This window comes from Ixodes scapularis, unplaced genomic scaffold (genome assembly GCF_016920785.2).
Source record: "Ixodes scapularis isolate PalLabHiFi unplaced genomic scaffold, ASM1692078v2 PGA_scaffold12__126_contigs__length_90152505, whole genome shotgun sequence".
Lineage (NCBI taxonomy): Eukaryota > Metazoa > Arthropoda > Arachnida > Ixodida > Ixodidae > Ixodes > Ixodes scapularis.
In genome coordinates this window covers 25,479,274-25,735,568 of record NW_024609838.1, presented here as the reverse complement: position 1 = coordinate 25,735,568, position 256,295 = coordinate 25,479,274, and the positions used below count along the sequence as shown (strand labels likewise).

The 256,295-nt window shown below is 47.5% G+C and overlaps 9 protein-coding genes and 1 pseudogene across 19 annotated transcripts; 4 read left to right on the top strand and 6 right to left on the bottom strand.

Moving 5' to 3' along the window:
* Positions 1-18,764: 18,764 nt before the first annotated feature.
* Positions 18,765-106,540, bottom strand: LOC8036880. The gene is made up of 2 exons (XM_029994436.4): positions 105,969-106,540; positions 18,765-21,787 (listed from the first exon to the last, which is right to left on the bottom strand). Exons 1-2 carry the CDS (start codon positions 106,332-106,334, stop codon positions 21,257-21,259), a joined length of 897 nt encoding a protein of 298 aa, XP_029850296.2. The 5' UTR covers positions 106,335-106,540; the 3' UTR covers positions 18,765-21,256.
* A 1,441-nt stretch (positions 106,541-107,981) lies between these two features.
* Positions 107,982-111,188, top strand: LOC115332138. Its single transcript, XM_029994435.4, has 2 exons — positions 107,982-108,123; positions 108,475-111,188. The coding sequence occupies exons 1-2, from the start codon at positions 108,071-108,073 to the stop codon at positions 110,771-110,773; spliced, it is 2,352 nt and encodes a 783-aa protein (XP_029850295.1). The 5' UTR covers positions 107,982-108,070; the 3' UTR covers positions 110,774-111,188.
* Positions 111,189-113,884: 2,696 nt separating this feature from the next.
* Positions 113,885-120,368, bottom strand: LOC120845213. 3 transcript variants are annotated; one of them, XM_040503382.1, is made up of 3 exons: positions 120,287-120,368; positions 117,659-117,948; positions 113,885-115,312 (listed from the first exon to the last, which is right to left on the bottom strand). In XM_040503382.1, the coding sequence occupies exons 1-3, from the start codon at positions 120,303-120,305 to the stop codon at positions 115,157-115,159; spliced, it is 465 nt and encodes a 154-aa protein (XP_040359316.1). In that variant the 5' UTR covers positions 120,306-120,368; the 3' UTR covers positions 113,885-115,156. The 3 variants fall into 3 exon arrangements, 2 of the variants coding, with proteins under 2 accessions (XP_040359316.1, XP_040072959.1); XM_040217025.1 differs by lacking the exon at positions 120,287-120,368 and adding an exon at positions 120,112-120,200 and having other exon boundaries at positions 117,818-117,948; XR_006077554.1 differs by lacking the exon at positions 117,659-117,948 and having other exon boundaries at positions 120,287-120,367.
* LOC115332137 lies at positions 120,337-127,113 on the top strand. 4 transcript variants are annotated; one of them, XR_003920566.4, is made up of 5 exons: positions 120,585-120,661; positions 122,962-125,487; positions 125,809-126,016; positions 126,136-126,161; positions 126,555-127,111. XR_003920566.4 is itself a non-coding variant. In XM_029994433.4 (2 exons), exons 1-2 carry the CDS (start codon positions 120,436-120,438, stop codon positions 125,261-125,263), a joined length of 2,343 nt encoding a protein of 780 aa, XP_029850293.2. In that variant the 5' UTR covers positions 120,337-120,435; the 3' UTR covers positions 125,264-125,662. The 4 variants fall into 4 exon arrangements, 2 of the variants coding, with proteins under 2 accessions (XP_029850293.2, XP_042145399.1); XR_006077553.1 differs by having other exon boundaries at positions 120,421-120,661; positions 125,809-127,113; XM_029994433.4 differs by lacking the exons at positions 120,585-120,661; positions 125,809-126,016; positions 126,136-126,161; positions 126,555-127,111 and adding an exon at positions 120,337-120,476 and having other exon boundaries at positions 122,962-125,662.
* Positions 127,114-129,674: 2,561 nt separating this feature from the next.
* Positions 129,675-165,735, bottom strand: LOC8036882 (general transcription factor 3C polypeptide 3). 5 transcript variants are annotated; one of them, XM_029994437.3, is made up of 24 exons: positions 165,602-165,734; positions 165,383-165,490; positions 163,537-163,618; positions 163,344-163,448; positions 156,675-156,742; positions 156,014-156,140; positions 154,639-154,997; positions 152,714-152,801; positions 151,676-151,734; positions 149,558-149,661; positions 147,400-147,487; positions 146,345-146,491; positions 145,736-145,916; positions 144,086-144,147; positions 143,546-143,681; positions 142,307-142,387; positions 140,675-140,733; positions 140,352-140,456; positions 139,150-139,239; positions 138,907-139,005; positions 136,407-136,482; positions 134,319-134,534; positions 131,595-131,665; positions 129,675-129,980 (listed from the first exon to the last, which is right to left on the bottom strand). In XM_029994437.3, the coding sequence occupies exons 1-24, from the start codon at positions 165,704-165,706 to the stop codon at positions 129,870-129,872; spliced, it is 2,727 nt and encodes a 908-aa protein (XP_029850297.2). In that variant the 5' UTR covers positions 165,707-165,734; the 3' UTR covers positions 129,675-129,869. The 5 variants fall into 5 exon arrangements, 4 of the variants coding, with proteins under 4 accessions (XP_029850297.2, XP_040359318.1, XP_040359317.1 ...); XM_040503384.2 differs by having other exon boundaries at positions 165,383-165,486; positions 165,602-165,693; XM_040503383.2 differs by having other exon boundaries at positions 129,903-129,980; positions 134,319-134,556.
* Positions 165,736-169,092: 3,357 nt separating this feature from the next.
* Positions 169,093-171,162, top strand: LOC115331487 (annotated as a pseudogene).
* Positions 171,163-173,762: 2,600 nt separating this feature from the next.
* On the bottom strand, positions 173,763-198,560 carry LOC8036885 (inactive peptidyl-prolyl cis-trans isomerase FKBP6). 2 transcript variants are annotated; one of them, XM_040217028.2, is made up of 7 exons: positions 198,242-198,560; positions 189,992-190,076; positions 184,257-184,506; positions 181,433-181,563; positions 179,333-179,579; positions 178,816-179,246; positions 173,763-175,067 (listed from the first exon to the last, which is right to left on the bottom strand). In XM_040217028.2, exons 2-7 carry the CDS (start codon positions 190,072-190,074, stop codon positions 174,797-174,799), a joined length of 1,413 nt encoding a protein of 470 aa, XP_040072962.1. In that variant the 5' UTR covers positions 190,075-190,076; positions 198,242-198,560; the 3' UTR covers positions 173,763-174,796. The 2 variants fall into 2 exon arrangements, with proteins under 2 accessions (XP_040072962.1, XP_040072961.1); XM_040217027.2 differs by having other exon boundaries at positions 189,992-190,079; positions 198,242-198,506.
* A 131-nt stretch (positions 198,561-198,691) lies between these two features.
* On the top strand, positions 198,692-199,501 carry LOC8036886. Its single transcript, XM_002412065.5, has one exon. The coding sequence runs from the start codon at positions 198,946-198,948 to the stop codon at positions 199,354-199,356; it is 411 nt and encodes a 136-aa protein (XP_002412110.3). The 5' UTR covers positions 198,692-198,945; the 3' UTR covers positions 199,357-199,501.
* Positions 199,502-199,674: 173 nt separating this feature from the next.
* Positions 199,675-214,812, bottom strand: LOC8036887 (UV excision repair protein RAD23 homolog A). The gene is made up of 8 exons (XM_029994443.4): positions 214,496-214,812; positions 213,521-213,599; positions 210,250-210,329; positions 208,706-208,944; positions 207,488-207,659; positions 205,139-205,453; positions 204,033-204,191; positions 199,675-201,078 (listed from the first exon to the last, which is right to left on the bottom strand). Exons 1-8 carry the CDS (start codon positions 214,559-214,561, stop codon positions 200,968-200,970), a joined length of 1,221 nt encoding a protein of 406 aa, XP_029850303.2. The 5' UTR covers positions 214,562-214,812; the 3' UTR covers positions 199,675-200,967.
* Positions 214,813-216,264: 1,452 nt separating this feature from the next.
* On the bottom strand, positions 216,265-252,070 carry LOC8036888 (inactive serine/threonine-protein kinase TEX14). The gene is made up of 21 exons (XM_040217018.1): positions 252,046-252,070; positions 250,808-250,942; positions 250,549-250,663; positions 248,870-249,230; positions 247,462-247,586; positions 246,783-246,890; positions 245,846-245,975; positions 242,654-242,835; positions 240,976-241,136; positions 240,181-240,377; positions 235,307-235,464; positions 232,062-232,235; positions 231,002-231,056; positions 229,195-229,359; positions 224,777-224,949; positions 222,850-222,895; positions 222,700-222,767; positions 220,671-220,737; positions 217,766-217,856; positions 217,104-217,159; positions 216,265-216,618 (listed from the first exon to the last, which is right to left on the bottom strand). Exons 1-21 carry the CDS (start codon positions 252,068-252,070, stop codon positions 216,385-216,387), a joined length of 2,826 nt encoding a protein of 941 aa, XP_040072952.1. The 3' UTR covers positions 216,265-216,384.
* Between the last annotated feature and the right edge of the window lie 4,225 nt (positions 252,071-256,295).

The following is a 256,295-nucleotide window of genomic DNA, read 5'->3' as shown; positions in this document are numbered from 1 at the left end:
CGAGGACTGGGGGATGATCCACATGTGATGGTCAGGGACGGGACATAGTCCCTTTCTGGGACCATTTCATTTTCTCATTCTTGATCGATCCGATCAATCATGAGAAAATGAAATGGTGTTCGATAACCAGACTCTCGATTTAAAGAATGCGCCGCACAAGTACATACACAACCATACACGGAGGAGATGAAGGGGCAGTAGCACATGCCTAAGCTATGAGTTCGGGCTTGCACCCTTCGCCGCGGTACGTAGAGACATGGTAAAAACAAGTACGAACAGAGCGGCAACCAAATATCTTTGTGACTCACCGCCAAGGGCGGTCCATTCATGCTGTGCTCTTGAGTAGTCGGCTTCGAGAATGATGCAGCTCCTTTATGCGGAGGGCGAGTCGTCTGCTACTAGCGCAGGAGTCGCGGTAATGTCAAAAAGGCGATTGAAAGGATAGTGGGAAGACTTCAATGCTAAATACCTTAAGGTTTACCTACAATTTCATTTTATTTTTTTCAATCAGCCAATCAGAGCTCGGCGTTCTGACATGATCGCATCCCCAGTGCAAGAAGCAGGCGAGCTTGCTCTCCGAACTGGAACTCAATTGCACCGCGGCGACGGATAGTGCAGCCGCAGCAGCTGCGTACTTCATGGACAGATTCCGCTGAGTCATTCCATTGAAGCCGTTCAATTCCGTTTGGAAGCGATCGTCGTTCTCCAGCAATCCACTCGCACTGTAGCCTGTGCGCCATCAATGCAATCATTATATTGCAATAAAAGACGACCTTCGTTGACTGACAGAAGACACGCAGTGAGATCACATGCACCGCAGATGACAATGACAAATTTTGCGAGCTCTCGTTTCCTTCCGATGAAGAGCAACGTGTCACCAAGAGTGAAGATCATGCCATTGCGGGAAAGATTCGATAATAATCTCGCCGGAGAACCGCCACTAAGTTCCGCCAGAAGGTTCTGCCCCATCTCCGTATAGAGGAGGCTATGGTTCTGCATGCTCAGGAAGGTACGCGCTTTGCTGTTTCTACTTATTCATTTATTTATACGTACTGCGACCTCATACGAGGTCATTGCAGGAGTGGAAGATAGAAATGCATGAACGAAACAACGCAGAAAAACAGGATGCATTAAGGGAAAGAGAGATTGCTAATTACGCTAATAAAATCAACACTAGAAAGAATACGTATCAGTCCGTCGATTTCATTCCAGTCATCGACAGTTTTCGAAAGAGAAGGAAAAAACGATTTTTTAAAACAATTTATGGCACTGGAAAGGAACAACATTTAATGGATGAGATCGTCTGGCGCGCGTAGTTGTCGAAAATGAAATGTATTTAGTTCGTTCGATGCCGCAGTTTTTGTTTTTGACCATGACTGTACATATCTATGAAAGACCCGAAGCACGCTTTCCACGTAAAAACACATGAAAAAAAAAACGAAAAAAAAAACGCCTGAATTCAACGCTAGCAGCAGCGCTACACCTGAAGCCGCGACAGGCACGGGAGTACTCACCGATAACTAAATACAGCTCGGCCGGCGAGACATCGCGGCTGGCTGAAACATACCACACAAAAGAGAAAACAAAACGAAAAAAAAAAAAAAAAAAAAAGGGAAAGCAGCGTTTCCACGATTTCGAGTAATGTTCCCACGAACGGGCAAGCTGCAAAGCTCCAGGAAAACGCTGCAGTCGGACTAATCGTTTCCAGGGCTGACGACACGGTTGCGTCTCTGCGACGAGCCCGGCAACTCCACTTGCCCAAGAGCTTTCATCGCACTCGCGTCACACGTGGGATCATTACTTCATTTCAATGATCCGTTTCGTGTAGCCCTGAAAGGGATAAGAAAAAAAATCAAAATGTTGCTTTGTTTTGTTTTTTTGTACGTACGCGGTTTTTTGGTTGGCTAAGAGGGAGGACCAATAACCGGGGTTTCGGATGTCGGACAACGCCCAGTGACTGTGCATTTTTCGCCTGGGTGATAACTTATAAGTGCTGGAAACGTGTATAAAAATATTTCGTTTCTCTTTTTTTTTTTTTTGTTATAGTTAAGGAGCACACCGGACGTTACGCCTGTGTAATCTGTGCAGGGACGCGAAGCAGACTCAAGGACGACACTCCGAAAATTACAGGTCGGCTATACTCGGTCCGAAACGCACAGGCACCGACCAACGACCCTTTCCTCGGTGGCCCGTTGTTCACTTTCGCGCGTCGGTGCATGTACGCGGTGGTAAGGTAAGGCCTCGTGCCGCGTCGGCACAACTAAGAGCTATGACGTCACGTCTTTGCGCTAAAACGTCACGACCGAACACCGTGACGTCAAGACTGACTGAACGTTGCAATAACCCGACGTTTTTGGTTGTCCCCGTCCAATCTTCTCAAAAACCGTAATAAGAAAGAAAGAAAAAAATAGGTCCAGATATTTGCAGAAAGTTACTAATTTTTTTCTATCGCGTGTTTAGTTAGGATGTATATATGTTGTAGATGCATCTTAGGTTAGTCTTATGCTATTTTATGAAGACGTTCACGTTTCAAACGCCAAAAGAATCGCTTCTTCTTTCGACAACCAAACCTCGAAAGAACTACTTCGTGCAGCGCATTAATTATGAACACGACTCCCCGACGAACGCTGACTCGGCACTCGCGTGTTATCTGTGACCAGCACTGGCCCCCACCGGGGCACGTGGAAGCAGGGACGGGCAGAGATACTCTAAAATGTGTGTGGAAATACAAATATACCGGGATAGATGACGAAGACAGCTAAAATACCGATACTGAAATAGATCCGTACAAAAGCATCGCGATATATGTATAAGAAACACATTTTAAAAATGTTAAAGTTTCTAAATGCAAATACAGGAATCCATTTTGCCGTGCCACTAATACTCTTTTCGTGGTGTGAACTCTCGTATGACCGGCAAAACGGTTCTTATTTGTAAAACGGAAATGAAACAACTATGTGCAACATATTTTATCTTTCCATGTGGAAGCAATAACAAACAAAAGGAAATTTAGGACTTTTCTGCTACACTCGACTGCATTTAATGAGAAGGAGCTTTCTAAATAGGTCGTCAGCCAGCCGCTGCCGAGGGCAATCAGTCATGTTAGCGAACGAGATTAAGCGTTCCACAACTGTCAACGAACGCGTGTAAGGAAGACTGCTTTCACCAAGAGAAAGTTGTAAACCATGCAATTTTTTTTTTTTTTATCGTTTTTAATGCGAAACTATTCCATGGAGCAGAACCGGCGGCGTCTGAAACCAAAAAAAAAAAAAAAAAAAAAAACGCGAAAAGAATGTTTTATTTTTTTATTGGCTGAGCAAAGCGGCTTCTTGATAGCCATTGGCGACCGCTTCACGAGAGCGCGCGCTCGGCAACTTCGGCAGTAGCGACACCGCTGACGAACTAAGCGAGCGAAAGAACGACATTCACTTGAGATGGGAATAGCCTAATATGTACGCTTCCTTGACTAGAGCACTATATAGCTATATAGTGCTCTATCCTTGACAAGGTCTGTATTTCTAATCGAGTCCTCCAGTGAAAACCGAAACTCAAACATGCCGTGAGGGATATTGCACGCCTTCGAAGCTATATACCACACGAACCTCCAAATCCCAGAGAGACGCGGGCCGCGACTCTCTGTGCGGCCCACAACTATACCGTGGCCGCGAGGTCCCCTCTTGTGTGCCTCCAGCGCGCCCTAAATAATGACCTTTTGTCGTCCATTCAATTCCTTTGGAAACGTAGCTCTATCTTCGTGATGTTTTAACGTATCTGGCACTAATATGCTGTCTTTTAGATCGAGGATTGTTTCGTCTAATAAACCGTTAAGACGCAAGTATCTTCTTATAACTCTGCTAAAAAAAAAAAACATTGTCGTGAAAGCAAAAATGACCGCAAAAAATAGTTTTTTTGTTGTTTTGACATTTGGTTTTGATATTTCTCGAGTGAATTGAGCGACATAGCAGCGATCGTGTGCTTGGTTTCTAGTTCTATTGAAAAACCAGCGTGTTGGCGAAATAGCGGTATTTTAAATCATGTAATCCCGCTAGGTGCAAACACTAAGTATAGTTGTGTGAACAGATCAAAGATAACCACATCACTGGCGAAACGGCTGTATTGCAAAAAGCAAATAACACGAGATTCCTCCTCTAGCAAATTGTTGGCTGTTGCTGAAGGACTCGGCTGCTTTGCAACGTGAAACACGGATGGATGGATGGATGTTCCCCGAGAGCGAACACAAGCGTCGCTGCGGTCGCCGCGCCCGGATTGGTTGAGGTGTACCGTGACGTCAGAGGGAGGACTCCGCTCCGCGATCCCGCATCGGCTCGCTTCCCAGCACCGGTTTCCTGGTTTGGCTTTGTGTGCCGCAAGCGCTTCGAGGAGCTGGACTTTGTTTACCCGGTGTGCAAGACGTTGAGTTAGACCGATATTGACGTGCTTCCGTACATTATATGAGCCTGCTTGTCCCTTTTACCTTAAAAATTGGGTTACAAATCCCGAAAGCTATTGGTGGACGCAACCCCGTCCATCCACACGACACAAGGCAGTCTTGCGAGGGATCGGTGAAGCGGTGGCGCAAGTGTTTCAGACGCTGGAATTCTGTTCCTTGCATGTTTATGATTTAGGGCGATATTACATCCCGCTTTCAAGGCATTTGAAGTGGCATTTATATCACGGGCTTTTGGGTGGTCGGCAAATTAGCTCGCGACCCCGACTCTGCGCTGCCACTCTGCAGGCGCTAGTTCGCAGATGTTTTAAAGACCCTGCGTCTGATGATCTTGGAAGTGCTCGTGGAACAGGGTTGTTTTACATAAATGTAGCTTCTTTGTGAATTAATTATATAGTTTATACACGTATGCAGGCATATTTCTTAGAAGCTGCACAATTACTGGAAATTAGTTTGTATGGTAGCAACAAAAACGACCGAATTGCCGCCAGTTGCCTGTATGATATGTATTGAACTGCCAAAATATGCACGGCAATAGTGCCGTAATATGGAATGCTTATACTTTTTCCTGTCATTCTTTATTCCAGCCTTGGGTGCTCCCAAAATACACCGTTTAGTCTGAATTGTCATTTCCAATTAAAAGAGACACTGCTGCAGGTCCCCAAAAGCTTCCTCAGCCTCCAAAGACCACAGAGCTCGACTCTCTGACAACAGAGGAAAACAGGAGTAAAAGCAAGCATTCGAACGTCTGTCCAGTGGTAGATGCAGCACTAGCAGCACAAAATGTGGAACCTGTGAAGGGCGACAGTCTGCGTGAGAAAAGCTTCTGGTATTTTAGCTTCAGGACAATTCGATTTAAGTAAAATCCCAATTTTAGGGCTTAAGGGACAAATAACGAGCTAGACACCTTCGCTTACGTTTGTTATACATTACTTAAGGGTTGATATAAACAAGTCCACAGATACCACCCGTGTAGTCCATTGAAATACTATCCGAATCTAGCAAAGGTCAAATGCGAGCAAAGTATATAATAAATGTTCCTTGTTTTTTTGTTTTTTTACTTTGCCCCTGTACTTGGGCTGTCTTACTTGTGATTCTGTCCCCATGGCCCAGACTATACTTAGCACGCTGCTCGAGCAGCATGCAGCTTTTCTGCGTCGGCGATCTTGTTTAAAAACAGATACAAAAAATAGTATACATGACCCGCCAATTCATTCAGACCATCATTCAGACCATATTTCTTTATTTTCATATACCAGCTGTGATTCATGCGTCGCCTGCCCTGTCAACCATGCTTAAAATGTTGGTTGAACTTTTGCCTGTAGCTACAGGCCATACCTCAATAAAGGTACATAAAAAATTTACACTTCCTACGAAAAAACACGCAAAAAAAATTAAATAGAAACGAGCGCGCTGACAGCAGCGTCGTCACAGCCTCCACAGGGCGAGCGGGCCGAGTCGGAGAAAAATTCTCTCCTCGCCGTGACGTCACCCCGGTTCGCCGTAAGGTGGCGCCATGCGAACTTCTCGGGGCTAATACCCTTTTTAATGTGCGGCAACTTGCGCCACCTAGCCTAAGTATAAAAACACCATCGCTGATTTTTTTTTCTGTTGGTTTTTGAATTTATATGGGTATCCTATCTAGCCCCCGCGCTCAAATGACTTTGAGGAGACTTCTACGAGTCTAGTCCCATGGTACCGCACCAACCCGGGAGGGGGGCAAGGGAGGCAGTCGCCCCCCGCAGTTCACAAAGCGGGGGGGGGGGGGGGGGGGGGGAGGCATGTGTTTTGCCCTCTTCCCCCCTTCCCCCCCTTGAAACAGCCGCCACCGGGCAGGGCAAACCCTGGCCGGCGGCGCCCAAGGGAGACCAGGGTCACCGCCTGCCGGCCCTGGAAGGGGAGGAAGGAGTCTGGTTTGCCCTCCCCCCCCCCCCCCCCCCCCCACACACACACACACACACTCAGAAACAAGTTGGTACGCCTATGTGTCGGTACCTTTTCTGAGCTCACTTGACGTCGCCTTGGAATGAAAACATGTTCTTTTATCTGGTGGTCTTAGACTCGTACTGTAATCCTTACAAGTAATAAAATTAATTGTAATCGAATATGTTTTAAATAATTTCGTGTTCATCTGATTACATATATTAGGGAGTAATCACAACAGTAACCGTTTCTAACGGAACCCTTTGCTCGAGCAAGTTTCTTACCAATTAAGTTTCCTCGACGGGAGGATAATTTACCAAAAATGGTGGATTAATACCCGTGCCACGCAGGCAACTCGAATGCAATTTACAACGAATGACATTCGTGTGATCAACGAATCGACTCGCGATCTGTCACCCGTGGAACGCCCCACGCTCGGAGTGTCGCGCGCTGATTGACCGATCGTTCAAATGTCATTCGTTGTAAATGGCATTCGAGTTGCCCGTGTGGCACGGGAAGTATTTCATAAATCGGTGATTCTACCCGTTTTCAAACCGACAGAAAGGCCTGTATTTCTGCTCGCCCTAATAAATGGTGCTAGGCTATCACCATCGTGCAACTCAAGTAAAATTGCGACAGCTCGAGAAAACCTTCGAGCGTCGTCACATATTGCTGGAATTTCCGAATTCCGGTTCCTCGTTGGACCCAATGCATAACCTCACCGAGGTTAACAACTGGTCGTGTGGAACTCCATATGGTGGTTGGCTGGCGCGATAAAATGCTACTTCGGAAGAAAAAAAAGGAGCGAGAATCTTGTCTTTCGTGGCGCCAATTTTGAGCGACGTTTTCTTCTGCGGAGTTAACGGAGCTGTACGTAGGGTGCCGTAAGTCCTTCCGCGGTGAAAATGGATGTTTCGATGCGCGGAAGGCTTTCTAGTCCTGTATGAAGTTGCTGATGGAGGTGTCGCTCGGAATAAGGTAGAAAGTGTGGTGGAGGACTGTGTTTCACGTTTGAGAAACCTAAAGAAGGTGTGCTTCAATTCTCTGACCTGTCGTTAAATCAGATGTAAAAAAAAAAAAAAAACACGTGTTACTCTTATAGATTGCGTTCTAGGAAGCCCATTCTGGGCTACCGAACTTCACATTCAAAAGTCGTGAAAAGTCGTGCATTCACACGATATTCGACACTTTCAGGGCGCACGCAGGGAGACTGAAAGGGCGTCGGAGTTTCCGGTGACCTTTCTGACGGAGGTGGCAAGGTCCCTTTTGAAAAATGGCTACAAGTGCAAGAAAGATAAAAAAAAAAAAAAAAAGATGGACAAAAAAAAAAAACGCGTGGCCATTGTTTCGTACTTTCATTGCGTTTCTCGCTTGCAAAAAAGGTAAGGGAGGTGTACGGGGTACCGGTAATGTTTTCGGCGCCTCAAAAATTGAGCCAAATGTGTGGTCTGGGGCTGGTGATTGGGATAGCCGTCCAAAAGCAGTGTGCACTGCAGCGCACCGAAAACAGTTAGTGACTTATGTTTCGTCCGCGTTTGCAAAATCCCCCCTATATTGGGAGAAGTTTTATGAAGGCTATAGACGGGCAGATGGCTGAATGACAGGCGTAGATAGGAGCATTTTTATTTACTGGTGTACACTGTCCAGGGGCAACTGGCAACAGATTGCAAGTGTGAATGTGCGCCCGATTTCGGTAAACCTGCTGCCCTGGCCAAACGCACACAAAAAATTATAAGAGCATTCTTTTTCCCCTTTAGTTTGGGAGACTTATGTGCCTCTGTGCGCCGTCGCTATATCTCTGTCAGAGAGGTTTGCTTTCTGCAAGCTAATATAAAAAGCGTTGTAGCGTTTCTTCAGATCAGAATATAATGCGGTGTTTGGGAGACGAGTAGGTGCTTGTTGATGTAATATTTTTGTCTGTTTTGGCTACGTTGTTTTCTTTTTGTCTTTTTCCCTAATAAGCTTTAGTCGTGTTGTACAGCTTCCTCGTGTCCTGTTTTGTTTCTTCACTTCATCTTCATATCATTCGAGCTTTTCTTTTTCTTTATTTTTTTTTTCAACGTGTATAACTAGGAATGCACACCTAAAATGTATTTCCGATCACATAACTATAAATATATTGATGAAAAAATTGTATCGCGATACTTCCCAACCCTGATCGGCAGTCATCGACTGCAGACACAAGGCCGTATAATGCAGTCCCGAACATTTCATCTTCGTTACGTAGCCAATCAGACTGCGCCATTTGCCGATAAGAAAGCCGAAGAACCAATCACAGAGCGAGCAACGTGAAATAATAAGCCACGCCCATTTTTACTCGTTTCTACTTATTTATTAAGGTACCCTCAGGGCCCAGAAGCCACTAAAAGAGGGGAGAAACTATGCGCATGGAAATAATAGACGCAATATTAGTAAAACATAGTCATAGGACACGCAAAAAAAAATATATTAATGACAGTTTTAAACAAATCTAACGAGGATATTGATACACTTTCGAAACCGGCTATAACGAATTTGGTTAATACGAAGTAGCGGATATAGCGAAGTGGTTTCCGAATACTGATATGCCACTAATGCGGTCAAGATTCTTACAAGCCGGGGTTCGACAACGAGGCGTGCCAACTTTTGACCTGCTGATGTTCAAAGCGCGAAATGATCTCGAAGTAGCCATAGCTCCTGGTCCGAAGGTTATTTCGAAGGGTAGGTGCACGTGTTCGGATCGCTCGATGCGTCAGTGCGGCGAGGCGTCGTGACGTCATCAACCCTTGCTCCGCCATAACAAGGGCATGGTGACCGGAAGGAAGATAGCTCCTCCTGCCTTTCAGTCCCAAGCTCGTGGGAGATTCGACGCGCCTAATTCTCGGTCGTGATGCACGAAAGAGCGCACGCGCGAGAAGCCTATACGCCCATTTGAATTTGAAAAAGAATGCGCTCGCACCTGCGAAAAAAAAAAAAAAAAATGCGCGAGTGCGTTATAGGTGTATACGTAATCGCCTTTCAAACAATAAACTCGAGCAGTGCCGGGCGCCGGGCGCACTGCAATTTCGCAAATCGGCCGTTCGTGACGACACGTCGGCATTCGGGTCCTCCGGCATGATGCACTGGTATGCGAAAGAAAGAAACGGCGGATAGGTTGTTGTTATACTATAAGGTCGCACACCCTCTTCATGAAAGGACAGTGGCGCCGACGAGTTACTGTCACGACGCTCCCGAGGATTGGTGTACGCCCGCACGGCGGCAGCCATGGGCTTTTGCAGTGCGGAATAACTTCGAAGAAAGCCGAGTGATCTCTTATGCCGCCGCCGTTTGACTGGAGGCATGCCGAGTCGCAGAATGATAATCGAGCGACACACCCGATTCGCCGATTACACTGTCACTGACGGGATTAGAACGGCAGAGTTTAAACGGCCTCCAGCGAGAGCATCCCACTTTCGGTTCAGAGATGCCAAAATTACTTCCAAGAAGTAATTAAATTCCTTTACTAATTGCTTTTCTGAAAACTTCAGAAAATGTAAATTAAATGACATACTAAAAAGCGTTAGACTAAAAGTAATGACATTACACTACAATTTCTTTCCAAAAGTAATGAGATTACTCCGACATTACACTACAATTGCTTTCCAAAAGTAATGATATTACTCCGACATTACTTTTCAATCCCTTGAGGCGGTAATTCGTGCTCATTTTATTTACAGTAAATGTACCAAAACTCAGATTTTCCTGTTTACACCGCAACAGCCTTATGCGTCTCAATGTGAACCACACTCAACAGTCGACTCACCTTCTCCTATAAGATGTGAGTCAACGACAGTCGACTCACCGGTTTCGCTGTTCATTCAACGGTGAAGGTCCTTAGTTAAAGAAACTTAAACGCTATTTATTCCGATAGTTTGTTGCTCACAATGGTGTTAGCTTACGGTTTAACCTTGCTTGACAGAAGAGCAAGAAGGCTGGTGTTTTAAAACGTGCTGATCTCACTGGTGATGTGCCGGTCGCCTTGTGGCCTATGCGCCGTTCATCCCTAAGCTGAGAGAGCTGCGGAAGCTAGTCGTGCTGGTTGGTACAGGCACATGACTATTTCTGGACAGGTAACCGTGCACTCTCTCGTTCATACCTATGCGCAGAGAAAGGGGCGGGTCTAGTGATCAAAGGCAGGTGGTTGATTGGTTCTGGTGAGCTCGTAGCTCCCACCGCACTGTCAGCTATAGGGATGCACGAAGAATAGTATCGCCGTGATGACGTGACGCCGTGAATCTGTCTTGCCTTTAGTTCGTGAGCCGCGGCCTACCAACGATGTCTTTACACGTAAGCTTTTCTCCTTCCTCTTTCTAACCCGCCTTTGTGTGTCTGTCGAGTTCTTCGCACGAGGCTTTGCGCTCAGATGGTCGTCGTTTCTTTGCTCTGACGTCTCTTTCAGAACATTTCACCCTGCAAACTATTTTTTTCTCTTTTATTTTTCTTACAGCTCGCAAACGAGCCATAGCCTCCTCGATACTGACAAAGCCTGCCAGATCGCCACGAGAAGCGGACGCCGAAATGGAAAAGGTGGAGCGGCAGACAACGGATGAGAGGAGAGCCACGTGACTGGCACCCCGCTGCGGCGAGACGCCAAAATACACTTCTCCCGAGCGAACAAGTGTGTGTCGGGTCCTCGCCGCTGCAAAAAAGCTGCGCGCTGACGTCCAGGTTCCCCGAGAAATGGATCTTTGATGCTCTGTGCTACCAGATCCTCATGCTCCAAATCTGCGACGGGCCACTCTATGGCTCCGTCGTCGAACTGCCAGGCTTTGTGAGTATAGAAGGAGGCTATGGCACTGCGCAAGAGAACGAGCGCGTGCTGGAGTTCGGGCGTCGAACAGAGACGCCGTTCTCAATCGCTCAGTGACTATAATAAACGAATAAAAAGAAACAAGAAACTTTAGAGATCCAATAACCCTTCTTGACGACGATAGGCACGCGCACGTCGGCTGGGTCTCGTCTCCACTGACCAACGTTACTAGATTACCTCAGTTGTGGAACTCCAGCGAAAGGGGGTGCCCCACTCACACTCCAGTCCGCCGATGATGATAATGATGATGATGATGATGATGATGATGATTTTATGGCTGTTGCCTTTGAAGCGGGCGGTTTGAATAGAAATCAGACCTAGCCGAATAAAAACGGAGAGAAAAAAAAAATTGCACTACTGTTGCATTCTTCGCCACCAGTCCTCCTGCCTCCTTTTAGTCCTCTCGACTGCGTCGCTGCACTTCCAGCTGGGCTGCAGTGCCACTGCAGCGCGATTTAAGTCCGCACTGGGCCAGCACACAGCATCCCTGCCTGTGTCCCCAACTCGGAAGCCGAGGGCTTCTGCCAGAAGTTGTTCGTCTGAATGTGCCTCGTCTAGATGCAGCCCGTTGTCTGGCGCCTGGCCCCAATCCACCGGGTGTCTTGGTACGAGACTTGGGCAGGAGAGCACAATATGCTTGATAGTTTCCTCGGTTTCGCCACATGCCCGGCATGATGTTGATTGTACCTGTTGGTCAAAACGCTGCCTGTACACTAGCGTTCTTAGCCCTCCCGCACATGCTTCAAAAAGCAGGCGGCTGCCCAGGCTATTATCATACAGGGTCGTCTCTGTCGATATTTCATTTTTCCAGCGGTTGTACACTTGCTCATACAGGGTCGTTCGAAGCGCCATCTAGATTTTTGATAACGAACTGCGCGTTTCAAAGAGTATGGTGGAATGCCATCTGGACGCTGCGCTTCGAAACGTATACGTATCCCATAGAATACACTGCAGTTACCAAAGCAGCCGTCCGGCGCGTCGAACGACGGGAGGCGAGTCCTGATGAGGGGAGGAGAGGGGGTTACTGCTCGTGCATGCAGCGCCTACGAGCAGTTCCGTAACTGAGCTAATCTAATGACGTTGTCACTGACCGAACAAGCGGCCCAGCCAAACACTGACGTAGTAATCTTGTCTAAGATGTGGCCCCGAGCTAGCCCCCAGTAATCGACGATGTCAATCCAATGGTGTTCACAGATGTCGGCATAAGGACAGAGAGAGAGAGAGAGAATTCACAACTATCATTTCTTGTTTTGTTTGTGTTCTACAGTTTTCTACATAAAGAAAAAAAAAAACGTCGAAACGTTTGTAACCTTTACCTGCTTGGAATAGAGGACGGCAGCGGGCAGAGAAACACAAACAAAACCATCCTTTAAGGCTGCGGTCCCACGGCAGCCGTCTTGAACAAGGCGTTAGTTCAACCAATAGATGGCGACACGCACCCGTGGGGTGGCCGAAACATTGGTTCACAGTGGGATGGCTCGAGCACCATCACGTTCCCCTCGTGGCCTTGCTCGCGCCGCTGCCAGCTGTGCTTAGCTAGCTCAAGTAGCGTGGCCCAGCAAACGGATGTATGCGAAAATGTCAGGCTGGGTATAAATTGTTCTCTGATATAGGGAGATGCGGTTCGGCGGTTGTAACGGGCTTTCGCAATAAATCCTACCAAGAAGGAATCAAATGTTGATTGACGTGTCAATATTCTATCAATGAAAATTTCTTCTGCAGGAATGCACGCTCAGTAGACTCAATCTTCCAAGACACCAGTTGGAGCGGACGTCAAGTAAACTGCTTCGCGATTTACGGTACTTACCTGACCATTTTGATGACGACTAAAATAAGGTCACGAAATATTGTGTTTCACGGGGTCCGGAAGATGTTGTTAAGGTTGTTACATTATAGTTTTCAGAAACTTACTGGAAAGACTCGAAGTCTTCCTTCAGTCCAACGCCATCATGAGCAGTAACTGAAAACGATCCACTATTCAGTCGGTGGGTGGCGAAACGTATCCGCATCTGCGGAGTGATGGTCGATGCGTACTCTAAGTGGCTGGAAGTTTACACGATGCCTGCCACGACGTCCAAACACGTCATTGACGTTCTACGGTCTCTTTTACCTACTTTTGCCCTACCAAAAATACTTTTCTCGGATAACGCGCCAAATCTTGCTTCAAATAAAATAAACAAGCTTCTGAAAAAAAAAAAAAAAAAAAACGGCATCAGTCATCACATTAGTGCACCATACATCCTTAAACTAACGGGCAAGCAGAACAGATGGTTGGCGAAACGAAAAAAAGCCCTTTTGATGCTTACGGAAGAAGCAGTTCAGTGAAAAATCGCCAGGTTCTTGTTCCAGGAGTACGCGACGGTCTCATACTACACGGCAAAAACACCCACCGAAGAAATATTCGGCGGACGAAGAGCCACACCCCTCGATCTCATGATACTATGGCCTACGAAGGAAGACTGAGAGATTCCCAGATTGGGAGTAATGGCAGTTAATTCGGTCGGACAACTCGTCAACGTGAGGAATTTCAGCGCAAGTCGGGCCTTCCATGTAAAACTTGAGTAGAAAAGGCTCTTTGTGGCTTGACCACAAGGTGTCATCCCTCTGAATACGTTGGATATCAATGCCCTTGAGTGTATATATAACTAAATAAAAAAAACTCTCTTTGTGTATTGTGTAACTGCCCTTGTATTTGATACTAGGAGCTATGGTGGTGATTTGGACCTTTCACACCAGGCTCCTTCTTCTTATTTTTCGCCTCATACTCCTTTGCGGTTTAAGTATACTTCAAGAATCTTTTGGAACGGTGACACTTTACGTCAACGAGGCCATTTAGTCAATCAGGGAATACTGATAGAAATCCGTCCCTCATTTTAACGAATAAGCCGCACTTTGCATAGCGCAGTTTTCCTGTTCCACGTGCAGTTGTAAAGCAGCATCCTGATTTATTCTACCATATTCTGTTGCGGGTGAAGAAAGTCTTTGGGTACACGATACTTGAAACAAGTCTGGCACTGTACGTTGTGGTTCGACACCCACTAATGTCGTCGTCCTTATAGAGCCTCATCATTTGATAATTACCTCCTCACCTCATATTGCTCTTCATCAACAGTAAGTACAATAGGCTACCGCCATATTACAATCCAAGAATTGAAAAATTGAGTCGTTCAGTCCTTCAACAAATTTATTATTTTTATAATGTTATTACGTTACATTATCTCGAGACGATCGACGTCCATCGCCGATCTTCAAATTATTATACCTGTATATAAATTAGACGCACAAGGGCGGGAGGTTAGACCATGCACTCGGTGGCCGAGTGCATGGTCTAGCGCACACCAGCTCGGAGCACTTGGAGCGAAAGCTCGCGCTGCAGAACTCACCCTGCCCTGCCCGTTTCGATCTGGAAGAGCATCGTACCGGCGTGCGGTCGTGTATCCGTACAGCGTGGTGCACGTTAAAAACCCCAGGTTTGCGGTTGTACCGCACTGGCTAAATTGCTCATCTACAGCTGAGACACCAGACGCCCACTAAGGCAGACTAACTTCCGGCTGTATAAACATACACACAACAATTTGCAATTAGACGCATAATAACTAAGAACACAGCGTGCCGCCTCTTTTCTTTGGATGCCCTTTTTAAACCAGCGAAAGCTCGCGCGTTCTCTCTTTTGAGACGGTTAGAACGGTCGCACATAAAACCCGCGTTTCTACTACCCGGCCGCTTCCTCCTCTCATTATGTGTAGTTGGTCATAACTAAATAAGCTATAAGAATGGTGTATTATTCATATTTACTTTCAGTTTCAGTCAGGGAAAAGGAGTTTCGCGGGAACTAGAGCCAATAAATGAGCTGCGCTTAGAGTAACGGCACTCTCTTCCCCGACAGTGCTGTGAACGCCGCCATTTTTGTGCTTGTGCAGAGCAGGCGCAACTGCCGATCGTCATGATTCAAAAGTGCGACATCCTCAGCATAAGATTCGGTGTTAGGAAGCTCATGTAATGTTGCTTTCCTTTGTCGCAAACTGTTTAAGTGGAGGACGGAAAAGCGTTTCTTGTGATTTCAGATAAAGCTTCAAATAACTGGCAACCATGTTTTTAAGCCACAATATGGCCAAGTCTTGCTACTCTGAAGCGTAGCTAATTTAATGACACTATTCATGCTCTTGTTCAAGAGGCTTGTAATACCTGGAGGGGCCATGACGTAAGCCCCGTGGATTCCAGAAGCCACTACCTTTTGACACCTGCCTCTTCCTCATTGTTCCCGCTTGTGCCAGTAAACTAGCTACGGTTCAGAGTAAAGACTTGGACATATTGTGGCTTAAAATCATGCTTGCCAGTTATCTGAAGCTTTATCTAGCATCACAGGAAACGCTTTTCCGTCCCTCACTAATGTTTAAACAACCCGCGACAGAGCATTGCAATATTGCATCAGCTTCCTAGCACCGCATCTAATGAAGTCGTTCTTTTGGATCATGACGATCGGCAGTTGCGTTTGCTCTGAACAAGACCCAAAATGGCGGAGGCCAAAACAATTCTGGGGAACGGAGTGCCAATAATTTAAGCTCATTTAGTGACTCTATACTTCGTTTCAGCTTCGGTCCAGACGCAGCCGATGCTACAAGCGCGAGCATGTGGTCCAGAACAGTGGTTGCACTGCACGAGCGCGCGTGCTTGACAGGGATGCTGAAAGCCCGGAGCTCGCGCTTGTAGCTTTGGCTGCGTCTGGACCGAAGCTGGAACGAAGTATAGGCATGAACTCGGGTGTATTCTTTTTCTCTTCGTCTTTATTGCTTATTGATTTCAATCATATCGAATAATGAACACATTATATCACGCTACGCTTGTGTAATTATTTGTCTTAGATTTATTAACCTGACCCAGTACTTAAACCATTCATTTATCGATAGTAAATCTTCCAATATATTTTTTTAAATGTGGAGGCAAAAAGACACGGTGCTTGATGATGATACAGACGCCAACGCCGCCCTCGGAAATTTTTTGAACATTAGAAATCAGCAGTTTGTCTGCCATCCGCCAGGTAGCGCAACAATACACCCAAACAGTTTTTAATTGTTTTAAAATTAGCTAAGCTCTACACCTATTAAAAAACCAAAGCAAGATCATTGTGAAAATTTAATACATCGCAATGTTTATCTATTCAAATCAATAAATGTTATTAGATGCCAATAAATCTGTTTGAAGTCAAAAAAGAGATACGTCAAAAACGGGTAAGTTTGAAGGGCTCCAGGAGCGTTATGACTTTGAAAATGAAAAAAAGCCATCGTCCACCTCTTGGGCAACCATTGTAGCTCTAAATGTTGTAAACGATTTTATCATAGTTTAATTATTTCCTCAGTGGCATTTGAAGTACCATGACTCGAAGCACAAAAAAGTGCTACGTTTGATATAAAATATCTAAACAAAAAAAGTTTACAGAACATTAAATTTTTTTCTGCATATTACCAATTATAAGCACTACATCTGTAGCTAATTTCATTGTCCCAGCGCTTGTCATTAAAAACATATTTGTGCTAAAAAATGTCAATTTTAGGGCAATATTTGGAGGGATGAAAAAAACAAAGTAGTGCAAATATAAAAAAAGTGGATCGTTAGATTCTGCTCCGACATCATCTTAACAAAACTGCTATATTGGAACCGTGTTATCTTTAATGGATCGTTCATAAAACATGAACTAGGGGAGCAAGTGAGGGTCCGCGCCGTCATATTCGCAACGTTACAAATGCGCATGAACAGTAAAAACCAACACACACATAATATCAAATGAAAAAGGATTGCATTGCCTTTCGAATGACATCAATCCCACAAAACAGTATTTAAAAGGAGATGAGTAATGACCTGCCAAAAAGTACCCAAACTGCCACATTCAGTGGGACCGTGGCCTTAAACGATACGCAGAGTGCATTTCCAGACATTCATCGCTGTCGGCGTTTCCCTGCTTTACACCGATACATGACCGCTGGACCTGGCCAGCTCCTTATATAGTATATTAGAAACGCAACAAATACACGTAACACCGGCTTTTGTGAACTGCTCGATTAAATCTACCCAATGTTGACATGCCAGCACAATTGGACATCGATCAATGGCAGTTCCCCGTAAGAAGTTACAGCCGCAACTATTACTTCAGTCATCAATTTCCCCGACCAATCGTCTCCGCGGAATTCCAAAAAAGAAAAAAAAAAAAAAAAGAAATGCCGAACGAATCGCGCGCCAACGAAGGTTACCGAGCCAATACCACCAACACAGATGAGCGCGCGAGCCTCCGCAGCTTCAAACTATCGATCACTTTATTTACATGGGGTCGACGTCGGATAGGCACAAAGCCAACAACTCGACAAGGTCCCTCGTATAAGATTCGTCCGCGGCAGCGGCGCTGTGCACACAAAAGAAAGCCGGCGCAATTTCGTGCCCCGTGCATCCGAATCCGCCGGTTTGAAATACATCGATGGGCAGTTGTAAACAACAAACACAAATCCGCGCCGCTTTCCAATGCATAAAGGGAAACCTCGGAATGCACGAAGCGGACGCCGCAGTCTGGCCTTGGCTTCTCTCTAACGAGTGGGTGACTGCATAACTTTTTGAGCGTTGAAAAGGCGCGAGGGTGACGCAACTTGACTCACTCGAGGGTGAGGGGAGTGAATAAATGTGGTTCCCGCATGCGGATGAAGCTATGCGAGCGAGAACCTTGTGTTCTCTGACCGATCGCGAAAGGCAATTAAAGAAAAGAAAAAAGGACGAAGAATGAACGTGAGCCGTCGGCACCGTGCACGCTTCCTCCCGCGGAGAATGGGGTCAATAACGTGCGTGGACTTGGATCGAATGATGCTGTAACTTCTCAAGGATCCGTTATCCCGAATCACCCGTCGATCGTCGTCTCAAAACTTGCGCCGCGTTCGAAAATAGCGGCAAGGCAAAGTTATTTGCGACGAGAAAAAAAGAGTCTTCTGCTAGTTGCCATCTGCTACCGCAAGTTCGTCTGCTTGTTGAGCAGCGGTTGCTGTGACGTCAGAACGCCAAGTACTGATTGGCTCTGATTGGAAGGATAGCGGGTAGACCTGAATGCTAGCAGCCTCGAGGTCTACCCACTATTTCTCCAATCGAGCCAATCAGAGCTCGGTGTTCTGACGCCGCTGCAACCAGGAAGCAGACGAACTTGAGCTCCGCATGGCAGACGCGTGCGTGCAGTCGTAGCAGACGGGCTACTGTCAGTTTTGCTTCGTTTTTCTGGCGTGAGCTTCTCCAGCATTCATTCCAAGCCGTCAATTAAGTTATGTCCTAATGAGTTGAACAAACTCAATGACTATCGAAATGTATGCCTTGAAAAGGAAACGAGAACGTGCAGCTCTTCGCACTTACCGGATTTTATTGGATTAGCAGGCTCCCGGCTCGAGTATTCCGGCTTGACCACCTGCTGATTCGCACGCGTCGGCTCAGGAACCTGCGGGCAAGTGTTGCTGACACGCTACCAAGCCAAGTAGCGGGGTTTCATTTCCAGTCTTACCCATCCTAGATGTTGCTTTTCCAGAGAAAAGGCGAAACGACATATGAGAAAATCTATAATAATTTTTATTGCGTTCATTTGTGTCACGTGCTTCAACAAGAGATATCGCGATCAACACTCAGGACCACAAAGGAAAATGTAATCTGAAAATATAAAAATAGCCATCGAAATATAGCAGTTTATTTTTTTTTTTAATATTAACCTTATTTTTATTTTTTTTTCTTCAACTATCACGTTTACGGCATTGCATCTAAATATAAGCTATCGTTTGCTTCTATACAATATGGAACCTAAAGGTTCATCACAGCTACCGTTGCCAGTTGCTAAGAGCCACGTCTTTGCGCTCGAAACATTGCGTCAGAAACACAGAAACACCAAAAAAAAGGAATGTACCAACTGCCACGGCGCAATCCAAATCACGTAAAAAATTTCCTGCGGCGTTGAATAGCTCTCTCTCTCTCTCTCTCTCTCTCTCAACAAACATAGAAACGCGGCAAATGTGGCGAATCACCATACCGGTTTGAAAGCGTCACCTCAAACGGACTCTGAATGCTAAACCATGGATTAAATGGCAACCTCCGCCAGCCCCCCACACGCGGATAAATACCTTTTTATTGGCTTTTATTTGTGATATGATTTGGAAACGGTTACTATAACGCTGCGTCGCCATTAAAAAAAAAATACCGACGGGGTTGCCGGTTCTACAACGTACAGAAGGACCGCAGAAATCGAAATCGCACACCGGTGTAATTATTCCTTTTTTTTTTTTTTTAAATAAATCGTTTTAAAGTTTACGCCGTCTTACTTACGTTGTATCTCTTTAACTGTTTTGCCCTAAAGAATAAAAACAAGAACAAAATCTCGGCCCTGTGATGACGTGAATCCAGATTCACACCGCTCGTATACATGATTCAAAAGACACTGTGTTCGCCGCGGACATGATACCAGAACTATCCGCGAACATGCCTCCAACATATTCGAAGCATGTTTTGCTTCGTATACATGTTTCCAACATGTCTGCAGAAGGTCTTTTATACCCCCACACAAAAAAAATAAACAAAACGATAGTAGTTCAGTATACGAGTCATTCATTACTTGTAAATGGCACTACACTCTGACCACGCGTGGGGCACGGCACGCCCAGCGCGTGATCCCACGGACTAGAGACTAGGTGAGGCGGCAGGCGAAGGCATGGATATATACGGAGACACGGGCTGGCCTCTCTGCACGACTGTCAACTATACGACGAAAACAATGCGAGACAGAAAAGAGCAAACATGTAAGAGGGCCACTCCTCGGCGTCACGAGCTTCACGACAACAGCTCCATTTTCTGAGGAGAGCGAGCACACAATAAAGAAACAGAAAAAAAGGTCGCTATTTCTAGGTCCCCGCGCTTTTGAGTTAAGGTCCCGGAATGGACCATTATATACTATAGAAAAAGGGACCCTTTTTTTTACACATGCCAAGCAAACTGAAGTATGGGCCAATGAATGTCATTTAAAAGTTCTCTTGTGCGTGATAAAAGCTTAAAAAAAAAAATAAAAATAAACGTGTGGCTTGGGCAGTAAAAATTGGGCGTCCTCAAACTGTCAGGAGTCTGTTTTGTTCCAAGGCTGAGTCTAATGAAAAAGACGGGTCTCCCAAGCACTGTGACAACGTCTCGCTGACGCGCGTAAAAGAATAAAAATAAAATAAAACAGCAACGTGTGCGGTAAAGTCAGTGAGTGAAAGCAGGCATCGAAGGCCGTAAGTAGCTATAGCGCTTGACAACGCAGAGTCTGCTGCTCGAAGACAAATACATATATATATATACAAAAGAGCAATACATAATTTCAAAACATTTCATAATTCGATCGTCAACAACTAACCGATACAAAGGAAAAAAAACAGTGGCAAAATTTTGAACTTTTTTGGACATCCACATGTCTCCATCATGGTCCAGTAGCCGTAGAAGAGGTCGCATCACAACCCTATCTCGTCAGACCCCCAACCACAGCCACAGAGTAAAACGTAATATCAGAAGTCATAGCCGAAATCATGAATGGTCTTCTCAGAACCAAAAAAAGCACAAGTACACAACAATTTGAAACCAACGAGTCCACATTCAAACTGGAGCCGACTAGAAACTAGCCTCCAAGCAGGTTAATTGGTCACAGCAGTTCTGGCCTTTGTTCGAGTCCTCGGCCGCCACTCACAAGACCTGTCACCAAGGCCCTCGTCTGTCCTTGGGCCGCAGATGGAACCTCGTAGCGGACTAATTTACGTCTGCCATTTCATCATAATTCAGTAGCAGGCGGCAGCCCTCGCGGTAACAGAAGGCGGCCCACGGTGGCGAGCGACAGCTTTCAGTAGCAGATGGTGACCCTTGGTAGCCTTAACCTTTGCCTAAACGGCCTAAACCAATGGTGCCAATGGCCTAAGCTCTCATCACCGATGGATGGGTGCATACGAGTGGACCCTTTAAACCGGGCGGCAGCTAGCGGCACCTAGCGAGTGTATTAAAACCAAAAGCAGACGGAGGCTTCTCCTGGTGGCTCAGACGAACACCTCGTGGTCGGACTCGGAGTGGCTTCCCTGAAGCTGGATGCCGGAGTCGTACGAGTCTGCGTGCTCGTGTCTCAGCACGAGGCTGGCCTGGGACAGCGCCCTCCGGTTACGGAACCCCGGAGGCAGCGCCGTGGCCCGAGCGCCGCGCACACACCGCCAACACCCCGACGACGCGCAGCGGGAGGTCGGGCCTCCGGTCGACCTCCTGGCGCTCTTCTTCTGGTCCCTCGAGTCGGACGAAGACGCCGATGAGGACAGCGTGAGTCGGTCTTCTTCGTACGCTAAGAGCGACTCGAGGCTCCCCGGGGTGTGAGGTGAAGGCGCCGGACCTGTCGAGCTGACATCGTCGTCGTCGTCGTCGTCGTCTTCATCGTCGACGTCTTCATCGCTGTCGTCGACCAGCGTGGGCGGCCGGTGGTGGAGCCAGTGTTGCTGGCGTTGGGCGCGAAGCTCCGTGATGCTCTGGTGCAGGCCAAGGAGCTGACCGAAGAGTGCGTTGTCGCGTTCCATCAGGCAGCTCTGCGAAAGATGAGAAGAAAAACCAGACAGACAATGAGGAACCGTCGCCAGTTCAAAACGTTCACGCGACAGCGGTGGCAGTAGCGCTAGCGGTCCGAACTTAATGTCAAAGTTTCATAACTAACCGCTATCTTATTCAAAAATTATAAGGGATTTCCTGAAAATTTCAACGGGAAAATTAAGGACATTGGCGGTAACTAGCGCGCCATTGAGCTCCATGTATTCTAGGAGTCAGTAGGCCGCCATTTTCCCTATGGAATTTTCACAAAACCACTTTTAACTTTGGAATAATATAACACAGTTCCGAAACTGTGGCATCTGGTTCCGAGCACTAGCACTATATTTGGACGGCGAAAGCAAAATCCAGTAAATTATTTGTATGTGTAAAAAAAAAAAAAAAAAAGTTACTGAGCGAATGTTGCAGACAATTTAGTTTGTGTGTAAGGCGTTACTTCCATCCAGTTTGTTTCTGTTTTTTTTTTTTCTTTTTTCGTAACGAAGTAGCAATTTTTACGTTTTGAGAGAAGGGACCAGTAACGTATTTTTGTTGCTTGTTGCCCTCCAGAGTTACCTCTGGAGGGCAACATGTACTCTGGTTTTCACCCCTGCTTGCGTCTGTGACCTTTAATGGCGGAAGTACGCCAACAAGAAATTGAAAGAAAAAGATACGCACGAATGCGCTAAAAATGCTAGGCAGTATGAACGACTCAAAATATTGGAAGGCGGCTACTGCCATAGAAAAGCGACACCTTCAAACTAACGAGAGGGTAAGTCGCTATTCTAGAGCTCAAGCTCCTTTTGAATCTCAGTAACGAGCAACGCACTTAAACATTTTTTGAGCGAGTAACGACTAAAAAGACTGATTGACTTTTTTTTTTTTTACACTAACGTGCAAAGGTTTGATTATATCCATACAAAAACTATATACTAATCGTATTTTATACACGGCCAGAATCGAGCGGTCGAGCCTGTATATATACAGATATAATGTATCTCCACAGACTACGATAATATCTATCTATACGCACACTAATGTGATCGACATCTAATACATAGACATACACAGACAAATAATTCTGTTGCAACAAATAATCTACAGGAGAATCTCCGCCTTCAGCGCGCGATCGTTCCCATCATGCAGTCGTGTCTGGCTGCGGGTCCCCCGAAGTGCTGTCGAAAATATATCGCGCTGGACGCCTTAAAGCTTCCTATATACAGACAAAGCCTGACAGATCGCCACGAGAAGCGGCCGCCGAAATGGAAAAGGTGAAGCGGCATAGACAACGGATGAGAGGAGAGCCACGTGACTGGCGCCCCGCTGCGGCGAGACGCCGAAACACACTTCTCCCGAGCGAACAAGTGTGCTTCGGGTCCTCGCCGCTGCATAAGCTGCGCGCTGACGTCCGGGTTCCCGGAGAAATGGCTCTTTGATGCTCTGTGCTACCAGATCCTGGCGCTCCAAATCTGCAACCGGGCACTCTATGACTCCGTCGTCCAAGTGCCAGGCTTTGTAAGTATATAGAAAAGGCTATGCCTTAAGCAGTACGGATCTTAGGTTGCAATAAACCAAATGGTCTCTATCTAGGAAACAGACCGAGATGCACCATATCATTTTATTGAGTAGAGTTGCAAAACAAAAGAGGTGCACAAAGAAGCCTAGAAACAACCAATTAACGCAATGTTTGCAACAGCGAGACGTAAAAAAAGAAAACCGAGCTAGCTGGAGTTGTGGCACTAACGACACGTCTGAGCACCGTTTGCCGCTCTTAAAAAGGCGAGAAAAAATAACGATAAAAAAAAATCAGGAGACAATTACAATTGCCCGTAACACGTACAAGCCTGCCTCGACGACCGATTAGCACGGCAACAAAGCCACGCCTGGATAATTGCTGCTCGTGCCCCATTACGAACCGCGTTACGGTTGGGAACAATGACGGAGTTGTCGCCGAGAGCAAAGCAAACAACAACAACAACTAAGACACAGAAGTGCTCCGCGAACGACTTGACACGTTTCTCTTGGCCCCAGCCCTCGTCGTCACCTCTTTAACGACCTCGTCAGACGAAGTGACGGAGTTCGTCAAGGGCTGCGAAGATGAACTCGTCAAACCGCGAAATAAGGCCATTACAAAGTGAAGGCGCGAAGCTATAGGACGGGCCAATTTGATTGCTCTCTCATTTTCGGGCAACAAGCTCTTTTGCAACAAATTGTTTCTTCTAATCCACAGTGGATAGACTGGATCAATGATCGAGCCTCAAAACGTTTAAAATATTCAAATACATCCAAATGGCGCGCGCATACCACAATTGTTATTCGATATATTTTTATACTAAGTAAGAACGGGGGTTAGGTTATATCATTATGGATTTGTCAGATGGGAGTAGCACACTTATACTATAGAGTAAACACTATATTCTCAAAATATACGCGGATATTTTTCTTTTTTATCGGTTTTATCTATTACACCGAGAAAGTAGGAAACGAAAAGGTCATACTTCGGCACCGCCACATCGCAGAAACTCCGAGCGAATAACGGAAAAATGCCGAAAAGCAAGTCCCGATCGCGCCCTGGTGTTTAAAGTCTTGTCTCAACATTACTACTGCAGGAAAAGGCTTCACCCCGAAATTCCAAGCGGGAAATGACGTCACTTCAGTGCTCATTGCGAACGCACAAATTTGTCTGACGTCACAAAAAGACAAAAGCGTGCCCCCCCCCCCTTTCCCCCCAAAAAAAAAGATTGGTACACACACGAAAAAACATCGGCTTTTTTTGTGTGTGCGTGAGAGAGGAGTTTTTATTGCAGGTTTTATGTTGCAGTAGACTTTAGTTTTATACGACGGGATGTTAGCTCTGGCATAAACGTAATACCGCTACATTTTATCGAATGCCGCGGTCCCACCGCTTATACACCATACAAAAGACACGGTGTTCGCGTGAAACATAATGGCACAATTATCCGCAGAGAGGCCTGAAGCATGGACGAAGCCCGTTTGCTTCTTTCGTGCTTCGGAGATGTCCGCAGAGAGTTGTTTGTACGACCAACATGACAACATACGAGGAAGAAACACACCTCAGACAGTGCCTGCATACAGACTCTCTTTTACGACAGTCCGCAGTGTTACAGCGGTAATACGCGTGCCTCGTCGCAACTCTAGTCATAACAAGAGGGTCGCCATCTTGGTACGTCCGTTCAGAGTTCGTGTTTCAAATAAGCCAGCATTGTCGAGATCATGCGCGAGTTCTGCCTGTGTGTGTGCGTGTGTGTTTGTTTTTGTTGCTTGTTTGTGTGTTTGTATGTCTGCACGTGCGTGCGTGCGTGTGCCCGGCAATGTGAAACGGCGAGAGACAATATGTCGAGGGAGAGCGCGACGTCGCCGCGCCGGGGGTCTCACGGACAAGGTGAGACTCGTGTGCGTGTGTGTGGGACCGTCGGAAGTCCCAGCGCAGGGAGCCGATACGGTTGCCGGCGGCGAGGTCATTCGCCGGTCGAGGTGCGGTACGGTCTCCGTACCTCCCGCCCGTTGCCTCGGTCCCGTCTCGGAGCAGGGTTGCCAGATGGCCCCCTTGGGAATACGACGCCGTTCCGAGAACCGCTCACGGTACAGCTAATTATGCGAACGAACGGTAGACGGCTTTATGGCGTGCTCGGAGATACTTCGACATACACGCGTCTGCATCTATATGGTGTACACGCTGCCCGGAACGCGTCTCCGACAGGCCCAGGAGTGACAACAAATGGCGTCACAAAAGCCGGGTTGTCACGCTGTCGGATGTCGCGATCCTGGCGGTTGGTTGCAAAAATGCTGGCGAAAAGCGCGAGCGAACACGAGCGTCGCTGTCGTCGCAACTTGTGAGTGCCGAAGCTTGCGTGGGCTGTCAAGCTGGAGAGCGACCTGCAGCAAGAACAGGCGTCTGCCGCATCCATCGCTGCTGCTGTCACACCGCCAGGATCGCGACCGGCGACATCGTCACGCTTCGAGGACGTCATCAAACGAAAGTCGAGGCGGTCGAGGGACCACTGGTCGTGGCCAATGAGTGTCGGTGACGGAAACTATCATCACTTGCAAAAGATAAACAGCCCGGCGGAAGCTCGGAGTTATCGCGTTCCGAAACGAACACTGTCAAAGCTGACAATCTGACACTATTCTTTCGGCCGACGAAAGCTAAATTACTCCGATTGCCCGGTCAAAATGCCGATCACGTCGGCATGCAAGAAGGCTGCGGGAGGGCAGTCGCTGTAGCTCAACATTCATGGGCGATTGCAGCAGCGTGACGCGAGGGACATCGACGGCCAACCCTGCCGACCCCAGACGACCGGGACAACTTCCGGTCACGGTGCAATGCCATGTCACGACCCCGTGATTTCCCGTTTTGCGTTCGAGTCGAGGAGGAAAGTTGACGAGGAACAAGTTGGGGAAAATCATTTCGTAGCCCCTGTACACCGCAGTCTATACGATTTGATCCGATGGATCACGATGGATCAGCAATCACGCGCAGGAAAAAGCGCGAGAGACCGCGGCAGATTCACCACGCGTCATTGGTGTATTAGCGATGTGCGCGACCAAAAGCGTCCCTGCGGTCAGCTGCCCACAATTGGCCAGACCATGGGCATATGAGCATTGTCAGATTGTCAACTTTGACGGTGTTTGTTCCGGTTGCGATGTTTCCTAGCCTCCACTGTGCTTTTTAAACACACCATCGCACTCGTTGTGGCACCTGGTGGTAAGTAGCCCGGGTAACAACTGGTGACGTCACGGCGAGGCAAATCCCAGTCGTGACGTCATAGATTGAAACCATTAGAGGGCGCCTCCGAAATATCTCGGCGCTAATAGTCGGTGACATGGAACGCGCTAAAACAATGAGCGAGAGCGACATGATGCTGCATTTTGCCGACTGGGCAGCCTACAGCGTGGTTAAAACCACACCATAGGCATGACGAAGGCAGCGTGGGGACTTGGAAGTTGGGCTTGGTGTATACACCCACCGACAACACCTGTTGCAGTGTTACTCATTGTCTCGTCGGCAAAAAAAAAAAGTGTGGGAAGATACGTTCGCACACTGAAGCGGACGGCTGTCTTTACTACCGGACGTGCTCGGTGGACATGAGTCAGTACATGACTCTTAGATATTTCGCTTCGCAATCTCGTAGGACGGTGCGCGGACGGCAACAGAGGCTGCAAACGCGCGCCAGATTATACATCCGCCATTGCAGACCTTCTCTCGTCTTACCGAGATACCGAGACACCGAAACGGGCGCTGACGAGCCTCCACAAACGTCAACGCTGGAGAGGCAACAATAGAATCTAAAACGGCATAAACCAGACGTCAACGGAATGAGAGGAAACAAAAACTGAAGGTCGGATATAACGGCGCACATGCACAGCCGCTTAAAAGTGTCCATACAGTTTCTCTTGTTCAAGTTCCATAAAGTCCCATGGGTGTGTAAAACGTTCTCATCGGACTACGGCCTCCTAAACGAAATCCAGTTTTAGTCAACAGGTTTGTTTTCGTATTAAATGCAACCGTAGCCACAAAATGGGAAAGGTGTAACGGTTTTCTCGCCAAAGATCGAAATGGCAGTCCGGAAGACGTTATTATAACCGGATTGGTACTGTAACTGGAGTGAGGGGAAATTGACGGCGTCACCCGTTAGTTCGGCAAAAATCAACGCGTTACTGCGATTCGTTACCGTTCTGCAAACGTAAAAAATACCGTAACCGTTATTTTCAATAAGTAACGAGCATTACTCTTCTGTTTATCTTTTTTTTTTTCGAAACAAAGAACAAACAAAAATATGGGTATTTACTGCACGTGAAGGACGTCTTCACTATGTGTTTCGTGAGCTCGGCGGACATTAGAGGGCGAACAACCGTCAAAGTCTTCAGTTGAGATCAAGCCTTTCTTCCCCTCTCCCTTTTACATTCATAGTTTATTAAGCCTGTAACTATAATTTCTGTACAACGCCGGCAAAGACCGACGCACCCGCTAAAACGTTGATCGATGAATGTGTGTCCCCCCCCACGTTTTCTGAACCAACCAAATTCAAAATTATAATTACATAAATTGCAAAGAAACATTAACACCTTTAGATAGCATGAAAACCTACAGTTGTGCTTTAAAAGTGACCCTGCACTTCAGCGGCGTCGGGGTTGAGTCAGAGTTCGTTGCCCTATCACCTTGACTACCGCATTTAATCAAATATAAATCCGCGTTCTGTTTTTATGGCACTTTTTTAATTAGAGGTTAATTTGCAATCACGACCAAAGGAAGCCAACCTGTAATAGTGCTGAGCATAATTTTCGAGCCAATCGCGCAAACCCAGGCGCTCCCTTACGCTAGGAGCGCTGCTCCTAGCACACTGGTGCAAAGCGGCAAAGCTCGACGCACACCCGACAGTGCAAGGTACACTCTAGCCACGGCATTAATCAAAAAATCTCATAAGGAGTAAAAAAAAATAATAATACTAACTGGTTTTGTCTGATACTATAGTAGCCGCCGTACCAGTATTTTGTCGATTTCTTTAGCGGCATTTCCCGTATCGTCTGGAAGTTCAGACAATAACGTGGGCCAGCACGGTTGACGATTTGATTCGAAGTGCAGTGAAGGGCATGTTTGTACCATTTTCTTTCCCTCCTACTTCTCAAACTATTAGTTTCGCAGGCAAGGCGTAATTCTTTGCAAAAAAAAAAAAAAAAAAATGGCATTGTGGTCCGAGATATAGCAGACTTTCGTTCACGGCGCAATTCGACGCAAATGGCGCAGCACTTCCATCACTATATATTTAGAAAATCTAACGAGCAGGTAAATACGTCAATAAGAAAGAAAACGAAAAAAAAAAGCAAGCGTTACCAGAAACGTTGTTACTTGTAACGACATTTTTAACGCTGCTACCGCACAATGCTATCTAAGCGAAACTCTTTGTTCGGCCACTTGTCGAAAGACACTGGGATATTTTTTTAAGAGAAAGAAGCTATCGGCCGGTTGTTTTCAAGAGAGAAACCTGTCCGATACGCCGGCCACTGACGACAAGTCCAGAAGATTAGTGAGAGGGCCCGGCATCCACGCAGCAGCCAAGATGCTGAAGTATTCCTTGTTCGTCACGCAGATGCTGCCGTGGCTTGTTTGCCCGACCTGGAACGCAGGCCAGTTCATCGCGCCACAACATGACTCAGCGGACACGACCCAATTCCTGCATAGCAGCCACGATTGGCTGCCGCAAATCACGACGACATCGACGTCATCAGCAGCTGGACTACATAAGCAACAACGGGACAAGCAGGACTTGAGAGGGCCCGGCATCCACGCAGCAGCCAAGATGCTGAAGTATTCCTTGTTCGTCAACAACACTTTCGTCGTCCATTTCGAGTGTTTTGTGCGCCGCGACTTGGGTACGGGTTCGTGGGCTTTATGTAGCGAGTGCTTGCCTGATGCAAATAACAGCTGTGTTCCTATCTATGAAGTATAGCAGACAACTGCAGTCACTCCCACTTCGTTAAAAAGAATTTTTTTAAAAATGAAGAAAGTGTATGGTGCCAAATGTGCACTGTGAAGGCCCGTTCACACTCTTGCGACCGAGTACGACTGAGAGAGACGAGTATCTCTTAAAACTTCTTAAATGTTTTTAGAATGAGGGAACACACTGGTATTGTGGCGCCATCTATGCGGTGACCCTGGAACTGCATTTCACAAGAGCGAAGGTTTTGCGGGATTTCCGAGGTCAAATGTGCGTAATACCCATATAGAAAGGCTCGTTTATAATGTTGACAAAAGTTTTTCGAGCCAAGAAAAAAAGGCTAATGCGCGAGAAATAAAAAAAAAAATATGCCGGACCGCCGAGTTTACACTGCTTCCCAATAGATGGCGCCAGTGTGTACTGTGGTTTAAGAAGTTTTAAGCAACCCAGGTTTAAGAGGTCGCAAGAGTGTGAACGGGCCTTAAACGCGCTCAGTGACAAGACCAGTATAATGGCCGCTGATGTGAAGTCGTGTGCAACCCGTGTATGCAAAACGAGTGGAGTCGGCAGATAGTGTATACCGGAAGAGGGACTTATCAAAGCGGTCTTTAGCGAGGGTTTCTCCCTCGATTGCAACCCTTCCGGGCGCCGTCCTCGGTGTTGACTCGCCTAATGAGAGTCCGTCTGTTCCTTTGTGTCCACGTTCTTCCCAGCGACTATGTCAGTCGTGACAGTTTTTCTTTTTCCTTCTATATTCGCTCGTGTAGGGGCGTATACAGCAATATATTAGTCATAAGAACATTTTTAGGACAATTAGGCGACATTTGAATTTATTATATTGCAGATTATCGACTTATTTAGAATCAAAGATTATTTTAAAAAAAATGTTCCATAATTTTTTTTTTCCTTTTCCTGTCTTACTTGCGCTCAAATTGTCTAAAAAGAAGAACAAAAAAGTTTAACCTTACTCTTCCTTCCTCTATTTATCCTCATTCCCCAACATCACCAGAGTAGCTAGTCAGAAGAAACCTCCCGGCTAATCTCTCTAACTTCATTATCTACATAAAAAAAAAAATACAAAAAAAAACTTGCACACTGCGATTCAAAAATAGGTAGATATGAAGATCAAGATCGGATAAGCTGCAAACTTCAGCAACTTTTTTTTTTTTTCGAACAACGATAATAAAATTACTAAGTCGATTTCCTTTTTTTTTTTAATAACTGAGGCCAATAAATAAATAAAAAGGAGAGCGCCAGCTACTTCTTTGAGCTTGAGAATAATTAGTGTTCATTAACTCGGGAGTTCACAGTTGCAGGCATGCAGGCACAGGCTAAACGCCAGAACCGCCTGAATGTCGCATTAAAAGAGAACTCGAAATGTTTTTAACGCTTCGTTTCATTTCTACTTTACATTCGTATCTCGAATTCTTCGGGAAAAAAAAAAAGATAAAAAAGGGAGGACAGATTAAACGTAACTCTCACTTTCCTGGTGGCGTTATACAGAGCCGTTAGCAGACAGCCACGACTTTGTGATTTATACGTCAAAACCCGTCGGCGCAGCGGGAAGCACGCACCAAGCCCGAAATCACAACGTTCCGCGTCCTAGCCAAAAAAAGAAGCCAGAGACGAAGCAAAGCCAAAGCCGTCGAACCAAGAACAGCAATTCAGTCAAATTCGGCGTACGCGAAGCACCACATACCCGGCAAAAAAGTAAAAAAGAACAGGACTGCGGCGTGACGTGAATCCTTAGTCATCGACGCGAACCAATCGGGCGTCGAGAATACGCCACGTCACTCCAATCCCGAGCCGGCCGGGCCAATCAAATGACACGAATCCGCAGCGCACTCTCCGCTCCACCTGAAAAGCGAAACCAAACTCCACTTGGAGATGAAAAAAAAAATAGTAATAAAGAAACAAAGAAAGAAAACAGGAAACATCGTCGCCCCATTTTCACGTCCTTGACTCTGAGAGTCTTCATTTTTTTGTTTTCCTTCTCTGCACGTCTCGCAGCAAAAAGCAAAAGAAACAACAGCAACAACACGTACGCCTCGGGCGAGACCACGGCCCTGCCAAAATTACAATCGCGAGAATAACGAGAATAAATAACGGCAACTACCCTTCCCGTAATAACGAGCGAGCCGACGACGACGAGGAGGCGGCGGCGGCGCTGGGAACACGCGTCGGATATCTCGGTCACTGTGTTCTCCCACGTGCGCTCCGCCAGCTCGCCCCCTAAGCTGACAGCGCGCTGCCGAAAGGCATACGTACTCCATCTTAACATCACGTGATCACGTTCTCGTCCCTAGTGTAGGAATGGACGCGTTACAAGTGACCACGTTACTGGTAACATGCCAGTAACGGTAAAGTAACAGTACCAGTAAAGGGGGGTCGGGTGACGAAAGGGAGGCCGCTGATTGGTCCGGCAAGCGCGTAACTCTCACTGCATTGTCAGCTTAGGGGGGCCAACTGCCGCTCGCTGTTCGCGCGAGCGCCTCGGGCCGAAAGCTCGGATGACTTTCCTCGGCGTTCTTGTTGTCGTTTAATGTTGGAGTAGCTGTTGCTTTTGATCCCGAGAGTTGCTGGTGGCGGGGATGCTGGTCAAGGGGGGCTAATTGCGCTGGATACGCTTTCGGGGAAGCAAGTTGGGAGCCCCTTTCGCTGCCGTTGTTTCAACTGGTCCGTGAGCTGGGAGCTTGAGTGAGGAAGGGTTGGTGTAGAGTGTGTGTGTTTTGTAGCGTGCACCGTAGCACCGCAACTCTCTTCGGTGTGCTTGTTTTGGTGGCTCGCTCGTCAGGTTGGTGGTTCAGGTGATGTTTGCGTGTCGTGGGCGTCGACTCCTAGTGGGAAAGGAAACGGTGGAACGGAGCGAGCGATGAATTGGAGCAGGAGGGAGAAGGTCGGGATAAGATGCGGGGGGGGGGGGGGGGGGGGGGGGAGAGAGAGAGAGAGAGAACAGAGGCGTTCCGCGCATTTCGTTCTAATTGACTCGCTTCTCTTCCTGAGGTTTCGTCGGTGTGGCAAGAGTGCGAACGCGGCGCACAAGTCTCGTTCGCCGGTTCGTCGATATACACGCGGACCCCAATGCTTACAAGACGAGGCAGAACGTACGGAATCATGTCTTGTGAGAAAAACGAAGAACGCCTAAAAGGAGCGTCCCATCAGCAACACGTGACCCCAACCGAGAATTTGGAAACAGTTTATCTATACCCGTTTTCCCCTCAAGAACAGTAGTAAAAAAAAAGTCCGGCTCCACACTGGGTATTACTCATTTTTTCCCTTTATATTGATAATTCAGACACATGTAGGTGAATTTGAGATAAGATATATGTTATCTTATCTAGGCGTACACGTTCCAAACACCAAAAACATCGTTTTTTCCCCCGACAACCAAATCTTGTGAGAACTATTTCGTGTCGCGTAGGAACAATATGCAAAACTTGTTTTTTTCTTGAGGTGAAAACAGGTATAGGCACATCGATCTTTTACAAAGCCCGGAAAGCCAGCTTATAGCACGTGGTGTACGCAGAAACTGCGAAGGTGCCATTTGCGCGGGAGTTCTTCGGTGAAACGGTCTAGACAGCTCTTTCAGTGTTTACGAAATCACAGCCTAGCTTGCAATCGACGAATCGACACCTATAGCTTAGTACCATAGCCTCCTCTATACTGGAAAAGCCTGGCAGATCACCACGAGACGCGGCCGCCGAAAGTGAAAGGTACAGGAGCAGACAGCGGATGAGAGGAGAGCCATGGCACGGGCGCCCCGCTGCGGCGAGACGCCAAAACACACTTCTCCCGAGCGATGGAATGTCCGCTCGTGCTCTTCGCGTTCCTCGGGCTACTGCATCGTTTCTCGTCGGGTCTGAAAACCATGTTTCGGGTCCTCGCCGCTGCAAAAGCTGCGCGCTGAATACCAGACTCCCCGAGAAATGCTCTGTGCCATCAGATCTTCGCGGTCCAAATCTGCGACCGGGCACTCTATGGCTCCGTTGCCGAACTGCCAGGCTTTGCGAGTATAGAGGAGGCTATGATCCAACGCGCCTTTCACGGACCATCAAACTTGTCGCTCGCAACTAACAACCCCGGTCGCGACGTCAGAGACAGGAACCGCAAGAGGGCGCCACCGGAACACCTCGTTGCCAATACTGCCAAAAGTTAACTCAACGCAATCGGGTTTTCCCCGAGCATTCCCTTAGCAATAATAAAACAAACTATAGGGGAAAAAAATTATCTATCGCATGCATGCGTGCGTGCACGCGCCAACGCGCGAGCGGAAAGCTTTTAAAGGAGATCCAGTTTTGCGCGTGCTCGAGAAACTAAATCACTTTACGTCGAGAAAAGAAAGAAACGATTTCGAGATCGCAGTTTTCGCTCTATTTGAAGAGATGTTCCGGGTAATACATCGGTATTCGTCCCAGACACGTAAATCCAAAGCTCTCAGAAATCTATATTCTAAGAAACCTCGCAACGCCGCTACGACAAAAAAAAAAAAAAAAAAAAAATCACATGCACGCATTATACGCACAGGGCCTATACGCGTATAAGGTCCGTGTTTTATATGCATCCACACTATGCAGGCACGTTACATGTGAACGCCACCAGTATATGTCTATACCCCCTGCGGACAATATAAAGTGAAACACGCGATCGATATATTTTTTTCTTCGTCCGCAGTCCCGCAAAAAGCTCTATTAAATCTCAATTTGCCAAAGAGTCCGAAATATTGGACCCCACCTTCGCATTTCATTCCAAGATCAGTCCGTGTACACCCGTCTCAAAAACTGGCAACGCAGGTCAAACGAGCACAAAGGACCGTGTCAGCTTATCTTGCCCACGAAGGTAGATTCGCCAGTGAAACCTCGTTACTGTCCGAAATGCTGTATAGGAGCACATTTCGCACTAGACGCGGCGCTAAAGCCTAGAGCCGAGAACGCTGCGCTCAAAAACAAAAGTGCACGTAAAGTGATGGACCAGGACAGGACCCCAGTTGGTGTTCTGCTCTCCATAAAAACCACAATGTTTTGTTTTTTTTTTCGTCGGGTATTACGACGCGATTCAAATCTAGGGCCGAGTGCATAGTCCCCATGTACTACAAACACTCGTGCAACCCAACCACTAAAAAAAACAAATAAAAGCTCAACGACCGACAACGCACCCGAACGCGATGAGAGCGGCAGCCCACCCACGCCCGTCGTTATTTTTCCACTTATCCGATACGCGGACATACACAGCGTGCACGCAGCAGCGCGTGGCAGTCTCCTTTCACCCCTAAGCTGACAGTGCGGTGGACACTACACGCCCGTTGGACCAGACATACGTCTATTACATATATATGACCACGTGACACCCGTCTCGCCTACGCGCAGGCCGACGAAAGAAGGGCTGTCGATTGGTCCGGTGAGGCCGTAGCCTTCACCGCACTGTCAGCTTAGGCTTCAAACGGAGTCTATAGCATGCAGTTAGACTTTCCCATCCACGCCCTCGTATTCTTTTTCCCGGGGCCAAACAGAGAGCTCATAAAGTGGCCTCGAGCGGAGAGAGAGACGTTGGGGGTCCAGGAGCGATGAACGCGATGAACGCGATGAACGCAAATGAGATGCGCAACTGCGGGAAAAGTGGGCCGATGCCGCGCGCGGTGTGTGTAAGCAAGGAAGGGAGAGTCCGCGACGCCCGCGTCGAAGTCTTCGGCGAGCGCAAAGTTCGGTCCACTCGGTCTATCGCGTATTCTTCTTTGTTGTTGTTGCGGTCGTTCGGTTGCAGTTGGTCATCGTGTTGTTTCTACTTCGCGGGGTTTACGCGGGGTCAAATTCGGCGGGTCGTTTAGGTTCGCACGACCATTTTTCCTCGTATAGTATTATTGTTGGTAAGCACTCGGGAATAGGCCGTAGTTCATTGCAACATAACCACGGGAGGGACGGCCCGTCCGCTTCGAACCGAATACCTCTCCGTCATGGGAGTCGAACCCACTTTCGCACGTCCCTCAGTCACGCCTCTAAAATACACAATACAGAGTAAAGTCTGCAGAAACTGCCCGAGGCATGTTCCTCGCTCGTACGACGTTCCTACAAACAAAAAGTCCGCAGGTCATTTTGTTCTCACATCAGCAACAAACACAGTTTTCGCCGAGCGCTCTTATTGGCTGATTAAAAAAAAAATAGTGCAAGACCTTGAGGCATGTACTTTTGAGGTCTACCCACTATCCTTTATATCAGAGCCAATCAGAGCTCGACGCTGTTCTGACGTCACCGCCACTCCCACGAAAGAAGCAGACGATTCGCTCTCCGCATATACGAACGCACGCGACTGTGCGCCCCAAACCATCATTTCGATTCTCGGCGACACCAACGTTACGGAGTGAGAAAACAAGAGAAGGAAAGGAAACAGACGAAGGACAAACAAAAGAGTTTTAGGTCTTGGCCAAAGAGGCACGAAAAGGAAGCGTCGTGCTTCCTGCAGCCGGCAAACGGTGTTAGCGACGCGCCAGCGAACGCATGGGACCATCTACGCGAGAGTGGGTCTTTTTCTCACGGAAGGCGCCATGTCGAGCCTGGGAGGGAAGGGGGGGGGGGGGGGGGGGGGGGGGGTCGAGAAGTACCCCGGGGGTCACCAGCAGACGCAGTACACGCGTATACCCTCGCCGCCTTACTACGACGGAACGGGCAAGAAAAGATAAAAATACAAGGACCGGGAAAAAGAGTTCCAGTCATCTTCACGGCCAACGAATCGACGACGTTGGGGGGAACGGTCGTTTTCGTCGAGCAACGAGACCCGGATGAAAAACCGTCAACGAAGAAGAAGAAAAAAAAAAAATGAAGTAACTTGTTTGTGAAGCGGAGGAAGGTAAGTTCTCACCGCGGCTATTCGGGAAGACGGGCGAACGTGCGTGGAAATACGACGACAACGCGTATCGCTAGCGTAACTGCCCTCCACGAAAACAAACAAACAGATACGCACGCGCGTGCATTCGCGCACATACATACACGCGCGCGCACAAACACACGCAGGAACGCATTGGTACAAAGAGACCCGTCTAATCTTCGGGCACTGTTTGCACGGCCGTGCGCTATCGAGTCTGTCCGGTTTTATGGAAGGGTTTCGACTGAAATAAAGCAAGCGAGCGTGTAAAAAAGAAAATGGCGAGACGGCGGTAGAGCGGCCTGGCGATGACGCAAACGTCGTTTGCGTGTGTACCGTGAGCAAACTTGTAAATTGCGAACGATAAAATGTTACGTTGTTTGCGCTTGGTTACCTCCTCTCCACTCCCCCCCCCCCCTTTTTTTTGGTTTTTCAAGCGGGGCTTAGGTATTTTTATTTTGATATGCACCTTTTCAGAGCTTATCACCAATGCGAAAGGTGCCGCCGAGTCGCTGGGCTGTGCATACGCGCACTGCGTCCGATATTTTGTGGAAAAGAGCTTCCGCGAATGCCCACAACGATTTCCACAGCCCAGTGAACAAAGATGGCAGCCCGCAGAAGACGATTATTGGAATGGTCAACACATAGACCAGTGTTGGTGGGTAACACGTTACCGGTAATTACTTTTTTTTTTCGGTAACGCAGTAACGTACGTCATTTATTTAATGTAACGGTAATGTAGTTACGCTACTCGTTACATTTTTCTTCCCAAGACATGAGACAAAAGTACACTTAAATTTTGACCGTCCTCCGATAGTTCGTTTCACCCTAAATCAAGACGTAGCCGACGCTACGAGTTGATGGGGCCAATCAGAGAGCATCAAGAAGGCACCATTTCGTCGTGTTTCTGTTCGTGTTCTGTCATCGCTGAACCAATCCAAGAAAAGTCCTGGTGACTTGCGCTGTTGACGCTGCTTGATTGGCACACCATTAGCACGTATAGCCTCGGCTGCGTCTGGATTTGGGGTGAAACAAAGTCTAGGCACCAAGCCATTAATTATTGCAGTCAGTCCACATAAACTTCAAAATTTTGCCTGTCTGTTCGCCACGCAAAAAGTCTCACTTTATATAACAAAAAAACGCCCAGGCCTTTTCTTTTAGTGTCAAAAAATGCTGTCACCAAAAAACGCTCTTACCGTCAATTTATGAATGAAAAGTAACGCAAAAGCAACGTGCGTTACATTTTATCGGTAACGGTAACGCGTTTTTTTTGGCGTAACATAGATTGGTAGCGCGTTGCTTTATTTTGCACGTAACGTATTTCATTACTTTTATTTCGGTAACGCCTACAACACTGATCTATACCGTGCCAACACACACACAAAATGGGGATTTGGACATGTAGATGACGTGGGTGACGAAGCGACGGGTGCGCGAGGATCGAGCGCGCGGGGTCAGGGCACGGGACACGTGGACGGGACAGTTCAGCCATGGCGGCGCAAGCCGCCGAACACCGGAACATCGGCTCGACAAATGCTACAGCGACAACCCGCGCCCGGTCCTCCGGACAAGCGGTGACAGCGAGAACACCACGATTGGCGCCCAAAGTGGGGCGCCAAAATTACGTTGCGTTGGGTGCGTATACTGCCCCACCCGCAAAAAGGAAAGACCAACTAAGCAGACGCGCAAAAGACGACATTTACTTTCGGGAGCCGGTCACCGTCCACCGCCAAGTCGCGTTGTCAGTCGCTGTGAAGACGCGTGACTGCGTCACGCGACGTCACTGCCACGGGGTCCCTCCGTGACGTCACAGAGAAGAGTCACGATTGGTGGAAGGGGATAGTTGCGACGGAAAGGTCCCTTCGGAGAGGTCGGCAGCCCGGCGGTCAATCAGCGTCCGGAACAATGCCAACACGCCCGGGCACCTCCGCCCCGCCGCCGACGTCGTGGTCGACCGGCCGACCGTGCAGCAGCGAGCCTCGCTGCACGACGCCGCTCCGAGTGCTGACGGCCCGCTGTCACTCAAGCAGGTTACACGATCGCGTGCAGGCGGGACTGCTCGAGTCGCCGGGTAATTTAAAATTACGATAGGACACGGCCGCTATTTCATCCTCCGTCGGTCGCTCTCGCACGCCCCTTTCAAGCAGGGTCGAGTAGGGAAACGAGCTAGGCGTAGTCATTTGTCTGTCCTTTTCTTCTTTTTTTTTTTGCGTTGTTTACATTAAAAAAAAAGTATTTTTTTTTCCTTCTAAACAGGGTGGTTCGGACAATGCGACACGTGTGTGGAAAAATGAATTTTACGTGAAAATGTTTTTTTCTATGAGCAATATTAGGGAGTTTTCGTAGACCGCGTTTCCCCCTCCGCTAAGCCCTCCGCAACGAAGAGACCGCTGCTGCGCCTGCGCGCCGATGGCCTTGGCTGTAGAATTTCGGGTATCGTAGTGGGTTGCGGAGAGCTTTGCGGGACGGCGAGAAACGATCAGAAACACCCGGTATTACCTTGCATCCCTTCAGCCCCCCGAAAACATGTATTGCCTAAGTATCTTGGACATTTGCCTGTCCAATCTAATGAACCTAAAAAAAAAAAAATCTTAAAAAAAAAGTTATTTTCTACGATTCTGTGAAGTACCGTACCCCTGAAAAGGCGTGTGCCAGACCCACGATGCCACGGTGCGTTGCTCGAAGTGAAGAGCGCTCCACGCTAGCCAACCGAACACGCACGGGTGACCACGGAGGGCTGCCACTTGCACACCGAGCAGAGCCCGGCGTTGCGTGTGCGTACAGATAGAGACACACACCGACTCCCGCGAACAATGGCGGAGAGAGTCGAGGTTCGGTGAAACCGGAAGCGTAGCCGCGCGCTACTTCCGGTGGAGCAGAAGCAGTCACCCTTCCATCGGGCAAAAAACGCCAACCCGACCCGATGCACTTTAAAATAAAACCCACGGAGATAAGACCAAAAAACAACAAAAAAGCCAGGTAATTTCTTTAATTGTCTGAAATTAAGGGCGCATTGCCTGAGAACCCCGGTAGACTTCCCGAAACTCATTGTTATATGCGTCTCGTTTAAGTAGGGCAACAAGCGGCGAATTTGGATCCCGCGACCAAACAAAACTAAGCTTGCTTGAGGACTCGACAAGCTTCTGCCCTTCCTGCTCGTTTGCGAACATAATCTCTTGTGGACAGTTGGCTGTTCGCTCCCAGTCGCGTAAATGACCGGGAGACGGAAGAGGACATTAAACAACACCCATCATATAAGGCGACTCGGGTGAACCCCTGGGAGTTGTAAATGGAGTCAGCCAACATTGTAATTACGTAATTTGGAGAATAACTGCCTAATGAATAAAGGGGGACTTGAAGGAGATGCTAAAAAGAACCTCGTAATGGCCGGATTCACATGACGGACTGATCCGCGGATGGATTGATTGCGTGACGACATGTCCGCGGTTCGTCCGTCTGCCAAGCGCATCCCCGACGAACAGACGCCAGCGAGGACGGACCGAACCTATTCGTGCCGCGAAACTCCAACAACGCACTGTGGCGCCGAACGCACAAAACACAACGATGCGCCATTTTTGTTTTAATCGTCCAAAAAGAAAAAAAAAAAGAAAAAACAAGAACACATTGTAACGTTGCCAGACTGAATGTTTTTCGAGTCAATCTCGGTAAAAATGCGCGAGTGAAAAGGTGCTCGACTTTATCGGTCCGCGCGTTCCAGGACGAGGCGCGTATGGCAGGAATCGGTGACGTGGCTGTCATGTGGTACGCGGTCCGCGGACGAAAATCGCAATTTCATTCATCCTGTGAATCGGTTATAAGGTAAGTACTATGATTCTCACATTTATGGGGATCACATGACTCCCCAAGGGGGTTACATAAAGGACATCCTTTACTGTCCCCAAGGAAGTACACTTGTATACACCAGTGACGCTGGTATTCTGCGGTTGCGAGGCTGTGCATGGTTCTGAACGCAGGCTCCTGGCAGAAGAAGACGGTAAAACAGTCGTGTTAATTTCTCTCGTTGTCTGCCATTTCCGTCGGGTTAGAAACGGATTGGAGCACCAGATTTGGCGCCCAACATGGGGCCAAATGTGGTGTTCCCCATAATGCAGGAATCGAGCTTAAACGGACACTAAGCCTTAGGGTGGCCAAGGTTTTTCTTTGTACATGATATATGAGGGTCCAACTACCCTGAACACAATTAGCGGCTCGAGATTCATTTTCTCTCCACCCGAAAACCGCCGATCGGAAACTGGCTGGTTTGAGTCGCGCTCACTCTCTTCTCCGTGGTCATGTGCCGTTTTCTATGGTTTAGACACAACCACCGAAGATAATCAAAGTCGAGGGTCATCAAAGGCACACACTCAATACTACAAATGGACAAAAAATTATACCAATTCTTTGTGGCTTCTAGAAAAATGCAAATACGTTGACTTAAAAAAAAAGTTGTAAAGTTACGTGATTCCTGATATCCTTCTCCTCTATATTTCTTCCTCCCCAATCCAGTTTCGGTTTCGCTTTCGAGCAGTTACGTCTTTTTTTTTTACTTTATTAAAAATATGTGACACTGTAGCAAAATACTGACTGGGTAGTCTTCTGACACCTTAATATATCACCTAACAAAAATAATTTAAAAAATAATTAGGGGGTGTCCTTGTCCTTCTAAGTTACGTGGCAACACCCCGTTCGCCTTTCATACATACGCATGCTTCGAGAATGTGTACAGACATATACTGCGTTACCAAAGTAACCGGACCGTTATAGAAGGACGCCTCACACAGTTTCTGCAAACTGTCTTTTGTACGACGTATTAGCAGTGTGACCGTGGCCTTTACACGAGCAAGCAAAGTCCGTGAAGGTATACCCATGCAACGCTATCGCTTAAAAAAAAAATCATATCAGAGATGAATGTAAGAATGCGGCTTGGAATCCGCGAGGCCACACACAGGACGCGTCCCCGTCCGACGTCTGCCGACGTTGTGCAATCGGACCTGGCCAGTAAGTAGCCTCGAGCGAAGAAGCGTCCGCGCTCCGTCGCGTCTCCCGCATAATGATCGCAGAGGGTGAGGCCCGTCCGAGAGCGGCGATGACGAGAGCCCGCCTTTTGTCGCCATCCTCGTCGCCGGCTTCCGGATCGGATGGGGGAAGGGGGCGCCGGGCAGTCGACTGAGACGACCCGGCGTCGATCAACCCCGGATGGCGACACTCACCGCCAACCCTCGCCTCGAGCGGTGTAGAGAATTACTCCCTCAGTGACCGGAAACGGTCGCACGGGCAATGCCAACATCGTCCGCCCTCTTTAATCGAGGGACCGCACGCATCGGCATATGTGATGTATACATAATCGAAGCGGTAGTTTGTAGGCACGCTTATACGAAAAACGCACTGTTCTTTTGGTGGTCCTTCGGTGATCGGCTCCTTGAACTGCACCGAACGAAGCAGAAGCTTTCGCGATGTCTACTCGTCGTTCGTGGCTATTCCTTGATTACTCGTTGTTCCCGGTTGATGCGATGGAACAGTTGCTCCAATGACTCTGTTGTTACTGTCGTACAAAGCTCTGAAAGCTACTTATACGCTACCGAGCGAACTAGACCTTGTGCGTTTTTCCACCGCTCTTCCGCATCGCTTCCCCGAAGAAAGTCCAGCCTCTGGAAGCTCGCTTATTGCAACACATCGACGCGGATTTGAAACGCACACTGATTAAACATCGGGGCAAACCAGTTTCGAGTTTGATGCTTGCCTGCTGAAACCAGAGCGAGCACGCTCTCTAAATATGGCGCTCAAATATATGACTTTCATGCAATGAACGTGCCCACACAGGAGGAAAACACCGTATAGGGTCTAAGAAACAAAAATATCGAACCGCAGTGAAGGGGCACAAGAGGCTTTTCCGCATCTTCTACGGCTTCGCATGGAGCCCCCAGCCCCGCATATAAACTTCAACTTCCAAGTGCAAAACGGAAGGTAGTTTTTTTTGTTTTTTTTTCTGTTGCAACACCCGTAACGGTCAGTTTGCACCAAACGCCTTACTGCGAGATCTACCAGCTTTATTCTGTGTTAATGAGAAGGAAAAAAAAAAAAAAGAATCCTTCGATTGAAAACTGTTTACGCCTCTAAGTTTACACTAAAGGCGTTTAGCTAAACGACGTAAGAAAGGAGAGTTTTAAGCGCGGCGCAGAAAACGAGCCCAGCGGGCTAAGGGCAGGACGCTCTCGCGCACGCATCGGCCGTAGCGGGCCGGAAATGAGCGAGCGACGAAACCCGTTTAAAAGGCAAGACACGGACTCTCGCTTAATGGCCCCCAAACGAGACGAGGAAGAGCCCCCGCGGTGCACGGGCAGGCCGCTTTTCCTCGCGCCTCAGCGCCGATCACACGGAGAAAAAATGCTGAGTCACCGGGACGCATTAGCAGCGTCCGATATGTCCAGCAGAAGGGCGCAACTGCGCGTGCTCAGAACGCCCGGAAAAGGCAGGTATAGATTGGAGGGATAGTGGGTAGGCCTTAAGGTAAGCTGCCTTGACATCTACCCACTACATCCTTCATTCAGAACCAATCAAAGCTTGACGTCGTCACTGACGTCACCACAACCCCCACAGCCGACGAACTTGCGAACCATTGGAATGGAAAGCTGCTGCCTTAACCGTCCGGCGCAGGGTGGAGAGAGTAAAAATCGAGACGATTTAAATCGTAATTTAAATCGGACCACCTTTACTATATGATTTAATCCTACCTATTTTCCCCTTCCCCCAATGAGGCCATGGCGCCGCCCTTTTGAAAATAAAGTTAATCATCATCACCAAATCTAACATTTCCGTAAAAATAATTCCAAAAATATATATATATTTGTAATTGTTTGTCTATTATTTGATGCTTTCTATTTGCGTTTGTTTTGTACTGGTATGCACGAAACGGGGATATGCGAATAAACAGGGGTGCACTAGATGCTTCTGGTAACGCGGGCCTTTTCGCCCAACATATCACGATCGACGTTATAATTGCACGGAAAGAAAAAAAAAAGCTAATCGTTCTACGAGAAAACGATCAAAATTACGCAAGCCAGTATACGGATGACGTATATAGAATGTACACATGCCGGTTGGGCGAATTTGAGCAGTCCGGCGATACCCGTTCGGGACGGTTTTACCGGCCCATTGGATTCATCCGAGCTCGATGGTGGAATTAAGCTTTCTAGCACCCGACCAGACGCCAACGCTGCGTTAGTGCTCGAGAGCTTCTACCGAAGCGACGTTTCACGTGACGCACTTCCGGCTCAAAATCTCTCGCCGGATGCCATGCTGATGAACTAACTTTTATGAGCCGAGGCAGTGTTTTCCAGCTCGGTCCAGTTTGTTTCGCGCCACACGATTGACTGCGTCTGCCGAAGTGGCCGGCAACACAAAGGGGCATCATCCGGTACTCAATTTTTAATACATACCCGGTCTTTATTTTGACTTGAGACAAGCCGGCGATCAAGAAGTTGACCCGTCGGCGGAAGCCATAAAAGGCGACACACGACAGCGTGACACTTCGGCTTCTGTGACGTCATTTGCTGCCACTTCGGAAACCACTTTTGATGCATGGGCGGAATATAGGACGCTAAACACTATGCAGTCGAAGACGCGCTCCGGGCATGCCATGGTGTAACGAAGAGTCGGTGAATGTCACACCAGAGGTGTAATAAACTCCGACGCCTCGAGTCGGGCTTGACCTTTCCTCGGGGAGCTTGAAGTGTTCCAAACGGGGCACTTAGAGCTCGATCCCAAGGCCGGAAACGGTAAACGGCAAGGACGTGCACACAAGCACCACGGGGCCGCAGACGGGCACGTAGTACCGGACACGGGATAGCGGGCCAAACGATCCCCGGGCATCGGAAGTGGCTCGGCAATAATCCGGGGCCGCGGCAATCAAAAGCTACTCGGGCGCGCTCGCATCCCAGAAGATAATGGTAACAATCCCTCATCCGATGCAAACGATGGGATCCGCCCGGCCAGGTGGCGCAACCGTCGGCCGATATACGATTAGGCACGCTAAACCCCGAGGTAACCCAGCCGCCTGCACGCGGAAGTTATTGACCACTCAGCCCACGTGCTTTGGGAGCCCCGTTTCTCGAATTCGTGTTTTCACCCTTACACGCGGCGGCAGTTCTCGAAGAACGACGACCCGTCCTGGTCACGCGGATTGTTACTTTCGGTTAGGTTGTGGAGAATGGTAGACGAATGGCTGTGCTTACCGGCGATATGGGACTATTTACCTGCCCTTCTCTATTAAATCAGAATTTTGATAGGAGATTAGTTACTTGTTGGATTTAGAAGCTTTCGCTAGATGGCGTGAGCCGCCGCCCAATAAAGTAATTCAGCCGTATGCACGCCAATCCATCCATCCATCCATTCGACTTGATAAGCACGGGGTCCTCTTTCCTCTGCTTTGCGTACTCTCCGCTGGGTGGCGCTAATCACCGCCCAATGAAAAGGGGAAGTTGATAACTGATTAGGTTCATAATGATTACAAGCAAAAAGCAGGCCAAAGGAATAGAGTGGAAAAGCATAAATACCAAATGGCAATAAAGCAAAAATAGTAGTTGTACTGTTTGAAACGGAGTACAATATTAAGTAGTACAGGATATACCAAAGCAAACAAGAAGAGTAACAGCCCGCCAGGTTTATTTGGCACATATATGCGAGTCTCTCAAGAAGCTTCGGTCCAAACTAGGACAAGTACCCCAAGTTTAGGTTCTATTCTCTAAACTATTTTGACGAACATCAATTCGAGTGTTGTATAGCTCACAATGTCTGCAAAAAGTGCATACCTCTTCTTTTTATTATTATTAAAACTTTTACAAGCTTGCGCGTTCTAAGTTTTTTGTTTGATTTTTTAATAAAAAAAAACTTGTTTTTCTTGAAGACAGGACAAATGTGACCGCGATTTTTAGATATTTGTCTAAAAAAATACTAGAGGCGCTTGAGATAAGCTGATGACATAACCCAGGGATCCAGGGTTCAAGTCCTGCCCTTTTTGATCCGGATAAGCCTGGTACCCTAGGCTAGCGGCGGTCCTGCACTGGCTCAATTTCTTATCTACATCTTAGGCACCTGACGCCTATTCGGGCCGATTAACGTCCAACTGTATAAACATACAGACACCACAACAATGACCAAATGGCAAATTACCAAATGGCATCCGAGTTATTTGAGCAATAGCACCGAGTGTCTTCCTTGAAACCATCCGCTTCAAACATTATAACGTTCGTGATGAAAATAAATAAATAAAAGAGCCAAACAAGACTGGCGCAATCAACGCGTGTGACCGGAAGTTGGACCCGAAGCAACAGAGAGATGGCGCTTGTTCGTCGCATCAGTCTAATCAGGGTCGACCGGAAGACGGCCCTCCCTAGACACCTGCCACCATCTTTCGCTACTTGTTTTTTTTTTTTTTTCCTTGTTTTTATTAATTCGTTTGCCTTTCGCAGCATCGTCATTGTGCTCACGAAGCAGAAGGCACCTGCACGCTGCCATCTCGAGTCAAGGCTGCGCAGATCCGCGCTCGCCGCGAGAGTGCGGTCAACTTTATGCAAGGAGCGTGCGCTTCATTTGCATACTCTCCAACGCCGCGGCTAACTCTTCGGCCTCGCAAAATGTGTAAGCTGGAAATAAATAAAAAAAAGGAAGCGTCGTGAGTTGCAACTAACCGGTTCAAGTTCCAGATTACCGCGCCACAATTAAAAAGGACTTACGTAACTCGTAGCAGCGGCACCGGGGGAAAGGGGGGGGGGGGGGGGGGGGGAGGCGTTGTATGCGCGTTGGAATTGTAATCCTTTTACTTCCTTGTTTCTGTTGAGATCGTTATTGTTCTGCGGATAACGAAGGCTGATATTGTGGAGAAGCGATTTGTTTTGCGCGGCGCTTCATAAGCATGGCTATACGAAACTGAGAGCGTCAGAAGACAGGCACAGGAGACAGACAGTCATATCACTCCGTTCTCGAATTAGTGTCTTACGGTGCTTTGAGGTTTGTGGAAACGACTAAAGCTCACCTGTCCACCTTATAGCGGTAGCTATAAGGTGGACAGGTGTTCCTGCAAAGGAGTTTGAGGCTGTTTGAGATTCACGATCCTTTTCTCGTGAAGAGTTCCGATAATGTCATTTCTTTTCTTAAAGACAACCAGCGCACTAGCTTTATGGCCTGTTCATTCGATATTAAGGATTTGTATTACTCCTTGCCACATAATGGACTCCTTACCTGCATTCGTGACTGCATCGATGTGTTTGGTGTAGTTGCCTTTCAAAATGCTGCGGGAATTTCAGTTGAAGGCTTCATGGAACTCCTTGATATGTATCTGAGGTCGACCTTTGCGACTTGGGAGGGTAACATCTATTTGCAACGGCAAGGGGTATGTATTGGTTCTTGCATTGCCCCCGTACTTAGCGACTTGTTGTTAGCGAGCCTTGACCGCCTCATCTTTGAACGGCTTGGGGGAACCAAAGTTGCAAAGGTCTTCCGGTACGTAGATGATTTTCTGATTTTGTTTCATGCCGATGCCGTATCCTTTCTTTCGTCAGTGACTGACGTTTTAGGCATTTTTAGTCATTGCCTTTCGCCACTTGTTCTGACTCATGAAGTGCCTGAGGCAGGATGCATCCGGTTTTTGGATTTGAATTTAACTATATGTCCAGGTCATCTTTGTTGGAGCTATGAACCCCGTGCTGGAAAGCCATTGTTGCCATTCGAGTCCGCTCACTCAAAAACTGTCAAGCGGGCGATTGCAAGGACTTGCTATACACATGCGCTGCGTAGGTCTTGTTATCATAAAATTAAACATAGCTTTGACAGGCAAACTGAACGCCTCGCAGATGCTGGGTTTCCCTCTCACGTGTTAACAACGGTCGCCGAGTCTTTGCTGAAAGATATCAAGAGCAGCCCTATGAGAAGTGAAGAAGAGGCCAACAACAGAAAGGGAAGGGAAAGAAGAAAGTTTGTGGTTATTCCCTACGTACACGGCCTGTCCCACAACCTAAAACGCATTGCTGGCAGGTGTGACGTCGACGTTTTATTCTCTGCCCCGGACAAGCTGTCCAGGTTGTGCAGAGCTGTTAACCCTTCTTCGAGGGCGGCCACGGCTTGCAGTACGAGGCATCGAGATCGCTTCGTCCCGTGTTCGGAGGGGGTTGTTTATTCTCTCCCTCTGACGTGTGGCAGGCGCTACGTTGGCCAGACGGGCCGCTGTCTCAACGACAGGTTGAGAGAGCACGCTTACAGTGTCTCCACAACCGTGTCTGGTCACCTGGGCATTCATTGCCGCGACTGTGGTTGCCTTCCCGACTTCCAACGGTGTGAGGTTGTTAAGCGTCATAGGGACCAGCTTACTCGGGAAATTCTAGAGGCTGTTGAGATAGCGAGGCTGGGTGCAGCATGTGTAAGCAGTCCTTCTGTGGCCCTATCAGGCAAAGAGATGAATTTTCTAGTTCCGTGACTTGCTCGATTTTTAGCACATACTCTGTACGGCTGTGTCATGGCGCATTTCATTATTATTTTTTTTCAATGTTTTTTTCAATGTTTTTTTTTTTTTTTCAATGTTTTTTTTTATCATTGTTTTATTTTTATTGGTGATACATCACATGGGCTGAATTTTTTATGTTCTTTTGTTCGTGACACCGCAAATAAATATTGCGAGTTTGCGTTCAATAAACTCAGTTGTAAGTCAGCGCTACGTCCGTGTCACTTCTTTGTCTGGTCCTCGTCTTTCCGCGCTGTTTTTAATTTCCGAAGCGGTAGCAAGCGTGGCGCGGCCCTAATTTCTGGACACGTCCAGCCGAAAGTAACTGCACACGATGTTACTCTAGTAAGCACACTAATCTCTGGAAACGTGCACCCATGAGTAACATCGCGTTGTTACTTTAGGCCCTAATTTCTGGCCGCGCCCAGTCAAAAGTGACTGCCTCTGCGGTTGCTCTAGTAACTTATGGATACATCCAGCCAAGTGTAAGAGCATGCTGCTACTCTAGTCTTCGGAAACATCCAGCCAAGGGTAAATTCACGCAGTTGCTCTATTCCTTTTCTTCGGACACATCCAGCCAAGAGTAACTGCATGTTGTTACTCCAGGCCCTAACCTCTGGCCAGGTCCAGCCAAGAGTGACTGCCTATTCCGTCACTTAGTCACATGTGGACAAATGCAGCCAAGAGTAACAGCGTGCCGTTACTTCTAGTCTCTAATCTTTGGACACATCCAGCGAAGAGTAACTGCATGCAGTTACTCTGCCGATTCGCAAACACATCCAGCCAAGAGTAACTATGCAGTTAGTTAGTCTATTACCGTGATCTTTGAACACGTCCAGCGAAGAGTAACTCCCTATGCCATTCCCCTGGCCCCCTAATCTCCGGACAACCCAGGGCACGGGCCCATCCCCGCTGCCACAAGCGATCATAGAAGGAAGGGCGGCGGAAGGACCCTTTGTTCCTTCCGGCACCCGGCGTTGTCTTCTGCTCGAGGTCCCTTCACAGCTGGCCGGCCTACCGTGGTCAGCTGCCCCATTGTCCGATTCCAGTCCGCGCGGCTTTGGGCCACGGCAGGCGCGCCTTGCACGCGCTGCCAGTGGCCCCCTTTGAAGAAAAAAAAAAAGCGGACCCCGCAGGCCGCCGTGGCTCGCTCGCCTCGTCAGGGCCGGTTTCGCCGCAAGGACCACTCCGCCCGCTGACCCCCTCACCGACATCGCAGCGTGGTCGTCGACGAAAGGTGCACTTGGGAAGGCGCTTTTGTTGGGGGTGCTCGCGAAGTCGCGATACGAGGGGGAGGGGGGCATGCGATGAGGTGTGACGTGTGAGTGGTGGTTGCCTGTCTCGATCGGAGTTGCGAGGGCATGGGTGAAAGCGCGAGTGAGGGCAAGAGTGAGAGTCAATGCAGTTGCGAGTTCAAGAGGGCATGAGTAAGTGGGATAGCGAGTAAGCGTATATAAGAGCGAGATGAAGGGTTAGGGCACGAGTAAGATCAAAGGGTACGAGTGAGATCGGGAGTGAGTGTGTGAGCGAGTTCAAGAACTTGGGGAATGGGAGAGATCGCGAGTAAAAGGCCGGTTCACACAGCACCGTTTTCTTACGTAGCTTACGTGTGAGTCACCGAAAGCTTCGTTTCCCGAATGCCGCGTGCCAGACTATCTCCTCTAACTGTTAAGTGGCTCGTGGCATAAGCAGACCCCGGCTTTCGCAACGCAAAGTGTACGTAAGAAAACGAGGCCGTGTGAACCAGAAGTAACTGTGAGAGTGCGTTCGAAAGTTACGGCCCAAGTGGGATGAAAAGACCACGAATGAGATCACCAGTGTAAGAGAGTTCCAGAATAAGGACATCGTTGAGATCACAAGGGTATATGGGCGATATCGCGGGAGTGCAAGAATGAGTGCAAGAGTACGAGTAATTGTGAAAGTGAGCTCGAAAGCTAGGCTACCGGGATCACTGGCGCATGAGTGAGATCACGAGTGAGTGTTAGAGCGAGTTGTCAGGGCATGACTGAGGTAGTGAGTGAGAGGGCGACTGAGTACAAACCTTATATGCAACGCTACTTGGTTAGCCCAGTTGTGGAACTCCCGCGGACTGAGGGGTACCCCCACCACTCACTTCAGTCCGCTTCCTGTCGTTTGAAGCCCCATCTAGATTTTCGTTTCAAAACTGTGTGTTCCATAGATTAAAGTTGGCCTATGCAGGAACTCTACCACAGAGTACGGTAAAACACTTTGCATCTAGACGCTGTGTTCTGAAACGTACGTATTTCATAGAATACAATGCAGTTAGCGTAGCAGCCGTCTGGTGCTGTCACACGACGGGAGGCGAGGGCAGAGGCGGACTACTGCTCTTGGCAGCATCTATGGGCAGTTCCGTAGCTGAGGTAATCTAATAACGTTGGCATTAGGGCACGACTTAGATCACGGGTTTGGAACGTGCGTTACTTCGAGTGTAGATAACAAAACAGAAAAAAAAAAAAAGCTTTATGAAGCAATTTCTATCTGTAGGCATTTCTGCTCCTATACCAGACGTGCAACGCCGCATAAAAGTCGGCCGTACTAATCAAACAAAAAAACTCCACCAGCAAAAAAGAAAAGAAAAAGAAAACGGTTTTAAAGAAAGCAGCGTTCGAGCTCCCCAGTTGCTATCGGCATTGTAATCTATTCCAAAGAACGGTGTTTTATGGCGTGTATCCACAGGCAAGACAAATGTATCGCCCGACGTGATGTACCGGCCCAAAACGTCGAATAAGAGAAAGGGGTTTGAAGAAAGATCAAAATTGGGGGGGGGGGGGGGGGGGGGGGGGGGATAAAACGAAGTCGAGAGAGCAACCTTTCTTTTTTCTTAAAATCACACAAAATTAAAAAGAAAAACCCGGATGCGTGTTGAGCGTAGCGAAACAGGGACAGCGAGTCGTCAATGTCATCGGGCGACCTTGGTCGGCGCGTCCAAAGAGCGGAAAGACGAGGTTCGTCCGTAGACATTTCAGGACGCAGACAAGCAACAAGCGTCACAGAAACGCGGACGGCGGCCATCTTGCCTCACCGTAACTGAACAATGAAACGAAATTTCCAGTCGCTTTCCCGCCAATGAACTGCGGCTATAGCGGCAGAAACGCTGCAGACTGCCGCACTGTCGCGTTTAAACTGAGAGAACTCGCGTTTCGCAAAGTTTAGCGTCATGTGACGTCACGCGACGCCGCGACATCCTTACATCCCGTGACACTGTGACGCCTGACGTCGTGTGACGGCGACGTCAAGCGCCACTTTGACGCCGCGCGACACCGAGACATTCAGCGACACTGTGACGTCACGACCACACGCGCCGCTGACATCACGTGACGCTGTGACGTCACAACCACGCACGTCGCTGAAATCACGTGACACTGTGACGTCACGGCCACGCGCGTCGCTGACATCACATGACACTGTGACGTCACGACCACGCGCGTCGCTGACATCCCGCTACACTGTGACGTCACGACCACGCGCGTCGCTGACATCCCGCGACACTGTGACGTCACAACCACGCACGTCGCTGAAATCACGTGACACTGTGACGTCACGACCACGCGCGTCACTGACATCACGTGACACTGTGACGTCACGACCACGCGCGCCGCTGACATCCCGCTACACTGTGACGTCACGACCACGCGCGTCGCTGACATCCCGCGACGCTGTGATGTCACAACAACGCGCACCGCTGACGTCACGCGACACCGCGGCATCGTGTGGCAGCTTGAGGTCACGTGACACTAAGTTCCCGCAAAACTTCCGCGGAGAAATCACCCGCTAAATTTGGCGGAGGAGTTCAGCGGTCCACGACGTACGTACGTTATACGCACGAAACGCGCACGGGGATGGCGTAATAAGAAGAGAACAAAGAGAACGCTGTTCACATTTCATACAAACTCCAGTCCGCAGGCGATGTCTGCAAACTGTCTTTTGGCGAAATTTTTTTTGAAATTTCGCCAATATACGCTATGTATTTTTCACCTTAAAAACATGTTCGCGGTTCTTTTTTTTTTGTAATATTTAAGTTGCAAAAACTGAGTCGTTACGACTTTAGTGGGCAGACAAGTAAATGTACGTCCCCGTTTTTTTTTCTTTTCTTTACCACTTTCGATTTTCCTTTTTCACGCCTACATGCGCGAGGAAAGAAAGAAAATAAAAAAAATAATATTCTGTCTCGTTATTTGTTTTCTGTCGTCGTGTGGGGGTGTGCTTCTCCCCCTGCCTTCAGCGAACAATAGGCGAATTCCTGCCACATACAGAACGAGTGAGGTGAGTTGGACTCGCCTGTTCTGTCGGGTTGATTTCTTTTCTTTTTGTTCTCTCTTCCCTCTAATACTGACGTTTTTTTTTTTTTTTTGTTTTTTTTTTGTTTTCCGCGTTTCTGTGTTTTGTTCTCGAATTTCCCGCCCATTGTTGTCGTCTTTGAGGGCCGTCATTAAGTCGAGTCGAGGAGAAATCTATTTTCCACCCTACAGAGCTTCTCTCTCGCTCACTCACACACACACACACACACACACACACACACACAAACACACACACGCACGCAGACACACACACGGTCTGAGTTGTTTATGCTGCTCAATTTTTCTTGTCACGTGCGGCACTCCTGTTGCTGTGTTGTTGGTTTGTGCTTTTGTTTTCTTTTTTTTCCCGGTGGGCGAAAGTTTTATTAAAGCGCTTCGACGAGGCAGGCGAGCGCTCGGGGAACGGTCCGCGAACCTTGTTGTGAACGGCGATCACGTGACAACGTTTTCGGACGCTGGGCGTTTGCGTGTGGCGTGTCCTTCGCCTACACCAACTCACGTGCGGGGTGTTTCGTAAAAAAAAACAAAAAAACGAAGTACAGAGTTTTTAGGTGGCAGAGAGTTACGAAGAGAACGAACAAAGCCGTACCGGACAAACGGGACGATTATTTTGGGTCGCGTTCAACTCGCAACAAACATTTAATTCGTTATTTATAATAAAATTAAACTAACGACCGCATTAAAAAAATACTGTGGTCGCTAGTTGGAAGAGGCGCACACGTGCCGTTCAGTTTGTTTACCGTGAGTTTCGATTGTTTCACCGTAAATCGAATTCTTAAAAACAAAATAAAAACGGGTTCCTGTGTTTTTGCAGTGCCCACAGCTCGCACGGGCTACGTCAAGAGCGCATAGGTGGCAAGGCCGCGGTGCTGGCTCGTTCTACGTCATCTACTTGAGGCCAGGGTGGGGCACACGCTGACGGATTACTCGTTCTCAGTCTGTGCTCCATGGCCTCAAGTGGATGACGTAGCCAAACCAGCACTGCGGCCTTTTCATCTTACCACCCGTACACACTAAACGTCAACGTTCACAAAAACTCCTTTCCCGTGAAAACGATCGAAGATTGGAATATGTTGCCCCAGAGTGTTTTCTGGCGTCTCTTCTGTGGATTCATTTGAAAGAAAACTTCTCGATTTTGTTCCCTGGTGCGTAATTGCGCTTAGTATTATATTTTTTTATATATAATTGCACGCTGAATTTACTAAACGATGCAATTCTGTTTATTTTCTTTATGTATATTATATAACTTGTGTTTTGCACACCGAATGCATTGCTAAAATGCAATCATTCATTGCACATTTCACTGCGCACGATATAAACATTGAGTATATTGCATTGAATGCAATATACACAATACATTGTTGTAATCTAATAATTGCAATACAATAATCCTGGAATAATCTGTAAGAATTAACAGTAATTAAAATAAACAAATCAATAAATAAGAGGTCTGCCTTTTTATCGACCGAGCAGTTGGGATCTTGCGTTTGTAGACACATAGCCCTCCCTATACAGGAGGCCACGGTAAACCAAATCTCTATTGACGAAGAAAACGTTTCGTATATGACTTGTCTAATAAACTATCAGAAGTTTTAAAATTATATAAGGTACATAAATATAATATACAACTTCTAATATGATCTTAAATGTTTTGTAAACACATTGATTTTTTTTTTTTTTACTAGAGATATTTTTTGCAGACACCTTCTTTTGTGATGAAACAAACTTTACAGACAGCCTTCTTTCGTGCCCATTCGGTGACGTTGGTGACCTAGTGAGACATCTCGGGCGCGGCGAAACTTACGGCCGCCATCCACGCACGCAGAAATGGAAGCACTCGCAGAAAGGCGGCGCCACCGTCGCCACCCGATAACTCCACGGAAACGACTCCCGCGTTGGACAAAACCATTCGCGCTTCCGCGGGTGGATGAAGAGCCGAAAACGTGCCCGGACGTCCTGCCGTAAACAGAGATCCGATGCACTGGGCGTTCATCGGTCGCCGAAGAGAGGGAGAGGAGGGCGCGGCCGTTTATTACGCTGGGCGTAGGAGGACAATGGGGAGCGGCTGGAGGGCAACGCCCGTGCATATACGCTGCCGCCGGTAGAGCCGAATCCAGAATAGCGGCTACCGATGAAAGCCTCGTTCACACGCTCGCGGCTGCATACGACCGGGTGACTTAAAACCTCTTGCGATCTCTTACGACGCGAGGACACACTGGCGCCGTCTACCGGGTGGCTATGGAACGCTCGTAATATCCGTATATTTCCGAGACGTTTTGATCTCGCAATTACCGCAAGACCTTCGGTCCTGCAGCCTTTTATAGTATCAAAAATTAGAGAATATATTCCTTCGCTGAATCTGACGGAGGAATCGCGACGTCACGTCGTCATAACACCATGACGTGGGATGATACCACGAACCGACAATGTGACGTCAATATTCCCGCTAAATTTGGCGAGCAAATTGATGCGACGTTACACCGTAACATCAGATTGACATTGTGGCGTAGTGCGGCCCGACCAACACGAACGGGAAAGGCCCGCCGTGGAGGGTCCAAAGTATAAACCGATCGTTCTAAAACAAAATAAACAAGTTCTTAAGACGAACAAGATAGCGTGAGGGTTCGGCAGGGGACGGTATGCTAAGTGTGACAAAAGCCGAAATTTCATGGGAAGCAGCTATACTGCTCCAACTCCAACTCCAACCGCGGGGCGTTTCCAATTCAATGGCGGACGCCTCCCGCGGACACTGATCGCCAGTGCGCTTGCGCCGCGTTGTCACGTGGCGAGGATGGAGGCAGGCGGAAAGGCGGGCGCGTTCGCAGACGGCCGACGCTTTCGTGTCGCGTCCTCGCAGCTCGTATGGCAAACGCGGCCAACAAACCACGTGACCCAGAACGAGCAGCTGGACACTCTCCGTAGTACGGGCTCTCTACTCTCGCTCTAAGCGCTTCGAACGCAGCCGATCACACTTAAAACTAGGGATGTCGCGAACTTTTGTCGAAAAGGATTGTTAGGTCAAACTTTCAGGGTTCGACTGGGTCGACGAACCTTCGAACTTTTAACCAGATTCGACCGGTTCGACATTGTGGACAGTGTTGCCAGACCTTGAAGCAAGCATGTCTGGGTTTGGAGACTTTCTTCTTTTTTTTTTATGCAAAGTGTTATTTTAATTTCATGAACAGTTGCAATTAAAAGAAACTAATTCTAATCACTGAAGAAGTTAATATTTTAATATTTTGTACTGTATTAACCGAAATAACCAATCAGTGCCGCCCTTCATTAGTCCCTGAGCCATCTCCATCCAATCCGAAGCAAACTGGCCAGCCTGTCGCGCATGCGCATAGCAGTCGAAATTGAGTCGAACCTTCGTCGAACTTTTCACGATAGGATCGAAAAATCGAACCTGATCGAACTCGACCTCAACCGGTTCGCGACATCCCTACTTAAAACAGAAAGGCGTGAACAGTGTTGGAAGTCACGCGTTACACATTACGACGCTACTAGCAAACGTGTTACTTTTTTTCTTTTTTTCACGTAGAACTGCGTTTTTTTTTCCGCCCTTGGAATGGGTACAAAGGTGGGAGATCAATGTCACGAAAACTTGGTCACGAAAGTGACGTCACACAGATAACACCGGAGCGCCGATGGATGGATGGATGAATACGGCTGAGCCCTTTGGATCGGGCGGTAGCTTACGCCACCTAGCCATTTTGTTTTACCATTTAAGCTTAGAATATTTAAATGTGAAATCTATAGTCACTCCGCAGCGCATGCGCGTCCTTTTAATGTGATGTCGCATTTCCCAGCTACTGCGCGAGGACCAGCTTTCAATGGAAGGTGCAACAATTCTCAAACGTTTTTTTTTTTTTTTTTTTTTCGTTTTTGTTTTCTTTCGAGTTGCATTAGATTACTCGCATTAGTGGAACCCCGCGGTCGCGCGCAATGCCGTCGACCAAGAAACCTATTTGTTACGGTGTAATTTCTGGAGTAAAAGTGATTTCTTTCGATCAGTCCTTCGCAAAATTCGACGAAAACAAAATCAAATTGCGTTTTGCGAACGTTTTTACCGCCTGAAAGCTAATCTGCCTAAATGGGCGAGCCATATTGCCAGGCTAGTATACCAGCACTGCCAGCCTGGGGGGTGCACCACGCAGTATATACTGATGCACGACCGCACGCCGCTCGATCCTCATTCACCTCGAAACGGGCAGGGGTGGGGATTGAACCCGGGATTAACTCGATGACATATATATAGTTTGGAGGTCGCGCGGTGTCCCCCTGTGACGATATTTGAATCCGGCTCATATAAATTGGACCATAGCCTCCTATATATATACAGACAAAGCCTGGCAAATCGCCGCAAGCAGCGGCCTTCCAAAATGGAAAAGGTAGAGCGGCAGACAACGGATGAAAGGAGAGCCACGTGACTGGCGCCCCGCTGTGGCGAGACGCCAAAACACACTTCTCCCAAGCGAACAAGTGTGTTTCGGGTCCTCGCCGCTACAAAAGCTGAGCGCTGACGTCCAGGTTCCCCGAGAAATGGCTCTTTGATGCTCTGTGCTACCAGGTCCTCGCGCTCCAAATCTGCGACGGGGCTCAGTCTAAGTGGTGATTCGGCAAAACACAAACATCGTCGCACCGGCCCTTTAAGCCTCGTTTCTGTTTAGTCTTTTCCGCTCGGTGACGTCGTATCCTCTGAAGTTGCGGTCGCTTTGGGAGAAAAGAAGGTTACGAGTCAAACTACAACGAGTGAAGCGAGCGGACAACTTTGACTTTCCGTGCGAGTGACGAGGGAGGCATTCGTGACGCATTTCATCGCCTCGTGTCTGACAGACAGGTAACACAAAAAGAGCAAAAAGATAAATTCAAAAACGGCACAAGGGGTGTGCTTTGTATTTCGACTGTTCGCGTGTCCCGTTATCATTATTCCCATCAAGCGAATCGAGCTCAGCTGCCTCTTTCTCTCGTGGGTCGTGCGACGGTGCCATCGAACGTCATTCGCCATACGCGTTCACATATTATGGATTAGCTCGGCTAAGTTTATCGTAGTCCCCTTTCTTTTTCTTTTTAATTACGCAACCCGGAAGCGAACCGTGAGGTTCGAAACACCCGTGACGCATTGAACAACGCGTCCACGCGCAGTTCGTGACACAAAATCGTTTCGCAGTCACTTTAAATAGGCGAGAAATGTGTTCTGTGCGCAGCGGCTATGGCTGTGGCGGCGAAGACAAGGCCCGCGCTTCCGGCCTGCTTGCCGGTTGGGACGGGTCGGGAGACCACGAACGATGGCGTCATGAACAGGCCTGGTGCCCTAGGTGGTGTATTGCTGTGATGTCTGAATTTACAGGAAACAATTCTCCGTCCTCCAAAAACGAAAGAAAAAACAACAAAAAAAAACCTTACGACAGGTCAAATTACAGGTAAAAAAAAAAAAAAAGAGCCGTTTTTGTTTTTTATATTTGTCGCGAAAATAAATTATGCATTGCCAAGCGCTCATTTATAGCTCGAAATGAATAGCGCTTGCGGTCCAAACAAACTGGCGAAGTTTCGAAAAAAAAAAAAAAAAAAGAATTCAAAAGTTAGAAGAGATTTTTCACGAATTCTCAACGGGGAAATGGTCGCCGACAGAACTCTCAAATACACGGAAGCTGAATGGCACCAGTTAACTGGAAACGGGCCAAAACGGATGCGCTGCATAGGTAGAAAATGAGCGTACCGCAAAACGTAATTTATTTTTAGAAAAAAAAATATTTATTTATTTCTTTTTAAAGGGGGAATTCGTATATTGCTTGAGGTTCTTGACACCATATCCAAAGCTCAGGAAGCCTCATTTACCAATCGCAACGCGTTCGCCAATAGACCCCCCATCGGGCAACATCGGCTTGGTGTCCAAACCCCATCGGGTGACATTGGCGCGCGACATTTCTAGGCATGCCCCATAAACGTTGCACCCGCATAAAAGAACAGAAGCGAGACTGTGGCGAAGGCCACACAGGCTACGAGCGTCGACCATACATCGTTAGACAACGGGTCACAGTTTTTCGACTTCGACAATGCGCCTACCTTGGCGCGCGAACAAAGGTGCTCTCCTTGGAGTCATGGAGGTGCATCCGTAGAGGCTTTGCGACTTAAGTGTTTTTCTCTCATTCCTGCCTCTTGGCTTCACCGATGATGTCTCTATGTCCCAAACGTCCGGGTAAATTTTTATATTTGTTACGTAAGGTCGGTTTAGTTTGTTTCGCGACATTTCTTGGGCACGAAACCTGAGATTGACTCAGAGTCCTCGCCCAACGCAGACCCAGCACTCGTACTCTCGACACAATGGCGGACATGTTTTTATTTATTTATTTATTCGTACCGCAGGCCATTTCAGGCCCAAGCAGGGTGGGACAACGAGAAAGAAAAAAAACATAACTAAACAAAGTAAACCAACAAATGTGGTACACTGGAGGTTTCAAAATGTGTCTTCGGCGCCCTAGGAATGCGGCAGGGAACGCGCAACTCTGAGGCAGCCAAGCGCGCACCGTCGGCTGTGTGTGTGTGTGAAGGGCCAGGTTGGCGCCTGTCCTGTCCGTCCTCTTTGTCTAACTCTTTCGTATTTTTGACTCTAGCAACAGTTTGTCCCGATGTCCGTATATCAATATACGTGACAACGTGAGGTGTCTGGAGGAGAACAAAGGCGAACCGACTGAGCGATTCCGAAGAGACACACACGACGCCAACGGGAAGAAGGAATTCCGCGTCCCCCGCGTCACTTGTCCGGCACATATCCGCACGCGCTCGCTCGCAAGGCTGCTCCTGCGTCGTACCCCCCGCGTGCCGTCAGTCAACGTCGAGCGCGCGCACGGAAATCTCGGTAACACCCCACAGTGACGCGAGGCATCTGTCGACGCGAGCTTTTGTTCGTCAGAGCGCGTCAGCGTGTATAGCACACGACCCACGGGAACGACCAATACCATCTAGAAGACAAGGCCGGCGCCTTTGCCTTCCAAAACGTCACTGATCGTGGAGATACGTGCAGCGTTGCCCAGCAGCGCCGCCGTCTAACTTCAGCGTGTTTGTCGATTGGGTTCCGGTCGGCGGTCCACGAATAATGACGTCACGAGTGGGCCTCGTCTTCTAGGTGGCACTGGTCTGACCCCCAGGTGGCGCTGATGAGCGCGCAGCTGTCACTGTCGGAATACGCGGCTCCCTAGGCATGGGTCGTGGCCTCGTGGTGCCGCGAGGATGCAAAATGACGAGAGGCGTCCATCAAAGGCGCTGTAGAAGACAATGGTTACGAAATACGCGGGTCCTCAAGGTTTGGCGGCCCGAGAAAAAAAGTACGGTAAATCAAAGCCGTTGTTCTCGGCTGGGAAGACGCTAGACGCCTTTGCTGAGAAGTACAGCAATGTCCCTGCAGTGACGCTATAACAACAACAACAAAAAGGCGAACAACAAGAACGCACGCGAAACGTTTCGGCATTTAAGATGTCACTCTTCTCTTGGGCATCAAGACGCTGAAGTGTTTCTTCGTTATAAGTCCCGAGTCAAAACAGCAAGCTGAAGATTAAATTTCGAGCTGTCCAATGGCAGAGTCCCACTGGAGCGACAAACAGAAACAATCGACACCGACCAACCTCAAGCACGTGCAAGTCCAAGAACGATACCTTGGCGTGAGTGCTGCACGCGTTTGAGACTTGTCGGCGTCGGCTATCTCTCTCGCTCCAGTAGACTCGGGCATAACCGTGCAACAATCGACAAAATTAGAAGGTGCGAGTCTCAGTTTGCCAGTTTCAGCATGGACCAAATCTCAGATCAAGAAAGTGTCAATATCAACTGCATTCTGGACGGTCTCACCACGGCGAAAGCTTTAAAGTGCTATTTTACCGGCCTATCAAATGTGCCAGCAAACGGTCACAGAAGAGAGCGCGCGCGAGAAGCGACATTGCAGAAGGTTGGTTAACCTTCAAATATAAAGGTTAACCTTTATATTTGATTACTTCAAGTAATCAAATATAAAAAAAAAAATTAAAAAATCGCTCAGAGTGGAAGCCCCTGGTCTTAAGTGTTGAGAACCATCATTTGCAGCCGCTCAAAATACGTCTAATAAAACCTTTAAAAAAAATAAATCAATCAAGCAGCATTGATGGTTGTACTTTCTCGGGCACCAATCGTGGACCATGTTGAATATACCTGAGACGGGATTTATTTCTGCCCCAGTCTCAGGTATATTCAACATGGTTAACATTCACCAGCTCGCCTGCACCCTTACTATTTTATAACCAATCGTGGGTTTGGATCGGACTTCCCATCGAACACTGACGTAAACCTGGTGTCCACTACACGCTCGAGGTGCTTGGCCACAAAATGGCGGACTCCGATAATTGGCTCAGCAGCTGCCAGAGGGCGCGCACTTTTCAAGAGGGTATATTGATCAGGTATACCAAAGTCTGCGGTTCACCGAAGACGTCCACCATAGCCAAATAGCCCAGGGATGAAAGAGTGGGAGGTTCCCTCTTTTAAAATGATCGCGAGGGAGGTCGGAGACCTCCAGAAAAGACACTCGGTCTTCCGCGTGGCCACCGGTCACGCCCGTTGGTCACGGCAGTGGACGACAAAGAAGCCGCCGTCCTTCCAAAGGAACCGGAAGGTCCCTCCGGACCACAAGAAAAGACCTGCCTCCCTCCTTCCTTTGCAGAAACGGCGCCACCTGACAGCGACGACGACGACGACTGTCAGCGTGAGTAGCAACGTTCGGAAGACCTCGCAGGGTTCGCTTCGCGCGTGCGTGTGTATATACACGGACAAAGGACCGGGCTTTTCTCTGCAATCGGAGTGTGGCCAATGCTCGAGGAGGAGGGGATCGCCCTGACCTTGAACTGAGGACTTCTTTGCGTGTGTGTGTGTGTTTCCGACGTCCACTTCCGGGGTCTGTGCTGTCGTTCCGTCGGTGTTGGCCGACGAGGGGCGACCCGGCCGTTCCACTAGTTTTACGAAGAGGATGTGGATAGAGTTATAGAGTGGGCTAAACAGTTCTAGCGGGTCGGCTGCGTCGGAAAACTACCTGCTGCAGATAGGTCTGTCCGAAATGGGGCTGGTGGCTGCAGCGTCCAAGCACGCGAAGTCCGCTACCACGGGCCAACATGCTGTTATCGATGTTTATAAAGTAAACGTGTTTATAAAAGGGAGCCCTTCGCTCGCACGAGAAGTTGGCTATCCGTCTGCACGGGAAACTGGTTTTCGGTGGCCCACAGTTGACGAGTTATAAACGACCTATTACCGCTCTAGATAACATATTTATGTCCGTTCACCGGAACTTCCTGAAATAAGATTTCTCGTTTGTATTTACCCAGATCTCTTTCCTGGATCCCCGAGTAGCGTGGTAGAACTCGTCATATAAAGGCTATAGGTACGAACGCCACCGTTTTCAAGAGTACTTCTAATGTCTCTGCTCGGTGCAAAACCAGTCCACACGTCGACTTTGGAAGAACTCTCATCTGAGCTGCATGATAGCAGAGTCAACGCGCGGGTGTCCACTCCGCATGCTGAATGTTGACAAGTCCACTGCCGAGCGTGCAATCTCCACAGTGCAGCTGTAGAGATTGCAAGGGGGGGAATTCGTGGGAAAAGTACCCACCCTCCTTTCCCGCGCGGGAACGCATTCCCACGGACATCGATCCTTCTCGTCGACGGTGGCTTTAGCGCGTCGTCCGGCGCCCGAAGGGATGTGGATAACCGATGACGGCGGAGTCGCACGGTGGTGAGCGTAGAAACGGGGACGACAACTTGGTAACTTGGTGCGGCGACCCGATTTTCTGTCGTCTATACATACATTCCCACGCTGCTATACAGAGACGGCGCCCGTGGGTGCGGCCGCGTCGAGAACTGCGGCGGCCTCGCCGAATGGACGCGTTTATTTATATCCCGCAAAAAAACAGCCACTGCAGAGTCCAGGCTCGTTTCTCGGAAAGGCAACGACGAACAGTCGCGCTTTAAAAGTCAAACCAGTCTGGCCATCGTGGGTGAGAAAACGCTTAGGCTAGGTGGCGCGAGCTACCGCCCATTATAAATGCTACAGCCGTTAACATTTATCCATCCATTCATTTCGTGGACACACTCTAAGGCGTATTTATTCCTTGTATGACGGGTCTCGTCAACGTTACTAAGACACTCAGTTGGGAAACTCACGCTTGAAACCCGGACCGCTCGCGTCCACCGAGACCAAACTAAATACGATAACAGCGTCCCCCTTTAGCGACGAGTCAAAACATGAAAGTTCATTAACAATGCTACTGCAAAATGGCACTGCGAGATGGCACCACCGGCTTTTGCGCGACTCGACCAAAACCGATACGTGCAGACGTGCAGTTCCCAAAGTGTCCGCTGAGGATGAAATGACGGCGTTGCGATCGCCTTTAGTTCGGTTCTCGAGTACGGATCGAAGCCACTGTCTCAAAGCAGGCTCTATGGCAGTTTTCCAACGAACAACGTGATTGTAGCCATAACGGTCCCAAAAATAAATCGGAACAAGTAGTTTCGAACAAAAATGGAAACCACTCCCGCACAACACGCACAAGGCAAGGGAACACGTCCGATCATATAGTACACAATGCTATGAGCTGGAAAAAAAAATAACAACAACAAAGAACAATAGTCGTAGTAGATTATCATCGACGTGTCGTCTCCCCCCTAATCGCACCATAATTCGTGCCGCTTCGCCGGGCGCAAAGTCGATCGCTCGGCTGACTCGGAAACTGCGTTCACTTCGCACACGGGCGTCCCGCAGCGATCAATGGTGCGAAAACGATATTTCCAAGACCATTTTCCGCGCGCAGCCACTGCAAAGACGGTGTCTTGAGGTCAATATATCAATTACGTACCGGTAGTGTGTCACACATGCGGTGCACCCTTGACCGAAAAACACTGACCGCGTCCCCGGGATCTCGCGTCCATGAGATCACCACGCAAAATCCAAATTGAAAAAAGAAAAAAAAAAAAAAAAGAGAGAGAGAGGGGGAGAGAGAGAGAACAAACGCATAAAGGATGATGACGTCCTCGGGTGTCGTCATTCCAACGGCCACGTCAAAGCAAACGTTATAAACGAGCGCTATAAAAGGAAAAGACGGCGGTAACAGTCACGCCGTATGCGGAGGCGCCGCCACCTGGCGGAGAATACGTGAGTAAGCAAAACATGAAGCTGTCGTACACGCTGATCACGTTGATCAGTGGCCACCCCCTAGCGGTGCAAACGCGAAGCAGCCAAACGGGACGCTGTCCTACACACCGATCGTGCACACTGATCAGTGGTCCTACATGTCCGAACGGATGGACAGATAAACGCGGCCGATCCCTATGAATCGGGCGGCAGCTAACGCCACCTATAGCCAGTATTTTCAACTTCAACGGTTTTAACGGCTAACAGTAGGGAGAGTGTTTACAACTGATGGATCGTTGCCAGGCGTGGTTTATGAGCCGCGTTTAGAATACAAGGTGCAAGGAGAAGGCGAGAGCGTCAATCGTTCGCAAGCGTCTCCAAGCTTTGCTCAACCTCTCTGCCCGGTATCCTCCTCGCCACGCGGACACTCGCGCGTGCGCACGAGCAACAAATCTGCCCCAGCCGTGACACGAATAACACCTTTTCTTTTTTTTCAGATGAACAGCCGTAAGCAAATTCAGTAAATGGACCACCTAAAGACATCTCCATCGAAAATTTCAATGCACGCCTTTGATTTATTTGCTTATTTTATACAATATTTTACGCAGAAATTAGGGCTCGGAAACGGCGTATATATTAAATACGATATAATAACGGGGAAAGAAAAAAGAAAGACATAACTACGCACAATATACACACCCTTTCAATTGCAGAGCCTTCGAAACGGCGGGGATCAGCCGATTATCGAGCAGACCTGTGTAGGTTCTGCGGGCGCGCCTAGGATCGATAGCTTTCGTTTTCCTGTCAGTGCGTTCCACTTTGGAAACGCGAGAGGAGGGGCCGGCAAAACGAATTACGAATGAGAAAATGAAAAAAAAAAAAGAAGAGGGGGGGGGGGGGGGGGGGGCTTCGAACGGATTATGTTGCCGTCTGCCAGCTTACGTGGAAGTTGTATACAATGTGTAGCTCTCTTTTACGGCAACGGCCGCCATTCCTGTGCCCCTCGTGGCTGGGAAACTTCCTCCGCTAGATGTAGCGGACCACGTGACATCATGGTTATCACGTGGTGCCACGTCGCGTGACGTCACGTAATATATGACGTGATATCACGGTGTTACGGCACGGAGTCAATTTGAATCCGGACCTGATCTGGAACTGAACCGTAAACCAGATATCGCCGTAGCACGATTCCAATAGTCATAATGATAATGATGATGATTGCAAGTTTACTGTAGTCATAATGATGATGATGATGATGATTTCAAGTTTACTGGCACAGAGGCAACTAAGGCCACGGTGTGCCAAACGCAAGTTTTTCAAGAATCATTACAGGTCTCTGAGAAGTAGTGAAAAGTTACAGCTGGTGTAAATAGCCAACTTCGTTTAAAAAGTCGCGAACACGATCCCATAGTGAGGATAAATGTTTACACTGTGCCGTGTCCGATAATGAAATTAGTGCACAGATGCAGATGTGAAAAAAAAAAAAAAAAAAATGAGTCCCACTAATCATCAGGATTAGAAACCTCATTGATGACAAACCCGTTTTAGTCAAACAAAAATTTAAAACGAGTAAGTTTTATATCAAAGAAAAAGGAATTTTATACGGTCTGGAAGAAGAAGAAAAAAGTGAATGCCGCAATTCTGGACGACCTTCACTTTTTTATCTTTTTATGACTGGAAGATTGCTTCACATTGAGGTGGACGGACGCGAGGTAACAGCCCAAAGTCACGCACATCGGCATCACCCATTCGCCAACGCTAACCTTCGCAGATAAGCCTAACATAAAGAAGTACGCGGTCGTGGAGTAAAAAAGCATTCCCATCTTCAAATCGTCGCTCGATCGGTGAATCATGGAGAAATCAAGGTGTCAGTCCGCGACTTATCTACATCGCGATCGACCTCGACACGGTTCCGAAATCAAATCCAGATCTATGATCAATTTGTTTCAATACTATTAAATGGCCGTGAAAGGATATACTGGGTAGGAATGTGTTTCTCACTTTACACAAGCTTACACATTTTTTTTTCTTTTTGTGGCAACAATCTCGGTGGTTTCATCTGTCGATAGCTTTCCCACATTTCCGGTCCGCGCATATTTTCTAATTTTGTACGCTTCATTTTTTCTACTATTAAGCGCCGTTCACACAACCGAGTAGGACCGAGAGAAACAAGACCGGTCTTTAATCCTCTGGCGACGGCGTAGGGCCAGATGCGCTGCTGCGGAGCAGGTCCTACGCCGTCGCAAGAGGCTTAGTTAAAAACCAGTCTTTCTCTCTCGGTCCTACTCAGTTGCAAGTGTGTGAACGGCGCTCAAGAGTAAAATTCCGTCTTACAGCGCTATAAGCGACCATTTCCAGAAGAAAGTGCGTATCGATTTGACCGCAAAGGCTACACGAAACCCGCAGTCCAGTTCGGAACCGGAAGTGGCGCCCCCACGTTTCAACTCACGCGAGAAAGAGCGAATGCTCGCACGCAACGCCACCGATGGAGAAGCTTCTTTTCTCGCCGAATAATGTCAACAATAAAAGGAGAGTTTTTTTGTTTGTTTTTTTCTAATTGCTTTTTTTGTGCGTGTGTGTGTGTGTGCAAAACTTGATGCCGAATTGCGGGGATCGCATTGTTGGCGTTTTCAACAATGCAATCTCTAGGATTTCGTTATGGAGCCTTGCGATTTCCGAGGTGAGGCTCATTCAGTGAACGGGGGGAGCACTGCGCCAGCAATCGATTTGGGCTCGTGACAATAAACGCCTCGAGTTATACGCATTCGGGTAGTTGACTCGGGCCCAATTGCCGCGACGACAGAAATAGTCGAACCTGTGCAACTCAGCGCGTGCCCTGTGCGAATTGCCGACCCAAGCGCACGCCTCAAAGATTAGGGTGCCTTCAAGTGCGCTTTGCTTACGGTGATGATATCTGACCATTTTTTTCCCGAAGCTTTGGTTAATCTTTTTTAGAGCGCAGCTCTCAGGCGCCCGTTCACGTCTTGAGCGGCGTCGGCGTCGGCGTAACCGCGCGGTGCATTATGGGAAACGTTCCATGATGCAACGCGCGGGTCTCACTCGTGACCCTAGCGTTGTATTATGGGACGTTTCCCATAATGACGTCACACGTGACGTCACGAGCGTTTCATTATGGGAAACGTTCCATGATGCAACGGGCGGGTCTCACCCGTGGCCCGCGCGTTGCATTATGGGACGTTTTCCATAATGACATCACCCGTGACGTCACCAGGTCACGATTCACGTCACGAGGGTCCCGCACGCTGCATTAGGTGAAACGTCCCATGATGCAACGCGCGGGACTCACTCGTGAGTCGTGACCCGCGCGTGGCGTTATGGGACTTCTCATAATGACGTCACACGTAACGTCACGAGGCTCCCGCCCGTTGCATTATGGGAAACGTTCCATGATGCAACGCGCGGGTCTCACTCGTGACCCGCGCGTTGCGTTATGGGACTTCCCATAATGACGTCACACGTGACGTCACGAGGGTCCCGCGCGTTGTATCATGGGACGTTTCCCACAATTACGGTACGCGTGACGTCACGATCACTCGTGAAGGTCACGACGAAGGCATGCCTGCTTTTCCGTACCCTCCCCTCCTCCTCCTCAATAGCTGCGCTCTAATTCGGCATTTCAGGAAATTGTAAACGTCTTTAACTTTTTTTTTTGTTTTTGTTTTTGTTCCTGAGCGCGAGCGAGCAAGCGCATCTCCTGGCACGAGCTCTTGGCATTGACAGTGCTACGGCGACATTTGGTTACCGGCTATTTCTTTGTGTTCTTCCCGAGAGAGCGCACTGCCAGCACCGGGCACCACAAAGAATATATGTCATCACGTAAGCAAAGTGCATATGAAGACACCCTAGCGATACGATAAACGTGAGCGGCATATATTCGGACTCCAGATCACGTGGCCGCTTGTCCTTGCTGCATGTTGAGAGGGTGAACGCTGCTCGTTTTTCTGAAAGTATTGTTTTTTTGCGCATTGTCATGGCGTGAAAATTCAGCTACGGCGCGATCCATACGTCACGAATGTCAAAAAGTATTTGTAAGCGGTATCTACCGAAAGCAGAAAAATTGTTGCACGCTCCCTCTAACGACAAGTCGGGGAACCCCCAACCGCCTGCCCGACGATGGCACACCCCCGCGGCACAATTTTTATCCGCGTAGCATTCCGACACGAACAGGCCGCTTATCGGGTCTCCCACTCGACCTGCGCAGGCCCGCGCATGCAGCTCCGACAATAAACGTTCTCCAAAGCCCGCAAGAAACCGCAATGTCCGGTTTCCCGGATCTCTTGCCTCCTCCTCTCCGTCTTGCGTAACAATATACATATGCACACACAAAAAAACACTCGTTAGCGTTAGCAAAGTTAACCCCTATCGGATAACGGGGGTCGACCGAGGAAAGGCTATCGGGCCTCGAACATTCTCCGTCTCAGCTAGGTCACATTCAGTGTTAGCGGAAACGCGTTACTTCTTTCAGTAACGTAGTAATGCACTCGTTACGCTTTCAATACGGTAACGGGTAACGTCTACTTTCGTTACATATGTCGAGTAATGGCTAACATACACGTTGCTTGTGACATCTTCCCAAGACTTAAAGATATTATGCAATGTAATTTCTAGGTGCCGAGTCATACGAGTTGTAGCACTCATCACTACGGCGCTCACTCGTGCTTGTAACGACAAAACGGTAACACGTTTTAATTCGTAAATAGAAAGCAATGCAAAAGTAACCTACATTACCCTTTATCCGTAACAAAAACGCGTTCCTTTCTACCAGTAACGTAGGTGCCCAACCCGTTCGTTTAGTTTGCGAGTAACGCGCAACACATTTCGTTACTTCTTTTTTTTTTTTTTTTTTTTTTTTTGTAATGTTTACAGTGTTACGTGGATCTTCTGGCTACGCGGAGTCACGTGGTTCGGGCGCAGCGCTGGGTTGGTTCCGGCGGCTCGCATAAAGCGCGAGACACATGCGCGAAAAAGCCATCCGATCCGACGTGCGAACCGCCGGAACGACGTCCGAGGGCGAGGGTTTTCGTCGCACCGGAGCGTCGGACGAGGCCTCCGTCCGGCGCCGGCGTGCGTCCAACTTGCCAGATATCGCCGCACGCACGGTCCGATTTTCGGAAGGCCGCAGTGGCCGCAGCCAATGAGCACGGATGGCGAAGGTCATGTTGTCAAGTGACTTTCGGACCGATCGGGCGAGGAGGCGCGACGTGGTTCGGGGAAGCGGATGTGGCGGTGCGCGGTGTGTCACGCGACGCGAGTCGTCGTTGTGAAGGAAACGGACGCCATCGAGTTTTCCCGCGCGCACAAAACGAGCTGCTGATTTCGCGCGCCAAAGCAAGCCGGCCTTCTGGGACCGATCGAACCCGTCGAAACCCGAATATACTCCGTTTCACCTTAGGATGGACAGCAGCGGACGCTACGAGCCATTCCAATGTCATGTGAGTGTCACGTGAACTTGGGGAGAGACTCAACAATGCGCGCGGTACGTAGTCACGTGATTTGTACGCAGTGCTCGTTTCGCTGGGATGGCTCTAAGGTCCGCTGCGGTCCTTCGCGATTAAGTGATGTTGAGCAGAAAAATAGCCTCACGGAAAATCTTCACACACGCACACTTTAATAGCATGTAATAAAAAATATTACGTTTGTTTGAAAGTCGGAAAAACCAAGAACGGCGAGGGAAGTATTTATTTTTCTAGGCTAGGTGGCGCGAGCTACCGCCCGTTATAAATATGGCGATTAGCATCCATCTATTCATTTGGTAGAAGGGCACCCGAAACTGGGCGGAGCTGAACGGAGCGACGCAACGACGCGTCGGAAACCATGTGTCGCGAACCGTCCTGTGCGGCGATTCGGAGCAGCCATCTTCCCGACAGTTCGCACGCCGGATCGGACAGTTTTGACGCGCATGTGTCTCGCGCTTAACGTACGTTCGCTCCGGTCCGAAGCTGAGCACGGCGGACGGGAAAACGGCTTGGGCGTGCATTTTTTTATCAAAGAGCGCGGCAAGGCCGTCCAAGGACGTCCGCGTCGCTTCGCCCCTGCTCAGCAGCACTCGTCCGCCGGCCTCGCGCACAGAGCGGTTCCAAAAGCCCTTCGCTCCCCCTCGCCACATTCCGGCGGGCACTCAGTCAGTCTGCCGTCGCCGCCGCCTGGCACGGCAGACTTTCAATTGTCGGGTTCTGCCGCTCGTCGGCTTCGTTGCTGACGGCGATATATCGGTCCCGGTGTGGGAACGACGTTGGAACGTAGCGGTAGAGAAGACGGTGCTCAATTTGTATAGCACGTCCACAAGAAACAAACAACGAAAGTGCAGTTTAGTTGTCGAGATGTTCTTTCGGCACTGCCGACAGGGGAAAAAATGCGACGTAAACCAGTATTGGAGCTTTGCGTTTGTGCCGCCCTCCTTGTCCCTGTACCAACGATCCGCTGCGAAACCTCAATAGTAACGTCTAATGGCGTAACAAAAAAATAAGAAGAAAAAGGAGAAAATCAAAACATTAAATAAAAGAGAGCAAAAAGAAATAAGTAAAGAGACTAAAAGCTAAGGCGGTCAGGTGACTCAGGAGACCGAGTCATCCGGCTCGATTTCGATGTCAGGTCCGGCTCTCGATGATGCAGCTCGCGTACACGCAGGCCGCTCGCCGCCGTTCCCTTCCCGGTAAAAAAAGGCTCCGCCGCTAATCGCACGGCGAGACGTCGTCACTTTTGCGGTCTAATCGACGATCATGGCACGCAAAGAAAAAAAAAATCAGGTGCTCTACAACTTCGTCCCTCGGTGGTATCCCTGTAACAGTACACCGACAACTCGGGTCAGATGGGGCTAATGGAAGAGCAGAAGAGCACCAAAAAGTGCAACGTCACGACATTCTTCGTCTTGCGCGTCCATCGCAATAGGCGTGACTACCCTTCAATCGGAGCCAATGAGAGCTCGGCGTCCTGACGTCACCGCCCCCGCTGCGCAAGGAGCAGACGAACGTTGTCTCCGCATCATCAGTGTTGCCATCGCTGGGCCTCAGAAATCCGCTAGAAAGCAATACGAGATCACTAGATTCCGCTAAATTCTGAAATTTCCCGTTAAGGTCAGTTTGATTTAAAAGAAAAAATTTCGAACGATATAAGAGTCTTCGAAAGGGGGTAACTAGAATAGAAGAGGCTTCAGTGCTGCGGTTGTCGCCAAACTCATCACATATGAGGCTAAAAATTATAAATGTTCACACTGATGAGAAAAAAAAGAAAAAGAAAAGAACTCTCAAGAAAGACACATTGAGGATGTCTTCTTCACCTTTGTCGTCGTCTGACATTATCTCAACAGGACGGCTGGTACTTGATGAGGGACCAGGAAGGTAACTTGAGGCCCTAATCTACACACCGGGACATCGCCGCCTGCTCCGATTGGTCGACGGTGCGGCGCTGACCAATCGCAGCAGGCGGTGACGTCCCGGCCCTTCGGTCCAGCCGTGTATATAGATTAGGGCCCCCGGTTGCACATACGTTGCAGATGTCCCGATTGTACTTAAAACCGCCGTAAAAAGTTCGTCATAAAAAAGAAATAATTCCGAGGACACCCAAGCACTTCTTATGAGTTGTGAATGCGAAAGCATGAATGTCGTTCTTCCCCTCCCTTAGTTCGTCTGCGGTGTACTGGCGTGAACGGCCACGTTTCGCTACTGGAGAGGTTGCGGCTGGCAGCCGAGCGCCCGCTCTCGTGAAGCGGCCGCAGTTACGTACGACGGTTACGTAATACTTTCTAATAGAGAGTTTTAGGGAACCGTCTTTGCGCATCCGATACGGCACAATGGGTCCTCCGGTTCGAACTGCGTATGCGAGTCCTCTTTAGTAGCGCATGCGCAGTTCGTGAAGGCCCATTGTGCCGTATCGGACGTGCCAAAAACGGTTCCCTAAAACATACTCTGTGAGGCGTGTTTTCTTCCGAGTATGATGGTCACAATGCTGTCTACCGTAAACCCGTCCACGGTAAACCGGTCTGCCGACAGCTTCGAAGCATATACAAGTGCATGAAGCAAACGTGCTGGGAACATGGCTGAGGCTTCTCTGTAGATAATCCTCTCACCGTGTGTGCAGCGAACACCTTGTCTTTTGGGTGGGACTGCGGCCTCGAGTATAGTGGTAGTACAGATCGTTGCGATAGCTACGATAACGATACCCGATACTCCGCCAACGCCTCTGTGCATCCACCGTATGATCGCAATCGGGTATCCTCAATCGGAGGTATCTGAATGACGTACTAAAACTACCTATGAGAGTTTGAGTCACTCGGTCCGATATATACACCCGATAAAGGTACCCAATAACGATACGATGCATGCGTAAAAGGCGGCGGCCGAGTACCGGGTATCGTTATCGGAGTCATCGAAACAAAACCACCCTATTATCGCATACGGACTGCGACAAGAGTAAGTTTTAGTATGGATCGTTCCGATGACTCCGATAACGATATTCTATACGCCTCTGAAAAATTTAGCTCACGAATGGTATCGTTATCGAGTGCCTTTTTTTCGGAGGTATCGAAATTATCTACTGGAACTCTCTAGTAGGCTTTACTACTTTCTCGGGCGCACGTTTTCTGCTCCCATTGAGACAAATAAACAACGATAAAAGGATGCGAATAAAAAGCGAGCGAAATGAAGTCCCAGTTCCTCGCCTTGTCCCAAATATCGGGGGGAAATTTCTCGGGGTAAGTTCAGCGGTAAGGTCTCTCCGCTATGTTTAACGGTCAAAATTCCCCCGGCAAATTCATCGGGAGGCCCCAATATACTGTGCGGGAAAACACACCCGGGAGGAAGAGCCTTAGAACGCCTATTTTAACAAGCCTGGAACAGCGGGCTATCTTTCGGAAGACAAGCAGCCATTAAAAAGTTTTAAAACACTTTTTTTTTTTTTTTTTTTTTATCCGGTAACGGTACGATCGGCCCTCTGGTACGAACTGGGGATGTGATACCGCATACGAACCGCGCATGCTCAATTCGTACCTGAGGGCCCATCGTATAGACCTTTTCATTTCAGTAGTTGGCTGACCGTCGGGTAGAGGGCGCTGGTGCACTCGCCGCCATGGTTGCTAGGTGGCGTAAGCTACCGCCCGATCCAAAGGGCTCAGCCGTATTCATCCATCCATCCATCCATCCATGAGGTTGCTTCAATTTGGTTGGTTTCGGTTCCAACGCGCACGCGATTGTGTTGCTGTTTCATGCCATTTTCGCTTAATTTTGTGATACAAATTTCTTCCTTGTGCGACACAGCAAAAGACACAATGGTGCTGAGTCGCTTGGAGAACCAGGAGGTGGTTTCGAGCCTAAATTGCGAGCACTTTTATGAACACCAGATGCGTCTGATTACGTATAATTGTCAATTTCGGCCAGGTTCGGCAGTGCAACAACTGCTCTGGTGCACAGAGGTGATTAAAGTGGCCCACGGCCGTACCCCGAGCTCTAGATGAAATAAAAAATAAATAAAGAGCTGGAGGAGCTCCGCGTCCAGCACGCGCTTCTTTCCTGCCGTCGGTCTTTGGCTGCGCGTGCACCGAGTGGTATGGAAGGGCTCGAGCTCATGTCAGAGATTCGACTGCTCATCTTATATTGTAACAGACTATAATGCACGAGTGCTTAGTGAAGAAGCAGGTTCACTACATGATTAAAAATGTGCCGAATCACGAAAAACATATGAAGTGGCAAGTTTACAGTTTGGGTTTCGTACACCAACTTCACAGACTAGAAGTCTCCAATAATGACGTAGATAATATTTCACAAAAAAACTGTTATTCTCTCGGCCTGTTTTATTTAAATAAATTAAGTTCTCGAGAAATATTTTAATAGACCAACCTAGGCCGACCAAGTTTTTTTGTTTTTTTTTTTGAAACTAAAGTACTCATTAACAAGATTTTATGATATTGGCCCGATGAAATAGACTATTTGTTACATGGAAATTTGCTTACGACGTTCTCAAGGTATAAAATAAGTTACAGGCTCCTCAAGTGATACCTGACATAACTCTCCCGTAAAATTTGCCAGATGGAATTAAAGGCCGCAAAAGAAGTGATCTCTGGTAAGTATGGCTGAAGTCGAGCGCCAGGCACCTCACAATTAACGTCTCTAGAAAGCTCTTTACTGGTTTGAACTGATGCGCTTCGTAGATTTCGGTGTCGCCAGCTGCTAAAGGTAAATCTATATTCGCCGTCGACAACGCTGCATTCGTGCGATTTTAATGCAGACAGACTTTTCAGCGTCACATATTGTGGACCCCAGACACTCTCAAGCTGTCTGTGACAGTTCATTACGCAGGAATTCAAAACCTTTGGGTTGAAATGAATTAATTGAATTAAACGGGTTATCTTAACAAAATAGCCTGACAATTAAAATACTGTAGACATTTCCCTAATTACGCGCAGTATAGTTTCTTGGAATTCATAAATATACTGATCAGGCGAATGTTTATATAGCAGACAGGATTAAGAACATCGAACAGATCTTCGTGTCATAGTGTCAACAAACAAATTCCCTGACGTTGACGTACCATTATTTCTTACATAAAGCAACAAATTAAAATTAAACGTTCCCTATTTTGTCCACGATTTCACCTATATAATCAAAAGCCACTGTTTTCGACCTGTTATGAATACAAAACGCGATGCTTTCAAGAAACACGTGGTTATTTACACTAAGTATTTTGTCATTTTACTTGATATCCCAAATCCGCGATCATTATATACTTGCATTGTGCTTCCTATTGCGAATGTTCCCACACTATTAGTAAGCACGCCTGAGTTCTCATAAGTTATTGACCTTTGAACCCTTGCGCTGCCTTAGAATCATATATGTGTTCAATGTGCGTGAGCGCTAACGCTCATTCATGTGCTCATAGCCTGTTCCCACGTAGCTGGCACGCCGACGGTAAAAATAGTCAAAACGTGTTACAAAATTAACTGCGGAAGTTGTTCACATAGTCATGTAGTGCAATTACACGGTAAATATATAAGTATCGGACGACACGTTACAGAGTGAGGTAAGAAACGCGGTGAAACGCGACGAAAAACACGAATTCAACGCATCCGCCAAGGCGTGGAGTAGCGCGGAGGGGAGAGCGAAGCGACGAGTTGAAGCAACCTAATGGCGGCCGCATCACGTGATTCCAAGATGGCAGCGCCCATGCCACGGAGGGTGAAAAGGGACGGTTCCCTAAAACTCTCTATCGTTGCAAAGAAAGGCCGATGGAGGACGCTCGCTACTATTCATTATCGACAGAATGAGAACGCCAGAAACATGACAATGAAAACGTACAGAAACATGCGGTGACCTTTAATTCGCATTACATGTCCTGTTTTCTTAATCGCTTTCATTCCTCGCGTGACGTGACGTTTCACGAGAGCGCTGTGCGGTTGTTTAAAATTCCCGCGCGAGGTCATGTATCTGTGACGTCATGACCCTATCGACCAATCAGGATTTTCGCGTCACGCCACCGAGGCGTAAAAAAAAAGTCACCGTCTTTTTTTTTTTTTGTCTGTGTGTGTGAGCGCGCGTGTGCGTGTGTGTGCTTGTGTGTTCCGCCGCAGGATTAACATCGGTTCTGGCAGCACACCAAGATCCACACCCACGGAATTCCAAATATGCGGTAATGATAGCAGAGGAACAAAGAAGCCTTTGTTCTCTTCCCCCGATAACACCAAGCGTGGACTCCTATATGCACCAAGTCACGTAATGCCCATCGCGATAATATTAATAACAATAAAAAAAAATGAGTGAGCTCGTAAAATAAGACAGAAGTTGGGCCTGTTGTCGTCGTCGGTATTCTGACGATTTCGGTCAGAAAAAAAAAAGAAAAGAAAAAAGGTGAAGCCGACAGCGGGGACCACCAAGGACAAAGTCATAACACCACAGCGACGGTTTACAGAAGCAAATGAACGCGTGGACGAGCCCGCCCGCCGTGCCGACAAAACATTGAGAAAAAAGAAAAAAAAAAAAAAGAGAAGAAAACGCAATTTTTGCGCAAAACAACGTGCTGCTGTATTTTTTTTCCCCCACTATGTTAGTGTCAAGGTGTCCGCCGTAATTGCGTTTCGAAAACCCACCAATCCTTTCCGGGGTTTCTCCGACTGTTCTCGCAAGAAAGTTGCCGAGCCCTTTTGAAGCACAAAGGGAATGTAAACAACGCCAACAGATATATAAGAAGGAAAAAAAAATATTCAAGATTTATGTTTGGACATGCATTTCCTGCAGCTACGTTCCGAAATTCAACATGGCCACTTCCATAACTATCATCACCTAGGTGTGTATCTATCACCTGTACATGCTAATGGCGGCGCCCTTTGATGGATAGTGAAGCAAGAATTTGAGAACGGGCGCCTGAACACTCAAGTCACAGTGACAAGTGTTATAAGCTTCTATGGGCTACGCTTTTGAGGGTGTCGTGTAAATCCTTTGAATGCGCAGCTTCGGCACGTCCCAGACAGTTCATGACAATCAAATGTGAAGATTTTTATATACCGAGAGTTCTACTCCACAAAGTGCCTCGAACAAAGCGGGAGTTTCTCGACACCATCGCTACTGGAAGAAATAGAGAAATAACTGTACAGCGAAGAACACTGTGAATTTTGTACGTCTGCCGTCGACTAGTAGGTTCTGGATTGCAACCGCCATTAGCGTACACAAATATAGATTGATATTGGAGCCACTGGACGGCACTGAATTTGTGAAAAGGTCCGTGCCACCTTCGAAAGAGCTAAAAAATAAAAACACATTTACGAACGAGGAACAACTTATACACCAATGGAATCTTTTGGACTATAAAATTGTCAATATACCCACTAACATGTTCTCAGTTTGGCAAGATGTTCGTTTTATCGAGTGTAATAAATATTGTTTTCCTTTATTTGTAAGCGTTTATTGTTTACATTTGTTTTTTGTATAACATTTGATGTAACCCCCCTTCCCCTCTTTTTTTTCTCTCCTACAATAGAGAGTATTAGCAGATCGTTTTTTCGCCCCGATAACGACACCCGATAACGATACGATGCATGCCCAAGGCCGCCGGAGGGGAGAGGAAGTATCGTTATCGGGGCGAAAAAACGATCTGCTAAAACTCTCTAATAAGCATTTTAAAGAAACATCGTTCCGGCGTCCGTCCATTTATTTTCTCGTAAACCATTTAACAAAATGGAAACGGAAGAATTGCACCAACGTACGAAAATCCCTACGACTACAATTTGATTTTCATCCATTCAAAGCCAGCTGCTGACCGATCGTCTGCTTCGTAATCAAACTGGCGCCATCATGAACGATTTATTCTACTTTCCAGACAAAGGGTCCGTCTCAGTAGCAGAGGGTTACCGGCACTGTTTCTAAATCCGACGTGTGATAATAAACAAATTTCGGTTCATATATAAATTAAAAAAAAAAAAAAATTCATTGCTGCTCAAAGCCAAACAGGGCGGCTAAACGATCGTCTGCTCGGAAATTAAAGCGGCGCCACCTTGAACGATCCCTTCTGCTTTCCAAACAAAGGGTCTGTCTCGCTAGCAGAGGGTTACCAGTACTGTTCCTAAATCCGACTTGCGATAATAAACAAATTTCTGTACATACATAAAAAAAAAAAAAAAAAAAGTCCTCATTGCCACTTAAACCCAAACAGGGCGGCTGAACTATATCGTCTGCTTCGTAATCAAACTGGCGCCACCTTGAACGATTCCTTCTGCTTTCCAGACAAAGGGTCTGTCTCGAGAGCAGAGGCCCTACCGGGACCGTTCCTTAATCCGACGTGTGATTAAAAACGGAATCGCTCGTGGGCGGCTCGTACGGGGCGGGCACGCAGCCTTGCCGTGGTCGTCGGTCGGTCGGGCACGGCGCGAAGAAAGGCCCTTGTCGGACTTCGCGCGGCGAGTCGCTGCCTTCACGGCTGTTGGGCCCATGCGCCGTCACGGTCGCTCCGAGCACGCGCTTTTTCCTCCCCCAACACCGGCGTGTGCTTTCTAAAGCGTTACGCCATCCATGGACATTGCACGGAAAGCGCGCACGTTTCTCTTAGCGCACGCGAGTGCTTGTGTGTGTATACATGCTTTTATGCGCGAGTGTTGAAGGGATACCACCCCCTCCCCTCTACTCACTTTTAAACACCAGAAGAAAAAAAAAAAGCAACAAGCAATTTTGCAAATACGAGACAATTAAAATGAACGCGAGCGGCAACAATGTGCGTCTGAAAGTAATGAAGGCTGTTCTGCAGGCTGGTCGTTTGCTGACTTTCTGACCTGGAAAGATCACACTTTCCGTGCGGTGCCTATGCCTTTCTTTTTCGGTTTAAACGATGTTCCGAGTGATTCTTGGGTTTCCTTTTATTCTTCACCACTCGTGGTGCGTCACACAAGATCTTTCTTTCTACTATTTTTTTTATTTTGTTTTTACATAACATAATTAGATTTTGGCGGGTCCAGTCATTGATGATTCTGTTATCAAGAGTGCGGAGGTCTGGACGTAGTATAGAAAGCGGATGTTTAGGAAGTTATCAAGATCATTATTATTGAGTGTGCGTCGCGAATGGATCCGAACTAACCAAGCGCTGTGGATCCAGATATCGATATTAACATGTTGTTTCTCGTGTGTGTGTTTCTTAAAAAAAAATCAATAAAACAAGAATAAATGTATGATGTTGCGTCTACGTAGTACATGGGTCTGGTAAAACCACCGACCTATATATAGAGTCTTTGTAGGCCATTGGTACCCTTGCAGGGGACATTGTTTCGCCTTCCGTACCTATGGACCATTTCAAGGAGAGGTCCTACTCGCCTTGGAAAAATAATAGAAATGATTGATCGATCGACCACGCATCAGTTTGATATGAATACGCGCGAGCGCTAGGGCCCACTGTCTCTCACAAAACTTGGTAGCCGAATGCCGCGATGTGGGGCAGTACGATACCTTTCAGGTATCGTACTGCCCCTCATCGCGGCCGAGCTTCCTCACCAGTCAGCTCCGAACCTACAACAATTCCGGGACATTGCGGACGTTCGACTCCGCAGCAACCTATACGAGGGCGATTAAAACATTATCCACACAAACGTTTCAATACACCCATCTCGCAACAACTTTTCGAAATCCCAAGTATATAGGGGTAATTGCGTATAGGCAGACGTGCGTTCGCGACAGCGTCAGTTCGCGTGTGTACGCTCAGTGTCGTCACAACAGGGCCGTACCCAGAAAAAAATTTCGGGGGGAGGGGGGGGGGGGGGGGGGTTTCGGGGACAACGGCGGCCATCTTGAAAGTGTCTATTGTCTTATTTTCGCCTATGAATTATGTGCATCGGTGGCATATAATGGAGAGTTACAGCAAACCGGAGAACCGGTCCCGGTTTGGTACCCGGTAGCCGACCGGCGCCACTGCGCGTGCGCAGAGGTGGAGATTAAAATCGGCTGGCTGCCAGTGCACCGACCAGGGCCGTACCCAGAAAAAAATTTCGGGGGGGGTCAGAACCCCCTAACCCCCCCCCTGGTTACGGCCCTCCGTCACAAGCTGTGTGTGGACGCGGACGGGGTGTCCTTCCTCGCGGACGGTAATTGCGCGCCCTTCCTCGAACTTCTGTATCCGTTCACGCGCACTTCTTGGCGACAAAACACTTTCCCCCTATAGATCTTTCCAAAAAAGAGCGTGTGGCTGGAGCCATATTGAGTGTTCGTGCGTATCGCGCGTGCTTTCCTCGCTTTCCGACGCGACGAACACGCACGTGCTGGGCTGTGAAGATCGTACGCTGGGCTGTGATTTTGTAAACATTGGAAAGGTCTATACTGTGCGCAAAAACTATCGGCGCGAGACCCAGCCCCCGGATTATACGAGAAACGAACCACGGCACCGGCTGCTCTTCTTTCGCTCAAATCACAATTGGGGCAGCCATTGTTTCTCGCACCGCAGTCACAGTTAAACTGACGTGGTATGTACGATCGAAGTGTTCCGTGTTGGCGCGAGAGTCCACGTCTCCTTTTTTTGTTTTCCCAGCGCGCACCGACCATCCGACACGCCCCTGCGTTCCCAAACGGCACCCAGCATCACAGACTCGAACAGTGTTACCAGGTCGCTCGTGTCAATCGCCGTAGCACACTCGCCTCGAAAGCCCAGCGCTACACAATAACTCGCTCGCCCACCGAGCGATCATCCACGCACGCGGAGGGGGGCGCTCAATATCCGCCGCGCTAATCGTTTGGTGCCCCCCCGCCGTGTCATCCACCGTGTACGGCGTGTTCTACTCCATTGAATTTCGCAAGTACCCTCCCAAGTACCGGGCTTGCTGCTGGCACGCATTGTGAATGGTAGAACGCTCTTGTTCATCCGTCTTGAATCGGGCGACAGCTTGCGCCATCTGGTGAACCGGTTATGCATTCTAGAGGTGGGATAACCGATTGTATAAATCATATTATACCAGCAAGGTTGACAAGAAATAGAGCTAATGCACATCGTTTTTTTATATTTTATTTTTTAATTAATTCCAGTTTACGTAGGATCATTCATCCAGTAATGCATATCAGAGTGATTCATGGTACGGCCCCATTTTCCTTCCTACTCTTCTGCAGCGAGTTTAGGATAGGTCGCCTTACCAACAAAACAACAGGTGTGACCCAGATAGCTAGTTTTCGTAAATCGTTCCGATGCCTTCGATAACAATACCAGATAGCGATACAATGCACGTGCAAAGGCGACGGTGGATTATCGGGTATGGATATCTGAGTTACCGGAAACATCGACTAAAACCCTCTATTAACTTCTAGAAGTATCGATTTCTAGTTTGCTTGATTGAAAAGTTTGGGAAGAAACAAAATATATATCTTCGTCGCTCTGCGTGTTTCGAAGGTTGACCTATAGCAGGTCATACTATACTCCTTTTCACCTCAAGAAAAAAGGAGGTTTTGCGCATTGTTCATACGCCGCGAAAAGTAGTTCTTACAAGATATGGTTGTCGGAGGAAGAAGCGGTGCTTTTGGCGTTTGAAACGTGTACGTCTTGATAAGATAACGTATATTTAGCCTAAAATGCACCTGCACATGTTCTAATCCTCTACATAAAGGGGGAAATTAGTAATGCTCCATGAAAAGCCAGACTTTTTTTCTTTTGTTTTTTACTACAGTTCTTGGGGTGAAGACGATTATAGCTCATCCAGTGCGTTAGCTAATCAGACGTGCGATAGCTGATCAGATAAGGTGAACTAGCTGATCTCATGAAGCGCATTAGCTGATCGGACAGACTGCACTAGCTGGTCACGTGAAGTACGCAAGACGATCATACAAGTGCCCTATCTGATCAGACATGGTGCTCTTAGATAAAGTGCACAAGCTGAGCAGCCGTCGAACAAAACAGTCCAGCTGAGCAGACGAAGCGCACTAGCCGATAAGACAAAGTGCAGTAGCTGATCAGAGAAAGTGCAGTAGCTGAACAGACAAAGTACACTATTTGATCCAACATAGATTTCTAGCCGATCAAACAAAGTACTCTAGCTGATAAGAGAACGTGCAGTAGGTTATCAGACAAAGCACACTACCAATCGAACAGAGATATCTAAACCGTCAGACAAAGCGCACTAGCTGATCAAAAAAAGTGCAGTAGCTGATCAGACAAAGTACACTATCTGATCCAACATAGATATCTAGCTGATCAGACAAAGTGCCCTAGCTGATCATGGAAAGTTCAGAGGCTGATCAGACAAAGTGCCCTAGCTAAACACAGAAAGTTCAGAAGCTGATCAGACAAAGTATATTATCTGATCAAGCAGGTCTTTAGCCGGTCAAAGTGCAAACTGATCCGAGAAAGTGCTGATCAGACAAAGTACACTATCTGATGCAACATAGATCTCTAGCGGATCAGACAGAGCCCTAGATGATTAGAGAAAGTGCAGTAGCTGATCAAACAAAGTATACAATCTGATCAAACGGGTCTCTACCCGATCCGACAAACTGCCCAAGCTGATAAGGTGAAGGTACCTTACTTTCACCGGGACTGGCGGATAACCTGCGCCTCGAACGCCTTTTGCATTCAAATAACTGCATGCACTACTATTACGTATCCCCAAAGTAATAGTACCGAACACAGCGAATGATTATCACAGATTTATGACGTCGGCGGCCGTAACGCGAGGAGACAAAGCAAAGGCGCGGTACACACACCAGTCCGAGACGCCTCGCAGAAGCCATTATATTACGAGGCGCAGACACCAAGGAAGATACCAAAGCAGATACCAAGTACAGCTCTACCAAGAGCAGATCTACCAAGAGCAGATCTACCAAGAGCAGATCTACCAAGAGCAGATCTACCAAGAGCAAATCTACCAAGAGCAAATCTACCAAAAGTAGGTACCAAGAAAAGATCTACTAAGAGAAGATACCAAGAACAGATCTACTGAGGACAGACCTACCCAGAGCAGGTCTACCAAAAGCAATACCAAGAACAGATCTACCAAGAGCAGATATACCAAGAACAAATCTAACAAAAGCAGATACAAAGAGCAGATCTACTAAAAGCAGATCCACGAAGAGCAGGTCTACGAGGAGCGGGTCTATCAAGAGCAGATCTACTAAGAGCAAATCTACCAGAAGTATACACCAAACAAATATTTACTAAGAGAAGATACCAAGGACAGGTCTACCGAGGACAGGTCTACCGAGGACAGATCTACCCAGAGCAGATCTACCAAGAACGGATCAAGCAAAAGCAATACCAAGAACAGATTTACCAAGAGCAGATCTATCAAGAACAAATCTAACAATAGCAGATACAAAGAGAAGATCTACTAAAGGCAGATCCCCGAAGTCTATGAGGAGCAGGTCTATTAAGAGCAAGTCTACCAATAGCAGATCTACCAAGAGCACGTCTACAAAGAGCAGAACCAAAAGTAGACTGCATCCTGTATGCACCCGGTACTCATAATCAGACTATCCCCTTTGCCATTATTCTATTACTCTACGCCGTTTCGAAAACTGTACTAACGATTATTATCCGCACACGCAAAGGACTAAACATAAGAAAGCAGAGAAAGACAGATGATATACAGCGACGACTTATAACTAGCTCATTGTAATGCTCAACGACGCACCAGAAAAGCACCCGAGTAATTCATACAAACACCGAACACCTGATAGGTCAATAAACTACCATCGAAATACAATAGCTAGTAGCTATTAAAAAGAAAAAAAAACAAAACGGCGGTAATTACACAGGCAAGAGAAGGAGAAAAAGAATATCAGAGAAGCATAAAAATAATAACGGTAAAACCGCAATGCATAGACGAGCATCCATGGGCAGTCGCGCGAAAAAATAAGAAAAGCCTATCCTCTTAAAAACCCGTTTAACATTTCGAAGGAAAAAAAAAATGTTCAGGACGAGAAAGCGAAGTAGAGTAACACATGTAAACGAGGAGCGATGTAACAAAGAAAGGAAGACAGAAGAAACGTTACGAACGAAAAAGAGAAGAAAAAAAATCGAAAGGTTGCGAGCAGCACGCAACAAGTTTCCTACAATGCGGTCAGCTGGCGGCAAACGCCGCATCCACTCTGACCTATAGCCAACCTCCTTGGAAGAAAAGAAAAACTGAAGGCGAAAATGAAGGATAAAAAAGACCAACGAACAGAAACCATTCCGTTCTCTTTTTTTTCGGGTTCTCTCCGCTGAGCTAAGCCCGAGTCAAAAGCGGTGCGTAGGTTACGAGAGCGGTGCACGGTGCACGTTTTTTTCTTCTTTTATTGTTGTCGCATGTGACCGTGTAAAAAGGCAGAAGCTGGGACGGCGGCAAGGAAAGGTTCTCCTCCAAAACGCTAAAAATAAAAAAAAATAAAAATAAAAAGAAGAAAAACGTTAGGACTGGCGCCGCAACTAGGGACGGAGTGGGAAAAAAAAGCCGCTGCTTTTTAATTTAGCGTCTAGCACGCGACCTCGAACCAAAACAAAAAAAATAAGGTGAAAAAAAAACAAAAAAACATACGGTGTGCCCCGAAAGGAAATTAACACATTGAAACGTCTGCACAAAGGTAATCCATGGAAGTGACACGTTGTAATTTACCCTATAGGCATGTATTTTAGCGGTCAGAATACAATAGAGGCGTCTCATATTTTGAGTTCCTACAAGGTGCGCAAAAATACGGCTAAAACGTATAAAAAAATGGGTTGTGTGTGTGTGTTTATACCGCCTAGAACTTGGTCTGCCTCAAGGGGCGACGAGTCACACGCTGTAGATGAGCAATTTAGCCAATGCAGTACAACCGCTAGCCTCGGGTCTTTAACGTGCACCACGCAGTAGGGATACACGACCGCACGCCGGTACAATGCTCTACCAGATCGAAACGGGCAGGGGTGGGGATTGAGCCCAGGATCCCTGAGTTCTGCAGCGCGAGCAAAACGTATCAAAGTTATACACAAACCGAGTTCACGGATATTACTTGCGAGCTTGCCCAAGGTAACCTGGATAGATAATGTAAGTTGCGCAAATCTGGCGTTTGGTGGCACGTCCAGCATTACAAACGTCGGATTAACAATTTGTAAGTTACGGAACAGAGCGCGTGTGTGAGAGTGTGTGTCTGTAATCCACGTAAGATCATACCAGGCTAACTTTTGATTATAACTCTCACACACTCGCGAACCTAAACCCGAAATGTGTTAGAATTTCTATGCCGGGTTTCGAACCTAGACCCGAAATGTCTTATTACATTCCCCTGCTGGGTCCAGACATTTCATCAAACGCCGTTCCAACAAACGCCGTTTCAACTCACGCCGTTTCATCGAACGCCGCTTCATCGAACGCCGCTTCATCGAACGCCGTTTCATCGAGCGCCGTTTGATCGAACGCCGTTTCATCGAATGCTGTTTCAACGCATATGGTTTCATCAAAGCCATTCGACGTGCTTTAATATTCGGCGTGACAACAGGCGGCGTTCCGGGCCCAAGCGAGGACACAAACCGGAACGGGGAGGCCAACAATCAGAGGCACGCATTCCAACGCGCGGAAGGCGGGCAATTTGCGGAGGCGCAAAGCTCTCTCCGGGCGAAGGACGACCGCCCTTTTATCAACGCAGGATCGAGCCACATTTCAATTAGCATTGTGGAGGGGGGGCTACCCGCCGTTTGGTGCAGCATTTTTCCTTCTGTTCCGTACGCCCACACATGCCCGCTCGGTGGCGGGGCGACCGACGCGTGGGTTCCCTACATAAAAGCGGAAACAACATTCTGCCCACCCAGTGAATAAAGATAAAACTAAAATAAACACGTGGAAAAAAAAATCTTGACACTCTTTTTTTGGAAGCTAGAAAGTAGCAATCTTTAGCGCTCGAGACAAGGGCAAAGGAAGAGACTGAACGTTGTCCTCGCCTCAAGCGCTACCGTATGTTTTCGAAACCATCCACCACCAACTCGCCCGACGATTCCGCAGAGATACAAGGAAATTAGCTCATATAATGCAGACGGGACAAACGCTAACCGAATACGCAACCAACAAAATGCGCACGTCGCGAAATTGCCTCTATAACGTACAATGGCCGACCGAACGGTCAATCGCGTACTTGGGCGCCAGAAGTGAACAGTCCACGTTTCTCTAAAACTGCAATATGTGACAGGGAACGTCGTACGGGGAAGGGAACGCGGATCAGACAATGTGTAGACTGTCTCTTGTATGATGTACTAGCGACGACGTAACAGCAGGATTGCCCCTGCAGCCGAACACTGACGCGGTGTTCGGTGACGTGCCAGCGAGCAATTCGTGTTGCCGTTGTCCCCGTGGCTGTAGTCCGCAATTTAGCCGCCAGGGGTGCGGTGGTTCGATCTCTTCCTCGAGAGGCAACACCTTCTATATCTCTATCCACTTTAGTAGAGCGAACGCTGGAGAGGAGGCGAGGGAGGAGCATCCACTTGGTTCCAGACTTGTCACCGGCTACAGATAACCTGGGATCAAAACTGACTGCAGTTAGTAAGAGGGGAAACTCTCTTTCTCATCTTCAATAAGCGAAGCTCGGTTCGAAATATCGGGCTCTAGAGAAACCGTGTAGTAATGCCCATCATTAGGCATTACGGGCTGCGAATTATCTACCCGATACCGTCGTATGGGTCGAAAGCAGACGATTGCGTTTCCGTGTTTTCCTAAAATTACACGATTCCGACAGACAATGGTGGGTGTGATTGCTCCCGTTCCGATTCCGTGGCAATCTGAGCGGTGATTGCAACGGTTTGTACTTCGGTCAAGCCTCTTTTCTAAACTTTTTTTTTTTTTTTGTACCTTCACTTAGCGTGCGTGCTCCCATAAAATAAAACATAAAAAAAATATAGACGAACCATTGTTCCGTGTCAAAATAGCCAACAGCAAACGAAAAGAACTGACTTTCTTTTCGTGCGTGATCTAAACTCTAAAAACAATGGGGAATAAATAAAACGGGCCTCAGTTGAGCGGCCAGGTGCAAAAACCAGGTTAAAAGGGCTACGATACGATTTTTTTTTTCGCATGGTTATTCTTCGTATTACGCCAAGTCCGGTCAGCCAAGGCTGCGATATATCCCACGGAAAAAATCAAGCAGCGCCAAAAGTGGAATCGGATCGTCTTTCGTCGTCTCTGTGCGTTTGCATCACCTCGCGGCTAAACCATTCTCACGGCAAACATACAAACGCAGCGAGTGACATGACGGTACACTCTTGACGCTGCCAGATTTTCGGTTCCACACACACCTGATGACGTCACGGCATCTCAAGCAGCGCCCCAGAAAGTGCCCGCGAAACGAGGCTACCCCCAATAGCCCCCCAGTCATCGCGCGGCCGCGGTTAAACACGCATCGAAGATCGCCCGACCTTCGACACGCGGCGACGCAGGGTTCATTAGCGGCTACCAAAAAGAACCGTACCGAATCCCGAGCCACTGCAATGCCACCTACGTGACAAGGCTTGCTCATGACGTCATCTTTAGTGGATGCCCCGACCCGCCCCAAGCGGGCCACCACTGATGACGTTTTGAGCTGGGGGGGGGGGGGGGGGGGGGGGGGGGCGGAGGCGCTGGGCCTTGTCTTTTAGATGGCATTGCCCTAAGCACCGGTTACCTCATCGCCGAACGGAGAAGACGACGGGTCGGTCTACTTTCTTCCGTTCGGTCGTGCCGTGTAGTCCATTGCGTTTTCTCTTATTCTCGGGGTTGGGGTTGCTGGACGTGTTCGCTAATTCGGGTCAGCGCGCGCGGCCTGCATGCAGCAAACGCCGCGTCGCGTATACGCGCTTTGTCGAAGACAATCGATGTTGTGGGACAATCGCTTTTTTTTTGTTCCTTCCTTCCTTTCTCTTTAGACAGGGAGGGACATTAGTACACCCAAACCCTTATCGAGGGCGATTCTTGAGTTGTTGCTCGCCGACGAGTATTACCCAAAGAATGGATTCGAAGGGGATTACGGCCGAGACTCGAGTTGAAGTGGTCAATCGCCCCACCGTCTGGGCAGGTTGGGGAGTCGGGCGTCGTGCGCAAACCGGTGGGGGGCTCATCGTCGTCGTTGCGTGTGCCATATGCATATAGCGTATCGCGTCACAGTTTGTCGTAACGGCATAAGGGCGGCTCTGTTCGATACGGTACCGGACAAAGCAAAGTGGAATGGTTGGAACACGCTAAAGGAAGGTGCCCTCGCAGCAGTGCGAAACTATACGCGAGCCTTGACAACCTAGCACAAAAAAGTCGATTTCGTCGAAAATTACCCGAGACTGTGGTAAAAGACGGCCTCGGGTTAATTTTCAACACGATCAATATACACTAGCTCGCCTGAAAACTAACTGTATTTATAAATCGCTCCACGTGTTCCGAGCTGCATCCCACACGCGCAACTGCGGCAGCATCGTTCACATCATGTGCACAAGCACGGCCGGGCTATAGGCAGCGAAGCGGCCTTTGGTTTTTATTTATAGAAGCAATGGGGAGGTTTTCTTCCGGGACGCGACAACGCCACCCTTCCAAATACTGCCTGAGTTCCACCCTGAAACACTGTTCCGACCACCGTGATTCAGTGTAGTGCTCTGATAGAAATACACGCTTGTTTATGGAAATTTGTTTTTTGATAAGACCAAGAAGAACAAGTGTTCTACGCAAGTCCTTGCAGTACGTTTGCTTCATGCACTTTCTTTTCCGTCGTTTGCATCGCATAGTAGAGAGTTTTAGTAGATCGTTCCCATGACTCCGATAACGATACCCGATACTCCGCCACCGCCTCCCTTGGACATGCATAATAGAGAGTTTGAGTAGATCGTTCCGATACCTCCGATAGCCCCGATAACGATACTACGCACGCACAAGGGAGGCGGTGGCGGAGTATCGGGTATCGTTATCGGAGTCATGGGAACGATCTACTAAAACTTTCTAGTGTCGTTATCGGGGCTATCGGAGGTATCGGAACGATCTACTAAAACTCTCTATTAACAGCGTGGACCGCGGCTTTACCCTGAGAAAAGGGGGTTTTCGTAGACCGCGTTGCCCCCTCCGCTACGGTGTCCGCAACGAAGAAGTTGCTACTGCGCCTGCGCGCCGATAGCCTTGACTGCGGAGTTCCCGCTATCGTAGCGGGTTGCGGGGGGCCTTGCGGGACGGCGAAAACGGTCCACGAAAACTCCCTAAAGAAAGGCGGTGCAGCTCCGCGCAATGCGAACCGAAGCGAAGAGAAGGGCGCGAAACCGAATGCGGCACGCACACTGCCCCGATCCACCGGTTCGAGTCACTCCGTGGGACAAAGCACCACGCAGCAAAGGGTCCGGATAATTACTGCCGACCGAAGCAGCTGCCTCGGGGGCACACGACCTCGATACCGAACTCGAGCATGACCGATCAAGCGAAGACACACTGCGCGCTGCTGGGGTACGCGCGCGAGACACAGCCAGACGGCCGCCCTTCGCGAGGCCCCGGCAATTAAGAACCCGAAGAGATCTCCGTTTAGAATAAGGGCAGCGTAGCCGATCCGAATGTACACAGTGTCCCTGTGGAGGGACGGATCAGAAGGCGGAATCTCGGTTCGGAGAAGCCACCCTTGCGAAGCAAATGGCGCGTGACAGGTCGCTCTTTGCCGCTCTGAAACACAAAACGGCTGGCACGCTGTTTTCCTGGCGTTTTGCTACGCCGCTACGTAGGGATTACTTTGCGGCGTCCCGTTGTTTGAGGGCCGTTGAGATGCGTTCGAGGCGTATTGTATCTGAGTTACCTACGCCTTTGGCGTCAACCTTTAAGATGTAGCCACCCATTAGGGGGTTTTCATCGATCGTTTTCGCCGTCCCGCAACGCTCTCCGCAACTTGCTACGATACCCAGAACTCTACTGTCAAGACCATCGGTGCGCAGGCGCAGTAGCGGCTTCTTCGTTGGGGAGGGCTTAGTGGAGGGCGAGACGCGGTCTATGAAAACTCCCTATTGATCTCTGATCACGCACCGACCGAAGTAGCGGACGAGATGAGTGGGTCTGTGGATAGATGGCACTAACGCTATACCCTTCACACGAGGCGCGGCAGCCAGCGCCACCTAGCGTGGACGGCAGCTTGCGCCACGTAGTGAGAGAAGCCCGATGCTTTGGGACACAGTGTCGGCTCGTCCACTTTACGTACACGCGACTGTTAGAGCGAACACAACACAACACCACACTAGTTCTTATGGCAACTGCTAAATTTACAGTGTCGCGCTGTGTACACCAGTTCGCCTGACACCGACTGGCGGCTTTTTCTTCTTTTTTAGTTTATCAGTGTCAACACACCACGTAAAACCAAACTGCATATGTTAAGAGGGTCGAACCCGACATCGGCCTGATGATACCGCGCGGCTTTTTAATGCTCTAGAATCATCCGGACTCTAGAAAGTCCCACACACTATAGATCTGTCGACCCGAGGCCACCACATCGTCTCGCGAACGGACGCCCCAAGAGCTAAGACATCCCGCTTCTTGGATAAGAAAGTTATCATTTCTATGATACACGACTCGGTCCTATACTCTCCCCCGAACGATCCAGATGCCATAAGGAGGGCGGCCATCGTACACATGTCCCGCCTGACCGCAGGTCAAGGAAAATACGACGGGTTCAACGTGCGCTGGGAGAGCTTCCTCGCACCACGACGACCTCCGCGGCCTTCGACTAATACCAACAAACAAACGAGCAAACGCCGCGCGCAATAAATAAGCCGGCCCAAGCGAGAGCGCAGAAAGGGAAAAGATGCGGCATACGAGGAAAGGGGGAGCGAATGAGCGTAATTGAGGTTACCAAGTTCGCCGCCAGGGGCATAATTACCGCCTCACCGCGGGAATGAGTCACCGACCTCCTTGCGGCCACAGGCATTCGGAGTGTCGATGGCGGTCGCGTTAAGTGTCGATCGAGGAATTATTATAGCCGAAGCGCGCGATGAATGTAATAATAATAAAAAAAATATTAATAATAACGATTTTTTTATTGTTTTGTAGATGAACGGCGGCGATGCCGAGACCCTGTACGTAACAATCGTGCGTCACACGAATGTTCTCCAGCACCATTCAGATTTTCTTAGCAAGCGACACACATTATAGACGTTTTGCAAGTGCTGCCGTTTGACAAGCAACACCGTTTTTATATATATATATATATATATATATATATATATATATATATATATATATATACTGTAGACACTACCCAATTGAGTGTATTACAGGAGTGGTACGTACATACAAAATTGTAAGCATAACAGAGATATGTCACTTCAAAGCACAGCCGTACTTTTTCACGTTAAGCCACTCACGAAGTGCGACAAAGCTAAGAAATTAGGTACAAAAACAGACGTACGAATTAATATACTTCCATTAAGCATTTTTTCAAACGATTATAATCTGTGACAATAAACATAATCTTCACGAAGCCTGTTTCAAGCATCTACTATCCTAAAAAAAAGAAGTACTTATAGGTATTATTATTAATTCGCGGTATTTCAAGGGACGTGCTGTGCACCCCCTCGTACAGTCCTCGTCACCCGTGGTATGAGAAAACGAGAAGTGCCCAGATTGAGTACGTTTCGTGAAAGCATGAAACAGAACTTTAATCCGGAAAATTCTCGTCTAATTTTGAGAAAAGGAAGTTTAAGCTGTTCAAACGTATTCTAGTAACCGAGTCGAGGTAACTATACCAGGACAGAACTCAGAGAGCTGCCTGCCTTCGAAGTTTTTTTGTTTTTTTTTCTAATTTATCAATGTAGTTTTTTCAGTTCCATACACCGCAAGCATATTCCAGAGTCTGGCGTATACGAGGGGAGAAGTTGATTATTGAATTGATTGCATTAAAGTTTCAAAATATATATAGGGTGGTCCAAGCCACCAGGCTCGATCTAAAATGAACCGTAAAAATCGAGGCCTGCACGTAGCAATCTAAAATTTTCGTCAAAGGTATAATTCACAAGTCGGTTTTTGCTTGTAAAATTACAAAGCGGAGCTCTTTTTCCGTAAAAAATAAAGTCAAGAAATTTGCCAGGGTCTACGGCGGGCAGCAACGCAGACGACAGGGGTCCAGTAGCGGGGTGTGTTTGGTGTTCGTATTGATAGATGGCGCTACCTCCTTACCGCGGCGGCTCGCGACCACCGTGGTTGATTAAAGTGAATATAATCTTTTTGTAATGAACCTTCGCTTATAAAATAAATGCGAACAATAAAAGCAAAACTTAAAGTAAAAAGATACGCGTCTGCATAACGGCGGCGCTTTTGCTGCCAACGGATTTCGTCTACGTGTCGTCTGCTATCTTTCGCTGATCGGCTGCACCTTCAGATTCAGACGCTGCTCCCGACGCCATCTATCAATACGAACGCCAAACACATCCCGCTACTGGACTTGGTCGTCTGGGTCACCGCCCGCCGTAAACTCGGGCAAGTTTGTTGGCCCTATTTTTTTTTTACTAAATAAGAACTATGCTCTGTAATTTTACAAGAAAAATCCGACCTGTGAAATACACCTTTGACGAAAAGTTTGAGTCCCGGACAAAAGCTCACCGGACAGAAGCTCACCGGACAAAAGCTCACCCATTTTTTCACACACCCGGACAAAATTTCATGTTGGTCTTAACACGTGTGCGGACGGACAACTTAGGTGCATGCGTACGACACTAAAATACAACGATAAATTAAATTGAAGAAAACCCATGCATTCGTAGTGAAGTGGCATTGTGCCTAACCTTTATGTGCGCGTTTAGCGTGACATAAGCGCAATGACAAAGCGAGGTCAAGAAAGGGTTTCGCTTCTTCGGTCACTCTTCGGGTTCAAAAACTTCGGTTCACGAAGTTTCTTGGGCGCGGCACACGGGTGCTCCGGCATAACTTGAGTCAAGGAAGCTTGATCTTATCAGCTCCATTCAATTTCAGTGACGAAAATGTTGGTCCCAAATAGTTGCTTCACTGCCTGTAATGGCTTATCTGTGCCACCTTTGCATGGAATGGGATGCCAGTTCTCATAAAAATGGTGGAATGTCCATCGCGTCCGTACTTTGTAACAGCCCGTGTTTCACCCGGGGTAGCAAAAAAAAAAAAAAAATGAGGTGAGCTTTCGTCCGGGTCTGTGAAAAAACGGGTGAGCTTTTGTCCGGTGTGCTTTTGTCCGGTTACCGAAAAGTTTAGATGGCTACGTGCAGGCGTCGATTTTTACGGTCCATTTTAGATCGAGCCTGGTAACTTGAACCACCATACATACATACATATATATATATATATATATATATATATATATATATATATATATATATATATATATATATATATATATATATATATATATATATATATATATATATATATATATATATATATATATATATATATATATATATATGTTTTAGCTATATTTCAACTTCTGAATATTCAAAGCGACCAAACCAGTGGCGTCACAAGGGTCACTAGGGCAAACGAAGGCCCGTATTGTCTGTAACTTTCCATGTCCCTTTCCGGGCCTTCCGTCATCGTAAAAAAAAAAATAAGACGTAATCACTTTTATTTTTTATTTATCCGTGCTTTTTTTCCTTCGCTTTCAGCAGCCTGCTCATTACGGCTCTCAAACATTATCGCGGTTCTTGCGATCCCCTGCGGCAATAAACAGTTTTCCCGCACTTACGCGAACTGATCACCCGAAAGCATGCGTCAAGTACGTCCTCGACGATACCATTGTTTCGAAAGGACGCTATCTATCCACGTTTCTTTCTTTTTCGCATGTTTGCAACCGCAGCATTTCGCTCTCGCACCCAAAATCATCAGTCCAGTTTACACTGCTCGTATATACATCCCACAGCGGTATAGGCGCCCGTTCGCTGCACACCCTGATGACGAAATAACATGTTTCATGAACATGCTTGCGGACATGCCACAATCATGTTCGAAGCACGTTTCCTTCAGTGTGCTTCGAACAGGAGTGCGGCGGACATTCTTCGCACGACCGATTTTGAGAAACGCCGTACGAAAGGACGAGGAAACCCGCCTCAGACGGTGGAGACAACGGTGGAGAGTTTTTAGGGAACCGTTTTTGCGTATCCGATACGGTATACGACGGGCCCACCAATTCGAAGTGCGCGTACGCTACCGCAGAAGACTCGCGCGTGCGCAGTTGGGTGCAAAAACGGTTGCTTAAAACTTTCTGCTGCTCAGAGACTGCACTTTGTATGACGTACTGATTAGCAGTGTGACGACCGCGGCTTCAACGGAGCACACGGCGTGCAGCCGAGTCCTGCGTCCCGGAATCGTTGTCGCCGCAGTTGATTTCTGAGACAAGACAAAAAAAAACGGGATGTTTTTTTGTTTTTTTTTTTGTTTTTATCACTTCTTTTAAGTGTTGACCGACACAACGGCGGTTGTTCTGCCGCCGATTATTATTTCTTTTTTGTTTCTTTTTTTTTTTTGAGAAGGGGGTCTCGTTTCGTTGGTGAAAGCCACTTTCAGAGGCTTTCACCGGAACGCGATCCGGTTTTGCTGCCGACTTTTGGAAAAAAAGAAGAAGAAAAAAAGCAATAAATTGAGGCGGCGCGGACAGCCATAGCGTGCATGCTCTCAATGATAAGCACGTTCAAAAGACGAAACGAAAAAAAAAAAAAAAAGACTAGGAAGGCCCATGTAATGACGCGCAGAGCATCGCTGCACGCAGGGCAGGCAGGCAGGCATAGCTTCTACGAAGAACGGAAACTTCACTCGATGCCTATCAGGACCACCAAACGACGCGTCGAGCTTGCGCGACCGTCCAAGTGCGGCGCTTATCGCGTCCAAAAGCTGCTGGCAGTGATTCTTCGTCGAACAAATCACGTAGGCCCGCCCGCGATGTGACCAGACTGACTCGTCGTACGGGAGTCGCGCATCGGCGGTGGTCACCACCATACCACGCGAGGAATTCACGTAAGAGGAAGAGCTCGTGCGCATGCGCGGATTACGCAAAAGAATATGTTTGAGTCACCTTCGTTGCGCGCGATGAGTTGCGTCAGACTCGTGCGGCATTCGTTACAAGTGATCAAATTACTCGTAATTGATTTCGGTTTGAAGCAATTTTGTAATCATTTGAACGCATTTGATAGGAAGCAATCGCAGTAGTAATCTGATTAGGAAATATACTAACTTACTTCTAAGGGTTACTATTTTTTTCCTTCTCTTTTCTAACGGCACCACCTGTTTCTACAAGTTTCTTACACCAAGAGAGTATCGTACCAGGTGTCCGACAAAAGGATGGTTATCAAAATTAAGATGATGATAAGCATTGATGATAATTCATTGATTATAATCCAATAATTGATAGTACGAAAGACGCGTTTTCAAACCGGCAGAAAAACCTATCCTTTCGAAATTCTGAAGTAATCGGAAAAGTAAGGGTTGCTTTTTCGGGTAGCGGTCAAAGACTTCTTCTCGAGTAATCTAATCAAATACGCTTTAAACAATAGTAATTTTAATTGTAATTCATTTCATTTTTGAGTAACGTGTGCGAGACCGCAGTGCACACACACACAGAAACGCGCACTTGTTTGTAAACAGCGTGGTGGTCTACATAGACCAGCACCATCCGCCATGTTGAAGTTTGACGTAGATGAGTTGGGTAAAAATAACAAATCACTTTATTTGCCGATGGGAAGGCGCTATAATTCGAGAGGTTCTCGCCAATTTTTACTTTTTTTTTGCTATTTTTTTTTTTTTTTTATTGTGGTCATGCTTAGAATATTCACTTTAGTTTTTGTCGCCCAACCCAACTACGTCCTATTTCAGCGTGCCAACCGTCACACGAAAACTGTCTATCTAGGTTGTACAAGCCGCCGCTCAAGCAACGCACTTATTAAGGCTCGTATTTCCAGATAATATTCCTGCCACATGTACAGTTATATCTGAAACAATTCCGAACCTAAACGCGATCCCTTACTGCCCCACAACACCGACAGGTTTTCCGAACCCTCACTGAAAAAACAGAGCAGGATCATTACGTACCAACGGTTCATTGAACTTCCCCGGAATCGCCCACTTTATTAAAAAAAAAAATATATATATATATATTTTTTTTTTTGTGTGTTTTCTGCAATGTGCAGGTTAGTACAGATGCTCGCGTGCGTGTGTGCGTGCGTGAGTGTGCGTGCGTGACGCACACCTGCGCAAAGGCAGCTGAACGGCTGAACTCAACCAAGCGCCGCGGAAACTCCGCAAACGTTCGCTCCCAACGGCGTGCCGTCTTTGTGACATCATCTGGGCCATTCGGGCTGAAACGTCCCGCGTGCACCACAAGTTTTTCAAACACTATTCGACATAAAGGGCGAAAGCCTTCTCGGCTGCCTCGTAGTGAACGTTACGTCTCAGCCCGAATGAACCAGGTGACGTCACGGCGACCGCAAGTCATTTTGGCGCCACCTAGACGCAGGTGAACATTAGCCATCGATGCGGGGACAGAGAGAACACAGAGAGGAAACGACAAGCACGGACACTGACACGAGACCGGTCGTACAAGGCTAATACACGTCATCCAAAAGAGAGCCGGCAGACACTCTCCGAGGCGCGTTACATACGTGTATGGCGGTCCGCCACACGTGTTCGTACAAAAACTGTCGGCAGACATTTTCGAAGCAGACATGGGTACGAAGCGAACATACCTGAGGGAAGTCCGCAGACAATTCCGTCATAACGTCCGTAGCCGAAACCCCGCGTCTTTTGTATCATGTTTCAAAGTAGTAGGCCAGGGGCTGCTCCTCCACGAATAAAAAAAATCGGGGTGCCAAAAAAAAAAAAAAAAAAAAAGACAAGGGACATAGGTTGTCTCACGGGCTTCGATGGTACTCCCGCGTGGCCTAGGGTGACCACCTTCCTGCTAGCGAAATGCGGGACACGCAAGTAGAAAAAAATTTATTAACACACGCACCACGAGTCCAGGCTTTGTAAACACATTTAATATCCTGTGCTGTTTATACACCTGCTAACTGTATTGCGCCTATTAAGCTCAAATAATTTTCACTTCCAGTGATATATCCTCTATGCCAAATGTGTTATTAATGTGTCAAAGTGGAAAATATAAAAATCGACTGTAGCAGAACTCAATGTATCAAATGGAAATAAGACACAGTAAATCTTTTTCGGGTTATTGTTTCCTGTCAACGCTTACTTTTATCAACATGGTCCTACACAAATTTTTAACATTATATTCCTTTTTGGACCGTTGCGAGTTGTAGGCTTTTTGCCTTGTATGGCTGCCTTCACTAAAACAAAAATCCACAGCAACCCTTTCGCGTTGACTCAGTGATTTCAATATAATTACAATATTTTATATTCAAACTTTTGGTGAGCAATTCTTAGAAATTTTCGCCAAGGGGAGAGGCACAGCGGAGCACGCGCGCCTGTTCTCCTGCAAGAACGACGGTCGCTTCCCGCAATGCTTGGATAGAAAATGGTGTACCATTGCGATTCACACGCTTACCAGCGACCTCCGCGCTTCCCCGTGCCTCGTTGTTCGGCAGCGCCATGAGTTGCAGAGTGAATTTTACTACAGTATGAAATGCGGGACATTTTGAAGATTTGAGAATTTCTTGCGGGACGCGGGACACGAGCCCTCAATGCGGGACAGTCCTGCGAGTCGCGGGACGGGCGGTCACCCCAGCGTGGCCACGCAGCATGCTACCATGTCCCGGAAGAACGTGTCCCGCGATGAAAACACAAAACGATCATCATATCCCCTCTCCTGGTGCAGCGGGACTCCGAGGTACAGTGTTCCTCACCACACTCCTACGGAACACGCAAACGGTAACTGCGTTCCAAAATGTACTCGATCCGACTCCGCAGCAAAGGTTTCGTACCCGTGACGTTTCAAAACTTACTCGCGCTTACTCGATGACGTCAGAACTCGCGTTCCAGAAGCGGGTTGTTTACTCCGGAGTAGTTACTGACGCTACCCTCCTCGATTGGTGGGTGACGTCGGATCAAATAAACTAAATACGTCACGTGATCCGTTCGCCGTCTGCTTTCTGCGTCCACAGCCGTCCAAGCTCGTTTGTTCCTTTGGCTTTGGGGGCAGACGTTCGAAGCGACAGAGAATGAGGTGCAGCCATTTATGAGTGGTTATTGCGATTCGCTGTTTTTCAACGCACGAATCGGATGTGCACCACATCCAGACCGTGCACCTTCCGCAGGAAAATACTTATATATACATGTTGTTATTTACAGAGTGCGAGCGTAAACAGGAGCTTCTACGCGTCTTCGTCGATGGCGTTGGAGGGAACTCCGGATTCTTATGTTCGAGACTGAAAATGTTCGAAAGCGGTAGATGATGTAGAAGTATTTTTTTTCTTCCCCAGAGTGTGTATAATGAGAGGAAAACGCTTGCAAAGCAGTGAAGGCTTCGAAGATTTCATGTAAACGACCAGTCAACAACCCCACCCCGTCTCCCACCCCAAGAAATGTAGCGGTTTCAAGTTTTCTCTGTGGTCTTGTAATCATATTCTGGTCAAAGCGAACGTAAGTTACATATCGGTGTTGAGAAATCCTTCTGCGCTGTACCGCTACACCGTGTGGAAGCAATTTACGCAAAACGTAATGGTGCAAATAACGATGCGTGAAACGTATGCGTTTAGGGCACCTGGGCTGATCAAGAAAAAAAAAAATAAAAAGAAAAGCTGAAAGGAATAGGTAATTTTGAACTCCAATAACGGTACCCGATCACAATATCCCTAATACACAGTTCGCGTGTTCCGTATATGCGTGTGGTGAGCGCTGTTTATACCAGTCTTGCCGCGTCCACTTTCCCGGCCGTACCCTGCCAGGAGGATGACCACTTCCTGCAGCAGAGGGGGCCCCCACTAGGCGGGCAAGAGAGCGAGCCACGCAGAGAGCCCCACAGCGACGACGGCCAGCCGGTGATCTCGCCGACCCAGTTCTGTCCTTGGGAAAACGTGCTGCTGCTTGCTGCTGGTGGCCCTCGGCGGTCGCCCGACGATTTCGAACCGGCCGCGAACCTGCGCCGCTTCGTTCTGTCCAACCGGCTCGGATGATTCATCCCAGAAGCGTGCCCAGCGTGCCGTTATAGACCTCTCGGGCATCGGTCCTCCCTTGTCGTGTGAGGTAAAAACGGGGAGAACTGTTTCGAGGACGCCGTGCCGTCGGCGCAGCGCTCGGGGGTAGCCTCTCGCGGATGGACCCAGTCCGACGGGCTCGCGGCGCCAAAGACCCGTTGACAAGCCGAAGTCAGACTCTGGTGAAATATTCGAAACAAGGAGTGTTGCGTGTATGTTAAGACTGCGCGGAAGCTATAGTTGGCCCCTATGGAGGTATGGGGTGTCTTTGCTGAAGATGAGGAATATAGTCGGTGGCTTTTCGTCTTTAACGTGCGTCAAGCAGCTTACCTATACACGACCACAGGCCGGTACGATGATCATTCAGATAGAAACAGGCAGGGGTGGGGGTTGAGCCCAGGAGTCCCTGGATCAGACGCTCTCATAACCCGAATGCGACTACGGACATGTCTCGTAAATGTGGACCAAGTAAACACAGATACCCCGCTATACATGGACCTACTTTAGATAAAAAAAACAAGCAAACGATTTTTTTTTTTTGGGGGGGGGGGGGGGGGGGGTGGAGGGGGGGGGGGGGGCGTTGGTGTTCATATTAACGAGACATCGCTGTATATTGGTTTGTAGATGAATTGCAGGCAGGGCGTTACCGTCGTCAACTTGTTCGTCAACTGCGAGAGTTTCTTTACATCGTTAATTTTGCACCGGGCAAGACACTATTTAATTCGCAAGTGATTCAAGCCTGAACTAACGCATGTTCTAGTTCACTAGTGAACTAATCCTTCCGGGTTTTGTAAAAATTACGTTCGACGACGCGTCGAACGTGTTCGGTGTAGTTGACACGCTCTCAGCACAGCCTGAAGTTTGCGCGGACATGGAATAGTTTGCAATTTGAGGGGGGATCGGTGGCCGAGCGGGTTAGCGCACACCAGCTGGGAGCACGTGGAGCGAAAGCTCGCGCTGCAAAACCAGTGTTGCCATCTTTTTTTTTTTTTTTTTTTTTTGTGCGCCCGCCGTTAAATTGAGACCATTAAGTCACTAAACAGACGCTAGATCCGCCAGGAAGTCGCTAATATATTCGCTGAATTCCAAGAGCTTATTAAACACTTTTAAAGTAAGTGAATCTCAAATAAGCATCTCAGGCATTTTAAGAAGTTAAACTTGCACTGAAAAACAACTAGCACGGTTTTTGTTTGTAATGTTTTATTTGGGAAACGACTAGGCGGTAACTACGAAAGCCTCTTTTTGATTGTCGTTCAAGACTGATTTTCCTCTGGTGATTGCAACTTTTTTTCTAGAGCCGCACTTAGACATGTCAAGGCTATACCCCTCTTTACCAGTTTAAGGTGAGCACTTTCAAACAAAACTATTCTTTTCTTGATGCGCGGACAATACTGCCAACAGACATATTCTTCAGAAGAAAGGATCACAATGTCTAAGAACTGAATGCAGTTATTCAGCGGCAATTCCCAGGTAAAATTAAGTCCACCTGACGCCTCCCTAAACACTTGGACAATATTGTCAACGTTTGGCGGACAGCACGTGGGTACGTGGGCGCGGGAGAGATGGTCTGCAGTGTTGACAGTGTTTAGGGTTTAGCCCGCCAGCATCTCTAAAATTGTTCAAGATAATAAAAATACGGTTGAACACCAAAGTCGCTAAAAAAAGTCGCTAGCCGCTAAATTAAAAATATTCGTCGCTAAATGTATAAAAAATTGCTAAATCTAGCGACAAAATCGCTAAAATGGCAACACTGTGCAGAACCCAGGGATCCTGCATCGTTTCGATCTGGATGAGCATCGTACCGGCGTGCAATCGTGTGATGATCAGGAAAAAAAAAAAAGAAACTGCGCCGACTTTACATAACAAGATAAACAATTTACTCAAACGCTCAGTTTCCCGTGCGGGAAACATCATCAGTGAGTCACTTTGGATGAACCATGATTCCACGAACCTGCGCGGACCCCACCTTTGTTCACGCGCTAGAGTGGACGCACTCTCAAGCTCGAAACTGTGACCCGTTTTCTAACAGTGGTCTGCGAGTTCCGTCTTCGCTCTTGTCGCATGCGTGGCCTTCGTCACGCCCCCTTTGTGTTCGTTTAGGCGGGTGCAGCGCCTCCGGCCTGTCTCCCCAATGTAGGATGCGTCACAGTCTAGACAGTTCAGTTTGTACACACCACACTGGGACTCTCTGGGGGGGGGGGGGGGGGGGGGGGGGGGTGTATTCTTTAGGTTTAGAAATGAGGTCACGTAGTTTACGATGGGGCTTGAAAGCTGTCCAAAGTCTTTCATTATCCTGACTTCTTTTTTGTCCCATCTGCTTGCGCGTGTTATCAATAAAACGTTTGGGATAATTCCACTTCATCAACAGGTCAACAATAAGTATGCGTTATGCGTTCGGACCGACGCAGTGGGGTTTTTACGACAGCCTTTTTTATGTGTGCGTGGTGCACGTTAAAGATCCCAGACTAGCGGTTGTACTGCACTGGCCAAATTGCTCGTCTATACAGCGAGTAACTCGTCGCAACTTTGAAATAGCTGACCAACTACACGCTGTTTAAATATCCACACAGCCCCAATAATTATTAGCTTGCAATTTGAACGGGGCTCCAAGTGGAGGAGCTATTCCGCATCCTTCCTGTTTCAAGCGGTTAACTTCCGAATATTAAAGGAGACATTAACTTGGCCCATATCTATACCGCGATCTCGCATACATAATGCACCTTCGTCGACACGCCAGCTTTGGCACCGTCACTCGCATTGCCAGATCCTCTCACGCAAAATTGAAACGTGCAAATCTTGACACGAGACCAAAAAATTTATCGGTGTTTTCTTTTTTTTTTTTTTTTTTTGTATACGCGTTTGACTGTTTTTCACTAGCGTATACAGCGATCGGTGAATTCTGAAAAGCGTATACGATCGAAGTTCGCCGACAGGCCTCCTGGCACGGACCGACGCCCGTCCATTCTGACCTCGATCGTCCGTTCGTCGTAGCACGCCAAACACAGCCAGAGATTCCTCCGAGTTGCTGGCACGCGCTTTTATTTGGAAGCCTGTGCGGCGTTTGAGGACATCCCAGTTCGGCTGCCCGTTTTGCCGAGACACGTCAGTTCTGTGCCAAGTCCTTTACGCCGCCAGTCCACCGAACCGCGCGACAAAGACCCACACCTCTCGTATTCATCCTACACAAAAAGACGCCAAGTACGTTTGGCATTATTTTTATTTCTTGTTTACGAAAACAAAATTGATTCGAACAAAGACGTATTGGGGAGCTTCTGTCGCACATGTTGGCAATAGCCTACGGTCTCGTCGTCTTCCACCGTGCTTCGGCGGAAGTCTCCCATCTGCGCATGCGCGCTCGAGGGTTCACGAGACGCTGTTGGAGGCTGAAAAACCGAAGGACCCACCAGCCTTTGTCATCCTGTCAGTTATCATATATAGGCGACAGTTCGGTACCTTTTAGAAACCGCACAATTTTCTTCTTATCAGATTGGGAGTATATTCAACCGCGGCGGTCCGAAAAAAGAACGCTTCCGCATCCGTGCAGTTACGGCGCGTGCTCGCCAGTTTCGCACATCACGCGTCTCTGGCAGTCAACTTTATCGCGTGTCGACCCCGCTTATCCCGATCTGCATATCGTGGGAAGGATGCTTGGGCAGCTAGGCGACTTGGCGCTCCTTCAAATGGCCACGGAGCTTTCGCGAGTCGCAGCAGTCGGAGGCTGAGATTGTTCGCGTCAAATCACCCCACGAACGCTGCTAACGTCGTCAGGCAACGTCCTTTAAGTTCCGAAATCAAAACAAAGATAGGCATATACTTATATACGATCCCAGGGCTTGGAAAGTGCCACAGCCTCTAATGACAGCCATGAAACGTCCGTACAGCCACTATCATTAATGGTCCTACTGGCGGCAACCGATCAAAATACCATCGTGATTGTTTCGGAACGTCTAAATTATCACTGAACTTCTTGATTGGCGCATTTAGATGGAACGCGGGGGCAACGTGTTCGGTGTGGCCGAGCTTCCTCCCTCTTGTGACAGCCCTTGGGTCACTGAGCGTTGCGGCACAAAGCCCAGGGAAGGGGGGGGGGGGGGGGGGGGTGCTGTGGATACACTCACCAACACATTTAACGTCACAGACGTAGGTAATTGTCATTTCACCAAGAACTATTATAGGTGTTTTTTCCTAAACAAAAAACAAGTATACGGAATTTTTTTAATAACAAAAAAAAATTGACCTTGAGGTTCGAAAAAGGAAGTGTTTGCTTGTGTGTGTTGGGGGAGGTCGCCTTGATACTTTCTTTTATAAGTAACGACAACCAAGACACATGACGAAGCGCATTACAAGTTTTATAACCGCGAGCGAACAGACGCCTTTCATTTCCACCTTCCGCTGTGCGCGCAACCACGTACATCACGCGGTGGGCGCATACAAAAAATGTCGGTACTTGTGTCAAGCACAAAGTGCGCATTTATCGAAGAACTTTAGGCGGCACACAGCAGCGGAGTAAACGAGAAGAAGTATCGGTATCACAAAATACGCTATGTCACGTGCATGTAGGCTGCGACTACTTGTAGAAGCCGGTGGTCAATATCATGCTTTTTTTTTTTTTTATAGTGCATGTGCCTGTTGTATATATGTACCTGCGGGTATGTGTGTAGCTGTCGGTATGCGCGTGGATGCGTGCCTGTCTGTGTGTGGGTGCATGTGCGCATGTGACCACGTGTGCGTGTTGCGGTCTTCTTCCTTCAGGTCCAACTCGTACCACCAGCCAATAGAATATATTCGAATCTCGCCCACCACACGGAAGCACGGCGGAGATATGGCAGGTAGTCCTCGCGCGCTCGAATTGCTGAATCAGTACGGAGAAGTTTGTTTCCTCGAAAGCCCGCGAAAAAAATAATAACAAACGAAAGGTGCCGTCGATTGCTCCTATTTCAAAGAGTCGATTAAGAGAGAGCAAAAAAATGGCTAGGAAAGATGTGAGATGGAGATGGCGCCGAAAAGGAGCAGGCTCTCTCCTTCCGCGTACGACCAAAAAAGGAAACGACGGATGACCAGAGATTAGGGGAACAAAAGGCTAGAAAGAAGTCACGTGACCCAACCTGTCGGTTCATCTCTCCAATCTTTCGGCGAAAGAGCGACTGGACCCACAAAGGCCAACGGCTCATTCAGCGCGTCGGACCCCGATGGAAGATGATAAGAATAAACAAAAACGCAAAAAAAAAAAGACTGAAAAAAAAGAGCTCTTAGAAGCGAAGAGAAAGGCGAGGGGCTCTCGTGACCACGTTGTTTTAGACTCCAAAAGCGAAGCATTTACGAAACGTACCGGCCTTTATTCGAAATGAAAGTGCTACTGTCAGTTCGTCTGCTATTTGCGCTAAGGATTCAATGTATGATGATGATGATGATAACAATAATAATAATAATAATACCAAACAGGCATGTGTCTGGGAGACTAAAATTAAAAAAGAACAGCGTTTTTTTACGTGACCTTAAACTTTACAGCAGTCTCAAAAACAAGAGATCTACAAAATGGATGGCAAATAGCTAAGCAATCGTGTTGCATACGCGAAACGTTGCAGCGTCACAAACGTTTATGTCATCGTTCAGCAGCACGCCTAGCCTGTTCGGTCAGACGCCCACATTCACGGCGCTCTTTGTCCGATAATTTAACGCGTAGCATGCGTACACTTGAAATGATAAACCTGGTGATCGTCCAGAACCTTCTAACCCACTCTTCCTCTCCCACCTCGCCTGCACTTCTCCTCCTCACTTGGTCACATGACCTCCCCGTAAACCAATCAGCATCGAGCACTTCACTCCTCCTCTCCCATCCGTCAACCAATCGGTGTCGAGCCTCGCGGCCACGCTTTTATCCGGGGTTCGCTTTCGAGCTCCACGTTAAAAGCGCACCCGCACCTTTTAGCATTAGCGATTCACTGCGGAACTATATATATAACGAGGATGCTATATACAATTAGTAAAATGTGCTTCGTCATGTGTGCTGGCTGTTGCTGCTTGTAAGGCACCAAAGTATCGAAGGACTTGGTATGTCGTACCTCGTACCGCATTTGTTCGCATATTAAAGGTCATTACAAGCTTTAGTTTAACCTCCATCCTAACCAATGTCTTGTCAAGACACGGCCGCGCTCAGCATGTTCTTGGTGTTGACTGCTGTTGCAGTAATGAGATCGGTACGTATCGGTCATTTTGGGGCACCTCTTGGAGCAGTCAAAAGTCAATTTTGGAACAGCAAAAGGAACTTTTGTAACATTTATACCACTGAAAATATTATGTTAAGATCAATGTGGTCGGTTCGTCCAACTAAAAGGCAGTGTCTACTTTGCCTTCTCACTTGGGTGTAAGCCTCAGTTAGCATCGATTGCACCAGCAGGAGAAACTCCCTCAAATACAGAACGAGCGTTTAGTCGCGTGGATAAGCACCAGGCACCGTAACAAGAATATGACTGATGACTCCGTAAACACAAACTGCTATGAATGGATATTTTACGTATTGAACTACACTTAAATAATGTTAGAACACAATAAGATTCAGCGCCTAAATTAATGTTTCCTTCGAGTTCTAAAGGTTGTAATAAAAGTGCAATTTATAACTCAGCTAAGAAACAAAGTCATATGAGAACGAACGTCGATTACGCTTTACACGCATAACTTCATAACAAAAATGGGCATGCGACGATTAACACGTCGTCTTAAAAACAACCCCACTGAACTCGTGAAGGTTCTTTCCAAGCTTCCATACACTGATCCTGCCAATTTAGTTCTAATTTACTCACATTTATAAAAGAGTGATAACCAAACAAAAGAGTTGGCATAAAAAAGTAAACCTACAAAACAGTGCATATATAAATCTTCTTGCAACGCCAAAGTACGCCAAAGTATTCTTGCTGGATCTGTAATTGGTAAAAAGATCAAACCGAAGTTGCCTTCAGAAATTGTGTCGTGTTTCGCTCTGGAGAAGTGCTTTCCCCTTAGCACGCGGGTGCGCTGCGGCGAAGCAAGACGCGCAAAATCGCGACGCCTATTTTACGGTTGCCGCTTCTCTGCAGTACACCAGTGCGCGCTGAGAAGCGCACTCAACGAAACTAACTAACCCTCCAGAATAGACCACGAACATGAGAATTATCGCGATACCTCGGGGTACTGTCACTCTTTGACACGAAATGCAATCGAATAGTGCAATATCTGAGGCGATAACCAAAAGTTATGAAAACTCGCATAAGCATATCGTTCCTCATATTTCGGTCAAATGTAGCAGGATGATGCAGCACAGTAAGCACTTTGGCGCAACAGCCACATCACTACTGTTGCTCACCTCATTTTGAGATGAGCGAGCAGTGGACCAAGTAGAATAGCAACACACATATGTGTCAGCGAAAAAAAAAAGTAAAGTTTATTTATTTTGATTACCCGCGAGCGGTGGAAATGGAAAGCGAATTTCAGCTGCTGAGCTACGCTTCGGTCAGCGTATGTCGATTTTTTTTTTAAACGTGATTGACTCAGAATCAGTCGCACTTTAATTCCATGTCAAGTAGTACCTACAGGGGTTCATGAACCATGAAGAAGTAGTATGTAGTACTTACGTAATAAATAAAGTACAGGAGAAAACATTATGTTGTGATTAAAAAAGGGAAGCAGTCACGCGGATTTGCTAATTTATACCTTTGCTCGTTGCTCGCGAGTCACAACAGTACATTGATAGCGGGAACAAGCAATCGGCTGGTTTTTCTGTGTTTCTTTTAGAATTTGAGGAAAGTGATCGGTAAAGCAGTAAATTTGAGTGAAAACGCAAAAAATGCAGCTATGTCGTGTCTCCGCTAACAATGTCGCGTGTCTCTAAGAAAATTCCACCGTATTATATATCGATCAATAATGCAAAGTCTCAGTAGAAGTAATCTGTAGTCGCATAGGTTAAATTTAATTCAGTCCTGACCCGATAAACAACGGAAAAGTGATGTTGAGCGCTTATGTTGCAGTAGCGGGACGTCGATTCGCTTAAAAATACGTGCGCGTCATTACGAATTACAGGTAATTCGAAATAAATTTATTTTTAAGCTTTAAATGATCAATTTTGTGGATATGAAGAACATATCTCCTTGACGATGACGAAACAGTGTAATTTGTCTTTTAACACGAGGCAGTGGTTCTAACTAACTGGAAAGAGGAGCGTAGCTGAAATGCAGCGGCAATCACGCTGACCATAATTTGAGCGCTAATAACTGTCGTCATTACTCATTCGAATCACCATGCCAAGTGCACCGGAAGATGGTAAACAAGCCTGTGTCGAGTCAAGATGGCCATGTCTCTCTTCTGCGGCCAGACCTTTACTAATCAAGCCCTCTCACGTGCTATTGCGCCTTAATGAGAGACAATCCCAAGGTATTCACGGCGTACGCACACAAAACAAGCGAGATAACTCACGATCTCTCTGCGTAGCGAATCCATGGCCAGATCCAAGCTGGACTTTCGCCAGCCAGCCTGCTCGTCGGAACCGCCAGCGAGTCGGCACTCCGGCGACGACGTGTTATCCTTTTCGGCGGCAGAGGCAGACGACGAAGAAGCAGACGACGAAGACGCGGACGACAAAGTGGACGTCGTCGACGAACAGTCGCCGTCCGAGCCGCTGCCTTCGTGCCACTTTCGCCGCAGCAGTTCAGACTGTCGAAGTCGCCTGGCGTAAAAGTCCCGACAGCGACGGACTAGTGTCGCTTGTCGCGTCAACGCACCGGTGACTTCTCGGTGGCGGTCGCGGGGCCGCGAAGGATCGGCGTCGCTAGCCGGACCCATGACCGAGGCCTAGCGCGAGAACGAACCCCGCACGTTGCGGTTTGAGCACAGCCCGCCGACGAGCGCGGCGAGAAAACACAGGCTGGAAAACACGGACACCCACACCACACGACGCCGCACGCGCTCTGCTGCGCGCGAGTGCGGAACCAGATAGCAGACGACAGCCCGCGAGCCGCAGAAGCAGACGATGGAGGAGAAAGGAAAATGAAGACCGCCAGAGGCGCGCGCGTCGTTTCGAATTTGTCTCGGCTAGATGGCGCAAGGCGCCGTCCGATTAAAAGGGTTCTGCCGTTGGTTCAGCAGTTCGGTTTGGCTTGGAGCAACGTTACTAAAACACTCAGTTGGGAAACTCCCATAGAGACAGCCCTAAAGATATGACCCCAATCTGTCTCCGAGCACCGAGCTAATGACGAACACAACGCCACCATTTCTCCCGCAGCGGCAACTCGAGAAACTGCACGTGACTTCTATTTCTGGCTTTGACAGGGGTGAACCCCCGTCTCTCCGGCGGACGCGCTACCTGAAAGGCCCGCTGAGGCATGGTTTTATAAAAACAATATTAATTGTTCCGCAAAACCTTGCGAATTAAAGATGATAAAAACATCACGCGCCCATCATTTGGTACTAAACTCCAATAAATTTCATACAAAAAGAGTCTTTTCCGTTTGTTTTTACGCAAAAAGCAGGCTTTCAAAAAGCTCGAGGTGACCATAGTACAGACAAACGAAAAAGAGTGGCGCTGTTGTCGCATTTAGCTCGGTCTCGGTGGACGCCAGCGGCCCAGGGTTCGACGGCGAGTTTCCCAACTGAGTGTTTTAGTAACGTTGGTTTGGGGCCATGGGCGTACCAACCGGGCGGGCAAAGAGGGCGCTTGCGCCCCCCCCCCCCCCCCCCCCCCTCCCTGCCCTCACCTAACGCATATCAGGACCGGGCAGCTCATCGATTTACCTTCAGATTATTCAAGTGATGCTTTAATTTGCCGTTTAATTCTTGTGCTGAAGAAAGTCAGGAAAAAGTAAAAAAAAAAAAAAAAAAATGCCGGCTTTAATATTTCTGACGTCTTTATTTCTTTTAGGACACAGGCTTGCACGGTAAACCACTCCAGCATGCTTGTGATTGTCATCGAGGGTGATTATACTGTTTAAATAATAACTTGAAAAATACTAAAGGCTTTCCGTGTTTGTATTTCTGTAGGTAACAGTAAAAAAAAAAAGTGTAGTTTTAACGTTTTTTTATGCAATATGGCTGGTGAAACATGAACTAACGGATTTATTAATTGATAAATCCGATAAATTAAAAAGTAGCGATCAGTCGTTTTTTTTTATGCAAATTACATGCTTCAATCAACATTCAATGTTTTATGAAAGCTATGATTTGTGCGAGTTAACAAAATATGTGGGACCAGCGGTTGTGTACAAACCACAACGCTAAGATTATGGAAGCTTCCGACATAATGATAATCGCTTTGCTGAATTTTCACGCATGTGAGCGATATCACACAACCTTTAGTAGGAAGAAACAACAACAAAAACAACAAGCGTTTATTGAGGAGGGCCCAGCTCAGCCGGAAACGGGCCTGCGTCGTCGAGATCCATGCTTCTGAACGTGCGCCCGTAGCAGACGACGCACGGCGCTTTGATCAGAATCCAATCCAAAATCCAACCTCCAAGCCGCTCCGTCGGCTCCGTCAGCTCCGTGTTGTCCGTGCTCCGTTTTGCGTTAGGCGACGGGCGCGGATGCCTTTTCGGATGCCTTTTCGGCTGAGAAAGCGCCCGTTGGAACAAACAACGTAAGTTGCACTTTGCAACTTACGCTTTGTGCCGAGTTCTTGCCACACAGCTACGAGAGCGTTGCTTGTTACGAAGTGCGAAGCTATGTCGAAGTTTTAATTAATTCTTGCACAATGCCACTCACAGAACGTATGGTCACACGTCTCATAGCACCACTGAGAGAACAAAGATTGCACCAACTAGCCGTCTTGCTGTGCTAGTTTTTTTGTTTATTTAAATTTATTTTATACTGCAGACTAGTGGTTCAAGCAAGTTACCTGAGGCTAGACCTGGAACTCCGCGTTCACTATCCGCCCATAAAAAACGGCGCTAGATTTTGATGTAGGCAATTCTTTCTTTGTACCCCATAGCACGACGACCAAGAACCGTGAAAAGTTACACCAACATGCTGCCTGCGTCAACCAGCAATGTCCTGGTGTTTCAACTGCCGAGGACATTTTTTCGTTCCTCGACGCCGTCGACACTAGGACGAACGCAGAGTTTCTCTCACCTTGCTCCGCAAATGGCAGTAAACTCTGCCACATCGCGGACCATCTCACTGTATACAATGACTCTCTACAGTTGCTGGACATGGAGCTAAAGGAAGGTGACCCCGGAGAATTTGGCTTGTTTCCCCTGAAAGTGCACTATCCAGTAGGTGCTGACCAAGGGTCTTGCATCAAAGGGTGGTCCCTGCTACACTGGCTACTTCGGGAGCACTGCTGCATCAAAACCCTGATCCTCCCCTGGTTGATAGACTCCAAGTATCAGAGACTCTTGTCCGATGCGTTGCACCTGAACTCTGGCCTCAAGAAGTTGACATTGCATAACTGGCAGGCCAAACGAGCGTTCAAGGACATCATCTCTGCCATCGGCACGCTTGCACAACTGGAAGAGCTGGACATGGAGCTCGTTTACTTGCCGCCAAGTGCTCTGGGCTGCCTGGGAAATGCCCTCCAGAGGATTTCGACGCTTAAGACCCTCAAACTACCTTCCGTTGATATGGATGTCTGTAATGCCAGTCATCTCAGTTGTATCACGCAATTTGTCAAAGCTTTAAAAGGTTGCCCGAAACTTGCGGTACTCTCCTCTGACAATTTTATCTTGGTTCCTGCATCAGGTGAGGGCTTTGCAGAGTTTGTTACGGAGAGCAGCTCTTTGACAAAGCTGTCCTTGTGCCATTCTCCTCGCTACCACAGCAAGGAATGCGCACTCTTCATGGCAGTGGGAAAGAACAACAGCCTCGAAGAGCTGTGTCTGGATGGGTTTATGCTGCATGAGGAGGCAGAGCGGTTGCTCGCGGAGGTAGCTGCGCAGCACACGGGTCTACGGTATTTGGAAGTGGGGTTCTACGATGGCTTCAGGGAATGGGAAATCGATGGAACTGCCCTCGCCAACCTAGTGGGGCGCAACACGGGTCTTCGCGAACTGGTGTTTTCAGGCAGCACCGTTTCCTGCATCCCCAAATTCGCAGAGGCTATCCCCAAGAACACCACAATGCAGAAGTTAACCCTCGGTCTTCCAGACATGGACGTCCCCAACTACAGAGTGTTTCTGCAAGCGCTGGCTCGCAACCAGTCGCTTCAACTAGTCACTTTTAAGGGAAGTTCATATTACTACTTCAACGACATCGTTTTACTCATGCGGGAGACGGGAACCGAAGGAAGGTTGGCTATTGACGCCGACGTACACGATCCTCAAGATTTTGAGAAAGGGCTGAAGAACTCCACTAGCCTGACAAGGGTGGCTTACTCCAACAGGGAAGCAGCTGGCTTAACGCCGCCCGGCGCGTTTCGTCACCTGCTTCATCACCGTTGCCTCCACGAGCTTCGCATCGGGTTGCCACGCCCAATCGAAATGGAGTCCGCGACTTCGCTCGCACTCCTTCTGTCGACCACAAGCAGCCTCAGGTGTGCAACCTTCGAGTTCCTCGCCACTGCGGCGTCGTCGCGGATTCTCGTGGAGGGACTAGCGGGCAACAGGAGCCTCACGGATCTGAGCGTCAGCTTCTGGACAGTCGAAGCACCGGAGGCTGACCTGCTTTGGCGCATGCTGAGGAGCAGCAGGACCTTGAAGACGTTGACCCTAGAACTCCTGGACTTCCCGCAGAGCCCGGTGCTCGACCGTGTGCCAGACGGTCTGCTGCAGAACCACTACCTTCTGAGGGCAGCCATTCAACGGAACCCCACGCAGAGTCTAGACATGTTCTACGATGGCATCCACAGGCAGGTCCTAAAGAAGCTCAACGTGCTGAGCACGCCGACCTTTCAGTTTGGGGTCCAGGAGCTCCTGCGACGGAACCTGTCCACTCTGCATCGCGCCGTGCAGTTTGTGACTGGGTCGCGAGGCAGGCGCTATGCCGAAGCGTTCGAACGGGTGTCAAAGGGCTCCACCCTTGTCGAAGCGCTGAAGAAGGCACTCGCCGAACCAGAGGACGAGATCAAGGGGAAGATTGCGAGCAGCTCCCGCTATCTCGATGAACACTTCCTGGTGGAAGCAGGAGTCGTCAGAGCCGCCGTGGTTTGTGGTGAGAGTGGCAGAGTTCAGCTGGATCGGATTGGCTTTGACAATTGGCTTTGCATTCGGCAGTACCTTAAGGTCACCGACATTGTCCCAACGCCTGTGGGACTCCTGGCTGACACCAGCTCTTCTGGAAGCTTGCAGGACTGATCCGCGCTACGGAGCCCTCGGGCGACACTGTTTTTATGGTGCGAGTAGAGCTCTGTGCGACTTAAAAGCTTTCAAATTCATTCTTTATTTTTAGCTGTCATCTGAAAAGTTTGGTCAGTATTCGCGAGAGTGACTCTGTGCAAGTTGCATGGTTGGGCTCGCAAATCTGTCCTTGCAAGCTCACTCGACATTCATAGAGGGCGGTTAATTCCTTGTTCGGGTAGTCTTGCCAGACTCTCCGTAACGATCATTTTTAACGCTTTTCAGTCTTTGTGTGTGTGTGGAGTTTAGAGTTATTGAATGCCTGTAATCAAGCTTGGTTTTGTTATGAACAGTTTGAGGTTCGATCTGCCTTTTCAAACCACGTGAGAGGATTTGAATAAAAGAGCGTTATGCATTACAAAAAAACAGGTAATGTTTTTGGAGGTTTTTTTCTGAGAATCTTATATTTTTAAGGGGTGGTGCAACGATTTTCAGACTTTGGCCAATTGATTGCGAGAATCGGTCTGTGTCACCCATAGAAGGAAGAATGCAAATCAATTATTTTCCTTTCGTGCACTAGCTTTTATTTAAGAAAAAGTCATAAGCAAATAAAGGTTTAGGATACCCCCTCAGCTCTCGAACCATCTTTCGAGCGACATCATGGGGGTACAGGATTTCAATCGGGCTTTTCGTCGTCAATGCCTTCCACAACCGCCATCGATTTTTCAAAGTCCTGTTTGGCTACCGCATCGAGAAAGGTCGTGGCGAGCAATTGAGACAAAAGACAGTTCACCACAGAGTTGACAGGGAGGTTAGCAGTGGAGAGGGAACGGTTTCGTTGATGACCGTTGGATGGTGCCACAAAACTTTCCAGGCGGCTGCAGGTCCGGAAACAATGCGTTGTCTTCCTTTGCGATTACACGGTGGAATCGCATTATCTAGAAGGAAGGCAGCGTGTTTACTTTCATTTGTGCCAAGATAAACAATACAAAAGGAAACAAGCTGCAAATTCTTTCGACATTAAAAATCATTGCGGCTATAACATGATCAACTGCAGTTGCATTCTGTTGTCTTGGAGGTGTCTGAAGTAGAGCGTTTGTTATACTAAGTCCAAATACATGGATGCTGAATAGACTGTGAAGCAGGACCGTGAACTGCAAGCACGAAAAACTAATCCAGCCCACAACCTGTGGAAACAAGTCAGGAGTGCAGACCTTTCTACCCGTATAAAAATGGCTTTTCCTAAAGATTGCTTGAGAGCCGTTCAACTTGTGAATGGCTGTAAAAACACCTGCAAGACCAGAAACCAGTCAGCATTTTGTGAAAATTTGTGACAATGAGCAGTGCAGATTTATGTTGCCACTTTTGCTCGACTTCACGTGGCATCGAGGTCGCATGCTGTCTGACGGTCCGTTTCAAACGGAACTGAATCCAGAGAAGTGAATTTTCTCTTGGTGTGTTGCCGATGTTGCTCGTCGTAATTAAAGAATAAACAAATTACTACTTTGGGGGAGAACACCAGAGGCGGCTAGACCACAAATGAAGTGTTTACTGCGAGCTGCTGCGTAGCACACTTTGATATACGACGCAGAATGTCCCACTCTGCCGTCGTTTCGAAACTGAACGGCTCGTTCACATCGTTTCTGCGGTCGTGAGCTTTCGTCGAGAAAGGTGGACAATGCACTGCTTAAAAAAGCAAAAAAGTTTCTTGTTTTTCCCCGGTCTGCCAGGTCGAACAGTTTGCACGCGTTCCTTTTCTGTATTTTGTCGTGTCAGTTAGTCCTACAGAATTAAAAGCCCAGCCTTCCTTTCTTCCTGCTTTGTGCACGCGATTTCGTTGCCAAAAATCGACACCAGTACGGCTACCCTGGAAATTTTCTGCCTTCGGCCTTTGCCTGATCAAGTAACGGAGTTTGAGGAATTCGCAAAAGTGAAAAATGGTTGTGAGCATTGGAGAAACTAATGTTGGCCAGCACCTTGTTTCGGAGACGGTGTATGCTAGGCTGGTCAACTTAGTGACCCTGAATTCTTGAATTACACTATGTTGTGTAATTCTTGAATTACACCGCAAGTCCAGACGCAGCCGACGCCATGAGCTGAAGGGACCAATCGTACGGCGTCAGAAGCGTATCATCGTAGCGTTTGTCACGTTTCTCTGTATTCTACCGTTACAGAGGTAATCATAAAACGGAAAAGGCCCATTGATTGGTGTTTTTGACGCTGCCTGATTGTAGTGACCAAGGTTTGGTCCTTAATATTTACAATGTTTACACAAATAAAAGAAACTTAATGAGTAGATCATGTTCACAAACGTGAGGAAATTGTGGTGTCGCGAAAGCTTGTGCTGCTTGCAGTCTGTTCGGCACTCTAGGCATTGATTACATTCTGGGTGATCAGTATCTAAATTGTTTTTGAGCAAAATCAACATCTGCTCTCCCGAGCTTAGAAGCTTTCATAGAATATTTTAACGCCGACTGTGTTATATGGCTGGCTCCTAACCACTTCCGTCAACCGACAGTAATGGAACTCGATAAGCCGACTGCTATCTGAACGCCGACGCTGTTATCATCAGTGAAATTCAGACTGCAAACAGTCGAGCGGTCACTAGGCAGGCCTTCTGTGTTGCCCAGGAGGTGCTGCGGAAAAACCAGAGCAGTGTATACAGAGAGTTTGGTCAATGGGAGGTGCGGGCAGAGCCAGGGCGTGCGCCAGACAAAGAAAGTGGGCTAGACATGCTCCCTTGGCCAACCAGAAGCCTAAAAGAATCCCCTAGCGGTGGTAGCGAGAAACTGCTTTGGTCCAAGGTTTATGTTGGTAGCATGTAAGAGTGAAGTGTAGTAGCCCTTTGTGGTTGAAAATAGGGTGCACGTGATGTTTCGATCATGATCATGCAGAAATATGTAAGAAACGAACGCGCAGCTCGAACTCTGTTTTGCTTGGATAGTGTGTGACCACTCGGACGGCAGATTCCCGGCCTTCGGCGCTTGCCGTACGGATTATGTCGATCGTTTCGCTAGTCACACTCTTCCACCATGATTTTTGATGACCATGATTGAAACATCACGTGCATCATATTTTCAGTCACCGAGAGTTACTCCGACGCAGTTATCAGGTTTGTTTCTCGCGACCACCACCAGGGTATTATTTCCGGCTCCTGAATGGCCACATTCGAGTTTGTGAAGATGCCCTGGAACATGCCCAGCCTTCTTTCGGCCAATGGCGTCTCCTTGTTTGTCTCCTATACTTCCCAACAAATGGCCAAACTCTCTACATATACGGCACTGGGAAACACTGGCTTGTAACGCCTTCTACGATTTGTTTATTGATATTGGTTAGTACGAACTTGCGCATTTGAATTTGTCCCGCGTGAAAACGTTAGCCGGCAGTATGAATTTTTTCCCTTTGTGATTGTTTTACGGCGCGGAATCAAGCCAACTTCTAACGTGGAAAGCTTCTTACACTCCTCAACACTTCCTAAAGAGAAGAAACTCAGCAATGCATGCTACTGCAAGCTGCGTCTATACCGTACAAGAAGCCGTAAATATGGTGTAGAAGCGCTGTCACTTGGAAGAACAGCGAGCTTCCTATGATGTCGAGCTTGAGGCAAGCAATATGAGATACAGCAATGTGCCTTGTAACTGTAAGCAAAAACTCCCAAACTGCAGTCGCACCATACAGCCAACATGATCAGCTGATGACCAACCTCAAAAACGCTCAAAAGCAGACGCAAGCGATCGAGCGGCGACCGGCCGTCTGTCAATCGAGCAAGGGGTTCCCACTGCATGCTGCTTCTCGAGCTCTTTTATTGCTGATCTCGTATTGCAAAACATGTGGTTTAATCAGATCACTCCACTGGTCGGACAGTATAGCGTTTTCATGTTCGTAAAATTTGCACGACACACGTTTCAATGCCTGCCACGGCCGCTTGATTGAGTGGCCATGTTTAGCAGAACAACCTGGACGGCGAGCTTACTCAGTGTGCTGGGCGGCTAGTATCATTCCCTCCGCTCGACTTTGCACGGTTTCAATGGGAATCTGTAAAAGTTTACTCCGGGGTTAAGCCCTTCTTGTTTTTGACAGTTCACAATGCAACAGTACCATCGATGGAGACGTTGGCTGCGCTTCTTGCTCCCGGTCCCGACGTGCTTGGACGAAGGAAGAATTACTAGCTTGCAGCGAGCTCGGGTCTCCGGGGTAACGATGTGTGGTGATGACTACGTGGGTGGCACATTTTGAGTCGTGACCACACAAACGCACAAATAATAGCCGCTTGCAGAGGCAAACAGCCACCTGAACAGGTTTGTCATTGTGCGGGGCCGTGGGACTTGTACTATTCGGACACTCTAGCGTCCACCACCGGAGGGCGCCATGATATGTTCGAAGCTTCAACGCAGGAGGCCTCTACGGCACCAAATTGCCAAATTGCCTGTACGTCACGGGAGTGACGTACTGGCGTTTTATCGGTGAAGGCAATAGCCCTGGATCAGTTATCAGTGAAATGCCAACTGCAAACAGTCGAACGGTCACGAAGGCACCATTTCGCTGTCCTGCTGGTACCTGAAATTTAAGAAACACGAAATATGAAATAACTGAACTGTCTCATAGAGCATTCAAAATAAGTAATATCTCCACTGCACTCGCCGAACGCGTCCGAATGCAAAAGCCGAACGCAAGCAGTGTTGTATCCAAGTCCCGGAAGATGCTTGGATTTGCTCTGCGGGTGTCCAGGGGAATGGGCCCACAGACTCTGAAGCACCTCTTCATTGCTCTAGTGCTCCCTCCCCCCTTCTAGAGTATTGCAGTTCTATTTGGGATCCGGTGCAAGTACACTTAGTAGCTGCTTTGGAGAGCATTCAACAATGAGCTGAATACACCATCCTTCGCCAGCAATCGTCTTCACCACCACCTCCCTATCGGGATATCGGAACAGCCCAGCTGCTGCGCGCGGTCCACTGGACCCCATTGTCTACCCGTCGCAAAGTCTCCTCGATGAGACTCCTGGCTCTCATTCTTCAACTTGACAAAAAATCGCTGCCTCTTTTGCAAGTGAGGAAAGCCCGCACAGGGACCTAACAGCCCCTTCTATCTCGCAATGAGCATCATAGACGTTCCTTCCTGGTACAGTCGGTAGACCTATGGCACTCACTGCCTCGTGAACTGACAGACGATCTCCCCACAGATAAGGATGAATGTAGAACGTTCTGCTGTGCCATCGCTGGACACCTGCATGCCGAATGAACCCAAAGTGCAATGTAACATCCCGGTTTGCCCCGGGGCTGGGTTGTGGCAGGAGCTGCAGATTGTCGGGCGCTGCAGAGCGCCATATGTGGCCACTGACCGTGGGGTGGCATGGGGCGTCTGCGCCTCTGACTGGGTTTGGGTTTTGGCGGTGTTGGCGACAATCCATTTGGGATTTCTCTGTCCTCTTTCTCTTATAGAGCGAAGCTGTCTATGGCCAGGTTCTGGCGGATCGTCTCCGACGACAGACCGAGCGTAGACCAACAATTTTCAAATGCAACGATGTATGCCCCACCTTATATTCCTATCTACCGCCGCCGCCTCTTTCCCAAGTCGTGTATACTCCTCGCCACGCGCTCTTTGGCGGCCACCTGTGCGGCGCACTAGACCCTGCGCCGTGGTCGGCGTCACAGTGCTATTCGCAACCGCAACACCCAATAGGTGGTGCAGCGGTAGCTCCAAGATGGCGGAAGAGACGGGTATAGATTCTTTAGGATTTCACGTGCGCCTGTTCGCTGACGCTGGTCAGTGCGCTAAAAATGATTTATTTGTCTACAAAAATGAGAAGCGGTTAGGCCAGGATCATATTACAGTGGACGGGGATGTTCATGCGCGGTAGGAAAACGAGCATGCTGATATTTAAAAGTTGCAGAAACCTCAACTTGCGAAGCTTTGTGGTATGCAAGCCCGTTTTAGGCACCAGCCACATCACTGTTTGTGGCAAAATATTTTTGAGCGCGATGAAGATATCATGTTTGCGCTTTGCCTGGCCATTAGAGCTCTAAGAAGTGAGCTGCGCCTCGTGACCATTAAGCTTCAGAATAGCAGCGTTCACAGTATTGCTGTCTTCGTGTCACAGGCTCGCAACTCGCTGCTCACCGTCTTGGTTATAGTGTATTGCAGCATGTGATCAAACTGCTCTATGGTTATCGGTAGGAAGTTTGATACCGCGGGCTACCGTGCGGTGTAACATTGCAACCGGAAGCTCGCGCTGTGCCTTGGAAGCACAATTTTCAGCACGCGTCAGGAGCGTTGCAGTGCTCACAGTAGCCAAAGGTAGCCTGCGGTAATGCCATGCTGAAACTACCTATTAACATAAGCGGCGTGTTTAGGGGTTTTATTTGTTGCTCTATGAAAAATAAATATTTGAATACACCATACATTTTTTGTACCATGTTAGTTGTAACATTGCGGCCCTTCTCGCCAAAACTGCCCAATCTCAGCTCTCGTCACGAACGGCTAACTAACTCAGATGCGCTTAAAATGCTTCAAACATTTATTTATTTGCTTTGTAATTACCTGAACACAAGTATGCGTATTCTGTCTTTTAAAAATGCTTGGAATAAATGGTCATGTTCCTTGTAACGGACTTAAAACGCAAACCGATTCCCGATGTGTATTGCTCGACATACCGTTGTGCGTCCAGATTTCTCCTACTTAGGGCAAATAGTAGACTTTTCGTAGACTGTACGCTAGAGCTCTACATTACTAGCGGGAGCATTTGCCGTCACGTTGAGCACAGATTAAGCTGGCAGCCATGCACAAGACCAGAAATCCGCTGCGTGTGCGATGTGCGAAAAGTTTCTAATGAAATTTGACATCCCGGTCCTCTGTGCAACACTGTTGCAAGGCGGAGCACAAGAATTGCGATGTTAACGCGCTCACTTTTTTCGTTAAAACGGCTTCACGCATCGAGGACGACAGTCCCTGCCACCGTTTCTGCGCCGCCGCCGCTGCCATCCCCGCTCCTCTGGTTCTCCGCTCGTCCGCGAGAGGGCCAGCGGCGGGCTGAAGTTGCAAATAATAAAACGTCATTGTCTCTACCAGAATGCCAGCTTCGCTGGACTTCCCCTCTTCACAGAGTGGAAGGGCTCTCAATTTTTCTCTCTCCTTTTCTTTTTCTGGTGCTGCGGGTTTCTGGCATGGATCCTCCGTTTTTCTGCTCTCACTGGCATCTGCGAGTGCAAATAAATATTATCATCATTACGTATAGACGAAAATTTGAGTGAGTGCACCTCCATTTACCTATTGTGCTTTACGGTTCCGAAGGACCCGAGGAGGTTAGAAGGGGAGGGGGGGGCTTGATGAGCCTCCCCAAGCCACGCTCCCTTGACGCCTCGCCTCTTTCTCATTTTCCTCCTTACCCTCCTCACTTCTCGGCCCAGCACTTGACCGTCGCGTGGTTGTTGACAGTTGCGGGTAGCAGCACAGTGGCAGGGAGCGTGGTGCTCATGGGTTTCATTTATCAGTCATCACAGCCAGAAACTGTGGCCCGCGCCCAGCCGACCGATTCTACGCCTGCTGCACTTCGTTATGCCTTCTGTTTTCTACAGACCGTTACCATCCCGAAACCGATAGTATTCAACGTGGAACGTCAGCGCTGTAACAAAGTCTGTCAGCGTGTTTTGGGTAATGTACCGTGCATCTGCGGGGAGTATTCCCTTTATCTTCTGGCCTCTAATTACTGCAGTAGCCAAAGCAAGAATAAATTATATACACACAAAATTGCGTAACTATGTCAACTCGACAGATTGTACCAATGCGCATTTTTACGTCAATGATTTCCGCGCTTGCCTGCAAATGATAGCTGCGTTCTCATCACTCTCATATGTTACATCACGCTACTGGCTTTTTCTTTTCGTTGTGGTCGCTATGCAGGTCGTCCACTGGGACGTTTTATTGCTGTCGTGATAAATTGAACCAGCTCAACTTGACTCGAGGTTGGGAGATGTTTTATTGACAATTGGAAGTGCACGGAGCACACCACGCTCCACTTCGATGGGGTCCAGCCACCGCCGCGACCAACGGCCCAAATGCATAATTTCCGCAGTTTGGCGACCGTCGTACATCTAAGAGAATTGTTGACCGATTCCTGTTATCGTAAAACTATGTGTGTGTAATACGCCAAGGGCTTACCGGTGAAAGGTAACCCCCGCTAAAGAAAAGCCAGTCCGATTGCAACAGCCGACCACGCTGCAAGCACCCGTCCCATAGCCGGAGAAAATTAGCTTTCCGGCCACCGTAGTCCCGGCGACGCCAGGCTTTTGTTTTCTCCGTTGCGGCAATTGCCCTGATCGTCCCGTGTACCAGCAGCAGTACGTCGTCTGCTCGTGATCTGCCTCAACCCCGCTTGCACCTTTGCATTTAATTGCAATATGATCTCAGCCGCTTGCTTGCTTGCTTCATGCCTAGCCTTCGATCTGATAAAACCATAGAGTTATAACAATAAACACTAGAGGGTTCAGATGACTCAAGTGTGCTGCTGCATTTTGAAGCAGACAGCAAGCAGTCTAAATTTGACTTCCAGTAATACGTTCCTATGAGAAAACGCAAGTGCGTTTTCACGTCGCGCTCGATTATAGGTGTAAATATTGCGTAGTGTTACGACGGAATAAAAAGTTTAGAACGTTATACAATCGGATGTACAAAACTATGTGTCAGTCAGAGCGTTTTTCTTTAGAATTCATGGCGTCGAACGCTGCGCTAAAATAGCCTAATACACCTGTATAATATATGTTGACGTTGCAGACTGATATTATAGGGCACGTATTTGCGCATATAGTCAACGCTATGAAGCACACAGAGTGAATCAGCTTGAGAAAACATTAAAAGGATGCTAATATATGCCAAATCAAAACGGACAGGACCGATGCATGGCAAAGAGAAAAATATCACATACTTTTTTTCCACAGGAATACACAGGAAGACTGGAAAAGTAGACTGGTTGCTGTCTGCTTCAATTTGCAACCGGAAGTCCCGTAGGCACTAGCGCCAGCTGAGCCTCTAGCGTTTATTGCAATAACTCGATAAATAGAACCTACCGGCCGGAGCGCGCGCAAGCCTGCAAGGAATCCTTCTACAATCAACCATCCATCTCGCACGTGACATGTCACGCGCACCAATCGCCAGGGAGATCTGCGGTCACGTTGGCACAATATCGTTTACACTTTTTATGACTAGGCTTCACATATATTGCAACGTGCCTGACGTGCCCCCTCCTAGTATTTATATCCTCCTTGGACGGACCCAGGCCAATATCACGTCTTTTTCTTACGGTGATCGCAACTGTGAAGCTGTGCTGTGCGACAAGTAAAAGGGGAAAGCAGCGAAACACGTACCCATGCGGTGGCGGGAAATTTTGAGAAGCATCTCGGCTGCCACGACAACTCGCTAATCGGACGCTTCGATGGTCGACCAAGGCACTGTGGACCAAGGTCTCAGTCGCATTGGTCGCGAATCGCACGTCGGTTGCGTGACAGCTCCGAATCTCGAGTTGCAGTAGAAATCACGTACCCCATTTCAAAGCCGTCATCCAGCTCTGCTTTCTCCGGAGCCTTCGCTGATTGGCTTGTCCAAGAGATGTTGCAATCCAATCCAAAGTCCAACTGGTCCAACTCTGGGCACTCTGGGTGCTTGTTGCTAAACTTTTGTTTTTGTCAAGAATGCCTCCTCGGCCGAGAAAACGTCCGTTCGAACAAATAACGCAAGTTGCACTTTGCACCTGCAGCTTTGTGTCAAGTTCTTGCCACACGGCTTCGAGAGCTTTGCTTGTTACAAAGTGCGAAGCGGGAAGCACTCACTTGATCGAATAATGTTTTTTGCGAACGCCGAGGTTTCAGCGAATGACACTTCAGCGAATAGTCGGCTGCCGCGAAGCGGCGTTTACGGGTGGGCCAAGTATATTATTATCCAGTGCTTTTGGCCAAGTGGGCTAACATTTTTCTAATGAGCGACCGCAGACTGCCGCCGGTAAGCGCAGCGCGGGGGAAGGGGAAAGGGGGGGGGGGGGGTTAACACGCGCCCCCGTTATTTGCTAAAGAGTAAAGCTATACGCACTACGTCGTACACCTCGACTGGAAATGGTAATGCGCACTACGCGGAGACCTCATGGCGTTTGGGGTACCCTTTTTAGGCGCGTGTATAACTGGTGAGCTATACACGCGCCTAACTGGTAGGGAAACGAAATTCCAATGCTCATTTTCTAGCTTGAATGTGTTGCATGTTGCACCCTAACCTCAAAAAAACCAGTCTTCGGTTGAAAGGCACAAGAAAAATAATTTTCAAACTAAATAAACAATCTTGCAATGTGCACCTGGTGGATGCATGCAGAGCCTATTTGGGAGGTAGTCTTGCAATGTTGTGGAATCTGCTACGTAGTCTTGACGTAGCAGATTCCTTCGGAGCAGTGCCGCTCTTTGGCATTTCACCATTTTCCCTCTTAGCTTTCCTCCTCAACTCACAAGTCGCGCATTGTACCGTTTGGCGAAGACGGAAAGGAAGGACTCCTTGTGCAACCGGACACAGCCATTGTCCCCCTAGAAGATTAGCCCGTCGCTCAAAACTCAAACAAAAGTTGCTTTCCCCACCCCGTTCAGCCCTAAGCTGACAGTGCTGTGGAAGCTACGTGCTCCTTGGGCCAGCCACACGCTCGTCACCCCACGGGTACTTCGAACGGCTCGGTTGTAACGTGCTGACGCTATTGACACCACCACAACGCTGACAACGCCACCAAGGGCAAAGCTCATAACCGTGCCTGCCTTGCTTCGTCACAAATGCGGGGGATCTTTTCTTTGTTTTTGTTTGCGCTGGATATCTCATGACACATCGCGCCCTCCGTTCGCTTCTCTTCGAGCGCTTGGTCGAGTGCACCGTTTGGAACGAAAAATATAGCTAGTCGTTCAAAATACAAACGTGCGATTATCATTTACGGCTATTATGCTTAACTCATTTCCGAACGAAATCTGAATATTTCAATTTTTGTTCCTGTACCCCTTCAACAGCGTTAACCCACCCCGCCGCCTGCATTGACGCCGCTTCGTGGCGGCAGTGTGCGGTTGCTAATTCCAAAACTTAACCCATACACGCCGCTTCGCGGCGTCCAGCCGGCAATCCAAGCCCCGCTGTCCCCGTTGCACCCCCGGAAAAGGAGTCCCATACCATTTAGTTCAGCAAAGTTTCTTAGACACCTTTCTTTTTTCTTTGTTGTCATTGTTATTGAAAAAAAAAAAAAAATGTAAACATCGCCAAATGCTAAAAAAAAAAGAACTTCAGAAAAAAAAAAAGAAAAGCTCAAGGTACACTTATAAGCAGCGAAAGCATGCAAGCCGCTTGTCCGCTCCCTTGGTCGTCTGCTGCATACTTTTCGTTGCCGGTCAGCGCGCATTCTCCCCTGGGCGCGCTGAGCTTGGACTCTCCATGTTAACGGCGCGCCATGAGGCTAGCGGTCGTGGAAACTGACGCGCGCAGTGGCCAATGGGAGCCTAGTCGACGCGCGCCAGCCTATGGAACTGAAGGATTGGAGAAACTAGGCGCCGTTTTCGCGTTCAAGCTAATGACGTCAGCTCGCTTCATGGGACCAGTTAATGCTTTCGCATTAAAAAAAAAAGTATGCTTACACTGGGGACCGAACATGGGTCCGCTGCGTATGAGTAAGTAAGTAAGATTAAGATAGATTTTAATGGCGCAGCAGCAGCGGTGGCCATAATGTGCCATCCGCTGCATATGAAGCAGACACCTTGCCACTATGCGGCCACCACTTCAGAAACTCGTTGTAATTATTCGTTTTGTACGAGTTCAGCGTCGTGTGTATAGCCATTTCTGGTCAAAATGCATGATGTAGTGAGTATAGCTTTACTCTTTGCTAAAACATCGCTGTTTGCTAAAATGTAATTCGCTCATGTGATATGGACCTGTGCAAAGATGTCTAAGCTTTAATTGACTTAACTCTTGCACAATACCACTCACAGGACGTGTGGTCACACGTCTCGTAGCACCACTGAAAGAAAAAAAATTGCACTAGGTAGCCGTCTTGCTGCAATAGTTCTTTATTTTTTAAATTTATTTTATATTGCAAATTATAGTGGTCCAAGCAGTTACCCGAAGCTAAATCAGAACTCCGTGTTCCCTGCCGCCCATGAAAAACGGCGCTAGATTTTGATGTTGGCAATTCTTTCTTTGTCCCCCCATAGCACGGCCACCAAAGACGGTGAAAAGCTCCACCGGTATGCTGCGCGCGTCCACCAGCTATGTCCTGGTGCCTCAACTGCCGAGGGCATCTTGTCGTTCCTCGACACCGTCGACGATAGGACGAACTCAGAGTTTTTCGCTCCTTGCACTGCAAATGGCACCAAACTCTGCCACATCGCAGACCATCTCAGTGTCTGCAATGAATATCTGCACTTGCTCGACATGGAGCTGAAGGAAGACGAGCCCGGAGAATTCGGCTTCTTTCCCCTGAAGGCGCACTACCCGATAGGTGCCGACCAGGGTCCGTGCGTCAAAGGGTGGTCCCTGCTACACTGGCTACTTTGGGAGCACTGCTGCGTCAAAACCTTGGTCCTCCCCTGGTTGATACACTCCAAGTTTCAGGGACTCTTGTCCGACGCATTGCACCTCAACTCTGGGCTCAGGAAGCTGACATTGCGTAACTGGCAGGCCAAACGAGCATTCAAGGACGTCATCTCCGCCATCGGCACGCTTGCGCAACTGGAAGAGCTGGACATGAAACTCGTTTACTTGCCGCCAAGTGCTCTGGGCTGCCTGGGAAATGCCCTCCAGAGGATTTCGATGCTCAAGATCCTCAGACTACCTTCCCTTGAAATGGATGTCGATAATGCAGTTCATCTCAGTTGTGTCACGAAGTTTGTCAAAGCTTTGAAAGGTTGCCCGAAACTTGCGGTACTCTCCTCTGACAATTTTGTCCTAGAGCCTGCATCCGATGAGAGCTTTGCAGAGTTTGTTGCGGAGAGCGGCTCTTTGACGAAGCTGACCTTGCGCCATTCTCCTGGGTACTATGGCCAGGAACTCAAACTCTTCACAGCACTGGGGAAGAACAACAACCTCGAAGAAGTATGTCTTGATGGGTTTATGCTGTATGAAGAAGCAGAGCGGTTGCTTGTGGAGGTGGCTGCGCAGCACACGGGCCTACGGTATTTGGAAGTTGGGTTCTACGATAGCTACAGGGAATGGGAAATCGATGGAACTGCCCTGGCCGCCCTGGTGGGCCGCAACACGGGCCTCCGCGAACTGGTGTTTTCAGGCGGCACCGTTTACTGCATCCCCGAATTCGCAGAGGCTATTCCCAAGAACACCACGATGCAGAAGTTGACTCTCGGTCTGCTCGGCATGGACGTCCCCGACTACAGAGTGTTCCTGCAAGCACTGGCTCTCAACAAGTCGCTTCAACTTGTTACTTTCAAGGAAAGTATGTACGACCACTTTAACGACATCGTCCTACTCATGCGAGAGACGGGAACCGAAGGAAGGTTGACGATTGACGCAGATGTGGGCAACCCTCAAGATTTCGAGAACGGTCTGAGAAACTCCACGAGCCTGACCAAAGTGGCTTACTCCAACAGGAGCGCAGCTTGTTTAACGCCGCCCAGTGCATTTTGTCACCTGCTTCATCACCATTGCCTCCGAGAGCTTCGCATCGGGTTGCAGTACCCGATCGAAATGGAGTCCGCGACTTCCCTCGCACTCCTTTTGTCGACCACAAGCAGCTTAAGGTGTGCCACGTTCGAGTTCCTCGCCACTGCATCGTCATCGCGGATTCTCGTAGAGGGACTGGCGAGCAACACGAGCCTCACAGATCTGAGCGTCAGCTTCTGGACTGTCGAAGCACCGGAGGCTGACCTGCTTTGGCGCATGCTGAGGAGCAGCAGGACCTTGAAGACATTGACCCTAGACCTCCTGGATCTTCCGCAGAGCCGGGTGCTCGACCGCGTGCCAGACGGTCTGCTGCAGAATCACTACATTCTTAGGGCAGCCATTCAACGGAACCCCACGCAGCAGAGTCGGGACATGTACCAATACGGCCTCCGTGGGCAGGTCCTGAAGAAGCTCAACATGCTGAGCACGCCGACCTTCCAGTTTGGGGTCCAGGAGCTTCTGCGACGGAACCTGTCCACTCTGCATCGCGCAGTGCAGTTTGTGACCGGGTCGCGAGGCAGGCGCTATGCCGAAGCGTTCGAACGGGTGTCCAAGGGCTCCACCCTCGTGGAAACGCTGAAGAAAGCAGGCGCCGAACCAGAGGACGAGATCAAGGGGAGGATTGCGAGCAGCTCCCGCTACCTCGATGAACACTTCCTGGTGGAAGCAGGCGTCGTCAGAGCCGCCGTGATTTGTGGCGAGAGTAACAGAGTGCAGCTGGACCAGATTGGCTTCGACAACTGGCTTTGCATTCGACAGTACCTCAAGGTCACCGACATCATCGCAGTGCCTTTGGGATTCCTGGCTGACCCCAGCTCTTCCGGAAGCTTGCAGGACTGATCCGCGCTACAGAGCCCTCGAGCGACACTTACTGTTTTTATGGTGCGAGGGGAGCACTGTGCGACTTTACAGCTTTCAAATTCATTCTTTATTTTTAGCTGTCATCTGAAAAGTTTGGCCAGCATTTGTGACAGTGACTCTGTGCAAGCTGCATGGTTGGGCCTGCAAATCTGTTCTTGCAAGTTCACTCGACATTCATGGAGGGTGGTAAATTCCTTGTTCAGGTAGTTTTGCCAAACTGTCAGTGATCATCATTTTTAATGTCCTTCTGCGTTTGTGCGCAGTTTATTTGTTGAATGTTTGTAACCGAGCTTTGTCTTGTCGTGAACAGTTTGAGGTTAGATCTGTTTTTCCAAACCGTGCTAGAGCATTTGAATAAAAAAACGGATTGCAAAAAAATTTTTTTTTTGGTGATCGTTTTTTGAGAATCATAATTTTAACCCCTTTCCTACTCATTTCTTTTTCTTCAAGGAACGTGCAGCAAATTTTTTTTAAACAGGCAATTTGCATTAAAATAGAACAAAAACATTTCCTCGATTTTCCAGGTGTCACATCCAGCTCCAAATCAGTACTTCTGGTCGGAGTTCCACCGACGTCCAGACGCCAAAGTTGATAGAACGCCTGCGGATTCACATTGTTTTCATCACTCCTGTTCCTGCCCATCCAACTATCGACCCGATTCCTAAAAATCGGAAAGGCCAAAGGATTCGTCGTCGCATGTGCCCGAGCAATAATCGCTTTAAAAAAAAAAAGGTTTTGTATCTTTTTGTCAGCTAACCTCCGTGCCAAAGCCATGTTGCTTATCATGAACGCTCGCAAGAGACTGCTTTTTCCTTTTTGGCTAAATGCAGTGTTTTCTTTCTGTCAAACAGCAAAACATACGAGGAAACTACCCAAGGTAAATGGAGCAACAGGGGTGGTTTTGCCATCTGTCGGAGAGCATGCTATACCAGCGCCAAAACTGAAACGCGAGTCACTCTCTTGGTCGGGCTTTACGGTCCGTAATGGTTGGCACGAGTGACACTGGTTATCACTAGGCAAGGGGCGGTGTAAGAATTTTTAGAATTTGGCCAATTGATTGTGGGAATTAGTCTGTGCCACCTATAGAATGAAATGGAAATCACTTCTTTTCTCTGTATGCGCTAGCTTTTATTGAAAAAAAAAATAAAACAAAGTCTAGGATGCCCCCCAACTCTTGCTCCATCTTTCGAGCAAAATCGTGGGGGTGGGGGTATGAGATTTCCCTCTGGCTTTCGTCCTCAATGACTTCTACAACTGTGGATTTTTCAAGGTTCAGACGGGCTGCTGCATCGGTCAAGGTAGCGGCGAGCAACCAAGACTAGACGGTTCGCCACGGAGTTGACAGGGTGCAGAGGGAATGGTTTCGTCGACGACTGTTGGACGGTGCCACGACTGACGCACATGGTGCCCATGGCTGAAGTAGACAATTTGTTATATCAAGTTCAAATTCGTAGATGCTGAATGGACTGTGAAGCAGAACAGTGAACCACAATCACGAAAAACGAATGCAGCCCACACCCCGTGAAAACAAGCAGGAGTGCGGACCTTTCTACTCGTATAAAAGTAGCTTTTCCTAAAGACTACTCGAAAGCCATTCAACTTGTGAAATGCTGTACAAACACCTGGATGACTAAACACTGGAGTTGGCATTTCGTGAAAATTTGTGTCGATAAGCCATGTAGATTTAGGTTGCCACCTAAGCTCAACTTCACGTGGCACCGGCTTTCTTCAGAGAGGTCGCATGCTGTCTGACGGTCCGTTTCAAACAGAAGCGAATCCAAGGAAGGGGATTTTCTCTTCATGCTTTTCCGATGTTCAGAACTACAGAACATGTCTCTTACGTTGCACTTTGTAATTAAAGAATAAACAAAGTATTACTACTTTGAGGGCGGATACAAAAGCAGCCAGAGTACACAGGACGAAGCGAAGTGTACTGCAAGCAAACATTTTATTAGAGAGCAGTCCCTCGTCCTCTTTGTTTTTAGAGTACAGCTCATAGGTGCCCGTTTCCGCATATAGCGTCGATGTAATTGCGCACGTTTCATTATGGGAGGTCCCAAGCGTATACACCAATTTACTTCCCCCAGTAAATTTAGCGACGAAACTGAATTGGTGTGTAGGTCTGTGATGTCCCATAATGCAATGCTGTGCATTTGCTGTAGAATACCGCGCATCCCCCAGCCCACATCAAGCACCCATTCCCAAATTTGTAAAATCTGAGGAAATACGGGCAGTATATTCATATGTAAAATTGATGACCGAACAAGCGGCCATCCGCCATCCTCTCGCGATTATTTCTAAATTTTGAGTAGGCGCTTGCCCGGTATATTACGGTAGTTTCCCCGCTAAATTTTGTGGCAAAACTGATGTCACATGACCTCAACACCAATTCAGTTTCCCCGCTAAATTTAGCGGGGAATTGAATTGGTGTTGAGGTCATGCGACATCAATTTTCCCTCTAAATCTAACGGGGAAACTACTTTTAGGGGCTCGTTCCCGTTTTGCACGCGTCGCCATCGGCACAACCGGAAGAGGAGGGGACGGTACGCAGGAGGAGGAGGACACGAAAGAGGTGGAGGGGAGGGGGGTGCAGATCCTCCCCTCCTGTGTACCCTTCCCCCTCCTGGGTATGGAGGAGCAGTGGAGGATACAGAGGAAAAGGGGAGGGTATGGAGTACATCCCCCCCTCCTCCTCAAGAGCTGTGCTCTAATTTTGCATTACAGAGAATTGTAAACGTCTTTCATTTTCCTTTCGCGACACCTCCATTCCCTCCCAAGGATTTAGTTTCGAGTGTCAACTGCTGCATAGCATCGTCCGACATACGATGCAGAATGTCCCGTTCTGCCTTCATTTCGAAACTGCACGGCCCGGTCACCTCATTTCTGTGGTCACGAGCTTTTGTTGAAACGGGTGGACAGTAGCACTGCTTTAAAAACCAAAAGGTTCCTTGTTCTTTCCCAGTCAGCCAGGTTGATCAGTTTGCATGCATTTCTTTTCTGTATTTTGTCGTGTCAGTTGTCCTACAGAAGTAAAAGCTCGGCCCTCCTTTCTTCCTGCCTTGTTCAAAGGATAATGTAGCCGAGAATCGACACCACTACGGTTACCCTCGGAAATTTTCTGCATTGAGTCTCGGTGTTCGAGGAATTCGCAAAAGTGACAAATGGTTGCGTGCGTTGGAGAAATTAATGTTGGCGAGCACCTTGTTTCGAAGAGAATCTATGCTTGGCTGGTCAACTTAGTGGCCCTAAGTTCGAGAATTATACTTTGTCTCACTGCAAGTCCAGACGCAGCCGACACTACGAGCTGACGGGACCAATCAAACAGCATCAAAAGCGCATCATCATGGTGTTTGTCACATTTCTGTATGTGTTCTATCATTGCAGAAGTAATCATAAAACAGAAAAAGCCCATTGATTGGCATCTTTGATGCTGCTTGATTGTAGTGACTGAGGTTTGGCCCTTATTATTTACAATATTTACACAAATAAAAAAAGTTTTAGCCTTTCCACTTTGGTAAAGAAGGAAGACCAGCGAAGCTGTACTATGGTGGGAATGAAGTAATGGCCGGCCGCAAGTCGGCAAGCCAGAGTGGAAAGGCTCGAAAGGTTGCGCCATCTATGAGCGACGGCGGCAAGCAGACAACCGGCAAACGCAACACTCTGGACAGCTACTGCCATCTATGAGCGACGGCAGCAACAAGAGTTTTATGTCGACATTTCTTTGCGGGGGACATGATCCTGGGGAAACTAGCCCTTAAAAGCTCTGCTGTAAAAAAACTTAATGAGTAGATCCTGTTCACAAATGTGAGGAAACTGTGGTGTCGCGAGAGCTCGTCCTGCTTGTAGTCTGCTTGGCGCTGTGGGCATTGATTACACCATGGGTGACCAGTATCCAAAGCGCTTTCGTACACTATCATCTTTTGCTCTCCCGAGCTTAGAAGTCTTGATAGAATATCTTAACACAGAATGCGTTGTATGGCTGGCAGCTAACCATTTTCGGCGACCATAGAGGGACAGAAGTCGATATGGCGACTGCCAGCTAAACGCTGAGTGTTCGTCTCCCCACTGGTTGGACACCAGTGCCAGGCCAACATCCTTCTGGAGTGCATCTGTGTTGCTCTCGGTGGGGGAAAAACACCACATGCTCAGACATACACTGGCGCCCCGCTTCGTGACACGAGCGCACTCTGGGCTCCCACGGAGGAAGAGTGCAAGAGAGAGAGAGAAAGAAATACAGACGCTCCTTGCACGCTTCGCACTCCTTCCTATTGTGCTGCGGCACCTCATGGCATCTGTGCGAAATGAAAGTGAATCTTTGGTAGGCGGTGCTGTGCAGATGCCCTTCTCTTCTTCCCTGGAAGGCTTATCACACATCTTGGGCTTACCACACTTGGTCAGCATAATCAAGCTTGTATAATTTTTAATTCTTTTTTTTACGCGAGATATTTACAACACGGCACCAACAAGAGTTAGTGTACCTCACCACACCTGGCCGGCAAAAGTGAAAACGAATGTCCTTTTGTTTTGATGTCTTGCAATTGCGAGTCAAAGTCTATGACCTTTTTTTGTGGCAAGATTCTTAGCTTCAGATAATGCAGTACTTCGAGATGTAGTAGCTTGCGAGTCGTGTGTTGCCACTAGACATGTACAACTGACTCAAGTTGAAGGCCACCTCTCTGCGCAGGTCAAACACCTCCTAGAAAGAAAGGAAAAAAAGTTTCGTATTGATGTTTTGACAGAGGGCAAGTCTGCAAGGGGTCTGCAATGACCCCGGAAATCCAAACGACAATTGCAAAACTGTCGCCTCCCAATCGTCCTCCAGAGCCGACCATTTGCGTAAGCACACTTTTATATTGTCACCGATAAGACGTAACTAAACGGAATGCAAAAAAAAAATTTAAGAATGGCCATAAACATACTACTATAGTTACTGACAGAAATATAAATAAACATAGTATAGTTACTAACAGAGACTGGCAGGGAGGATTTTCAGTCTTCCGACCTCTGGTGACCTTCGATAACGTTTCGGCATATCGTGCTCCTCGAGCGAGCACGCCAGCAGTAGACACGAAGCGCGTGCTGGAGGCAGTGCATGTAGTTAATGTTTTATAAATTATTTTCGGCCCACCGATGCTAAAGAAAAGGTAGAGGTTGGAACACTTTGAACACATTTTTTTCCATTCCCCTTTTTGCCATAAATTTCACATTAGGAAAACTATCGCTCTGTTATTACGTAACTTGGATCCATTTTTACGAGTTTTCCCAGGGTGAAATTTGAAGTGGAAGATAGCTGTGAGCTTGTATTTTTTATTTTTGTCATTTTTCATGCTCAAGAACTAAAATTTTGGACAAAGAATGGAAATCTGAAAACAGTATTTGTGTTTATGTGGCTTTTTTGTCATGAAAGTAGGCATAATACAGAAATATAGCTCCATAGCCATCTGGTCTGAACTGTCCTAAAGCAATATACTAACACATGAAAACGACAAAATTATAAGTAATTTCAAAACAATAGTTTACGTATGCAGACACACACACACTCATCTTTGAACATTTGCAATTTTTTTGTACTTCACCCAGGTTAACAAACGTTGGCAGAAATGTTCTCAACATCAACACAAACAAACCTTGTAGATGTCATTTAAATCGGACAAGTGGTTCAAACATTTACGTTTTTGGGTAGTGTCCCCCCTTAAAGCGGTAGTTCAACTATTTTAGTGCTGAAAGAATTGGCAGCTTGTATTTTTTATGTTTATTGAAGCACAAGTGACCAAAAACGCGTCACCTTGCCCCGAAAAATTGCTCTTGCGGTGCGTAATTACAAAAAAGAAAACAAAATAATTTGCCGATCTGCAGCCGCTTGTGGTGCAACGGAACGGATGATTGACATACTCTGGGGGGTACGCGGAAGTGAACAAAACCTGTCCCCTCCCGCTGCTACACTCGATGTCACCCCCGTGGCAAACCGTCTTTTGTGTCGATCGCTCGCCGCGACCTTCGACGATGCTAATCCTTTAAAAGTCGATAATTGCGGACGAAGCAGCTGGGGTCTTTGAAGAGAGAACCCAAGGGGGAACCATATGATTCACCAGAGTACGTCACTCAAAAGGCGACAGAGAGAGTTGAGAAGCACTTTGACCTTCAATTTGTTTCATTTTTTTACGTAAAAGCTAGCGCTCGCAAGAATATACGGTTTTCTGTTCTTCGTTCCGTGGGTGACACATTAATTTCTGCAGTCAATTGGCCAAAGTCTGAAAATCGTTGCACCGCCCTTTTAAGAAAGGAAGAAAACGGGAAAGAAAAGACTTGCATCATTTCCGGTCACTGGGGGAGGCATTTCGAGAGCCTGCTTGTAGTGGTGCGCAGCCAGGTGAAGCAGTCCTGCAGTATAAATCGGCACAACTTACCGTAAATCGAGCAAATAAATGCCAACCATTTTAAGGAGACAATGAAAATTGTTTTGTCGAATCCACTAAATAATTAATATTTAGACGTAATGACTGAGGTTCGTAGTGTATAAGGAGTTTCTTTTTACTAGTAACAGAATTTTTAAAAAAGAATATTCATCACAATTCGTTGGCTAATTAACCAAAATTGCCTCATTAGCTTTTCCAGTGTTGGTTCTATAGGTCAAGTTCCAATTGCAGTTTTAAAGCCTATCACTAATCATGGCTACACCAATTCATACAATTTGCAAAAGGGCGATGGTCTTTGAGATATCCATCCACATGTTTTTGCACATTTGTCAGCAGTTCAAAAAGTACAGGTGTAGAAGTGCGGCAGATTATTTAGTGTGGGGCGTCCTAAATGATGCGGAGAAGAGTGGCTTGCACTTTGTCGTTATCTAGGCAGCGTCCGGTCGACACGTCCGCCAACAACGTGCTGCCGAAATGAAGAGGTGACCGGCACGAGTATGTCACTGTCGTACCTTAATAAAAGTGTGTGCACTTCGTGCACACACCCTTTGAACTGCCAACAAACGTTAAAAAACGTACCGCTAAATATCACAAAGATTGTTGCCTTTCCACAATATGTATGAATTAGTAGGGCTGGGCGTCGATTAAAACTGTTAACCCGATTAATTGCCACCCTTTAATCGATTAATTAATTGATTAACTGGTTTCATTCATTTCCATGCATATTATATAAAACAGCAAAACAATTTCTTTTGTGCCTTTGTTGAATATGTGACAAACAGTGCAATATATAATTTGATTTCGAATCAACCTCAATGTGCGGCTGAGAACAGTTCCAAGACACTCGCACTCTGAGATTATTACTTCAACTGCAAGAGGGTCATTGATATTCTCCGGCAAGAGCGACCTCCCTTGATTGTTCCCAATAGTCTCTGCTGCGAAAAACAGTTACAAATTTCGTTCCTATAGTTTAATTTAGGATCTAATTCACCTAAAGTTTTCTTTTCATACAGGTATACTCATCAAGATCTGTGTGGTGAAGGCATTGCATTTTTACTTGCAAAATTTTACCAATTAACCTGTTAAAAAAATTAATTGCAAATAAAGCGTTAATGGAATAATCGGTAGGTTACTCAATCAATTGCCCAGCCCTATGAATTATCCTAGCCATTATCAACGAATGGCTTTAAAACTGCAATTGGAGCGTGACTCATAAAACCAACACTTAAAGGGATACTTCAACGAAATTTGAAAGAAACCCGTCGTGATCAAAAATAGGCGATGATTCACAATATCCGTAAATGAGAATCACACGTTTGTATTTCGAGCCTGATGGCTGTATCTTTCGTTATAAACGGCACACTCTGGCAAGCGCACCGAGAGCAGCCAGCAGAGAGCATGTGACATCTGGCGCAATTGTGACATAAACTGTCTTGGGACGAGCAAGACTGTGGAGAGGCTGACTTCAACGGGATGCCTTAGCCATTCCAGCCAACCAAAACAGCCAAAGCACGCCAGCGATTGGGCCACCATATCTAAACGCAGAGCTGCTTTTGTAGAAATTTTGAGCGACGGGTTAATTTTCTGTAGTCTTGTAGAGGGATAATAGCAGCGTCTGGGCAAATCTTGGGCATGTAAAAGAGAGTCTTGGTGAGAGGGAAGTTCTTCCCTTCCCTCTTCTTTCGTGGAGGCCGAAGAGCTGACAGGATGACGTCAGGTTCAAGGCATGTATAGTTCTAGGCGAGACAGGCATCATCACTACCTGTCAAGGTTCCTAGACAGGATTACAAAGGAGGCATTAGCGACATCCACCAGGTGCCTCTAGGCGAGACAGGCATCATCACTACCTGTCAAGGTTCCTAGACAGGATTACAAAGGAGGCATTAGCGACATCCACCAGGTGCCATTTGCTAATCGTTTAATTCATTTTAAAACTTCTCTTCGTGTAGTTTTCAACGAGAGACTGGTGTGTCTGATGTAATACTGCTTCCTTGAACACATACAGACCAAAAAATAGACACTGAAATTTCGTTGTAATATCCCTTTCAAAAGTTCATTGGGCAGTTTTAGTTGATTAACCGACGGATTGCGATGAATGTTTCTTCGTCTAATGTCTGCCGAGCCCATTAAATGCATAAACACAAAAGAAGCATTCTGTTTAAGACATATGCATTCAATCTTAAACGTTAGAGAAAACAAGATTTGAGCAGCGTTGACCACCCCAACTCGTGGCTAGGACAAGCTATTGGGAGTTGCCTTGCCAGCTCTTGCCACCCATGTTCGTGGCAGCCAAAACCAGCTAAAAGGCAAGGCCTGCGCACGACGCTATCGTTAGTGGATCTCCGATCCGCCAAAAGCGGCAGACACGTCCGCTGTGGCATTTCCGCGTGCTAGCGTTGCACTCGCAGCGAGACGCTGCAATATGGGCTCGAGGCGATGCTGACGCCGGCTATGCATAGCTGCGTGGATCCACTACCGACGACGTTGGGGGGGACAAAGGCATGAGCCTGGTCTTCTGGGCGGTATTGGCTCGAGGTTCCGCAAACACAGACGGCCATCCGCCGACATTGACCCCTTGCTTCCCGCAACTACACGTGCCGCGCGTGCGCACCACGCACCCAGTTGGTGCAGTGCCCTTGCGACGTTGAAGGACGTCTCCTGACAGCGTCCCCGGAGCTCGGCGTAGCGGCCGAGGAAGGCGACGGCCTGGACGTACAGGGAGTACCGCTTGGCCGAGAACTTCTGGCAGGCCATGTGCGTCAGGCAGAGGCCCACGCAGAAGACCACCAGTGGGATCTGCTGCTCCGTCTCCTGCATCAGGTGCACGTACTCCCCTGCGCAGCAGGACGGCCCGACCAACGTCGTTACGTGGGCTTGGTTAGGCTACGTTTTCACACTTGCGTTTCCTTAAAACCGAGCTCTCGAGGTCTCTCGCGACAAGAGAACGCACTGGGAGGCTGGTGCCATCTATGGGGTGACCATAGAACTGCATATCACTGGAGCAAAAGTTTTTGCTCTAGTGAGAGATCATTGCGAGATCACATGTACTACAATTCATGAAAAATGGTTGTTTGTTACATTGTCAAAAGTTTATCGAGCCAAAAAAGAAAGAATGATGCGCGAAAGAAATAGGGAGTATACCGAAACGCAGTGTTCCACCGCTGCCCGATAGATGGCACCAGTGTTCTCTTCCGTCGTAAGACATCCCAAGAGGTTTCAAGGCACACTGTGGTGAGCAGTCGCAAGTGCGTCAGCCAGCCTTTTGCCAGGGGGTAAAGGTGGGTGAGGAGGAGTGGCAAATCCCGCGCGCCGACATCCTGGGTCCCGAGTGAAAGATTGCGAAAGAGAGCGACAGAACACGAGAGAAAGAAACCAATGTTGCCAACTGAAGGACGACAGTCGCAATGGTAATCGCGAAGAATGGTAATCGCGAAAACTCTCAGCAATATAAATAGTAATAATTTAACGTTGCAAACTAAATTCTGAGCTATTCTAAGGTTTATAAAAAGCAGCATACTCATTACACTGCATTAACTTCCCTTCTGTCGAAATCTCGAAAATCTAGTAGTTGCGCGGTTTCGTATTTCCGGGCGTGGAGGGGGCCACCCGCGCCCGGAAATACGAAACTAAACCAGATAACCGAAGCCGGTGCTATGCAAAAAGGAAGTTTCGAAAGGAACGCAACTATCTTTCCTCCGGTAAGTTCGTGGATTGTTGAAGTTCATGACACTGCTCTGATCATATATTTGTGAAATCGAAGGCAGTTGGTAACCATGTGGGACCCCGAGGGTCTGCCTGCATGCTCCGCCGCTTGCGGCAGCCAGAATGCATGGGAAAATGGCGGACCTTTTCCTCTAGAGTTAGTATGTATGATCTCTATGCCTTTTGCAGAATTGCCCGTAGACGCAAGGTGTCCGCTTTATTCCGAAACATTAGGAAGTTTTAGAATAGCGCACGCTAAAGCTTTGCATACGCAAAGAATAGCGTCGTCGCCACTGCGCATGCTCCGAACGCAAACCAGGTTTTGCGCTTTGCGTGCGCAATTTTAGCGTGCGCTATTTCTCAGAAATAGCGTGCGTACGCAAACAGTCTTTGCGCTTCTCCAAGGAGGATTCTTGATGAGAAGTTGGCTAAAGCCAAGACGAGCAGAGTTAAAAAAAATGGCGGCTTCCAGGATTATGTCAGCGGCTGCTTTGGCGGCGTCGTGAGTGCGACATCGGCGGCATCCTCGCGACTGCGATTTTCAATAGGGGACGACATTGTACTCGGTTTGACAACGATCACCGACAGCTTGATGCTTGTGACGCGCGAACATTTCTCGGCGAAGGTACGATGTGTGAAGGTCAGTACACGAGACCTCTCTTGCCGAGGCGACGCAAGCGGACACGACCGGTCAACCGCTCGCGTCGCATTCTCACATTTAAACAAATGTAAAATAATACTCTGGACCAAAAAACTTATTTTTCCCAAGTTACAGCATTTCGTGTGTGAAATAAAAATTGTGGCTATCTTGGTGGCGTCGCAAGCGCGAGATGGTTGGGCTTTTGCGTCGCACCGACGGAGAAACGCTATTCTAAAGCTCTCTCGCGTCGCGTGAGCTAATACAAGCGCTAAATTTAGCACTTGCGTGCGCTAAAATTGCATACGTTATTCTAAAACTCCCTATTATGAAAGGTGAAAACCACAAACTAAGAACAGACTCTCACCGATGGCATGCTTGTATGTTCCCGACACCAGGGCGTTGTGACCGTTCAGAAGCCCAAGAGGTATGCTGTCCGGGTACTGTGAGAGCAACAGTCACACAATTTACAGGTAAAAATACAGTAAACTTTCGTTAGTTCGACCTCGATTAATTCAAATTTTTGTTTAATTTGATCGTGTTCAAAAGTCCCGGCGAGCATCCGTACATTTCTATGGGAGGAAAAGTTTGATAGTTCAAACTCGGGAAGACTCCGCATTGGATAATTCAACCCGAGCGAGTGCGCGCGGGCTCACATTGCACAGCACCACGGCAGAAAAACCACCAACATACGGTGAAACACGGGCCCTTTGCTGCAAAGCCGAACGTGCGCAAATATGCGCCTGTTCCTCTACGCCGTTGAAATAGACCGTCGCGAATGACAATTGCCAGCGCAACCATTCTGGGGTGGAGTAGCACGGAGAACATAGCACGTAGTCGGGCGTGGAAACAGCGCGCGCTCGCAAAGCGCTTTTCTTTAGCATCGTGTGCGGTCCATCTTGCGCGTCGGAAAGCGCGAGTTCTCTTTGTTTTGTTTTTTTTGTTGTTGTTCTTGCTGCTATTTTTTTCTTTGGTTTTTTTCTTGTTGCCGACAGTCTGGCCGTTTAGCGCCAAAGTCGGCTCATAAAGCATTCTCAGCTTGCGCTCTCGAAGTGCTTTAGCATCTTATGCAGTCCATCTTGCGCATCGGAAAGCGCAAGTTCTCTTTTCCTTTTTTTTTTAATTTTTCTTTGTCGCCGACGGTCTGGCTGGCAGGCGCCAAAGTCGACTCGTAAAACTTACTTTTTTTTTTGTAGTGCGCGATTTTTGGGGGACGTAACGTTAGTTACGCTGCTCTCCGCAGCATGCCTTTGGACACGCGTTTTAAGCGCAGACGGCAGCAGACCATCCGTGAGTACTCAGGACAATAAAAGGAAGTTTAATCTGAACCTTTTTCTGTGTTTTTTTTTAATTCGATCATTCGGATACCTAATTCGACCAAATTTCAAGGTCCCGTCGAGGTCGAATTAACGAAAGTTTACTGTATTGACCATTATATTGTGCACTTAGACCACACGTGGCACCAAAAAAAAAAAAAATGACGAAGAAGGCGCCGACAAGGCAAGTTGATTTACAACGAAACTATCTACGACAAAATTTTGTAATGCGAAAGCAGTAACTGTCTTATGGAGCAAGCTGATGTCATCTGTTTGAAGCTAAAAATGGCACCTAGTTTCTGCGATTTCGCCTTCCATTCCATTGGCTGGCGCGCGTTGACAGGGCTCCCATTGGCCGCTGCGCTCGTCAGTTTTCAAGACCGCTCACCCCATGGTGCTGCGTGTCCATCAGCTCGCCATTCACACGGAGCGTCCTAAGTCAGAGCGGCAAGAAGAGGGCGTGCGCTGACTGGCGAAAAAAAAGTATGCAGCGAACGAAAAAGGGAGCGGACTAGCGGCTTGCATGCTTTCGCATTCACAACTCCTAAGAAGTGCTTAGGTGTACCTCGGTCTTTTTTCTGACTTCTTCTGGGGGAATAGAGAAGTTTTCTGAGGATCAATTTAATAGGGTTCATTGAATGCTGCCGCAAAGGTCAGTTCAGCAAGAGCCCACTTCTGTTGTTGGTTGTTGTTTTGATTCGGGGTCATGCAGGGCAATTTGTAGGTCCATTCCTTTGCTAACCAATTTGCAAGGAGGTGTTGGTGACCTTCAGAGGGGGTCGGCGGCACATACATTTGTGATGTCGCGAAATAAACCTGTAGTTGCATTAAAAGTCTTTGTGTGTGATTGTCTGTTTTTAATGCGAAAGCGTTAACTGTCCCGTGGAGCGAACCGACGTCATCAGCTTTGAAGCCGCGCCAAACGGCACCTTGAATCCTTTCTCCAAGTGATGCCATCTCCCAGCTATGAAATTACGCAAAAAGCCTAGACAACGGCACCTAGTTCCCAATCTCAAAGGAGCAGTGTAAAGCTGATGGATTTCGACTTCGGCCTCATTGACTGGCGCACGTCATAGTTTCAAGGAACAAGGCTCCTATTGGCCGATGTGCGTCAGTTTCAACGACCGCCACCCCATGGCGCTATGTGTCCGTCAGCGCGGCGGTAACACACAAGCGTCCAAGGTCAGAGCGGCGAGGAGAGGGCTCGCTCTGCCGTCGACGCAAATACGCCGCAAACGAAATAAGGGAGTGGAAGAATGACGTGCATGCTTTCGCATCCACAACTCATAATAAGTGCTTAAATGTACCTTGAGCCTTTTTTTATTTTTTTTAATTTTACTTTTCCTAGTTTTGGGTTTGTTATAGAGTCCGCCCCAATTGTTTTAGGAAATGCTTGCAGCTACCGACAGCAAAACCATCCCTTCTACTATCTGGTTGATTCAGTGTGCAACCCCCCAGCCACCTATACAAGACAGGCCCCAAAGCCATCTATATAAAACCTGTTTCATGAATCAAAAGAAGAAAAAAAAAGAAAAAAAGGAAAGGGCTTACTTTGTAAAGTAGCCGGAGGCAGAACCGGTTGTGCCGCATCACGGGGCTCACATTGACCGCCAGCCCAAACAAGTTCCAGGCACGGATGTTCTTTGGATTCTGAATCGGAGAAGTAACAAGTCGTTCCTGTCACCCCTAAAACAACCGGACAAATCGAGAGCAGCAACACGAGCATTCGTACAGTCGCACTTCGGCATAGAAACAATTCGACTAAAGAAACAAACGGCCAAACGGCAGGCTCACTTTAAGCACCAGCGCCCTTGACAGGGAGTATGTGTGCTCTTCCACGTCGGGGTCGTTGTAGTGAGCCACAAGGCTTAAGAACTCCATCTCCTGGAAGAAAAATGCCTTTGTGAAGCCCCGCAAAAAGTAATTTCACACTCAGAGAGCAACAACCATGTGCCTAGAAATGATGTCCATTATTTTTCTATATACTGGCAATAAGGGAAACCACAACTGTACAAATATTAGTAGTAAAAGAATGGGATTTCAGGCATTACCTTGCAGAGCAGCTGAGGTCATGAGCAACACCTCAAAGATCTTCTGACAAAAAAAAAAAACAGTGTGGCTTTTATCAGCTCAAAAAAAAAAAAAAAATGCTGTACATACAGTTGAACCTCGATTTAGCGAAGTCACCGGGACCCCCTAATTATTTCGTTAAATCGGGAACTTCGTTAAGTCGAGAAAGACATTCTTCGGGATAGGCTGCGCCGGGAATCCGAATTTGTTCGTTAAATCAAGAAACTCGTAAAATCGGGTTTTGTTAAATTGAGGTTCAACTGTAATTAAAACAATGCAGCTGCTATTAATCTTGCGCTTCCCCAGAGGTTTCTGACGGTACTACTAAAAAATTTCGGATAGTTTCCAAAGTAAACTGCACTGCAAGTCAACTCGAATGTGCAACGCTATACGATGTGGATGCCGGTGACGTCATCAGTGATGATGACATCATCAGTGATGATGACGATGACGATGTGGATGCCGGTGACGTCATCAGTGACGATGACGTCATTGGGGGTCACGCGACATCGGCGGGGGTCACGTGACTTCGGGGGGTCACGTGACCCCGGTGGGGGGCTCGCGCGGTGCATTATGGGACATTTCCCATGATGCACCGGGGTCACGTGACCTCGGGGGGTCACGTGCCCCTTACGAGGTCACGTGACCCTGGTGGGGGGCTTGCGCGGTGCATTATGGGACATTTCCCATGATGCACCGCGCAATTACGCCGACGGCGACGGCGACGGCGACGCCGACGCCGCTCAAGCTGGAAACGGGCCCCTAAGAGCTGCGCTCTAAAAAAACCATTTCCACCTCCGTCGTGCTGTTGTCTGTTAGTGCTTAGTGATTCATCTAGTTTTGTAACCTGCTCTGCTTTAACATACCTTGGGCGATAGAGATGTATGTGAGTAAATAAATGATAAATAAACATTGAAGTATCAGACCTTCGTTCTGGATAATTCCTTGTTCAACAGCGGCGACACCAGCGCTTGAGTGACGGCCTGCTGCAGCTCTTTCGTGCGGCCCAATTCGCGCAGCACACGGAAAAGCTGCCAAGACAACAAACACCGACGTAAATCGTTCAAACAAAAGCAAGCAGACAACTGCAACACATTTCCCTCCAGGGAGTTATCCCATTCGCAGGAAGGAACAGTTGAGGCTGCCCTTTCGTAAAGGCCTTTCGTGAAAGTCCAGAAGTAAAATGACACTTTATATTGTGCACATGCAGTAATGGCGCGAATGCAGAGAGAAAGTCGGACAAGCTCACGTCGAGAAAACAGGTCCAAAGGTCGTCGATGCATATGCCGCTATCCGATGTCAGCCAATCTGGGACGAAATTTCGGCAGTCACTGATTTGCCTCGAAATTGGTTCGACACATTAATAGACACATCTGAACTAGGAACCGAAATCGCAAGTCTGCTGACAGCACTGAAAACGTGACGTCAGACGTCGTAACGTAGGGCACTATGAGAGCAGTACAGCATGTTTCTGACAACTTACAAGAAGTCTGGCGGCATGAAACAAACGCTAGTCAAACTCACACATGCAAAACGAAAGAACAAAACAAAAAACATGCGAAAAAAATTGTGTTTCTTAGAGCTGCCCACTTGACTCGCAAGCGATACAACGTGATATATCGCACCACTGGAGAACGCAGAAAAATTTGAATGTCGGTTATGGCATCACCTTAATTGCTGCTTTCTCGATAGCTATTTTGAATTTAGAGAAAATGAATAGCGTGCCGGAAAAATTACAAACCTGCCTATTCCAGAAACGTGTACATAGCTCGGGTTGCTCGGGAAACCGCCGGAGCTGTCTTTTAAGACGTCCTCTATACTGCGTTCCCCTCCAAGCCGACAGTGCAGTGTAAGGTACAAGCTCCCTAGCCCAACCATTCACCCACCTTCTGGCATATGATCGCACTCCCGCCCACACCCATTCACAGGGAGCAAGGTCGGGTGATGAAAGGCGGACGGTCGATTGGTTAAGCGAGTTTGTAGCTCCCACTCAACTCTCATCTCGAGGGGGTATAGTCAATCAAGCAACTCACAAACTGGCTTTTCGCACCTACACTCCCAAATGAGCAAGAATGCACTCCGCGAAGCCCTGACCCGGCTCAGACCTGAAGGAAAACATCTCAAAGTGGCAATCAATGTCCACTGTCTGCTCCTATGCGCACAAAGCACTGGTAACTGCGGCTCCAGAAGAATTACCGAGGCAATACCTAATCTATATCGATGAAAACTAACGTCAAGCCAAAGTAAGCGAAATTCCTCGCCTAGCGATTCCTCGAATAGAGAAACGGAAGACGGATATAGAAGACAATACAGATTGTCTTTTGTTTCCGTATTCTAGTCACCAAGATGCTCAACCATCCAATTTATTTTCCCTATACCAAGTTGCAACACTTATAACCACAAGTGAAGTCTGGTGAAATCTCGAGTTTGTTACTACCATTTCAAGTCTGACGGACTCGGATGGTTTCAAACAATTTTGATCCAGATAAGACATTTTAGTGCATTTCACGAATAACAATTTTTAAATATTGGTTAAAAACTGACAACTGATAAGAAACTGAGATTCGTTATCAATAGTATAATGTTACACTGCGTGACAAACTGTGCGAATTTGTCAAACTGCAATCCTGCAATTTAGAAAACCGCTGCCCATCAACATCTAATCTTTCAAATGTCAAACCGAGCAACATTAGTAAATAAGAAAAGATAACAGATCTCGAGAAAATTCCTAAATATACTAAGTGTGGGGAAGCTTCAGTTTTTCTGAAGGCTTTTCTTAATAAAAAAAAAAAATCTAAATACCTGCAGTTCCAGCAAAAGCATGCCACTATAACTCGTGCTCATCAGCACATTAGAGAACAGGCTCTGAAAGGGCACTCACTGTTAGGTACGACACCTCTCTTCTGGAGCAGGTCACGCAACACCTCCATGCGGCCTCGATACGAAAAGTTGGAGTACACCGCTGCAACAAAACGAGGAGGAAGAGAAGCAGTAACTTGCTTTCCTTCCTTTCGGGTTGCCCAAAGACAACCGCCCAAAAAGCTCGCTTGAAAGTCAATATAGACCTTTTCTGCAAGTGCGCCGCCATCTTGAATTGACGTCACTTCCAGTATGGGCGAAAACGTTGTTTTGCCTTTGCCACGCCAATAGAAGGCATTTAACATATAAGCGTAACTGTCACACTTTCTCGTTTTGCCTCCCCTTTATTTTATTACTATTTGCAGGTTGAAACGTTGGATTATTTTTAAGTCGTCCATACCGGATGTGCCTTTTAGGTGGCTGGGGACGAGAGTACACAGAAAAGGTCTATAGCCACGCTGCCGACAAGAGTCGCAGAGTCACCCCACCAGAAGCGTGCAACGAAGATGGCTCAAAGTCCTCCTCTTCTCTTTTCAAGAGATTTGTGTGCGCTCAGCCTTCCTGGGCCATCGGTCTCATAATAATGCTCAAAAGCAAAACACTCCAAGCAGGACCAGTGATTTATTGAGCAAGTAAAGCTTTTTACTGTTTCATGCATGCATTTATCCTCGCCCTCCAGCACTGTCTCCTTAGACCACCTACGATATTTGGACTCCTGGACACTGTTTTGGTGCCCTGCTCATCACACTCTTCCTAAGACGACGGTGACCACGGGTAGGAAGTGAGCGGAACAATTGTCCTTTGTGGTCAACTTTTTTGTGCCAGATGCCTGTTCCCAAGCAGGCGAGGAGATTAATTTAATTCCTGTGGCTCCCTATTATCCCTAAGTAAATCCACATTGACCCTAGAGTTAAGCCCTATTGTTCCCCATTGCTCCTAAAATGACTTTATTGCCCCTAAAGTGACTTCGTAATGTCTCTAAAGTGACTCTATACTTTCCTTTATTGTTTCACAAGTGACCTCCTATCATTCCTACATCAACTCCATGCTATCCCTAAGTTATGTCACATTGTCCCTAAAGCAACCCCCTAGTGTCCCTACGGTGACCTCATATAGCACCCCCTTGTTCCCTAAATGACACACCGTTATCTTTATAGTTGAATCCCTACTGCCCCCATTTCCCCTAGAGTGGCCCCCTATTGTCCCAAATGCGGGCCATTCACTCTGTTTGTGTAATAAGGCTAACAGAAGGGAAACCCACCGGCATACTCATTGTCGGTCTCCACTTGAGGACAGTGACTGCAAAGCAGCAACATGGCAGCATCCACAAAGGCATCATTACGCTTGGCCTCTAGCAGTAGCTGTGCACGACGCAGAAGCACCCCAGCCGCCTCTTGCTGCAACAAACATATCGGTTGCCCTTCAACCAACATATCCAGTCCTCAGAATCGGGTGACAACACAAACGACTTGGACATGTAGTTATGCATTGACTGGTGTCGGCATCTGGGGGCAGAAGGCAGGCAAACCAGGAAAATCCATGACCCAGCCTTCCTCCTCCCCCAAGCAAGTCGGTGAGTCGGCACTTCTGAGGACCTCCACAGATATGTTATGTCCTGGATCAACAAACCCATCCTGCTTGGGAAGGCTGTTAAAAGTGCAGACACTCTATGGGGCGAGGCGCAACTTCTCCTGGTTCGCCTCCCGCCTCCAGATGGTGACACCAGTCGATACATAACACACATTTCATCCGCATTAGGTACTCTTTCGAAGTCTTAGTCGAGATGCTGAGGGAGACTCACTGGAGTGTTGCCCACTGCGGTGACATCACTGTTAGCGGTGGCAGAATCTTCATTGTTGTAGCCTGGAAAAAAAAACCAAAAAACGAGATGTCCACTAAATGAGCGATGCTACTGTTAAATGATATAAATCAGCTAATGATAGTTAGCTTGTTTTGAGTCTAAGAATACTGCATCTATCTATCCACTGTTACTGATTGCAAGTGAGAAGCCGCCACACGTCTCATGTAGCTGAGTAACAGCCGATACTCCGCACCAAAAGTCGTGTTGCACGTTTGATAACAATTTATCTCCTTCTAAAAGCTGATGTCACGTGAAGCATTCCCCCGCTAGCAGGGAAGCACTTCAGGTGACACTAAGCTGTCAGGCGACGCCAGAATTTCTCTGCCAAGTTGAGTAAGCCAGAGCCATACACTCAGCATACCGTAAAGCCCTTAATATTTGTGAGCCCTCAATTTTCAAAAAATTTAAGGGCACACAAAAATTTCGGTCTTTAAGAGTTTCAATGCAGGCGTATGGAATTCGCAAAATTTAGTGGCCGCGTTTATGTCCTCTGTGACCGATTCGCGAAAAATAAGGGTTGCGAAAATGAAGGATTTTACGGTATACGAAATAAAAAAGACAAAACATACCCTGGGACACACCGCAAAACCTTACCAACAACGGCCATCATTGTAGAAATGATCAGTAATGTCTGAATCTATAGTACAGACACAACGATAGCTGCAGCAACTTTTCGGACCCTAGTGCATCGTGCAGTAGACCTGCGGTGACCTTACGATGATGTGATGATGCACTCCACTTCTGCCGTGGTCGGCACCTTAGGTGAAGGAGCCGTCGCCAACGTCTGCTCGGAAAGCAACGGGCTGATTCATTTTATACGTGCGGAAGCCCTTTGACGGATGCCGCACGAGACTTGGGCGGGGTGATGCGACGTCGCTTAGACTGATCCCATCTAGCGGGAGCTGTGCAAGACTCATGTGCGCAGGTCCCACTGACACGTGCGGCTTATTAGGCAATGCATTGAAGCAGTTGTCGTGGCTCTGTGTTGGTACACTAGCTTCTCGCTCAGCGGACCTGTTATTGATCCTGAAAAAATTGCGGTAGGCTTTCTTTTTCGAGCATTTGGCAATATCGACGATGTCCCCCCAACATAATTTGAGGGGGTATTTTTTTTACCGCAAAAATAAACTAAGCATTGCCGAACGCTCGTTCTCCACCTAGCCGTAGTGTTAGCAATCCGAACCAAGAGCCAATGTAAAAGAGCTAACCACTATCTCATTCAAAAGTTATGTGATTTTCTAAAGTCTTCAATGGGAAAACGACAGCCGACGAAGCTTTCGAATACATAAAGCAGAATGACACCAGTAACTCAGAATGGGCACCATTCTCCTGTTGAAACGTTTAGAAAATCACTTACAACTTTTGAACAAGATAATGGTTAGTTCCACAATGTTGGCGTCTGGTTCGAACAGCTAGTGCTACGTTTGGGCAGAGGCCGAGCGGTCGATGATGCGTCATTCACTTTTGCAATGAAAGAAACCCCAAAAATATTTTTTGGCGGAGACACATTGTGCGTCATCATCTTGAGGGGGAACGAAGTCAGTAATGGCCGTCGACGTAAAGCGGAGAAAGACAAAGAGAGATGCGCACCTGGCTCGAGGCAGGCGATGGCTTCGTCGGTGCGTCCCTGCCTCAGGAGGAGCGAGCAGAGGGCGAGGCGTGCCTGGGCGTGCCCCGGGGCCATGCGGCAGACGCGCCGGTACACCGACGTCGCCTCCTCGAAGCGTCCCAGCTGCTGGAGGCACTCGGCGTAGCGCAGCCACACGGCGGCCTGCAATGCACACCCGCCGTCACCGTCTCTGGAGACGCGGCGGCTGCGCAACAAGGCTTCGGTTCTGGTATGGCGTTCGGAACGCGTCGCCGAGGAGAACTTACAAACTACTGCCACTAAATCATAACACAACAAGCAGCAAACGTCCAATGAAAAGGCCGAAAACCCAGCAGAAATTTACGGCAAAACAAGTGGCAGTACGAACGAGAAACCTCCTCGAAAACAAAGATGACACCAGGGCACACGGTCGCTCAACAAACAGCCAACCCGCCGAATGCCCGCCGAGAAGCTGGTGGTGGCATTCTTAATATCGGTTTAAAAGTGAATCGCAGTTTCCCATCAGTGTATGTACCTTGGCAGGGCTCGTATTTAGTCTCCGTAAACCGACGTCGGTAATTTATTTCGGTCTGACTCCGGTCGCCGCTCACCAGGCTGTAGTTCTTGCTCTCCACGAGCTGAGCGAGCAGGGGCAGGGCTCGACCAGGAGATGCTTTCTCCAGGAACGCTTCGGCCACGTCCAGCATCAGGTCCCCCACCTCTTCAGGATCTTCGGTACTCAGCTGCTCCACAAGGCCCTGCATCGGAATCACAAATTGAGTGGCTACACACAACCGAGTCACCACAAGCGAGGGGTGCTAACTGGGACAAATATGAGCACTAAAATTAACTTTCGAGAAGCCCGTCGGCACCCTCTACTCATACGAACCCATAACCGAGTTAGTACATGCGAAGGGTGCTGACAGGGGGAGAAACAAGCGCCGTAATGTCCTTTCAAAATGTTTCCCAAAAGTTGCCAGCTGGACGACACATTTCAACATTTGAATTTCTGTGTGTAGAAATTTAAAGGCAAAGGCGCCTGGCAACGGGGCGGGGAAGGGTGCAAGAGGTAGAATCAGGCATGCACACTATGCTCCGTTTCACCTTCAGTCCGAGCGCAGCGGACGCTAGGAGCCATCCCAGCCAATCCAGCGTGAAGAGAGTGTCATGTGACCTTGAGCTCCCTGCGTCGCTCTGCCCAACCAACAGGTCACGCGATTTTCTCCCGGCGCTGGATCGGCTGGGATAGCTCGTGGCGTCCACTGCGCTCGGACTGAAGCTGGAATGGAGTATAGAGCTCTGCACGGACCCGGGTCCGTGCACTCAACCAGGGTTCGGTAGCACACACTGTTCTCGGGCCGGACTTGAGCCGGATCGGGTGGGCATGCCGTCGGGGTAAGGTTGAGAGTCGGCGGGCCGGATCAGGCCTCGAAAGATGGGCCCTTGTAGTGCTCTAGTGCACACGCACTGTGCGTCTGATTTCAAGTCAGACTCGGTGAACCCGCCTTCAGTTGTTGGTGCTGACTGTGTTAAACGCAAGTTTACAGTTGGCTATCATTTTCATTTATTTATTGACCCCAGTGCCGACATTTGTGTCGTTTTCCTGCGAGCTGAAAACTAACGTACCAAGAAAAAAAAAAGGAATGTGCCGACACACTGCACTCACCAGCACCAGATGCTGACCGTCGAGGTGAATGAGGCTGAGCACGAGCTTGACTCGCAGGTCGACCGGAAGCACGTTGGGCACCTCGCAGCTAAGGGGAAGGCAGGAAGGAGACACCGTCGGAACCACGCAACAAAGTATGTCCCTACTTGCTCTGTCCAGCGAGGTTCGTGCCAGGCTGGCAGAAGCTGTTAGCATTACCAAAGGTAGGGTTAATGCATGGGTTCTCGAGATGGGTTCCTAAAAGATTGGGGATCTATAGAGCACCCTCAGGGGTTCAACAGAGCAGCCTCAGGGGTTGCCAGAGCTCCCAATTTTCTCGGTCGCCATCACTCCCGAGTAAAGTACATAGGGTGTCTGAAATGCCAAGGTTTGATCTAAAATGGGCCGTGAAAATTGGTGTCTGCACTGAGCAATCTAAACTTTTTGTCAAAGGCGTAGTTCAGAGGTGGGTTTTACCTTGTAAAATTACAAGGTGTAGCTCCTTTTCTGTAAAAAAAAAAAGTAGGGTAAAAAGAATTGCCAGGATCAATGGCGGACGGCGAAGCAGACGACCGAGTCGAGTGGCAGGGTGCACGTAATGATAGATGACGCTACCTCCTTGGTTCGGCTTCCTTTAAAAAAAATATCTGGACTGCTTCGCAACGACTGTGGTCTGTTAAAATGAACATAATATTTTTGTAACATACCTTTGGTTTAAAAATAAATGCGGACAATGATAGCAGAACTGAAAGTAACAAAAATAAAAGAAAGCGTGGTTGTATAATGACGACGCTCCTGCTGCCGACGGACTTCTGCGCATCATCTGCTCTCTTTTGCTGGTCGGCTACATTTTACAACGCTGCTCCTGACGCCATCTATCAATATGTGCACCAAACGTGCCCCGCCACTCGACTCTGTCGTCTGCGTCGCTGTCAGCCTCGGCATTTCAGACAACCTCTATATTCTAATTTTAAAAACTCATTTAGAAGATCGAAGCTATTATTTGATGCAGCCGTTTATTGATACAGAAATGTACCAAACACTCCTTAGCATGGGCTCCACAGAACCTCAATCCCCATTTTTCTGGAAAGGGAGGGTGGGGGGCGGTTACAATTTTTTTTTTTCAGACGGAAGCAGCCCCAGAACTAAAGGGCAAAAGCATCGCTGTGCCACGCCACAATTGGCCAAACGGGCACCAAAACTTTTCAGTAGGATCGAAGTCCTACTAAAACATACACCAAGCCTCGCCGACAGAGATAGGAATAACGTCAGACTGTCAACTTTGACGGTGTCGGTTCTATGAAAACGATGGCTTCGAGCTCTCGCCAACTTGCCACATACACCACTGAGCTCGTCGTCAGCATTCAACAACTTTAGTCGTGCCGTCACGAGCAGGATCCATAAAGCCGCAGTCGCACCGTTCGTGCGTCGTAAGATAGAATATTTGCAGCAGACAGAATGGCAAAAGTACCTGCGGACCCTCCTCGAGCATGTTTGTTTCATACATGCGTGCGTTTGGAGCGCGTTTGCGGCCAATTTTAGCGTAACCAATGTGGCACGGCCGTCACACGAGGAAAAAACGCGCCGGTGACTATGCTTGCAGATCGTCCTTGACGCCCACGCTCCCTGGCGAGTGCATCGGTGTTCACGAGACCACTGGGCTTTTGAACCGCTCATTTTGCCACCGTGCCGAAACCAGAGGGAGTTCCACGGCTGCAAGTCTAGGAAGGCAGGCACTCCTCGAGATCAAAGTGTGAAAAACCCCAGAGGTGTGTCTTGTTGTCGTTCTGTGAGCAACATAATAAGACGAAAGACCTCTGTTTGCCGAGTTTGAAAACCCAGTATGCGTTGTTGCATAAGAGATTTCTCAATTTGCAGAGCTTATACTAGGTGCCGGCACTAATCAACGAGCGTATGGAGTTAGAGCCAATCTGTACATTGTCCGTGATGATGAGAGATGTTTGTTTCCTTTCAAAAGATCTGCTTCTCCTTGAATCGATCACAGAGTTCTTGCCTAAAGCCCATTTCTTATTATATATAAGAAAAAAAGAGAAAAGTTGCAGGTTTCAAAAGGATTTTGACATAGTTTGCAGAAATTTGTAGGAAGGAAAAACTATACAGTTGCAAACAGTGTGAAATGAGGGGCGATTTTCACCCGGAACAACAAAGATGGATGTACCTTTCAAAGCGTTTCACACCTCCCGTCTCCAAAGAAATGGCGGAGGAAAACTCTTTGTCCGCTTCCAAAGGAAGCAGGCGGACGCCACAGTGGGTGTGCAGCACCTGGGAACGAGACGGTAATCGGAATACAAATAGTATATAAGAATACATTAAGGGGATAAGGCTAGCAGACCACAGGACAGTAAGAGGCTAAATACAGGACTCAGTCGCAAGACCACACGAAAAGCAGGCTAGGCAGAACACGGCAAATTCTAAAACAAATTGATACGTTGCTTCTAGTTACTAGGGAAATAAATGTCGGTAGTAACGTATTTACTTGCACAATGAACACACTTTGTTTTCCCCGAAAAATTTACACATATTTGTGGGGTGCATTCATTACGTGGGGGTAAAATTTTTGCATTTACTCACTTTGCGCAAATGTCACCTTAGGTGCCAATATAACATGACAGGGTACTGTGACATGTCCACACCGACGAAGGCGTGCCCATGGCTGGTCGTGGGCGCGCCACAGTACTCATGCTTTATAAATTGCAAACCTTTTCTTAGGGCGCTTTTGGCGTGCCTTTTGCCGAAGAAAAAGCACTTTACGAAGCTCACTCAGCAGGGAGAGTGACGCGACCGTTCTTAGGCCTAACCACCTTTTTATGATATTACTGTTCGAAAGCGGATCGCAGACGACAGCGTGTTTGTTGACATCAATGTATCCGATGGACGAAGCATGTCCGGGGCTGAGCTATTCCTCGACCCCAGCTTCGCTAGGCATGCGCGCTGCTCAGTTTCACTGTTGATCACTTCCGCAACCACGCACCTGCAGCCATTACGAGAGCGGCGTGGCTTGGCTTGACTTGGCCTGGCTGCTTGGCGGCAAAAGAAAATTGGTGGGCTTGGTGGCTAGCCAACTAGCTAAGTTGGACGCACTTCAAGGCTCGCAGAGCCGAAAATTAAAAGTGTGTTCATTATGCGACTGCGTTTATTATGCAAGTAAATACGGTACTAGCTCGTTCAAAGATGCCATTGACCGCCAGATTCGGCCATCCCGTGTGCCGCGGCAAAGGGTGGAACCGTGCTCCCTTCAATGCTCACTTCCAGCAAGCGGGATGCTACGGGCACCAGACCAAAGCCATGGAAGGTGGTGATGAAGCGTGCAGTAGGCTCGCAATAATTCAAACTCTGATATTGCATACTTCTAGTTAATTCAAACGAAGGTCAAAATTTTAGTTATCCAGCTATGTTTTCAACGTACACATGAGCCGCTTAATTCTAACGGTGTTTTCATGTAATTCACACCTTTTGTTCTTGCAGCCCCTTTGAACGCACATTTTACCGAGCACCGGTGCACTGCGGAGAAGCAACAACAGAGCTCGCTTCCGCGAGTGTTGCTCCTCCAGTGCACCAGTGCTCGGTAAGAAGCACGCTCATCAGGGCTAATAGTCCATGACAGACAACTCCTCTGCTAGATTAACAAACTTTGTTTTGTTCTGCTGTCTAAACTTTGCTGTTTTGCTGTCTAAACAGTCCACGATAAGCAACATTTTTGAGGGATGAATAAAGTTATCTCATATGTTTCACCAATGCTTCCTGTCTATGTAGAGGAAATCATCAAATACCTGCTTTGTATCTAGAGCCGTCCATATAACAAATGATATTTCATCTTGCATCGTATTTAGATGATTTTATAATAATTTTAACTTTCGATAATTGAAACCAAACCTGAAGCTTCCCAGAGTTTGAATTAATGAGGGTCTACAGAAGCTTGTACACTGGACAGCTTTCAAAGCCAAGAGCTTGTGCTGCTAGCCTTGCCAGTGGTCGATATCGCTAGTGTGGATGCTTGAACTTCATTCACTGCATGAGTATGAGAGGTTGGGGGACCATGAACAAACAAAAACCTGCACTTCCACTATTGATTCTGGCAATTGGGAGAAATTATCGGACACAATGCCGCACTTAGAAAATAATGATTAAATTACCAAGAAATCGCAACCTTTTTTTACGCAAACAAAACCCTGATGCTACACATTGGCTGTCATTTGATCAAAGCTTCTCGGAAGGACGTTCCTCGAACCCATCGCTCGCCTCTGCCCCGCCCAGAACTGCTGGGGATAGGACTCACCATCAAGGCGTCGACGTAAAGCTTCTCGCCGAGTTGGAGCTCCAACAACATGTTCACGTCTGCAAGTACACAGAGACCTGAGCTCCTACACCAAATGCATGCACGCTAGGACTGATGCTGGCTTCCGCCAGTACAACGAAACATTTCTGACTTAAATACTTGGGCTGACAAATCTAGGCCATCCTACTTCAGAGAGCATTGAAGGTAGAAGAGCATTCCTTGCGAGGCACGCGTGAGACCGTTGCGAGGTTCCGCTGTTTCGTCGCCGTCTGTGCTCCGAGAGCAGGGCTCAACCTTTTTTTAAGTGGACCCCAGCGCACTGGACACTTGCTAAAAGCTTTTCCACTGTGAGGCACACAGACTACTAAAGTAGTCACCCGTCACTTCCAAACCATTCTACAGTATCAAGTATCGAGCTCGATGCCAACAGACCCGCAACACCCGTGAGAATTTCAAATTCTTGAAACAAAAGAGCTGGCAGTCTGGACTGATGCTTGCTTTCGTTGGAGTTACAGCCTAAGCGTAATACTAATTATAAGAAACATCATTATAACATAACCTGCACAGCAAACCTATAGACCAACATGCGTCCCTGACGTCACGCAGCTGCAGTGGCGCTGTCGACGGCACTGCGCATGCGCAGACGCCTCAGTTCACTCGAATTCGGTTTCTCGGCATGCGCAGTGCCCACACCTTGTGTGGGCAAACGCGGGCTAGTTTGTAAACAGCGTGTCGGTCTATACACTTTCAGTGTCACGGCACTGCATGCCGAAATTTGCCACGGGAGCGAGAGTTGTACTGTCCGTTTTCAAAAGGCTAAAATTGAGTTTGCCTACGATGCATTGAAGCGTTGAGAAGCCTTATTGAAGCGCACTCTAGAGGTCCATCATCCTCCACAACGAGCATGTGCACGATTTGAGCAAGGACCAAGTGCCAGCACAGTAAACTTCAACATCAAGAGATTGGTAAGTGATGAGTTCTGTTCCAAGCATCTCCTTGATGATGAGTTCTGTTCCAAAAATATCCAAGATGGCTCACCTTCGGAAGCAATGTCGGAGGGACACTTGGTGAGTGCGCTCTGGAGCACGTTGATGGCTGCCGCCACGTTGCCCCTCTGATGATGAACCTAGAGAGACAGAGAGATGGGAAAAGAAAGAATAAGCCACCACCGGTATCACAAAGTGATTTGCCTTTTCGCTCAATTAAAAACCCTTCCAAACAGAAGATAGACGTTCATCAAACAAAACAATGTGCAATGGTCTCAGTCCCAAGTGACACTTTCGGCGGAAAACTACGGAAGTAGGTTTTATCTTTTGTCTGGCGGCACGATAGGACAGGTTCAAGTTTTGAATTGAGCCTCAGGCAGTGCTTCGATTTGCACACTTCACCAAGTTTGCTGTGGTATACCATCGTGACTCTGCAGCACTCTACACGCTGCACTATGGCATTGATAAGATGAAGGCCCCACAACCTGTTGTATCAGCAATTTTGTATTCTACGCTGGCCTTGTCATGTATCAGCAGTGCGGAGCGCACGTTATCGCCTGCCGTGATAAGCAGCGCCGCCGGGTAATCTTTTACTCGTTTTTATTTATATAAGAGCTACGCGAACTGTAGGAACAGCAGATGCTGTCTGGCAATAAACGTGTTGAAACAGACTGTGTTGGCCTACGTAACACAACCCAATCTCACATAAAAGGTACGGCAGTCGAAGCACCGGCAAGAAGACATAACAGGGGTAAGTGGTCGTCACCCGTGCCATAGCTATCAATGTTTACACGGGATGCTCTGGTTCAGTAGAATACATATTGGAGCATGTGCAACAGAGCCTCTGAATGTTCCCAAAATGTTGCATGATATCAGCCATCACGAAGCTGGGAACATGAACTGCGAAACATGCGTGTATTGTTTGTGTAGGAGCTCCGAAAACTAGGGAAGTTAGGCGTGTCGGTGTTTGCCAGGACTTTCCACATCAGGCGGCTCCCAACACAGTCCACACTATAAGAATATTGGCCTCTTCGTCCGCCGGTAAGACGCCATGCCCATATTTGCCCACCTGGAGTCGACTATGCGGGGCAACCATTTTGTATTCTTCGGCTTTTGGCGCTGCACTGCGGTTTCAAAACGAAGCTCGAGAGTTCCACTACATTGTCCGAACTGCAGCTCCGACGGGTATGTTTACCGTGACCCGAAACGACGCCGTGCAAGCGTCGCGTCATCGCTGGTCACAATCTTGGCGAGGTCACGGCAGCAGTAGTGGACATAGCAGACGCCCGTTCCACCACGGGTCATTCTCCGGCTCGACGGTCCACAAAAACTTCAGCGGCTGGGAGCAGGAACCTTGCGGCGACAGCAACGCTCGCATTCTCTCGCGCTTCTTTCCAAAACCTCTGTGCCAAATTGCCGGGATCACAATGATGGACGGCACGACACTCCGGCATTTGCGACGTCGTTTGCTGCTACCTCGGGACCGCATTTTATGTATGGGTGGGATGGAATGCTAAACACACCAGTCGGAGACACGGGCATCGTAGTTACGCTACCCAGGAACCTTCGGCGACTCCGACGCGCAGTAGGCAAAGCGCAACTAGTCCGTCACGTGCGAACAGGGGCCTCCACTATAGTAATCTATATATCAAACTTGACGAAATGGCACCACTATTTGAATGTACACATAAAACGTGTCCACGAAGCTCGTATGCGACGTTATCCGAGAATAAAAGGAGCAGCACATCGCTCGGTTGTTCGCCTCGGAACTTGTCCAAATCAATCGCCTCTTTGTTTCGTCCCGGCTCGGCCTTTCGCAGCTCTTGCCGGTTCCCGTCTGGGTCGGCGTTGTGCGGTTAGCTACAGGAGCCGTGCCGCTCTCTCGGGCGCTGAGCCACCTTTAACATCAGCCATGACTTGAGCGCTCGGCCGTTCTAAAGACCGTTGCCCCCACATATGTTACATTACTGCACCCACCTTGGCAAGCTCTCTGGACAGCTGCAGGCACTGTGCCCCCTGAGAGGGCCCCATCTGCTGCACGAGAGAGGAGCAGCAGTCGAGGGCCTTTCTCTGCTCCCCAGCCTGCTCGTAGAGGGTGCACAGCTCGAGGCGCAGGTCCAGGTTCGAGGGGTCCGCCCGCACCGCCCGGGCGTAGCAGGTCGTCGCCTGGCGCACGTCACCCTGCTCCAGGCTTAGCTCTCCGAGGCGCGCCCATTCGTCCGCGTCGTCCGGGCTCAGGTGGGCCCCGATCAGGGAGAATTGCAGGGCTTTGGCCGGGTCGCCCATCTCCTCGTATAGCATGCCCAGCGTCTGGAAGGGCTCCGGGGCACGGGGCACTGGGATGTGGGAAAGGGGTGAGGGGTTGGGGGTCGGGACGACATCAGAAAACAGTCCGGCTTGGTGGCGACGAGGCTGGAAAACAATAAAATTACTCGACTCAGTCGGTAAATGTTCAGCTTCGTTGGACCGATGTTGGCCCGACTTGGTCAAACTGATGCTGGCACACGTTAGGCTCTGTAGGGCTGAGGCCGGGAAACAATCGGCTCGATGGGGCTGGCGTGTCGGCAGATACATGGCCTGGTCGGGTCAATGCCAACAAATGCACGGTTAACGGTCGAGTCTATCTTGTCAAAAAAATTATGGTCAGGCCGACATACACTTGGCTTGGTTGGCATCGGCTAATGTTTGGCTTGGTCTACTCGACATTCGCAAGTGTCAAGGAGGGGTCTTTGTATGGCTGATGACACAAAATTTCCCCCTTTTTCCTATCTCTCCCAGTCTTTTTGAGGTAGAGTATAAAGGAATTAACGTTTGTTTGTACTAACTCCGTCATACTAACCAATTATATAACTGGTTAGTAGGATACCCGACTGATTGATTATTTGGCTGATGGCATCAGCTCAGAGGTGGCCATGACTCTAGTGAATGGGGGCCCTAAAGACAAAATAGTGAAGACCACAGAAAACAAAATTACATCTGTCCCTGCAACATTGCAATGTGCATAGGATAGAAGACAAGAAAAAGACAACCTTCCACTCTGAACATGTGAGTTTCATAATGTCAAGTTTTGAATAAAAAAAAAAAAAAGGACGTGAAAAACAACTTTTCTAAAAGCACAAGCTAGTTTATTATTTTACAAATCTCCTCCCTTCCTCTATATAGCACTCAAGAAATTATTATCCTAATATTCTTGGTTATGGCTTCTGGTCACGTCAGTTGATTGAGTGATCAGAATTGATGACCAACTGAAAAAGCCAGACCCTGTTTACAAATAATCATCTCTAAATGAAAAGATGCGTGGCGATATCTAGCTCTTCCACCATCTCAACGTCCAAGAGCCAGCACCACTCACCAAGGCGAATGACTTCCATGCACATCTTGATGGCATCCTCATGGTCTCCGCGTGCAAAGCACAGGTTTGCTTCACCCATCAGCCCCTGCAGGTCTTTTGGCAGGCGGCTCGGGCGCTGCATCGGCCGCTAGAAGACGAAAACATTGACCGGTTAGGTTTGTGGGACAACGGACCGACCCGAAAAATGCACAACACCGCCTTCACAACTTGAATTCAAGATTGCGGCACCTCTCAATACAAAAAGTTTTGTGTTGGTAAACAACTAAACATGGACAAAAGAGAAAATAAAAAAAAACAACTGAACAGATGATGCAGCCTTCATCAGCTACAAATATGTCTTTGCAGGAAGTTGAGAGCTGTGCTGTTTGTTTCGCCCTTCTATGTATTTCTCTCATTCATGTGTGAGCATTCCCACGTTCATTCCCAGTTTGTTGCCCACTTGGATATGCACATGAGATGCAAATTTCGTGTCAGCTAGCCAGTACTCTTTTACAGATGTAAAAGGAGTGCAGACAAAGTATTATCACATTCTGCTGGCTAAACTCACATTCAGTTCTATTTGGACAAATTAGAAATAGTGTACTAAACCTAGCTTGAAATTCAATCGAGGGTTTCGTTGCAATTCAATAAATCATTGAATAAAGCAAATAAAGCAACTCACCTTGCCTTTCCTGCGACCCCGTCTGCTAGTGGTGGGAGCGAGCTCCTTGAAGGGATCGTCGCTCTCCTCTGCGATTTTGATTCAATTAGCTCACAAAGTAATTAGTAACTTCACAAATTAGTGGTTAGGTGAAGTGATTAGTGACTTCAGTCTTTCGGGAGAAAACCTTTTTTTCTCGCCCAAAACGACCGGGTTTATGACTGGTTCAGTGATAATAGAACACTCTACTTAGTTTCAGCTTATGTGCAGGCACGGCCGACGCTACGAGCTAAAGGGACCAATCAAACAGTGTCAAAAGTGCAAGTCGCTATAGTCGGTTACAGGTTAAGAAGGTAGCGGCAAATGCCCCTCAAAGGGAATCATATATCCCTCCGCCACCTCCGTATCCAATAGCGTCCCATCGTTTCGGTGACGTTGCGGCCAACGCGCGAGAAGAGTCTTGCCTTTTGTACATATTTGCTTTATCTTTCGACTTTGACTTAGCATTGTGGAAGCCACGAGAGGGAGACTAGAGTCCGCCCGCCCGCCGCCGCCCGCCCCCCCGCCCGCCCGCCGCCGCCCGCCGCCCCCGCCCCCGCCCCCCCCCCCCCCCCCCCCCCCCCGATGGAAACAAATACGACTTTCGGGGATTAGTTCCCCCTCCGATGGATACAAAGGCTGCTTTCAGGGGCTCGGTTCCCTCTCGAATAATTACAAAGGTCGCTTTCTTAACTCTTTTAGTACCGCGCCATAGGAAATCGGACACGGAGTTACGATGACTTTCAAAGCGTCGGGAAAAATACAAATTGGCGCATGAGAGACAGGCAGCGCCACCTAGTTTGCTTATAGACATCTACTCTATCAGTTTCGGTTTGGTTTTCCATCTTCTGACGTGAGGCGGCGCTGTAAAAAACGAAACTGTAACCGAAAGTAACAGCGTAGTCGGGAGCCAAGGCATCGCGGTTGCCGCTCGCACCGCATAAGCGGAAGGCTGTAGCAAGCAGTTCGGCCGCTTCTGCTGCTGATTTTTACGACTCAAGCAGCAGTGATGACTCGAGTAACAATGTGGGGCCGTCAGATTTTTGTTCTGATAGCGACTCTCCAGCCCAATGTCCTGGAATGTCAATAGGAGCTCGCAGGTGCATTTCGTTTTAGCTTGCACGTGGCAGTTATACAAACACGGGCTTTATAATTGACAACAGTGTTATTTTTTGCATGTTTAGAGTATCGACAGCGTGTGGCAAGGATATTTTTCCGAATGCATCGCGCTGTATCCAGCTTTCACCCCAAGAGACAGCCCGGTGTCCATGTCGGCGCAGTACTGCGGAGCGACTCGCGGCGGTTCTCAAGAGCACTGGATTTTTTTTCTTTTATTTTTCACTGCCTAGGTGGTAAGGACTTTCTCTGAGAACACAAACAAATATGACTGGATGCATATTTTGAACCGGCAGACATACGCTCGACATGACAGCTCCTGGAGGAATGTCACTCCGCTGGAGATGCTGAAATTTATTGGGATTATCATCTACATCGGGATGGCTGAAGTTCTGCGACTGCACTTATACTGAAAAACAGCAGGAATATTCAGAGGCCATCTCGCACCAAAAATTATGCCAAGAAAGCGTTTCTCTGCAATGCGTGCGTTGGTGGAAGACACTGTTTTTTCGTTGTGTGGACATTGCATGCGTAAATAGCTTCATATCTTCCAAGAACACCGAAAAGAGAACCTAAACGTCCCTGAACTTTCTAGAAGTGCCTACTCTGACCAGCTGGCACTTAGCGAAGAGGTAATTCAGCAGATCTTTGGGTATGATGAACGAGCACCAAGGCCATATTCCATTCTCACCCCAGATCCCTGCTCACCGCCAACCAAAAATAATGGAGAGAAGAAACTGCAAGCTCTGCTATCAAAAGACGAAATCACAATCAAAAACAAACGCCTTCTACTCCACATGCGAAGTTTATCCTTGCTTCCTGCCTTCGCGCGATTGTTTTTGTGAGTGGCACAGCCATCGGGACCACTAACTTGGCTGGCCATGAAAAATACAAAACGTGCCGTACAGGACTGAAAGATAGTGAAATGATGGCTAGGGCCACTTGCAACAGTTTGTATATTTCAAAATTGTGAAAATAATTTTCTGGCTCAGTATAGCCACTCATTTGTCCTTTGCTTGTGCTTTTCTTGTCAACTTTTTGTTCATTTGACAAATAAATTCTCTTAACTGTTTGCATACATAACACTGCCGTTTATTTAATTAAAATGCCCAGCTAATAACCTACAGTTTGATAAATAGCAATGTCTAATGTGTCCAGTAGTTCCAGAGAAAAAAAATATTTTCTGAAAGCACTGAAAATCGGTCATTTTTCCGCGGTAACAAAAGAGTTAAAAAGTGGGATCGGAGACAAGTTGGAATTCATTGAAGCGGAAAAAGGAGCGTTTCCAATGAACGCTTCTTTCGACTGCGGAGAGATTTGAAACGGGCGCATCACGCTTGTGGGAGGAGCTTCTTCTACCTTCTTGACTTATAAGCGACTATAGGTCTTTTTTGTTTATGATAGGTTCAACGTTGGTAGAGTATGTACAGAAACATGACAAACACCATGATGCTGCACTTTTGACGCTGTCCGATTGATTACATCAGCTCGTAGCTTCGGCTGCATCTAAACTAAAGTCGAAACGTGTAAGCAGACTATAATTCATGAGCAGCTTTGCTTCGAATTAGTTCCTCTCCTTTTGCTTCGTAAACGTATGTCGCAGACACTGGATTTTTCGAAATAGGACAATAATTTGCTATTCTTTATGTGTCTAAAGTATGTGCCTAATGGCACTGCAACTAGACTTCTATGCAATGCATCAATAATCTATTTTTACAGGGTCATTAAAAAAAGGAACAAATTTTAAATTTTTAGTTTCAAGCAATCAGTAAATGACAGAAACAATTTTTCAGATCATCACTGGGCAGAGAAAGGTTCAAAGTTAGTTTTATGGTCCTTGAGGTTCTTTGCCTTCGACATGAGCATCTCGAGTTGTGCGGCAAACATCAAAACGGTAGTCCAACTTTTGCCACACATGACTCAACGGACCCATAGCTACTGAATACTAGTGATCGACCAAATCTGTCGAACTTCAGATTCGGCAAAGTTTGGCACATGCCGAACTTTTGAAGGAAAGTTCGACAAAGAATCGGCAAAAGTATGCGCACGCGCAAGAACGCGACGGGGTCATGGATTGCAAATGGATGCCGGGCGGTCATGCGGTTATCATTGTATAGTGTAGTACTAGCAGTGGTTATGGCGAGGTGCAGAGTAGGCGACATGGTAATCACGTGTTTGTCAGCCTTTGTGCGTCAAGCGGCCGGGTTTATATAGAGCAATCGGGACACTGTGTCAATGAGAGAATCCATGAACATGCCTTTTCTTTACGGTCAATGACCGGAGGGTCACTTGTATGTACACTGCAGAGACTGTCTGTGTCACCCCGTCTTCACAGATACCATAATCATCGGCAGGGGTTGTACAAAAGTACAAAGAGAGGTGCTGGAGGCACTGTGTCAGCCAGCCTTCGATTGATCTACACAAATAAGATGTAGATTTATAGATGCCTGGTGACCAACACGCCATTGGTTGTTACGGCGTTGGTTGGCTTTGTGGTGTTTTCTTGTTTGAGCCGTTTTTAATAAAACTTCAGTTGATAGTCGGCGTTCGTCCTGTGCTCTACTCTCGTTGTCTTCGTCTTTTCGCGCGCTGTTCCCAATTTCTTAAAGGACACATGCAAAGGAAAAATACATTTTTTTTAAAAAAGCCTGGTTGCGAAAAGGAAGTCATAAAACGAATTTACAACAAAGTAAAATTTTTAGAGCTATATTTATGGCGCTATACGAATCTGTAGTTGGCGCCTGCAGGGTGCCGCGGAAAACTGGCCACTACTTGTCACGTGGTACTTGCGCTCTTTCGGAAGCTTCCTATGGTCTCTAAAAGTTACTTGTTCATCTTTGTTTCAAGTGCAACAAAAAACAAAGATTAATAAGTAACTTGCTAGGGTATGTTGTTGGGTTAGTTAATTCATCTTAGTAAAACATATAAAATAGCGCAAAAAAGACAACGACAAGGACAAGAAGCGCCTGTCTTCTATACTTCTTGTCCTTGTCTTTTTGCGCTATTTTATATGTTTTATTAATAAGTAACTTTTAGAGGCCAAAGGAAGCTCCTGAAAAAGTGCAAGCTGACGTGATAGACCTGTGCACCGGTCAAATGGGCGGCAGCGCCGCGGAAAAGACAAACTTGAGCAACAGCGGCGGCATGGAGAAACGCGTTGAAACGGTGGCTCACCACACTCAGCGTGCGGCGGCGGCGGCATGACTTTGAACGGCACCGCACAACGGCGCACAGGTCTACCACGTGACCCGCAGCGGCTCCCGCGGGCGCCAACTATAAATTCATTGTGCGAGAAAAATATAGCTCTAAAAATTTTTTTCTTCGTTGTAAATTCATTTTATAACATTCTTTCTCTATCTAGGCCTTTAGGAAATATCATGCTCGACGTTGCACATCTGACATTCCCAACTCTTCCCATCTTCCTAAACGTCTGGGTGTGTCCTAACATCAGAAACCGGCATTTTAAGAGTTAAAAGGGAGACGTTGCAAAAATTAAATGCGCACTTTCATGCAAAGCTGGTGTCAAATGACTCAAATCGAAAAACATGCATATTTACAAAAATATATTTATCTCTTCTGGTGAAGGCTCAGCAGCCGTTTCATTTATTTTTGCTGCATGAAACAGTGACTAGCAGAGAATGTAAGGACACAGTGTTATCATCTTTATTTTAACAGTGTACGCACTTGCAGGCTTGCGCTGATGAGGCCTCAAAACCGAAACTCGCGTATCGTGACTGTGCCCGCTACTACCCAACCTCACTGTCACACCACGTCTGAAAAAGGTCACTGTAAAATTGCCAGTAAACACACGAAAAAAAACAATGATACAATTATCTTGTAGAATATCATCTTATTTAGTATAACTGTCAATATGCATTAAAAAAAACTTTTTTTTTTTGCTCGGAAAATTGAAATATTAGCTTTTAGGCATGGCCAACAATGTATTTTTGCCGAATCTTATAAAAAGTTTGGCAAAACTTCGGCTTTGCCGAGATTCGGTGTTGAATTTTCGATTCAGCAAAAGTTTGGCCCATCACTACTGAATACACAGCTTCAACAATTCAATGTTTCAGATCTTGAGTAGCCCCCAGGTGCAGGTGGGACAAACACCCTTTCTTTGAATCTTCCTCTATACAGTGATGTATGAAATGTGTTTTTGTTCCTTGAAATAAAGTTTGAAATAAAAAGTTTCAAATCTGCTCCTTCTTTTTAACCCTTTGAAATGCCATGCCCAAGTATACTCAGGCACACTGCTGTGCAGGTTTCAGTTTCGACTCGCTCCCCACTTCTGCCAACTGGGTGGTCGGTTTTATTTTTACATGTAGAGTCATGTTTTGTCTCATAATAACTCCCGTTGACGGCATGTGAACAGTTATGTTTAAGGGAACTCAGACTCAGTTGGCTCCTTCGTTTCTCCAGAAAGGTAAATCCTTGGCACTAAACCTCACACTTTATGGCAAACACATTGAGATCTAGAAATTAGTAATAAACTAAATAAGAAAGTCCCAGTTCAAAATTTAAAAAAATGTCAGTTGAGGTCACTTAGAAAGAGTGACCCCAGGGAGCAAGACAGGGGGGGGTACCCCATTGCATAGTACTGTGTCTTGAAAAGTATACTTCGAGAAAATATTCGAGGTTGGAGGCATGCAGATATTAATCACTTTGAGCCCATAGATCAGTACGTCTTTGGTAAATAAATATAGTGCTCTGTAAAACATGGTACTTTTTTTGTACTGGAAAGAAATTTGTGTTCGACACGAGTGAAAAAAAAAACTCGGCACTCAAAGGGTTAAACGGTCCTGTATATTCCAACCTGAGGGACCATCACCCTACATGACTCACATTCCAAATCAAAAAAGCAATTAAAGGGATACTACAACGAAATGTCGCCGCTCATTTTTTGGTCTATATGTGTTCAAAGGAGCAGTATCACATCGAACATACCAATATCTTGTTAAAAAAGTCTCGAAATGGAATTTTAAAACAAATTAAACGATTAGCAAAGAGCACCTGGTGGATGTCGCTAAAGCCTCATTTCTAATGCTCGTCTAGGAACCTTGACAGCTAGTGACGGAGGTTGTCTCGCCTCCGGCCATGACGAAAAAAGAGGGGAAGGTGGAACTCCCCTCTTCCCGAGAATCCCTTTTGTGTGTCGCAGAAGTCCCTATTGTCCCCCTACAAGATTATAGAAGATTAACCCGTCACTCAAAATTCATACAAAAGCAGCCGCTTCGGTGGCGGGAACGACTAAGCCATCCTCTCGACGTCATCCTTGTCGTAACTTTACTCGTCTTGAGACGACCTACGTCAAGATTGCGTTGGATGTCACGTGGTCTCCGCTGGGCTTTCTCCGAGCACTTGCCAGAGTGGGCCGTTCATAACGAAAAATACAGCCACCAGGCTCAAAAAATCAATGTGCGATTGTCATTTACAGATATTGTGGATAATATTCAACCTATTTTTGAACACGACGGGAATATTTCAAATATTTTTGAAGTATCCCTTTTAAGTAAGTAGCACGCACGAGTAACTTACCCGACGCCGTCTGCTCTTTCGGCGTGCTAATCTCTGACCCGGGTACCGTTTTCGGAACTTTGAGGTCATCCAGGCGATCTGTAAACTCTGCAAAGCTGATCTCTCCTACAAATAAAAAAAAAAAAAAGTTTTATATGTTATTTTATATCCCAGAAACATTGAAGACTACAATAAGTAGTCTAGGCGCGCTCACCGTTGAGGTACTTGTCGGTAAGTGTAGACTGCGACTGCAAAGCGTCCGCATCCTCGGATCCGTCGCTGCTGTTGTCTGCAGTCTGCGACGACCAAGACGCAAGAAACATTGGAAACACCCACAGCCACAAACAGCCCCTATGAATAGGTTCGAAGGGTGCCAAGAAGGTGGTAAAGGCTGGATAGAAAGAGATGTGACATGACACACGCATGCACAAGGTTTCGTTTACCACTTTCGTGAATGACGTGACAAGAGCAGGACGTCTCTTTCGATTCACCAGCATTCAGCGCATGCTCGTTGCCTTCCTTTGTGCATTGACTGCACAGGCACGCTCGAAGCTCATAAGGCCCTCCCGAAAAAGGTTCACGGGATTTTTTCACTGGAAAAATAAGCTATGAATCGCCGAACGCTCGTTCTCGACCCAAATGTAGCACCAGCGGTCTGGACCAGACGCCCAAGTTTCGAAACTAACCGATTACTTTGTTAAAAATTTATGTGATTCTTTTTTACTTTTCACTGGGAAAATGGCGGCTGACGGGGTCCTCGAATACATGAAGCTGAAAGGCGTAAGTTACAGAGAATGAACCCCGTTTTCCCATTGAAATTTTCAGAAAATCACTTATTACTTTTGAAAGAGATGACTATAATGCAATCAAATGCAAAGGTGCAAGCGAGCTGGACAAGAATGACGAAAATAATCCCTGGAGAAGGGGAACAAGAGGGACAAAGGACAAACATAAATCTCCAAACACAGCTAGGTGACTGGTGAGCGACTGAAAAAATCCGCCTGGTTCGGGTATCGAACCCGGGACCTCTCCATTACAGGTGGAGCGCTCTACCAACTGAGCTAACCAGGGGTTAGACGTCAGTAGAGCAAACGGGTTTTATCAGCTGCCACCAGCTTAACACCAACAAGAGTGAAGCTTACAAATTTAAGGTTATAATTATAATGCAATCAAATGCAAAGGTGCAAGCGAGCTGGACAAGAATGACGAAAATAATCCCTGGAGAAGGGGAACAAGAGGGACAAAGGACAAACATAAATCTCCAAACACAGCTTGGTGACTGGTGAGCGACTGAAAAAATCCGCCTGGTCCGGGTATCGAACCCGGGACCTCTCCATTACAGGTGGAGCGCTCTACCAACTGAGCTAACCAGGGGTTAGGCGGATTTTTTCAGTCGCTCACCAGTCACCTAGCTTTGTTTGGAGATTTATGTTTGTCCTTTGTTCCCCTTCTCCAGGGATTATTTTCGTCATTCTTGTCCAGCTCGCTTGCACCTTTGCATTTGATTGCGTTATAATTATAACCTTAAATTTGCAAGCTTCACCCTTGTTGGTGTTAGACTGGTGGCAGCTGATAAAACCCGTTTGCTCTACTGACGTCTAACCCCTGGTTAGCTCAGTTGGTAGAGCGCTCCACCTGTAACGGAGAGGTCCCGGGTTCGATACCCGGACCAGGCGGATTTTTTTAGTCGCTCACCAGTCACCTAGCTGTGTTTGGAGATTTATGTTTGTCCTTTGTCCCTCTTGTTCCCCTTCTCCAGGGATTATTTTCGTCAAAGAGATGACTGTTAGCTTTGAAACTTGGGCATCCGGTTCGAACTGCTAGCGCTATATTTGGGCGGAGAAGGAGTGTTTATTTTTGCAATGAAAAGAACACTACAGTTTTTGGGGGAGACGTTGTACCATAGAAGGTAGAAAGCTCGAGGCAAAACAACTTTCGTACCGTCTTTTTTTTTTTTGTGTGTGTGTGTGTGTGTGTGTGTGTTATTTATGAACGAGATGAGAGGTCCGAGTTATGCCAGTTGACGAGAATTAATGACAACCTCGTGCCGAAAACCTTACCGGAGTTTCTGTGGATGCAACAGAGCCCACGTGGAGACGCTTGTCTTCCGTGTCATCGCCTTCGTCGCTCGAGTCCTCCGACGAGCTGTCAATCACCAAGTTGCCTTGCTGCGGAAGGGGCCGACGGTACGGCGAGGACTTTTACGCTCGGTTCGTGGCAAATCAACACCGGCAATAATCCGACGCCTGCGGGGATGTAAGTCTCGAATGTGTACTTACGTGTTTTTTTAGCGCTTTATATGTCTCCCACTGGTCTTCGGTAATTTCGCCGAGAAGACTTTTGAAAGGGTCCTCAGCGCGCTCGGCATTACCGCTGTCCGCCATCTTTTTCAAATGAGCTTGGATTGGCTAAATCTGACATCATATTCAACCAAATACAGATTACCTCTAATCAACGCCTCTAATCGTGCTCAAGTAATATTAACAAAAATTAAGCCATTTTCTTTTTTCTTTGACCAATCCTTTTTTTTTTTTATTATATTTTTGCTAAACATTTCTAAATCTAAGATGGAGGCTTCAAAGAGGCGACCACTCCCGCTAGAGGAGTCAAACCGGTCGAACCACCTAGAGTAACTGTATATGTTACTCTAGGTGGTATATGTTACTCTAGCCTATACAGTTACTCTAGAACCACCTACCACCGGACGGCCACCTTGCTCGTAGGCGAAGTGTGGCTTTGCTAGCGTTGCAGAAACTGGCGAGAGCGTGCTGCAGACACGTTTTCTACTCATTCGTCGTCATTCGTCAAAAAACATTTTAGGACCCTGTGTAAGCGTTGAGACTTGCAGTTGAAAACAAGTGGAAACTTTTACGAAAGCGCAGTGCCGCAGGAAAAAGGCAAAACTCGTAGAAAGCAAATTTCGCCAGTCTCGCGGCATGATCAAAGCTTCATTAGCGCGCCGAAATGCTGTGTCTCTGTGCCTTCACACGCTTAGATACCGATCAAGAATCGGCGCCGCGGCAAAGTTTTGAAGGTGTGTCGCGCGTCTTCGCATCATATAGAGTGTTTCATTAGGGTCATAGCAGAGAGGGTAAAACAGAAACAAAATGCACTCACCCCGCACGTCGTCTGCTCCGCCGAGTGGGCTGTAGCTAGCGTCCGGCTGGCGTGCAAACTCTGTTTCAAATCGCGTCATTTTGGAACTTTCAAGCGCAGATGCGCAGCTTTTGGTATGCCAGTTGTCGTGTAATACTATGCTAGACAAAACGACTCATGGGGTCCAATTGCGCCGTTACCTGCGTGCAAATAAAAAAAATGGGGAAAACTGTGTCAGATTGGCCGGTTTCTTTGGCGAAAAGTAAATCCGGTTGCTGTACCATTTTACTATACAAAGTTCGTACTGGTGTACGTAGGCCTTTAGCGACCATGTGTGGAAGTCTGAAATAATAAATAAAACATGCTCTCCTGCCGCAATACACGCAGTAGTTGAGGGTAGTACTGCCGGCTGACTCAACTGCTATTTAAGTAACAGAAAAACGATATGTTGATCATTTAGCGAAATAGAACAACAGAGAGCTATAGGCTGATTTTGTAGTAGCCACAACTATTCTAAGAACGCCAACCACTTCACAACAGCAGCCACAAGCGAGAGTTCAATGTTCCGTACTGCCCGCCAATACAGCCCAAAGTTGGAGAATGGCAACCTCCCGGTTTGTCGTCTGCTAGCGGAGTCGGGCGCGTGCCCTCTCTCTCGTTTTACACCGCCTAACCCGCTTAACTTCCCGGATGTGTGGAGAGGGCGCTGTGGTCTAACAAAAGGGTGCCGCCCAGAGAGCGCAAAATGGGCTAAATGGAATGGTCAGCTGTTCCGGCGATTCGTCATAAATAAAGGGGGGAAAACAATCTGTATGGTTGCTCTTATGCACTATACCATGTGTTCCAAATCTGCACTAATTGATCACATGGCAGCACAAATACAGAGCAACGCTGTGGAGCAAGGATGGCTTTCGAAGGCCAAATACAAGACGGCGAGATTGAAAGTCTTTGAGGCGCGGCCCATATGGTCGTGTGCAATGGGTTGACCAATCACAATTAGGCGAGGCGCGCTGAACCTTAGTCACGTGCGATTCTTGATAATGATCGGTGTGTACTTTCCGGTGTTTATTTGTGAGAAAAATCGGCGGATGTTTTTCGGTGTTTATTTATTTTCAAAACACCGGTGTATTTCGGTGGAACGTCTCACGACGAGGCTAAAATCGGTGAATATCGGTGAAAAAAAAGCGATTGATCACAGAAACAGAGTTACAATTTTATTCACATAGTTCATACACTTCTTCTCTAGGAAGCAACTATTTCTAACACTTGGTTATTATAGTAGATGCAAGCATACTTTTATGCTTGCATCTACACGCAAGGAACGTGCTGCCTTCATGGCACCATGTTCCTTGCGGTTCGCAACCCGCAATTATGAAAACGCACGCTCTTGTACGACACGGACGTTGGCAGTGTCTTCCAGGAACCACAGCAACCTCTGAATACATGGCTTGCACCGACATCACTTGGCAGACACAATGAGGAAAATTAAGGCACGTGAGAGCCTACCCTCCACTGTGTTAATTTTTCCACAAAAGGGGGCCATGGGAGACACAATAGGGGAAAGGCGTATATGAGAGCTTAGCGTCCACTGCGTTCACTAGACGCTTTTGACCCCCAGAAAGGAGGGCGGACTGACGCCACCTGCAAGCCATGTATAAACACTGGAAGAATGCAGGATCCACGAGATAACACGTTTGACGAACCTCTACGGGGAAAGGGTTTCGCTAGGTCGGAAACTAGCAACGACCGGTGTTTTTCGGTTTTAACCAGGGCGAAAATATCCAACCACCGGTGTTTTTCGGTTTTAACCGATTTTATATTTTCGTCACCGACGGATGTTTATCGGTGCTTTTCGGTTAAAACCGGAAAATGCACACCCTAATAATGAGCGATAATGAGCCACAAGTAATGAGCCAGACCACCCCAGGCGAAAATTTCTGACTGGTCCTAACTACAACTGGTTTATGAAACCTTAATTTGCTGCGCAAAATGTTCGGAAATAACCGAAATAATCGAGGCACTGCTAATCCTGCCGAAACCGAACCCCTTCGTACTCCGCCTTTGCTGTGCGTTAAGTGGCGCACAAAACCGCCAGATTCTACCAGAGTCTTTTGATTTTCACTCATCCATTCTTTTTGCCTCATTCCTCGATTTCGCGCGTGCATCCGTGGTTCAGTTGACGCATCTGTTGAACGCTTGTACCGAGACGTGCTGTTGGTTTACTTTACGAGTCCTTCCAATACTTTAAGAATGCCTCCTCAGCTGAGAAAGCGCCCTTCGGAGCAAACAACGTAAGTAACTTTTCATTTGTTGCCCGTGCAGGGTATTAGAAAGTGCCTATCGTACTTGCTGGCCCTCGTGCTCTTGATGTCGGGTCAGAAATCAGTGTCCGATCCCATCCATGCAAACCGGCGTTCAGTTTTGATGTAAGCAATTTCTTTATCGCCCTGTAGAACGGCCACCAAGAACAACGAAATACTACGTCGATATGCTGCTCACGTCAGTCAGCAGTGTCCTGGTGTCTCGACTGCTGAGGAGATTCTTTTTTTTCCTCAACTCCGTCAGCGACAAAACAAATGCCGAGTTTGTTGCACCCTGCTCTGCAAATGGCGCCCAGCTCTGTCGCATGGTGGAGTACCTCAGTGTCTGCAACGACTTCCTGCGGTTGATCAGTATGGAACTGAAAGAAGTTGAGCCCGGAGAATTCGGCTTCTTTCCTTTGGTAATGTATCTTTTTCGTCAGCCAGTTGTAGGTGTGGAAGACGTACCCGTCCATTCGTGGGTGGATTCTGCTACACTGGCTACTTCAGGAGCACCGTTGCATCAAAACGTTGATGCTCTCCAGAACCATAGACCCCAAATATCAGGACGTCTTGTCTGATGTGCTCCGGCTCAACTCTGGGCTGAACAAGTTGACGCTGAGGAACTGGCAGGAAAAAGAAGGATTCTCCAACATCTCTGCCATTGGAACACTTGCACATCTGGAGGAGCTAGATATGGGTCATGTCTGCCTGTCCCCAAGTGCATTGGGTGCCCTGGGAGATGCCCTCCCGGAGATTTCAACACTGCATACCCTTGCACTACATTCCATTGGAATGAATTTCGGAAGATCCGATCATGAAGATTATGTCGTGCTATTAGTCCAAGCCTTAAAACGTTTACTGAAGATTACGGTTCTTTCGTCCCATGATATTGTTCTCGAGTATGAATCTAATGTTGACTTTACAGAGTTTGTTTCAGAGAGCAATATTCTGAAAAAGCTGTCCTTGTGCCAGTCGCATTGTTACGATGAGGTAGATGCACTCTTCACAGCGGTAAGGCAGAACAATTCTTTGGAGGAACTGCATCTGGAGGGGTTTATACTGTACGAGGATTCAGAGTAGTTGCTCGCAAAGGTGGTTGCACAGCATAAAGGTCTCCCGTATTTAGAAGTTGGGATCTACAGTGACCACAAGGAGTGGCAAATTGAAGGAGCAGCCCTCGCTGGGCTGGTAGGATGTAACACGGGCCTTCGCGAGTTGGTGTTCATAGGCAGCACTGTTGAGTGCCTCCTTGCCTTTGCAGAGGCTGTTCGCAAAAACACTACGATGGAGAAGCTGACCCTCGGTCTACGTGGCATGGATGTCCCCAACTACCGTGTGTTTCTGGAAGCACTGGCATGCAACAAGTCGCTTAAACTAGTCACCCTTTCAAGTATACTTTAATGCTTATTTCCATGGCATCATCCTTCTCATGCGGGAGACAGGGACTGAAGGAAGATTGGAGATCAGTGCTAGCATTAATGACCCTCAGATGTTTGAGAGCAGCCTGAAGAACTCCACAAGCTTGACCAAGACGCGTTACTCTGCGTCCTACGACTCTCGTCCACTGCTGCCCGACGCATTTCATCATCTGCTTCAACACCATCACCTCCAAGAACTTAGCATTAGACTGGATCATCCAATCGAAACGGAGTCTGCAACTTCTCTGGCACTGTTTCTGTCGACCACCAGCAGCCTGAGGCATGTCGCTCTCGAGTTCCGTGCCACCGCAGCATTGTCAAGGGTTCTTGTGGAGGGCATTGCAGGCAATAGTTGTCTTACGAGCTTGAGTATCAGTTTCTGGACCTTCGAAGCTCCAGAGGCTGACCTGCTTTGGCACATGTTGGAGAGCAGTAAGACGTTGAAGACCCTAACTCTCGAGCTCTTAGAGTTTGAGCATAGCCAAGTGCTTGACCAAGTGCCAGATGGTCTGCTAAATAACCACTACCTGCTGCAGGCAGCTATTCAACAGAACCCAGAGCACTCTCCAAATACATATTTTGGTAGTACTCGTAGGGAGGTTCGAAAGAAGCTCATCTTTGTAAGTACGCAGACTTTTCAGTTTGGGGTCCAGGAACTTACGCGACGGAATCTGTCCACTCTGCATTGTGCCGTGTAGTTTGTTATGGGGGCACGTGGCAGACGCTTCGCTGAGGCTTTTGAGCAAGTGTCAAAGGGCTTGACCCTTGTTGAGGCATTAAAAGAAGGCTACCGGTGAATCAGATGAGGAGGTCAAAAGAAAAGTAGCAACTAGCATGTGCTACCTTGACGAACACTTCCTGGCAGTAGCAGGTGTCGTCAGAGACACTGTGGTGTGCGGTGAAAGCAGCAGAGCCCAACTAGATCGGATTGGCCTTTACAACTGGCAGTTCCTCAAAGTCACCGACATCATCTTGAAGCCTGAAGGACTCCCAGAAGGCCCGAGCTCTTCTAAGCACTGCTGACTGCTTTGAACTAAAGTTTTGGGGCAACATGTCTTGTTTTTGTGGTGCAAGGGGAACCCCCCTAAAAAGTTTGTTATAAAGCTTTTAAATTGATTGTCTTTGCTGTTGTCATGTTCTAAGTTATATGACAATGATCTTGGGGGAAGTCACCAAGGTGAGGAAGGTTTGTTACAAAATGAATCATACTTTTACCTGAATTGGAGGGCAACTTGCACTTGTGTCCTCCAGACAGTGGTGAGCAGCTGAAAAAAAATCAGTCTTCCGGGATTTCTATCTTTAGTCCTCTCCTTGACTAGGGGAGCTCTTAGGTGTTGTGCGTCTGTAAAGCTAACTGATGTCAGCTGCCACATGTCTGAAACAAAACAATGTTAGAGGAGTGAGTGGTCATTGTGAAGGTTGATGACAGCTATTTTTAGCCCTGGAAAGTGCTTTGGTTTGACTAGTGGTGGCTGTAGAATCTTGTATATTGCAATTTGTCATGCATGTAGCCACTTTGCACAAACTGCACTACTCGTTTGAAGTTCACATTGTCATATCTGGAAGTGGTGCCACGGTGCATCAGGATTGTGCAACTAGCTTTAGCAATCAAAAAGATGCTACCGCGCATTGGAGTGAGGGAAAGGAAGAAAGCCTCGGAGGTATAAAATGTGCCAATTGTAGCCCTTGGACGCCGTCAAGATCCGTGTGCAAGCCAAGTTAGCTTTGTCATGGGGTTTTATCTGTTTACACATTTTAAAAAAAAATATTTTTCCACATATCGGCAAGTATTGCAGCAAGACAATTCTACAGCTTAGTTTATCCTCGTCATGTCGTGCGTCGTGCGACACACTGACCCTTGACCTGCGGCTCGGTAAAGCGTTGCATGTTGCTTTTCTTACCGAGTTCAAGTGAACGAATATCGTAAAAAAAGAGGCTCCGGCAGAATACGAGGAGTCAGTGGCACACTTGTGATCAAGGTGGCTGCGGCTGTTGCTGCGTTGCTGTCTGCCTCCGAAGCCCAGGCCGTGGCCAAAATATTGAATTTATAAAGATCATGCTCCCGCTCGATTACTCAATACGATAAAGAAAAAACTAGGGACGTCGCAAAATATTATTGCAACTAGGGTTCGACATTGAACCAGTCCGCCTCCTTCCGAAGAACCAGTGCCGTTTGAGGGACACTCGAGGAAAGAAAAGCGGACAGGAAGGGGATGGCACACGCTTTATGGAATGGTGGGTAAAAAGTGAGCCAGATTGGGCACAAAAATGATGCTCTAAAAGCTCAATCAATGTCACCGCAGCTTAATGAAGCCAACAGGATCTAGGGTTGTCACTTGAAAAAATATTCACACTTACAAGTTCTCGCTAGGTACGCTGGCAATGGGCACCATGTTCGCCATCTTCGAAGTGTCTAGCCCATGCAGCTGTCGGGTGTAGTCCAGCCGAACCTTTCACCATGGTTTAAGCAGCATTTTACAACTTTAAAGTGTCTTTTTGGGCGAAACTAGGGGTTATCTATACACTTTGGTGCTTTTTAAGCGGCAGGGCAGCTGAGGTGGTTTGGATATCCACGACTTGGGGTGGGTAGAGAGGGTTCAAAATGCAGGTATATATTATAGGGTCGGCCCCATAAGCCTAACCCCTGGCTATGTCGCTGCACGCAGATGTTTGCAGAGATCAATTGCTCCTGGGAAGAGCGGTGCTGCAAGCCTTGGCTTGCTTAAGCTTTACTTTGCGTGTAGGGGTGAGGGGGTAAACAATTCTCCCAAGGCAGACATTGGGGGCCATCTTCCAAAGCCAGGTCCTCTTCCTCCAACATGACATGGCAGAGCAATATTGGAAAATTGCCAGTATTGCTGCCTCCTCAATGTCGGTCTCCAGGGGATTGATGCTGGACTGCATGCTTACCCTTCTAGGCTGTCGGCAGTTGTAGTCCCAGGCTGCTGGCTATACGGGGAAGAGAAAAGCTCCCTGGAAGTTGCATCTGCTAACTCGCGCTCCCTCAGATGCCCCAATTTTTAGGGATCTACTTGGTGGTGTCGGCAGCGTCAGTCTGGCCTGCCTTGTAAAGGACTTGTCCAGCTGCTTGATTTTCTTGATTATGCGGCTCTTGAACGTGATTGACCCGCAAGCTTTAGTGTTCTCCTTAGAGTCGGACATCTCGACTTGTTCCGGGCCTCGCGTGGGGGCCACATGCTCCAGTGCAAGTAGTACCGCTGAGTTCAGCTTCCCTGACCATGGTTGGTTCACTACCATGCTATTGATGTCCTGTCCGTTTAGATGGCCAAATCTTTAGGTGGAGAGCTTGTGAGATATCTTGTTCCAAACTGACTTAGGCAAGCCACATCAGCTGTTTCACTGTGCCCTTGTTGCCTGCCGATGTTCTCAATGGAGGGCTCATAATCCGTTACATCCAAAGAGTGTGCGATGGCAACTCCAAAAGAGTGGTGTCCCAGCTTGAATTGCCAACTTCCAATATTTTGTAAAAGCGTAAAAAAAAAAAAAAAAAAAATAAGAAAATCAATTTTGAGAATTTGGATCTCTGCACTTATATCCAAGGGCAATTATGTTTTTTTTTTATGGAGGTACATTTTACTTGCAAGCTTATTTATTGCGAAGTATAATTGTTGCGAACAAATTTATTTTAGAAACATGTTTTAAAACTGAAATCTCATTCATAACCATACTGAAAATTAAAGGTATTAACTTACAAATACATACTTTTGTGCATCAAAGTCCAGTTGACACACAATCACACAAAAACACTTGGCAGCTCAGAAGAGTCACATTTGTATTGGGGAATAATCAACTACCATACATAGTGCAATGAATGGATAGCCAGGTATACAACTCAAGCTGAGCCATGGCCTGATTTGCACTGATGTTTGTAGGACACAACAGATAGAGCAAAAAAATGTTAAAATATAATAAAAAAAACTCACAAAAACAAAATTCAGACTATTTGCAGAAACCTCGGTTGCTGAAATGAAACTAGTGAAACCAAACACAAAACCTGTTTCGAACTAAAAACTAATTTGACCCAGGCATTGAACGACTTGCTCAGAACCTACACCCATTTGGCAGAAGATGAAGCAAGATCAAAGGTAATGCGAGTAAGAAACATCTCGAAACGTTATGAAACTAGTAGCTAGCCTAACCACCAGCAGACTGCAACAGCTACAAAAAAAAAAAAAAAGAGAAAAGGTTGCACAACTGTTCTTGCGAAAAGATGAATGAAGCAACTCAAACAGACAACTTGCCAGAACAAAGTGTGCAGACACACGCACACACAACTACCGGTACCTTCCGCCAGTCATGGCTAGAACCAAACTTTGTGGTAGCCTCAAAAAGAAAAAAAAAAAAGAAGAGTTGTATCACATTTCTCTTTACTTTAAGAAAGTTGGCTGAACGAACAAGACGACGCAGTAACAAGTTTTTTCTCATGTCAACGGACCCTGCTCAGCAGTGAACACAGTGCCAATCGATCGACGATTACAAACAATGTCACGTTAGAAACGCAGAAGCACACTCGCAACAAATGGGTATCCCTAACTAACGATGAAGACAGTATATTCAAACAAACTGGGCTCGCATTCTATCTCTTAGTTTGTTGAAACAGAAAAACAAAACAAAAAAGGTTGCCCGTTGAAGGCGCCTACTCTGTGTCCCTGATGAAAGCTCTCACACCCCCCGTAAGCAAGTCCTCGCACCCCAGCCCCAAGTCCTGGCACACTGAGCGCACATAGTCGTAGTGAGAATCCGTGAAGCCGGTGGTGAATGGTAGGGAGCTTCCTGCGGTGCCACTCTTCAGTTTCCGAAGACTTTCATTGATGGTGGTTTGCATTTCCTTGGAGACGCCGCTGTTCAAGCTCAGGGCCTTCATCGCCTCTGCCGCCTTGTCGTTGTTTGCATAGTTGAACATTCGTCTGCAACGGTACGCATGCCGACACACGTCACTGCCATTCTTAATGAGACGACCTGTCGCACAACTAAGAAGCCTCGAGTTCCGTTTTGGGGAATGTTCACTTATTATTCTGCAGCATCGAGTCGAAATTACTCGGGAAAATCCCTTCTTTGGCGAAACTCGCGCAACAGACCTTTACAAAATGCAAAATTATACAGTCAAGCCTGGTTATATCAAGCCAGCATACGCGCACGGGAATACGCAGATACGCAGCGCAGCGAAAAAGAAGTTGTAAAAAAGAAAAAAAGCAACCGTAAAAAAGAAAAAGTGGAGGATGGCAAAGTCAGGGGGAAGGGCACGCGCACATGTAGCGAGGGCAGGGAGTGCCCGCTATTAAGATGGTAGCGTGTGCTCTTTCCCTGAACACTGCTGTTGCTGCACGACTCCTTAGCCCCAAAATAAAAAAAGGCGAGAAAAAAAAAAAAAAAAAGGTCTTCGTCAAGTTGAGTGTGTTGACAACAACCGTGGAGCAATCACACTTTGAACGCCTTATCTTTGTTTACCTTTTTCTTTCGCCGTTATTGCTTTGTCAGTTTTTTTTCTGCCTTTCTTATTTTGCTGCCTGAATTTAGTGAGGTGTCTTTTTTGCTGCGTGCTTAACTTTATTCTATGGATCAAGAGTTTATTTTTTTATGCGGCTCCTTCCGGTCTTTCATTTTGTAAAATTATTTTTGTGTTTTGTTGCCGGCACTGTGTGGGGCACTGTGTAATAGTCGACCCCCCCCCCCCCCCCAGGCGTAAACGATCCCAAATACCATCGCGTAAACGCGGCGGTGTTTGTGATCTTCACCAACTAAGCTCTAATGTATTTAGCGGCTCTTAGAGGCCCTTTTTGGTAAGGTCGCGTTTGTTGCGGCTTTCAGTATTAGCAGGCGTGCGGAAATTTCAACTGGAGCTTATTAAGTTAGCATATTTTTGTATATCAAATTATTGACATATCAAACTATTTTATGATCCCCTCTGAATTCAATATATCCGGGTTCGACTGTAGACCTACTCTGTACTTCGCTTACAATGTTAAATCAAGTCGAGCTCTCACACTAACATCTTGTGCAAGAGGACAGTTCACTGTCGGATAGATTTGTCTTTATTTAAATCGAAAATGCAGTGCCCTACGTACGTACAGGGCAGACCCAATGGAACATTGGCCCTTTGCAGGGACCTCACAAATCGGTTTCACACGGGTTGTGATGTAATGAAGTACACAGGTGCGCTTCTCTGGTGCATGTTTTCGGTAAAAATATACAAGTACGAGTTTACCCCAGTAAATAATGACAAAGGAAGACAAACCTTTTTGTTATACCCGATTTGTGTGAAACCATCAAATGAGGTGGTGGTGGAGTGTGACATTTATTCCCACAAAATAAAGGGGCCAAAATGCAAACCAATTTTATTTCATCATCCTTCCAACCATCTTTGTGTCAATAAACGCCACAACGACACTCAATGATATCTAAAAAAATTTTTGAAAAAAGGCTTTGCAGGATGTTTTTTAATAAAAAAAAAAAAAAAAAAAGTACTTTTTTTTTTTTTTTTTTATCTCAGGCGAGTTCACATATCGAAACTTTCAGATAATAAATTCCAAATTTAACCCATTCCTGTCGATGGTGATCGATGGTTTCCAAGCGCCGTCGAGAAATTATGCTTAGGGTGGAGAATTAGGATCCATAATCTGGTGGATAGCTGAAGAACTGTAGTTTCGGTTTCAATGTAGGTTAGGGCTTTATCACAAGCTCAGGGTCTGTCAGAAATAGTACTCGTAATAGTGGTTGCACTTCTCTAACATGGCTAACTGCTTGCATCAGTCTTTGTAACAAAGATGCCATTATGTACATAATTCAACTGTTTTGTGGCATATTTTTTAGACCTTAAGAGCTACGGGGACACTTTAAATGATGCACTGTAATTTCCAATGCTGTCATGAGCCAACGTGCATGTTTTACGTTCCCAACAAGGCGGAGAAAAATGCTAACTGTGAAGGAACTGCAATCAAGGCTATGACAAAACCAAGGTGGAACACTAAGAAAGCATTCTGTTGGCAATGCTAGGAGTACTATCTGTGCTTCACCAATATATAGGCATCCCTTTGTTGAAAAGCACTTGTGTTACGGAAGAAAACTCTCCGACAAACCAAAAATATGCAACGTCAGTTAGAGTACATTAACTTTCAGAAGTAATAGCCGTGGGTGTGGGGAACATTTGGTTTATTCAGAATTTTTCTTTTTTTTGTCGTTTAATTTGACATACCGTAGGTGTAGAAGTTTCGGCACTTATAGCTTCCGCAGATACGTTGCATTTTCAAGAAATAAAATTTTTAAATCTTTTTCCCAGATTATACCAACCTCTGTTTGAAAGAACAACTAATTGGCCACATTTTGATGTGTCATAAAGCTCCATGTGAAAATTAGCTAGGAAAATAAAAGCATTTGCACGGATCCTTTGAAAATCGCTACTTTTCCCGTGATCAGGAAAGAGTTAAAGGACACATGCAAAGGAAAAAAAGAAATGTAAATACAGGGTGGTTCTGATGGCGCATTAATCCCTTGAAGGGACGGCGTAAATCAGTTTCTTGACGTGTCACACTCCGATTTGCTACAAAGTGTCTTTAAAAGACACATGCAAAGGAAAAAAAATGTTTTTTCTAAACAGCCTGGACAGAAAAAGGATGCCATAAAACGAATTTACAACGGAAAAAGAGTTTTCAAGGCTATATTTACGGAGCGAAACGAATTTGTAGTAGGGCGCCCGCAGGAACTTGCGGAAAAGTGGCCGCTATAGTCACGTGGTGCTTGCACTCTTTCGGGATCTTCCTATAGTCTCTAATATTTACTTTTTAATCTTCACTTGGAGTACAACAAAAGAACAAAGCTTAATAAGTAACTTTTAGAGCTCAAAGGAAGCTCCTGAAAGAGTGCAAGCACCACGTGATAGACCTGTGCGCCGGTCAGAAATTGACGACGGCGGCGTGGAGAAACGTGTTCAACCGGCGGTGGGCCACGTCCAGCGTGTGGTGGCGACGTGGGGGTTCTGGGGACTTCAGTGGCGGCACTGAACGGCTCCGGCGGCGGTGGCGGTGCGGCGAAACAACACACGGGTGTACCATGTGACCTGTGGCGGCTCCCGCGGGCGCACTACAAGATTGTTCTGTGCCTTAAATTTAGCTCTAAATTTTTCTTTTTCTTCGATGTAAATTTATTTTATGGCATCCTTTTCCTGTAGAGGCTGTTACAAGAAATGTTCCTTTCCTTTGCATGTGTCCTACACATTTGTAGCAAATCGGAGTGCGACACGCTAAGAAACTTCAAAGGACCAATGCGCCATCAGATCCACCCTGTATTTACATCTTTTTTCCAACAACGACCTCGCCTGCATTCGTTTGTCCGCAGCAAATCAGAGTAAGGTATACTGTGAACGACTTAATTTTCGCGGGCACAATATTTCTCGATTTAGATCAGGGCTGAAGTTTTTGGAATAATTCGCGGGTTCTAATTTTTGCGGCGCAGTTCGATCTCAATAGAGATTCCAATGTATTTACATTTTACCGGATTTGTTCGCGGGACCCATTTTTCGCGAATTGTCGGCTAATTGCAAAATTCGCGAAAATTAGGTCCTCGCAAAAAATATGTCGTTTACAGTATCAAGAAACCAATTTATGCCGTCTCTTCAAAGGCCCATGTCATTTTCAGTTCTTTCCCCGACAACACACTTGCCTGCACATGTTGGTCTCCGTCTCCCGCAGCTGCCGCTTGATGCTGTCGAGCTCCTTCAGCTCGCGGACGATGGCCTGCGAGTTTGGGTCTAGCTTGTGTGCCCGCCGCAGCTTGCCCTCAGCCTCGTCGAAGCAACCCTGCATCTTGAGGCCGACTCCGCAGCGGTACAGCGCCTTCACGTTGTTTGAGTCGATGAGCAGTGCTTTCTTGGCATACGCCACTGCCATGCTGCCCCTGCCCGTGTGCACGCAGCACAACGAGGCGTTGCAGAAGAGCTTGAGCAACAGCTGCTGCTGCTGCTTTTCCTCCCCCGTGTCTTTGGTCCGGGCGTTCTCGAGGCGGTGCAGGGCAGACGAGTAGCACTTGAGGGCGTTTTGGAACTCCTTGCGCTCGCAGAAGCTATTGCCCGTCTTGTGTTTGGCGGTGCACAGCTGCGCAAAAAAGGACAGAAAAAAGCTTTATTCGACGGTCATTGAACTTAGTGAAAAACTGCCAATCATATACAACGCGGCCTCACCTCGAGCAGCTTGGGAAAGGGCATGGGCCCGCCGTCCACGCTGATGCCCTCCAACTCCAGGGCATCCTCGGCGTCCACAAAGTGGAGCAGCTCCACCTCGTACAGGATGGTGGCGTTGCCGGGGATGCGGGGGGCGCAGCCCATCTTCCCGAAGGCGTACTCGGGCTGCACCAGGACCCGGGCACGCTCCCCTTTCCGCATCGTCATCAGGGCCTTGGCCAGGCCCAGAACCATCACGTCGCAAAGCCTGGAAGGCAACCAATGCTCCTGGAGCAGCACCGCGAGGAGCAGCCACCTTGGGCTGCTCCCCAGAGTTGCTAGGCTAAGTGGCACAAGCTGCTGCGCGTTACAAAGGGTATAGCCATTATTACTCATCCATCCATCCATCCATGGGATGGCACAGAGCTATTAGCTCCGAGCGAGACCAATTGGTGCGCTGCGATCGCTCGATGACGACGTAGTGACAATTCGTGACGAGGCCAGGCATTTTCTCCGCTTCGTTTTGGTTGTGTGCTTTAGTGCGTAGCAGCAGAAACTGTTCGCTAAGAGCATTTTGTTCTAGCCATCACGCAAAACGTATGTAGGATGAAACATAAAAACGAATTAGAATATGCCAAGTGAAATGATTGGAAGTTGTGTATAAGTTACGATGGAATCCCACGATACCCTCATGGCCTCCGACACCGCCCAGATACTTCACCGTGGAGACCCGCAAGCCATACTTCAACGTGTTCTTCACGCGCTTCCCAGCTTCAAGCAGGAAACGACAGGAAGCACTCGATTCACAGGTTCTGGAAGCCACGACAATTCCGACTTCAGCAGCAACTCAAGTCGGTGGGAAGGCCAAGCAATGTGGGTCGGAAGGCCCAGCAAGGTGCCCGTTGCTTGCTGCCTACAACCAGCGGCCTCATTAAATAAATATGTTCAAGCAAACCTTTTTTTTTTTCTTGGCTAGGTGGCGCAAGCTATTGCCCGTTATAAAGAGCACTGTCGTTAGCATCCATCCATCCAGCCATGGATGGCCTAGAAGTATCCCACCAGACAACGCTGGCAAACCAATGCTCCTGGTGTGCCAACACTGAGAAAAAAAAAAAAAAAATGCAACTCCACGTGGTGAATGATGTTGATTGGGGCAAAGCTCTGGTGGTGCTTGTCTGCGTAGACGGTGAGCCGCAGCATGCCGAGCCTTTCATTCGTTTTCATCCATGTCACGCTGCGGTCAAATGCTCAAATGCGTATATAACCACAATCCATATCACACATTCTCTTTCTGACATGGATGAAAATGAACGAAAGGCTCGGCATGCTGCGGCTCGTCTACGCAGACAAGCACAACCAGAGTTTCCCCCCAAATCAACATCATTCACCATGTGGAGATGCGGTTGTTTTTTTTTGCCCTACACGAACACAAGAGCACGTGCTCACGTGCTCGTGAGCATGTGAGCTCACGAGCAGGAGCACGTGCACCCAACCCATATGGACATGGCTAGCTCCTAAGGAGCTTCGCCCCTAAAACAGTCACTGCGAATGATCGAGAGATATCCCAGACAATGATGACAAACCAATGCTCCTGGAGTGGCAACCCTGGAAAGCAGTCATTGTGGATCGTAGAGAGCTATCCCAGACAATGTTAAGAAACCAATGCTCCTAAAACAGCAACCATGGGAAGTGGCATCTTGGACAGCACAGAGCTGTACCAGACAATACTAACTGAAGCAACTGAACAGTCCATGAACCAATCGTGCTGGCTGCACGCCAGTATGATTGCACCGTCAAATGCCTCAAAGGTGCGACATGCGACAATTTTATAGGGTTTTCAATGAGCTGCCCTTTCTCCAGAACGAATGAATTGTGAATCCACAAGGGACTTCTCTTTTTCTTCATCTATGCACTTCTCTTGGGGCACTGCATCACTTTCTCTTAAATGTCACGGTGCATACATGACCCCGCTACGACTTCAAATCAACAGTTGCTCTTCACTGCTGACACTGTCTCCCATGGCCTTGCTAAGGTGTGATCGACACCAACACGAGCAAGAAAGGCCATTGCAGGAGACCCATGTAAAGCTGCTGCTTTCAAAAGCTACAGCCGTGCACTTACAGGCTACGGTGTGGTCGGTTGCGCATCCGCGTGGAATCAAACGGTTCATCGCTCATCTCGAGGTAGGCGCTGTAGTGGAAGGTGACGCAGCTGTCGCTCGGCACCACTGCGCCCACACCCGGATGCAGCACCTGCAGAACGTTGTCGGCGTCAGAGATAGTTCTTGCACCTTGCTACACCGGTCCCCACCATAGGGGGCCGGATGGTGCTTAGCCGCGATTCGAGCCACGCCGCGCATGAAGCCACCGGATGTTTGACGCTCGCCCGGAAAGCCGGGCGTCTGCCGCGCTTCTCTGACGCAAACGTTCAATGTCTTGCCGTGTGCCGTGCTTTTAAGTGGTCTGTAATGTCAACAGCTTTAGCATTGGATCACAAGAATGAAACGTGTGAATGCGAGAAGTGCAAACCTGATCAACTGGAACCTCGACAGCTATCAGATATAAATCGTAAAATAAAAAAAAAGTCAGCACCCTGGACATTCTTTGCACCAATTCTCGGAACAATTGGAGAGAGTGTCGGAACGCGCACGACCGGCGGCTTCGCAACCGCGTGCATGACATACCGTTCACTCACCGCCACCTAGAATAATCAAAGCTTGTGCAATAAAACTTTTGATGTCATCACGGCAAGAGAGAGCAAAGACACAGATTGGACACGAGTGCTGTGTCGGCGTTCGGCCGAGCCCCGCGTCCAATCAACACTTCAAGAAATTCTCGTTATCGGGTCCAGCCGCTGAATTGGCACCGTCTGACTGTGATGACGTTCCAGGGAGGAAGAGGAGAATGTTCGCAGGCCTTGATTATTCTAAGTGGTGTCGATTTAGCTCCAGACGGGGCAATTTCTCCCAGCAACTTGACGTCACAATGCCTGCGCTCACATGCAGCAACCAATTGATGCGATTTGCCATCGTTGTCATTATATTTGATTTTTTCTGCACTATTTAGACGCATAGTCAAGCACTATAGACATGTTTTTCTACTTTTAAGTGTCATAAAGAATACCAACTTGTCTTTCTTAAATGATTAATTCTCCAAAAATGACCAATTTCAAGTCAGAAGCAGGTTTTTAGTTGCCATCATCACCGACACAGGGTGCAACGTGAAAAATATTGCACCCCCGATTGGCTTCTGCCGTTTCAAATGCCTCCGGGTTGTCCGAGTTGCTCGTCCGTTTCGAGCCGGATGCAGTCCGAGCAATTCGTATTGCACTAGGGAAAGCTAGGGAACAACCCGCCAGCAACACCGAAATTGCTGGGAAAATTGCCATCTGAAGTGAGCCTTAGAGAAAGTCTGCAACTTGCTACACAAGGAATTTCAGAATGAACCCTGCCTTAACCTTCCCCCCCCCACCCCCGCCGATAAAAATATACACCAAAACCCAGGAATAACGGAGTAGACTAGTACTATTAAAAACTCAATCGTTGCATTAATATTTCATTACATCTAAATGTTGCAAAAGAAAAAAATTATACACGGCCTAAAACAATTCTAAGGAAGCACAACGTTGTCGGTAGCACTCAAACGGAACTCTGCAAACCAGGCCTCACGGTTCGTATTCATTAAAAAGAAAATGCACACAAGTTACACCACTGTACAAGATGCACCGACAGAAATCCAGAAAACAACAAAAACAACAAAGAAACTTCTACCGTAATATCCCGAGTCATCGCCCACCCCCCAACCGCCTGAAATTCGTTAAAAAAGTGGGGTGGGCCATTTCTCGGTGGGTGAGCACAAACACTTGAAAAAAAAAGCGGAAAAAACCGCCTATTTTTCTCTGCGTATCTAGCGCTGATGCACAAGAGATACATCAAACTCAAAACTCGATTTAGTTTCATTGTTTTATAGAAAAAAATGCTCACGAAAGAATGTTTTACTATAGCGAAGTCCGTTGCTTGCATACGCGCTAGAAACACCGCCGATCTGCATATAGCACGAACGTTTGTTCCGTGAAAGAATGTCACCATTATGTTCTCCTAGTTAGTAAAAAAAAAAAAAAGAAGAAAGAAAAGTCTACAAGAAAATAGAGAAACCGACCAGGCGCAACGAGCGAGCGAGCGAGCGGACCAAAGAAGCGACCAAGAGCAATGCTGGGAAAGCGGGAAAGCCGGCGGTCGCGTTGGCAAATACTTTGGCGTCGGGCCAAGTCGGGCGCCTTGTCAATTGCAAGCTCTTGTGCAACTTTCTTGTTTGGTGCGTACATACGTGCGTCCGTGCAAGGCGGGCTATCAATGCACGGTTGGGACTCTCTGCAAACGTCTGTGTAGGACGTTCCAGCAAAGCTTTATTTACGCTTTGGCTTTGCCTAAAATATTGCACAACAGCGGTCGCGACGGGCGGGAAGAAGGAGCGGGTTCGCGGTGACCTTACTTCGGAGGAGACAGACTTTGACCTAACACTCCGCGGTTACGTTAACAAACTCTTATTTTGTTATCTCCATCGGCTTCTTTTCGCACGGATACACGACCACTTTGGGGTCGCTCACGGAGGTAATGCGTAAACAAAAAGAAGTGTCTTTCCCTCCTTCGTTTTACTTTGTCACGGACGTCCTCCAACTGTAAGGTCCGCGGCCGCGTCATTCGGGTAGGATGAGTGTTCGCGGATCGCAGAGTCCGCGCTGGGGTATTTGAAGGGGTGGGCGATGACTCGGTGTTTTTTCGGAAATCGATATTGGCCCAAAAAACGGGGTGGGCGATGGCTCGGGGATGGGCGATGACTCGGGATATTACGGTACTCATGTGCTGGAAAGTGTGCAAACAAACGAATGAACGAGTACGCCCTTCGCATTTGAGTCAAGACCGACGGAAGGAGAGAGCTCGACTTGCCTTTTTGAGCACGCCCCGGTCCTCGGTCAGGGCCTCCATGGTCTTGGCCATGCGCTCGAAGGGCATGCTGACGTCGTCCACCGGGTCGCCCTCCTTCTGCTCCCCTCCAAGGAACTGCAGGCGCAGGTCGTTCATGAAGCGGGCACTGTCAAAGTAGTCCTTGTCCGCCCGGCTAGCGGCCTCCTCTTCCTGCGCCATCACATCATTTTCCAGGGGCTCAAACTCGAAGACGGCGCCATCGGTGACGCTCCTGCGGTGGGGGGAGGGGGGAAACAGAAAGGAAGCCCAGCTGTGCCGCGACGTTGGGTCGGAATGTCTCTCACTTCATACAAGGTTAGTGGCACTATAGTCGCTGACAGATTAAGACCGACGGGGAGGAGTTTCGGTCGTCCTGGCTCCGGCGCAAGCTTCCCGAGGTGATGCTTCTGCGTCTTGAGAGCGTCTAAAGTGCACATGCGGCTGAGGTACGGCGGCTTAAAGAGACGCCCTGCTGTTGTCACTTGTCGGTGATTACGGCGTAACCCAACGATACTTGCATGCAGTGATGCTGACCAAAGAGCCTCTTTGTCACGGTTTAATTTCGCGGACAAATAAAACTGTAGAGCCCTCCCACTTCACATGAAGATGGAAGACCAGCAAAGCTGTTATCTTTACGACGTTTAGGACTATGCCTAGAGGACGACATCTAGGACGACCTCAAGGGAGACTTCTTGGACAACCTCAAGAATAACTTTTAGGACAACTTTAAGGACACCTTTTACGATGACCTCGAAGATGTCTAGGACGACCTCAATGACGACTTCTATGACGACATCTAGGACGACCTCGAGGACGACTTCTAGAACCATTTCAAGGACGACACCTAGAGAAATTCAGCCTTTCCACTCTGGTGAAAACCAGAGTGGAAAGGCTGGAAAGGTTGCCGCCATCCAGCGATAGGCAGTATTTCAAATACAAGTATTTGAAATACGTATTTCAAATAATTTGTGTATTTTGCATTTGTATTTAATTACAAATTGGGCAACATGTTTGATGTGTGTATTTAAATACTAAAACATGGGTATTTAAAATACAATTGTAATTAAATACAATTTTGTGGGCGAAAATATATCCCTCAAAATTATTGTCACTGTCCAGAGCAGGAAGAAAACTACGTTCTGCGCCGAATGCAGTGTCTCTCAATCAAGCACAAGCGTTTAGTGACTTTGTGATTACGGTGCTAGTCCAGGGCAAGAATAGTGACGAAACCGACGTTCACAGGCAGACTGGCTAAATAAGTGCCTGTGACAACTTGTGATGCTTTCCAGCCTGATTTCCATCTATATTTTTGCCTGGAACATTCTAAATCAGCGAGTCGTCCAGATTTTCGTAACTGGTGAGAGTTGCAACAATAAAACATTCTTTAGCTAGTGCTGCGCGTCTTGGTCGTCTCGGTTTGCTGGTCTATACCAAAATGTAATTGACAAAAAAAGCTGCTTGAAGCTCTGTACTTTTTTCACCTATTACGTTCAAGCTGATTACATTTTCTTTAAAATTATATTTCTATTACGTTACTAGAGCCTCGCACACTAACTCCCGAGTGTGCGATGCAAAATTAAAATGAGATACCCAGAAACCCGTTGCAGGTGCCCTGAAGTCGCTGACGCAAATTTCAAGGAATGTATTTGGAAAAGTATTTGGAGGAGACCAAATACATTGTGTTGTATTTGTATCTTGTACTTAAATGCTTTTTTGGAAATGTAATTAGATTTGTAATTAAATACATTTTTGACGAAGTATTTTGTATTTGTATTTCGATACCTTTTTGCATGTATTTTGCCCATCCCTGCCGCCATCTACGAGCAACGGCGGCAACCATCGCTCATAGATGGTGGTAGCTGTCTGGAGTTTGAGTTGACATTTGTTTGTTTACGGACACGATACTAGGGAAACTAGCCCTTAAAGGGACACTGACACCCCCCCAAAAATTTTTTTTATTTTTTGCCAGGCGCTTTATTATGGTGTCGGAGGACTACCCAATTAATATTTTGCAACAGAGTAGCGTATTTCTTTAATAAAGCAAAAAGATGCAACTGCTCGAAACCGGAACCGAAACCCGACGGAGGTCGGAGAAGTGGAGAGAAGAGAGTGACTGGTGGAAGTCACGTGGCTACACCCGACCGTGCGTTTTTGTTTTTTTTTCGCCTCTCCGGTAGCAGACGACACGACATGCGGCGTGCGATGCGGCGTGCGGGAACTGCTTGCCGTGCGATTCTTTTGCAGTTATGTTTGTTCCGCTCGTTGTTCTGTACTCCAAGATGAGTTGTTTTGTACATTGAGGAGTTGGAGATGAGTAGTGAGTGCCCGTGGTGAATTTCCATGATCGGCTCCGAAAAGAATAAACCCAAGATGTTGCGTGAAGAGCTGGCTCGCATGCCCTGCATCCGAAAAAAAGTGGCATTGTGCGACAGAGTTTCCGAAAGATCAACGGGATCGGGACCAATGGCTGGCCGCAATTCCTGTAGAACATTTACGGGCACCTCGGAAAGCGGACGCTACCTGATTTATATGCTCCTTGCATTTTGTGGAAAGTGATTACATTGAGTTCGCAGGTGTCAAAACGGAAATCCCATACCGTTTAATTCAGCGAAGTATCGTCCGCAACATTTGTTTGTTATTTTTTTTTTTTGGTTTCTTCAGTGATGATTGTAAAAAAAAAGAAAAAGATGTGTAAACATCAAAAAATGTTTGAAAAAAAAAAAAAATCACGGGGGATCGAACCCGATCCTACCGCGTGTAAAGCGGACGTCTTTCCCACTGAGCTACTGGGGCATCCCGTTTCTGGTGGATCTCTTTCCTTAGCAATAATTTAGCCGGTAAACTGTAAGTTGGAAAGTTTGCTGTCGATTTTTCTCTAGCAAAAGCACTCCCGGGTCGAAGTCGGGAAGCACCACGCTTTGGGGACATTCGCACCTAGTAAAGAAATCGTACGCGTGCATATTCAACTCGAAGTAGACACGTCGTGCTTGACGTTTGCGCGAGCGTTGTCTTCATCAGCCACGAGAAGGGAGCGACGGCTCGGCGACGTCTTCGTGCAAATCGGCTTGGTGGCCGGGCGTGTCGTACGGGATGAATACCAATTCTTTTGATCAGTCCCAAATTTCTCTTTTAACGGTAGACAGAATTCGCCGGTACCGCGAACGACAGTTCTGAAATAGAGGTCCCACGCCCGTCGTCCGCTGCCATCGCCGTCCCCGCGAGTCCCACGATACGCGAAACGACGAACGCACAGAATGCTTCCGGTTGTCTGAGGAACTTTTTTTTTTCAATCAACGTATTTACAGCTTTTTAGAAGCCACAAAAAATGGGTTTCATATTTTTTTCTATTTTTAATATTGAGTGTGTGCCTTCAGTGACCCACAACTTTGATTAAATTTGGTGGTCGCATCGATACCTTAGAAAACGGCCCGTGACCGCGAAAAAGAGAGTGAACGAGACTCGAACCGGCCAATTCTTGATCGGCGGTTTTCGGGTGGAAAGAAACCGAATTTCGAGCCGGAAATTCTGTTCTGGGTAGTTGAGCTCTCATATGTCACGTACAACTAAAAACCTCGGCGAGCATAGATACCCTGTCAGTGTCCCTTTAACAGCTCCGCTGTAAAAATTGCGCGACTATCAGCATCTGATGCATTCAAATGGCGGCAGCTGCGCTGCTGAGTCGATGATGTGACTATGACGTTAGTGATGAATAAATGAATATAAGGTCGCAATGCATTTTTCTGGTAAATTTAACGAAGAACCTGAATAGGTCCCATGACATTAATTTTTCCACCATATTTAGCAGGGAAACTTTTTCATTTACGCTCATGCCGTAGCGAAACTAAGGGACGAGCCACGAACTGCTGCAGCGGTAAAAAAACTTCTTCATTTTGGTCTCTTCTTCGCAAGACTCCACGATGTGGTCGTAGGGATCGCAGCGATGAGGTTGTTGTGGCGACTGCCCCACGGCGACGGTATCCAAACGTTTCTCGGAGAATGGAAGCAGGGCTGCGCAAGCATTCGAGTCGGGTTCGTGACGAATCGATGCCCCAACGAGCACCCGGGTAGTGGCTCGTGTCCGATCGCCGCGATGACGGGAATGGCCGAACCCGAACAACGTGTGGAACTTGTCGTATGCACTGTGCTTGGCCAACCCCAGTGCGTGGCTATAATGAACGTCGGCGGCACACAAGCGGCACCAGACCCCACGGCACCTTGCTCTAGCTGCGAGTTCAGGGGTGAACACCGCTCGCTTTTCTCTACTACTTTTTTTTTCTGTGACTGCCATTGTGCGGAGAGAAAAACTAACATACTGCATGGTGCATGCTAAAGACCGCAGGCTAGCAGTTGTACTGCACTGGCTAAATTTCTCATCTACAGCGAGTGACTCGTCGCAACTTTGAAATGGCTAACCAACTACACGCTGTCTAAATATCCACACACTCAGTTATTATTATTAGAAAAACTAACACTTGTTTCGTAGGGTATGAAAGTGGAGGAATAATTCTAAGCAGTATTTACCACCCCTTTAAAGGGGTACTCCGCCGATTTTTGAGCTACCTCAACTAACTATATTTTCTGACTCCCAGGCCTTTACCCGTTCTGGAATGCTATTTAATATCGTGAAATTCATAATAGTTATTGCGAAATCGGCAAATGAAAATGATGCAAAAACAGACATTCAAATATACCCGCCCTTTTCAGGGCCGTGACGTCAGTGGAAGTTCAGCTTGCCAGTCGGGCGAGCAGTCTAAAAAATAGAATATGCCAATTATTTGTTCCGTGCTGGAGCGCGGGGACTGGAGCGAGCTTCCAAGGCATTCATTTGACACCATGAAACTGCTTCAAATCAGTTGGGAACAAATTCTACAGTCCAAAGAGTGAACCCCTGCACTTCCAATGACGTCACTTTTTCATTGTTGCCAGTAGAGACTTTCAGTTTGAAAAACACGGTGAGGACCAAAATTGTAAATTCAATAACTTCGTGAAAAAAAAATATTTTGACCTAATATTTGGGATACTATTTTGGCGATGTTGTTTGGCGAGTTTAGCAAAATTTCAAGCAAATCGGGGACCATGAAGAAATCGGCGGAGTACCCCTTTAAGTCCGGTTCACACATGCGGTGCAACACTGAATCAACGCTCTAATTATAGTTGAATTTAGTGTTGATTTAGGGCTGTAATTTCTCCTCTCACCGCCTGTTCTTTTTTTTTTTTTTCTCTTTGCAACTTGAGCTATTGCGAGATAGCTCAACACTGCAAGTTCGATTTCACGAGATCCCGTGCTGGCAACAGAACCGCTGTCGGGAACAAGTCTCATTATGTCGTCAGTAGCAGCGAGGTAACTTAGTTTTGAGGAAGACCAAGATTTGCGGTGTATTGGGGCAAGCTCGGTGCTCTGCAAGAGTCAACGACAAATGTCATCAATGTTGAAAAATGTATAAAGGTTGACAGATGCCACCGTCAATTCTAAGACAAGTTCGCATTTTTCGATGATCATGCATATCACTGGATTGTGCCAGCCAATGACTGACCCCCCCGTTTTGGCCCCTGTGGTTAGCGGAATGTTCACGAACAAATATATTAGTAAAAACTGAGACATCGGGTCACCCGACCCTTGATTGCCACGAAACGTCAAGCTCGTCTGAATGCCATACTCTAGAAACATTCCGCGACCAATGGGGCTAACGAGGGAAAAGGCGATCCAAACAACTCACCCCAGTTTCAGTTCGTTTTTCAGCACCAGGGGCCTCAAGGGGCTTTCAAGATCGTCGTCCTCCAGTGGCATTTTGACATCCATTGCTGCTGCAAATGTTGACAAGAAACGATTAGACTCCTTGAGCTCACTTTTCACTTCTTTTAAATTTGCACATGGGGGGATCGGTGGCCGAGTGGTCTAGCGCACACCAGCTCGGAGCACGTGGAGCGAAAGCTCGCGCTGCAGAACCCAGGGATCCTGGGTTCGAGCCCCACCCCTGCCCGTTTCGATCTGGATGAGCATCGTACCGGCGTGCGGTCGTGTATCACTACTGCGTGATGCACGTTAAAGACCCCAGGTTAGCGGCTGTACCGCACTGGCTAAATTTCTCATCTACAGCTGGGAGACTCGTCGCCCCTGTGAGGCAGACCAAGTTCTAGGCTGTATAAACACACACACAACCCAATTTTTTTTTAAAATTTGCACAGAACCCTGTCCTACGCTACAGTCACTGACAAAAGGAAAACGGTAGGGCATTTCTTTCAAACGTCTGGCCTCCAGCATGTGCTCTGTGCCTTCCACCATTCTTTGACTGACCGTGCACGCTCGAGAAGCACAAGACGCCAAAGCATTGTCAAAGGCAGAGAGCTATTCTCTGGAGGAGGAAAAACTGAAGCTCCTCCCTGCCTTTCTCACCTTGTCAGCGACTATAGTATAGGTATCGTAAAATACCGGGCAAGTGGCAACTCAAAATTCAGAGATAATCGCGAAAACATGGGGGATGGACGCTTGTCCGGTCATCAATTTCACACAGAAATGTACTGTGCATATTGCTTCGTATCTTAGAAATTTGGCTATGGGCACTTAATGTGGAATGGGCGGATGCACGGTATTCTACAATAGGCACGCAACCATGGTATCCTGGTTGGAGTGTCACGCATGGAAGCATGTGCATGCGTGCGCAGTATGCACGCAAAAGCATCTTCAGCAACCTTAACCACATGTGCTTCCTCCACGAGCCTAATCAAGGCAGCAGCCAAGACGTCCCACACGCAAATGTCTTTAAAGCAAGTGGTACGTTCTGCTGCGTTTGTTTATGTAGTATTATTTTTTTTTTATTTCTACCTGCAAATTTGGGCTAAACTTTCAGCGCTCTATAGGTCGCTGGCATTAACATCCAAACTTGAGATATTTTGACTCCGTCATTGTGTGCTTTAAAAAACCACTAAAAAAAAAAAAAAAAATTTTTTTTTTTTTTTTTAAGTTTGGTTGGGACATGATTGTCAGAAAATAAATTTAAAGCCATCTTTTTCTTTTTTTTTTTTTTAAGAGCTGTATTGACGGCGCGAGACGCTATGTAGTTGGTAGTTGCCTCCTTTGTACTTGTTTTCTATCTTGTCATTTTGGGCACGTGGAGGAGAGGTGGATTGGCTTGGCCATCACATTGAGGTGGAAAGTGTATGACCATCTCGTTGAAGTGGAAAGAGTGTAGACCATTCCCTGACAACATGGACTTTGCCACGCAGAGTTTGAAATAAATCTCGTGCCCTCAATATTGCTCTAAAAATTTTTTTTTTTTCGCGCATTTATTTTTTGACACGCGTGTTCCAACTAAACCGTTAAAAAAAATTTTTCTTTCCTTTTCAGTGGTTTTTAAGATTAGAAGCCTAAGGCAAACTTGATTCTCTTGAAAAACTTTTCTTTTGATAATTCACTTCTACATGACACTCCTAAACAATCTGGATCCGCAGCTCCTCCAGATCTGAAGAAAACTTTCAAGAAACAAACACGAATGAAACTTTAATTATGTGTGCTTGCTCACATCAATATCGAGGGTCCTGCGAATTGATGACAAACATAATAATAACAATATTCATTTAATTGCAGTCAGTGCACAAGAAACGTCCCGCTACGAAACAAAATAGCTAGTTGTTTCATCACAGAAACCACACACATCCTTCGCTGTATTTTCTTTTCGTCTTTCTGGAGTCTGTATTGTGATACAAACCAAGTGTTTGGAGACATTCCAACTTCAGTGGTTTGTGTGTACTTGAATGCCAAGATCCCTCCACTACAAGAATAGTTTTTGTGTCTGCACACCTGCATCATGTCAACCATGTGCAGTGGCGCAGCCACAAGGGAAGCTTATGGGGCTTCCCCCCCCCACAACTATCACTACCCCCCTAAAATCAAGCCCATGCATTTTGACCCGACCCTCTCCCCCTCCAAGTCATGAACATCGCAGCCCCCCTTACCCCCCAAGAAACTCCTGGCTACGCCACTGACCAGGTTGAACAAACCGAAAAACAGCATGTCTTCTGACAACCGCTGTCGCTAAGTGAGGTTGATCGGTGTTGGCATTTCTGCCTGTCACTTGCATGAATGAGGGTTTCTTCCCATACACATGCAGGAGCACAACGGACTCGGGTGCGTATCGCTGTTTACGCCGAAGACGTTTCGGTGGTACGGACCGCTCGCTGCATCACATAAACATGCGCACTGTGAACGAGATGACCAATAATGAAATGTCGCACAAGGTTAATTCACTATTCGACCAGAGCGGCTGTACGCACGACGCAGAGAGCTTGTGCCATTTGGGTCACCCTTTTCAGACGGCGTGTGTATCAGTCGGAAGCGTATTAACCCACACCCCGCCTGCGTTTGCGCTGCTTCGCGGCGACAGTATGGGGCAGCTAATTACAAAACTATTAATCCACTTGCCGCCCCCCCCCCTGTACACGCCGCTTTGCGGTGTCCAGCCGGCAACCCAAGCCCCGCTGTCACCCAAGCACCTCCAGAAAGGAAGTCCCATACTATTTACTCAAACAAAATTTTGTCAACATTTTTTTTTTGTGTTAAATTGTAAAAATTGCCAAAATGCCTTTAAAGGGATACTTCAACGAAATTTGAAATATTCCCGTCGTGTTCAAAAATAGGTTGAATATGATCCACGATATCCGGAAATGACAATCGCACGTTTGTATTTTGATCCTGGTGGCTGTATTTTTCGTTATAAACGGCCCACTCTGGCAAGCGCTCGGAGAAGGCCCAGCTTAGAGCACGTGACATCCAACGCAACCGTGACGTAGGTCGTGTCAAGACGAGCAAAGCTACGGCGAGGCTGACGCCGAGAGGGTGGCCTAGTCGTTCCAGCCACCGAAGCGGCTGCTTTTGTACGAATTTTGAGTGACGGGTTAATCTTCTATAATCTTCTAGGGGGACAATAGCGACTTCAGCGACACACAAAAGGCATTCTCGGAAAGAGGGGAGTTCCTCCTTCCCCCCTTCTCTCGTCGTGGCCGGAGACGAGACAACCTCCGTCACTAGCTGTCAAGGTTCCTAGACGAGCATTACAAACGAGGCATTAGCGACATCCACCAGGTGCTCTTTGCTAATCGTTCAATTCGTTTTAAAATTCCTTTTCGAGACTTTTTTAACAAGATATTGGTATGTTCCATGTGATACTGCTCTTTTGAACACATATAGACCAAAAAATGAGCGCCGAAATTTCGTTGTAGTATCCCTTTAACAAAACTAAATGCTCAAGAAAAAAAAAAGTAAGACTACATTGGGGTTTGAATCTGGGCCCACTGCGTATAAGGCAGACACGTTACCACTATGCTATGCTACAGCTTTTTTTCTTCTTTATTGCCAGACATTATTCATTCACAAAAAATTCACTCTCAAAAACACTTATAGTAAAGAGCAAGCTGAATTACGACTGACGCAGACTGATCAACATGATCTTAATGTGACCAGTCCGTCTAGGATTGGCAACCAAACAGGTCCATCTCCCAAAACCTTATACACTTCTCTAATCTCACTAATGCTCCGAGTGAAATAACTACACACTGGTAAAGCATCTACATCAGCATGCCGCACTGCCATCCGGCTCTTCCAGATACTGTGTAAGCCATTAACCATTAGTAAATCATACGGTACAGTCGGTTAGGGCAACAGGCAGAAAACTTATGCCGTGTACGCCTAAAGGGCAACTCGGCTTCATTTTTGATATTCAGAAAACTATGTAGCCCTCTTCAGTATCATATAGGAAGACCCCACGTCAAATATTGCAATCTAATTCCGTTTATACATTCAGGGCTCCGTGTTTTCAGATAAATCCGAAAAACTCCGAAAAACGCCCGCCGGTAAAATTTTTGTCAATTCCGATTTATCCGATAAACTCCGAATTGTTATGTGTCCATGCCACCCCCCCCCCCCCCCCCCCCCCCGCAACAAAAAAAAAAGTTTTATTTTTGTTTTCAATTTGAGCAGCACAGGATCAATGGTCCTGGGAAAATGACATCATAATTATCTTTCAAGCCTCAGACCATTGTCAAAAGGGGGTCTTACAGCTTGTCTCGTCAAGGTTGGTTCAGGGAAGCAGGTCATCTTACCATTCGTGTGACGACAAAAGCCACTCTTTTGGTTTCCAGTTTAGGCCGTAGGATTTGTGATTTAGAGAAAGGAGAGGGTATGTTTCTGGGGGTAACAGTGAAAGCTATGGACCATAGTGATTGTATGAAATAGGGAAAAGGGGCAGTTGAAACTTCTCTACTACATCCTTAACCACTCCACCTCGCTCGGCCACGAGATAGCTTGATGGGATGACTACGGGCTTCCTTGCGGCTATTTCCGGCAGTTTATTTATTTTAAGGTATCGACGTTTATCGAAGCCACACTTGTGTGTGACTTTTGTCGTGGGACAAATTAGTATTCCCAATGACATCAACCCCAAATGCAGCTTAATTGATACGAGCGCGTTTTATTTGTTATCTGGCATACGTTTGCATCCGGTTAATATTGATTATTTTTTTAATAAAAAACACTGCGAAATTAATCTTCGAATTTCGGAGGATTGGGTATTTACAAAAAATAAACTCCGATAAACACAGAATTTTCGCTAAACAATAAACTCCAAAAAGCACCCTCCGAATTTCACGAAAAATAAACTCCGAAAACACGGAGCCCTATATATATTTAATAAACTGGCCAGCAAACCTTCAAGTAAGCCAAGTCGCCGAAATCTGCCAACTCTAGCGTGCGACGTGAGGCGCAATCATCAGCGCAGTCAATGCAACAGCGTTTGAGCGGCAACGATGAGCCACTACGTCATTCTCACGTTTTGTTTGTTTTTACTTCTCAGAGCGAAATTGAACGACGACGTCATGAGTTTCTCCTCCTGGTGTTGGCTGACCGGGCGCTCACGTGATCACCGTAACGCGGGTGCACTAGTTTGCGCTGCCCAGCGCGCTTATCGGTCTGTTTCTCCGCTCCCCTTCTCCCCTTTCCCCGGGCCATCACCGTCCACGCCACGCGAAGCGACCTGCCCGCGTCGCGTGTCCTGTCCCTCGCTCCCTCCCGAACGTCACAAGACCACGTGGTTTGACGTGACGTGGCCATGACTCTGACGACCTGAGACCAATGTTGCCTGACGCAACCAAAGTTTCGGTTTCGGTATCAGTTGATGTTTAAATTAGGATTACACAAGTAATATTCCACATTTCGCAAATCCGAAAACGTAGAGTTGTTTAGTAGTGCTTTGTGGAATTTGAATTGCATGTAAGCCTAAATTTTTTGGAATTGAGCAGAGTTGCCCTTTAAAGGAAGTTCCTTTTTCAGTGCTCACTTCAGTATATCCCAGTAGAACACTGCGTCCAAAAAACCTAAAAACACATATTCCGTTGATCCGGGCCTTTTCCACAAGATACAATTCACGGTCCAGGGCAGGGAACAAATATGCCCTTTTTGTCCAACCTTGCCTTGTTCCCCTTCTCCAGGAATTATTTTCATCATTCTTGTCCAGCTCGCTTGCACCTTTGCATTTAAATGCATTATAATCAATTTAACCCAAGTGTTCCACTCTCGCTCTACCAGGGAAGAGACGAAGAAAGACTGCGGTCAGCGCGTCGTCCTCTCTTGCTCGTCACTACCAACCAGGGACTCTTAGTCTGCTGAAGCGACTGGTCGGTTCCCTGCTCCGTGTCGCTGAGCCGCCGCTTGACCACCTCAGTCGCGAAGTCCATTGCTGTACTATCTCTGGCATACAGTGTGTCTGTCGTGTCCTTTGCAACCGGTGTCATTTCACTGGCAGTCTTTGCTTTAGGCCCATTTTCACCAACAGTGATTTTTGCCGTCAATGCTACAACCGAGACTTGGCCTTCAGGCATCGCTAACGGCATGCGTTGCTGCTCACCGGACGCCTGAGGGTCTTCCGAAGAAATCCTCGCGGCTGGAGTCATTGCCGCTTCAGCTTCTTCCTCATCCATTACGAGGTTTTTGTCCTGGGTGTCGGTGGTCTTGCTGGCAGCAGCTCGAGCGTACGACTGTATGAAATCCGAGGCCTCATGCCCGAAGGATCAACACTCCTCGAACCTTGGCACTCTACAGTAGCACCGTATGTGCCCCGTGCATTGACAGCAGAGGCACAGCAGTGCACGTCTGGGGACAACAACCAGCAGTCTGCTTCCGTAAAAGCGGAGCTAATGCGGCAGGGACTCCGGTGTTAAATTTTCACGGAGCACCATGTGTACGATGACGGTAGTGAAATCCACACCTGCCAGGCCCTCGATTCTCCAAAATGCGGGTGACGCCATTAACCTCCCCGAATGGCTCGAAGGCCCGTCAAAGGGGGTCTGCAGAAACGTCGAACTCCACGCTGTGGATTTTTACCTTCAGCACTCGTTTTTCGGGATAAATGAACAGGCATGGTCGCCCCTTCACCAGCATGGTACCCTCTCGCAGAAGTTTCTCTTTGGCGGAAGTGGTGCGCAGCTTCAGCAGCCAGACGTGCCCCATTCGGAACGCACCAAGTCCTGCTACGTCTTCCCGAACTCCCACCTGGTTCAGATGCCCTACAGAGTCTTCAGCACGGTAAAGCCACCCTCTGGTATCAGCATGCAGCACAAGGCTGCAATTCATGGCTTCTCCTGTTGGCATCGCAGGCAGTATCACTGCATAGTCATTAGGAACATCGCCGCGTACGGCATCACCGCATACGGCATCACCGCGGTTCAAAGCATCCCATTCCACGTGCGCATGCTACCGCGTTTGAACTTGGAATGCTACGCTACACTACAGCTTCGAAAATCTCGTCTTGACAGTTGGTTTTATACGAGAACCAGTAGTTTCTCGTCGTGCGTATAGCCATCTCTGGTCGAGGCGCACAACTTATAGCATCCTCTTTCATCCGCACCAGTGCGCACCGAGGCAGCGAGGCTCGCCCCATCATCTTCTATCGAAGCACCAGTGTGCACTGCACGTCCTCAACCAACGGAGCCCACCTTCCCGGTGCGGCTTTTCGTTGCCCCAACGCACACCGAGAAAATCGACGGTGCGCCGGGCTGCAGTCCCATCAGGCATTGTGGCCAGGAGCGGGAATTGAGGAGATGGGGGGGAATAGCAGACGCGCAGTCTATCGAGATGGCGATCTTGCGAAAACAAACACGCCTCGCACCTGCACTCGATGCATTTTTCAGCTCTTCTAAGAGCGAGACAACGAGCTTCTTACCATCACCGCGATTACCGGCAATTGCTGCTGTGGCAAGGAGCGCCCTAAAGGTATGAACTTCGTGGAACGCGTCGCGAGGTGTTTCGATGACACCGAGGTACTGTTATTACCTGGGGTTTCTCTTTCTTGAACCAAGAATGATGGGCAACATATACCTGTAGAATTGTCACCCGCTTCGTGACCCCATCGGAACTTCACGTCCACGATGTTCATTTGTGTGGGACCGTCATATCCGCGAGTAAGAAACAAAAACAGAAGAAATTGACCGCAGACGGGCACCGCGCGCGGACCTACGCAAGAAAAAAACGAACAAAACGCGAGGTGACGCATGGTGGAGCTCGCCGAGGTGCACCGGCGCGGCGTAGTTTGTCCTCGATGTTCCACCGACTTCGCGCTGCACGACCGAGGAGCGTTGTGCACTGTCCTGCAGGGCGATTCCAGCTAGTGCGTATAGCTTTACTCATTCCACCACGAACACCGATTTACGCGCCAAGAATGTGGCTAAACGTACATAACTACAAGAGCAGTGTATTGTAAAACCCACGACGCCGTGGTCATGTCAGCCCGTGCGTTATTTGAAATGAAACGAAGTGTTCTCTAACGAATGTGGCAAGCGACGAGACTCAAACAGACGCGCCACGTGACCACGCTAGATGTCCTCCTGCCAGTCAGCTCCTAAACCAAAACTTCTTCGATGCCCAACGAGCGGATACAGCTAAATATGCATGGTAGAAGGACTTATATTATCGCAGAACTCACCTGACAAAGGGCTCCGAGCAGGAATCACTGGTATCACGGCGATCACCGCTACTGTTTATGCTCCCGCTGCTCCCGCCACTAGCACGATCCGCGATGGCGATATATTATGCGAGATACGTGGATTAAACGCAAACTCACTCGGAGAGCGAGTTCGACTAATCGAGTGAGGCGGTAGCTTGCGCTATCTAGCCCCCATTTGTAAAAACTTTTTTATTTTTTTTTGTCCCATTTTCAGAATGCACAATCTTGTTCGAGATCTCATTTGCGTTGTGGTTCCTCAGTTCGGAAGACCAACTTTTATTTTACTTAGCCCAGTTGCGCACGCGACCTCTTTTTTGTGATAACGCTGATGACGCTGCCGCTTCCGTATCACCCGGGAACTCTCCAAGGCCAACAGCTGAGGTAGTTTTCCGTTTCGTTGTTGCGAAAAGCACTGTCATATTTGCATGGGCGAGTAAAAGTCGCTATAGCCTACCGCTACAGCCTACCGCTACGGCCGCAGCGGCAGCCAGTTTGGCGACCTGCGAAGCATCGTCGGCAGTCTACGCGGAGCCAGCGTCAGCAGAGCGTCAGTAGTACCTCTACGTAACGCATCGCAACAGCGTTTCCGCAGTGCATCCACCCGAGGTCGTCTGCTATGACCCAGGATCCCCAGGATCAATAACGAAACCAGGCTACGCCCGTCAGATCTCAAGAAAAGAAATATGTTTTCGGTGCCCAGAATCGCGGCCGTTCGCGCGTCCACCACGGCTTCGATATGCGGTCCCAAGATCCGCATGACGTCGTCACGGAGCGCCGACGCGGGCGACGATCGCATGCAGAAGCACGAAGCCAGCGAAGTCGCGTTCAGCCCGACGCGCCTGGAAGACATTACGCACAACTACAAGAACAGTCCATCCGACGACGTGACGCCCGCGGGCCAGGTCAGCGAGAACGTCGACGCGTACGGGTGTGCCAGCAACGTCAACTTGTACGCGCACATGCAAAGCAACGTGCCAGAACCCTTCGAGGCGGAGGGACGCAGTCCGACCAGCCTCAACATGCCCGGCGGCGGCGGCAACACCGCTCACAAGTATCTGTCCGGAAGACGCCAATCTGCCCGTGACAACAAGTGAAGTCTCCAAACTTTCATTTTTGGCCGTTCGCGGCGAGCAGATAGATCGAGCGACGTAATTAATCCTGCTTCTAGGTATCCCGATGGGTGCACTAGAGCACAGCTTCTAACGTCAACATTAAAAAAAAAAAAAATTTATTTGAAAAGCAACGGTCAACCAACGTTTTCTACCAACTTGCTGCGCTGCAAAAAAAAAAAAAAAAAAAAAAAAAAAAGTGGTTTTACCTTGTTGGCATTGCTTTACGAAGGTCTTTAGATCGGCCTTCTGAAGTCGTGTGGGTTTCTTTTTTCCAAGGACAGATAGGACGCGACGGGAAGCAGTTCCGTGAAATGACTTTAATAGAAAATCATCCTATACAGAGCCACAAATGGAAGGGGGGGAAAAAACAAAATACTTGCGCACTCAAAAATATTTGCCAACAGAAGCCCACCAAAAACGGGGACTTCCCTTGCCTCCTTTTGACTTTGTAGATGCCTCAAGCTCACATGCCCCCAGTACAACTTCTTGGGGCACAGGAATTTGTGTCGCGTCTCATTACATGGTCACTGTAGCAGTCAAATTTTGTTGTTTCCTATATATCAGTAGGTCAGTTTTATTTTGAGATGATGCCCATATAATTGTTAGATGGGGCGCAAACATAATACCAGAAAATATTTCAATGCTGAGCGCAAGTCTGTGTGCTTCTTTTGCAGGGGTTGTCGCGACATCAGAATGCCGAGCTCCGATTGAAGGATAGTGGGTAGATCCCAAGGCTTGCCTTGTCTACCCCCACTATTCTTCAGCGCCAACCGCATTTCGGCGTTCCGACGTCGCCACAACTCCTGCCAAAAGAAGCAGACAAACTTTCGCTCCGCTTTGACTTAGAAAGCAAGCAGTCCCTGCGAGACACTCCCGAAACCAAATTACAAATTCTCAACGAGCACCTCAAAGCCTAATTATATTAATTTTCGGTTTTCAGCTGCTTCGCTTGGGGATCTAGTCATTACAGTGTCTCGAACCTTTGTTGCACAAACATTCGAAACGGTTTTTTGATGTCTTCGTTTTCCCTCTGCTAGAAGTCCGCTTCAGAATCTACAAGACCCCCGAGGCCTCGTCAAGCCGCATTTTCTGCTGGAACGAAACAAACATGCCACTCTGTTTCACCTTACAAGGAACCACGGCGGACGCTCCGAGCCATGGAAGCCAACCCAGTGTCGTGAGAGCGTCCCGTGACGTTCGGGACGTTCACAGCATTTAATCTGCTTTTATGGCTCGTAGATTTCACCCCGGTCCGTCGTGCCGTGAAACGGAGCATAAAAATGACAGTCGCAGGGATGTTGCACTCGCCGAAACTCCCGACGTCTCCCTTAGTTTCCGTCGCCTGCGGCCGACGCCTGAATTCGTGCCGCTTGAGTTTCCGAGCTTTTTATTATTTCCCCTTTGCTGCGTGTGCATTCATTAAATAGTAACCTCTAGTATTAAAAAAAAAAAAAAAAAAGAAATGAAATCACTGGAGCGCCGGCCTTCCTCGCACGGTGGAGCGCCGAGCAGGTCGGAAAGAGGAGAGGGCGGCTGCACCGTCTGTGGCAAAACTGGAAGGGGGAGGGGGGAGAGGGGTAAGGCACGGCGTCGTCAGTCGTCGTAGTTTTGCGACAGCAGGAAGTTGGCGGCCAGGTTCTCGTTCTTGTCGCACGCAAAGTACGCCTGGATCACCAGGTACTCCGGAAAGCCGAGGGCCTTGAGCTGCGCACGGGGGGAAGACACAGGTTTGCGCCGCATCCCCTCGCGAACTAGAGACGTAAACACGCCCGGAAACAAAAACAACCGTGCTTCAACTGGTTCTACGAAAATTACGGCAGACGCAATAGGCCGCAAAGTCCAATCACTGGCTATTACACGGTGACGTAGGTAAGCACCAGAAAACATGCTGAGAACGAAGTAGACAAACAGGGGCACACGCGCAACTAACTTTTACTTGAAAAAAAACCAAAAAACAACAACAAAACTACTCGTACACATAGCCGTGGCAAAACAGTCACAGATAATTCCAATATAACCCCTGTAACAAAAAATAATACTCATTTGCCGAAAAAGAGTCACTTGTATGCTCGTCGCCTTTCCATTTGATTTTGAAAGGGTCATGTAGCCCTCTAGAAACCTCATGTGGTTACCTAGCCAGAAACCTGCTGTCTACTTTTTTCCTGTGTTTTCTGGCCCTTGCCTACATGATCAATGAATGAACCAACTGGCCCAAATTGCCACTTTAATGCATTACACAATGGTCACAGCGCTATTTGGGTGTAAACATTTTTCTGTAAATAAGCCAGTGACCCATGGAACTTTTCCCAAAGCTGTTTTTAGGTGGTGCATTGGTCACACCCAAATTTCGCGAGTGGGTTTCAGGAGAAAAAAATGCAAGAAAAGTAAAAACTCATTTTTTATATGGGAGGAAAACAGAAGCAAACTGTCGGGCTGACCTAAAAACAGGTTTTTGAAAAATTCTGCAGTACTCTTTTTCACTGGCTCGTTTATACAAATTTTTTTTGCACCCCAATAGCGCTCGAGAAGACGCTGTAGATGTAAACACACCCCAAAACAATAACGACCCTACTTTGCCTTGCCCTACAAGGACTTGCAGCCAAAGCAATAGACTCTAAGGTTCGATTACTGGCCATTTAGAAACCACAAACTATAGACCCTTTTACCATTTACAAACACAAGCCGTCTCTTGCCCCCCCAAGAGGCTTCCGGTTGCTTCGTTTCACCAGGTCTTCCTAACCTCTCGATGTAAAAACTTTCGGGATGATCAAGTTCTTTGATATACCACAAAGTTGGGGATCTAGCGAGGAGGACCTTCTGCTGTGCTATAAAACAGATAAGGAATCGGTTGTCTTACGGGGGTATTAAAAAAAAAACTCCACCAAGTCTCTCGCTAACCGGTCCTTCAGCTAAAACCTGAAGAACCGGTCGTAAATTATTTTGTGAATGTCTCAGAAAGCGGTGCTACGTCAGCGAAGGTCGCTGTCCCCTTGTTTGACCGGAAGCTAGCACAACGTAAATTGCCAACAACAGCTCCTTCTGGCGCTTCCAATAATAGGCTTGTAGGGGGGCACTCCCCGGTAGCCATTTTTTAGTGCACCGTTCATGGCGCATGTTCGGAACAAGGGCACGCTTTTAGTGTGCTAAAACATGCCGCCTTGACAGACTGGAGTGAACATTGCAAGAGTATTGCGGAAACTCGCCGTCAGCCTGCGCCCGGCAGAAACAGCCACCAGTGAATACACTTCACGTCGCTGCGCGCTAGAGCCACTAAACGTAAGTAAGGCGCAAGAAGTGCCTTCCGTTGTCTTATTCGCTAAAAAAGTTCACAAGAAAGAGCAAAACAATGCTGCAACGATACCCTAATGCCGTGCCTGCAGCTAAAAATGTTGTATTTGAGAACCATCACTCTTTCAATCCATGTTCGTGCAGTTGAGAGTCGCCGGCACGTAAACAAATGTCATGCGACGCCAGTGGACGAATGAGTGTAGTGACTGCACCGGACAGTGGGGGGAAAAAGGGTTCAGACATTCCAAGTGTAGCTTTCGGGCCGACTTCAGAATTCTACAAAGTCAAACCTCTCCGATATATTTTTTTTTAAACTGTTATATTAGTACAGCAAATGTGTGTGCTCAAGTATCACAAGCGTGCTTCAACTTAGTTTAATTACAGCCACATCTTCACTATGTTAGATTTTGGTGTAGGGAGGCTCTATTGTAAGTGTTAAAAAAATTCATACTTCCAATATTTTTACGACTTTTAGACATAAAAAAAGGAAAGACGCATGATTGAGGCGAAATTACTTGATGAAATATATATAAAAAATAAGGAAAAATGAAACAGGCCAAAAGCATGGACTAGTATTACTGACATCTTCGTAAAAAACAAAAAACAACAACAACAACAAAGATGTCAACTACGCAGGGGCTAAACAAAAAAAAAAAAGAAAAAAGAACCCATGCTATGCTTTAACAGAAACATAAAAGAACCGACACATGCACAAAGGACAATGACCTTTCTCTCCCAACTTCAAATGGGAACTGCGTCAAACAAGAAAACAGCTGCCAACGCACTTGTCACACACATGTGCCTCTACACGTGAAACAAAGCTGAGAACTAGCTAGATATCGACAAGGGGATTCAAGGTAGCGCTTTCTCTCTCATTATTACGTAAGAGCAAAAAACACCATCCTCATTTAAATATTCAAAAACTGTCTTCAATGCCGGCTTTGAAGCAGCCGTCCGGTATCCAGTGGAGAACCAAACGATGTAATGTGCTCGCAAAAAAAAATGTTTAACTTTTGCTATTTGACGTGCCAAACCAGCCAAGGAGTGTCTGACATACCCTCGCAAAGGTCCCAGAGCTAACTTGGAAGGCCACCTGGATTTGATTAAATAATGGGGTACCAAAATCATAGTCAAGGGGTGTCCATACCAACGTGCACGACGGATCCACTTGGCATCTTTTTTGGTAGATGGACGCAACTTATTTTAGTCGTATCCTTAGACTCATAAAGTACCCGTCGCTCTTCTGGCACTTTTCCTCGAAGCCGCTCAAAACACTCGTCGACTTGCCGACAACAAAGAGAGGTTCCAAGAAAAACGTCTCCCCCTCCGAACGATTGCAAACAAGCACTGAGAGGGGACGCCACGCTCACCCTCTCTATGGCCTCCTTGTCCTGTGGTGTCACTTGACCGTAGTTCACCTCCAGCGGCGCTCCGCTGCCGAGCACGCCTGCGGCGGGTGGCGTCCTGCCGCCGCTCCCGCCTGGCGGCGGACTCGGCTCGTTCAACATCCGCACGAACGCCTCTTGATTCTGCAGAGGAAGCGATGGCCAAGCGAGGCGCGGTTAGAAACGCGTGCACCTCCGTGTCCCATTCAACCCCACCCGTCCCCTACTGGACGTGCCTGGAAACATAGAAAGTATGGATGGAACCCGTCGAATCGGATGAAGGTTTGCCCCCTCTAGCCAGCATTTTTAACAACAGCCATTTTAATACTGACACTGCAATAGTCTTAGACGGGATGTTGAGAATGGACGAAAGGTCATTCCATTGTCCCGCCTCCAGTTGAGCTTCCTACCTTTGACAATGCCTGGGCATCTAGCGAGCCTCGAGATAGCACGCACAACCGAAGCGCGTGCAGCGCAGGCACTTGTCCTGTCCGGCACATGTACTGAAGCATGTGCCGGAGCACGCACAGCCAAATTGTGTGCGTGTGGAAGTCGGGCATCAGAAAAAGACACCCTGCCATTATCATTCTGCCAGCGACTACAGCAGTAATCACTTCAGTCTCCTAGTCACGTGACAGGGCACTAGCGCGTCGCTTGGCCGACGTGCTAGTGCCTTTTACGGGCAATTTCTCGCGAAAAAGAATTCAGCTGAGCTAGGCTCACGTGCCCGTGCCTTCGTTTGCGGAAATTGAATTGGTGCATAGTTCACTTGACGTCAATTTTTCCGATGAATTTGTCTGGTGATCTCGTGACGTCGGGTCATATAACATCACTTTTCCCGCCAAATTTAGCGGGGAAACTCAATTGGTGCATAGGTCACCCGACGTCAATATTTCTGCTAAATGTAGCGGGGAACTTGAATTTGTCTCTAGGTCCCGTAACATCAAATTTCCCACCAAATGTAGAGGGGGAACCTGAATAGGCGCACGGGTCACGGGACGTCAATATTCCTGCTACATTTAGCGGGGAAACTGAATCGCGAGTGCGCGGAGGGCGGGAGACTCGAGTGCTACGCGGGGAGTGCATTCCACCTGGGAGATGAGCTGCAGCAGCTGGGGGTTCGACTGTCCAATCTGCTGGAGCACGGCGTTGAGCAGCTGGGGGTTCTGCTGGATGACCTGCCGCATCTGCTGGAACTGGGGCTGGAAGCGCAGGAAGGCCAGGGGGTCCTCCGCACCCCCGGACCCCAGGCCCTCCGTCGAGAGCGGCAGGGCCCCAGGGGGGGCTGCCGCCTCTCGCCCAGGAGACTGCGCCGCCGCGGGGGGCGCCCCACCGCCCTCCGTGTTGCCGCCCTCGTTGCCCCCCTGGCTCTCTTCCGAGGAGTCCTGCTGGGACGGCGGGATGCCCTGCGAGGAAAGACGACGAGGGCTTTCAAGGTCGCCTCCGAAAGGAATGGTTTAAGACGTGGACAACAAGTTGCTTTACGATAGATAGATGGGCTAGATCGTACGTCGCTTTGAAGAAAAGCGCCGAGCAAATAGATGCACAAGAAGTAAACAAAGACCAAGCGTTCCGTCTCCTGTCCACTTCTTGGTCCTCGTTCATGCGGCGCTTTTCTTCCAAAATGCTGACAACACATTGCCATCCGGCCTGTGCGAATACCATTACCATTGAGATAGTGCAGCGTCATCCTTAGCTTCAGCACTGCAAAGGAAGTCTGTATTTGCGGGTTTCACTAGCATTGCAAGGGCCACGAACGATAGAGCGCTATGCGATTTGAGCCACAATTCGCGTACACCCAATTGTTATCGTTATAAAGGCGTTAGGAACACAGTATGCGCGTTCTTTTCACGCTACTGCTGTCTGAATAAAATGCTATATCTCTCTGCCTCGTTTACCGAGGCCACAACAGATAGGAAGCACACTCGGCCGCGATAGTGGTCCACATGGCAGTGGCCATACTCCGGCTTAAGTCGAAGTGCACCAGACCCTACGAGTGAATGGGGCTGATCAAGCAGAGCCAAAAGCACAATGTCACAGTGTTTGTCATCTCTCTGTGCGTGCTCTCTCACTGGCAACTGAGTGCAAAGACTGCGGTGACCTTGTGTTCTCAGTTTCTCTGTCTGCATTTACACCTTCTAGCCTTTCACTGTGCTCTGGCCTACGGTGCAAGCAGTCACGGCAACTCAATGTTATGAGAGTATGGCCAGTTTCGCTCCGCCGAAAGAATCGAGCAAATTGAGCTTTCCGACTGGCCGAGCTCCAAGCAACGGACGAGTTACGACTTCGTTTTAAGCCGAAAGACGTGCAGATTTTTTTTGCCGGGTCTTCCTTTCTCAAGTGGCCTTTAACCTGGCCTTAGAAAGGAAAATCCAGGCTGCTCGCTCGCCTGCGCAGGCAGGCCTTGCCAGGCCTGCCCGTCCAGTTTCGACCCCAAAACACGGGGTTCTGAAACACGGCCCCCCAAGACCTGGGGACATTCGGCGGCTCTATCCTCAATTTGATCTGAAGTGCAGCAGATGCTGCGAGCCATTCCAGCCAAACTCGTGACCTTTGGGAGGGGCGTGGTGACGCGAGGGGCGCTCAGCTACACAATATGTTCACGGCGCTGAATTGGCTGGGATGGTTGTGGCATCCGCCGTGGACCAACTAAAGGTGAAACAAAGTAATAGCAGTCACTTATCACAAGAGTGTGTGAATGTCACAAGGTCACGGCGGGACGATCATAGCCACAGTGCGAAAGGTACAGAAGGCGTGGGAGGCCGGACGGATGAATGAATGCGAGGCAGATACTTTAAGTCGGGCAGTGGCTTGCGTCACCCAGCTAGTGTTTGTAGTTTTGACAGCTGGTGTACAAATAACATTACTCCTTTCCGTAATGCCATGTTTAGAGATTTTAAGTCACATTCATACTGGATCCGAATTTTTTTTCAAAAGCACCAGATGGCAGTAGCAAGGCAGCGGAAATAGGTACAGCGAATCAGCGAATGCCTATTCTGCTGCAACACATTCTGCTGTAACATGCTCCGCGGCAATGTGCTTTTAACAAGCCGACAAACTCGGGCAACAACATGTGGTTTGACAAGTGGCGCCATTCTATGGGGAACTCTCGCAATCCTGAGATGGCCAGCGGCCGCGATCACTGGACCGGATCTCGAGCTCGAAATCCCGGGCGCCGTTTTGAATCGTGATTCAGTGCTTGTGTCGAATCACTCAGTGACGCGGCCATCCCAAAGTCGCCCTTTTTCGGCCGCGCTGACTAGCAGTCGACCAAGGCGCCTCCTGCTCACTGCCCTGCGGCAATGGCTTAGGTCCCCACGATGCCGACAATGCGAATGTTACACACGCCAGTCGGAGACTCCTTCTAAGCACCGTAACGCAGACCAATGCTTGCGCAGTCTCGGCGGTCGTTCCCGCCATGGGGAGTTTCCACTACTGACCGTGAGGAGGTACTCGACGGCCCTGTCCGGGTTGTTGAAGCTGGCCCTGAGCGCCCGTTCCACCTGCGGCTTGTCGTAGCCCATCTCCATGATCTGCGACACCATGCGCTGGTAGTCCTCCCCCATCACCAGCGCAGACTCCGCCAACGCTATGCCGCCACTGGACTCGGTCCTGGGGAGGGACGGCGTACATACGTTGGGACGTTGACAGGGTCACGAAGGGACATTAGAAGAACAAAAACATCTTCCGGCTCAACAAAAAAACAAGAAAAACAACCGCAAACGCCCTTCCTCGTATCCAGTCATTGTCGGCCGCTCCACTGGCACTCGCTTTCTCTTTTGAATGGATCAATGCCAGGACAAAGAGGAAGAACATGAATACGCCACTAGCAGGCGGCACCACTAGAGAAGCATTAGCGGACGGCAGAAAGGGCAGTTTTCTGAGAACTGCCGCGTTCAAGTAAATACTGTTTCGAAAATGAAAACTAGATATAGATACTGACCCTCCCCCCGAAACTAATGCATCGGTGGCTCATTTTACGAATTATCACCACAAACTGGTACAACAAATTAATCCACACTACTGTACTGCATTGTTCAGAGCCTGCATAAGCGTCCACATGAGGCTGTAACAAACGGGGGCAGAGCTAACGGGCCCTGCCGTCACCCCTACAAAAGCTTGGGAGTTTTGGTATGGCTCGCATGCACCCCAAGATGACGATTCCACCCAACCTTTTAAGGCCCTTTCAAACGTACACCACAGTGCTGCCTCGGCACCATTAATCGACGCTAGAAAAAGCGGTGACGTCACGCAAGATTAATAACCCAGTGCCACGTTGGTGCTAAGTTCTGTTCAAGACGGTGCTGTTCCCCTACTCCGTTCACTCCTAAGCGGACAGTGCGGTGGAAGCCACGTGTTCAATGGACCAGGGGGGGGGGTCGGTCAGGCAACGAAAGGGAAGCGGTTAGTCGGTCTGGCAAGCGTGTACCCACTGCACCGTTGGCCCGGTTGCGAACTGAGCACAGCGTTGGTTTTTTGCAATAATGTATGTATGAACCGGCGTAAACCGGCGTTTACGGGGCACAGTACTACAAAAGCATGAGGGTAGGAAGCTTTTGGAGGCGACGTTTTGGCGGCGCAAACAGTTATTTTGGTCACCCTCAGGGTGTCGCGTTGCCTCCAGAAGCGTCCCACCTTCATCTACGAAATAGACTCACGTCGCCGTGGGGGCTGCCGCCGCCGCGGCGGGTGCCGGCGTCGTCTGCTGTGCTGGAACGCTCGGCGGCTGCGCCGTCGTGGGGCTCCTCGTCGTCTCACCCGCAGCCTCGGGACCTTTCGTGGCACCCGCGTTGCCCGACGCTGCCCCGGCCGGGGCGGGCGTCCCTGGAACGTCGACGGGCGCAGCGACCACTGGCGAGGCAGCGCCCTCCCCGGAGCTCGGTGTCCCGCACTTGGGCTGCGCGACGAATGGTCTTTTTTTTACGTGCGGAACCAACGAAGGACGTCTAGCACGCCTTGGCGGAGGATTTGTTTCGCTCGCTCAGGTGTCTCTTGGCGTGCAACCGAAATCTCAATCTTCTGCGTAACGAGCCTCCGTCGGATTGTGGGCACCTTGGCCGGGATTCGAACCCGCCACCCGGGGACACGGCACGGAACTCGAGAGGCTTGCAAGGTCTGTCAATTCGGGTTTAAGGTTCCTACGTGCAGCGGCGTTTCGTTATGTTGCGATACGACCACGGGTAAAACTATAACGTCCGTGTGTCGTATGCCATGTGCCAAGCTACTTCTCAAGCCGACTGTTATAATAGACCCTTTTCGAAATTTAGAAAGCATGCATAGATTATGTGCAATCGCCATTACTTAGTCGCACACTGTGAGCCCGCATTGGACACGAGCGCCTCGGCAGCATTCGGCGCAAACTTGGAACCAATCACGGGCTTGACACCGGAAGCGATGACACCAACTAATGGCGGCTGCGAATGATCTAGGCATCATTTTACAATTTCGAAAAGGGTCTATAGTTATTACGAATTACAGATGTCCCGGTGCATCGCGGTTGTAACTCGACGTGACTCCTCGAAATGTGGCCTGAATGCCTATTCAAATGAGAAAACAACAACACAGCGTAAAATACCGGGCAAGTGCCCACTCAAAATTAAGAGATAATAGCGAAAAATGGAGGATGGGCGCTTGTCTGGTCATCAAGTTTTACATATCAATGTACTGTACATATTTTTTCAGATATTACAAATTTGGGCATGGGCGCTTAGTGTGGAATGGGCGGATGCGCAGTGTTCTACGGTAATGCTGCCATGAGAATGCTGTGAAACCTAGGTTTAACAGAGTTAGTCATAGTTACAGCCACAATCGTTCTTAAATGGGACATGTGCTAAGCTTATGTGTGACATATTCTGGCCTTTGTAATGTGTACGTACGTGCACGGGTGCTAATTTATTGGTCTTATTCGTGTTCCATCACAGCTATGCTATATCTTTGATTTACATCAATATGCCTAAGTGCTATTATGCCCCAGCCTTTCTCTTTGCAACAAGATATGTTATTGAATCTTTTTAAGTGTGACTGCGTCTGTACATGTATATTACATAGTTCACAGACATGGGGAAGTGTTAAGTATAGCATAAGACATGGGCAAGAGAAACCGGTGTCACGCAACGGGAATGAGAAAGAGGGAGTGGTCAGGGCCAGGACAGAACGAGTGGCAGCGACACTTTCAATTCAGACGCTCTCCAGATGAGCTTACCTTGGTGACCATGATGACTACAAATTTCTTCTCCTCGATGTCATACTCGCTCATCTTCGAATCATCGTTCAGGATTTTCCCTAGAAACAACACAGTGGTTACGACAGATTCAAAACACCTGGTGCAGGCGTAACCAAGGCATTGTTCATTGCGGTCTGCTTTCCCCACAACTGAAGCCTTGGCCACTGGACCAACGGCACTTCAGGAAGCTCTTTGCTGTTTCTAACCCAACGATCACTGACAGTGACATGAGGTGCCAATGTTATGTACGGCCTTCATTGAAGGGATGCTGAACCAAAATTTGAATTTCGCAAAATAAGGCCGCAGATGTGTTGACGCTACAAATGGATGGTCGTATTTTTGGACAAAAAATGTCGCGATCAAGCTAGGACTGTGATGTCATGATCCTCCAAGAACAGCTGAGAATGAGGGGAAGTGGCCTCGTCCCCTTCTCTCCTCCTCACTTAGGTTCACCAGCTCGAGGGTACAAAGCAAAAAGGAGAGGGAATGAGAATCTTGACGTCACATATCTTGTCGGCCGTGTTCAACTGAGCACTTCTTTTTCAAAAATACAGTCATCCGTAGGAGATATCGCTGCAGAAGTGATGTTTTGTGCAGTGTTCCACCCATCAGTCTAGCCTTGTTTTGTAGGCTCTAAATTTCGGCATAAGAATAAACATCTCTTGGCAACGCTTAACCTTTACCTGTTTTGGACGAGCCTAGCTCATCAACGTGGAGCCGTCCCCAAACCGTTCAAGACAAATACAGCTAATCTGCTTTCCCCAGTTCACGCACTCAACCGTGTTGACAATCCAGGCTCGCTCATGGCTTAGTCTGTGGCTCTGCCAAAAGATGGCAGCATTGAATTTTTTTTAAATTTAGCTCCCCTTCCGTTTGTTGCTAGCAATACAATTTTAAGGCAACAGTTATGCAGTTGAGGGTCAAAAATGCCCCAAAACTACAAAATGGTTGAGGGGTTGAAGGGGCCATGCAACAATTTTTGGACTTTGGTCAAATAATTGTGGAAGTTGTTCCCGTCATGCCTGGAGTAAAGAGCTGAAAACAAATGTTGCTTGCACATGTTAGTTGTTTTTTAAGAGAATCGCCAAACAATTGAAGTTTTCGGTGCCTCCCAACTACACCGAACTCTTACATCGCTTTCTGAGTCATGTGCGTACAGTGACATGTACCTCCAGTGCACGCTGCCTTCACTTATGATTCACAAGGCGAGAGAGCAATGGCGTCGAAGAGAGGAGAAAACGTTGGTCATACGACCTTGAAGGTTGGTATTTAGTGATGTGGAGAGGGAGAGGGGGAGGGGGGGGGGGGGAACCTTGTCTTGTTATAAGGAGGTCAGACCGACGTAGTAGCGACAGGGAATGGAACGCTTGTGTTCACCTGGGGCAAATGGCACCACTAAAACTGAATCCTGCACAACTTATTCTTTGCGGGTTCAATATTTCATGATTTAGGTCAAAGCTGAAGTTTTGGAATAATCCGCGGGTTCCAATTTTCGCGACGAGGTGGGATCTCAATATAGATTCCAATGTGTTTCCATTTTACCGGAATTGTTCACGGGACCTATTTTCCATGAATTGTAGGCAATTCGCGAAAATTAAGTCGTTTACAGTATATTACAATTTTGTTGACAACACGATACTTTTGATGCATTTGCTCATGTTGACATGACAATATTTATGAAATATAGCCTTAGATTGAGCACATACTGTAAAATCCCGAGCAAGGCCCCATTTAAAATTTGGAGATAATCGTGTAAAACTGGGGGATGGGCACTTCCTGCGTCAACAATATGTAAGGATATGTCTTTTGTGTAGTGTTTTTCTAATTTTACAAAATTGAAGGGTGGAAGCTTATTGTGGAATGGGTGGATGCTCGGTATGACTCAATAATGACACATTTTGCAAACTTATTGCAATGCACCCATTACCGGCACTCGCAGCTGCAAATCGTGAAACATTCCCGTTCTTTGCATTGCTGTTACACCACAGAATCGCGATGTTTCCAAAGAATGAGGCGGTGTCTCTGTCCCTTTAGATAAAATAAACAATTAAAAATGAAACACTGCAAATTGTGTCGAGGTAAAAATTGTTGCTTCGCTCCTTTAAAGGGATACGACAGTGAAATTTCGGCGCTTATTTCTTGGTCTTTTTATTCAAGAGAGCAATATCCCATCAGACACACCAATCTCTTGTTGAAAAAGAAACGAAAAGGGATTTTAAAACAAATTAAATTATTAGCAAAGAGAACCTGGTGGATGTCGCTGTAGCCTCATTTGTAATGCCCGTCTAGAAACCTTGACAGGTAGTGACGATGCCTGTCTCACCTAAAACTATACATGCCTTGAACCTGATGTCATCCCGCCAGCTCTCTGGCCACCACGGGAGAAGAAGTGACTCCCCTCTCACCTGGACTCTCTTTTGTGGGTCCCAGATGTCGCTATTGCCTAAGAGGTTATAGAACAGGGGTGCACAACTCAAAAATGATGCGGGCCAAAAAATGTTTATTGGAAACTGCGCAGGTTTTCAATATCTGGCAGACAGGTTTTCAATACTTGGCATCATCACACTGGTTGCCGCTTTGAGCACATCTCGCAGTGTCATGCGCACGGGCCATACAGAAAGTGCTCATGGGCCGCGGGTTGTGCACCTCTGTTATAGAAGATTAAAACCCGTCACCCGAAATTCGTAGAAAAGCAGCTTTGGGGTTAGTTATGGTGGCCCGATCGCTGGCGTGCTTCGGCCGATTTAGTGGCTAGGACATCCTCTCCATGTCGGCCTCGCCGCAGCTTTGCTCGTCCCGAGACCATCTATGTCACAATTGCACCGGATGTCACGTGCTCTCCGCTGGCTCCTCTCGGAGCGCTTGCCAGAGTGGGTCGTTTATAACGAAGAATACAGCCATCAGGCTCAAAATACAAATGTTTGATTGTCATTTACACATCTGGTGGATCATAGTCAGCCTATTTAAAATTTCGGTGAAGTATCCCTTTAAAATAGCTATAGGTGGTGTTTATGTGTTACAAGCAGGTTTAGGCTCAGTTCCAGTGTATACTGGAGAGCAAGTAAGCTTCACCGGGTCCACACAGTCTTCTAAACACTCGGACATGACACATTAAAACAACGCTGGGGAAAGGACAGTCATAACGACCTTTTGGTCTTGATAAAACACGTCATGACTCGCTGACTTTGCAGGACTTGTTGAGTCCTGCTGGCCAATCGCAAGACCAAAGCAGAGAAAAGTCAACACCAACCTGCATATATTAACTTCTGGTACTGTGCTGGATACTCTTTTCCTTTTTCAACTTCGATTTTTTCTTTAAATACCTTCACCTAGATTAAAAAGAAACAAGAAAGAAATAAAAAAAATATCAGTTTCACATTTGCACACAATCGTCTCCGACTAGCACCGTATTGATGATATTGTTCCCACGGTCGAAATCTAGCAAATCATCCTGGCGGAGTCATCGTCCGGATAAACGCGAGTCAGCCGAAAACACGACCGTGCAAGAAAAAGCTCGTTTCGAAATGGAAACATGACGTCTTGGCACGGCTAGAGCGTGTGCCTACCTTTCGAAATTCGAGATATCGTCGGAATTTCGCCGCTTAGGACTATTTTTGGGGACTGCGATCGAGAGGTTCATATTTTCAAGCTTTTCTTTTTTTATCGTTTTTTTTTTTTTTCTTCTCGCAGCAACCGGACCTCGTACCATGCGCTTTTGAAAATTAAGAATACGGGTTATCCGAATTCATGCGAAATCTGCGAGAACTCAAAAACGCTGCGTGCAACGAAGTTCTCAGCAGTGGCTAATCTCATCTAACAAGACAGAAAACTGAATGTTCCGACAAGTTTGAAGACATCAGACGCAAAACAGACGTCGAGCACTTTCAAACGCTCGGCATATGTTCCCAAATGCCATCGAATGTGAGCATTACATCGTAATATTTGAATCGTGAGGCATTATGCATAGATAGTTGTTGACTGCCCGTAGCTAGCGATGGCCGTACCGGCGTCGAGGTATTTTCTCCCAAAACACCTTTGTCTTCGAGACATTAACAACGGCACGGTAGCCCTTTTGGAGCCCGCGACAAGATAAAACTCGGCGTGGAACAATCAAACTTGGCCGATAAAAAGGCCGGTGCTAGCTCCTTTTAGGCTTAACGCGTTTCTGTCAAGTCTCCTAAACATGCGCGTCATCGGAGGGACTTGCAAAGGAAGCCGGACTTACCGTGTCCGAAGGGTCTATTTCAACTTTGAAACTTTGTTGTTGTAACGTTTTTAACGTGACAATCATTCTGGTTACTAGTGCACCACCAGAGTGCCAAATCTGAATGGTTCAATTCGATTTAAAACTCTGCCTCTGGAGGACAGGCCGGACAGGCTCTCGGAACGAGTCCACTACAGGCTACCACGATCCTGCAGCACATGGTGGTCTGGTGGTGGTGCATAAAAAATAGTGCGTCAGGTCCGCACTACATTATTTCCTTGGCTTGCAAGGCTTGCAAGCTTGTGAACAAACGAACAAACAGCCAGTAGTAGACAATTTTTGCGACACAATTCGCAAGCAAAGTTTGATTCTTGCATCTGGAATTTGAAATGTATTTGAAAACCAATTTTATACCCCCTTTTCTATTTTAAGAAAATCGAGAACCAGGTCCGGCAACAATGAATCTCAAGATGCGGAAATTTCGAAATTATACCAGAAACGCGCGAACAAAGGGAGCAGCTGATTGTTTCAGTTAAAAGTTTGACTCGCAGTTTGCTATCAGTATGATGGGTTGTGATTCATGTTACGTAAACTGATGACATCACAAATCTTGCCCATCGTCAGACATACAGGGGGTTATACGGCGCGCAAGTCCAACGAAACGCGTCCTTCGCGCACAAGAGGGGGTGATCACGTGTGCTACGAAGCTCCGCCCCCGCAGTTATTTGCTTTGATGGATCAGGAGCAGACATCTTCCTCGTTCGTTGTTGTGTGTCTGGTAGTTCTTCGCAGGCGTTTCCTCTCCCCTTTCTCAACGGCCAAGATCTAGTCTATAAAGAACCAGATTTCCCGAAAGTCGTAGAAAAGGTATGACCACTGCTAGGACTTGCAGTCGACACACCTGCAAACCCAGACCACTGAGTTTATGCGTGTGTTGGTCACAGAAACGTTAACCTTGAACTACACCCAAATACAGAACCCTAGTCATTGACAGGATAACATATCCCAGCAGGTGCAGCTCCCCCTAGCGAAAGATTTCTGCCTTTCGTAACACTAAAGCCCCGTTCACACACTTGCAACCGAGTACGATAGAGAGACAAAACCGGTTTTAAAGCCTCTTCCACGGCGGAGGATCGGATACGCTGCTGCGGAGCAGGTTGTACGCCGTCGCAAGAGGCTTAAAAACTGGTCTCGTCTCTCTGTCATACTCTGTTGCAAGTGTGTGAACGGCACTTTAGTCGCACGTGCAGCCAAACCCCGACAGAAAGCAATGTGCACATGCTGCTAGGGCGGAGCATCTACTTGGTTGTTAATAATGTGCCGCCAACTGTAACTGTAGGCTACCAGAGTAATTCTCAATAAAAAAACCAAAAAAACCCAACACTTGCCAATGTTGATACGAAGCACATTATGCAAGGAGAGACCCGCCCACCAACCAACCATCTATCTATAGCCCACTCCAAATACACCCTAAGCTATGCTATCCACCCCTCTTTTCTCTCCAAAATTTTGTACGAGACACAGGTACCTGTGGCCCACACGCACCAGAAACCCTCCCCAAAATCTAAATCCCCCTCAAGTGGCAACCCTGGGTAAGTTATACTGGATTATAAAGATTGCTGTCATATTCCACACTTCAATGATTTACCACTGCAGGCTGCAGCTACTAACCTAAGGTTTTCAATGTGCACCGCCCGATAACAAATTCGAGAATACAGAATACTTACCCGTTCCTGTCGAAACCGGCAGGTGTGTAAATTATAGCTTCAAGACTCATTGCACCAAGCACGCACAAATAAACTACCCGTTTATTCCGTAGAAAAAAAAAAGAGAAACAAAATTCAACCAACAACTCAACTATAATTCATTTTGGTATTGCAGCGTGGGAACGGATAACGAGCTCGATTCAGTCACGGCCCAGAAGTGTTGAAGCTTGCATCCGGTGTGCTGATGTTGATGTTGTTGTCTTCTGGATTCCACTGCACCTGGACGACCTCGGCTCCCGTGGATTCTTCGGTGACCACGCTTTCGCCGGTGATCAGGTTGGTGCTGGTGACCGTCAGCGTGTGCTGCACCACGGGGCACGTCATGGTGACCACTTCCACCTTGTAGGCGTGGTTCGGTTCCGTCTGAACTGACTTCACCTGCAAATATGCCGTTTTTATTACCGTAGTACTCTCCAAATGAGTATACTAGATGCTAGCACACAATTGGGTCACATTATTGTACGGGTCATTATCCCTATCAACCTAAGCATACAACCAAATGCACCTAAGCCAAGTTCTATAAATATTTCGTTCTTGCGCTTGCATGATCTCAACTGTAAGAAAAGCGGGGTGTGGCTGGTGTTCAAGCTTCGACTTGTTCTTCGGCGTCCTTATCGGCTAGCGCCAAAATGTCGTTGGTTGTGGAGCAATAAAAGGTGCTCGAAATTTGCCACCCTTCGTCTCCCTGTGATTATAGCAATAAGCAAACAACCGAATCACAAAACAAAGAGAACTTTCACTCGTGGTTTTTTGCACCAACCTCAAGGTTATTGCAAAAAACTAGAAATAAAATTTAAAAAATTTGGTTGCAGAAAAAAAGGAAAAAGGTTTTCGCTCGATCAGCACCCATAATTTAGACCTACCTCGTTGTCTGCCGTGTCGCCTTCCTCACCAGCAATCGCAAAAGACGGTGGCAGTGCTGTTCAGGTGGAGGGAAAAAAAGTTGTAAGCCAAGTAATCACATCTACGCTTCACCAGCTTTTAGTCAGCAAAGACAGTCATGGCTCATCCGACAGAAAGAGCATGTGGATGCAGCCTCACATATTATTTATCTCCCCTTACTGCAGCAACAAAGCCAATGTTATTGCATTCAAGTTCCATGCCTCAAAATGCATGTCTTGGCAGCACTGTACATGGCCCAGGTTCCACTACGATGCTCCACGTTAGAGGCGTGCAAACATTTTCAGGTGTGGGATTTCTAAATTAACTCGATGTCATTCAGCCCTATGATGATCTAGAGGGGAGGGGGGGGGGGGGAGGGGAGGGGGGCAATAGAAATATTTTGCCACAAGAAAATGAATAATACACGCAGCTGCTGCTTCAGAAAGAAAAGAAAAACAAAGGCAGAGGAAGAAAGGCAGGATGGCGGAGCAATAAAATGATGCACCGCAAGACTCTCCTAGCCAAGATTTTTACCGACAGTAATAGCATTAATGATATTGCTGATTGCTTCGCAACTTCTGTCGCTCGCCAGAGGCACGCGCGTTCATCCAAACAATGTGTCTCCCTTAACGCGGCGACTCACGGAAATCTGCAGTGCCCTTGGTCGAGAACGTGTCGTGTGCCAGCTGCTTCGCCAACGTTTGCGCCTCGTCGCGCTCGAGCGGCCTCGCATCCTGGCAAAGCAACGACATGAACCAAATTACTGCTACGTCCACTCAAGTCCCATCCCAAAGCAGACGTGTTGTTCCTCCGTTTGAACACAAACATTTGGCTGTGCTGAGTGTAATATCCGCCATCAAAACAGCCTGTTGACGCGATTTGCCCCCCAATAATGGTGGGAAACCTAGGGCAGTGTACAGAGAGAGTTTGGCCATTCATTGGAAAGTGTAGGAGGCAAATGAGGAAGCACCATTGGCCGACAATGGGCTGGGCGTGTTCCAGGGCATCTTCACAAATTTGAATGTGGCCAACCAGAAGCCGCGAATAATACCCTGGTGGTGGTTGCAAGGAACAAAATTAACAAGCACGTCGGAGTAACTCTCGGTGACTAAAAATGTGGTGGGCGTGATGTTTCGATGACAATCATGCAAAATCATGGTGGGAGATATATAAAGACTGACAAAGAAGATATAAAAAGCAGAACCACCAACGCAATCCGTACGCCAGGTGCCGAGGGCCGGAATCTGCCGTCCGAGCGGTCAGACTCCGTCTGAGCGGAAGAGTTTGAGCGGCACATTCGTTCCCTACATCTTTTTTAAAGGGATATTTCAACGAAATTTGAAATATTCCCGTCGTGTTTAAAAATAGGTTGAATATGATCCACAATATCCGTAAATGACAATCGCACGTTTGTATTTTGATCCTGGTGGCTTTTTCGTTATAAACGGCCCACTCTGGCAAGCGCTCGGAGAAGGCCCAGCTTACAGCACGTGACATCCAACCCAATCGTGACGTAGGTCGTCTCAAGACGAGCAAAGCTACGGCGAGGCTGACGTCGAGAGGATGGCCTAGTCGTTCCAGCCACCGAAGCGGCTGCTTTTGTACGAATTTTGAGTGACGGGCTAATCTTCTATAATCTTCTAGGGGGACAATAGCGACTTCTGCGACACACAAAAGGGATTCTCGGGAAGAGGGGAGTTCCTCCTTCCCCCCTTCTCTCGTCGTGGCCGGAGACGAGACAACCTCCGTCACTAGCTGTCAAGGTTCCTAGACGAGCATTACAAACGAGGCGGTAGCGACATCCACCAGGTGCTCTTTGCTAATCGTTAATTCGTTTTAAAATTTCTTTTCGAAACTTTTTTAGCAAGATATTGGTATGTTCCATGTGATACTGCTCTTTTGAACACATATAGACCAAAAAATGAGCGCCGAAATTTCGTTGTAGTATCCCTTTAATCATCACAATCGAAACATCACGTGCACCCTATTTTCAACCACGAAGAGTTACTACATTTAACTCTTACGCGTTTATAAAAGCTGTTTCTTGCTACCACCGCTAGGGGATTATTTTCAGCTTCTGGTTTGCCATGGGAGCAGGTCAAGCACTCCATCTGCGTCTGGTGCACGCCCTGGATATTCCTGCTCCTCACACCCACCATGCTCTCTCTACAGTAAAGTTTCGAGAGAATGCCCGCCTTTGAGAAATTGCCCATCCCGTTTTTCTTGCTAAATACAGTCGAATCTCATTAATTCGAACACACTTAATTCGAACTGATGCTGTGGTCCGGACTACACTATATGTATTTCAATGGGCAAAAACGGCCGGTAATTCGAACGCTTAAACGCCTGCGCCGGTTAATTCAAATATCCCGCGCCGCTGAGCATGCCTTCAGGAGCAGGCTAACTCACGCGGCAGCGCCTCCAACGTCTCCAGTTCCGAATAACCATGACAACCGATCACGTGGTGACCTTGAATGCTGCGATGAGCGGTGCGGTGCTCTCTTGCACGGCAACGGTACTGCGTACTGCGCCACCGCTCTTCGGCGCGTTTTCGGCGGGAGTGCGACAGACTACAGTTCCGTTTACACCCGCGCGTTGCTTCGGTTCAACGTGTTTTCGGTGGGCGCGCGACTGATATTATCTCGATTCCAAGCGTCGTGGCAAGCCAAGGCACGTACCACCCACCAAAGGACCTCAAGACGAAGGTAAAGATACTGCAAGAAGTTGACCGTGGCGCACTTTCCAAGACGGAAATAGCGAAGAAACACGGCATCACGAAGAGCACTCGAAGCGCTGGACATCACCGCGCGCTACTTCTCTTGCCAGGAGAATGCAGATGCCGCGTTAGAGCTGGTCTCCAAGCTCCAAGCGATGTTTGTTGATTCACGATTGAGGAACCGTGCACAGGCACGCATCATGGATTCGTAATCGGTGAAAATAAATGTCCTGGAACTCGTCACTCATGTGCTAGCTCAGTGCACGTGCGCCGCCCAACGCAGCGCTGCACGTAAGAGCTCCATTTAATGAGCTTCCGTTAATTCGAACAAATTTTCGGTCCCTCTCGAGTTCGAACTAACAAGATTCGACTGTACCTGCAACATAAAAATTTTGAAACATTGCCCACTTCCCAACTCCCGTCGGTTGTCACATGATGCCCACCGGGAATTGCATCAATTGCTCAATTCGCTGTACCAACACATATGACAAGCGAGTTCATAGCGGGTTCCCACGTTTCCGTCTGCAATCTGCACGTGCGACATCGGCTCCCGTGACACACGAGTTGTTCCCGCGTGTATGTTGCGTTGTGAAATGCGAACCTGCAGCGTTCGCGATCTGCGGTATCAGTTCCCGTGTCACGCGGTTTGTGGCTGGTGCCAGGGTGTGTATCGTTAATTTTTGATGGAGTTCCGCTGTGGCATCCACAAAGATAGCCCACCCCATGTTTTTCACCATTTATCTCTTCATTCTATGTGGGCAATGTTTCGGAACATTATGGTATATATGGCTCTGGGGAAACCGAGAGAGTTCCAACGAACAAGACAACCTACGTGGCGGTTGTCATCTTCCACAGGGTCCTCCAAGATGGCCGCGTCCATCCTACGCAGGTTCAGTCGTCTGCAAGACAACCGTTGAACAGGCTCGGCCTTAAAGGGGTAGTGCAACGATTTTAATGTTGAAAGAATCGTCAGTTTGTATTTTTTATATTGTTTATCCAACAAGTAACCAAAAACGTGTCGCCTAGCCCCGAAAAACTGCTATTCCGGTGCGTAATCGCAAAGATGAAAAAAATATTTGCCGATCTGCAGCCGCGTGCGGTGGTACTCTGGGGAATGTGCGGAAGTGAACAAAACCTGACCCCCTTTGCTACTACACTCGCCGTCACCCCCGTGGCGAACAGTCTTTTGTGTCGATTGCTTGCCGCCACCTTCGACGATGCTAATCCTTTTAATGTCGATAATCGTGGAGGAAACGGCTGGGGTCTTTGAGGAGAGAACTCAAGGGGGAACCACGTGATCCACCAGAGTATGTCACTCAAAAGGCGACGTTGAGTTGAAAGGCACTTTGACCTTCGATTTGTTACATTTTTTTACATAAAAACTAGCGCTCGCAAGAAAATACAGTTTTCTCTTTTTTGTTCCACGGGTGACACAGATTAATATCTGCAGTTAATTGGTCAAAGTCTGAAAATCATAGCACAGTCTTTTTAAGCACCGCACTCCAGCAAGAAAAACCCGCATCACGATTTCGGCGATAAAACAGATGGTCAGTTGGAACAAGCCCTCTAAAGAGACATCCATACACTTACCTTCAATATCCCGCTATGCTTTCAGGAGGACATTTTTCCGAGTTTAAAACGACATAAAAATATCTTTGAAACTTGGAAAATTAAATTATAGCAGACACCTGCATCAGCGTCGCCAAAAACATATTTGAAGCTATTGAAGCGCGCGAGATGCAGCTGCAATGCAGTGTCGGACAAAGAAGACAAAGCCCAACAATCCAGGCAAGTAGACATCAAAAGTAAAAATTAGGGAGAGTAGAGGACTGGCATTATCTACCACAACAATCTATAACAATTAATAGCATACAAATGCGTTCTGTTCAAACGCACGAGCGATGTAAGCTCTTATGTTTCTACCCCGACCAGGCCGTACTCAAATCACGGCACACTTACGGGGATGGTTCGCAACACTCTAGCTCGACAGAAACTTTCTCGAAGAACCGGAATCAAGGCTTTCAAACATTGGCCAAAGTAATGGACGTCAACGGGTCTTTGTCTTCCTACAACATCAAGAGTAGCTGCTGCTGCTGCGGTGACATAAGCCTTCGGGCCAATCCCGGTGACTGTTGAACCTGATCTTTATCGAAGCCAACAGCCACCACCAATCACATCAAGATCCCGCCGGTGACGCAACATCGTCACATCACCGCAGCTATAAGGGGGACCCAAGGACAGGCGCAATGGAGACGGAATGGGACCTACCATTGGACGCTACCATCATCTAATCATGTCCCATTAAAACTTCGTCATCCATACAGCCCAAACTCGGTCTCCAGCCTGTACGTCCCCCAGCCCTTAAGGGCTCCACTGTACAAGTTTACTAACAGATTTGAGAAGATTTGCGTAATACTGTTGAGCTACCCACAAGTTTGTTGCGATTTCCAGCCATATTTATGACATCGGCAATTACTGTCATTGATGTCATAGGTATATATGGCTGGAAGCCACAACACAGGGGCAGCTAGAAACCTTCTAGGCTGCCATAAAAACGATCCTCAAACATAACATACGGCCGCCAAAGAAATAATTACTTCTGATGATCCAGATCCGCTAAACAAACATTCACCATATACTGCTCACAAACATGCCCGGTCACAATGTTTGCGACCTTTCCTACGTACAAGCGCCACCGACTTTGGCGGGAAACAAAATGTTTGTGAATAAGGGGCATTGCCAGGAATCGCCCTCGCCATCGAAAAGCTGCAATTTTGTTCTGTTGGGGAGGAATGCCGACTGTAGTGTTTGTTTGCCTAGTGGGAACGGGTCATAACCTGTGGGAGAGCACAGCCACTGACCTGCTCACAAAGGACAACGGCTCTTCCGAAGTCCTGCCCTCCGTGAAACATGACTTTCGCTGCGACATCTGCAAGTTGCCATCGTCGCGAGTCACGTGTCATAAACGGGGTTGACGATATTCGAGCATGCAGACACAAACAATCGCTCACCTCTTTCAATTTTGAAGCTTCCGAGCTTGTGGCATCGGCAACGGAGCTGCAGAGACGAATCATAAATTGCATAAAAATTGCAAAGCCGGGTTGGAAGCACTTGAAAATGGCCCCCTTGAAAGCCTCAGAAGTCTCGCTATGTCGGCTAGCTAGCCGACATGCACAGTACGTAAACTCATTACAACGGACCTTGATATATAGCGATGAAAATTTTGGCCTGCAGTGAAAGACGTATGCGGAATGCAGATACCCTTACAACAGACTTTGAGGTGGATTATGACGAGTCTGAATTCTAACCAGTAGGACTAAAAAAAACTGAATGGATATTAGAAAAAAGCCAATTTATTGAAGCCCCTGAACTGTGAAGAAAGCAATTTTTTTTTTATTGAGTTATATACCGACGATTGTTGTCGCTGCAAGTATTGGGCGATGCAAAGCTCGCGCGAGGGGCGAAGCGCAACGACAGCAGTTTGCAAGGAGGAGGCCACCGCTACCGAACCGAAGTCACGTGACGTCCAAAATAACGACTGCTGTCAAAGAGCTCGCCATAACAGAATAATGAAGTACTCACAAACTCTTTACTATGGTCTGTTATATCTGAATGATTGTCATAACAGAATCTGTAATAAGTGAAGTTCACTGAATGGCATGGATGGGAAGACCAACCAAACTTTACAAACCGGTAGCTTATAACCAAATGTCTGCCACAACTAGATCTGTTCTAACGAGGTCACGCTGTAGCGGGAAGATAAAACGCAGCTTTTTCAGCTGGTTCCGAAAAAAAAAACTAGGTCTCGTAGCAAAATGTCAGCCATAGCTGTCACCCTAATGCTTCTAGGAGGTTCCCCTGCAAAAAATAATCAAATATATATATAAAAAAAAAAAAAAAAAAATTCATGGGCCATTTTGTTTTATGAAGGTGGATGACCAGCGAAGCTGTTCAGCAGACGACACAGACCGGCCCCGAGGAGTCGGAGGAAACTAGACACGCGCGACGGGACCGCTACCTTGGGAGGGCGAAAGGAAAGGAAAACTAGGCATGCAAGCGCTTGGAACGACGACAAAGAGAGGGCGATACGAGTGTAGACATGGCCAACGCAGGTTGCACAGAGGCCAATCTTAGAGAAGCCTTTATTGCCTACCTGAGAGTCTTCTGGTCTTAAAAATGGTGCCTACTGATCACTAACCTACTGATTAGACCTATTGCTAAATTACCCAAGTATCAAGGAGAATGCAGGAACTGGTGTTCCGCGTGCCACAGTGGCCGGCATCTGCAGCAGTAACTGTTCTAACGCAAAAGCCTAAAACAAATGGCATCTTCCACGCGCGTTCGTCAACACTTTATTTTGGTTATTTACTTTGAATCTTTTATACGGGGAAGGCGTGCACGTGCGGCGGTGCGAGCGAAGAGTTTTTAGTCACTGCACATGAAAAATCCATGGAAGGCTAGCCATAGAAAGCTTTGCTGTAGAACAAAGGACAAAAGAATTAAAAGTTTTAGCTCGGGTGTACATGTAAATCCATCTCACGGGTGCACGGATTGGAGTCAGTGACAGGTCAGGAACCTAATATTAGCTTTGCTTCCAACACGCGCTCGTTGAACCCCGCAGGGCTTTTGGCTGCGCATGCAACAAACTGCCATCAAACGAAGAAAGCTTGCACTCAAGGCACAGCATCTACTAAGCAAAACTGTCACAGACTCTACCACTCTGCCACTAAGAGGAAGTTATTCAGGCTGAATCAGCAATGGTTCATAGATGGAGTCAAAATCAAAACAAAAAAACACTAACACTGGTTGGGGCACAAAACTTCACCGTGCACACCATTTCCCAATCTCGCGTTTCTAACCAGTGTTAAAAAAAATATTGGAAACTGACAGACATGTGGCTATCCTTAGACAGGGCGATGTTGGCACTAAAGCACATACCGCTGTTGATTGCGGCTGGACTGCATGAACGGCGACAGGCCATAAGAGTGGCTGGCCGGCTTGCACGGGCGCACGTTCCTCCTTCCCGCCGGTTGGGTGACGAAGCCGATTGGGCGCACCATCTTCGTCTGCAGCACGTCTTGGCTCTGACGAAACAATCGAGATGCAAGACTCTTTCTGCCACCAACCAAAAACAACAAAACTCTGAAGGCACTTTACCCTCGTCAATCCTGACCCCGACACCTTGTGCTCTTGGCTAATTCAAACTAAATTCTAAATTTTGCGGGCTGGAATTACTTCTAATTTGTTTTATTCACAGAAAAAGTTAGGGTAATTTGTACCTCTCACGGAAATTTGAGTGCGCCCTTAGGGGTCAGCCAGGTTTTACAGAACCAATAAAACTGCATTGGTGGCGCCACAGACGAGCGACTGCAAGCCTCGAAGAATCCAGGCAATTTATGTGGCTGTTGCTGTTACCGCCACATCTACGGTGTCTAAGGCCCAATTCTTAATTCTACTGTGCTGAGCAAGCACAAGAAGGAACCCCCAAAACATTTCAGAATTGCTAACACCCTTTTCAGACACTGAGACACCAGTCTCGCAATTCTGGGGTTGCCGAAAGCTTACGGCAGCTGCGAGTCGAACCGCCAGGATCGACGCAGGGCAAAACCGACGACTCGGTTGAACAGCATCTCGAGAATGTTTCGGGCGGCAATAATCGATAGCTCTATTTCAACTGGCTTGCTATCATTTTCTCGCAATTCGATTGATCGCCAACAGAGCAAGCGCAGGGCATCCCTTTCGGATTCTTCGCCTCTGGCATGCGCTAGCTGCCTTATGTCGTACGTAGGCTTCGAGCAAGCACGCCTGCGGCCAACGAGACGCCAAAGTTCCGTCACAGGATGGAAGCTCGTGCTGCAGCAACGACGACCGAGACCTCCATGCCGTTCTCGTCCCAGCACCGACCGCAGTGAATTACTTTTAAATTCATGTCCAAAAATAGTGCTAGTTTTTAATGCCGCCGATGGTAAAACGTCAAATGTGGCTACCAAAGCCTTTGCCGTGTGCGAACGCGGCCTGCAAGACTCGCGGCTGTGGCGACGTCGAGATGTCGGGAAAAAGTTGCTTCGTTCGAAGCCGGCCTCTAATCTGCCGCAAATGGAGGTTCGCAGGAGAAGCCCCCCAGCCCGCGTTTGGCATGCCTTTCGTCGTGCTTTGGCTTTGCATGCTCATAAGGTGCCGAAGTGCCATCAAAAGAGTGAAGCTCGCACTGGAGGCAGAGCTTCGACTGCAATTCTTCAAAACTTGCGCGCTAGAATATCAATGTCATCACGATGAGATCGGGCACAGACGCAGAATGTACACGAGTGCCGCGTCGTCAGCGTTCGAGCGAGCCTCGCGTCCAATCTACCCACCTTCTTTCTCGTCAGAGCCAATCAGAGCTCGGCGTTGTGATATCACTGCAATCCCTGTGCAAGAAGCAGACAAACTTGCGCTGCGCGTAAGTAAAGGGAGAGAATGGACGAGAATGGTTGTGCGAATGTTCAAATTTTCTAATGGTAGTTTTAAATAATACGCTGTTCGGTATTCACTTCGAGATAAACTGCGATATTCATACTGTTCGAAGTGTTGATTGCGGTGGGTTAGTCCCATTGAGCACGCTTCTTGCTGAGCAACGGTGCACCGTGGAAAAGCAACACTCACGGAGCTTGCTTTCGTGGTGTTTCTTTGCCACAGTGCACCGGTGCTCTGTAAGAAGAGGACCCAAGAGGGCTAACCCACTGCGATCAACACTTCAAAGGTTAAACATTGCAGTCGTGTGCTTAGGAAAGAAGCGCACCTTCCAAGTGGGATAGTGCCCGCACGCCTTTGACGTTTTTAAAAAGAAACGGAAACTTCGTGAATGTCCTACACTACAGTAAAATCTTCAAAATTAAACTGTAGTTATTATGCAAAAGTATGTGACATTCATTAAATATAATTTTTGTTTTCAAAATTTAGACGCAAGAGAGGATGTTTGCACATAGCAAAAGATTTAGAAATCCCTTTGATAACCTAGGCATAGCTGCATAGGCATCGCTATAGGAATAATTTTATGTCAAATGTGTCGTTGACGACTTGCCATCTCAATGTAGGCATTGAACTTTCCATCGCCACAATCCATAAATGTAGTTTGATTAAAGTTGTCTCTTTGCTTAGAAATGAACAAGTGGAAGCTTGGTAACAACGTTCATGGGTTCAGCTGAGTTTTTGTTTAAAGGACATATGCAAAGGAAAAAAAATATTCTTCTTAAACAGTCTAGATGGAAAAAAAAGTGCCACAAACCAAATTAAGAACGAATTTTTTTTTTTTACTTTAGAGCTATAGTTACGGCGTAAAACATGACAGACCTGTGCGCCGGTCAGAAACTGACTGGGGCGGTGGCGGCGTAGAGAAACGCATTCAACCAACGGCTTGCCATGCTTAGCATGCGGCGGCGGAGGCGGCGACTTTGGGGTTCTGGGGACTTCAGCGGGGGTGTTGAATGACTCCGGCGTCACTTGCGTCAACAGCGCGGCGGCACACAGGTCTACCATGTTACCAGTGGCGGCTCCCGCGGGTGCCAACAAAAATTTATTTCGCGCCATAAATATAGCTTTAAAATAATTTTTGTTTGTTTGCTGTAAGTTCATTTTATGACATTTTGTTCCCGTCTAGCTTGTTTAAAATAAAAAAAGTTTTCCCTTGGTTATGTGTTTTTACTTGCACCTTGCAATTAAAAAAACATAATTTTTGCGAAGAAAAAAAAAAGTGATTTTGCTTTTTTTAGTGTTTTATTATCTTTGAACCTTCCTCTTTTGCATAAAAAAAAGTCAAGGCCGGACATTATCGCGAAATTAGTCCGATATGAGTTTGAAGCCCTTCTCGCGATGGAAAACAGCACAAATTTGAGCCATTTTCGAGTGCGTGATTCTTTTGATTGTGGCGTCGCCCGCCATCGCGTTTATTTCGGCGCATATTCCAAGCCATTTTCACTCCAAAACTGTCGTCGATAGTTTCGTATTCTGGTCACAAATAATAATAAGTAAATGTTTTTCCCGCTGCACACGCACGTCGCCACTGGCTTTTTTGAGTCATGTGATGCAATTGTGGCCCCGCCATTGGCTGAGAGTAACGTGCTGTGCGGTGGAGCTTGCTTGGCTGTTTAGTGTCGCACTGCTCCTGAAACCAGAACCAACGACTCTCTCGATCATACTGCTTTCTTCGCAGTGAACGTCAACCGAAAACGGGACTTTCGAGCTCAGAAGTTTTGGACGACGCACAAGTTCAAAGGAAGTCGCCAAAAGGGCAGGCGGAAAGCTTCGAAGAAGGAAAGTTCATCCGCGACAGCTAACCCTAATCTCAATTGGGGTGACGCTTCCGAGTCTGATCGCTCGAATTTCATCGCCAGCGCTGACGACTTCGTTAGTGCATCGGAAAAGAAGATCAGGATGCTTGAAAACGGAGAGGGAGCTGAAGATGATGAGCGTGCAAGGACTGTGATCTGTGAGATCGGTGTGATGAAAGTTCTTGTTCGTCAATGGCGCGGCATGCTCGACTTGCAGAAAGTGCAAACTCGCCGTCCAGGAATGGACCTCTTCGCGAAAGGGACTGGCAGCTTTTCTGGAGCTGTGCTATGCAGTGAGGGAATCCTAGCATGGCGGTCCAGACTCTGACATTTGGAACAATATTACCAACAAGTTTCGTGTAGTTTGAGAATTTAGGTATGTCAAAACAAAACTCATTTGCGTTTTTCTTAAATTAGTGTTTTTGCCTGTTTTCGGAGTTTGTGCACACAATTTTCACCGTTTGCAGTGAACCCACAACTAAATTTTGTATAGGTGTTTATGTATAGAGTGTGCAAATTTTGCTAGTTATGTGATTGGCACCACTGAATTTTTATAAGAATTATAAAACTAAAAGTGAAACATAAAAAGTGATGACTCAATAGTTCACAATTGTCATTTTCTCTCGAGACATAAATATCTTTTTTCCCGCTGAATTTGCACACTACTGTTTACAAGGAAGCAACCAGGTTATTTTAGGACATTCTCTTATAGTAAACTTGAGAGAAAAATAGTGCACAAAAAAGGCATTTTATATGCCTTCATATGGCAGATATTTCACCAAGGCAGATATCAGAAAACTGACTACATATATGACAAGAGGAGCTGAATATGTACTAACTGTGCAAACTTCAGCCTCTTAACTTCAAGAATTAATAAAAAAAATATATTTTTGAGGATTATGTTTCCTTAATTAAGCACGTTGCAGTAGTGAAAGGCTTGGGGTAACTATTCAATACTTGATTAGAGAATATTCGGTCAAAACCACTATTTACTTCGAACCCAAAATCCACTCTTTGCACCTGCTTACAGACGAGCGAAAAGTTGCAAACCTCGCCGCGTTGTGCAACCAGGGACGGCTCTGCTTTGCCGGACATAAGGACGGTGTCGGTGTAGCGCGTAGCAAGCTTGATGTTGCTCGCGGAGCACGAGGCTCCGAATGCCCTGGTCCGCGGCCGCACCGTTGGAGCTCTTGAAGTGTCAGTTTGTGTGCATGCCTGCAGACATCAAATACTAGTTGGTAGTGCCGTGCGAATATTTTAATTTTCAAATAGTAGTTTCGAATAACACTGTATTCGACATTCGCTCGGAGAGGAACTGCAATTTTCATGCTTTTTGAAGTGTTGATCACATCAAGCTAGACCCGTCGAGCGTGCCTCTCCCTGAACATCTGTGCACTGTGGGGAAGCAATACCCGCAACGAAGCTCGCGGTCTTCGCGGGTATTGCTTTCCCCCGGCGCATAGGTGCTCGGTGAGAAGCGCACTCAATGGGGCTAACCCCAACCACAATTATGTTAGGGGACTAAACCATAAAATTCCGTAAGAACGCCCACCCGAAATGAATAGATACACATTGAAAATATGGGGAGGGTAATCTTTGGGAACTAGACGGCAAAAGATTATAAAAAATGAGCGGTACCCCACTTCCCGCCGCAACACACCAAGTGAAACGGGAACTGATACTACAGATTGCAAATGGAGCCGATTCGCATTTCACGGTGCGATGAAAGCGCGGGAAACCTCTGCAATCTCATTATCATAAGAACCGATATCGCATGCGCAGATCGCGGAGAAAAGTATGTGAGAACCACCTAGGAACTCGCATGTTACTGGAACAAATACCGCAGATCACGGATGCTGTAGATTCCCGTTTCATGCGATAAACACGAGGAAACCCGCTGCGAGTTCACTGTCTCACGTAGCGGTACATAGACCGTGCGGTTGATGAGATTCCCGTCATACATCACGTGATTGACATCCAGCGGGAATCGGGGGGGTGGACGACGTTTCAGAAGTTTTAAGTCCTGGATATTCAGCCCAAAAAATGGGACGGGCAATCTCTCAAGCGCGGGCATTCGTACGGGATCTTACGGTATGTGTAAGGCAGCGATGTCTACCCGTGCTCATCATTCACGCTCGTTCAGTTGTCTTTTGTGTTAAATTTAAAATTGAAGAAATAATGTTTGCATCTAGCAACCCGCCTTATAAATCCCCCCGATTAGGATAGCTGCGACAATGTTGTCTTTCACATGCCACACTGCATAAATGTAGCTACATTAAAATTGACCGAGCTTAAAAGTGGACGGTCAGGAACAACCCCCACGAGTTCAACTCAATTTATTTAAGCAAGGTACACATTAGTGATAAGCTCGAAGAAGCTATTCGATTTAAAAACATTCGGTCAAAACCACTATTTGTTTCGAATTCGCTTTGAACTCAAAATCTGCTATATTTGCACATGACTAGTGTTCGGCAAGCAATGTCTCAGTTAACGTAGCTTAAGCTGCCCAGCACTTGTTTTGGATATCTCCGACCGAGCTATTTAGCAGAAGCCGCTGAAATCAAGGAGCGTGTTAAAAAAAATTTCCCTGTCGAAATATATTTATATATTTTTTTTAATGCGTGGCATTTATAGGGTTATTTCTTAGGACTTTATGTCTGGGGATGTAGCCTCTATGACGTGACACAGTGGATGGTGGGTGCCACCTTTTGAAGGAAACGCAAAACGCACATACTGTATTTGGCTCTTTTCACAAGAGGTGGCACCACTGCCATGGCAGCACAAAGAGCAAGCTTGTGCCTGCATTCAGTTTGTTTTTTTTTTCGGGAGAGTTGAAGGGAAATAAATTGGAGCTTGCCTCCGAGGACCCCTTGTCGTGCCGGCAGCTAAACGTCGGCACCCTGGCACCCTCGCTGTAAACACGAAGAAGAAAATGTAGGTTGTGGTATACATTAATTATTATGCAACTTTGCTACAAAATAAATGCAATTATAAAAATAAACTTTGTAACCTCCGTTTTCGAAGTGCACAAAATGGCACCATGCCCTTGCTTTGCTTGCCTCTGTTATCTGCAGCAAACAGATGCTGCAGATTACTTTGTGACCCACAATAATGGGAGAACGAAAGACAGCGTGCATGTTAGATTTATATAGAGGTAGCCAGACAGGCAAAGGTGTGTGGAGCGCAAGTTCGTCTGCTTCTTGCACAGGGGTTGCCATGATGTCAGAACGCCGAGTACTTATTGGCCGACTAAAAAAAATAAAGGGTAGCCTCCAAGGCATCTAGCGTTAAAGGTCTACCCACTACGCTTTCAATCGACGCCAATTGGAGCTCGGCGTCGTTTTGACGTCACCGTAACTCCTGCGCAAGAAGCAGATGACTTGCTCTCTGCATATAAATAAAACAAAGAAAAGAGAATCCATGAATAGATATGACTAGAGCCACTAAATGAGCTGCGCTTAGAGTATCGGCACTCCGTTCCCCGGAATTGTTGTGGGCGCCGCCATTTTGGCTCGTATGCAGAGCAGACGCAACTGCCGATCGTCATGATTCAAAAGTGCGACTTCCTCAGCATTAGATTCGGTTGTGGAAAGGTCACGCAATATTGCTTTGCTCTGTCACGAACTATTTAAACATTCGTGGAGGGCGGAAAGGCGTTTCCTGTGAATTCAGATAAAGCTTCAGATAACTGGCAACCGTGATTTTACGACACAATATGGCCAAGTGTCGTTACTCTGAAGCGTAGCTTATTTAGTGGCACTAGATATGACAAGGTGGATATATGGACAAAATATGCGAATGCAAAAGAGGAGCTGAATAGGTGGGGAGAAATTGAACGAACGGAGAAAAGGCAGATGTGTAGAGATGACGACTTAGAGACGGGCGGAAAGGAAAGAAAAAGCTTTGTCCCCGCGTACGTGAAGTCCATCGGGTCGAGGCTGGAGCTGAGCGAGACCTGGTCGAACTTGGGGCCCAGCAAGTCGACGGTTCTTCCCTGCCGCTGGGGCGTCTTGGGCGCATCGTCATCTGCCAGGCTGATGAGCTCGTCAAAAGCGTCCGACACGTCGTCCAGCAAGACAGACGACTGCTTCCTGCAACGGTAGACACAAGGATGCAGCGGAACGAAGGTTGGCCGCAACCTTCTTCTCTAAACTTAAGCTTCATTAACGCACAAAGCGCAGCATTGAAGGAACAAAGGGACAGATGAAGCGAAGCTCCGAAGTTTGAGTTTCCTGTCGTCTCTGCTCCTGAGTTACTACGTCTATCTTAAACCAGCTTGCCTGTGTTAATATAAAGTGTTAATATAAAGAGCAATCATTTAAATTTGTTACATGACGTTATAGAGTCAAGTCACAGTGTCACGTGACAGCGACGTTACATGAGTGCAACGTAGCAGCTCACTAATTAGATAACTCATTGAAGGAGAAAAGATTGTCTGGCTCGATGACAAGTGTATCTTCGCCCCTCCTGTATATTTATCCACCAAAAAATTCTACTACTTCGCGAAGCAGTCTATATGATAAATGCAAATATCCAGCGTACTTTCCTTTTTCTTTTTGTTACATATTTTTTTTACACGCAAATATAGGAAACATGAATGTGATCTCAGCGCTGTGATTTTCTTTGTATATGTACTCTCCTTTTTTTATTGGTAACGCGCTGTTGCCCTAAAATCAGCCCGAAATCTGTTGAGTGACTCTAAGGGACCGACGCGATGGCAACAAGCGGAGCCAAGGAGGGCTGATGAAGGAGAGTCCCGCTTACACGCCATACAGGGGACCGTTTGTATACAGACACGAAAGCGAGTCACCGCGAGATTTGTGCTTCAAATGCTGCATGGCAATATGTTTAAGGAGAAAGTTAGCACGCGGCGCTCGAACTATGGCTTAAGTGAGGAATCTCGCAAGCCCGACTCCGAAAAAAAAACTCATTAAAATGCAATACAAACAGCTATGCACTTCACCTGGGTGGTGCGCCCGGCAAAATTTAAAGCCTACGGGACGGAAGATGAAGCTTAAACAATTCAACTACAATTGAAAACGAGCGTGTTGGTTAATAGATACAAAACTTGAAAGTATAAAACAGAGAGGACGAGGATGGGAACAGGACATCTTTCATTTAGCAACAACATAGAATGGCACAACGATAAAAAACCGCCCCCCAAGGGTCTCAACGTTCTCAAAGAGGGAAAGGAGATACTAGTTATGAAGGAAAGGGAATACACTAAAAGAAAAGTTTGAAAAGCGCATCAGTAATCTAGTTATTTTCGATTAGTTAGAATTAACCTTGGTCATTGTCAGTGATAATGCAGAATTATTCTTGTTTGCAGTCCAAAAAGAGAATTGTACTATAAATATAAGAGTTTAAAAATCCGTAGCGTCACGACGAGGTGTCAATATTACGAAGGAAATATTTACAGACAAAAGAAAGGAGTTTGTATAGGCTCTTGCCTCGCACCTGTCCTTAGCGAAATATTTCTTCTTTTTGTTGACAGGGCTATCAAAGATCAGTTGAAAAAGTCCTTCCAGGGTTGCCTAGTTTTTAGGTATGTTGACGATTACTTGGTCATTTATCCAGATGCTGCGTCCGCTGACAGCATCTTTGAAGTTTTCAAAGACTGTGCGGCAGGGCTTACTTTTACCCGGGAAAATCCTTCAGTGGAAGGATTACAATTTCTGGATTTACGATTGCATCCTCATTCCTCAGGTGTTTGTTGGGCCTTCCAGCAGAGGTCGGAGAAGCCAGTCCTCCCTTTCACCAGTGCTCACTCCAAGTCCGTTAAGCATGGAATAGTAAGGTCACTTTTCAAGTCCTCATTCTCCAAGTCATGCACGCATTTCTCCGAAAGTAGCCTCAAGTTGCAGCAGCAGAGGTTAGAAAAAGCAGGCTTTCCTGCTGATCGACTTCACTCCACCCTTGAGAGGTTCATTATCAAACCACAACTTCCGCAAGTTGTTTTAAAAAAGAAAGGTTGTTTCGCTGCGATTCCCTACATGCACAATTCCGCGCACCGTCTAAGGTCTATTGCGTCCAAGTTCGACACGAGTGTGGTTTTTTCTCGTCGTATGCGCCTCAAACAGATGTGCAAAAAGGTTAATGGGAGCGACAGTCCCCGAGGGTGCAATGTAAAACATGCAAAAAAGTTCATAGAATGCGAAGAAAGGAAGGTGTATTCGATTCCACTAAGTTGTGGCAGTCAGTACATTGGACAGACCGGGAGATGCGTCAACCACCGACTCAGAGAACATAACTTGGAAGCATCAAAGGCTTCAACTGAGTCATATCACCCCATTGTTGTTCACAGACGCACATGCGATGACTGTACTCCTCATTTTTCTAATACTAAGATACTGGGCGGGCACAACAACAGATTTGGGAGAGAAATCATCGAGTCATTTGCCATGGGGGCTGTTAACAAAAACATTTCTGCACCATCATTATCACTGACAAAGACAGAGGTCGAATTCTTAACACCAGAGATGACTAGAATATTGACACCTCGTCGTGAAGCTACGGATTTTTAAACTCTTATATTTATAGTACAATTCTCTTTTTGGACTGCAAACAAGAATAATTCTGCATTATCACTGACAATGACCAAGGTTAATTCTAACTAATCGAAAATAACTAGATTACTGATGCGCTTTTCAAACTTTTCTTTTAGTGTATTCCCTTTCCTTCATAACTAGTATCTCCTTTCCCTCTTTGAGAACGTTGAGACCCTTGGGGGGCGGTTTTTTATCGTTGTGCCATTCTATGTTGTCGCTAAATGAAAGATGTCCTGTTCCCGTCCTCGTCCTCTCTGTTTTATACTTTCAAGTTTTGCATTTGTAAACAATTCAAACACAACGATTTCTGCAGGACATGCAGAGACATGGTGCGATCGACTGCCAATGTTTGACGGTAACAAGAAAAACGCCGCCGACCACTCCAGCTGACTTACTGAACGGGCAGTTAAGACCCCCAGGTGAAAATTTTCAAATGGGATTCAACTGGACATTGTTATGTGATCCTTTACCAAATGTAAAAAGTCCCACAAACTTCTCCCCAAACCGAAAACATAAGTTCTAATGAATAGCTTATATGCTGTACAAGGTGACCCTTTTGAAATATGATGGCACAAGTATATGAAACCCGGGCATTCGAAAAATAGCGGGCTCACCTGGTAGCCTTTTGTGACCGAGAATAGGTTGGTTCTGCCGCGTCGGCAACAGACGTCTGGCGCGAATGGACGCGCTGCGCGGGCGTAGACTTGGTCACCCGCGTGTTCTCGGCCGAATGCTCCCTCCGATTGGTCAGGAAGCCGAGGTTGGTGAAGGACTGCAGCCAATGAGAGATAAGAGCAATGCAATGATTGAGAGTCGTTCTGTAACTGGTCGCTGCCGCGCACCACATTGTGCACCTTCTCTCACTTTGATTTTTGGCTGCGAAGGTGGTTCTTGCATAAAAAAAAAGAAGTCCTATTCAAATTTGACACTGACAAAAACCAGAGAGCATGCCAAATCGACAAATGTGGGCTGCGCCTCTCCGGACAGCATGCTGCCAACCTCAGGCGCCACGTAGAGCAACGCCACAAGGCAGTGTATGATGCGCTTCTGGTACAAAAGCCGTCGGGCAGAGGCACTCCCGAGTAGGGCGACCACCCGTCCGGCGACTCGCGGAACTGTCTGGCATTGAGGACTCTTGTCCTTAATGTCCGCAAGAAACGCCAAAATCTTCAAAATATCCCGCATTTCATATTGTCGTAACATTCACTACCGAAATTATGGCGCTTCCAAACAACGGGCACGGGGAAGGGTGGAGTTCGCTGGTAAGCGTGTGAATCTCAATGGTATTATGCCATTTTTATCCAAGCACTGCGGGCAGTGGCCGTCCTTCTTGCAGGATCCCGACGCACACGCACAGTTGTGCCTTTCTTCTAGCGGGACACCTCCCCCCGGTCACGGTGTCCCGCATTTCACCGGCACGAAGGTGGTCACCCTACTCCCGAGCCGTCCACCGGCAGCAGCCATGCTGTCAATCAGTTGCCAAGAACACCATTCAAGCCGCCAACATTGCCATCTGTCGTACAACGGGGCTTTGGTGTAAGATCAAACTTAAATAGAAACGAAGTTGGGAAAGCATATGTCAAGCTCATCACCACAAACAGCCGGCCATTTCGCATGATGGATGACTTTGGGTTCAAGAAAATTGGCGATCCCGTGCTGAAGGACCTCAAAGATCACGTCACAGTAAGTGCCGAAAGCGTCTGGCAGAAAGTTTCAGAAAAGGCATGAATTGCCAGAAGAGAGGTCTCCCAAGTCCCTTAGGGCATGGAGGGCATAACTGAAAATCGACTGCACCACGCATCGGCAACGCGCAGTTCTTGGCATAAACCTACAATAAGTCGAAAACTGGAAAATTCACTGACAACAGAGCCAATATGCCGAAAAAGGTTGCTCTCTTAGCAGAAGAATCTGCTAGCCCGGTCGCGGCAACATCCAACCAGTCTGAGCCGGAAGAGGAAGATGTACATGCATACAATGGTGCCTCAGATGATGTCTCCTACCTCAAAGAACTAAAAGGAGCTTTTGCTTTTTCAGATGAGGAACCTCTTCTTCAAGGAATGAGGTTTTCTGTGCACACGCTGCAGCTCGCTATACATGATGCTCTCAAGTCTACAGCTGCTAGCGACATCATACAGAAGGCCCGAAAGGTTGTGAAAAAAATGAGGTCGCAGACCGTGCTGTCTCTACTTCGGAAGCTCAGTATGAAGAATCCCATCCTGAATAGCGTAACGAAGTGGATGTCCACCGAGGCCACGATGCGACGATTGGTGGAGCTTAGAGAGTTCTGCAGCGAGTTTATCACAAACTATGATCAACACCACCTCACTCAAAAAGAGTGGCAATCAATAAGCAACGCAGTTGCCCCCCCCCCGGGGCCGGCCGAGCAAGCAACAGTACAGCTTCAAAGGGAGCAACTAACTTTGGGGGACTTCTACAGAGCATGGCTCACGTGTCGAATTGAGATGTGAAAAAATGACACCCCGGTGGCGAATCAGCTGGCTGCTGCCATGAAAAGGCGAGAGAAGGTGTTGCTCGGAAGCAACACATGTTGTACGGCTATATTTTTGGATCCTCAATACAATGTCACGCTAACAAGCGAGCAAAGGTTCAGAGCAAAGCCGAGTCTGCTACTGGCATGAAGGAGGTGAGGTGAGGTAGACTTTATTGGGTCCAAGACTGTTAGATCCCAGCATCAAGCGAGTCTCTCTTAGGGAGAGACTCTTGACGAAGCAATCCCCTCTGTCGACAGACAAGGTGCGATGTTCCCGGCGGCGTCCGAGGCCAGCTGGACTAGAATTTTCCGAGTCTTGGGGTCAGGATCCCGCAGGAAGGATTCCCAGGCACCTGGTTGCCTAGCTTGCCTGATGAACTCCTTATTCTTCGAATGAAGAAGCAGTTCCAGGCACACCCAGAGCATATGGTGGAGTGTGGCGATCTCGTCACTGTTCCTGCAAGACGGGTTGTAGGTATCTGGGTACCACAAGTGCAACTGCACCGGGTTGAGGAAGGTCTCCATCTGGACTTGACGGAGGATGGTGGATTCTGCCTTGCTGAGAGTGCTGTGAGCCTCTGGGTAGGCTCGGCATTCTACTCGGTAGTGGTCCAGCACCCCCTTAAAGGTGTAGAGGTTGTCGTGGTTCCACAAGGCGAAGGTTGAGTGCTCACTTGGTGTTCCAGCCCGGTGTGCAAGAGCGCAGGCTGCACTGTGAAAACTCTAGTTGCCTGGGAGCGACGGATGCGCTGGAGACCACAGGATGCGGACAGGGTGGTCGATCAGACGATGACCAGTGGCGATCTTGAGGGCTTTGTCAGAGATGTGACCACGCATGTACTGGTAGATGGCCATCTGGGAGTCATTGACGATGACTTTCGTAATGCTGAGGGTGAGGGCCAAGGCGATGGCTGCTTCCTCGGCCTCTGCACAGTTGCTGGTATACATGCTGCCTGCTGTGAGGATTTGGCCAGAGCGACTCGTAACTGCAAGGGTCATTCGACCCCTGTCAGCTGAGGCTGCGTCGACATAGGTCACCTGGGAGTTGTCCTAGCCTTGCTGTAGAGTGTTCTCCAGAGCTTGGCGCACTTAGTGAAGATGCCCAGCCACAGCAACCTCAAGCACCGTGCACAACGGGGAGTTCCACGTGCCCTGATGATGACCTCAAAGCGTTCCTCATGGAAAGAAAAAATGGCTGCTTGAAAGCATTTAGCGGCCATTCTTCTATCTTTGGGGAGATTCAGATGCTACAGGATGGCTTTCATAAGGTGCCCCGAATTAGCGAGGGTAGCAATGTCTTGGAAATTCTGGAAAAGGAAACGTCCCAGTGTCCCGAATTATATTCACTTGCACTTGTCGCTCTTGCAGTACTGGCCATGCAAGTCGGCGTGGAAAGGTCCTTCTTGGGGTTTAAATACATCCTATCATGCCAACGAACGCGATTGAGCCTGGACATACCAGATGATGTCCTTTTCCTCCGGTTCTTTCACGCAGCCAAGGCAGAGCGTACACATCAGTAAAATTAATGTGGGGTGTGGTTGTAACACTTTTGGAGAGGCACTCGTCCATTCTTGCAGTAGATATACCTATTTAATTTTGTGTTTGGTGAATAAAAGGTTGGTACCCAGTCCCATGTCATGTCTCGAATTTTTGATCATCCCAATAGACAAATGGAGTGCACAAAATAAATAAAGGAGCGCTTACTTTATACCATAGCAATCCACTCCATGGCATTAGGGTTGTGCAAATATTCAGTTCCGGTAAATTCCGAAAGTCGGAGTTTACCGGAGTTTATTTTTGTTTGATTCTTAATTCTCAGAAATTCTGACTTTAATTTCGCAGTGTTTCCTATTCAAAATAAATAAATAAATAATTTCTGGGTGTAAATGTATGCTAAATAAAAAAAATGAAATGTGCTTGTATCAAATAATAATTTTTTTCACTCGAATTTAGTGTTGGTGCCCCCTTGCAAATACTAATTTGTCCCCGACAAAAGTTGTGAAGTATTGATTCGGTGAACGTCGATACCTTAAAATCAATAAACCCTCCGAGGTGGTCGCTGGGAAGCCCATATTCATCCCATCCTACTCCTTCAACCTACCCAGCGGCCTCGCAAGGTGGAATGGTAAAGGATGTAACAGAGGAGTTCCTCATTTTATGCAACCTCTATGATCCATAGCTTTCACTGTTACAAAAACACAACCTCTCCTTCCTCTAAAGCACAAAATAATATGGCCCAAACTGGAAACCAAAAAAGGGGCTCTTGTCATGGCCTGAAGACACCGTGACCTGTTGTGCTATGAAAGATAACTGTGGTGGCATTCACCCAGAACCAAACTTGATGGTAAAATACAGCCTTTTTCTTTTGGGTGGTGGGGGAGGGGCATTGGCACATCAAAATTCTGAATTTATTGGATAAATCCAAATTGACCAAGATTTTACCGGCAGGTGTTTTTCAGAGTTTTTTTTCAGATTTATCCGGAAACATGGAACCCTATTTATGAACTTTGTGACACACAAAATGTGTTGTGAATGAGCTGGGTGCATGATGTGTGTGATTACATAAGGTCATGTGACATGGTCCCCTGGCGTCAAGGGGCAGCTGCTCCTGACGCGTCTGCCCTTTCCACAGCTGCTCTCCGAGCACCTCTGCCCCTCAGCCCAGTCAGTTTACATCCGGCTAAGGATCACATGGTTGCAGGTTCGATTGTTGACAGGGTGTTCTTTTTACATTTGTTTTAAATGTGTCCTAAGGGCCTATGTAATTTTTATGCAACTTTAAACTTTGTACACAGTGCAACTCTGGAATTTGACGCTGAAGCCTGACAGTTTTTTAATGAATTCTCCTCATAAAACACATTCCGTGTTAGAAAGCGGCTAACAGGTTCAAACACCAGATCAATGGCACCACAATCATCTCCGGTTTCCCTTTGCCAGTTTTACTCTACTCTCATCAAATTTAACTGAATTGAACCAAATTGAAGAGGTCCCTCTCACCTCCTGCACCATTGCCGAGAGCACCTGGTAGATCTCTTCCAGGTCGGTGTCCCTGTCTAGCGGATCCGGGCAGAGTCCAGCGCTCACCAGGGCATCCAGCGGAGCAGGGATGTCCGTGCTCTGGGGCAGACCGGAGCGCTCCTGGAGCAGGTGGCGCTCCACCACCTCGCGATCTGCGGTGCCCCACGGCACCTGCTCTGAAGTTTGAAATGCGGGGAAAACCCAAATGCTTTTTTGGTGCTTCGTTGCATTTGAAAGACATGTGTTTAGAGTGGCTCTCTCACGGTGTGCAACCGAAAGCACGAGCTGCACGTTCTGGAAATTAATGTTTGCCATTCTCAATAGACACCACACCAAAAATATGCATATATTAAAAAAAAAAAAAGAAGTTTTGAAAGCTAGGCAAAATACTGTCTCTACAATAAGGAAAGCCTCACTACATTGGCGTTTTTGTTACATCATAATATCTACATTGAATAGGTTTTGTGAAGCTACTGTTTTGGCAAGAGCCAGGTGAGATCCAGTTTTAGCAATTTTAGCACTAAACAAGTTTCTAAAGTTTCTAGACTTAAAAAAAAAATAGAGCAAGGCAAGACAAAATCAAAATCCAATCCAATGCTGTATCTTACGAGCCACACCACTTGTACAAAACGCAACTCCCAAAGACTCCAAAAGGGTTTGTTAAAAAGTCCTCGATGCAGTCGACAAACCAGCGGCACTCCGAAACCCTCGTGACCAATACGACAATACGCGACACCGCAAATTGACAGGAGCTAGGCGTAGGTTTCGACTTGCCCGTAAAGAGCTCCCAGAGGACGGCGCAAACTTGGTAGACGTCGGAGAGCCGGTTGGGACGCCTGCCCTGCAGCACTTCGGGCGCCATCCAGTGGTAGTAGTAGTCAAGGAAATCCTCGGCGGGGGCACTGTACGGCAGTCGGCCACCGCCCGCTTCCTCGCTGCTTGTGCGATTCAAAGACAAGTAAAAGGTGTGCACGAAATGTGTGCAAGTACAGTGCACAACAATGTTAGTGCAAACACGACATATGTGCCTCTCCGCATCTTACTTCGGAAAGGTATTGACGGGCATCAAATTTGGCCGCTTAGGAATTAGTGCCCGAAATGAGCAGTTTCATTGTCCTAGATAGTTGCCTCGACGTGTCATATAGGGAACCCAAAACAAGTTTAGAGTACACAAGAATTGAACAGCCAATGTCGTGGAGCATGCAACGACCCTACTTTTCCAACTGGCACCGAAGAGATGCCCCGTAAGTTGTCTTTCCCTCGTTACGCGAGTGTGAGCGGGTAGAAAACTGTTGCAGGGCAGCAAATTTGTAGAAACCACAGGGGTGATTATCTATGAACGCGATAGAATTTATAGTTGCACACCGCCAAATTTAGCGGGAAAACTGAATTGGTGCATAGGTCACGACATAAATTTTTCCGCTAAATTTAGTAAGGAAACTTCCCGCTAAATTCTTGTCGTCCTTGAGATCCTAGAGGACGTCCTATAGACGTCATTGTTAACGTCGTCCTCTAGGATGCCGTTCTTGACGTCGTCCTAGACGACGTCAAAGATGACATCTAGGGCGACCTCTAGGATGATCTCAAGGACATGACGGATGACCTCTAGGACGATGTCAAAGTCGTCGGATCTTTCGAAGAGGGTGCGAATGTAAAGGGGCGCTACTGCCGCTTCGCATACACACGACGCAATGGGGTGCAAGCACAGTGAGCTGAAATGGTCTCCGTGCATACCTATTGTGCCATAGGAGACTAGAATACTGTAAACCACTCAATTTTCGAGATTTAGGTCAAAGCTGAAGTTTTGGAATAATTCGAGGGTTCTAATTTTTGCGACGCGGTGGGATCTCAATATAGATTCCAATGTGTTTACATTTTACTGGAATAATTCGCCGGACTTAGTATTTTTTTGCTAATTGTAGGTGACTTGCGAAATTCACAAAAATTAAGTCGTTTACAGTATACATAGCTGAAAACCTTGAGCAGTAGGTTAATCTATCGCATTAAAAAGCCATCTTCAGGGGCAATTTTCTTTTCAAGTTTAATCATGATGCACACGCACCATTTCATAAGGAATGTTTTGGTCAGTGCCTTTTTCTATGCTTGTGGCAATGGAACACGCTTTGCTTCTTTTCTAAAGGAATGCACATGCATATGCTTACTATAGATCTGGATTCGTGGACCTTTGAATGGTTCATAAATTCAACAAAGTTACACATCTCGCAGGCCTTATGTTTATGGAGTAGCCTAGGGCAACTGACCTGTGCTAAACTTTGCTCTTTGCCTTCTTTTTCTCTCAAAGTGGGAAATATTTTTAAGTTTCTAAAGGAGTCAGATCTGGTTGTACTATGGGTGGTACTAATGATTTCCATTTTCCGACAGCCATGCCCGCCCACCAGCAAACAGTACAAAGTGCTAAGATACACACGCCATTGTGGCTGATCTTTCTGACCTGCGCTGCACAAACTCGAAGCTGCCCAGCTTCCCTAGACAGGGGCTGATGACGTAGACGCAGTGGGAGGAGACGCAGCCGTGAACCCACTTGCGGCTGTGCAGGAACAGCAGTGCCTCGCAGGCCTGCTGCATCACCAGCAGTAGCTGGTTCTTGTTCAGCGGGCCGCTGTACGTCTCTGGCTGTGTCGACAAGAAACAAAAAAAGAGACTGAAAGTAGCTGGACGAGGCCGAGCCCATTGAAACCGGGGGAGAAGGTAAAGATGGGAGCAGAACGCGTCAAATCGTAAGCGCTAACATCGTTGGCCCCGAGAGAAAGAATGAAAGTATACAGTAGATCAGAAGTGTTCATTTTGTCACGACAAGTTGAAGTTGTTCGTAAATCGGACGTTCAGCTGCAAACCGGTAACCGAAACGACCACGGACACAGACAGCCTAACAAAGAAAGTTTCACTTCAAATGCCTGGAGCTCACATTTTATGGTTCCTTTCACACTCCTTCTAAACAACAAAATTTAATGTCATTTCCATCGAATGACACAGTGTTGTGCATGCACAGCATTGCACCAAAAGTGGCGCACGCTGATTGGCTGATCACACAGAGGTATTCAACGGAAACGACATTAAAATTTGTTATCTGGCAGGGGTATCAATAGTGATGGGCCAAACTTTTGCAGAATCAAGAAATTGGCGCAAAACCCAGTTTTGTTGGACTTTTCTAAAAATTCGGGAAAAATAAATTGTTGCCAGATTTAAAGAATTCATTTTCTTGTTTTCTCAGGTAAAAAAAGCTTTTCTTTATGCATATTGACAAAATTATTATTAAAAAAATGTGATATTTTACAAGATAAATGTATCGACGTCATTTTTGCGTGTTTACTGGCAATTTTAGAGACTTTTCCCAGTAGTGAGACAATGAGGTCAGGTAGTAGCAGGCGCAGCCATATGATACGCAACTTTTGGTTTTAGGGCCTCATCAGCGCAAGCCTGCAAGTGTGTACATTGAAGGCGAATGTGTTCTTACTTTTTCAGAAAGTCACCATTCTGTGCGAGAAAATTAATGCAATGGCCGCTGGGCCTTCACCAGGAGAGATAACATTATTGTAAATATGCCCGTTTTTCAATTCGAGTCACTTGACGTCAGCTTTGCATGAAAATCTGCGTCCAATATTTTAAACGCTCCGTTTTCACCTTCTAAAATGCCGGTTTCTGATGTTAGGACACACGTGGTCGTTTAGGAAGGTGGGAAGAGCTAGGAATGTCGGATGTGCAATGTCGAGCATGATAAGTATAGTTTTATGTGGACAGATGAAAACTGCAAAATAACGCAAACTAAAAAGCAGTATTTTTGTTTCGGCACAAACTTACTTGCGAGCTGAAAACATGATTGCTATAATTGCAAGGATTGCTTAAAGTGCTTGCTAGTCAATTTTGCCGCTACCCCCGTTGCATCACTCACAATATAAAATGAAATTCACTTTATCCAGAATGTAATGGATCATTTATCATAATTAAAGACAAACCCCCAAGACCGGGGGGAAGATCAAGGACAACACAACACACAGACCCTGTGTGCCGTGAATTGTCCTTTGTCTTTCTGCAGTCTCAGGGGTTTGTCCTAAATTATGTTAAACCTTCACCAGCTCGTTTGCACCCTAACTTTTCGTTCATCACTTGCGCAGTGGACTGCGTCAATTCCTGGACGATCTTCTGTTCTTGGGGCAGAAAATATTGAAGAGGACCACATTCACAAAAGCTGACAAACACACAGTTACCATGTCGCCAACTCCGTACGTCGTTGTAACAGCTGGTAGTAAGTATACCAGGTGTTTCACAAAAGGTGGTCAAATTCAATATTGTGAAAACTATGCATTGCACCAAAAAAAGGCTTGTGTTGTCTTGGTCCTAGGCCAGGGGCCTGTTTAAAAAAATCACTGAAGTCCGGGATAATTAAGTTGTTAATTATTTTCGTGTAATCAATTTACGCGATATGGTTCCATTTGGAAACTTGCTGAGCATCATGGAAAAACACTAAATAACAAAATTGGAATGTGATAGAAGGCACACACTGCATTTTACAGCTTTCTGAAAAACGGCACAACTTCGACGGGTTTCTAAGTTTCGGTGTGCAATGCGAGTACTTCTCGGCATCGACGGTACCGCGCCCCGTGGAGAAACAGTGCAACCAACATCTGCTTCACTGCCCTCGAGCAACACAGGAGAGGCAGGTTGCACAGTTTCTCCACAGGGCGCCATGCCGTCAGTGCCGAGAAGCGCTCCGATCGTAAACCGAAATTTAAAAACCTGTCGAAATAGTGCTCTTGTTCAGAAAGCTGTAAAATGCAGCGCATGCCTTCTACCACACTCCAACTTTTTTATTTAATGTTTTTCAATGATGCTCAGCAAGTTCCCAAATGAAACCATGCCCTTAAACTCAATAATTAAAAAAATTAATTATGCAAAAGTAATTAACAATTTAATTACCCCAAACTTTAATCTGAAATTCGACAGATTCGGTCCATCACTAGGTATCATGCTAGTTCAGACAATTGCGCTCGAGTGGGACCGAACAAATCACGACCGCTTATGACTACTTGCAATGAGATGATTATGTGGAAAATAAGGTACTCTCAACATGTCGCACAACACAAAAATTTTTAACGCGGTCGGTCAAACTCTGACACAAATCTCTGAACTAATTCACGTTTTTAATGTGTCTCGTTTTGTCTGAGCAGCCTGCTTGTGGAAAGCCTGAACATACTTTTACACTTATGCGTGTCTGTTGATCACGACTGTACCTCTGTTGAAGATTGTACTTCCTAAGATAAAGTGCTATTTTGATGTCTTGAGACGTACAGAAGCCAGAGCGCACGACAGTCGGTGCGTAAACAGAATGACAAGAAAGAAAGCGGTTGCGCTCTGGTCCCAGTGTGCTGCAATGTGCAAAAGTCTTATTACACTGCTAATGCTCAGATTTACATTTACAAAGTGTAGAAGAAGCGCCAGTGAACGCTAGCGTTGATGCCCCCTGTCAAGATGGCATTCGAATGAGATGACCGCGCACTCAGGAAGAAAAGATAATTCGGTTTTCCCGTCACCACTGTAGCTTCGTTTTCACAGTCTCATTACGGCTAAAGATGGGACGCCGTGCATCCGCCATCCGGAGACGGTAGAGATTCGAGGATCCACTCGCCACGGTCTTGTGGAGCACGTCGAAGACCGTCCCAAAGTGAACGCACTCGAAGACGAGCATGACGTCGTCCATGTTCTGCACCGGGCTCACGCCTAGCGGCCACAGGAAGTATGGGTGCCAGGTCAGCTTCCTGCGTTGCCACCAAACCCCAGGGTACAATGCCAGCGCACGCCTCGTCCAACATTGTGAGAGACATTTAGTATCCATGTTTTACGAGAAGTAATTTATCTCGAGCAGAGGAACAACAAAAAGGTGTTTCATATTCCATGTAAAATTTCCCATGACCACGCACGGTTAAAGGACACCAACGATACACAATAGAGTGAACAAGATCGACGAATTATGTTTTTGCTTTCTTTTGTTTTTCTACACAGATGCTACTAGTCTAGCACCGGCCTCTCAAGGCTTTTTTTTTTCCTGCATGCATCGACCCATCGGCCGTTTTTTCTAGCACGCCAGCGCAAAGCAGTGAAGCCTGACGCGCGTGCGCCGGTGCAAAGCAGCGAAGCTTGATACCAGAGCACTGGTGCGAAGCGTGACACCAGAGCGCCGGTGCAAAGCTCGACATCAAAGAGCCGGTGCAAAGCAGAGAAGCTTGACACGAGATGTCGGACAGTTCTGAAGACATTTGTAATTTGCAGATATTCCAGAAAGTTTGCTGCAAATCGAATTGAATAGCATGTTTGAATCATTAGAAGCCTTAAATATTCGCGCATTTCTAGTTTTCTAAAAAAAATCTGCTTTTCCGCAATGAAAAAATTATTTAGGGAGTATTTTTCCACCATACTATAGTGCATTGCAAAATGAAAGAAACTTTTTGAGGGGGTGTGAAAGGTGCGTTAATGAGATAGTCCTTCAACTGGAGTTTGACACGACTCCGACGATGAACGTCAACGCACATCAAGGTTGTTGGGAGGACGGTATGCAATGGAGGCACCTGATCTTCTCCAGTTCCGTGATGAGGATGTCGGAGCAGGGGCCCTTGGCACTGCTTCCGCTCATGGAGGACTTCTTCACGGAAACCTTCAGCTTGTCCCAGTACATGCTTTGTTGTGGAGACAGAAAATTAAAAAAAGACACACGTTGCAATAAATTGCGCCAGAACTCCATTTTTTTTTTTGCATAACACTAATTAATTTTTAAAATAATTCCACCAAATGAACTAAGAAAAATAATTTTTTTTTTAGTTCTGTTGGTGGCATTTATGTTTTACTTAAGCACTTAAAAATATGATTTGTGGGAGTTCAGTAACCCTATAAAAAGAATGGGTGCCACTAAATAAACCGTATAGTTAAAGAGTACTGTCACTTTCCCAATGGCCGTTTTGTTAGGTCAGTGCTGCCAGTTATCAGAAACGTTTTGCCAGGATGTCAGAAACTACGCAGTATGCGGGCACTTTTCGTCGAGTCATTTGAGAGCGACCTCAAAGTAGCGCATCTTCGGGATGCACTGTGTGGCAAAGCAAACATGATCCATTTATTGTCGGCTTTCTCTCGCTTTTGTTTGCTGTGCAAAAAAAGAACCGACACTCGAATCTACATCTTCGCAGATGCCCCGCCTTGCTGTCGAGACACAGACGACGGTAACAAAGTGCGATACGGGCCCCAACAACTCACTTCTGAACGACAGACTGGGGACCACTCCACAGAATGTTGCCGTCTTCAGAGTTGTACAGGTACATGCTCGGGACAAAGGGGACGAACGTCGAGTTGCCGGTTTCCTTGGACGGGCTGCAGTAAACCTGGTTGCCACCCCATCGACAGATCAGAAATGAAATGTGATGTTCGGAGTGTGCGCAAGACAACTCACGGGGATTTTTTGTGTCGCATAGAACTAAACCATGCAATGCAGGTAGCTGGAAGTCGGTGGTGACGAACCTCCATCGATGGCAAATTAAACTTCTCTTATGCCTTTACATCCACCGGGCAGTCACGGCAAAAGCACTCCCAGTCTTTGTTTCAAATAGTATTGTGGCGTCAAAGTTGTGGCATCTTAACCATCATGAGTGTAGTTTACAATCACAATAATACACATGGCTGATCAAGACCTGTTGAACACTGTCAACTTTTCAAACAAGCACTTGGTAGAATTGATCTATAGCTTGGAGACATGACCCCCCCCCCCCCCCTTCCCCTTTTAAAACTCTACCTCTTTTTTATATATGAAGAAATCATGCATTGTATATTATAGGGTCGACTGTCTTCCTGGAGGGGAGGATAAGCCCCATGGATAAGACGTTGGACTCTAGATGTGTATCAATAGCTGCACTGCCTCGGCTACCGTCGGTATGTATAGGGTGTCCCACAACAAAACTCTGCGCTCTAAAACGAGCCAGAAAAATCAGTGCCCGCATATACAAAGTTCAAATTTTCATTGAATGTGTATTGAGGTGGCGGATTCCAGCTGATAAAACCTCAAGGCATAGCTCCTCTTCCTGTGAAAAACAAGACCAACCAACTTGCAAGGGTCAACGATGGACACATTCGCAGACGACCGAGTCAGGTATGGTTGTAACTTGTAGCGCCATCTCCCGGTAGGTGCAGTGAGCAGCTGACAGTGCGTCGGCTGCCCGCGGCATCTACCAAGAGACAGCGCTTGAAGTTACATCCATTGCTAACTCGGTCGTCTGCAAACGCATCAACCGTCAGTGAAACGCATCAGCCGTCAACACTGGCAAATTTGTAGCTTTAACGATAATAATCCCTGGAGAAGGGGAATTAACAAGGACAACAAAGGACAAACAGACCTCCAATCACAGCTAGGTTTTGTTGACCTTCTGCAGGGATTATTATCGTTACTCTTGTCCAGCTGGCTTGTACCTTTGCATTAATCGCATTATCATCATTGTAGCTCTAATTTTGTACAAGAGAGCTACGTTTTGGAATTTCACCACGTAAAATGCCCCACCTAAATAGCTTTCTATGTTCAAGCCCGGCATTTTTCCGGTTCGTTTTACGGCGGGTTCTATTCTGGAGACCCTATATGTATGAACATAAAACTGACAGGACTGCCCGGCCGACTCACCACACCGAACCCGCCGTCAGCCTTGAGCCTCTCCGTGGACCACAGTCGCTTGGGCCGTGCGAAGCGCCTCCTAATGGTCGTCGCGGCACTGCTGCCAGATACGTCGGCCACCGAAGCGTCTTCGTCAAGCAGCGCGGCCGCATCTTCGAAGCGGTACGCCAAGGCCCGCCGCGTGTTGATGAAGGTGACGAGCTTGCGACGGCACTGGGGGTCGCTGTGCTCGAGGGCCCAGTCCTGGGGCGTGCGACCCCGGACGTCGCGGAGTCGGAGGTCGCCGCCGCACTCGAGCAGCTGCTGGAGCAGGTGACGGCTCCCGCGACGGCAAGCCGCGTGGACCGGGGTCGCGTCGCCGCTGCATCGGCTGGAATGTGTGTCGCACACAAACAACCAAGTCTCTGTTCTTTTCATTAAAACTTGAATTTGGGCTGGTTGGTCCATTACTGAATAAAAGGTTAAAAAATAAAAAGCACGAAGAAACGGGGACAATAGAGAAACACGGACGAAAGGTCAGGCGCTTGTCCTGTCGTCCGTGTTTCTTTAAAGGCCGGTTCACACTCTTGCAACCGAGTACGACCGAGAGGGACCACGGATGCGCTACAGCGGAGCTGGACCTAAGAGATCGCAAGAGGCTTAAAAACCGGTCAGGTCTCTCTCAGTCATACTCGGTTGCAAGAGTGCGAACGGACCTTAAGACAAACTACGTCAGAGACACCGTCAACGCGCATGTACACCAAGTCTGCCTCAAAAAGGTGCTGTGTCAGCATCGATGCATCGGGAAGGTACCATACGAAGAATTTCAGTTTTCACAGCGCGAATACCAACTCGGTCACCACGAGCGGAGGAATGACTCAGCGTAAAAGTGGCAGATGGACGAGCTGTCTTCCCGCTCATTCACACTGCAAGCGGATCCGCGTTCGCAAGGCAGTTGCGAACGCGTTTGTATAAAGATCCAGTACAATGGGCCTCCTGCGCTGCCCAGAGGGTGCTGCGAATAAGACTTGTTAGGACGTGTTTTGGGTAGTACAAATTTTAGCGTCTCAAACTGTCACGCATGCAGAAGCGTGCCTACTCTGGTGCGGAGCGCGAGATCACGATAAAAATACAAAGCGAGAACAAAAATTCGAACGCCGTCAAAGCTAAGACGCTGAGAGCGTGAGCCAAGAGATGCCGTTTCACGCGTTCCAAAGTAGACATCAAAAAAAAAAAAAAAAAAAAAAAATTAAAGCGTCGAGACACAGATGTTGTGACGTCACCACCCAGAAATAAGAGAGGCGTGCCCTAGCGGTGGTGTCATGAATTTGGCGCTTTCGATTCTCTTGCAACGTTGAGTTTGGCCGATTTCTGGCGTCCAAAGGTGTTTTTTCCCTCTTTAGCACAACATAGAATTGAAAAAGCTCGACCAACGTGCCATAAGTAGGGCTATGCTCAATCAGGTGAGCTTGTACTACCCAAAATGAGGCCGCTACAATTTGTTCAAAGCTTCAGCGCAGGAGGCCTATTGCACGCACACTTGATGTCATCGAGTGCGCGTGCAATTGTACTGGATCTTCTCAAAACCGAGCGACCACACAAACCACTACTGCTATCGTGAAATGCGGTGCCCCGCACGTGAGATAACGATAACGCAACGACCGAGATATCCAACCAACCAAAAACAACAACAAAAAGGACGTCCTCACAAATTAGGATCGGCTCCGGCTTGCAAGAGATAAGGCACAGCGTTGATTGGTCCATCAATCAGGGCCACGTACAGCGCCGTGTTGCCGTTGTTATCAAGCGCGTTCGGTGAGACCCCTAAAAGAACGAGCACGCAAAAAAGGATCGCTGGCAAGGGCACTAAGATTCTCAAAGACGGTGAAAGAGCTTTCAAACGGCGGCTCCAGTAGTTCAATCAGATGCGCATCACCGTGCGTTATTTCCTCCCGCTACTAATCTCACCTTCAGACACTAGCCTGGTGATGAGCCTGCACTTGTCGTGGCGAACAGCATCGTGCAACTTCGAACTCGCCATGGCGACGTCTACCAAAGCAGCGAAAGGACGCCGTCGAAAACCGTTGTTGAAAACGCGTTCTTCTAAAAGAAAACGACAGAAACAAACAGAAAAAAATTACGGTTGACGAGGGCGGAGGTCGAGAAGGAGCTGTAGCCTTTTGGCCTGTCCGGCGTTCGCGGGTTTTGCGTGCTCGATTTCTATTGGTCGAGGCGCCGTCAGAGCCCGAGCGGACGAAAAGCAAACAAAACAAAAAGACGACACGCTTTTGTTTTGTTTCTGTCAACTTGCTTTCGTCGCCTTTACTTTTAGTTTGTGTTTTTTTTTTCTTTCTTTTTGTTCGATGGGTTTCTTAAGTTTTTATTAAACTGCGCATGTTGTGATCGGTTGAACGTTGGTCGCGAGAAGATACGCAAATAACGAATAATTCTGCTTGCATGTTTTTTTTTTTCTTTCTTTTCTTATGCGTCTGTCTTCTTTCTTTTACTTGCGTACAAGCAACTCTCATAAAGATTACGCAAGGTTCTGTTGTTCGATTAGGTTTTATAGCTCGTGATGACACCGTGTACTGTTGCGGGAACCACGGCAAAACAAGCCCAACAATAAACTAAAAAAAAAAAAAGAAAGAAAGAAGGTAGCCTTTACATTCTCGTGAAGAAGAAAGACCAGCGATGCTGTACTATGTGGGAATGAAGTAATGAACAACCGCAAGTCGGCAGGCCAGAGTGGAAAGGCTGGACAGCTACCGCCGTCGCTCATAGATGGCGGTCGCTGTCCAGAGTTTCGTGTCATCATTTGTTTGCTGACGGATACGATACTGGAGAAACTAGACTTTAAGTAAAACAAAAAAATATGTCCATGAAAAAACTGTTAAAGTGCAGGCGAGCTGGTGTAAGTTTACATGATGATTGAAACCTGAGACTGTGGTTTCAAAAACGGAAACTCGTAAAGGAGGAAGCAAAAGGGACAGACAACGTGTCAGATTCCGTTTTTCAAACCACAGTCTCAGGTTTCAGTCATCATGTATAATATATCCATTATTCGTGATCTACTGCGGCTGGGCTCTCGACTTAGAGTAATTTTTCACGATTGCGCCACCGGATTTCAATGCGACTAGCTCGCGCGCTGGCTCGGTTATAAAAAAAATGAACTTACGCAATGAGATCATTGCACAATGCACTATTACCTCGCGCAGACATCAAGAACGTCATATCTAACTCCCGTTTTTGCGATGTCAATACAATATATCCGTTATGACTTACGCCGACGAAACGAAAACTCTTTCATAACGATCGCAGCGGTCAAATTTCATTCGCATAAATTGGGGCAAGAAGTATAACCCGCTAAAGAAAACGATTGCAGACGAAACATCCCCCCCCCCCCCCCCCCCATGTTCTTGCTCGTGCGAACAAGCACGTGAAAGTGCAAGCCTGCCAAGGCTACCTTCACGAGCATGCTCCATGCAGTGGCGGATCCAAGAAGGGGGGGGGGGGGGGGGGGTGACGGGGGAGGCCGCCCCCCCCCCCCCCCCAAACAATGTGGACCCCTCCCCCTCCCTCCTTCTCGGAGGGCAATTTGACATGGGTGGACCCCCGGTGCACACGAAAGAATGGGAGAATAGTATACTTACAAAGTTTCCTCCCCCCCCCCCCCCCTTCCCAAATAAAAAAAAAAAAAAAAAAAGCGATAGCTCAGGAACACGGGTTCCGCGCGTGCATCAACCTTTTGTCTGCTTGAGCACCACACTACAACACTGTAATACTACGGTCACCGAGACGATAAGAACGGCAGGGAAGCCCTTTTGAGCTCTGTTCGAGACCCAGCGTAATCGTGGTCTCTTTATTCAAGCCAGACTCAACAGGTTCTTCGTAATAGACTTCTTCCAAAACCGATGCAGTGGAAGGTACAGGCAAATGTACAGGCCCGCGTCCCCTCTCCCATTTTGAGTGTACGCAGGCTCTCGTCCTCCCCCATTTCCGGGGAGAGGAGGAGAGCCCGCGCGCACTCAAAATGGGAGAGGGGACGCGGGACTGTACCTTCCACTGCATTGCCAAGAAAAGTTGTCGCGAGCTCGATGTATGCATACTTAATGCCAGTTACTGGTGTATACAGCTTGTTGATTCGTACTCAAGCAAGATCCCCGAGCTTTGCAGCGTCGAGATTCCCAGCACTGGCTAGTCCACCATACCTCGAAACGCTAACAGAAATGCTCAAGTACAAAAATACAACAAGCATGCGTTAAGACAAGCTATACGTCTTGGGCTTGTGCTAAAGCTTCGAGGTCTGGCCATTTAAGTTAGAGAGACCACAAATGACGCTCTCGGGACCAGAAAACATAAATAAAGGCGGTTTATAGTCCACGCTTTGTGTCCGATTGACGTGTCGATCGAAACGGAAACCATGGCACTCTCCCCCCTAGCCAACTAGTTCCCAGAGTGCAACGCGCGCCGTGTTGCATGCAGGGCTTTGTGGAAGTAGTTGATTAGGGCTGGGTTCACATGGATGCGATCATATAGGGTGTTTTCACTGACGTTATTTCGTCCATTTTGTTGTCATGAGCTGCCTGGCGTGAGCCGAAGGCGAGCATTCGAAAGATTTACATGACCACTCAAATGCGTATACATCACAGAAGCTTATAAGTCTTACCACGCTGATACCTCTTCAACAGGTTGCGATGTAATCCTTGAAATTAGTAAATTTGTATGAAAAAAAGTGAAAGCCGTTTACAACTCCCTGTAACACCGAATTAGAGCGCAACTCTTGAGGAGGAGGAGGGAAGGGTAATGAGGGGTCAAGTGTTCTCGGGGAGGGGAGGGGGCCGTGACGTCGGGGGGGGGGGGGGGGTCACGTGACTGGTCCACGTGGGGGGTCCCGTGACCCCCCCCCCCCCCCCCCCCGAGGTCACGTGACCCTCCAGAGAAATTTTTCCGCTAGATTTCCCATACAAAAATGATCTATGGACGTCTATAGAAAATCCTATGGTGAGCTATCACCTTCTATGGCCCTCTATGGCCAGCCATTAGAAACCATAAAACACGCTATAGCCACCTATAGGAAAATGTATGTCTTCAAAGCTTTAGAATCTCGACCATTCCGATTTCTATACCTGGCTATAGAATAATTTATGACTACGCAGCTATAGACTCGCGACTATTGAATGTGCTTTAGCCGGCTATAGAGTGGTGTATGTCCCTAAATCTATAGAATCGCGACCATTGAATTTTCTTTAGCCTACTCTATAGCGTTTTATGTCACCAAAGCTATAGGCCTTTGACCTCTCAATGTTCTTTAGCCGGCTATAGAGTGGTGTATGTCCTTAAATCTATAGACTCGCGACCATCGAACTTTCTTTAGCCGTCTCTATAGCGCTTTATGTCACCAAAGCTATAGGCCTCCGACCATTCAATGTGCTTTAGCCGACTATAGAGTGGTGTATGTCTCTAAATCTATAGAATCGCGACCATTGAATTTTCTTTAGCCGACTCAAAAGTGTTCTATGTCACCAAAGCTATAGCCTCCGTCCTTACAATGTGCTTTAGCCGGCTATAGAGGGATGTATGTCTCGCGAGCTATAGACTCGCGACCATCCAATTTTTTTAGTCGGCTCACTGGTTTGCTTAAGCTATAGGCCCGCGACCCTCTTTTTTTTTTTTTTTTTTTTTTACTGAGGTGTACGAAGGTGGAAGAGAGTCATTCATGCGCTCGATCGGGGCGAGAATTTTCTTCAGCCAGGTTACGTCGCCGAGGCTATACGCCCGCGATCACAAAAGCGTCCTTAGCTGCCTATAGGACTATTGCAGTTTTGCCGGCTGCTTTCCCTGCGCATTGCCTTATTTCGGCGTTGACGTCATCTCAATCTCCCGTTTTTTAGCTCTAATTATCTGTCGTTTCCAGTGTATTTTGTAAGTATATGTATTTCGTAGCGCGCCTTCTACGTTGTCCGTGTCCCTGCCATGTTTGTATTTCTTTCTGCCTGCTGTGTTAAATATATTTAATGTTTTTTTTTTGTGTATATTTCGTCGTTCTCGACGCGGCGTCAAGAACGCTGCTTACGCCACTACAGAGGTGAGCTTTACTCTTGTCACGACGGTTTATCGCGCTATAAAGCCTTCTATTGGACTCGTATAAAGTCTCGAGAGGGCGGTTTTGAATGCCGGTTTACATGTCATCGGTGTAGGTAGAGCAACGACGTAGCAATCGCGACGCGAGTGCTGACTGCGCCTCGATCTGGCCGGCCGCGCTCGCTCTGTGGAAATGTAAGCTTAGCACTCTCGAGCCCCGTTAGCTTACTGAAGATGTAAGACACTACTTGGTCGTCGCGAATCCTTTGCCCTTCGAATGGCTTCGAAGCCGTTCCAGCGCCCGGCGTATACCCTACGCAGCGTCCTCCAACAACCGTTCGCACAGCATCGGAACCCTCCGTCTGCGAGCGCCGGCGGTTCGCCGTCGCGGGAGTTCATGTTCGCGGTGTTTCATGTTCGCCGCAGGAGTTCATAAAACGCTTCCATTCAAGTCGCGACGATAAATCATCGTCGCTCGCAGACTGCCAGTAGGCTCCAGAAAGGTTGCGATGCTGCGCCGGCGGTCGCTGACAGGCGCTGCTGCCTAGGGTACGCCGAGCACTGGAACGTTTTCGCCGGCGTTCGCAGGACAAAGAATCTCAACGACAAAGCATCGCCCTGCATCATCAGCAAGTTAACGCTGCTCGAGAGTCCCACGCTCGAGAGTCCCACGCAGTCGTCTTTCATTTCGCGATTGCTGCGTCGTTGCTCTGACTAAACAATTCACAGTTCTCTCGAGACTTCATGAGCGTTAAATCGACGCGCCTATAGCGCGATAGAGTGTCGTGACAACAAAAAAGCTTACCCCGGCAGGGGCGTAAGCAGCGGTGCAATGTCCGTCAACGCCCATGTCGAGAACGGCGAAATATACAAAAATAACAGCCGAAAAAAAAATTAATATCATTAGGCACGCGCTACCCTAGGTGCGTCCTATTATCTTTCTGTTCTGCGAATTCAACAAATCAGCAAGCGCTGTGGCTAATTTTTCTTCTTTTTCTTTAAGTTATGAGACATTAAACTCATTGGAGCTTCTTGGAGCACACATCCCCACCAAGAGTCATCATGGTGCTCAGAGATTGTAATTGATGGCAGTGACATAGACTGAACTCACGGATGAAAAACGTATTACGGCACAAATTTCTTGAACCACACAATCATAGATGCCACAACGATGCAAAGATTCCCAAAATTGACGTTTAGAAATGCGAACCTAACAGTGTACACATAATTCAAAAGTGCTTGGTAAAAAAAAAAAAAATATATATATATATATATATATTTATTTATTTATTTGTTTGTGGACATCCTGCGCAAAGAGAAAGTATTCGCCATTAATTATTCATTTTGAATTAGAATGTGGGCTAAAAGGCGTAAA

What these genes read in the sequence shown, in the direction of transcription:
- LOC115332137 (XM_042289465.1), top strand. Translation starts at nt 120,585, where the DNA reads ATGTTTTTTGCGAACGCCGAGGTTTCAGCGAATGACACTTCAGCGAAT. An exon ending in CCGCGAAGCGGCGTTTACGG is followed by an intron (nt 120,662 to 122,961) that starts GTGGGCCAAGTA and finishes GTCCCCCCATAG; the next exon opens with CACGGCCACCAAAGACGGTG.
- LOC8036886 (XM_002412065.5), top strand. Translation starts at nt 198,946, where the DNA reads ATGTTTTCGGTGCCCAGAATCGCGGCCGTTCGCGCGTCCACCACGGCT.
- LOC115332138 (XM_029994435.4), top strand. Translation starts at nt 108,071, where the DNA reads ATGCCTTTTCGGATGCCTTTTCGGCTGAGAAAGCGCCCGTTGGAACAA. An exon ending in CGCCCGTTGGAACAAACAAC is followed by an intron (nt 108,124 to 108,474) that starts GTAAGTTGCACT and finishes TGTACCCCATAG; the next exon opens with CACGACGACCAAGAACCGTG.
- LOC8036885 (XM_040217028.2), bottom strand. Translation starts at nt 190,074, where the DNA reads ATGGATGTCAAAATGCCACTGGAGGACGACGATCTTGAAAGCCCCTTG. An exon ending in AAAAACGAACTGAAACTGGG is followed by an intron (nt 184,507 to 189,991) that starts GTGAGTTGTTTG and finishes CCCCCACCGCAG; the next exon opens with GAGCGTCACCGATGGCGCCG. An exon ending in ACCGGGGCGTGCTCAAAAAG is followed by an intron (nt 181,564 to 184,256) that starts GCAAGTCGAGCT and finishes AACGTTCTGCAG; the next exon opens with GTGCTGCATCCGGGTGTGGG.
- LOC8036880 (XM_029994436.4), bottom strand. Translation starts at nt 106,334, where the DNA reads ATGGGTCCGGCTAGCGACGCCGATCCTTCGCGGCCCCGCGACCGCCAC. An exon ending in ATTCGCTACGCAGAGAGATC is followed by an intron (nt 21,788 to 105,968) that starts GTGAGTTATCTC and finishes CATCTTTCGCAG; the next exon opens with AGCTGCCTGATGGAACGCGA.
- LOC8036888 (XM_040217018.1), bottom strand. Translation starts at nt 252,070, where the DNA reads ATGACGTTCTTGATGTCTGCGCGAG. An exon ending in CACCAGGCTAGTGTCTGAAG is followed by an intron (nt 250,664 to 250,807) that starts GTGAGATTAGTA and finishes TCGTTCTTTTAG; the next exon opens with GGGTCTCACCGAACGCGCTT. An exon ending in TCTCGGCAATGGTGCAGGAG is followed by an intron (nt 235,465 to 240,180) that starts GTGAGAGGGACC and finishes CATTGGCTGCAG; the next exon opens with TCCTTCACCAACCTCGGCTT.
- LOC8036882 (XM_029994437.3), bottom strand. Translation starts at nt 165,706, where the DNA reads ATGGCGGACAGCGGTAATGCCGAGCGCGCTGAGGACCCTTTCAAAAGT. An exon ending in TGTCCAGAGAGCTTGCCAAG is followed by an intron (nt 152,802 to 154,638) that starts GTGGGTGCAGTA and finishes CTGTCTCTCTAG; the next exon opens with GTTCATCATCAGAGGGGCAA. An exon ending in CATCGCCTGCCTCGAGCCAG is followed by an intron (nt 144,148 to 145,735) that starts GTGCGCATCTCT and finishes TTTTTTTTCCAG; the next exon opens with GCTACAACAATGAAGATTCT.
- LOC120845213 (XM_040503382.1), bottom strand. An exon ending in AAGCCGTTTTAACGAAAAAA is followed by an intron (nt 115,313 to 117,658) that starts GTGAGCGCGTTA and finishes CTTAAATTTCAG; the next exon opens with GTACCAGCAGGACAGCGAAA.
- LOC8036887 (XM_029994443.4), bottom strand. Translation starts at nt 214,561, where the DNA reads ATGATTGTCACGTTAAAAACGTTACAACAACAAAGTTTCAAAGTTGAA. An exon ending in CCAGAAGTTAATATATGCAG is followed by an intron (nt 210,330 to 213,520) that starts GTTGGTGTTGAC and finishes TGTTGTTTCTAG; the next exon opens with GGAAAATCCTGAACGATGAT. An exon ending in TGCTGCAGCTCATCTCCCAG is followed by an intron (nt 204,192 to 205,138) that starts GTGGAATGCACT and finishes CTTCCTCTGCAG; the next exon opens with AATCAAGAGGCGTTCGTGCG.